Below are 224,317 nucleotides of genomic sequence, written 5' to 3'. Positions count from 1 at the left end.
GAATGAAACTGTAATGGCATTTTCCTTTTTTGTGTTTATTTTCTCTTATTCTTAAATTGGGCATGATGTTTTCCTCTGATTCATGCTGTGAAATATCTAAAGGTTAGAGATCTTCCATGCTATGAAGATCACAGATTATGTTGCAGACATACCCCAAAAAAATTAACCATTTGGATCATGCAAAATCTATGAATCTTTGATTGCTTAAAGAACAGGGGAAAACACATGTATGCTAACTGCAGCAAGAGCAGTCAGTGGCCAGGCCCATGGATTGGGTGATACTGCATCTCTGATACTCTAGGTCTTAAGTAAACCAAGTCCTGGAGAACCTGGTCTAAAGTCAGCACTGACACTGCTTTGAGGAGGTGACTGGACCAGAGACCTCACCCATCCTGAATGAAACTATGATTTAAGATATCCAGTTCTATAAAGCATCATCATTCTTAACCAAGTTTTGTTTTATTCAAAAGTGGAAGCAAATGTATATTCCCAAAGAAAAGTTCACAGGTGTTTTCCTGATTTTGTGGGGGTCTTCACAAAAATCCATATTAACAATCTGATGAACATTTCTGAAGACAAAACTGGCTCATAGGTATCCACCTGACAAAAAAAAAATGGCTTGCAAAGCTGGGTACAGAGGAAAGGGTAACAGAAATAGACCATGTCATTTCTGAGGACCACTGTAGTGTTTTGAAAGATGCAAGGACAGAATGCAAATGTAGTAGGGAACTACTCCCTCTACAATATAGCATTATAAAGCAAAGTTCAGATGCCAACAAATGGGAAACATTAATTAAACACTTATATTGAGACCATAAATGCATCAAAGTCAATTTATCAGTTTCACTATGGAGAACTTTGGAAAAAGTGCCCTGTAAAAAGTGAAGCAGAGGAAGTCTGAGCTTGTGATAAAACATAGGAAAGATAAGAAAATAACAACTAAGAAAGCCTGTGACCAAGAGGCTGCTGTCAGTTACTCAAGAGAACAGGCTTCCAAGGTTTGGGAAAACGGCAACTCCAAACAGGAAATACAGAGCATCAAAAGAGGGGTCGTCTTGGAAGGAAAAAACAATTTTTCTCACCATTTTCCCACTATAATTATTGTTATAAATGAGAGACGGAAGTCTCGATATTCAGCAAAATTTAGATTGCTTTATTTGATACAGAAAAGCAAGCAGCACGCTGGGGAACGTGAGGGGTCACCGCCCACTCCACGCTCCACCGAACCTTGGTTTGCAGCCTCTTCTTATACTGTGGGTTCTCGTACACAAATTCACAAAGCCTTTGGGTGATAATCAGTCACAGATAGCCATCCGGTCCTTGTAGATGACCACCAGGGAAGTTCTGGGAGTCTGGTTTTTGGGATAGGCAGTATTGATTAGACAAAGGCAGGAAGGGCTTTTTGGGAAGTCCGATTTTGCAAGCTGGTAGCCGATACAACTTATTTGAAAAACATATTATAATGTAACATAATACAACATAATATAGCATAACAAAGTGATTTTAAACAGAATTATTTAATCATATAATTTCCTTTATCTAGTGTCCATGCTTCACTTCAGAGCTTAGTATTCTGGTTTATACAAACCCCAATGCTTTTGTGATTAACACAAATCTTTTATCAATTATCACAATTTCCCCACTTCGCTTTTTTTATCCCATTGATTCGTGTTCTGGTTTCAAATTTTGTCAGTACCTCTTGTACTAGATTTAATTCATTTACTGCCATTAATTTTGTTGCCTTCTCAGGGTCTATTGGTATTGTAGCAACTTGCATTCTTTGAACCACCGACTGGATTAGTCGAATGAAGCATGGAACAAGACAAGGGATGAACAGTAGTCCTAATAATGCACATGTTAACATAAACCTTAATTTCTTCCACCAAGCTCCCCCTAACAGGTTATTCCACCAATTATCATTAAGCATAGAGTTCTAGGTTTGTACAGGTACATGGGCTATTCGTTTTATTTCTTCTGCAATTTTAGTAATTACTTCACCATTATCATCAATTTCTAAGCAGCATTCAGAATTATTAAACTTTCCACACACTCCCCCTTCTTCAGCTAACAGATAGTCCAGAGCTAGCTCTAGTTTGAGTAAGTTGTTAAGCTATCAATTCCATTGCTCGGGCTGTCCAGTTTGAAGTAATTTCTACTATGGCTTGTAGTCTGATAATTCTATTTAGCATATAAATTGGAGTGCGATAGCCCCAGCTCCCATCTTGAGCCCAGGTAGCTGGTCCATAATATTCAATAATTCGTTCTGGGGGCCATTCATCATCCTTCCAGATTTGTGTTCCCCCTATGTCTGTGCTCCTTTTATTTCGATAAAAAGTTTCATACAAAGGAACTCTTAACACTTTATTACCCTTTTCCTTTGGTAATGTAAAAAATGCAGGCTGGATAATCCCTAGAGTACATGACCCTCTCCATCTTTTTGGTAGGGTATTTTAAGCTTTTTTCCCACAGATCCAAAATATTCCGTCTGGGGCTTTCCAGCTTAGTTCAACTGATTCAGGTTGTTGCCAATAGTTCCTTACACTTTTTACTTCTTCATATGGGTTGGCTCTATTTTTATTATACCAGCATAGTCCTGTAAAATTGTTCTTTATACAATTACCTTTACTTAACTTTCCCCAATATCCTTCTGGAGCTTTGGGCCACCAAGACTGATTGCTTGCATTTGTAATCAGGATAGTCTTACAGGGGGTGTGCCCCACATACTGGGTAAAGTTTGTTCCCTGACGTCTTCTACATACTTCTATTACCTCATGACTTAGAACCCACCCTTCAGTTCTATTGACTCCCCTCGATATTTCTGTTTGATTCCACTGTAACAACTGCTCTGGGCTCAATCCCTCCCCCCTCCATTGCCATTGTTCAGTCATTTGCATTCCTCCACAGATCCAATAGTGAGTTAAGTTCAGTTCAGTAGTGATTTCTTTCATTAATTCTATAAATAATTTTTTTTCCAAGGTGGGTAAGTCCCATTCGCTGAGTTGTTGTTTTATTTTTTCATACAAGTTAAAATTTCCCCCATGGTTTGTCCTTGTTCCTTTGAACACTTTAGTTATATTTTTTATCAATTCTTCCTTGTAGTGATCTTGCACTCCTCTCTGATCTGAATATCCTCACATACTTTCTTTTGTGAAGCAGAGGTGTGTCTCTCCTACTGGACAACTTTAGTATGCTGATGGAGCCCACCATCCTTTTCCCAAATTGGTGGTTACCCAGTAACTTCTTCTCATAATAGTGCAAGTTTCTAAGTTGTGTTTATTATAGCAGGCCGAATTGATATGTGTATGGAAGGCAAGGGTAGATACTGTGCGTCTGCCGTACCTCATTGTCTGGTAACACTTGGAACAAGCATCAGCACTATTTCCTTTTATCATCGTTAGCAATAGGATGACTCCCATGACCATTTTCATCCCTCTGCTTCCCTCAAGGCCTACAGGGTTGCTGCTAGTAGCCAAGGTTTGTTTAATCTTCTTGGCAGCAGGGAATATGTCTGGGGTGTCTCACTTCGTTTTTCTCTTTTGGTAGTGTTTCTTAATTTTGTCCCAGCTTTTAGCTTTAACATTCCAGTACGAGGTACAGCAGTAACAGCACGGTATACGCAACCGTTTCCGGCACTTTCTTGCCAATACCTCTGCTCTGGCTCTCTTATTTTTCCTCATTCTATTCTCAAATAACTCCCACCAGTTACGATCATCAATTTCGATTTCTCTTTGTGCTGATAGGGTATTAATACTTTAATAGTTTCCTTACATTCATTTCTTCTACACTAGACACATAATGTGAATGGGGGATACCTACCATAGGAATGACACCACAACAACTCAGTACAATATGGACACCTTTTCTTGATGAACAGGCTACACCCGGGTTTGGGACAGGTGACTTTCAGTCCTGATTAGGAGACCTTTGAGACGAATTGATCTGATATTGACATCAAGTCTTCCGAATTCGCACTTTGAGGTCTCCAGGCTCAGATGTCACTGTCCAACCTGCAGTAGGAGGGGTTACAGGACCCTTGACTCTACTCACATGTGTCCATCTCTTTTCAGCTGTCCTCACAGCTGTTTCAGTCGTTAACAGAACTAAATATGGTCCTTGCCATTTTGGACCTAGATTTTCTTTTTTCCATACTTTAATTAACACATGTTGTCCTGGCTTAATCTTATGTATGGCAAATCCTAGAGGGACAGTTTGAGCTAAAATCCCCCTCTCTCTTAATTCTTGCAAGTTTTTGCTGATTGTTATTATGCAGTTCTGAAGAGAAGGGTTCTGAACTAAGGTCAGACCAAGGCATACTCCTTTAGGGTAAGGCATACCATACAGCATTTCATATGGTGAGATCCCTGTTTTCAAATTTGGCATTGTTTGTATATTAGAGAGGGCTAGTGGGAGGCACTTTGTCCATGGCATTTTAGTCTCAATCATTAATTTTGACAGTTGTTGTTTTAATGTTTGATTCACCCTTTCAACCTTCCCAGAACTCTGAGGGGGCTAAGGTGTATGATACTCCCAGCTGATGCCCAGCCCCGAGGTCAGTAACTTAAGCACCTTTGATGTAAAATGCGTCCCCTAGTCTGAGTCTATTGCTCGAACCAGACCATACCTTGGTATTATGTGTTTCAACAATATTTTTGCCACCACTTTGTGATGTGGCTCTAGCTGCAGGGTATGCCTCTACCCAGTGGGTTGGTCTACTATCACTAGTAAGTATTTTCACCTTCCTATTTTTGGTAATTCTGTAAAATCTATTTGTATTCTTTCAAAGGGTCTGTAAGCAGTTTTCCGTCCTCCTGATGGACCTTGTCACGTACCTTTTTTATTAATTTTCTGACAAGTTAAACAACCCTGTATGTTCTGCTTTGCAATATCAAAAATGCCGATGCATCAAAAAAATTTAAAAAATTGGTCTGCTAGTGCTTGGGTTTCCCAATGTGTTTGTTGGTGTAATTGTTCAATAATTTGTCTGGCCTGGGTCTTAGGTAAAATTTCCCTACTATCTGGTAAAACCCATTTATTCTCATGCTGTTCTGCCTTTAATTTTTTTATCACTTCTTTTTCCTGAGGAGTAAATAGCTTCTGTAATTCCTGGTTGGGGCTGAGATCTTTAACTGTAGTACTTAATACAGAAACTGGTTTTTGCTCCAACGCTGCTTTTTTTGCTTCTTTGTCAGCCAGATTATTCCCTTTTGTATGGTAGCTTGTTCCTTTCTGGTGCCCTCTTATATGGACCACAGCAATTTCAGTGGGGCCTCTAAGAGTCTCTAGTATTCTAACAATTAATTCTTGATGTATCAACCCCCATCCCTGAGTGTTAATTAACCCCCTTTCTTCCCAAATTTTACCAAATGTGTGGACTATGCCATAGGCATACTTAGAATCCGTATATATCGTTCCTTTTTTACTTTCTAAATAAGATAATGCCCTATAAAGAGCAAATAGTTCAAAAGCCTGAGTGGACCATGCTGCGTTTAAGGGTCTGGATTCTACTAATTTCAATTCTTCTCCTCCTACTATGGCATATCCTGATTTTCGTTTTCCTTCCACTACTCGAGAAGATCCATCTATAAACAATTTTATTCCATCCTTAAATTCAGCTTCTCCCAAGTCAGGTCTAATTTTTGTTTGTAATTCTATAACGTCCACACAATCATATTCTAAATTTTCTCCTGGTTCCCCATATAGGAATTGTGCAGGACTTTGAGAGGTTGTTACTTTTAGCTTCAAATCTGGGCAAGTGATTAGAATAGCTTCATATTTTAATATTCAGGCATCGGTTAACCATTTCTCAGCTTTTTGATTCAGAATTCCCTTTACGTTATGAGGGGTGTGGACCACTAGGGGTGCCCCAAAGGTAATTTTTCGGGCTTCTTCAATTAAAAGTGCTGTGGCCACTAGGGCCTGGAGGCATATGGGCCAACCCCGACTGACAGGGTCTAGCAGCTTAGAATAATATTTCACTGGCTTTCGACTGCCTGCCCATTCCTGGGTGAGTACCCCATATGCTGTTTGATCAGAGGTATTTACAAATAACTGAAATAGTCTTTCCAAGTCTGGGAGACTGAGTACAGGGCTTGAATTACAGCATGTTTGACTTTTTCAAAACTTTTATCATTCTTTTCTGTCCATTTTAGGTGATTAGTGGTAAGTTTTTCATATAGAAATTTTACTTTCTCACTAAATCTCTTTATCCATTGACGACAATATCCCAGCAATTCCAAAATTTTCTTCACTTCTTTTTTGGTTTTTGGAGGTCCCAGGCTTAATATTCTAGAGACTTTATTAGGATCCAATTTCGTTTTTCTTTTACTTAGCTAATGTCCTAAATATTTTACTTCTGGTTCTGTGAACTGTAATTTGGCTTTGGATACCTTCAATCCCTGTTGTCCCAAAAAGTTTAAAAGTTTTATAGTCCCATTTCTAGTAGATTTCTCATCTTTTCCTGCTATTAATAGATCATCTACATATTGTAACAATTTCACCCTTTCTGGTGACTCAAAAGACTGCATTAATTCTTCTAGGGCTTGTCCAAAGAGATTGGGAGATTCTATAAAGCCCTGAGGCAATACTGTCCAAGGTAGTTGTTGTTTCCTGCCCTTATCAGGCTCTTCCTATTCAAAGGCAAAGTAATCTCTACTACTTTCCTCTAATGGGCATGCCCAGAAGGCATTTTTTAGATCTATTACGCTATACCAAATGTAGTCAGGGGACAACTGGTTAAGAGATTGTAAGGGTTTGCTACTACAGGAAATTTGGTAACAGTTCGCTGATTTATAGCCCTCAAATCCTGTACCAGTCTGTAATTCCCGTCTCTCTTTTTGACAGGCAGAATAGGAGTATTATGTGGGGACATACATGGTTCCAAAGCCCCCTGTTGTAAAAGGTTTTCTATGAGAGGCTTAAGGCCCTGTCTCCCTTCCAGTGATATTGGATATTGACGAACTCAGATACGCAAATCGGGATTAGTGATTTTCACTTTGATAGGTTTCATTTTTAACTTTCCTATTTCTCCAGGGGTGTACTACACCTCAGGACATATTTGCTCCTCGTCCTTTTGGGTTAAAGCAAAAATTTTAAGCTGCCCTTGGGATACTTCAATTTTCAAATCCAATGCTATTATTAAATCTCTCCTCAATAAATTATTTTCTGCCTCTGGCACTAACAGCAGATCTTTTAATTCAATTTTGTTTTGGGTCTCAATTTGCACATTTTTAATAATAGGGACCCGAAATGGTTCACCTTTTGCTCCAACCACGAGTGCTGTTTCTCTACTAGATTTACACCCTTTTGGTAGGTGTTTAATTGTGGATTTTTTGGCTCCTGTATCTACTAAAAATTCCACCTCCTCCCCCTGGGGACCAATCTTTAATTTTATCAAGGGCTCTTTGGATGGTATGGTCCCTAATACATACAGCCCCTGACACCCTTATTCATCTTCTTGGAACATTTTTTCATCCTGTATCCGTTCTTTACAATTTTTCTTTATATGACCTTTTTTGTTACAATAAAAGCAGGTTCGCCTTGGTGAATTATTTCCTGCTTCATTTCTTTGTTTTGGTGGGGGTTTTCGTGATTTCCCTCCCCCTTTCTGCTGGGTTTCTTTCTGTGTTTCACGAACTGCAGCTATAAAGATTTTTGCTTTCTGCTTCTCTTCATCCTTCCTTACATAAACTTTTTGTGCTTCTCTTGGCAATTCTTGTAACCCCTCATCTTGCCAATCATCTAACTTCTAAAATTTCTTTCTAATATCTCCCCATGATCGAGAAACAAATTGGGTTTTGAGGAGTGCCTGACCCACTTGTGTGTCAGGGTCTATCCTGGAGTACATTTGGAGATCTTTCCTCAGCCGCTCCAACCAGTCAGTTGGGGATTCGTCCTTTTTTTGTTGCTCACGAAAGACTTTATTAATATTTTGTCCTTTAGGAACTGATTCTCGGATACCTTTGACAAGTATCCATCTTAAGTCCATCATATTCTGGCGATGGACATCATTCTGATTATCCCAGTTAGGATTATTTAATGGCCATTTCTGGTCTCTCCTAGGTCCAATCTGATGCTCCTGGTCCCATACCCTCATTCTAGCTTGTCTGATCATTTCCCGTTCTTCTGTGGTGAATAGGATACTTAATATAGATTGTAATTCCATCCAAGTATACATACTTGGTCGGAGGAATTGATCTAGTCTTTCCGATACCCCTATAGGATCTTCTAATAGTTTTCCCATTTCTTTTTTAAAGTTTCTTACTTCCCCTGTGTTCAAGGGAACATTTACAAATCCAGTTAAGCCAGCCTGTTGTCCTGCTAATGGGACTTCCCTCAGGGGGTAAAGGCGAGCCTCGTGTCGTTATCTCCCTCCTCTCTGGTGATACTATCTCTCCTGGTATTTCTTTGACTGGAGCGAGTTCTTAGAGCTATAGGAGTACCAGGAGGAGAAGTGAGTGCGTGGGGGGTGTCTCCTGTATTTTCTGTATTACACGGAGGTGGGAGATTATCGAGGGGTTCCCAGGTAACCTTTTTTTAATCTTCATCCTCTTTTTCTTTTAAAGTATATATCAAGGATGGCTTGGACTGTTTTGCCCACAGGGCAGCATACTCACATTCTTCTCTGTTAAATGGTGCTTTACGAGCCACATATGTGTTTAATGCCCGACAAATCTAACCCTCAAATGATCCGAACATGGGCCAGTATAGGTTATCTTTACGGAGCATTTCTCTGGTCCATTTTACCATGCAATAGTGAATCAATTTTTCTTTACTTTTTCCTCTGTATACCGCCCCTGTGTCCCAACATCTTAATATTACTCCCAAAGGGCTGCCTGGTGGTATTTCTGGCAACCTACTTGTCTTGTCTTTATTTTCCCAGTCTCCTTGTGGACCAAATGAACTTGAACCTCTTCGTGGGTCCCTGGAACTCAGAATCTTGCTTCCTCTTTGTCCCATTTTTACCTCAAGGGACTGTCTTGAGGTGTTTGTACTCTCCGATGTGTTCCGCCCGAACCCCTGCCTCTCCTTGGGTCAGGATGGACTGGAACCTGCTTCTACCAGGGCTGGGATGGGAAAAGCAGCTTTTCCCTTCTCCCTCCGTGACTGGTGCGTTGCAATCTGCTTTTCTTTTCCTCCCCCTTCCCCTCCCCCCTTGCCGGGTCCTGCCTTTGCCTGGACTAGGGTGGGAAGGACCTAGCCTCTACCTGGGCTAGGATGGGAAGGACCTAGCCTCTGCCTGGACTAGGACAAGAAAAGCAGTCTCTCCTTTTGTGCTCACTCGCTTCGTCCGGTCACTGGCCAGGTCCCTCGTGGGATGCTGGAAACGCGGATAGAAGGACTCCGCTCTCGCTTCGCAGGAAAGGCCACGTCTCATTCAGGCAAACACACAGTCATCCCCACCAAACCAGACAGATACTCACAGTCCAATGCTCCTGTCTGGGTCTTCGTGCACGAGAATTACAGGTGATTTTGCCGCGGTCTTCCGGGGAGATTTTCCTTGCTCAGTCTATATGGTGCGGTACGTCGATGGGTTCCGAGAATCACTGATGAACCGGGGCCACAGCAGTGGGGCACCTCCCCGAAATCGCAGTGCCTCTCAGGCTCCAAGGACGTCCCGGGTTTCGGCACCAAATTGTTATAAATGAGAGACAAAAGTCTCGATATTCAGCAAAATTTAGATTGCTTTATTTGATACAGAAAAGCAAGCAGCACGCTGGGGAACGTGAGGGGTCACCGCCCACTCCATGCTCCACCGAACCTTGGTTTGCAGCCTCTTCTTATACTGTGGGTTCTCGTACACAAATTCACAAAGCCTTTGGGTGATAATCAGTCACAGATAGCTATCTGGTCCTTGTAGATGACCACCAGGGAAGTTCTGGGAGTCTGGTTTTGGGATAGGCAGTATTGATTAGACAAAGGCAGGAAGGGCTTTTTGGGAAGTCCGATTTTGCAAGCTGGTAGCCGATACAACTTATTTGAAAAACATATTATAATGTAACATAATACAACATAATATAGCATAACAAAGTGATTTTAAACAGAATTATTTAATCATATAATTTCCTTTATCTAGTGTCCATGCTTCACTTCAGAGCTTAGTATTCTGGTTTATACAAACCCCAATGCTTTTGTGATTAACACGAATCTTTTATCAATTATCACATTATGATTAGATTACATTATGCACAAACTATAAAGCTATCAGTATTTTTCATTATACAGATCATTTACTGGAACAGCAGCATTACTAGACAGACAAAAACTATATAGCAAGTGTCAGGAAAATTAATCCACAAACACCAGAGGTTTATGTCCAAAAAGGAGACAGAGGAGTCCTTTTTGCTTTATTCGAATAAAGGGAGAGGCCATGGGACATTCCCCTGGGATCTCTCAAATTTTTGGAGGACGCAGCCTCCTTTTTATCCTATTTTCCCGGCCGCATTTCCCTCTCTCTTTCCCCATTGGCTTAGGTACTTGAGAGGCACAGACTTCCCGGAACGCCTGATACCTGAAATTCCCCTTTAATGTATAACCCTCCCTTTTAATTTTTAATTCTTATAGAATTCATAGTTTCCCCCCGTTGCTTCTTTCATCTTTCGATATCCAATTTCATTTATCAGCAGCCCTACAGTTTGTTTGTAAAGGCAAATATCTCTTTCCATTCATCAATTAGTGGAATCCATCCCATTGTTTCTTTTATCTCTCAGTGCTAGCCTTATCTATAGGCTGATCCACAACTCATTTGTAAAGACAAATTCAACATTCCTCTCACAAGGGATAAATCAGCCGGGAACTTTGGTTTAAAACATACTAGTAACAAGTGAGCGGGAGCAGGAATGTGAAAAATGCCACGATTTCGTTAGGTTTTAAGAAGTTGAAACTGAAATTACACGGGGTGGAAAAACATTTTTCCCGGGCATCCCTTGAGCTTGAGGAGGCGAGGGTCCCACAGCTCTGGCTCAGTGGTCGGGGCGGGGGTAGAGGCAGCTGTCTGGGGAGCCGAGAAGGCAAAACCACCGCCGGCCCGATTACGCAGCAAAAAAAGCACCACGGAACCCTCCCCGGAACCGCTCCTTTGGGAACACAGCGCCAGGGAAAACACCCGGAGTGACCAGTTTTATCGAACACCCGACTCCCACTTCCCCAGATATTTCCCTGTCTCACAGCCGACCGCCTCGCGGAATAGCCGCTGCCACGGTCCCAAGGCACGGGGCCCTGCACGGGCCCCACCAGGCGGGGAGGGCGCAGTGGCTGCACCTCCTGGGCGGTGCAGGGCCCGCTCCGCCTCCCCGCAGCGGCAGGAAGCCGGAAGCGGCAGGGGCGCTGGGCAGGCCGGCGAGAGGCGGCTGGGCTGGTGCGCGGGGTGCCGGGCCGGGTAGGGCGGGTTCAGGGGTAGCCGCGGAGGGGCGAGCCGAGGCGGGCTGCGCCGGCCGCGCGTCCTCGCCGTCACCGCGCTGTTGCCGAGGGGAAGCGGCTGCCGCCGGGCGCGTTCGTTTCGGTTTCCCGGGGCGGTGGCGGCGGGGCCTTCGCGGGAAGTGCCGGGTCGCGGGCGGCGGCGCGCCCGAGGTAGCGGCGGGCCCGGCCGTGCAGTCTGGAAAGGACGAGGCGCGGCCGGCCCGTAGCTTCTACGGCGTGCCCGGGGCCCGGCCTTTGCGTCGATCTCGGTGATTTCTAGCCCCGTGAATTCTGTCCTCAGGAAGCGACGTCGCCTTCGTGGCTGTAGGAGTTGTTAAAGTTTTATCTCGGGAATCTCGTCCTGCTGTGGGGACGAGCCCCCGTGCTGTGCCTCCTCCCTCCCATCCGAGAGAAGGACGTGGCCCTCCGTTGGTGTCCAGGGGCTGCAGTTCCAGACAGGCCGAGTCCTCTACTTGCACTACGGAGTGGGCGTGCCTAGAGTAGGAGTTTTGAGCAGCACTGGAACCGGGCTTCGCATTTGTATTGTGTGCCTTTGGAAGATTGTTAGGATTCAATTAGCACCTTGTGTGGCCAAGGGCAGGATATGTCCATGATTCAGATGCCAGCTGTTGGACTGGAAATTCCAGTAAGGAGGTTATAGCTGAAGAAAGCAGGGGAAAGGAAGCAGGAGCTTTAGGGGGAGAAGCTTATTTTCTAAGTCTTGAGAGAGGACTTACAGGGAAGTATAAAACGTTAATAATTACCAGACTGTAAATAACATTTATTTCGAACCTCAGCACTTTTCCTGTTTGCTTCGGTAGCATATAGGATATCACCTGTAAACAGAAAGAGCCATCACTTTAACTTCATCGTCTGTCCCTGCTTGCCTAGTGAAGTTGTATATTGCAGCTGTCAACAGGGGAGCCATACCTGCTCGTGTGCTTATCCGGTGTGCCTGAGGTAGCAGAAAATTCCTTCCTATTAATTAGAAGCAGTCAGTACTCCTGGTTCAAAGCATTGGGAATTAAAAAAATTGTACATTAGCAATGCAGTCTTTTTTATTTTGATCTCATTTGCCGGTAAATGAAAAGAGTAGTAGCATGACCAAAAGCAGAAAAATCTTCAATAAAAGTCACCTAAAAAGCAGCCCCTAAGCTCCTGAAATGCTTATGAGTCATGGGGGACAATGAATCAAACTGCTAGCTGGAGAGATTTCTTTAGAGGTATGTGAGGAGCTTTTGACTCATCTAATACAAGACTTAATGACCATAGGTGAGAAGTGAAGAAATAGAAAGTTCAGTATGAAGTCTAGTGACAGGATCAGTCATACAGTTAGAGCTTTTTGTTTGTTTTTGGTTTTTTGTTTGGTTTGGGTTTTTTTTGTTTTAATAGGAAACCATTGGTAACTTGATTTAGGAATATAGTGGAAGAAATGAAAACTTGAGATGCTGAGTATGTAGCAAAGATCAGTTATGACTTTGTCAGAGAACACAAAGTATTAAGTCGAAGGAGGCCTAACATGTTATTCAATCTAATTACTATAATTTGAAGATTAAAGCTGAATGAGACTTCATATCTTAAAAGTGAAGACTGCCAAAAAGAGTGTACTCTTTTAACAAAAAATGGGTAATAGCGCAATACTAACTTTCTTTTGCCAGTTGATATTTACCCTGGGATTAATATTGCAATATTTATATCTGTGTTTCATTTTAAGAGTAAAAAAACCCTAGACACTGAAAATCCATTAAATGACTTTCTGGTCTGGGGTTTTTCTTAATAACCACTGAATGATACTGCAGATCATCTGTTGCAGTCATGTCCTTTTGTTTTTTCATCCATTGACTTTTGCGCATATTTAATTATTAAGTAAGAAGGTAAAGAAAAAGAGCTGATCTTGTACATAAGCTGCCTCATCTTTATTATTTTGGGAAATGTAGTAATTCAGTCTCTTAATGGGCTGCTAATTTTTGTTTTTATTTGAAATAGACTCCAGTGAAGAATTTCTGTGCAGTTTCTCTCTGATTAGAAAGGATTCGTTATGTTTCTGTGTCTTGGTATGAATGTTGTTTAGAAATAAATCACAAAATACATGCTTACTGGTAATGTTCCAGCTGGCCTGTTACAAGCAGGGGTTTAATTATGAGAGGAATGTTTTAACTTGAAGATGTTACAGGTGGTTTACAGGGCATGCTGTGCATTATTTCTTTGCATCCTCTCTTCTGTACCTTCTGTGTCTGCATAATAGATATCTCTTTGGTATCTGGAGTAATTGCCCAATGGGAGAAGTCATCTTATTCTACTGTTGCGAATTGTCTTGTCAGAGTTAACCAAGAATTTTAAGGGTCGAGGATGCGGTGTTAGAGGGTTTTTTTGTTGTCTAGATTTGACATAAAACCATTTGTCCCTTCCAGAGGCACTAAGAACTTTGTCTAGATTTTGCAAATGGCATTGCTGCGTGGCTCTGAATTAACTGTAGAATATTGTCAGGTCTTTGCATTGTGTCTTTGCATTCTGTATGCTACATGTTATTGCTTGGATGCTTTGGGACAGCTTTGCAAGAAGCTTCACATCTCACATGAGATAACAGCTAAAGGAAAGTATGCAATCTGCAGTTACTACAGGTAGAGAAGGTGCTCAGAGTAATGAGAACGTGTGTGTGTGTCAAGCATAGCACGGTAGGATCAGGAGCAGTGCATGAACATGTGCTCCAGCTGGCTGCCGGGGCAGGCTGGGACAGTGGTGGCTGCTGTGTGGCTTTCAGTCACCTTCTGGTAGCATACAGGAAATTTTGTCACACCTCTTCTTCAATAGTTACAGGAAAGGCTTCTTTCTTTGAGTATCAGTCAGCAGTTTCCTGTCAAGTATGATGTGCAACTAACATGCAGTGTCCCCTGCCAAGCTAAGCAAAGACCTCTACTGTAGGAGCTTCCTTGGTCCAGTTGCATTTTGCTCTTGAGATTCTTTAGATTTGGGAAGGTCCATCTTTGATTTTAGAACGTTTTGCTGGGTTTAATGGCAAAAATCAATGTGTTAATTCAACCAAAAAGTTAAGGGTATTCACCTGCAGCTCCTGCTGTTTTGGAAGTCAGGAAAATCTGGCACTTCTAATGTTTTATTTTATGTTAATAATTTTAATTTAATAAAACTCTTTTTTCTTCTTTCTTTTGAATCTGAGAAAACCTGAGTATTTGAGCATTCATATTTCAGGAAGGGTGAGGAAGCCAGGCTTTCTGTGTAGATGTGATACATCTACATCATACCCAATATGAAATTTTAGAAATTAGAGAAACGTCCCTTAATTTCTTTCAGTAGTAATTGCTGGTTCTAGCAAGCAGATGAAAATGCTTGCATTGATTGTGACTTTTTTTGAGCTCATGTAAAAGTAGTTTTTTGTGTGTTGTTAGTCCAGCTCCTTTTTGGTTCTACTGAAATGTAACTTCCAGAGCCAAAGTGATCTAAAATATCTGCATACATATCTGCCATCATCTCTAATGTTTGTTCTTTGGCATATGTAGAGAATAATGGACTTCAATTACAGGTCTTGCTTACCTTCAGAAAACCTTGTGCACACGTTTTTGACTTTTTTCTATGTATTTTGTTACTTGATCATTTCAACACCGTGTACAACAGTAAAAAGATAATAAGAATTTTCACCTTTCCAGTTGATTTTTCAAACAAAATTTGTTGGGAATACAGACCTTAAATGCAGAGAGGTGTTGCATCAATGGCGTTAGCTTTGATTGTTTGGCTTATTTTTGTTTCCATGTTTCACTTCTTACTCCTCTACTTGGTTGTTCTTAATTCTCCATGTCTTTGGAGTTACAGTTGGGGTTTGGGCATTTTTGTTTCCTTCCAATTTAAATAAGTCACTTTCATGTATTTTAGTAAATTATAATTCATTGTATTGAACCTTCTGTTTTTAAGGTGAAAAAAAAAACTGTCTGATCAAAGAGCAAAGATGCAGAGCACTTCAAATTACCTCTGGCTGTTGTCGGACATTCTAGGACAGGGAGCGACTGCAAATGTTTTCCGGGGACGACAGAAGGTTTGTGAGGAATTTTCATACACAAGTAGCTTCATGAAATCAACAAAAAAAGTTCAAGATTTAGGCCTAAAGCAAATATGTCTGTGTAATTATTCATGCTTAGTTTTTAATTTTTAATATTTGTCCATTGAATTAGAGTTCTGTAGTTAGATTTCTAAGGATTTGTTCTTAATGTTGTATTATTTTTTCCTTGTAAAATATTAACTGTTAGTAATTCTTCATTACTTTTTCTTCAGTTTTACGGAAAAAAATAAACCTTATTCAAGAATTGAATGGAAACAAATGACATGCCAGTTTCTATTATGTGATCTTATTATTTATATCTTTGTTAAACTGTCTTTTCATTGGTTTTTATCTTTTAAAACCTGTTTCGGTAATTTTTATTAGTTTTGTATGTGAAATATTCTTATTGTAGTGGATGAAGCTGTTATTAGTTGTTGTCTGTAAGTCAATGCTTTTTAAATGTCTGCTTGGTGACATGTCTTAAGTAATCAGTGCAAAATAGTAATTTGTTTGCTTTTTATATTTTTTATATTTTTATATAGATAAAAAAATACATGATTTTACATATCATGAAAATGTTACACTGATGTTTATGTTGCAGCCTGAGTGAGGGGCTAAGATGACATTACATGTGCAGGTCATTCTAGTCCTGTGAATTTTACAGTATGTCCCACAAAGCGAAGATAAGTGTAGTTGTGAAAGTTCCTTTACAGTAATGATAGTCTGTATGCAATCAGTACAAAGTGATTTATAAGATACAGTATTTCTGTGTTCCACATTTAAGTGTGAGACAGCATTAAGCAATAATTTAGCAGTTAATGTGCTTTTCTGGGTAAGTGAATTTCAACACAGAGTGATTTCCCTATACACCATGGTTCCACCTGTCATCACCATCACTAGTCTGAGCCTGTGACCTGCAGCTCATTGTCAACGGGAGAAAGCTTTTACCTGGGCACCAGTAGTGTGCTGCAAATCCCACTTTGTCTAAGCACAGGAAGACTGTGTCCTTAGAAATAATCTGTTGCACAAACTGCTAGTGCAATCTTATTCCTAGAGTGGGCACAGGAGGCTGATTTGCCCTGAGAGGGACAGGAGTTGCACTTCCATCTAGTGGTGTTGTTGCCTGAACATGTTGAGGCTTAGTCCCAGTGGAGAACTCAGTCTGATTAAGCTCATGATTGTGCTCCTGACACTTATTATGTGGGTTTGAACTGCTTCAGGATTTTATGTGAGTGGCACATAGTGTTCGGAACTGTCTTTTAAAAAACACAATACTGGTTTATCAGTATAAACAACAAAAGACAGAGCAACATTCAGCTACTGGAAATTGTCTTTTAACGTAAGCAAGCCAAGTAGGTGCGTGCCTCTCATTGATTAATGCAAGTAACTCTTGCTGAAAAAATATTTTTCGGCTAAGTTTATGAATAATTCTTACATGTGTAGCCTTTCTTATTGTGCTAGTTACACCTGGGGGAGGGCAGAGCCGGAGAGGTTTTTCTCTATGAGAGCTTCCTCTGTGAGTTGATGGGACCAGTTGGAGGCTGGTTTGGTTATTGACAGCCTGAGAAACGAATTGGAGAAAGTTAGTTCGCTCCTTGAGAGCACATTTTGAAGGAGATAACCCAGAAAAAAAGCTCTCATTCTCTTCCAGCAGTAGTGCAGGGCCTGGGCCTGGCAGGGGGGCTGGCCCGGGCCCCCCTGTCTAGGGAGCTGGCATGGCCCGGCAGGGAGGAGGGGTGGCTATCAACAGTGGGTGCTGTAGCTGAGACCCAGAGAGGCTGACTGAGGTCCCAGCCATTCCCCCTCCTCCCCCTTTCCAGCACGTGCACTGCCGTTTCTAGCTTGGGCCAGCCCTTTCCAGCATGGCCAGAGTGTTCTGAGATCCTGGCACAGCTCCAGCATGGCTTGGCTGCATTTTCCCGTGTGAGATTTTAACTCTTTTAATGCTCAGATAAGACTTGCAGACTTTCAATTCTCCCCTAAGTTAGAGGAAAAACAAAAAGAAGAGCTAAGTTTCTTTAGATGGAAGGAGAATGAGAAGATGTTATGAAGGCTGGATGAAAATCCTTTTGTAAAGTTGTAGGGATGAACTGATACTGCACTGAATATTACTATAAACCATGGCGAAAGACATCGTGGGGTTGGTGTGTTCATTTGATAGATTTTTGACCAAAAGCATCTGTGCTAAAGATCCTTCACCCCAAGGAGAAAAGGGGATCTCTATTTCTGGAGATGAAGCATGAACAGAGAGAAAGAGAGATGAAGAGAATTTCTGGTTTTGGAGCAGTTCATTCTTAAAAGTGAATATCCCATGAGTTTAACATGGCCCATAAGCACAGTTTTGGGAAAGCTGTGAAGATGGGAGGAGCTTCACGACTTGCAAGTTTCTTCCCGGGCGAATGCAAATTGTGAAAATGAAGCCATGAGAGAACTGATTTTTTCCCTTCTTGTAGAGGAGTCTCTATGGCCTGACAAGAGGAAACTTCTCACTCGGAAGTGAACTGAAAAGGACTATTTAAGTTGGAAATTGACTGAAGTAGTTTTTGTATGTTTGTTTTGTAGCTAAGAAGGTTGGGAGAGGGAGGAGGGAGTGGTCTGAACATCTTATTTTGAATTTACTGTTTCTTTTTTCTTTGTGTAGTTAATAAATTTCTTTTTATACCATTTTAAGCTTTAGGCCTGCCTTGCTTTTGCTCCTGGTTCTGTCTCACAACAGAAAATGAGTATATTTAAATTGGCAAATCAAAACTATGACATTATTGGTGCATTGGCCAGGAAATCAAATTAAACCAAGACACTTATACTAACTTATTTTTTTCAAAAAACACTTAGGTTTTGTGGCCTAATTCGTTTTCCATTCTGCTAGTCTGTTTGCTTGTAGTCTATATACAGTTTAATTTTTTTAGCAGAATCTTTATTTCCACATTAGCACAAAGTAATATTTTGAAATATTTCTAGTCTGGTTATACTCACATGTACAGTAGAACATCTCAAAATGCTTGGATAATGTCTATGTGTACATTTACAATCTTTTGCATCTGTTTGATGAATAGTTTGTTTGTTTTCAACAGAAAACTGGGGATTTATATGCTGTCAAAGTATTTAACAGTATAAGTTTCCTTCGTCCTGTGGATGTTCAGATGCGAGAGTTTGAAGTATTGAAGAAACTAAATCATAAGAACATCGTCAAATTGTTTGCCATTGAGGAAGAGGTAATGAATTGTTGTGATCTGAGATGCATGGACGTAACTGCAGTAACTGTTTTTTTATTTTATCCATAGCTATAGAGTGGATAGGTATATTTTTAAGAATGGTAATGTGTATGATGATACAAATACTCCCACCTAACCACCATCATATTTTGGTTTTCTTTCTTCTTTGTTGTTGCTGTTGAATGAATATGTTTGCTTTCAGTGGGTGAAGCACCTTCAGTGTGTAGGCTCAGGTTATGAATCTTCATCTTGAGGAGACACTGTCCTAAGTTTTATCTTGATTTAGGATTTTTAAGGTATCTATATGTTTTAATATGTAATGGTTGAATAATTGAACTGTTTATAATTGAAGGTGTTTCAGTAATCCTGACAATTTTATGCTTTTCCTTTGCGACCAACTAAAATGATGACATGGCATACTATTGTACAGTAGTACAACAGTATAAATTGGAGCAGCTGAACTGAAACTGAGACTGCTCAGTGGAAATGGCCAAGATGATGAGATGAGTAAAGAAGGACAGTTGGTATTCCCAGCACTTATGATGTGTCATTTCTCTCTTGTCCACCTGTCAGTACTACTGTCAACCTGCTAGCCTAGAATTTGAGGCTTTCTTAGTTATTTTCCCCTCTTCAAGTTGGAATACATTAAACAGTATAAAAATCCACCTGTACTTCTTTTGAAGATTACCAGAATGGAATTTATGATTTAGCTATAGATTTTACTTTTCTTTTTTGAAAGTAAGATCTTGTGGGTATAAGTAATTTCTGACATTGTTGTCACAATAGTCAGATTCTTAATCTCTTTTCAATTTTTTTTTCAGACAACTACTAGACACAAAGTACTAGTCATGGAATTTTGTCCATGTGGGAGTTTGTACACAGTTTTAGAGGAGCCATCAAATGCCTTTGGTTTGCCAGAGTCTGAATTCTTAATTGTTTTGAGAGATGTGGGTATGTAAACTCTTTGGTCTAATTTGTTAACTGAAACAAACTCATACTTTTTATTTGTCTTGAAACAGCAAGAGACAAATTTAAATGACTGTCAACTAATTGAACATATTAATATGGTCATATGGAATCACATATTTATGTCTATGTTGGTATAAGTAGCTGCATTAAAGAGCCATTTCTATATAAAGTATTGATGTAGGTTTTTTTCTTTATTACAAGATTATTTTTCACATATTAAACAGACTTCTAGTGATAATTTCAGAAGAGTTAATGAGAAAAAAAAATGGTTTACCTGTGTTTACCTGCTATAAAGTTTGCCTCCTAATTTACCTGCTATTAAAATTACTTTATGGGAGAGATGTTACTGAGAGCAAGAAATGCTATAATTTAGCTGTTTGGAAAGGAAAAAAAATGCAATCTGTGATCATGGTCTTTCTGTTAATCAAGGATCCTTTCTCATTACCATTTCTCAATGAGAACATAAACATATCTTCCTAGCATCAGCTACAATTCAGTGTTTGCACAGTCTGTGTCACAATGTGTACATTAATTCTGTATTTGTTTTTTCAATTGCAGTGGCTGGGATGAATCATCTCCGTGAGAATGGAATAGTGCACCGTGACATCAAGCCAGGCAATATAATGCGTGTTATAGGTGAAGATGGGCAGTCTGTTTACAAACTTACAGACTTTGGTGCAGCAAGAGAACTTGAAGATGATGAACAATTTGTTTCTCTCTATGGCACAGAAGAATATTTAGTAAGCCCATATGATTTAATTTTCTTTTCAAGAAATGTTTGAAGCCTGGGGCCCTTCCTGATTATAGTTAAATAGGTAAAGGTCAGGTTGTTGGGAATTAGTATTTAAACCTTTGTATTACAATTGTTTTTATAACTTTCCACTGGACTTGATTTCACCTTGGGTCATACCATCTTCTGCTGATGCAAATGCATCAGCCTTGAAATAATTTCCAGGTCCAGCTTCAACTGTTGCTTTGTGTGAAAGGGGGAACAACGATATTTTAGTTACGAATATATTTGTCTTTATCTCTGTAGATGTGTTTTAGTTTGTGCTTTAGCTACTTGGATGACATTAGGTGTAGTTAGGATTCACATGAAACTTTGGCTAACCAAAGAAAGGAAGGTAGAGAAGCATCAAGACAAGCACCTTAATATGATTTGCTTCCTGCCATGTTTTCCCGCATGTGCATCATAACTGATACTCTCCTCTGCTCTGGATCTTTTTTCCATTTGGTTTCTATTGTTCCAAAATTATCTGGAGGAATACTGAATTTCTTCTCTTTTTTAGCGGTCTTTTATAGTAGTAGTCACTCTTCAGCTGAATTTTAAAATATTTTTTGCAAACTTTTTCATAAAAGCAACTAGGAATATAGTGATGTTTGTCAGAATAGCTTAGGCAACTTCTATGATGCAAGTGAGCTTTTCTTTTTTAAAGAACTGAAAGTTTAGACTGACAAATTATCTTGCTGTGAAAGGATAGATTGGGTTTTTTTCTTTATAAAGCTTCATAAAGCAATTCTAATCTTTTTTTTTCTCTTTAGCATCCTGATATGTATGAGCGAGCAGTTTTGAGAAAAGAGCATCAGAAAAAGTACGGAGCAACAGTTGATCTGTGGAGCATAGGGGTGACCTTCTACCATGCTGCAACAGGGAGTTTGCCTTTCCGACCATTTGAAGGACCTCGTAGAAACAAGGAAGTGATGTAGGTAATTTAGAAGAAGAATTTTATCTGTTGGTAAATTAAATCAACCCTTGAAATGCTTTTTACCAAGGAATCCTGCACACATATAGTAAACTTTAAAACAGTGAAAATATTTAAGGAAGAATACTCTTCTGTTGTGGAATAGCCCTAGTAGGCAGCTGAACATCACACAACTCTTCACTCGCTCCTCTATAGTGAGATGGGGAGGAGAATTCTAAGGGGGAAAGTACAAAATCTCATAGGTTGAGTTAAAGACAGTTAACTAAGTAAAAAAAAACCCCACAACAAACAGCAGCCCTTGCCTCTTAAATACAAAGGGAAACAAAACCAAGAAAATCAAGTAATGCAGAAAAATCCCCAGTTGCTCATGAGCAGCCAACTGATGCACAGTCAGTCCCTGACCAAATGCCACCCTGGCAAATTCTTCCCCACCTGCTCCTTCTGTTGCTGAGCAGTATGGTATGGTATGGTGTATGGTATGGTACGGTAAGGGTCAGTCCTCCTGTATCCCCTTCCAACTTCTTGCCTGTCCCCGGGGTACTTGCTGGTGGGGCAGTAGAAAAGTAGAAGAGGCCATGATGCTGTATAAGCGTTGCTCAGCCGTGGCTAAACATGCCTGTATTATTAACGCTGTTTTGGTCACAAATCCAAAATCATGGTACTATCAGCTACTATGAAGGAACTTAACTCTATCCCAGCCAAAATCAGTAGAAACATTCTGCTTCAAGAAGGATTTTACTGTGTGGCATCTTAAGATCTGAATCAAGCATATGAATTGAAAAACATCTGAATTGAGCTCCCCCAAAATACTGATGTTTTTCCACACATCTTTCTTTCAGCATGGCACTAGGCTGGTCTGTTGCAGTGCCATTTATATAATTTGGATACTCAGGCAAAATTATGGTATTTTGAAATGGAGTTTCAGTGCTGCAAATTTGTCCTTTAAATGATGGTCTTATCCAGCAGTCTTGAAATGGGTGCATTACCAGTGAGACTGACATTTGAGTAGTATAGTTGTGGACTGCAGCTGAAGGTAACAGGGATGGCTCCTGAATGAAAAACAAAGATATGTCTATGAAGTCACAATTGTATTTGATTCCTGTTTCATCTTAGTCTGGTTCTATTTTTTGTGTGTTGCATTTTAAGGATAAAGCAAGGTGGTACTTGGGACCTCTAACACATCAATAACATCTCTGTTCTGGTACTCCATGTAAAGCTGACTCCAGTTTTCTTAGTTGAAGAAATTGTCCATCTTGAGATTTTTTTCCCCGTATGAATTCTTGTTGTAGTTGCTTGAAAGATGTTTTGTATGCATCTTGTCCTCCAGAAAGAGAAAGCACAACTGAAATATTCTGTTGCAAAAAGTCTGTTGATCCTCATTCATGTCGTAAAAAATTTGAGAAATATGTGCCTGTGCAATACAAAGTTAAACAATGCCAAATTGTGTCCAGACTTCTGGATGTTCCTTTTCTATGCCCAAGTCACTTTGTAGTGGCTAAATGTTGTCTGTTGCTGTGGAACATGCTAGAAGTTAGCATGTTAATGTCTAAATTGAACTAAATTGGCTTTGATTAATTAACTCTTGTGAAAACCTTTGGTTTCCTTTAGTATGCTGGAAATATCTCCTGAACTTTTCCCCAAGACTGAGGAAGACAAAGTTGCTTCTCCAGCATAGCTTTTTGTTCTTTACTCTTAGCACTGCTCTGTCAGCTTGGAAGTGAAGCTTCCTAATTATTGCACCATCTACAAATTTTGGTCAACCTGTCATTTAAATTTGCATTTTTGCTGCCCCTTTGAGGATTAATTACTAGACCTATGTATGTATAAGAGGTAGTAGTTGAAGTTTCCATTATTTTTGTAATGTATTGCAGGTATAAAATAATCACTGGAAAACCTTCTGGTGCTGTTTCTGGAATACAGAAAGCAGAAAATGGACCTATTGAGTGGAGTCGGGAGATGCCTATTTCTTGTAGCCTTTCAAAGTAAGTTTGAGCTTGCAGATGTTCACAAAATGTTTCAATGGCTTTTCCAGTTATTTTCTGGGATTGTATCTCTGGAGCAGAGATCTGATGCAGCATTTTTTTTTTTAATTCTTCAGTACATCAGTACAGTCTGATATTTGGTTATCAAGTGTTTTTTTTCTTCCCATTTGTCGAAATAGTTTTATGATTGCTAATTTACAAATGAGCACATCTGATGTGGTTTGAGAAGAAATACCATTACTGCATTTTTTTCCACCCTCAGGAATGAACAATCAATTACTTTGATGGCCTTCATTTCTTGCAAGAATGTGACTTCAGACGTGACAAAAATTAGGCAGTAGGAAGGAAATGATAAGCAAAGACAATTCAGAGGCTTACTTTTTGCTTGGACAAAGGTCACATGAGCACATTTTAACATATACTCATATCTTTTGAATTTTATCATCATATTTTTGCTTCATATGTCCATAGTATTCAGTAGGAAGAGCCATGGAAGATCTAATTTTGGTATGACTTAGAAAACACCTCCCATGACCCCTTTACCCATTCTTCTTCCTGAGACTTCTTCTGTGCTTCAGTTACTAATCTTTCATGGTAAAGGAGGAAATAAATTGTTCTATGAGGAGACTGTAGAAGCAAACTTCTCTGAAAGCCAAATATGTACATCCTTAAGGGGTGTAGAGTCAGTCTGATTTATATGAATTCATTAGTTTAGAATGTGTAGAACTTGAAATTTGTATGTTTTTCATGATTAATGCTCATTTATTCCTCTGCTTATTCTCTACAATTGAACTGCTTGAAATGATAAAGGAAGCAGGTTTTTTTCTCATTAAACATCTGTTTGCAGTAATACTTCTAAGTAGCATTCAAACAGTATTTAGTAATAAAGTGAGTTTGAGCACAGCATCCACTCACCTCTAATGGGGTCAGCAGTGTGCTTGCAAACCACTGGAACTTGCTTCACAATGTTACCAATTCTACCACTGGATTCAGGCTTGATGTGTGCATGATGTTAAATTTTGGAGAAGTTGTTCATGGTAATGCACAAGTAGGATCCATAAAGTTCCTTACCGTTCAGATGCTCAAGGTAGAAATGCAAGAAATTCAACCTGATCTTTCTCCTAGAATAGTAACAACCATAAGGCAATAGGTAGTACAGGGTTTTTTGCAGCATTCAAGCTGCATGTGCAGAGTACTTATTTAGCCCCATCTCAATCAGGATGAATTTTTAGCGTTGACAATTTAAATAATGAGTCTTTGCTAACCCAGCTGATTTTGACTGAAAGCAACATAGTGAGCTCGCTCAAGCGTCACCACCAGCAAATCCTAAATGGCAGTAGCTTCCTTCAAAATGATGCACTGTGTTGTGTGGGGTGAGCTGGGTAAAATGCTACTAGGGTGGTAGAAAGTGGCCTCAGCTCTATAATGTAGACTTAATAAATTTTATATAATTTTTGCAGTGTAAGTGAAATTTCTGAAATGCAAAAAACCCATACTTGATAGTTAAGCCTAAAAATGAAAGATTTAAAGTACATGCATTAATGAAAAACAGTGGACATTGCCACTGAACATTTTGTTGCTCATTGTAGGAGAAAAGGCACTGACATATTCTTTAAGGGATAATAGATGTGTATACATGAGACAAGTCAAATGAATTATTGCAGTTGGTTGCAAGGTAAAATGTTCCAAGTAGAGCCAAGTTGTCTCATCTCTTCCTGGTGTCCTCTAGGGGTCTGCAAGTACTGCTCACACCTGTCCTTGCGAATATTCTTGAAGCAGACCAGGAAAAATGCTGGGGATTTGACCAGTTTTTTGCAGAGACGAGTGACATACTGCACCGAATAATAATCCACATCTTTTCATTACAGCAGATGACCTTGCACAAAATTTATATTCACAGCTATAATACGTAAGTGTTCTCTCTCTTTATTTTCATTGCTTCACTCTTGTTCAGTCTAACATCACTGTGACCTCAGATCACCAGTTACAAATTCAGTAGCCTGTGACCTCGTGTCACCAGTGTTACAAATTCAGGAGCCTTTCCTTGGCAGTTTATCTGAGGAAGTGAAAAGGCGCAATTCTCCTGCATAAGTCGTAGTGCATATGGAAATGTGTTGACCAAACATAAAAATAGTCATTGAAGGTCAAATCAACTGATATTAGACTTTTTAGTGACAGAAAACAGACTTAATCCTTGATATGTTAACAATATGTCTGTTTTCACAACATAGGCCAACTCATAGCACATTTGTATATGTTCCTTATTTACAAAGTAGTTTTCTAGAAACTTTATTCATCTCTTGTTCATCTTGTCCTTAAGTATACAAAATGCACACATTTTCTCTGATGTAAAACACTCACAGGGATTCTGAAGTGGAAATCAGTACAGATTTATATGGGGTTCACTTTATGACCATGAAGTGCTGATGTTAAAAAGCGTAAGATGTAGAAATGTAAATGCCTTTTCTCTGCTGTATTACAGATAATACAGAGCATATGTTAATTTCTAATGCATGGATACATACTGTTATTTCATCAAATGTGTAAATATAGTTCTGTCCCCTTCAATTTTTATTTTCTATTCCATCACTTCTATTTTGAGAGAGCCCAAATACTGTTTTTGCAGGGAAATCTTGCTTCTATTTTTTATTATTATTTACATGTATGATTATTTATAAAGTAGCTGTACTATCAAGAAGCAATAGTGTACTAGTGCCGCACAGGAGGCAAACCAGTCCTTCCTGTTAGTGTACTGAAGGTTTTTCTTCTTTGTAGGAGGTTTTGCTAGTTTGGTTTGGTTGGGGTTTTTGCTTGCCATTGTGGGTGGGGTTTTGTGGTGAGGTTTTTTGGGGGGAAAGGTATGGTATAAGTTCTTATCCTTGTATCTGTTGATTGCTGTAAATAAAATTCCAAAGTGTCTTTGCTCTTCCTTATAAATGCTGTTTTAGGAGATAATCTGGCTGTTAGCTTACAGGCTGAATTTACTTTTTTGACACGTGAAACACCAGACTTTTCTTTTGGACGGACCATCCATCTCCTTTGAAGAAAAGGATATGCCTAAGAAAACTTAAGTATGCTTCCTTCCCCTCATCTGGTGTTGCCTGTTTTTACTGACCTTCAGACCAGAGAAATTTTGTTAGACAGATGTGCTTTGGTGAATAATCAGAGGTAGAAAGGAAGTTTGACATTTTACAGGAAATAGCATTTGTTTTTGTCACACAGCAACCTGGAGTCTTAGGCAGCGTGCTACTTTTTTAACTTAGAAGTCAAGTGCTTTATGTGTAAACCCAGTTCTTAATTAATCAGAAATAAAAGCAATTTTTATTTAAAGAATACAGAATCTGAATTGTTGAACGATTGTAGTGAGTCTAACTGCTACTGATTGTATTGTTTGTTTTATAGAGCTGCTATATTTCATGAGTTGGTCTACAAACAGACAAAAATACCATCTCAGAATCAAGAACTGATCTATGAAGGTCGGCGCTTAATACTAGAGCCTGGCAGATTGGCACAGCACTTCCCCAGAACAACTGAGGAGAATCCTATCTTTGTAGTAAGCAGGGAGGCTGTGAACATTGTTGGATTAATCTATGAAGAAGGTATATGAAAATAATGTTGTTATGTCTTGGAAATAGTGTTGGAAATTTTCTTTTGTTGATATCTGAAGTTCTAAGTATGCAGTCCAGTGGTTTTCAAAACTGCTAAGTATCCAGAACATTTTTACAGAGACAGTAGGCGTTTGTAATGTTCCAAGTCCTTTGAACCTGAATGTTTGTGTGGTAAGATGTAGTGGTGCTTATGGAGTTATGAACCTTTTTAAGCATGACACTTCAAACAAGTAGAAAGAAACATTATAGAAAGTAACTCAAAGCTGGTTCTTTCGTTTCATTATTCACTAAATGGAAAGTCAAGTTTTAGTTTGTTTTTTTTTAATTTGTCGTGAATGTGGTTAGCCTTTCAGTTAATAGAAGAGGTCTTTATCATGTACATTTGTTCACAAGATAAGGTAATATCATAACAGAAGAGAAAAAAATTTTACGGTTTTGAATTTCCATTTATCATTGAGAGGCTTTTAGAAGGGCCTATGCCAGAGCCCTTTTTTTATAAGTGAGCTGGAGGACATGGCTGCAGTTGAGAGGTCAGTGTTGCTTTTGTCAGTATGCCCTAAATACTGACTGCTCTGGCCAGCTGGCACTAACACAGAGGTGCTGAAGAGTGGGGGTAGGTGAGCTGTTTGTGGAAGGATCAACAGGGCGTTTATATTGTGTCACAGAGCTTTCTGAAGGAGCCAGTGAGCGTGAGAACAAAGGAGATTCAGGTGATACGGGCTACCTGAGGTTTAGAAAAGCTGTTCAGTGAAGAGGTACCCTTAAGAACCTCAATGAAAATAAGCAGCCATGTGATAGAAAGGGAGTGGTCTCCTGTGTGGGCAAACATGGGGCTGAAGAACAGAGAAAAGCAGTTGATTCTCTCAATGGAGAGAGATTGCAAGTGGAGTCCTGCATGAATTCTGTGCAGCGCAGCATGTTCAGACGTGAGTCTGGAAAAGGAAGGACAATTTACTGAAGATACCAAGTTATTTAAAACAGTTAAGACAAAGGCTGGTTTTAAAGAATCACATGATATTAAAAGGCATAAAAGCAGTGTACAGACTGGGGAGGGAAAACAGTCTGAACTTTTGAAGTCTCTTCTCGAAAATAATAAAATACTTGTTTTATGTTTCAGTTTTACTTCCTAAAGTACATCAACGCTATGATTTGGATGGGGATGCTAGTATGGCTAAAGTGAGTAGTTACTCTTTCAGATTATATACCTGTCTTGGATAATGATACTGAAAAGAAAGCTACCTAATTTTCAAATTAATAATGTTAATAAAACTATTTTAGTATGCTAATGAGGATTCTGATTGATAGAAATATATTTATTAACAAAGGATCTAATAGCATATTAAAGCCATGCTTTATATACAAAATGTGGTTTGGGTTGTTTTTTTTTAAACCAAACCCAAAGTCCAGCCTTCTAAATTCGAAGTGCTCTGTTACTGTATAGTTAAGTGCTGGTGGGGAAAAGAGCCTGACACTCTGCAGTCCTGAAGTTAGTTAGAAGCTTCCTAACTTCTAATGGTGCAAAATTTAACATTAAAAAAATAACTCTTGCGTGATAGAGAGGAGTCTCTAGGACTCTGCAGAAGGGTGGAAAATCTGTTGCCTCTTAAAAACTTTCAGAATCTGTGGGAGACAAGTAAAGGATATTGCATTCTTTTGGTTGTTTTTCTAAAACTACTAAATATATGTGCAGTCATGCTTGACTTTGTGACGGCCCCTTATACATGTGAAATACTGACTGCTGAGGAGCCTTTTATTCAGATTTGGTAGTCCTGAAGATGTATACCCCTTTAAATATCAGTAATCTTGAAAATAAATAAACAGAAAAGCGTCAGTTGATACTAATTATTTAAAGTATTCTAATTTATAATATCTGAAACTTTGTTCTCAATTCTAAATAATACAGCAATCTTGTAAGTGGAATTGGGTAAATGAAGAGACTCTTTAGCCTTAGAATTTAAAAAATGGTCAGTTTTTACAAGTTCCTTTTAATATATGTGCTTGATCCCTAAAATTTTGAAGAAATGTACTTGTGACTGACAGAAATAGTAAGTGGTGTCGTTTTTATTTGTGAGATTTGTTTCCATCCCTAACAGGTCCTTCAGCATAACTGGAAAACCCACGTTTAGCTCTGCCTTCATAATGGGTATTTGTTGCCTGACTAAAGCTTAGGCCAAGTTATGTATTTCAAACTACCATCCTCATGTTGCTTTCTTTTCTTAATCTGTGTTGCTTTTTGTGATGTATTGTCTTGAAGCAATTGTTAAAGAGAATGCCAGATCAGTACTTATGCTGGGTGTTTTTCCTCCAGGCAGTGACAGGTATTGTATGTTATGCCTGTAGAGTTGCCAGTTCTTTGCTACTTTACCAGGAGCTGATGCGAAAAGGAATTCGATGGCTAATGTAAGCAGCTGATTCCATTTCCTTACGGTTTTTTTTCCTAAATTGAGATATGCCTTGATTATCAATACATAATTCTGTAATCTCTTGATATCTTGGGAGGTTTTGTTTATCCTTGAGGGTGAATAGGGTTAATTTCTCCCTTTTTCCTGTCATTAAGGAAGCAAAAAACTTTTTTAATAATAAAAGTCAAGGTGTTTGCAAATGTACCTTCTTCTGTGTATAATTTAAGTCTAACCTCTGGTAATATGCAGTTGAACACCTTAGACAAGGTATTTTTATATGAGGATTATGTTAATGCATCTCTAACTGAAAACAATTCCTCCTGCAATTATTGCTGCAGGTATATTACTGTCTTCTGATTGCTGATAGGATGGCAGTTGAATACTTTTTTTATAGACTAATGCTTCACTTTCTTAGTGAAATAATCAAGGATGATTACAATGAAATGGTTCATAAAAAGGCAGAGATTGTCATCAGGCTGGATTTCTGCAGCAGAAACATTGAGAAAGCTGAGAAAATGTGAGTAGAAGCACTACACCATACACATTGATTCTTCATTACCATTTTTAGTGTCAACAGTTATGATTGTTTGAAGTTATGATTATTTGCATTGTTTTTTCATGTAAAAATTAAATTTGAGTCAGCATGGATTTTCTGATGACACTGACTTAAGCAGATTTAGTCATATATGTTACTCAAATTAGAGTGTTAATTTTGCTGCTTAACCTAATAAGAACAAGTAATTGCTAATTAGTGGTAACCGTCTTTTTCTCCTTTCTTTGACTCAGTTCACTTGCTCTCATTGACTCTAGAAGCAGTAGTAAAGCTTGGACAAAGAATTAAGTAGTTTTGCTTTCATTAGTACTTTTGCCACTGCATTTGATTGCATATGACTTCAAACACTGCCCCTTACACAGTTTTAAGACTGTAGCATTTTCTGTGTGGAAGGAATTTTAATGCTGAAATATAACGTAGAGCAGCTGCAAAAAAAAACCCCAAACAATCAATCCTGACCCCCTCACTCCCTTCCCAGAAAGGTGTTATTTTTCTGGCAGTGTGATAGGAACTTTAAATAGCACATCGTCTTAGAATTCTCTTATGGGTGGTCGTTTTCCTGTTCAGCCTACTGCTAGTCTTCCCCAAATGCTGTCTTAGTCATGGGATTCTCTGAACTTCTCACCAGGCTGCTCTGAAAATGCAGATACCCACAAGATGATTAACATGCACGTGTAGAACCACTGAGTTTGCAGAGTAGACTTAAGAATTAGACTTAAGCCTGTTGGAACTGCTGTGCCTGTGCAAATTTAACACCTTGTACACAGTAATTGTGGATACCCAAGGGTTGACAGATTTGCTGTGTGTATGCCAAACCTACCTTAAAACACAGGCGTGTCTGTTTGTATTGGCTTCAAAACCACTGCAAAACTGCAACAGTGAAATAGTGAAGTTGGTAACTTGCAAGGTAACACTATACCTGTACAGTCTAGATAAAATCATCAGGGCAGGAACTCAAACTCCTCTTCAAGCCCATTTGCACTAGTTTGGCAGGACTTTTTCAGTCTGTGTTTGGTTCAGGTAGTTTCTTCCTGCATTCTGCCAGAAGAAAGCCACTCAGAAGAAACCACTGTCAGTTCTGATTTGTGACTCTGGTGCGCTTAAGAGTATCTCAGCAGCAGTTTTTAAAAAAATTGCATTCATTTGCTACCTGGGGCAATTCTCATGAACAGAAATTTTCCATGTTTTCACACGGTCTTTTGGCCTCTTACAAAAGGGCAAGACTTTCAGTTTGTTTGAATTTGCTAACTCCATAAAAGTCTTCTGAAGGACATATCCTCATTGTCTTTCCTTTTCAAGGCTGTGCTTCAAAGCATGACAATGCAAAGTCTTTATTTGAAAAGGTAAATAAAGCATTGAACTTGAGCGAAGCATGTATTTTTTGAAAGCAATTGAGCCGTTTGTGATGGTGTTTTTAAAACTAAAATGTACATGAGACTCAACAGAAAAAATACTGAAAAAATACATAAATACTGAAATACTGTAACATACTGAAAATACTGAAAAATACAGAAAAAATTTATCTGGCACTTGAGCTATGATCATATGGAAAATGTCAGTATGAACAGATGGTCCTACTATCCCAGCCTTTAAACGTTCAACAGAGTAAGTTTTCTCAGAAAAGCATTTTGGTGCACTGAAGTACTAGTTTGTTAATAACTACTTTGAGTACCTTTAGTTTGATAAGATTTTAAAAATTACTTGATGAAAGGAAATAGTCTTCCACTACCTCTCAAGTACAAGTAATAAGACTAGAATAAAGAATTCAGGAATGGAGGTTTCAAACTTTATTTTAGGAAATTCCAGTGTAGGAAAAAATCGAGGCATGTTTTTCTAAAACTAAAATGTTTCCATTGTTAATAGCCATTTAAATTTGTCAGTTTCATGGTTGTTGCTTGACAGAGACTGTATTTCATATACCAGAAGAGGCAGTTACTGTTCACTTTTTTTGTTTGTTTGTTTTCTTTTGTTTTGTTTTTACTGGTTTGTTTTGTTGTTTTTTTTTTTGCTGGTCAGATATGAGAATTTGATGCAGATCAACTTGGAAGCATCAGAAGTAGATGAAATTTCAGAGATACACACAAAACTCTTGCATGTAAGTATCCGACAAAGTTACTCTGTCATTCTGAAAATGGTGCTTCTACAGAAAAAGCCAAATACATGATAACACAGGCTTCTGTGAATAGCAATTCTGAATTTTTTCAATGTAGTTTCCAGATTGCTAATTGTTAAAATATCCACTCTAATGTGACTATCTTTGTGAAAACAGAGCAGATCCTTCTATATTAGCTCAGTGTAGTGAAAATAAGTTCCTGAAAATACATTATATTTTCTAAAATAATCCTGAAATATATTTTGCTTTGCTATTTTTTCTTCTCCATTTTTTTTTCCTTTCCTTGAAGAATTATTGACTACTTTGTTGGCTTTCTAAAATGTTACATTCACAAACACACTTCAGAGTGATCTGCTTTGAAATGTGCATCCTGTTTCCAGACATGCAAGGAAAAATTGAAAATAATACACTGGGAGCAGATATAAGGTTATCCATTCTAAAAGCAAAAGATGATAAGTGCATTTTTATTTTGAAGGTTGTATGAACTGCAGAGAAAGGAAGGTATGAATTATGTGGATAGTTACTGTATGAATTTTTAATAAACCAAAAGAATAAGGGTAGAAGTAAATAAGGGATTTATGAAAGGTTGAAAGTTATTGCCGAAAGAAAATAAATTTTAACTAACAGAAATGCCAACATCAAATATGATTCTTTTTTTAATAATACCTTGCTTTATCTGCTTCTAGCAAAGCCTAATCAGATAACTGACATATTTCTTTAATGGAGATCAATTAAACAAATGGGATTGTAGTATTAATGTGCTCAAGTAATAATCAAGTAATTTTTCACTTTACCTAGTGGTAAGATTGAACCTTCTTGCTCTTATGTAGCTCTCCAGCTCTCAGGGCAGCATAGAAACTAGTCTGCAAGATATCAAAACCAAACTTTCACCTGGTGGTTTGCTGGCTGACACCTGGGCAAATCAGGAAGGCATGCATCCAAAAGACAGAAAGTGAGTAACTGTACTTACTGTTCTAATATGTATTGAATTCTACATTGAGTTGTAATTCATAAAGCTCATTAATAAGTACTTGAGTTTATGTATAAAAAATCTCATTTTCTTCCTTTTGTCACTCTAGTCCAGAAAGGCTGCAGGCACTGCTGTCTTCCATCACAGACATCTACTATCAGTTTAAAAAAGACAAAGCAGAACGAAGTAAGTAATTTATTTGATTCAGTTTTAACATAAAATGTGATGCAGAGGACAGGTCAGTCTCAGTTTGACTAGGGTATTAGGGGTAGGTATGGAGAGTTAGCCACAGTGCATGTGTTTGTAGGTCCTTAGTATGATACCATGCTAAAGCCCATATGAATGAAACACCACTATTAGTAGCATAAATTTGAATTGCAAGACTGGAGTGGAAGAAAAAAGTATATGACCACTTAGACCTGTAAAAAGAAGGAAACTGTAGCAAATGGGTAAACTTAGTAGAGTTTTGCATAAATACAACTAACTGAGTTGGATTGGTAATGTTTGTCATCTGCTCTGATCCTAGGGCTTCCTTATAATGAAGAACAAATACACAAGTTTGACAAGTAAGTTTTGAAGTTACCTTTGGGAACTACTATAATTGCTTTCAGGTCCTCCAGATGCTCTTGCCAATAATCCATTCTACTAATTTTATTGTAAATTGTAATCTCTTTAGGATTGCTTTGTAAAAAATTTCTTTTAAATATCTTTAATACATAGGGGTACTAGTGTATGATAATGAGGTGCTTTCTGGCTGTAGAGTTTTTTCACTGATAGGCCTTCGAAATGCAAAATACCTGTTTGTTATCTGGGCATAACTGTTTTATAGGAAGTTCACTTCTTCCCTGTTTTTCTTTAGGGAGGAAAAAGCCCTGAGTAAGATCAAAATGACTTTGTAACTAAGGTGGAGACAATTTTCTACAGATGAGTAAAATATACTAGCTGAATGAAATTCTAGAATGATTTAATCTTACAGGAAATGTAGCGCACAAAATTAATTTTAATGCTGCTCTCCATGCTTGTTTTAAATTGTCACTCATACAAGGTGTCCACATTAAGCATCTGTGTGTAACTTGGGTCTCTAAACTCCCATAGTCTCTATTGATTCTGTACTGCTGTACATGTCTCAGAATTTATTTAATTCCTCATACTCAGATGGCTAATGCCATTTAAGTTGACCTAAAGTATAAGAGATATGCTCTGAGACTGGGAGGTAGGACACAAGTCAAATGGGAAAACTACACCTTTCTGGATGGGTGGTCAGAAACAGGGCAGGATATCTTTTCTGGAGAAGAGAAGGTTGCATGGAGTCCTCCTAGCAGCCATCCAGTAGCTCAAGAGGCCGCCTATAAGGAAGCCAGAGAGCGATTCTTCATCAGGAACTGCAGTGATAGGACAAGGAGTAATGACTTCAAACTGAAAGAGGGGATATTTAGGTTGGATACATTGAAGAAGTTCTTCTCTGTGAAGGCAATGAGACACATTTTGGGGGAAAACCTCCAGAAGGAGCCCCCAGAAAGCAAACTCCCACAACTCCTCCCACCACCACTGGGTTCAGGAAGAATTTTCTCAGAGAGGAGTGGGAAAAAACCTGTTTATTTAACAAGCGAAACACTCCCCAGCACAAAAAAAACAACACCAGCTGACAAAAAACTCTTTCACCGTTCTGAAGGGATGACAAACTCAGAAAGTCTCTCAGTTATCAGTCTCTGGCGCTGGGGGATGACTGCTGCAGGTGACAGAATGCAGACTCCCAGTGTTTCTTGGTGTTTCCCAGGTCCCCGTCTGGAACAGGTTCAGATGGTATCCAGGAAAGGGAGATGGGGGAAAAAATTGGACTGCCTAGCTGAACTAACTAATAAGCAAGAGCAAGGGCAAAGCAAAAAAAAGGAGCAGAAGCGAGCAAGAAGCGAGCAAAAGCCAGCAAACCAGCCAGCCTCTCCTAAACACAGACCATGGGGGAGGTGAGCCGGCTGATAACAAGACAAAATAAACCTTCACTTTCAGGTCAGTCCTGAAAGCACAGGACATAGTACCAAGCACAAACAGAGCACACGATTGGAGATACAAGCATCATAACGTCACCCTAGGACAAACAGGTTGCCCAGAGAAGTTGCAGCTGCCTCATCCCTGGCAGTGGTCTACAACAGGGGATTTGGAGCTATATGATTTTTATGGTCCCTTCCAACCCAAATCATTATAAGATTCTGTCTCAAATGATGCTAAATGCTTATGTTTAAGTAAATAAATTATTCTCCTTGTGGCTAACCAGTTGCATGGTTCCCTAGACTTTGCTAAATGCTGCATGAATTTGGGCACCACTTACATAATTTTCTAAAAAGTCTTGCTCTTGCTACCATGAGTGTGGCTTCACTGACAATTACAGATAGAAAGCTGTCATGCAGAGGGCACAGCCTTGCCACTTGATTTTCCTGTAGTGAAAGCTAAACTGGGTAACTGCCAATCAGAGGAGAGGGTTTTCTACTACTAAAACTCATGTCCTTGCATTAGTATATGATAAACTTCCAAATAAATATGCTTCATTTTCATGGTTTGAATACTGGTATATTTTCTACCACAAGTATCTCCCTGGGACTATACAGGTTTGAGATCCTAAGTCCATCTTTTTTATACTTGATTCACTCCACAGGAAAATGGCAGTGGCTTTGGTTAAGGACTGTATGCTATTATCAGCAGAGGCTGGCCTTTGTAATATTTACCTCTAGGCAGATAAGGGAGCAGCACTCAATTTGAATTTTATTTTTCTGGTTGAATGATAGGTATGCATTCCTGATGACAGTCTAGCTACACACTAGATACAATTCATTAACCAATATTTATTATGCAAGACTCAATGAAATACCAGCAGTAGGTGTTGGTCTGTAGTGTTCAGTATCCCTTACACTTATATGTGCAATGCATAGCATGGTGAGGCAATTACACTGGGACTACTGTCTGCCACACTAACAAGAATTGGGTGTTTTGTTTTCCTTTCTTTTCCTTTTCAGCTTGTTTCTTTTTCCTCTTGTCATAAAATCAGGCTGACACGAAACTCCTGTTCTTTTTCTTGCATGTGTGTTACTTAGTGCAAAGGATTATTCATATATGCTGGAAGTTCCAGGTATCTGTAGTAGGCAAATATTAAATAATTAGGACTTTTGTCCATTCCATTTAGAATCCTTGAATATACCAGCTTACTCAAAGAAGACATTTGACCATTTATTCATATACATACATGAATACAAATACCAACTAAGTGCTTCACATAATTTTTTACTCCCTGCTAGACAATATTTTTGAGACATAAATTGTCAGTTTCTGTAGAATGTTGAGTTCTTACACATTACAGCAGTATGAACAAAGGTGGCTGCACAGCTTTTAACTCCACAAACCTTTCTCCAGATTTCAGAAAGTTAGAGGAATGGGGTTTTGAAAACAGTATTAACACTGTTTTGGTTGTTTCTGTGTTGCAGGCAGAAGCTGTATTTGCATGCTACAAAAGCCGTAGCTCTTTTCAAAGATGAATGTGTCAGCAAGTATGATACATTTTTGGACAAAGCCGAGGACTGGACAAGGCAAGCTATTGATTTCTTTAATATTTGGTAATGTTCGTTAGACCACTTTTATATAAGCAGTTATCAAAAGAAAATTCTTCTTTTTTTAGGAAAATGCTTCACACAAGGAAGCAATTACTGGCTCTCACTAACCAGTGCTTTGGTATTGAAGAAGAGGTGTCCAAATACCAGGATTATATAAATGAGGTAGAACGCTTCAAAATTATGTGAAGCATTTGCATAGTTAAGACTTCTGTATATTTTCATGTCAATTGTGTTGTTTATAGTGAGTCTTATAGTGAGTCTTAATGCAGTTGCATTAAAATACAGGCCTTTGTGGGTGCAGTATGTGGCCTATAGTAGCTTGTCAGTGTGCACTACAGAATGGTGTTATTTTTAAAATAATTAAATAATATGATTTTGTGAATTGTGACTTGATTTTGGAATTTGGTGGGGATAGTTCGGTTTGCTGTGTTGTTTTTTTTTTTTATGTTTAGGTGCGATTTTTTTGCAGGGCTCATGGATTTGGTTATTTTGGGGTTTGTGGATTTGGGGTTTTTTTATAATGTTACCATTACAAAAACCACTATGCCCCCTCAAAAAAAAATCAGTGCAAATGGATGTGGGTTCATTGAGAAATGTTCTGTGCAACTGTTACCATATTATTTTCAGAGGACCTAGAGGATTATCCTAATTCTCTTAAGAAGTATAAAAATGATACTTCCGTAGTCAAGAAGTCGTCATACTTAAGGATGTTAAACTAATGATGTGGACAGTGACTCTGCAGGGTGCAAACTTATTAGAATTACCTCAAGATTGAGAGAATAAGAGCATTTTCATGTAGTAAAATTATTATTTTTTAGAAAAGAAAGATAAATGAATAGCAAGCCCTGGCGATTTGTAAAATCAATTTAGGAATGGCGAACAGCAGCATTTTACTTGTTATTTATATTTTAGTAGCACCACCAATCCATTAATTAGGATCCTGTTGCCCTAGGATGTCTACAAATATAACAAATAGGTAATTCTTCTTTTGCAGAGTTTATTATGAAAGTATTAGATAAGAAGATGGAACAAACCAGGGAATTATAGGTCATATCAATACAAAACTTGCTCTGATGATCTCACCTTGGAGCATATCAGCCACCTTAGTACCGTAATGAATTTATGAGGTATCACAGCAATGGAGAACTTAGGAAAGGATTTTTATGTGGGCATCAAGATATATATGAGAACTTCTATTGTAACTTAAATTTTCTTTTTATCTGTTACAGTTACAAGATGCTCTGCCGCAGAAAATGTTTGCAGCTTCCAGTGGGATGAAACATACAATGAATGCAGTCTATCCAAGCTCAAACACATTAGTAGAAATGACTCTTGGGTAAGAATTTTGTAATGGGATTGATGTAATATTGTATGCTTGCTATACAGGGAAATTGCAAAAAAAATTAATTGACTTAGTGATTGCTGTATTAAGATCAAGAATTTTGCACTGCTGTAGTGGTGGCACAGGTGTGGAAGTGAGTGGGGGACAGTACTAATGTATCATCTGTCTCTTTGTAAATAAACAACTTACCTGTCCCTTATTTTGTATGTAATGGAAAGTTGCTAAAATCTGTGGTGGTGAGCGATCAGAGCAACTATCCCAATAAAAACTGTAATCATTCTTTTGCTTCTGTTTACTATAGGATGAAGAAACTAAAGGAGGAAATGGAAGGTGTTGTTAAAGAGCTGGCTGAAAATAATCACATTTTGGAAAGGCAAGCAATTGTTTTCCCTTTTGGGGCTGAAACTAGGGACAGGCTTAATTTGGTACATTTTATAGATCCAGAATTTAAACTAAGGGAACAAATCTATAATGTATTTAACTGTAAATGAACTTTGAGCTGTTCAAATTAAGTATAAGAAAAAAAAACTACTCACAACCTTGGAACGTTGCTGTAAAATCATTCTGACACAGCCATATTTGTGGCATATGTTTCATGTTACTATGGTTTAGCTAATAAAAATTCCTGTTGCACATACATATTAATCCTGGATTTAAACACAGTACTGCTGCAACAAGGCAGTGGTGTCTTTTAATTCCTCCCTTTTAGATGTTATTTTTGACAACTGTGGAATTACACCAATCTGAATTAATGATTTTTCAGTTTTCAGATTGCTTAAATGGAGAGGCAAACATGTTTCTTACAATCCTGAGAGGGTATTGTAATTATCACATACAGACTGATTTTGATTTTTTTCCTATGAAGATGAGAAGATAAATAAAAATAAATAACTCCTGAAAATTCCAGGGTAAATTGCTGGTAGAGTGAAGTTTAGCTTCAAGCTGAATTTGTTTTGTTTTTTTGTTTCCCACTCCCAGTCTCATACTTGCAGCAAAGCTTCCTGTCTTCCATCTTCTTTGCAGGTACAAAAGTTAGGTGCAAATGCCTCTGTTGGCATGTGGCAAGGGAAAGGAAAACCCTATAAATAAATTAAATACTGATTCTACAATCTAGTCAACCACCTAAAAATACACTGTTTTTTTTGGTTTAGATTTGGTGCTTTGACTATGGATGGTGGCCTGCGGAATGTGGACTGTATCTAGCTTCCAAAGGACCCGAACTGGACTTGTACATTTTTTCAAAGGGAAAAAAATATTGTTGGGACAGTTAAAAGCAGATAATAAATCTGTATCCAGGATTTTTTTTCCTTCAACAACTATAATATTGAAGAAAATGTAAATATGTATAATATGTAAATACAAAAGAAATATATATCTTTTCTTGGTCACTTTTAGGATAGAATAACTTCTGGCAGGGAATTGAGCCCCTTGGAGGATCTCTGAGGAGTCCTAAAAGGAAAAGTATTGTTGATGAAATTGACATTTATCTACTTTGAATATTGCCCTTTTTTTTCAGAATGCAATTTAGTCTTCATTGCAAGAGGACTTGCAGTACTCCAAAACACCATTGTATAAAGAGTATTTTGGATTTTCTTCAATGACCACTGTTATGTAGGAGCCTAACTGAATGACTTTGGTCATCACAGAACTTGATGGATGTTTTAAATGAGATGTTGTTAAATGAGTGTCAATAGGGACTAAGAGTGCAGATAGGACATAATAGAAATGCATTTCTCTTTCCTTCACATCCAACTGTTAGTTCACTTCTACTTGAAAAAGTAAATTCACAATATTTTTTTAAGTTCTCTAAATGCTTGGTGCCACGTTGTCTGTAACCATTTGACTGCTTAGTATATGGAAGTTTTGCACTCCAACTTCTGAGAATGAATGTAAAAATTCATTTTTTGGAGTACAGCATTTTCAGACTTTCCCTGAAATCTTGTTGCTTACCACAATGGTGGGTACTTAAAACAGCTTCTTAACTTATTTGCAGGTATAATTTTTTTAAAAGGTTAAAAATTTGTTATGAGAAGAATTTGTGGGCAGTCAGTAGACTGGATGGTATCATGCCTCAGTAGTAACTGAATAGTGGAAAATAAGGTACCAGTCTAGACCTTGAAAAGGGACCACACCCACTGCTGCCTTACAACTAAGATACCAAACTTTGATGGAGAATTTAGTAAGAATCTATATTTATTTTCCAGCATCAGTAGTTACTACTTTCAGTACTACGTGATTGGGATGCAGAGCTGCAGTGAAACATTTTGCTCCAAAATACATAGGAGAAAGAGAACAGGAAAACAAAAATTCTGGAAACATCCCTTTGTTTGGATGCTACAGATATACATACTTGTTTCAGATGAGCATGCAAATACTACAGAACTCGTTCCTTCCTTGTGGAAACCTGGCCATGGATGTTCAGTTGAGTCAATTCTCATTGCTGCATTAACACCTGTAAGAATGGACTAGCTATATTTAGAATTTTCCATAATTATTGGTGGAACACTTAGGTGTAAACCTAACAACATCAACCAGTGCTAGCATCTGGTAGTTCTGTGGTGCTTATTCCCTGCTTGTCTGTCCAGGTCAGAACACAAAACATTTTAATTTCTTTTTTAGAAAATATTTGGAGAGAAACTTAGGAAATTTATAAATTACTGTTTCAAGTGTTCTTGGTGAGAATTAAAAAAGGGAATTCAAACATTTTTACACTCATGTGAGCAGATTCAGTCTTTGTCATTCAAAAAATCTAGCTATGCAAAAGGAGTGCAACAGTTTGTCACACATCTTTCCTTGGCATTCTTAACAGTTTTTAAATACTGGAATTATGTATAACTGGAATGTTTTAATGCCTGCTTGTACATTTCTTCATTCACATCCACAGTCTCACTGAATATCAGTAAAACACATGAATAAATGTTAAAATAATTGGGTTCTCTAGATGTGCATAAGCTCTTTAGTATCCAACATTATAACGCATTGTTTCAAATCTTGAAATAAATGCTAGGTGGAATATATAATTTTCAACTTCCTTATACTGAAGTAGTCTGCAAAAAAAAGTTAATTGTAGTAAAAGTATAGTCTGTATGTTGAAATACGTGCACAATTCTTTCATAAGTTTGAAAATTTTTTGTTATATATTATGTTCATTTTAAACATTGCTGGCTTTAGTCTTGCTGAATACATCAGTAATCTTAATCATGTTAAAATTTCTTTTTCTAAAGCAATTTTAACAAAGCAGTAGCTAAGGAACTTGAAGTAATCAGTTCATAATCTTCTGATTACGTTATTAGAAGCAAATAATTTTTCAAGTCAAAGCATAGTGTATGGTACCATTGATTTTTTTGCTCAAACTAAGTGTCCTGATAAGTAATAGAAAGTAATATATGATTCTTCTTCCTGAAGCTGGTTTACTGGTTTAGGGGGTTTAGCTGAATATATTAATTATCTGTTACTTGAACAAACCTGTCTTCATATGAATTGTGTAAATGCATGAGTGAACAGTTTAATGACATAAATACATCAGCAGCCACTTAGTGTACAGTGTGTACTTCTGCCTTTTCATAATTTAATTTTCTGTTAATTTCAGGATTGCCTTACGAGGTTTATTTCCTTGTAAGCACAATAGAGAGCCTGAAATATGAAATTGCAAATTGCAGCTCAGTTTGCATTATCCAGCTCTTCAGAAAATGCACCCTGCGCAACAGAATCGCTAGTATAGGCAGTATGGTAGAGACACTCATTCCTCCATTTTTTTTAACTACTTGATTGACATGTGTTCTGAACTATGTTAGTTCTTTTAATGGTGATAAAATTCCTAGTCTCTACTCAGTATGAAATTGTCCACTGGTAGAACTCAGTCATTTCTAATGTAGTTGATCACTGTAGAAGCGGTAATTGTAGAACAGTTCTGGATTGTCCTGAGCAGAATTGGGAAAAAAGGGGAGTTGTTGGCTGGAAGAAGGAGTATTGGAAGAAGGGTGAAGTAAAAGTCTTTGATGATTTAAAGGCTGTTCCAGAAGATCAACATTCACTGAGTGTGTGGTGAAAGGGTTATAGATTATTAATATAAACTGTATTTGCAACAAAAAAAAACAGCCTCCAACTTTGAAGAAACCTTTCTAATGGTAAAGAGAGGCAAATGCCAGAAGAGATTGTCCTGGGAAGAGCAATACCATTTGATGAGTGTTTATAGGAACAGGTTAACTGGTGGGAGCTCTTGTGACTGATTTCTGCCGTTGGCAAGGCTTCACGACCTTCTATTTTCTGTGCCCTAAATAGCTTTATTTTTTTCATCAGGCACCAAAAAAATGTGGAATTTGCTGTTTTCTCACTGGTACCAGTTCAGGCAGCAGTAGTTGTAGGTGCACATCTCTTGAAGAGCTTTGCTGCCTGTGGGCAAGTAAGGCCATCAGTGGCAGGTTGAGCTGCAGGCGTGCTGCAAACAGGGGCAGTTCTTCAAAGCTGTGCTCCTGGACCCTCGCACAGGTGTAGAATGAGCTCTCTGGCCGCCACAGCCTCCCCATCCCGGTGTGGGTTATGTGGAAATATGTCCTCCAGCCCTGGGACATATTTCCTCCGGTAGCTGCTTTAAGGAACCGAGGCAGATTAATTTTAATGGGAACCTACTGAAGCGCATCACCAGCTCTTGTCAGCTCCCCCTGTGCCAGGGGCTGCTGCCGCATCCCGGAGCACGTTTACGCGGAATGATGCGGAGTCTGCGCCTGCCGGCGCGGGAACGGTGCCAGGACTCGGAAGGTGGTGGAGAGGACGCGGACGCGATGCAGTGCCTCCTTCGCCCCCGCCGCCGCCTCCCCACTCCCCTGGCCGCGGGTGCCGTGTGCGTGAGGGGGGCAGAGGCGGCGGGCGCGCTCCGCTCCACATGGCGGCGGCCGTGCGGGACCGGCGGGAGAAGTGTCGGCGGGGCCGGGCGGGGCCTCCGCAGCAGCCGCTCCCGCAACCGGACAGGCCCGCCGCCGTCCCGGGCCCCGCGCTCGGCGGCCGCCGCTGCCTGGTCCCGCCTCAGCCCTTCCACGTCCGCACCATCTTCGAGGCGCCGCCGGAGCGCCCGCAGCGCTTCGGGCCGGCGGCGGCGGGAGCGTGGTGCGACCTGTGCTGCCGCTTCGTCCTGTCGCAGGGCCTCCGCCTCGCGGGTGAGCGGCTTCGGCGGGGAGCAGGGCTGGGAGCGGCGGGGCCAGGAGGTCGGGAGATCCGCATAAAACCGAGAGGCGCGGGCCAGGTCAGGCATTTCCCGAGCCAGGAAGCGCGCTCCTTGCCCAGCCCCGACGGGCCGGGGTTTCGCCATGTGCAGCGATGGAGCACGATGGCTGCCTAGCGGGAGCTGAATTGCCGGGACTACGGCCCTGCACGGGGCTGAATGCAGTGTGATCCAGGTAAAGGTGCTCCGTCTCCACCCGGCAGGAAGGTAATGCGTGTCACAGGATATGGGGAGTGCTGCCCTGGGGGGTTCGTGTGTACTCCCAGCTCTGCGCTCTGCTCCCTGGCGGTCAGGGTGAAGCCCAAGGCTCTGTTAGTGTGTCGTATGTCCCATGTACACATGTCCTTTCACTCTCTGGGCTCTGGTTCTTAGTAGGCAAAGGTGTGTTTTCCTTTTGCTGCATAGAAAGCAACTTTCCTCCTTTGCACCCCTTTCTTTACCACTGCCACACTCTAAAATACAGTGATTTCATTCACCTTTCCAGCTCCTGTCCTTTACAGCAGGACAACATACATAATCTAGTGCTGGTGAAAAGTCCTCTATTGCCATCCCTTGATGGATTGAAAAGGCTTTGGCCACGTTTGGGCTTCATGGTAACCTCGAGGGGGATTTCAGCATAGAACTACATGGGCGCATTCACAGCTGCTCCTCGGCCACGGCTGCAGTGCTGCTGCACTCTCTAGGACAATCCAATGCTATCCGTAGTGGTGTGACCTGTTCAGGTGTGTGGTTTGCATTTGATTTATATCACTGAGCTTTTGTTTAATAGCTAGTATTTAAAACCCGAATTGGGAAAGACAGGTCAATCTTTTCCTTATTTTTTTCTGTCTTAAGATGTAATAACCTCATACTGTCCCCTGCTGATAAATATAATTAATGTTATGATACACTGTTCTCACAGTTACACTGACTTTCAGTAGCTCTATTTTTACAGTTATTCTTGGAATGGAAATACTTTGGCTGTAAAATAAAATACTTTTTATTTATTGTTTGCATTAGTGCACTCTTTGTTCTGATAGGATGTGTAGTGCACTGATGTGAAAATAGACTTTATAAATAATTTTTTTTTTTTATGATCAAATGCTCCATGACAAGAACTTCAAGTGTCACATTGAATTATGTATCTTCCAGCAACATTTTCTCAGAATGATTACAGCTTACAATGTTTTCCTTCTCCTCCATGACAAGCTCCATTTTTATGAGGCATAATACTTCAAGCTGCTCTCTTAAATTGCTGTTTAAGTAGCAGAGGAAACATTCAACTTTTATGATCTAGCATGAATATAATACTGTCTTAGGTTGCAATACAGGATGTGCCCAAAAGTATGTATTCTATCACCATCTGTTGAAATCAGCTGGGGCAGTGATCCTTACCTCTGTGGGAGATATTCTCTGCTAATGGGCCATCTGATACATCCAGGTGGACAGTCATCTCTATCTTTCCCACAACCCATCCTTCCTCCAGGAAGATATCATCTGTTAATGGGCCATTGAGTCCCACTGTATGACTGATAAAATTACATCATCCCATTGGGTCCCACTGAATGACTGATAAAATTACATCGTCCCATTGGGAGATGCTCCAGCCAAGGGGAGGAGCCAAGCCTTTCCTACCTAGATAAAAACTGAGATTTGGAACACCAAAGCAGCCTTTTTCCACTGGATTCCACAGGAAAAACGGACCTTTGGAGGAAAACTGCACCTTCTACAGGACCACTGCTTCAACTGAACCACATCTGTCATCCAGGAGGACTGCAGCCACCATTTAATCAGACTGCTACCAACACCCTGACTGACAGGGTGTCAGGTTGTATTCTGATTCTGTCAGTGTTTTTGGGTTTGTTCTTTGTAATACTGTATTTCTATTTTAATTTTCCTAGTAAAGAATTGTTATTCCTATTTCCATATCTTTGCCTGAGACCCACTTAATTTCAAAATTATAATAATTTGGAGGGAGGGGGTTTACATTCTCCATTTAGAAAAAAAAGGCTCCTGCCTTTCTTGGCAGACACCTGTCTTTCAAACCAAGACAAATATTTAGAAGCTGTAAAATGCTATGGAGATTAAAGGAAACACCAGCTAAAGCACACAAGGATTGCTGTGAGAACCTCTTTACTTGTCCACTTGGTTGGCACAGCTGGTGAGCCAGACTGGTGAACCGATCTGGCTGATAAAGTGGCTGAGGGCAAAAGAAGTAGGGCCTGGGTCAGAACAGCTCAGGCACCTGAAGGACCTGAAGTGTGTGACCAGCTGCCCTCCTGGCTCAAAGTCGCTAAATCCATTCTTGGCAGGCGTCAGTCTACACTCAGAGTCACAGGCTCTTCTGGGAGCAAGTGAATATAGAAGACAAAGACATCCCCTGCTTTGGGAAGGCACCAGACGCAGCTGTGCTCAACAGCTAAAGTGTGTCTAGACTGGCCTTGAAAGCTTAATTGTATGCATCCAGGACTACAGCTGAATTTTGTGGCCGCTGTGGTGGCCTCTGTGAAAATGCCATAGTCTCCTTTGGGTATCCCTTGCAATTAGAGACTACAGCAGAGGTTAGAAGTACCTTTCAAAGATTTTAATCTGCCTGGCAAGGTGTGACAGTGCTGAAAGTTTCCCAAATAAACCTAGTTTCCAGAAGCCACTTAATGTTATCTAAAATGCCAAATAAAACAGCCAGATGGGCCTCTGCTAATAAAGAGGGATCTACATACTAAATTCTCATGATTCTGAGTCACAAAGACATGAATACTATATTTATTTAAATTACCCTCTTTCAGTATTGGTTGAAGTCAGTTGTCACCAGATCATTGCCATTAGACATGATCAAAATCAGACATGGTGAATCTAGTGACAAGGATAAAAAGGCATGAGAAATTTCCTCTGGGATAGGAAAGCAGTCAAGGCGCACATCAAAGGAGTAATTTTAAAGTATTTAGATACAGACTTTTTCTGAAAGAAAAGTCTTTAACTTCTCTATGGGAATGGAGTTTTCTTTGAGTACCTCTGTCCTGCCTTCCTCACAGTGTATACAAAAAATTTCTGAGCTGAGCTTCAGTAGAGGTTGGGATTTACTCTTTTCATTTTTCAGTGGGCCTGTGGTTGTCTTGGGTGTTTTGTACACTCCTTGGTGTCCCTTATAAAGTGAGGTGGAATCCCTGAACTACCAAGAAAAGGTCTTTCTGTCTTTTGTGAGATTTTTGTTTGGAATTCACAAGTTTTCACACTTCTGATAGAAATTGAAAAAATAGTTTCCTTTTATTCAGGGAAGGGAGATCAGAACGGAAGAAAAAAAGTCAGGATTAATGATTGGCTATTTCAATGCAGTGCACAAGGTGCACATTATTCAAGCAACTTATTTTTTTGCAAAAAGTAAGGCAGTGCTGACATTCCTGGACTCCAGCCCAGGAAGAAAGCCAAGTGTAATGAAATGCCTCTGAAAAGGATACTTTTTAGTATCCAACTTCTTACTATTGTTTTGGATTTCTTTTCAAGAAGGGCTAAATTGGTTTAGCAGTCCAGGTTTGCTCTGCTATTCACCTTTTCACCTCTGTTATTTGGGGTAAAAACCTGCTGCAGATGCAGAATTCCATTGCCTGGCCTGACTTCTCTGCACAAAGTTGTTTGAAACAGAAGCAGTCAGGATTATTCCAGTTTATAAAATGGAATGGTGTACAGTAAAGAGTGGGTTTTATTTTCTAGCATGCTGTTTTTCTCTCAATCTGAAGGTAGTCTGGAGTGAAAATTCTCACTTTCTTGTATTTTATTGATGGTACGTAGCATTATGTAAAGAGGTTGTTGCATTGTATCAACATGTCATTTGGCATTTGAAAAATGAGGCACTTATCATGGTTTTGGATGAAAGTCTCTACTGCCAGGCTATGAAATAGAATTTCTGAGCAGTTTTACTTTCCTCATAGTCTGGAGAACAGACTGGGTGTACATAGGGCGTGGGAGTGTGAAAGTAATTACTTTCTGGACCACTTGCTCTGGACTTCCTAGTTAATTTCTGTAACTTTTCTTTTTCCTTGCATTTTACACTTTTCCATTGAACCAGATGAAACCGAATGAAACCTTTTCAGAAGTTTTATTCTTCACTTAAGAGAATATAGAGAAATTACAGGTCCTACATGAGTTTCACTTCAAACTTTCTAAAGATATTTAAGAAGATGCTTTTGAGGTGCCTTGAAAACCAGTTGGCTCCTTTCCTAGATCTAGTGATGGGACATGGTCTCTTCTCTACATGTTTTTTTTAATCAAATTTTCAGTCTCTGTTTTTTGAGCAAGCATTCCCTGTGAAGTGTATAGCAAAGTCTCAGGGCCTGGCTGTCAGGGCCTTCCCTTTGTATTTTCTCTGCTGAAATGGGTCTTTTGGTGGGAGCCTTATTCAATTTCTAACATGTTTTTATATTGGCTCTGAATATTCAGTAGCTGACTCCTGTTCTAGCGCAGCTGAAGAACAGAGGTGTTATGTTTTAATATGTAGTTTAGCTCTCTTACCATGAGAATTTTTAAATATCTGTAAAAACAAACAACAAAAACCTTACAAAAAATTAGGATATATTATCTAAATGCCTACCAACTGTCAGGAGTAGGAAGAAATAAATGCCCCTGTAGAGAGTAAATATAGAGAAAAGGTGCAGTCACAGAGATTAATGGTTTTTTCCTTCAGAAAGATAATTTTTTGACCACCAAATTTGTGTAACATGTTTTATTGGTTTTAAGTAAGAGAATAGACATTGTCCATTATCTCTTCAGTGGGACTACATTCATATTTAATTGCATGTAATGAGGGGGTTAAGTTGCTGAAATTACAAGAGTTACTACTTGAATTACAAAAGCTGTTCAGAGTTGAAGGAGCCTCTGAAAGGTGTATCTGTAGGGTGAGCACTGGGCATCAGATTAGAAGTAATGGTGATGGGAGTCTGCTTCCCTTACCCATTCTTTCTGCAGAAAGTTGTTTAATGATGCACAGTTCCCCTGGTGCTTTCTATTTTAAGTCCAAAATGGCCACATTTTCTCAGAATCCTTAGAGGCTAGAGCAGCAGGAGGTGACAGGGTTTGGGTTTGCTCTTGGTAATTTCTCACTGAATTCCTTGGTTACTGTGAATTCTTTTTTTAGGCTCTGACATTTCTTTTCCTTTGTGAGTCCCATCTTCCACTCCTAAGCCATACACCATCCCATGTAGAAACTTTCAGCTGTTTCTGAGCACCTTTCTTTGTTCTTGTTTTCACCATCTCATGAATAAATGGTTAATTATTAATTAATAGTTCCTCAGAGTCTGGGTGTCTCAGATGCAAACCTAAGAGACTACAGAGAATACAAGCAGTTGTTTTGAGGCTGCATAGCAGTGAAGAGAAAAATTTTCAAAATCATCCTGTTACATTCATATGACATCACTGAAATGAAAGGCTTTGGAAATGCTCTGGTTTTCCCACTTGTCTTCCTCGTAGGCTTTGGAGCTGCTCTGGGAGCTCCTGCAGAGGATTTTTTCAGTGGGCAGGAGCCTCCTCTGCCCAGGGCATCTTGACATGAGATACCCTGTGTTTCGTTTCACACACAGGGGACAGGACCCCAGATGCCATAAGGCTTGGTTTCAAACACACCAGTATATGAGAGAGGCTACAGGAATAGAAAGGAGTCTGCTAATAAAAACATGATAAAACAGGTGTTTCTGTGGGCAATGTTCCTAACCTTGGATGTATTCAAGATGTGTAATAAAACGTCAGAGCAATGATATGTTTAGAAAAGCAAAGATCTTAGTGATAAAAATATTGGCATTTCTTGTCAGTGTGATAACTCCCAATTGTGTGCTTGGATAAAGTCCTGGGGAACCAAGGAGAAACTTGATGTTGTCATGGGAAAGCTTTGAAGAGCTTCCTGTGACTTGATGGTGGTTTTATGCAGTTATACCATGTTCAAAGTTCAGCAGATTAGCACTGCTTGAGCAGGAGTTTGGGTTGTTGTGGGATGTAATGATACAGGTGCCTTTTAAATTATGTTGTGCCTGCATGCTATATACCTATTGCTAGTATCTGTAATTTTAACACACTGGAAAAAAAGGAAAAAGTTAAGGTTTTACTGGATAATATGTCTTTTTGTTAAATGACTAACATGGTTTGGAATTTTTTTGCATTTAGGGCTAGCAGTATGAGCTGTTGGCCACTGTAAGTCCTTAATAGAGAGTATGCTTGGATAGGAAGAAGCAGGCCCCAGTTTGAATAGCTATGAGCCAAGCAGACAGAGATGGAAGCACCGATATATTAAGTAATGATTTCAAGGTTACCTGTGAGGTCACTGGTTAAGCCAGCATTAGAGCTCAGCTCTTTTCCAGGGTCTGTTGCTATCTCTTCCTTCTGTTGTTAAGTGGTGTTGACCAGAAATCTCCAGCCTTCTTGGAAGGATCTCTATCCAGACAGTGAAATGCAGGTCAGCCGTGTGCTGGTGGCGTGGCTTTAGGAGCTGCTAAACATGCCTGTTTTCTCCACACTGTACTGAGTATTGAGGAATGCCTTTTTTATTTTGCTCAGTGAAGGAAGAGAGCATTGTGTGCAGAAGCTTGGGTGCCTGACAGTGAGCGTAGGAGCTTGGAAGAAAGTGTGAAGAGCTACAGTGAAAGTGCTCTTGTATCGTATTTTCCTGTTCTAAACATTCACTTCTTATCTAGTAGCTGCCATGGCTAAAGTAGAAACATTCTACTCTTTTAAGAGAGAAGAAATGTACAAGGTGCACCTTTATTAATCTAAAGTGCAAACAGCATATAGTCACTCCTACTGCAATACAGATATCTAAAGAAGGATGGTCACAGCCTGCTTGCACCCTAGAAAATGATCATGTTTTAAGCAGACCAGATTGGGATGAACAAACTTGCTGTTTTAGCAAAGTTTAACACGTTTCTGATTTTCTGCCTCAATCCATTTTCTCCTAGTGACAGTTCCCTGCAAGCTCTCACTAAGAAGTCTGCTAATTTTGGCACAAAGTCACCCAAAGCCCAAGGCAAGGTCTATCATGTGCTGAGTCAAATCCTATGTGTCAAGCTGTGTTACAACGCAACTCAGTATCTTTTCTCCAGTTTTAGCCTTGAGTTTTATTTTTCCTCTACTAGACGGTGTAGCTGTTTACGTATAAAAGTGGTTTTCCTAAAGACTTCAATAATTTCCCGGAATTTGCAGCTACTAATGCAATATCTACTGCAAAGATAAAATTAACATGAATCTGTTATTTTCACATTACACTAGTGTTCTGTTAATCTGGCTTTTAAATCTTATATTTAGCTTTCGTTTTGAAGCACAAACCTACAGACGTACACTAAACCTATAACTCAACCACATGAAAAAGGAGCATGTGCAGCACGTTGTACCAGCAGCAGTCTCGAGGAAATGGTGCATTACCTTCCTGATGCTCAGCTGTACCAGCACAGCAATGCCCTCCCTCACATACTTCCATCACAGTACTGAGCTGGTCCTGACTGCCTCTGCACCTTCCCAGCATCTGGAAAAGAACATAAAGTGAATTACAATGCATTTTACTGATTGAAGTATTTGAAATAAAACAGGGAATGACTGTACAGTACAATGGACGATAGTGAAAAGAATCAAGAAGAAATATTGCAGAAATACACAAAGAGACATTCTTTTCCATGTAACAATGCAAGAAGACATTTATTTACAGTGTAATATATTGTAGAATTAAACAAGAACTAACCAGATATGAGCTAATGTGCTTTAAACAATGATTTTCCTCCTCAAAACCCAGGATATGTTTCATTGGAACTATTGCTAAGAAGGAACTCTCCTACTCCTTCCATCTTAAGGGGAGAAATCAAATTATTCTCCAAAAATAGTCATTAAATCTGATAACAGATGTATTTCACATCAGTTTGAATACTACAGTTCTTCAATTACTAATTTCAAAAGGAGGCAAGGTTTTGGTAGTTGCAGATTGCCAATCACTAATTTTTAGTCCTTTTTGTGTACATGCAGTTGCTGAGAATCAGAAGTTTTTTTAGAAAGCTCACAAATATAGCCACTTATTTGGATTAGGGAGGGATGAACAGCTGAGATATAAATTGGAAGTATTCTGCTAGTTTTGCTGATTTAAAGTCAAATGCAGCAGTTTTTTGTTTATTTTCTTTCAGTAGTTGTATTCCTTATAAACTTCCTAGCAACTTCTTAGCCTTGTCACACATCATGATGCTATAAATTATGTTTTGATAGTGAATCAGTGAGGCTGTTTCTTGACAGTGTCATGGTAATGCAGTAGTGCTGAAGCCTAGGGACTAGTTAGGACCATTTTGTTGATAGTTGGATAAAATTTACTCTGGCATACAGCTGAACAGAATTTAAGGAAGGTTGCACCTTTTGTTTATAATTTCTAGGTAAATATGTTGCACACATTCCATTGTTTCAGTGCATGGGTATAGTGTTTCTCTGCGTAACCCAGTTCTGGATTGCAAAAATCTTGTAGTCTGTTTCAGATCTCTGTCAGGCAAAAAAACCCCAACCAACCAATCAAACAAACAAACAAACAAAAAAAAAAGCCGCCACCACCAACAACAAAAAACAAACAAACCCCCACCAAAATAGGTGAAGGGAAACAGTTTATGGAGCTCTGGAAGTCTCTTCCTTCGTCTCTGGAAATTCAAGGTCCATTGATATGGAAAATATCTTTGTGAAGGCTGGCTTGTGAATTCTTCTCCATACTGAACTGTGCCAGTGTGTATGGCATATAGCATAGTGACATGTATCCACATTGGGAGAGGTTGGAAAGACCCCCCCCCTTGTTTTCCAAATATGTTATTGCCTACAAAGAAAGCAAAACCTCATTTTGAGCCTAGTTAACAGGGACATTTGCCAATGCAAACAAGCAGATACTCGTTAATACACTCAGCTTTTCCTACACATAATTCTTACTGTGAACAGGTATATGGGGATCTTTGTTCAGTAAACCAGACTAAATACAAATTAAATCCTTTACTGCAAATGAAATCCTCTACTCATCCCAGCCATTTGCTACCTAAGAGCTGGGGGAGTAGAAATGGTAGTAAGTCCTCACTGAGGAAAAATGCTCTTCTGCTCTGGAGCAGAGAGTTCTGCATCTGCCCCACATCTGACACCACTCCTGATCATTAGACTTCATTTTTACTGTATCTCAGCACTGCTGTGTTGCTCTAAAAAATACTTGTTAGCAGAGAGTTTGCTTTTAAAATATATAAACTCAGTACACCTCAAGAGAATATTTCCAGTCAAGCATTGCTGGTTGTTTACAGTTCATTTAAGAGTATTTTATTGTAGTAATGAGGGTTCGTTTGGGGTATTTTTAGTTCTTTCAGCTCTGTCAGTGGGCATGTGAGGGCTGCAGTAAGGCAGCCACCAGGTCACTGTGTATCCCCCTCTGTGCAGAGCTGGTCTGTTGAGCTCTGTAGGTCAGGGTAGACAGGGACATGTCTAAGCTGCTGGATGTTCTATGAGCACCCCTTTGCTTTCCAGCTGGTGTGCACAAGTTGCCATGCAGAAAGTGGGTTGGGAGGCAGAGGTAGAGAGCAGTGTGGTGGACCCAGCTCTCCTGCCAAGGTGGTGACTTGCCATGCACTCTGCGCACCCCATACTTGGAAGCTCTTGTGGGCATTTCTGCCCTGCACAGGCACCCGCTGAGCTCTGACCTTTGCACTGTTGTGAGGAGGTAGGAGGTCAGCGGCTGCCTGCATAGCAGAGGGGACAGCTGCTCACCTCCCTTCTCAGGCAGGTCAGACAGCAATGAAAGCAGCAGTCATTCACTCCCTTCCTCCAGACACTGCTTAGATGAGCAAAGTATGACCTGGGGGTTGAAGTTTGTTGCAGGAAAAAGCCTTATATGGCTTTTCTCCCTAAAGAGAGGCAGGGATCAAGAGTCTGAGTCTGCTCACATTTCAGGTCCTTTTGTCCTCCTGGGAAAGCATCTCTGTGCAGTCTCTCTTTCAGAGTAGATTGAAAGGTACATATGCAGCCCAGTGTAGCACCTTTCTAATACAGCGAATTCTTAGCTTTAGTAATGCATCGGTGTAATGTGAGGAATCAGAGTTGTCTTAGGAGGAGCTCTGTGGACTTTCTCGAGTCCAGGTGAGAGCAGTGCATTCCTGTGCAGAGCACAGTGGCTCATATTTTAAGCTAGCAATTCAGGTTGAGAGGAAACCCCCTTAATCATCACACATCCCTGATCTCTGAGCTGTGGGAGACAGGCTGTTGTTCATTAGCTTTACATTTTGGCCTAACTATGGCCTAAAAATGTAAAGTGATGGAGAAGTTGTGAAATTACTGGATTCTAACTACCACTGCTGTTTCAGGTCTGTGTTCTCATCTGTATTACCTGGTTTGTTGCATAGTGTAATTGTCAGATTCATCCCAGTGACTTTTTTGGATAGAGTAAGTACCGTTTGCTTTAAAGTAATACACAGTGTTTTATGCTCTAGCCTATTTTTTTTCACTAAATATTGTAAGGTATAAACATCCACAGGTTTGTTACTGTCATCAACAAAGTCAGTTTATCCCCTTATGTTGTTCAAAGTGGATATGTTTTACTGAATATTTTTTTAGCCTCATAAAGTATCAGTATAATAGCACTATATCAGCATTTTCTGTTAAATGAAACATTCTTTTACGAATTGCAAAACCCGTCAATTTATTACATATTTACTTAGGGTGTGAAATAGTACAGGGGTTTTTGTGCCATTTTGATTTTCATTAGATTTTATCTGAATAAATTTCAGAAAAAAAAGAAGTAATTGTTTGATCTTGTATTTGGCAGATGCCAATACACACTCAAACTCCTGCTGTTTCCTGAGAGAAGCAAGTTGTCTGTTGGGCCTTTAACTCTGCTCCTTGCCTGTTCTGAATTGGGTGACAGACCTCCTACTTGTGCTAAAACTGTCACTTTGCTACTAAATTCCTTTTGGTATGACAGGGTGGAGCTCAAACAAGAGACAAAATCCAGTAGTCTGTGTCCTGCCTTCTGCTCTTTTAATTGACACTGGCTAAAGTATTGTGATAGATATAGTATAAGTGGAAATGTTTATTTGTTTTCAGAGACATACTGACAACAGGAAATGCAATCAGAAACCAGTAGCTCAGTCCTGAGAAGCAGCAGTATGTTTAAAAAGTCATATGTATAAAATGGGATTAAATACTTCACATATTTCAGTGTAGAAAAATACATTGTGAATTCTAGAACATTTATTAATTCTATGCTGTTGTAACAAAGCCCTTACTTTCTGTAGTTTAAAGGTTGATACAAAAGGACCTTTGTTCTGTAATGACATTAGTCTTGATTTTCCAGGGATTTCTGCCATTCAGATCTAGCAGAAGAAAAAAATATCAAAATGTGAGAAGCTGGACACATAGTCAAGGAAATCATACCAGCCTTGGGAAATGGTTACACAGTCTTGCTGTTTAAAAGTGTATACTAGTAGTTGTGATAAATGTTGCAGGGGGCATTAGTAAATAGCATCTCTGGATTGACAATTGACTATGTACCATGATTGGAGCATGTGTAGGCTATGTGCTGAGATGCTGTTAATTTCTTTGGCTAGTGATATGTTGATAGATGCTCAATTCTTAAGTAAATTGTGGCAGTGAATGATTTGACTCTTAAATTTGCCTTAAAATCCATTAAGAGGAAGATCACATTTTGAACAACGTGTGTAACCATAGAAATCTCTTAAATTTGCTGCTCAGAACCTTCAGAACAAAGTCTTTGAAAGACACTCTCTATAGAGAAAATTCTGTTGATTTACATTAAGGGATTTTGAAAGAGGACTTGTCACTATCAGTTTTGGTGTTTATTTGTTTTCAGCCTGGAAAAGGTAGCTAGAGATGAACAAAGGAGCCCTTCAGAGCCTTTCTGCAGAAAACATATCTTAACATCACTGGAAACAGTAACAGGTTAAGACTCCGAAGCACTGGTCTTTCTTTAGCTGAAGCATCTATTAATACAGCTGCTTCTTGTAATGAAGAGGGAGGTCTGGAGGGCTCTGAGTGGAATGACGGAGAGGGAGGGGATTTAGGACTAACAGGTGGTCCTGAGACGTGCTGGCTGACGCTGAGCTCAGAGCGAGTGCACTCGCTGTGGGTGTTCGTGGGCTCTCCTCTCTCTCCCGTCTGGATACATGTGCCTCTTGTTCCTGGAGTAGCTGTGGAGCCCTTTCAGCCATGGCAGTGAGAAATGATCTGAGCGAAACAATCAGGAGGATAGCACGGTTTTTTTACTGGTTTCCTAAATCATTGAGCAGTTCGAGGAGAAAGACAGTAAAACTTGTCTGGAAATCTGCTGGTAAGTCTGCTGCTATGTTTCCCCAGACTTTTTCCCTGCTAAATAAAAAAACCCAAACAAAACCAAACAAAAAAAAAAAAAAAGGGGGGGGGAAAAAACCTGTTTCCATTGAACCGGTTAACTTCTCCAGGCCAGAATTTTTTTCATTTTTTCATTCTTGGAGGCTCATTAGGCAAAACTGTAAAAATATTCTGGAAATGCAATAGAAGGTTCGTCAGGCTTGTTCAGACAAAGAGTCCCCATGCAGCTGCATAATTTATTCACATCACTGATATTTGGTATCTTGTTTTTGCCATATTTCTCCCTTAGTATGTATATAGAAGCTGTAATATAACTCTAATATGAATAATATTGCCTGAAAATTATTTGGAATTGCCTTGAGCTGTTAATTGATCTAGAAGGCTGTGTGCAAAGACTGAACTGACTAAAGACTTTAACTCATTGTACTAGTGTTCACACAAAGTGATGGGCAGCTTAGAGGGGCTTGTGTTCAGCAGTGATGCACTTGCCTTCTCTTCCATTTTATCAGCTGAAATGCAGCACAGCTCAGCTCACCAGTTAGTAAAAGGCATTGCTCCTCAAAAAACTCAGTGCTCTGATCTTTGTCCAGGCCTGGCAGAAAATTGTTTGCAACTCTCAGATTAACATTCTCACTAACACCCCTAAAGCCCAAATACGGTTTTGTCTCTTTAGCATGGTCTGTGAAGGTTGGGGCTGAGGTGTGTTCTCAGGGTTTGGAAGAACGTGCACTGCCATAGCGTGGGAAGCTGAGTTCTTTCTGTTCTTCTTAAGGGACTAATGGTACAAGGTCGCTTTTCTTTTGATTGGGATCCTTTGGAACAGAATGGTGAACTTGTCAATTCTGCAACATTAATAGCAAGTCTGTATTTTCCTGGGGCAGAATTTAGGTCAGTATCACAGCTGAGCAGCTTAGTGTTGTACTTCAGGTAACAGATCTGTGACTCTTAAAAGGGGATGTGCCATCTGAAATCTGTCACAGAAACATTGTTAGGCTCCATGTCTAAATGACACATGTGTCTTCCCATGTGAAGGAATCCACAGAGTTCAAATATGCAGAAGGTAATCCCAGCACATTGAAGTCTGTATGAAACTTTCCTTGATGAACCCAGAGTTTTGATTATCCTCTCTATGAATACTGGTAATCTCAAGTCCTCCTAATACATCAAATCATCCTGAGTCCTTGTAACACATCAGATCATTCCTGCATCTCTTTTATTACTGTAAAAGCTATGAATAAATGTTATTGAGAGCTCTAATTGCTAGTTGGATTACACACATGTGAAAATGTTTGTATACCAGTTATGTTTTCTCCTAGTAGTGCAAAAAAATAATTGCATCTGTGTCTTGTAAAAAGAAACAAGGTGAACTCTGAGTGCTTTAAAAATAATACTTTTTGTGGGTTGTCTTCCTTCTCCCTCTACATCTAGTGGCTTGAATAAGATTTGCCTTTTTACTATTGTTTTAGTGCATGTTTTAGCATCTCGTTTGAACTGAATTTGTAAATGGTGTCTGAAGTGCCCTGTAAGTCCTTTGCTACCTGTGCAATGAGATATTTGTCACAAAATTGTGGTTTAATGGAAATGTGTCATTTTAGCAGAAGATAGAGTCCAAGCAGAAAAAAATCTCAATGTGAAAATTCAAATAAAATTTATTGTAAGTTTACAGAAGCCAATCTCATAAACTGGAAGCTGAAGCCCTGATGTTCCTCTCACAGGGGAGGGACATAGCTCTTGATTGCTCTTTAGTCTGTACAAAGAGAACAAGTGGCACAAAATCGTAGCTACCCTGAAGTCCACAAAAATTTCTGCCTTCCTCTTTAGTGTCCAGAATTTCCCTTTAGTTTTTGATGAATTACAAAATTACCCACTTCCTCAACTTTCTCAACTCTGAAACACCATGTTTTGGTAATTCTTTACCAAGATGCCCTTCTGTCCTTCTGAGAGAGTCGTTCAACACAAAAGCTTACCCTGAGCAGTATTGACTACCATCCCTTGGTACACAGACATTTACCCTTGCCTCCAGCATACTAGAATCCAACTTTTTGCTGTCTTTCTGATGGATTTTACTCCAGGACTGGCACTAACAGAATTTTTTGTTCAAGATGAGCTAGGATCCAGGATGACCCAGAAGAACAATTCTGTATTGCTTGGCTTGTTCCACAGATTAATAACTCAGCTGGCAATTAAAGCATTCAGTAAATACGTACCAATGGTTTTTAGCCGTTTGGGCTTTTATAGAGAAATTAAAATTTTAACAACAATGAAAGAGAAAATTTCATGATTTGGACATGTTAGGAGATCGGAGATTATGTTCTCTATTATGCTTTGTCATAGATTTTGTGTGATCTCATTCATCATGTGAACCAAGACATGGGCACTGTGCCTCTGCATAGTACCCTCAGACTTGTTGTTTTTGTTCTGCTTCTATCTGTGTCTCAGGATGCCTTGTCCCCTCTGCTTGACCCAGAAACAAAACCTGCCAAAGCACAAAATTGTTTTTTAAGTATAATAATGAATTTTGTACTCCTGTAGGTCACTGTATTCAGAAAGGTGCATTTGACACAATTTTAGGAAGAGCTATCAAATCATAATTAGGTTGCTGTTCCTAAAAATTCTTAGCTTTTTATCCTGTCCTTGGATGGATACTTTGGGACTGTTGACCACAGACTTTTGCCTACAGCTAATTGCTCCTTGCAAAGCTCTAAAAGAATGAAGAAAAATTTGCGGGTGCTCTTCAGTAGCTGATTTTGATTAAATTACTTATTGGAGGATTTAAAAACATTAGGCATGGTTCAGAATATACTAGATGTAGCTGATCATCTTTTAACTGCATTTAATTCAATCAAGAGTACATAACATTTTATAAGAGGCTTAAACTGAGAGATGTAGTTTTTAGGGTTCTGGAGCCTTCATTTCTTTGAAATATGTTTGAATTTTTCCTACACATCTTAGGAGAATTTACGTTGGCACATCATGTGACTAGAAGTTTTATCATAATATGTACAAGGAGAGATCTTGAAAGAGAAAGGAATTAGAAAACTATAATGGAGGGCCATGATAAGACTATAGAATGATGCAAAAATCCATAATAGACAAGTAAATCCTTTTCTCTCTGTCTCATAGCAAGGGAATAAGGTGAGGGGTGACAAATATAAAGCAGATAAAAGGATTTTTCAAATTTATTTTTAATTCAGCATGTAATTAAATTGTAGAACTCATTACCAGAGGATGCTGCTGAGGTCAGGAATGTAACAAGATTTAAAGAAGGCCTGGAAAAATAAGAATATTCAATATTACGATAATTTAAGCTACAATAAATACTTTGAAAGATACATAAATCTTCTTGCTTCAGGGTTTAAGATAAGTTTTAACAATTAAGGATCAGTCTGAGATAATTTTGTGGCTCAGATCTCACAACTATTACTGTTTCATGCAGTTTCTCCTGAAGCAACTACTACACCCCCCTCAGAAGAGATAATTTTATGATCTGCATTGATTTAAACCTTTATGATATTTTTCAGATTTTAGACCTGCTCAGAAAATAATCCCATATTATCCTGTGGAAAACATAAAAAGTACAATGCTTGCTGACATTTTTTGGGTGGTTTTACTTTGCGAAACTGCCCCAGTGGCAAACCCTGCTTATTCTGCAGCCATTATGATAAATAAATAACTACAGAAATCAAGTCAATCTGAGGTGGGTGATTTATGCCATGTTTCTTGCCAAATTTTGCTGGCTCATGAAGATCTTTATTCTCAGCTCTCACATGGTGAGAGTTCTCATAATTTTGAGCTACTGTTTCCACCAGGTACTTTGGAAGGTTCTTTCAGAGGGCAGAAAGTGAGAACTTATTGACAGAATCTTAAATTAACTGTATTTCAGGCAGCTGGAAGTTGATTTTTACCCTTTGCTATTGGTTGACATTTTTTGCAGCTTTTCTGCTCTACTGAGTTACTCCTTTAGTCCTTCTCTAATGTTAAAGTTAGAATATTTTTACTGATTTCAAAAGACTTTTGGTCAGAATGGATAAGCATCCAATATAAAATTACATTTATGTAAGAATACATGTTATGGAAAATAAGAGGAAATCTTTACATGAGTATGATGATATGCTTTAAACTTGCTACCTCCTTAAAGAACTAACATATAAAGCTCTAACTGATCATACAGTACAAAATGTCAACCTTTCAGGTCTCTCTTCAAAATATATCCAGCTGACAAAAGAGATCTATAGCGCATATGAGATGAGGAGAACAAAGTTAGCTCAGTATGTCAACTTAGATTCTCTTAGGTTAAAATGTTTGTAGATAAAGATTTTCATTTTCATATTTGGCCAACTAACATATGATGGCTTATGCTGTAAGTGCCCATGTCCTTCTGTGACCTCTTTAATTGGGTTATTCTGAGAATAGTTTGGGTATGTAGAGGCAGCATACCTTTATGTGGGAGACTACATAGCTGGGAAATTAATGAACATATAATGTCACTGTATTCCATTGTTCTTGTCAAAACCCAGTTGGTGAAAGCTATTGCCTACCTGTCTCCCTCAGGCCAGGGGTGTATCACACCCATGCAGTCCCTAAGGTCAGGTCTGTGTCTTCTGCATGGGTACTGTAACTTTCCGGTGAGCACCTATGAGTCTCCTGTGTTTTGAGCTTAAAATTTCCCCTGGTCATCCTCATAGTTCACTGAAGCCCTTGCAGGAAAAGTATGCGGAGCTTGCAGAGGGGTATTCACAACCTCTGTGTTGTAAAAGTATGATTTTAGTTTCTAGTCTCCTTTTCAAGAGCATGTCACATACATCTATGTGTTCTTCCTATCTCTTTTCATTTTAATTTTATATATATGTAATTTTGCTCATATGATTTGCTTAGAAGTCCACTTACCTAGTTAGAAAATAGGCTGTACTGGCATTGGCAACATAAAAATATCTTTTAACAAAATGAAAAAGATAGGTGTGGGATGTCACTTAATGTTAATTGTAAAATGCAGTAGAAGAAATCATACTGAGTAACTGGGCAGTAAAACATAGCTCAGTGCAGATGAATATGAACTAAACCATATGGGGAAAACGCTGGCTGCAGATGTAAAGCAGTGGCTTCTAGTTTAGTTCTTACCACTCAGAAAACAGTTAATCAAGTCCAAGCTTTTAAATTTCATGTGATCTGTCAGTTAAAGGTCTGGCTTCTGTCCTTCTAGGATATAACTGCTGTTTAACTCCTCTAATGGAGTGATCATTGATTCTTCAGCAGCTATTCAGAATTAACTCCCAATCTGTGTTGTGGCCTGGTAAAGCAGGAAGCTCTTCTGAGCTCTCAGGATTGTTTTTCTATGATCCATCTCCTTTATGAAATTGGAACTCTTGTTTGTTACAAATTCCAGCAAGAATAGGGAGTTTGCTAACTCAGGCCTCATCAGGAACTCACAGTTCTGGGAATGTACAGACGGAGAGACCTAAACTGTACTTTTCTTTCCTGTTGTGTTTTCATTGTGTTACCCCTAAAGGGAAAACAAAATGAAGTACTGCTTTTTGAGTATCCATAGTGCTGACTATTTCGGGGATTCAGCAATAGAGGGCTCTAGAGTAAATGCTTTCAAAAAGCAGTATTTTTATTGGATTTGCATACAAAAAGCTCACATTTGTTTTTTTATGTGGAAGGGATATTCTACCCATCTGTTTAGGTTTCTAATGTTGGAAAGAGGATAACAGTCAAAGCAAGTGGAAGTCCCAAGACACCAGCATGACATGTAGTGGAACTGCATAAAAACTTTGGACCAATTTTTTACTTTTTAAACAGAAATTCAGCTATTTTTTCCAACACATTTGCAGTGCAGAAGTGTGTTTATTGAATGCAATATCTGATGCCTTTGATTCTATCAAGGGTGGCTTTCAAATGCATTTTACAAAGCCACCACAAAAGGAAAATCAGGTGTGAGAATGCGTGTAGAGCCACATCCCCATTCTTGTTTAGGCTCTGTTCCCTCAGAAGTTGAGAATTCAGCATATGTTCTGGACTGTATTTTGTGGTTTCCATATGAAAATTTGATTACATTTAAAGACAACTTGAGCTGCTTTTAGACTATTGGTAGAATTTACTGGGTCTGGTGAATGAGGTTGGTAGCTGGGATTCAAATACCTGTGGACGGGTTTGCCAGAGGAAAGGGGCCACAGCTGTCATTTTACCATCCTAGCCACTCTGCTGCCACATTGCTACTGCAAGCGTAGCTCAGTGTAATGCCAAGACACCCCTCTGCTTGGCCTTATGGAGCAGGTGGGAAAAGGTGGAGCAGCCAGAACTCACTGGGGAGCTGATGGGTATCTGTCCCTCCAGCCTGACTCTGGGGGCTGTGTGTGGCACAGCACAAGGCTGCGAGCTGCATGCTGGCCAGGGGCTCAGCCCTCTGCTCTTCCCCCATGCTGCTTAATGATGTGTAGAGATACCTAACAGGTACTGCAGTCTTGCACAAGTAAGCTTAAAATCAATAGTTCTGTAGGAAATCAAATGTAAATGAATTATTGTAAGCTGATTTCTTGGGCAGGTCAAATCTAGGACTTTACCTACAGGGCACTTTTTTGTCCCCGTGTGGCATGACTTCTCTGCAGTTCAGAAATGAAGAATAAGATTTTATTTCTGTTCCAGATATGCAATCTCTTTGCTCTTGACCTGAAGAAGATACATAGTTCCTCTGTGATACCCTGTTTTTTTCACTGGTACATGTGGTTAGTAAAGTCTGACACTATCTAGGTCCATCAGATTTTCTCGAACCTATGGGCCTTTGTGGGAGGGGTGTACACTGGGTCAAGTGTACAAAGAACTTTCTGAACTTTGTCATGAAAGGATAGACATGGTGATACGTCAATGTATCTGCCAGGTTTCATCTCTAATTCATTGTTTGGAGTTACTGTACAGAGGAACTTGGGCTCCCGACCCCTGTCTGGCATGGAGAAGTAAGAGTCTCAAAGTTCAGGGCAAAACCAATTTGCCCTGAAAAGTAAGTAAGTAAAAGTAATCAGCCCAAGGAAGTTGTTACTCAGGCTGTAGCCTGAAAGTTAAAAAAACTAAAGAATGATATAGATGTGTGTGTATTTGTTGGATCTCAGGAAACTGAAGTTTTTGAGCTTTCTGTGCTTCCAGGCACAGATCCCCTGGAAAACACTGCACTGGACCTGAAACCTTGGAGAAGATTTGTAAATATGAATAATAAGTTAGAAATCACAAATGTTTAGTAGGTTAGATGTGTGTGTTTTCACTGGGTGATGGATTTTAAATTTCAGTTTTTTAGAGTATAGTGGTAGTTAGGGGACAAGATGGAGAATTTTGGGTGGTGTCTTTTCTCCTTGTTCATCTTCTTCTCTTCCTTCTTCTTCACGGAACTTAGGTAGTTACCTTTGGATTGTTGAAAGTCACTCTAAGGGTCATGGGAATCTATTATTGGGTCAAAAGTATAAATAATATAGGTGTAAAACTTTTATTGGTGTGTTTAGCTTTAAAAGGCTTTGAAACAGGCTCAGCTAAGAGCCATTTTTGCTACTTCTAGCAAGCAGCTAGAGGTACTGTTGTACTTTCTGTAAATCTTGATAAGATAGAATAAACATCCAAGTCCAAACACGAGAAACTGTCTTGATTGCCTTTCTAATAATCCTGGCTCTGAACAGAACCAGACGAGATTGATGACAAACCACTAATTAGTGGTGCAAAGCCCACCCCACTCCCACATGTATGAAGAGGACTAAAGGAGAAACGAAGCCTCTCTTTTCTCTCACACTCTGGCATTATTGCATGGTGTTTCTGTGCCCAGGTACCTCCAGGGGAGCCCTTACAGTGAGGAGGCATTTCAGGCTTCCTGGGAAAGGAAAACTCAGCTGTGTACTTCTCAGTCTGCCTCCCAGAAACTGGCATACTAAGAGCTCCCAAAATCAGGATAGCTATGGTATTACCAGAGGCTAGGATGTAGTCCAGCTCTCCAGATAGGTGTGATGCTGAAACAGATGAAGGAGATTGTGAGAATTAAACATAACCTAAATTTGATTTTTCTTGTCTTGGGCTTTTGTTTTTAAAGTATTTCCACTATTGCAAATTTATGTTTTAACCCATGTCTCGATTGAATGAATATTCTCAGACTTTTTTGCAAACAGATTTTGTGATTATTTCAGGGTGATCTGGCAAACACTGGGTGTTCTGTTTCTGTGGCAGTGGTGACTGTAAACAGAACTGTATGCAGAGCAGTATCTGGCCAAAAAAAGGGTAATAGTTTTCAGGAGCAGAAGCCTGTTTATAGGCTGGTTATGTAGGATCCCACATCTATGCAAGTCTCCTGTAACAAGTCTTCACTGGATCCTGTTGGCAGGGGAGAAGACTTGATTGTTGTCACATTGATAAAAATACAATCAATTTTTATAAACCAATTAAATTTATTTTAATTCTTTAATACTCCGAAGTAAATCAATGGGATTTATGCTCCTCTGTCACTTAGGGCCAAGTGCTTGAAGACATTTAAGCATCTGAGAACCAGTGTAGATTTCAGTAGCTGAATCGTTGACCCTTCTCATGGTTTTTACAGTCACTGGCACCAAGAGTGGAGAATCCTCCCTCAGTCAGGGACCTCCTCTGTGGCAGCTGCCAGCAACCTTACCTGGCCAGCAGTGGTCTCTTTGAGATGCTTCATCCATGCCAACACCTACATCCCAGTTTTTCAACGTGCAGCTAGATGGTAATGTCACCTTCCACTCCCCAGAAAGGCTGTTGGGCTCCCCTGGGATGCCAGACCTGGCCAGCCTGCCTTATCACCTCCCCCTGGCTAAGGATGACTATGACACAGAACACATGTGTCCTGGTGTTTACCAGTTATCTAGCAAACAATCTGGCACAAAACAGGTTAACATTAGCTTATTTTTTAAAAAGTTTTTTAAAGGCTCTAAGATAGATGACAGTATTTTGGAGGTTTATAGAGGTACCAGCAGCAGAAAATGAAAAAAAAATTCCAGTTTAGGCTGTTTACTCTAAAATACTTGTCATTCTTTCCTGTTTTGCAGTTGGGAAGTTGACCATTAACCAATTATTTGCTATCTGGTGCATGAAATCAGAAATATGGTCTCTGAGTTCCCAGGCACCAAGGACATCAAATAGTCCCAGGCTCATGCAGGCTGCTGATTTTTATACCTCCTTTTCTCCTTTGGGCCTCCCTTGGAGTTCTCAGTGATTCACTCAGGGAAGTGTTTTCTTTTTACCAAAAGGCTGATCCTGCTTTACAAATGTAATGCTCTTTGCATGTGGATGAGTTGGGTTGTTGCATGCCTAGATGATAGATAAACTGTTATCTAAAAACTCTGAATCTGAAACTGGTGACCAATATGGTAAGTTTTTTGCACAGTACCCAAACTCCAGCTAGGTAAGACACTTGGCAAACAAAAACACCACAAGCATTTGGTTGTGTTGGAACGTGGACTGTTTGATCAAAGCACTTGTCTTCTGCTGAGGTCCAAATATAAGCAACTCATGATTTTGCAGGTTTGTGCCATAGGCAATCCAGTTAATTTTATCTCAATCACCATGAGTAGCTCTCAATAGAGACTGTTATGGGAGCTTATCCTGTTTCCAGGGCAGGGTTCCTGACCCTGAATAGTGCTGTGGCACTTACAGATAGGGCTACAGTTCAAGTGCTTCTTGGAGAATTTCCATAGACAGCAACAGTTCTATGGTCTTTCTGTTCTTGAGAAAATGACAGAGGATCCTCTCTGTGAGAAGTGTGTATCACAAAAAGGGCCTCAGGATCTGTGGCCATGAATGGCCATTGTAACTATTGAGAGCAGAGTCCACAGAGACACAGCAGAAGACCTTAAGTGGTACTTGTGGATAGTCAAAGCTTTACAGGAGTTTGGAAGATGTGGGGTTTGCTGGCCTTCAATCTGATCTAAGCCTTGTGTGGCTCTGCAATCAGGAAGGAGCACAAAATATACACAAAGATCCCTCTGGGGAAAGGATGGTGTGTTGGTTTGAAAGTAAAACCAGTGCGAGACTCCAAGTCAGTAATACAATTTAGTAGGAGAAAAGAGAAAAAATAAAATACATGCAATAATATAAAAGAAACAACCACCGACACAGTCAGAAATACAACATGACACCCTGTCAGTCAGGGTGTTGGTAGCAGTCCGTATAAATGGTGGCTGCAGTCCTCCTGGATGACAGATGTGGTTCAGTTGAAGCAGTGCTCCTGTAGGAGGTGCAGTTTTCCTCCGAAGATCCAGCGATGATGTGGAAAAGGTCCGACTTTCCTCTGGGATCCAGTGGAAAGGTCTGCCTTCGCGTCCCAAACCCCAGTTTTTTTATCTAGGTAGGAAAGGCTTGGCTCCTGCCCCTGGCTGGAGCATCTCCCAATGGGATGATGTAATCTTATCAGTCACACAATAGGACTTAATGAATATATCTTCTGGAGGAAGGATGGGTTGTGAAAAGATAACGATGATCATCCCCCCATCTTATCAGATGGTCCATCAGCAGAGGATATCTCCCACAGAGATAAGGATCACCACCCCTCCTACATTTCAACAGATGGTGATAGAATACACATTTTTGCATTGTACCCCAGGACAGATGGCCATAAGGACATCAGAAATCCTGTCTTATCTGTAATAATAATGATCCCTTAAAAATCACTAACTGGGAAATATGGTTAGAACTTTATTTTAATCTCAGACTGAAGTTAAGTGTGACTAACAGATAAACAAACAAGCAGAAATAAAGACTATTTCACAGAGATAAACCTGATGTTACAGCAGATCTCTACCTCCTAGTAGCTGTGCTTTGAGCTTTCTGAAGGCTATTTATATCAAATTGGTCTCTCATCCCATTACAGGTTTGAGTGAAGCTGCTACAAAAGATCTTTGTAGCAACTTTAGCATCAAACTCGAATGTAGACTTTTGAGCATCAGAAAAAACAGAACAACAGAACATATATTAAGCATAAACTGAAATGTGACATGCTGATATCAATGTACTGTAGAAATAAAACAGTTCACTTCTGTCTTGCAGGAGAAATATAGATGAACTACATTCTCCTTCCTTTTGTTACCTTCTGGCTAAAAACGGATTAAAAATTAAAGCACTAAACATCTCACATAGTTTGAATAATTTTTCCAAGAAATTTTACAGGCATACTTTCTGTAGAGCAAGCACAGCAATAAAACTCTCTTTTGATTGCTGGGAATCAAGCCACAGGTTCTCATGTAAAGATGATTTTACTTGCTAAGTTCCCAGCACAGTAGCAGGACCAAGTTGTATATCCTCCTCATACTTTCTAATAGACTTTTAACTGTGGTTGATAAATAATGCAAATGTAATACAAATTTAGCTTTGAACTTTCCATGTGCTCAGGTTGTTTAGGCGCAAAATACATTTTGCATATCCATTTGGAAGTAAATTTGTCTGGGCCATCACAGAAATGAATTCACACATTTCCTAGGCAGGGGAGACCACAGCAGGATAGAGAGACTTTGCTATTAAACCTCTGCCTGATTTAGTAATATTTTGTCACTGGTGGGGTTTCGGGGTCCCTTTGGGATCCCTGAGACTGCTTCTGCAGCCCTCAGTGACGGAGCAAATTCCCGAGCATTGCCCAGATAGAATTCTGGCTCGCAGTGAGCTCTCAGACCAGCAGGGAAAAGAAACCAGCATATGCAGAGAGGCACAAATCCATAGTTTATTCTATGAAGGCATCCTATCTAGCATATACCAACAACTATTGTTTTACAGGGGTTTTTATATCTTTTGAGGGTTTTACAATTTGCACCAATTACCAAGGGAATTCTACTTTCTGACCAATCCCTGAGGGATTTTACATTCAAAGCTGGCCTATGGATACTAAAAGAGAATGAACCACTAATATTGAAAATAGATAAGAGGGTCTTCCAAGGGGGGGAAGCTAAATTCCTTTTCTATTCGTCATTTCACAAGCCATTTCTTATGTCTAAGCTATGATTTTCCAAGGAGCTTGTTCTGAGGATGCAGGGAAACTTTCTTCTGTGTTTTCTGCTCCCTCCACAATATTTAGTTACTAGGGTCTGATGTTGGAGCATCTTTTGGGTTCCTGGCTGTTCCTTTGCTTGCTTTTTGCTGCACTGCCCTGGAGCAAATTGGTTATGGGAACAGCTATTTGCAAGCTATCAGGCAAAATCAAATTTTGGGTGAAGAAAACCCAAACATCAGGTAGGGTCCATTCATGTAAAATGAACATGTTGAAGACTTACAGTTCACCCCTACTAGGGCAGGATAGGAGTGGTGTTGCTTTCTAGCTGATAAGGGTTTTTTTTCTATGACTCTAGTCAAGCCATTGTTGTAATAGAATAATAAATCATAAGGTGCTTCATTATGTCTCACTAGTTGACAATGAAACTTCTAAAGCATAGTATTTATACATTTAATAAATAAATACTTACTTTGCATTTCCTAATAATTCAGGACCATTTTCATAATTAATAGGCATTGATGCATAATTTTAATATGTAAATTCAGTGTACATGACAGTCTGAGCATCAGTGAAATAAAACTATTAGCTTTTCTAGTTGTCAGTGAATGCATTTATCAAACTTGCCAAGTTTAAGTCCCCAGAGCTCTGATTTCAAACAGCAGGATTCATTTCACACTGCATCAGGAAAGAGTACCTGATTCTGATTGCTTTCCAAGCAGAAATGATATGGCAATCCATGATCTGATGACCACAACAGTCTTTCCAGAATTAGCTACTTTTTGAACTCATAGTCATTTTGGGAGTGCTCCAGTAAAGGTTTACCAGAAAAAGGTATTTTTTTAATTTGCTGCTGTCTGAACCTTTGTGGAACATTTTATGCCACAACTGGAATGAAATAATATATTTAAAGCTAAAACACACATGAAAAAAGGTCATACATAGATCCACTGTTTTAGGAAAAAAAATGCTTTTAAAAATCTTGCTTATTAAACTTATAAACAGTATGTTAAAATCTAGCTTAAGATTGAAACAATTTTAGAGATGAAGCTTTTTTTAGAGATGAAGTTTTCACATTTTTTGTAATTATGCCTGTAATGGCCAGTTGGAAATTATGGGTCTGTCTTGCAAACAACATTATGGACTCACAAATTAAAATGAATATAAATGACAAACAAAATAGCATTGAGAGTTAATGTTTCCTAACTGAATAAGTAATCCTGTTTCAGAACACTGTTTAGCTAACAGATTGTTTTCCTAATATTATTTGTGCATGCTCAGTACATATATTTCCATAGGAATTTGGGAAATTAGTGAGCCCTGGTGTCTTACAGATTTGTAGGATACCCCCCATAACCTCCTCACCATACAGGTGATGTGCAGTAACTGGTTGTCCAGATATTGTCAGACTATGGCATAATGGCTGAATTTTGCCAGCTTTGCCCTGAGTATGGGTGTTAGTTTGGGTCTCCCTCCTTTAGCCAGGAGATAATTTTCATAAAAATTAATTAGCTTTTAGACCATTTATAGTTGACATGGTCAGCTCTGTCAGAACTACAGGGGGAGAATTGAAAGGTGGGCATACAGTGCAATCTCATAAGCATTTTTTCTAAAGAAGGTAAGTGAGCTTGCAATGTAAAAACCACATAAGTTAAGGAAAAAAGGAGAAATTCAGATACTACTTTCATTTGATCTTCTTTTGCTTATGCCCTATCTGATGAACAATGGCCCCAAATTTTACTTATTCCTGTTGGCTTTTCCGTTGGGTTCTTACAGGGCCCCTTCCCAAAGACAAAATCCTTCTCTTCTCAAGGTCCACGAAAATGAATGCTCTGTCTCCTCTAGAATTTCATCAGGTGCATGAGTCATCTGAAAAATAATCCCAGCTGCATAAGCATAAAACAGAATCCTGGGAAAACCTCATTTGGGTCAAAAGCACAGCTCTCGCTGACTTCAGCTGCAGTTGGGAATACTCCGTGTTTACTAAAAACTGGATAAAGAAACTCAAATGCAGAACCCAGGAGGCATTAGGCAGCAACTGGAGCAAGCCTGATATGGCTTGCCAGCACCACACAAGGACCTAGGGACAACTATCCTGGCACAATACAGCTGCCTTAACCATTCTTTTATTTGTCTTCATAGTCTTCTGCCTGTTTTGCTTCACCTTTTTCAAATTCTGCATTAAATACAGTGACTGTTTTAGAGAGTTTGAGTCTTTTTCACATTTGATTTTCATATTTGATTCATACTGCAACAGGGTCCTTTGTAACCCTGTCCTGGGGTACAATGCAAAAATGTGTATTCTATCACCATCTGTTAAAATGTGGGAGGGGTGGTGATCCTTATCTCTGTGGGAGATATCCTCTGCTGATGTGCCATCTGATAAGATGGGGGGATGATCATCGTTATCTATTCACAACCCATCCTTCCTCCAGAAAATATATTCCGTTAATGGGCCATTAAGTCCTATTGTGTGACTGATAAGATTACATCATCCCATTTGGAGATGCCCCAACCAGGGGCAGGAGCCAAGCCTTTCCTACCTAGATAAAAAACTGGGGTTTGGGACCCGAGGGCAGACCTTTCTACTGGATCCCAGAGGAAAGTCGGACCTTTTTCCACATCATCGCTGGATCTTCGGAGGAAAACTGCACCTTCTACAGGAGCACTGCTTCAACAGAACCACATCTGTCATCCAGGAGGACTGCAGCCACCATTTATAGGGACTGCTACCAACACCCTGACTGACAGGGTGTCATGTTGTATTTCTGACTGTGTTGGTGGTTGTTTCTTTTATATTATTGCATGTGTTTTATTTTTTTTCCTCTTTTCTCCTATTAAATTGTATTACTGACTTGGAGTCTCGCACTGGTTTTACTTTCAAACCAACACAAACCCATAATTAGCTGGAAGATATTTGCTGATGTCTCAAGAGGAGCATGACTTGAGATACAGTGATATTATTGTGATATAGTCAGTCTCTTTTAAGATCAGAAACATCCCAGTTATCTGCCTTGGAGTGCTGATCCAGGATGGACTCACTATAGTGGGTTTCTGGTGTTGAAAAAATGTTGACAGGCTGACTTTGTGCCAAATAAATACAATTAATCTTGCCTTAATGCAAGTGTAACATAAATTCTATATCAAGCACAGGAATGTGATTGCAGATTTACACTTTATCCACATTATAATTTTTACTTTTGAATGGTATGATGGTACAGGGGTCTTACATTAAAGCTCCAGTCCATAGCCAAGACAAACATCCTTTCAGGGAACACTGCTGTCCTGCCTCATAACACTATGATGAGTATGGATTGGAAATGAGAAAGTTCAAGAATTTATTTTTTGCAATGGGAATCTAAATAAACATAAGGGAAACTGAAATTTTTGAAAGACTGATAGGGGAACAAAAGAGCCCATCCAGAATTAATCTTTTGCTATAAATCTTGAAAGTGTAAAGTTTTGTAACAAGGACAACAATAAAGGTAAATTAGTTTAGTTAGAGAAAATGAAAGCATTTCCTCCAAAAGTCATTCTTGGAAATGGCTGAATTGTTTTAGCCAAAATATTCTGAAATAAAGGGCATGATGTTCCCCAGCATGAAAACTTGAAGTACAAGTGGTTGCTCTTTGGCAAAATTATAAGCAATTTAAAACCTGAAAATAGAAAGTGACATTCAGTACTAGACAAAGATGGCATCATGAACTCTGCCCAGCTTACATAGAAAACCAGCAAACACAACAGGGCTTTGAAGCAAATACAAGCTGGTTTTGCAAATACTCTGAAAGTTATTTTTTCTTTGAGATTAGAGAGAGTGTGAATCATCTATTTCTTACTAGAGATAGGGCCATCTGCCTGTTATAATGAATTTATATTTCTGATAGCTATCTTAGTTGACTTTGATAGCCAGCAAGTGAAATTTCTGAATTGTTACTGAAGGCAACTATGTGATTTACCGGCTTCAGATAAGCCACTCATTCTGCTTTCAGTATTCATGTGGATATTCATATGAGAAACTAGAGCTTAAAACATGAAAAGCCACATAGCAGTAATTCTATGTGGGTAGAATATTTTCTCTGTAAGTTCAAAATGTCTCTTCTGAGAACTGCCCCTTTTGTGTTTACATTGCATCAGCTAATATCTAGTTTGTGGCACGGACCTTTTGCAAGACCGTCTCACTGAGGCAGCCCTGGTCTAACTGAAGACCTGCTCCACTGCAGGCCTGGCAGTGTGACACTGAGAGGTGTGTTGCACTGTCACCTTCGCTCCAGTGAATTTACATCTCCAGCACTGTGTAGCTATTATTATCTTTGATATGGGTGGGGAAATTTCCTTGAGAGGTGGTTATTTCTCTGAGGTCATGTAGCAAATGAGGATGTGTCTCACTCCTATGTTCTGTCCGCAGAAACCTAATTTCTAAATACCATTTTAATTTATTTTTTTCTTTCTTTTTTATTTTTTTTTAATTTTTCCTTTTTTTCTTGTTTTTCTTTTCCTGATGTCGGTGTGTGGGTTTTTAAGATTGCAGGTACACCTGCCATGCTCATTGCCAAGACCTGGTGCACCTGGGCTGCCAGCGGAATGGAAAATTAATGGACTGCCTTGCTCCGCATGACACCTTAGATTCATTTTACAGCAGCAGTCAGGTAAGAGATCTTGTGCTCACGTAATTGCTGCTTTCTCTTGCCAACTCTGTCATAAAGTGTGGCCTGCCTGCCTCATCTCGCTGCCTGGGAAGAATGTCTTGCTTAGGCATGGTCAGCAAAGCTGGATTTCCCACCTAGTGCTGTGAGTTTACAGCACAGCTGGGTCGGGCTGCAACTGGCTGCTGCTAGCTGGGTCACTCCTGCCCCAGTTAGTTTTCAGCTAAACTGATTGAAAAGTAATCTCACAAAATGGTGTTTGTCCTGTTGGTTTTGGCCACCGTGGGGTCATTTGCACCTGATCAGTAAAAACCTCTGAGGTGTCGCCTGTAACAACATAAAGACACTCTCCTATTTTTATTTTTGGGGGGAGGGAGGATGAAGAATTGTGGCAAGTTTTTTGTGTGTAAGTTCCTTTTTTCAAGCCTTTTATTTAAGCACCAAACAAACCCTTCATTAATGCAGGTCTAGTCTAAACTTAAGAGTGTTACTGGCTTAACCGAAAAGTGTTATTCAAAATATAATTAATGAAAACAAATTGGTATATGCATATCCACAGTGGTCAATTTAATCCTTTTACTATCTTTAGAACTCATACTGAAGAACTGTCTTTACTGGGGGAGAGAGATAAAACCCAAAGAATCCCAGACCCAGCTGTCATTGGTTATGCTCATTTTATTCTCTGTAAGGATTTATGTTGTTCACTGTAAAAATCAAGAGAGATTCATAGAACAGACTACCCTGGCTTTCGTTGTCCACAGAACTACCAAGCACAGGCTGTGCCGTCCTACAAGCTACCAGCAGTGAAATTTGTGCCCACCCAAAATACTTCTGTCTCCAAGAAGTCTCCTCTTCTCTTCCTTCTGCCCCACGATAAGATGCATAAATGCATAAAACTAATGTTCTGACACGCAGCAATTGTACACCCTGAGTAATTTTTTCCTATGCAAGGGATACCATGTTAGGATATTTGTGGGTTGGATTATTTTTTTCAATAATGTTGTACCAAATAAATATTTTTAATTTAAGTTAAGCAGATTTTGGTATCTTACAAATAGTTTTGCTAGGATCTAAAAAGACTATTTTGTATGGCAAGAAACTAGAATTCTTGGGTATTTTTTCTTGTGGTATTGTCCATTATATGTAGTGAAGGCACTGCCCTCAGAAGCTGCCCAATTATGTACATGAAAGATTGCTACACAAATATATTAACACACTACAGCAGATACCCCTTTTAGACAGCAACTTCTGCTTTAAATTTTTCTTTCCTGAAGTCAGTCTGGTCTAAAGAATCAAACAGATGCCACTTGTCTTCAAAGTCATTACTATCTTCCTGCTTTAATTTACCAATTGTTGGATATGCAGTCACAGGTGATTGTAGCCATAGCACTATTTTTACGCAGATACTAAACAATACTAAGGAGGGCAAGGGAATCCTCCTTGAGGATTGCAAAAATTTATTCTGAGTCAGCTCTGAAGCCCAGCAAGACAGTCATTAACTAAAGATGATACACTGCCATTTCAGTGAAATAGTCTGAGGACACACAAAGCAAAGCAAGCTTAACTTGGTGGAAAAAGCAGCAAGAAATACCATGTACAGTTGAGAAAAAACCCAATGCTTACATTCCTCTGTGATGATCACTTACTCATCGATTAATCAACCAAAGAAGTATTTTCTCAGAAGATTCCAAATTAAAAAATAGTGCAGCACATTTCTTTTCCAGGCTCCTTGGAAGAAAAAACTTACAGCATATACAGAAGGCCTAAAATCCAGCTGGGAAATATTTGTGATGGACAAAGTTAGACTTTATCCTCAGACCTTGTTATAGACATGTCAGACAGATTCTAGGAAGCATTTTTATAATTTTATTTTTCTAGCAGGAAAAAATGGAACTTGCTACAGACTTATGTCAAAATCAATTTTTATGAAATTATAATTCTACCAAAAAGTAAAACAACCCAGACAAGTAAAAACAATATTTAGTCACACAAAGATGTGTAATGACTTCTAGTGATTAGAGTGATTGTTCAGGGTAGTCCTGGAACAGGCTGCCCAGGGAAGGGGTGAAGTCACCATCCATGGAAGTATTCAAAAAAGTGAGTAGACGTGACACTTCGCAATATGGTTTAGTGACTTTAGTAGTATTTGGTTGAAGGTTGGACTTGATGAACTTGGAGGACTTTTCCAACCTTAATGATTCTATGATTCTAAAATTTCTCAGCATCCTTGTTGAGCTTGCTGTGTGTCGTCGAGGTCATCACTGAATTTTCTCTGCAAGTGCAACATTTTATTTTGTAGAAGAGATACTGCTCCAGCCACCCAAACTGTGACTGAGGACATAGTGTCTCTTGTGAGCTCCATGTGTCTTGCTGTTGGGAAGAGTGAAGGGGAGTAACTCAGATGCTGAAAGGTAGAGTAGCAGGGATGGAGAAGACCCTAATTTTCGTATCTCAGAATGGGAACATGGCTGCAAAAGCTGGCATTAGATTACTATTTAATTAAACACAACTCTCAGCTCAGCTGCCTTCTCAAAATTACTATTTCCTTCCATGCTATAATTTTCTGGACTTTATCAGCCTTAAGGTAATTTTAACTTTCTGTTACAAGTTTGAACCTGCATCTCATATACAAAACTGGATAGGTGTTTAGAATAAGATTGTGAAGGGGTCAGAGGATGGGAAAAAGACTGAACCTATCTTCTTATTCTTGCATTCTTATTCTGTGGATGGTGTCTAGTCTGTAGGCTTTTACTTAGATGCAGGACTGTGCTTTTGAAGCAAATCTTCCAATTGTCTTCAATTCCCTTATTTTGGTTGATATCAGGGAGTAGTCATAGGAAACACATAAAATCAGTTCCACTTCAGGTGAAAACTAAGCTGCTTCACGAAGCCTGTGAGAAGAGGCACTCCAGGAGCCAACCTAACACACTCAGTCCACGGGTCAAAGCAGAGATTTTCTTAAGTAAACATTATGAAGAGTATATGTTGAGGATTTTGGATTCTCAGCACCACTTGATGTCTTTTACAGAGCTGTGTGTTGTACTACATTGTTTGCTAAAACAGGCATTAGATTCTTGGCACAGAACTTTCCCCAGTGATGCCTACTTTTGCTTTATCTATATTATGACTTTGAAAATCACATGGCATACAAAACCAGTTAATTTTGCATGAGCTATGCTAGTCAAATGCAGAGTTGAAAAGATCACACATGTATTTGGGAATGTCTCACCTGTACAGTGAATGTCCATATAAATTATGAAGGGATTTTGTGGGAATGCTCAAATTTTTTAGTGTTTATGGAGAGGGATGACTTGCATAGTTCTGGTCTTTGTGCCTTTTCGGTTCCTTCACACGGGGAGATTATTACTTTGTGATGATAGTAGACAATGCTTTGAACTTGAACTCTCTATAACCTAATACCATTTCAGATTGGTTAGGCAATGTGAATATATCTCCTGCTTGATACAAGTGATATAAACTGCACTTCATTCTGCTTCAGTGACCTGGTGATGCCCCAAGTGCAGCAGAGCTTGGTGCCCAGCTGTAGTTCCTGGTCCTGAACACTTGTTCATGCCTGTACTTGTTCTGTGTTCCCTTTACTCTTCTATTCCGAGTGGCACCAGGACTGCTGGTTTTGGACAATGCTCTTTTAAAATGGGTCAGGAAAATGTCGTAGCTTCTAATGTTTGTCCTTGCAAATCCCAATCAGCTCTTCAGTTCTCAGCACAGCCTGTGAACAGTGCTGTCAGTACAACAGGGGCTGGGTGTTATGATGTGGCTGGAACACCTTAAACACCAAATAAGTCTTGTTGAGCCACAGTTTGAGAATCTAGGCTTACAATTTCCCTTATGAGAAAGAGGAATTTCTTACAGGCTCTTAACTGCTGATTTTGCAAAGACAGTCAACAGATTCCCAGTGGATTTCCCTCCTGTGCAATTCTGCCAGCAGCTGGAGCACTTGGGTGCACACATGAGTGGTCAAACAGTCTCAGAATCTGGAATAGTCACACAGCTTGACTTTGTTAACAAGTCATTGGAGCTCAAAAGGCCTAATTTTTGAGCTCCTTTCTCTGAGTGTCTATATATACACACACTTAAATATTTAATTATAAAAAGGTCTAGGAAATTCCATGATGAAGCTGTTCTTACGATCACTAAGGCTGCGGGGTTAAATACTTGAAAATGAAATTCATGATGTCAAACATACTGCAAGTACCCAATGGCAGAAATATATGGCTTAGGTGAAAGTTGTGTGGCCCTAGATGTTTCCCTCCTGAACAGACTTCCTATAGAGATTAAAGAGGAAATGATGTATATAGGTTCTCTGTGATCTTGTAGCAGAGCGCTCAGAAAAAACTGGGGAAAGAGCTTCCAATTTCTTCCACGAACAAGCAGAGTGGCATGAATAAAGCTCCTTTCCAGCAATTCTCTCCTGTGCTGCCACGTTGCCAACTCCAGGCACAACGCCTCTGACTGGCATGCCAAGACCTTCTCAAAAGTCTAAGAAATATCAAAGTCATTATGTGGATTTTAATATTTTCCTGGTTTTCTATCATCCTAGATGAATCAAAAAGTTACAATTTTTTTATGCATAAGTCAAAGATAGAATTTCTTTTCTTCTCCAAGTTGACAAGCCTTCCAAAGAGGTCTCACTACACTCAAATTTTCTCAAAGACAGAGGGCACTCAGAGTTGAAGTTTATACAAGACATGAGGCACTTGGTAAAGTATAGAAAGAGATACAGTGTGTTGCAAATGACTTGGATAACAACACCTCCCAGATTGCTTCAAATTGCATGAATGCCATGGAGACGAATTAGAGGATCTCACAGTGCTAATACAGAAACCTCTGGACATGGAAGGGCACAGAGGCTGTCACCTAAATGTACCTGAAACTGAAAGTGGTTTCAGTTCCTTCCCTTAAAATACATTGTAGTTGACTATTTCTTCAAAAATAACCCATGGAGAAAAAACTGACACAAAGTAGAATATCATAATGTTGGTGTGTGCAGTTCTTGATTACTAATGAAAGCTACCTTTGAGCAATTGATTGCTTTCCTCTACTAACTCTTGGTAATGGTGTGTACTCTGTGCAGTGGACATGGGGTTTATGGCTCACATATTTCAAAGCTATGTTAAAGCTGGTTATGCTTGGTAGTAGTTGAAAGGAAAAGAGGAAAACTGAATTATGTTTGTTTTGGCAGGCAAAGCAAGATTTAAATTTTGACAGTAACTGCAAAAGCTTTTAAACCAAAACTGAAGCTGATTTCACTTCTAATTGTATATTGCTCAGGTAACTATTAGGCAAATATATTTGGCAAAAACAAAAGGCTTGATCAATTACATAAACTAGAAATTAGTTCCAAGCTCTCAAAAAAAATAATTTGAGAGTATCCACAGCAGTTTCTGGGGCACTACCCTTTGCAACCCTCCCTCACAGGAATGTTATTAAAATGGGCTTTGCACATTTGCTTTGACTTAAAGTCTTTAAATAATTAATTAATTGTAATATTTTATAGAGTTGAATTTACTCTATCAGATATTCATACTTCTTCAGTATTCTCTAGCACAAGCATCATGGAATACTCTGTTGGGTTTTCTTGACCAGACTGAACAATGCTTGGGTTGATGGAGACTGAGGCTGTAGTTGAATATTGCAAGTAGGATAAATCCAAAAGACACATTTAAATAAGGAGAGGGTTTTAGAACTCAGAGTAGACCTCAAAACCCAGTAAGTAAAGACTGGATGGGGCATGTGGTGAGGGGACTTGCATCATCATATCACCAAGTAGAGTTAATACTAGAATTAATATTTTTAATAGAATGAACTTCAGCATCCTGGTGGAAATTTTCAGCCCACAGAAGCAATCTGAATTGTGTTTGAACACTTTTATGTTTTTAATTTTTTTTTTTTTAAACACACATTTTAATCAGTAAATCCGTCTTTGAACTTTTTTCTTAAGTTGGGTTTGTTGGGATTTTTTTTCCATTTTAAGTACTTGGTTAATATTCAGGCCTGACCTTTCAAACAGAAAGGTAAGAAGCTCACTGCTTAAAGCACACATTACTGAAACCTAGAGAAGATCAATTATCAGTTGTTTAGCAACCAGATAAATATAGTCAAACAGCTCTGATTTTCTAGTTCTGTTGAAGAAGCAGACAAGGCTTCCAATTACAGGAAAATTCTCCTATTAGACAAGGGGAACATTTAAAATTTTGATTTTTTGCACAGTCAGGTGTTTTCCTATTCAAGAGGTTTTTATTGTCTTCCTAGAAAATATGTTTCCCTAAGAATGTATTCAGACGTAACCTGCGATTTTGTCAGCTGCCATTGTAATATCAATGTTCTTTTTTCACTATTTATTTCTAATATACATATTTTTTCACAATCCTTTCCACTGCTGTCAGTGTTGTGCCAGATGTAGGATGTAAAATACCTACTGTGTTTTTATATTGTGCCAGTTTTCTTCCTAATTCAAAGTTAACAATATCTTCCCAGTATCTCAGCAGGCTCAGCAGAGCACAGATGATCATATTGCTAATTTAACAGATAATACAGGCTTGCAGGTCCTGTATGTTCCAGGTGGTTCTCCAGTATTCAAATAGCATTACTTAATCATGTTGGAGAAAAAGTTCAAGGAGAACTGATCCCTTAAAATATGAAATTCTCTGTGGAGCCTGAGGGTTGAACTTGTGGCAGTTTGCAGCAGAGGGATCAGAAAACATTTCTCTTATCTTCAGGGTAGATTTTTCAACATGCAGATCAGGACAGCAATCATTAGGACAGTTAGTTTTGATGTGGCATGTGAAGGCAAATGGATGTTGCATCAAAATTTGTATTATTGAAGATGTGTATTATGGTGTTTTATGTTGTACATTAGATTGTATATGGAAGCTGCACAGTTGCTGGGTGATAGATCCCTGACCACGATAGTGTCCTGAGTGCCTTACTGAACCCTCAAAACACACAAAGAATATGAGCACTGATAGGGAAATTGTTAAATGGGATGTAAATACTGGGCCCTGCAAATCTCTGTCTCAGTGAAGTCCTAACACTGATTTTAAAAGTCCATATGCTGTTGATGACAGATGGAGTACTGAACTTTGCCTTTCAGTTAGAGACAGGCTGGTAAATGAGTGACACGGTCTTTCATTCTACCCTTCATGGCCTGATTATGCTTTTCATATCCATTAAACACTTCTGTCTAAATAGAATTACCAGCAGCCATGTCAGATTTGTGCTAATCTATTAATCCACAGAGGTAAAGGGGTGACTGGTTTTCGAGTATAACAAGAGATATTTAATATCAGACACTTTCTAGTGCATTTACTCAAGAGGCTGATTTTATTTTGCATTTGAATATTCAGGAAGGTAGTTGTGCTTGTGATATGATGCAGATTACTACTTAATTCATACTACGTAGACGTACCCTGAGCAAATAATGAGATGGCAGTGAGAATTGATTAGAAAAGAAAGTCAGAACTATTGGGAAATTCACATCCCATGTTCTCAAATACTCTTCCAGCTTCATATTATCCGTTTTCATTTTAATAGATTTTCAGCCTTTTTGTTTGACTTATGGCATTAGTAGCTGTTGGAAATATACACAGAAGAGATTGCTGTTGCCTTTTAACTCAGTGCAGGAAGGGCATGATGCAAAACCTTTCCTGGTGGGGAAGGAAGGTGGGGAGTGGTTTTTGATTATTTTTAATGATAACATTGCTGGGTGAAGATAGGAAAATATTTGTTCCCAGTCTTTGATCCAAGTAGTATGCCAACCAGAAGTAACAAAGACAGCTGTTAGGAAACAGGTAGACAACAGAGCCCTGTTATGTTTCTGTTACTTACAGAAATGAAAAGTCTTGTTTCCCAGAGAGCAGGAATCAAATGACAGCAGGTAGCATTTTTTTCATACTGATTCATGGCTTCGTCTAGCTAGTGACATTGCTTAGAAGCTGCCCTCCAGACTCTAACTTGAGAAGAAGAGCCTGCTTGTTCACAGGAGCTCAGTTTCTCCCCAGCTATGTGCATGTGCTGCACTCTGTGTTCCCCTTCTCCAAGGGATCTCATTCTGCAGTGAAGCTCCGTTCTTGTATGTGTTGTCTCATATCAGTGTGCTCCATAGGAACTGGGGATAAGAACGTAAACCTTCCCCATTTACAGTGCAAATAGTGTGTATAAGTGTGTAAAAATTCAGTGGTGTAGTGTTAATGCTTCAATATCCTTACTGGGAAAGGGGAAGCTGTCACCAGTTACATACCATTTAAATGCAATGACAATGGAGTCCTACCTGTTAACCTTCTGGGGAGTAGTCTTCTTGTTCCTACCCAAAGCCTGAAGAAGTAGCTGGCTTCCCCAGATCAAAACATGCTGGGTTGTCTTAGCACTTACAAGAGACCTCAAGCAATATCCAGTTTGTCATGTTCCCTCCTCCCTTTTTATTTCAGCTACGGTAAGCCTCCATTCCTGCAGCATAGGTCCATTGGGGATTCAGCAGCTCTGCTTCCGGAGACCTTATGATACTTTACTGCCAAGTGAAAAAAACCTGCCAGGATACAAAAGGCTGTTGTATGGTTTCTTGGGAACACAGAGGCACAGATACTGTGTATCTGTACTAAATGTATACTCCTAGAAGCTTTTCAGATTTGATTTGTTCTACCAATAATATACTGATGATCAGCTGTCATTGTTTTTTTGTTGGGTTGGGTTTTTTGTTTTGTTTTGTTTTTTCTAAATGCTTGTTACAGAAATGATGTGACAAACCTTTCCAAAAAATTAGATAAAATCCCTTTATCACTTCTTTCAAGATATACACCTTACATTATGCTTGTGATTTCCCAATTGGGACAGTAGCTTCGCGTCTTGATCACCTTTCATCTATGACCTTCACTTGATTGCTTATCACTTGTGCCTTGGTTCCTAATCAAGAGGCCCCTCCTATAGATGAGTTTTGGATTAGTTCCTGGCCCAGATGATGCTGGAGCCATGCTGCTTGGACTCAAGAGTTTCCTGAGAAGATAAACCTGGCTGGTCTCTGCATGCCTACCCTATTTGGACAACCCCTAGAGAAAAATGAAAAAATTACCTCCCCTCTACGTTTGAGAAGAAAACTTTCATAATGGGATCCCAAGAGATCTTTAGACACATATGTTACAGTTAGTCTTGTGAACCCATGGAAAGCTGCACATGCCTGTTTCAGGTATTTTGCCTGCTGATGTGTTGTAGTAAGATGGATAACTGGATACAATTACTTGATTTGCCTAAATCATACCCTATGCTTCTCCATCTCTTTCTCTGCTGATGCTTGCAAGTGTGTATTGTAGTCATGGTAAATCTCCTTTTAAGGCTTCTTTTGTGACAGTGTTTACAGGAAGATAAGTACCATCATTGATTATTTTGTTTTACAGTCCTAGGTGAGAACAAAGCAGTGATAATGGTTACCATGGGGCAGCAGGATGAGGTCAGTACCATGCATCCTGCCTGGGGCTGATCTCACTTAGTTGACTTCGGGATAAAAATTACGTTGTCTTAATTTCACTAGGGTTTTCTATCACAATTTCTTATCAGAAAATTCTGCAAAATTATTTTCTGGGGAAGGAAGACCAGTGTATCACAAGGCTGAACACTACTTTTATATTTCCCAGTAGTCCTGAACTTCGGTTTAGAGGAACACTGCATGGTCTACACTCTACTCTGTTTTCCATTTGCATTGTTCTCTACCCTTGAGCTTCCTTTTTCCATCCTGAGTAATATTTTCCTTTAGAGTAACCTTGAAGAGAGGTTTCCTTATCTGCATATATGACTAATCAGTAAGGTCTTATGGTTATTGTAAAGCAGTTTGTTGGAGGTGGGAATTAGAGCATGAAACAGGGACCGAGGAAGCCAGATTTGCAGTCCTTGCTCTACTAATGACTGATTAGACATGGCCTTCAGCAAGTCGGTTTTCAGATGTGCTGATTTAATTTTTAGTCTTTCACCTCCAGTTTTCTTCATTGTTTTCGGGGAGGGAGTTGCCCATGGCATGCAAGCCTGCTATTTAGTTTTACCTCAAAATATGTCTCAGCCTGGGCAGTCAGAAGTAGAAGCTGGTTTTAGAAATGGTTGTGAGTAGTGTTCCTTACCTATCACCACAATGAGGATGAACTCTTTTTTGCAAAATGTTATGGGTGAATGAATGCACTAGGTGGCACAGAGTTAGGAGTTCTGAGAACTTGATTGTTTCTTCTTTACTCTTTACCTGTAACTTCTATGAATATCACTGAATTTATTAAAGAATCAATTATTTGGGGAAGGAAAGCAAGGTTGAATTTTTAAAGCTGAGGATTACAGATGAAGGTAAATTCAGAGTTAACTCAGTATGAGGGAGTGGAAGGAATAAAATCTCTGGCACTTGCATTTGTGAACTATGCTTTTACTGATTTATTTATATTATTTTCCCCATAAGTAAAGACAGGAACAATTATTGGAGTGCATGCATACAAGAAAAAAGTGTTTTGAAAATACCTAGGATTCATATTTTCAGTTGTCATTTGGCAACTGCTGTCTGTCTGAGAAGCATCCTTAACACTACCCTTTGCGGGTAGCTCAGGAGTCCTCTCCTTTGGCTGAACCATCTTTCTGAGATCCCATGCTCCATCTCCCAGCAGGAACCTTCCATGCTGCACTGGGCTGCACAGCTCCCACGACTTCCCCTGTCTCAACCTACACCCCAGGCTGCTGGGCTTCACCCTTTTGCTGTTAGGTCCTTCCACGCAGTGCAGGAGCAGCCTGTCAAATATGTACATCCCCCATGTAGAGCCAGAGGGATGACCCACTGCTAGAGAAAGAGAGACAGAAAAGGGACAAGAGGGGCTGACATGAGCCATCTGGATTTTTTATTCTTGATTCCTCTGTGTCCTGTCAAGCTGTCTGGACCTCCCAGAGCAGCCCCACTCTTGGGGATTCTTGAGAATCATGGCATTAGGTTAGACAGTGAAAAAGGAGATGTAGGGTCTAGCAGAGTCAGTAAAAGCAGAGTTTTGCTACAACAGATCCAGTTTCACTAACAATTTGTAAACATCCTGTTGGAGGTTGAATTATTCCCTTTTCTTTCAGTGGAATTTTCTCCCATTGTTATGCTAAGTAATTGTGGCTACACCTTGAAACGACAGATAATGTTCTCTCGTAGGGGGGTGGCTGGAGGGGGAGGGGAGGGGAACCGGAAAAGGAAAGGTGGGACGGGGGGTCTGGAGCGGGGGACTCTCTCTCGCTTGGCTCGTGAGTGGGAAGACAGCCTGGGCTCCGCTCTGGCATCTCCCCCTGCCATCCCAGCACTGAGATCCACGCTCCCTGCTTTTGGACATCGCTCTGCTGCTCTCCCATCTCACCCTACTATCTCCGGACACTCTGCTGAGCACCACGACCGACACCGTGAGGGGGAGTCACTTTCCCATCCCCTCTCTCCCCTGGGCCGCGGCCGCCATCACCCAGCCCTCTTCAACTGCGCGGGACCTGCCCTGCCCCCACAGCACCGGTAACAGCACAGGGAGACGGCCTGCGGCCAGAAGGGACTGGAGCGGAGCTAGACTGTTCTGTTGCCAATTTTTATACCTGTTGTTGTTTTTGTTCTCTGCCTTGTTGGATATCAGTAAAGAACTGTTACCCGTATCCCCAAATCTCCTGCCTGAAGGCTTCTGAATTGGACCTAAAATAATTGAAAGGGAGGGGGTTGCATTCCGCATCTCAGGAAAGGGGCTCTTGCCTTTCCTTAGACCATACCTGTCTTTCAAACCGAGACACATCATTTTCTCTTTTTCTTTGAAGTATCTTCAACTTGCAGTTTTGAGCTTTCTTTGGACTGAGATTGCCTGGTGGGGAGTCAGTACTTGTCCCTGAGCCATGGGGCCTCTGATATGAGGGAAGTATGTGTGCCTCCATCCCACCCACCCTCAGGCTATCTGAATTTTAAGATGAGATGGCCATGGTCCAATGGCTGGCAGCATTTCATAGACAAGTCCTCTAGACTGTGCTAAAGTGCTGTGCATAAGAACAGTCTTATTTTACACTCTACTCCACACTTTCATTTCTTATAAGTCACCTATGTGCTTTGGCTTCAGTTAAGAAGTAAAAAAATCTGGCAGTTCTGCTGTAGTCAGATTTGGCAGTCTCACTGGTTACTTCCAGTAATTATCTCCATGTCACAGATCTGCCCTTGGAGCCCGTTTTAAGAAAACTTTCCACCTTTTTGATGTCTGGTTAAGGAAATGGATTCTTTAGGAAATATTTTTGTCTGAGAGCAACCCTTTCTTTACAAATGCACTGTGATCTTTCACAAAAGGCTGCATTCAAAATTTGAAATATGCTGATGCACAAATAATTTCAATAGCTGACCTGCAGAATCTGTTGGCAGGGCTGCTAGATGCAGTTTGCTCTGATTCCAGCTGCCTGCTTAATTTTGCTGCATGCTTTCTGACCCAGATGCCTGCAGTCTCTTGTCCAAGTTAGGAGCTAGACAAACTCTACTCACTGTCCTGTAAGTGCACCTCAGCTTATCATCTACATGAAGTATTAGACCTAAAGCTTAGGCTGCCTTTTGCCTCCCAAAGTTATTTTACATGGACCCGGTAAATCTGGATCAAGGATGCACAGTGGTGGATGCGGCTGCCGGAGCCACACTGAGGAGGGGGCAATTGCCTTGCACGGGTATCCGCAGAGCAGTGGCGAGTGCTACCAGCCATCCTGAGCAATCACAGGAGGCCTTGAAAGCCGCCAAGCACACAGGGGAAGCTCATCTGAAAGAGCAGATGCCAAAGCAGATGTCAAGGCCATACCGAGGACCACTGAGTGCAGTGTGGCGGGGTTGTGGCAGGGCATTGCTTCCAGAACACAGACGTGACATTCTTAGGTATGGCTTGCTATGTTGGTGTGCCTCTCTGTTTCAAATCCTCACCCCTCTGCCACAAAAATATTTTTAAAAATTTTGCAGTCTTTTTGTAAGTTAATTTAAAAACAGGTCTTTGAAACAAAGAAAGACTTTCAGACCCAAAGAAAATGGAGGTAGATACCCTAATGCATACAGCAAAGACTATGAGCTTTTTAGCATTGTTCTGCTGCTATCATAAGTGATGTTTCTGATGTGTTTTGAGGTCTGCATGTAGGACTGCAAGTTCACTTACCACTTACTGACTTGGATGCCCAGCCCATCTTTCAAGTATTCTGTGACTCTGCTAATGTGGTCACATGTCTGAGGAGGAGAGGAGCACGTACAGTGTTGTTACCTACACATAAGGACATACATCTGTACATCTGTTGAGCCACATGACTATAACTCTCTTTGGCAGTGCGTTGCTGCGGTTTGCCCTCCAGGTCTGGCACTCCTGAACTGAGCAAAGGTATGAAGATGTACTGCTGCCCCATGATTATGTGGGGATCTGGCACTGGTCCTGTGGGACAAGAGGTAGAGGGTGAATGATGGAGACAGTGTATGGCTGATGAAAATAAGCACTGACTAGCAGAACTTAAGGACAAGATATGAGGAACAAAGACCATCCTTTTTAAAACAAAAATCATGCACTGTTCATGCCAGATGCAGTTTTCTCACAGTTGGCATTGAGGACATTGCCTTTGTAATGGTAAATTACCCAGACAGATCTGGGACCCAGCTGGTAAATGGCATAAAAGGAAGTGCTTGTGTCTCATGCAGTCTGGTGCTTTGTGCTCTGCTGCACTTTGTGTTCCTCTCCTACATGGAACTTTCCAAGCTCTGATCAGTGACATCTTACCTTGGTATTGCTATGGTAGTCCCCTGCTGCCCCAGTACCCAGCTTGTTTTCCTCTTGGAAAGCTCTGTTTTGCCTGAAGGGATGGCTCAGCTGATGAGGCAGCTGTTCTACTGTAGCATATTTCAGCCTTGTGCTACTAAGAAAAAAAAATAAATAAAAATTGGTTTCAGTTTATCCAAACCATCTAAGCCCTAAATTGAGGTGGTTCAGCAGCTGCCTCAGGAACAGCTGAGCTGCCTGTGCAGAAGGAACAGAAACTTCTCAGAGAGAGGCAGCTCAGATTGATAGTTAAAGGCACGAGTAACTACTTGTGTCATACTTCAATCTGTAGGTGTGCAGGTGGTGTGGTGCATCTCAGTATAGCAAAGGAAATTGGAGTTGTGGGAGATGTCTTTGTGAGCCTGTAACAGAGCATTTCAATATCAGTGACAGAAAAGAGAACATGATGAAACATATTGTTCAAATGTTGTAGGAAAAAAAGCTATATTTAGCTGCTCTAAAAATTGCTAAGCATCAGACATGAGGGAAATGGCTGTGGCAATCTACGCTCTTTCAATTTCAACTGTTGGAGTGTTTCTTAAGTCCAGAAATATCTATAAATTAAGTAACACAGCAGTTAAAACTTTCCCAGAAGAGGTGTAAACAAACTAAACTCACTTGCTGAAACAGCTGTTGCTGAACTATGAATTGACCTTGAGCTGTGTTGATTCGCTGTAATGCAAACCATCTGCACGCTGAAACAATTAAAGCCTTCACATCTCCTAGGAGTTTCCTTCCTCTGATTATAACTTACTTTCTGTGGTAGAAGCACAGAGGTAAACAGCTAGTTAGAGTGGCCCTCTGTGTCTGTGTGTCTGTGTAATTTTATGGTGCAGCACATACAAAACCATTTTCATTTGAAGTGACTGCCAGCTTTCAAGTAGAAAATACAGCATATTCTTGGTACCAGATGCTGGAGTCATAGCAAGTAAGACAGCCGGAGTTGGACACATCTGCTTTACTTCTTTGCTTCCCTTCCCCCAGCTTCTTCTTAGGATATACCAAAATTTCATGAAGCGCAGGTCATGATGGAAATGCAGCACTTAAATACAGACTGCTCCTGTATAAGGCCCCTCTGCATGTGCTAAGCTGAAACCCCTGCCTTCTGTAAAAGCAGTACCTAAGTGCACTGAGTCTGGGCTGTGTCTGAAGTGAAAGCCTTGGACAGCAATTACACATGATTTTACAAAAATTTTATTTAATTTACAACTACTTTAGTTTCCAGAAGTTCAGAGTTTATACTCTTTAAAGCCATAAAACATCAATCTACAGCCATGTTTGGATGTTGCTGTGGTGAGAAAATACTAGAGTTGTTACTTCTGTAGGATGCTGTACAATTTGCTGTGTCCCACAACTGGCAAAGTTTCATATTTAAATCTCTGAACATAAAACTTCTTTTTAACACATTCTTCCACCATTTATGTCCATCCAGATGACAACAGCACTAAAACCTCAGATCCACCATCTTCCAGATGACAGGAAAGAGTAACCATGCAAGCTCAGTAAAACAAGAAAATAAATTTATTTTGTAGGAATAGTTTGGGGTTTTTTTCTGGAAAAAAGTTTTAGACACTCGTTTTTAGAAAACATTAATTTAGATTAACATTCCAGACGATGTAAATATAAGCCATATAAACATGTGACTATAAAATTAAAATAATTAAATATTTTGCTTTTAAAGTAAAGTCTGAAAAATAATGAGTAGATGCAGCACGGTTTCTGAGCCAGCCATGATTATTTGTCTCTGTGGTCAAAGGCTTCCATCCTAGGGGGTGACCCCGGTGTCTGGTCAGGTGCCATAAAGCACCTCAGGTCCACATTTCTCAGAGCAGGCTGCATCCTACACGCCTGCATGTGTGGACTCCAGATATGGCAAGCATGTTTCATCAGTTCAAAGTGCCTGGAAAACCTGAGGCCAGGCTGAGTGGGTGACACTGGCTGGGATAGTATAAGAGGATGGTGAAATGCAGAAAAAGACTGAGAAGCTCCGCATTGCCATGATGATGTGATTTCTGGTGCTGACTAGCTTTGGAAGGACGTCTCGGGTTTGTTTTGAAGGAAATGTATTGATTTGCTGTAAAAGATGGCCTACAAATGAACTAACATATGAAATAAGATTTTCAGAACACCAGACCCTGGGGCTGAGCTGGGAAGGGGAATTATTTGGCACCGTTGGTTCAAGTCCTCTAAATTCTAGATTATGTGCACATATATAAAAGACTACCTATAGCAAATAGAAAAAAGTATATCAATTGCTAGATTTATAGTTTCCTTTGTAACCTGAATACTGACCCGTGTCTGACCCCTGCTGCAGGCCAGAGAAGTAATGAGGGTCTTGATCACGCCCTGCATGAAGGGTTTGCAGGAATATGTTAAGCTTGAGGCAGTCAGTCATGAAAGAGGCATTTCCCACCTTACAAGTACAGGCCTTTGAGACCCAAATTTATCCCCTTTGTGTTAATTTTTTATAACATCACAGGAGTTTTGTTAATGAAACAGATAAAAATAAGAAATGTCAACTTCCCTGCATCAGCCCAGAGCTCAATCAGCCCAGGGGCCAGCCTCTGACCTCCTCACCCACTGCAGGGCCAGATGTGGCAGTCTGTGGGGGCATAAATGGCTTCTTTCCCTCGGGGTGGGAATGGTGCTCCTACTGCATTTAAGGGCATATGTTGGGTTTTTTCCCTCTGGTCACCTCTTTTTTTCACCCCGAAGTGCTGTCTCATTGATACAATGTAGGCAGAGGAGAGCAGGAGCCGTACTGAACCAGGACGCCTCTGGCAAGGCTACAGCCCTGCATGTTCTGCAGCTCTGCTGGACTTCTCATTTATATGAAGTGTCCACTTCCTCCCTTTCTCTTCCGTCCGCATGTTAAATCTCCTAAACTGAGGATTTGCGATGCTGTGTGCACTTAATTCCATAATTTTGAAAGAAAAATAGAAGCACCATATTTTCCTTTTCTGTTTTCACTTTTCTAGTTCTCCAGTATCTTCTCAGCCCTGATACATACGCTTTCCTTAGCTGCCTTTTCACATAGATTACTTTTTTCATCATTTTCTTTTCTAATTTTTCAGTATGTTTTTTTCTCTAAATCGTCGTTCAAAATTAGAAACGTACATATCAGCTTTCCTAAACATGTACTCTTTTTCCACCCAGAAATCTCCATAGACATTTGGAATTCTGGTGAGGAAAACTTATTTCTATTCTAAAATAATACCTTTTAAATTTGGGTTTTACTTTGCTGACTTGCCTATTTCTCACTTCTGACTTTTTCCACTTCCTTCTCTCCTGTCTCTTCTTCAAACTGTCTTATCTTTTTCTCCCCCTGCAGCAGCTCTCAGTGAGGGAGGAAGAGTGTGATAGCAAAGATGGGAATCAAAAAGGTCTTGGGCCAGTGAATGGGACACATACCAAATATGAAAGGAATTTTCTGAGATTTAGCTAAGAGAAAGCTTGACTCATGACAAAAATTTCAAAGGTGATCACATCCTGCTGAAAATGTGAAAAATGTTGATCTTGTGCAGGGCTGCAGAAGCAAAGGCCAAAACCCAATTACCGTGCATTAGCAGTTGGCAGTTCCTCCCATTGCCCTCTGGGCTTGCCAGCTGGGGAGAGAACGGGCAGGTAAGAGGGGCTGCTCTGGGCATCCCCCAGCATTTCAGCGGGCTGGGCTGGCTCCATAGGCACAGGGCACTGCCCTTCAAGGCAATTTTTTTCCAGATTTTTCCAGCTAAGGGTGGACTGGATGGATTAGGCAGGCATTTCAGCAAACAAGTTATCAGATCTGTTGTCCTGTCAAACAGCACTGTTTTTCTGGGACGGTTGTCTTCATGGACTGATATTGAGATAATTTACTAGAAAGTTCTAAACTTGTGTGGGCAGCTTCTAGGGAGTTTCTATGATCTACTGCAGTCAGACTTATTAAACAGAGTAAATGTCATCTCATACACAGTATGACAAGACAATTTCTAGTTCTTTGTCTAGGAAATGACAATTGGGATGTTATTCCCAGACCAGAAGGCCTCTTCCCCCACCAATTCACCAGTTTGAGGACAGATGCTGGGAATCAGATTGCAGCTACAGTGCATTAGGACTCATATTTTCATGGTATCCACAAAGCATGCTGAGCTTCTACAGTTGTGGTTGTGGTTTCTATACTTAAAACAGAAGGTCCTAGTTAATTTTACTGCCCTGAGTATTTTTATACACTGTTAGCAATTAGGAACTGAATTAAAAATAGGAAAATGTCTGTTTTCTGTATACTTTGTTATAGAATATTTCCTTAAGATTATGTTCTCTCGTGTAGTAATTCTACTGCTTACCCTGGTAAGGCATGGGTGCTTACAGAGAATAAGATGACAGCACTCCCAGGCCTCTGAGCTTCCCTTCTGCCAACCTTTCTTATACTTATGTCTGACTATTCACATCAATGGGACTGTGTGAGTTAGGATGTTTATTTACCTGTTTATTGAGTTGGGGTTTCTGGGCTACATCTGGGTCCTGACAGACTATACCTGACATTGTTGGGGCTGGCTACAGCATAAGCTAAATGGCTATTGCGGCAGGGAATGGATTGCCAGATGGTACATGGTTCTCACCTTTGAATTCTTACTAGTACTGACATATCCCTGACCAGGCCTTGGAAATTAGAGTGAAGGGCAGGACAATTCTCACTTCAGTACATTTGCACAGCTCTCTTAAGCCCTCTGATTAAACATATGTCAGATGTATTAAATATTTTTTATAATTTGTATTATAAAGTCTACCTTTTTTGGAGCTTTGACAAGAAAGTACCTGTTTAATAATGCAGTCTATAATCAACAGAAGAGGAAGAAAGGAAAATTGCTAACAAACATATCTGTTTTGGAGAGCATTCTCCCTAAGTGGGATGCAAAAGACCTGATAGGAAAATGCACACCAGTACAGCAAAGGACTGCTTTATCAGCTTTATCAAGATCCTTTCAAAGGCAATGGGAGTCTTTCAGTTGGTCCCAGTGGATTTTGGGGCAGGGCAGGATGTGGGAAGGTGAGTGCTGATAACACATGAGGCCAGACTCCATGTCTGTGTCTTCAAACTGCAGAAATACTCCCTTGGGGAAGGTTGTACTTGTAGTCTTATCCTGGCCAACCTTGAGTCATCTTGCTAAGCAGAGTTGATGGCATATCTGTTTGAGATAAAAGAGTATAGTATAATCTGGGAAGCTCTAACTTCTCTAACTGGGAAGTCAGACTCTAACACAGGATGTTGGTAATTCCAGAACTGTCAGAAAGGTACAATTCTATCTTTCTATCTTTAGGTAGTAACAAGATAAAGAATCCTCCAAACTATGTGCATGTTTGAAATTATGAGTAGCTGTATTGATTTCAGTCAAACTGTGCATTTAGGTAGGTGGCCACATGTTTGCAGGATCACAAGAAAGGAGACAAGCACAATCTTCTCCCACTTTCCATCCACTCTCTCTCCCCCTTCAAAATAATGTAGGTCTGACTGCTTGGAGCACAACCCTTGGGATGGGAAAGGTGAACTTAGTCTGATTTCTGTTATCTTCTGACCAGTCCAAGTATGGTAGATGAAGAGCAGAGATCTGGTGAGTGACGATGTAAGAAAGCGATTACATGGGTTATTTTCAATTTCCAGTTACCCTTTATTTTTGAGAATTTTGGATGAAAAGTTGCATCAAAGGGGCTTAAGGTTTGGACAGAATCAAGAATTTTAAGAGCCAGAAAAGGATTCCTGGCAATGCTGTCTAAGGTTGTGACTGCCACAACAAGTACCTGTCCCCTGGAATTTCTTTACCTGGCATTTCTTTACCAGGAGATGAGGAGATGCTGTTTACCTGGCTCCTGTTTGTTTTCAGTCTGCACTTACGTGCCTGTGTGGCTGGAATGACCTTGTTTGAATTAACAAGTTGCCAGGATATGAATCAAAGGATAATTGTCACTGCTGCCAGTGGTACTAAACAGATCTGAGCTATTAATTCAAGGCAAATGGGAGAAATGAGTAAACAGAAAGTTTACTTGTGTAAGGAAACTACAGGCCTGAGTGGAAGTTCTCTGTTGGTTGTATTTCAACTTTATTGCTTTCCTTTGATCATTTGAAATTGCTGCTGTTTACAGCTGGAATGTAGAAAAAACTAAGCCCACACGATTAATTATTTATTCAGATTTTAAAGGGACAGTCTGTTACAAACTGTCTTTCTTCCTCTGCAACTTGTTTTTACTACATGTTTTTGTTATATAGGCATATTTTAAATGACTAACATAATGGAATAATTATATTTCCCAGTTAAATGTCTTACAAAGAAGCCAAATCCAATATTCTATTTGGTAGGAACCCCTTTGGATTTCCATCCTTAGTACGTCTTAAGATTTAGTATGTCCCATAGGGACTAATCATCAATAAGACTATTGGGGTCGGAGACAGGGTTTGCAGAGACATATGAAGGCAGAAAATGAGAGGGGGAGACAGAGAGACTCAGCACTCCAGAAATGACCAAAAGGGTTCCTGAAACCAGGCAGGGGCTAGGGGCAAATTCATACCAGCTAGAATGAAATACTGCTAGGGTTGTTAATGCGACCCTTCCCGCAAAGCACTGGTGAAACTGGAGGGATACTAAAGCAGATTTAGAGGGCATAAGGAAGTTTAGTCCCTGTGATGATCTTTCCTTCCCCAGCCTACGTCCTGCTTCCCTTCACTACTCCCACCCCATGGGAGACTGCTGCCTGCAGCTGTGGGGCCACCACAGGTCCTGCTTGCCAGAACATGCAAGCACCCTCGCAGGATTTCAGCCGGGGAAACTGAAAAGGGGAAGTAGAAAAGGAGGAATTCTTCTCTTGAGATCTCCACATTACTTTTTAAATTCTTATAGAAATGTAGTCTTACATGCTACAGGACCCTCCAGCCCATGCCCTACCTTTTTTTTTCTTTTCCTGCTCCTTTGACCCAATGCCTTTTGATGTAGTCTGGCACAAGCCTGGAGAGAAGACCAAGGCTTGTGTGCAGAAGTGAGCATCTTGGTCTGGGAGCCTCAAAGCAGAATTGCTGGCCAAGTGAATGTTTTGTGGCTTTCCCATTTCAATGAGTCCTCACAGTTTCTCTGTCAGAGGGCTGAGGGATGTTTTAGAAACATGTAAATATCATGCAGTTGGTAATGGAGTTAATGTAAACTCTATAGGATGTTTTATCAGTTGTCCCTTTGTTTAGTCTGGGAAGCAGAAGAATGGGAGGAACAAAAAGAGTCCCCAAATACCCAAAAGATTTCTCTAAAAAAACAGCAATCAACTGTTCTACTTCTGTTTCTTTTGTTAAAAAACAATTGGGCAAGGTTAAGGATTCAAAATGAGAGGTTCATAAAAACTTTCTAACTCAATAAATAACTTAAACACTGGAAGGGATGTTCTACAGTGCAGGTGCTACAGCACCATACTGCGTTTTAAGAACGATTTAGCTAAAGGACTGTTAGGGATGGTGTAAAGTACTTGGTTCTTCTTCAGAGCAGGAGGTGAATTGACTGAACTAGTAATCTGTGTAATCCTGTTCAACCATACTTTCCTGTGGTATTGTGATCACTTCAATAAAGTGATATTTTAATATAAATAAAGCAATGAAGCTTCAGGACCTTGTGAAGCAATCCACATCTATGCAATTTGATGTCTGGTTCTAAGGGTTATTTCAGTTAGGGTAGTTCAAAGTCCTAATTCTTGCCTGATTCATAAAACTGTTTTGCCATTTAGGAAGTCAGCTTTCACTTCTCTGGAGATATGCTTGATATTTCATTTCTTTCAGGTGGCTCTCCAAAACCACAAAGTGATTTAAAACTGAATTTTATCATAGAAAGGAACAGGAATTTAAATGACTGTTTTTCCTCCTACACAACAGATCAGTGTATACACACAGGTTATCTTTGTCTGTGATTGCTTTTTATTTATATTTTATTCATGGGATTCTTGCTTTGAAATAGAGTGCCTATTACTATTTTAGGTTGTGTTACTTGAGCCACTACTTTTAACTGGCTACAGTTTAAAAATACTATGAAATTCTATGTCATCAAGCTTTAATTAAAAAAAAAAAAAGTTCATTCTCCTTTTCTTCATGGATGCATTTGTAGTGCTACTTGAACTTAATGATTCATCTAAAATCGTTAGATGATTTTAGGTCATCTAAAAAAATCTAAAAAAAAGCATCTCCTTGCTAACTGCCTATGTGACCCTATGATAACTGACTGACAGCTTAATTTCCCATGGGCTTGAATAATTTCTCAGAAGGACTGATTGAGAGCCTTGTAATGCTCTATGTTTCAGATCTCACTCCTGTGCCATATTCCTGGCTATTAAGTTAATTTTTTTTTACCTAATCATTCATCCATAATTCTCCTTAAGAACAAGTATGCTTTCAGAAAGCTTATTACTACCTTTATCTTGAGACATGGCTATTTTTGTTTTCATTATGAAGTGCTGTTTGCGTTTTCTTTGTTGACTATTTAAGAGGCCTGTCAGAATAAAGCAAAAGTAGTGCCAGTGTTGTAGGATAGAAGTTTCAGTGCAGTACCTAACAAAGAGCCTTGAATGAATCTTACCTTGGTAAAATTAAAAAGTCGGTTTGTGAATGTGGAAGAGTATTTGTCAGGGAATAGGAACCTTAAAAATATGGTCAGAGAGTAGCTAGGGCACGGTGAAATCTACAGGGGTACCAATTAATCTTTAAGTATCACTATTGAAAAATCCTTGTTTTTGGGTATGTTACTTTCAAGCACCAAACGATTCAACACTGAAAGACATCACATCTGTTTGTACCTTGTTGTGAATTGTTTGGTTTAGTGCCACGTCTGAAAAAAAGTTTAATGTAAAAAATCTCTTGCCAAAATTAGTAGGCTTAAAAACTGAGCTATAGTGGAGGAGTGAACTCATATTGGAAGATATATCACAGAAAACTTAGACATGTTTTCTTCATCATTCTTTGTTGCAGCTAGAGAAAATGAAAATGTGAATTTGGTGTTATCAATATAACTGATGCTTTACAGATGAGGTGAATGCCATGCCTTGCTGCCAGGGAATATACAAACTTGAGCCTGGGACTTGCAACTGATCTTGCAAAGATGAATTTGAGGTCTGTTGCAGCAGCTTATTGTCTCCATGATGCTCTTTGCCAGCTTAATGTTCCACCTACACATTATCAGGTTTGAGACTGTAGCCAAGCAAACAAGCTATACACAGAGTGCCTCTTGTTGCTGAGGAGTCCATCAAGTGTGCCAGCAGATAATAAAAATACCTTCGTAGTTTGAAAGCACAAATGCCATTTTTAATCACACCTGAGCCACTTAAAACCTTTCACCTTAACTGTGATCATGGGCAGGGATGTTTTTTCCAAAAGTTTTGTAAACTGGAGTACTGGGTCTTGGACAGGTTCAGAGGCCTGCCCAGCAGCTTTCTGGTGTGACTTCCTTTTGGCATGAGTCTGGGCTCAGCGAGCCAGGTAACACAAAGCTTGTCTACTGCAAAGCATTTTAATACGTTTGAGTTGCAATCAAGCAACTTGGCATTCAACTTACAGCTATCTTGCATACCACGGGGCTTTACAGTGCCAATAAATAGGCTCAAGAGCTGACACATCTGCATCTACACTGTTAGACTCAATTATTTGTTTTTAAAAGCTAGGCAACCTTCTAATCTGCCAGATGCCAAACTCCATACGAAAATCGGGAAGAATCAGAGTTAATGGGATAGTAAGGATTTAATACCTCCCAAACCGACTGACTGGTTTTAGTTCTCAGCGTGAGTTGTTTTGCCGGTTTTGAGGTGACTTTATCAATACGTAAGGCATACCCGGTCCAGGAAGAACATGTACTGGCAGAAACAGACCCAGTCCCCGCTTAGGATAGGAACAGCCGTGCGCAGCAGATGAGGAGTCTGTGGTGTGTGAGGGACCAGCGAAATGTGGATCAGGAAGAGGGAAAGGAGATGTTAGCTAATGGTGTCCCAGATTACACCTGTATCTGAATACTGAGACCACGGGAACTGATGTGTAAACGCACAACTTCAAATATGTTTAATCTGAGGCTGTGCTGATGCTGAAAGGTATCGCCTTTCTGATTCCCATGTCTGGGGGGCTTGCTCCGGCAGCAAATGCTGATGTGACTCGCTTCGCCCCCAGGGGACAGCAGGAACACCGGGCTAAGGGCGTGCAGGAAAGGCAAATCTGCTTTTACATGCAGCTGCATAGCTTTAGGAAGCCGTACCTTAAACTCCGTATCCTGTTGGTGACAGTGACTAGCCTTAGATAAATTAAGGGAAGACATGAGGCTCTGAGGCAGGTAATTACGGAGTGATCTGGCCTTCAAGCATTGTCTGTCATTTCCCCCAGTAGTGATGAGTCTGAGGTTTTCCCTGTGTCTTACCAGGATTTTTGTGCTTTAAATATGTTTTCCAGTTGCAGATCTGGATATTCTTGCTATCTGAACACACATCTATATCCCTGGTGAGTCTTCAGAAGCCTCCCTCCTCGCTACATCCCGGGGCGATTAATTCCATTGACTTAATAATCCGTGTGATGGTGCGCGGAGCGGGCCCGGCCGGGCACCGCCGCAGCTGCGAACTGCAGGCTGACTGCTCAGAGCCGGCGCGAAGCCGGAATTCATGGATTGTTGAAACAACAAAAAAACTCTCCCCATTATTTTACCATCGGTCATTTTTCAATGACTATTCTTTACAGTGCATAAAAGACTGAAACTGGGTAATTATTAGGGAAAAGTTTGGGAACTTCATACTTCAGCAAAGTCGTCCCCCCCCGAGCTGCCTCGTCGCTGGTAATGAGAACGGAGGTGCGGAGGCGCCGGCAGGAGGCTGGCACGCGGGTCAGGACTCGCTGGGAAGGAGCCTCTCCCACCCCTCACCTGCTGCCTGGGCGGGTGGAGGCGGCGCTGCCCGGGAACTCGTGCGGCAGGAAGGGAACGGAGCGAGGGCGGGAGCGGAGCCGCGGCTCCTCCTTCTGCGCCGTGGACCCCGTGGGCTGGGCGAGGAGCGGCAGCGGCGGGGCCCCATGCGGCGGCCGGGACGGCGCTCTCAGCCGCCCGGCCCCAGCACCACCAGCAGCCCCCACCGCCGCCGATGACCTGGACCAGCAGCATGAGCAGCGGGTACAGCAGCCTGGAGGAAGAAGAGTCCGAGGAGTTCTTTTTCACTGCACGCACCTCCTTCTTCAGGAGGCCGCCGGGCAAGAGCCGCGCCGCCCCACAAGTAAGTGCCGTGCGCCGGGCAAGAGGGGCGGCTGCCGCCGGGCCGGGCCGAGCCGGCTCCCTCCGGCTCGACCTCCACATGTCCGCCACCCCCTCCCCCACGGGGAAGGACCCGCGGAGCCGCCCGCCCGCCGGGACAGAGTGGGGAGGAGGCGGCCGGGAAGTGCTTCCCTCGGCAGGCTTCCAGCGGGGCTCCCGTGCGGTCGGGGGTCACCGGAGGGCCCCCCGCCGGCGTGCCCCTCTCGGCAGCCGGGCTGAGGGACCTCACCGCCCAGCGGGCGGAGATGCGCCCAGAAATCGCTGGTTTGTTCCATGAGTGACCGTGCTGTCGGCCTCGCTGCCGTCTCTGTGGGGCATGGCAGGGTCTGCTTCCCCGTTCTTTCGGAGCTCATTCCAAGGTGAATGACAGCCTTTTCAGCTGGTTTGTTGGCAGGGAAGCGCTCTCTGAAGTGTTTAAGTGGCTTGGTTTAAGCACTCAGACCCAGGCAAGTGGGGCTTTGAGGTGAAGAACTGGTTAAATACAAAGCAAAATTCCGAACCAACCCCTTGTGCGGGCAGCGTTGAAATTCAGTGGAGGACCTGTCCGACCCAGAGCAGTCATTAAACCATATAGGGTAAACGTCGCACTTTTTAAACTAAGCTGTCTATCCTCCCTCATTTCTCTCTTCCCAAAGTACAGGATCTCATTGTGGAGATGGCTGGTGTCTCTGGAAACTATAGGCAAGCGAGCCTGTTTTGTTTATGCTACTTCTTCATCTGCTCCCACCAGAATCAGTACCTTCTTTCTCTTCAGTGTCTGTTTCTTTCTACAAACTCTTAGTAGGTTTCCCCACTGGATTTCGGTGTTAGTGTGAAACATACTAAGTGCTGCTTTGGGGATCCGGTTATAAACTCGCTTTTGAAAACCTGGCTATGTCAGCTGCCCTTTGGTCCACCTGTGGCACTTGTCAAAAAACGTCACTTGTTGCCCATAGCTATTCCTGTAGGCTGTGTTCTGCTGCAGAAGGCCAGTCTTGGTTTCTGTTTCTCTGGGGTTATGTTCCATTTGTTATTTGCTTAAAACTGAAACCCTCTAGCTTCCCCTCAGGAAACTCCTGCTCCCGTTTGAGGAAGTGCAAGAGTTCTCTTGAGCTTTAATTTCCTTTGCAAAGTCTGGCAGAGAGCCTGGACACACCCTCTTCCTACACCTGAGCTTGGGCACTTGCAGCAAATAGGGTGGGACCAGCGGTGTATTAGGTCATGGCTGCTTCTCCACGGTACTTTTCTTGACACCTTTCCTCAGCATTTGTTTTTGTCTCATCCATTTTAAGTTTCAGCCTCCCACCAACCTCAGGTGTTCTCTGGAAGCTGTCGAGTGCTGTGGAGTGTCCTTGAACTTCATCTGGTGACCTATGACCCATCTGACTCCCACCTGACCCTTAGAGAGCAGGGTCCTGGTGTGACAGTACTGTATGAATAGATATCTAACTGCTGTCTGCCTCTGTGTAGCTACTGTGTTGTGACATGTGAGAGGGCTCATGTCTTAATTCAGATCCTAAGAATATACACATCTTTCTAATGTTATTGTATGAGTTGTGTTGCTAAATATAGTATAAGTAGTAGCATACATAGATGCATAAGTAGTAAATTTGAAAAAAAAAGTTTGAAAAAATTTGAAAAAATTTGAAAAAAAAAAAGTAGTGTAATTTGCTGTGTGTGGTGTTAACATTTTCAATCAAGAAGGACTGGAAAAAACAAAAAAACCCCTCTATAACTAAAATTTCATATTCTGGTCTAGTAATACTTCCCAAAATAATACTGCAGTGAAGTGTTGCAGGGTACATATTTAAGTATGAATTTACTAGGCTGAAACAAATTCATCTGCATTGCTGACTCTGCAGCATCAGAAATACTCGGCTGGTATTTCTGGTCATAAAGTTACTACCAGTTGCTCTCAACTGATGATTTATAGAGAAAAGAAAAATACCTCCAAACAATGCTGAATGTAGATTTCAACAGTCATGTGGCCAATGAGTTTCCCCTTCCAGCAATAACAGCCATAATAAAGCCTCTTTGTAGGGATGAGGATGTTACTTTTGATTTGTATTTGAGGTTTAGTTAAAAAATGCATACTATGTCCCCTTGAGCAAAGAGAAAAGAGGGGAGTTAGTTATTGTTTCTGTTTCTTTCTCAACTACAGTGCGGGTTTCTGTTCTTGCAGAAGACTTTAAGTGCTGGCAGTTACGTTTATCCTTCTGTCTTAGCTCCTTCTGCCCCCTTTGCTTGCAGGGAAGAAATGGTTTGGAGCATTTGGTTTGCAGCTGTGCCTGCAGAAAAACTTAGTACTAGTGTTTAGCCTTGTTTGATATGGATTTCCAAAGAAAAGAAAGAGAAAAGGAAATTCACTAACTTCAGTAGTGAATTTTTGTCTTCGTTTAATTGGGCAAGGATGGGCTTAAATACATCAACTTCTGCAACTGAGACAGGATTAATGAATTGACTGCATTTCGTGTAAAATTTTTGTGATAGTACCTTTAGTCTTTTCTTAGGATGCCTAATCTTCAGAGTGGTTAAGTACTTAGAGAACTCTTCCTCTCTCTATACCACTTCTAAAAGAAAATTGCAGCATAAAACCATTGCAGCATATAATAGGCAGTATGGTGTTTTAGGGTTCAGTAGTAGCCCCCAAGTTATTTCTTAAGCAAGAAATACTTCAGTCTAAGGGCAGTGTGAATAAAAATGCAGGTTGCTTTTTGCTGTCTTATTGCTCCTGAAAGTTTAGCTTTATTTAAGGTTTCTTATCATCCATGTCTCTTGTAAAATTTGAGTATCAGAGACTAGATGAAGCTCAGCTTGGCCCTTTCATGTTTGCAATGAGTCATTTAATAAATGAAAAAAGCAGACCTGTAAATATTTTTGTCCTGCTAGTCTGACTACTCATGTGAGGTAAAGTTATCCATATACATAAGCTTTTGCAAGATCAGACAGGTGCTTCTGTATGATCAAGCCTTTGGAAATTGTCCATTCCCCGTAGAGAAAACATCAAACTAGGATGTTTGGCAAACTTTTGAAAACTGACCCCTTTCTCTCCCTGTTTCCTCCCACCCATCCCCATCCTTCAGGAAAATTGAGAACAGTCATGCCTGCTGCTGCAAGCCCTGCCATATGCTGGAGGGATGTGCATCTTCCTGTGTATGTTTTCTGCACTTTCCTTCCACGTTCCAGTCCCCTGAATTTTCCCACTTTGAGCAGGGTTGATGTAAATTCTTGCAATACTTTTCTTTTCTCAGGGGTCTCAATGGACAGTGGCCTTTCAAGCTTTTGTAGGTGGTTAGTTCCAGGCTGTGCTGAGTTCGTGTCTTCTGTCAGGATGACTGCAAAAATCTGAAGACATCCCTGTACTTGGCTCTGTCTGCTCTGTTTGAGGGTCCCTTCCACTGTAACTGTAACGGTTTGAAACATGAGAAGAGGCTGTAGTCAATCTCTCTCTCTCTGCCCTTACATGAGAGGAATCTGTGAGGCAGGACATCACTGTGCTTTGGGAAACCTTGCTTTGGGAGCTGGCAGTGCTATGAAGGTCATGAATCCCAGGAAGAAGAGGGCCAGTCCTGGAGGTTCTGTTCAGCATCTGAATTATGAATAGTTTGCACACAAAATATGAAAGTTCTGGTTGATGTCTCATGCAAAATGGCTTGGATATAGGAAGTTTGACACTTGGATGATGCTCTGTTCTTTGGGAAAAAAACCCAAAATGCTGCTGTGTGCTCTGTTTTTCTACCATTTCATACAGGGCTCTGTAAAAGTGTTTGCAAGAAAAACGCAGTCTCTTCTGTTGGCAGTTTCCAAAAATGCACATGTTCCTTCTGCACCCAAGAATGTCCTCATTGCCTCACTGTCAACACTGGTCCTTCCCTGTCTGAGGTCTGATTTCTCCCCTCTCTTCCCCTTACTAGTCTGGTCTCTGTGGCTGTCTTCTCTGCATGTCAGTGGGATTTGCAACTGTGGTAATGGTGGTGGGAAAGGAAATTAATGAAAAAGCTGGAAATGAAAAGCAGATAGACAAGAGCAGAGGAGGTGTAAAGGGGAAAGGCAAAAGGCAGAGAGTGACAGTCTCGTCCCTAACTAGTCCTGACAAGGCCATCAGTGCTCTCATTTCACTGTTGGAGAAGGAGGTTTGAAGGGAAAGATATAGCTTTTTTTTTTTTTTTTTTTTTTTAAATGGGTGAGCTGGTGAAAATGGGAAGAAGTAGGACAAACTTCTGGACATAGACACCTTTTTTTAGGTTTCTTCCAGATGAATTTGCACAGTAGATCGAGGCATGTAATTGAGAGGAAGAAAGACCATTAAAAAAAACCCATTTGATTTGGGAATAAAATAGTTTCTAGTAGTAAGATGTGATTTGTAGCTGCTCAAGCCTAGTTGGGACGTCTTGTGTTACCAGTGTTCATTATTAATGTTTCATGTTGTTTTGCAATTACGATGACTCTTCCTGGGTTTCCTTTTAGTAACATTCCCTAGAGAGAACGGCTCACCTGACTTCCAGAAAAAAATGAGGTTTCTAATTGTAGGCTTGCTTTGGAGCCAAAAAGTTTGTTTGTGTTTGACATGTAGTCGTGAAACTTATTTTTTAAAAAGCAACTAAAAATGCCCAGTAATGTTTTGTTCTTTTTTTTTTTTTAAATCCATTTGGCAGTCAGTGAATATTATGGGATAAACATTGTTGCAACTGAAATACTTGAAAGTTAAGAGCTGAAGGAATGAGTAGGATAGAGATTGTCTATTTTAAGCCTCACTTTTCTCTTGGAGCACTTGATGTGGCATTTGTACAGCAGTAACTTGGAGGGGCTTTATGGCCTTTTTGAGGTGAGCTCCAAGTCCCCTGCTGGTGTCTGACAGCCTCTGGAGGGGAAATGAGATTTATGCTCTGTGCAGAGGATACTGATTGCCATACGCTGGTTTATTATCACAGTTGATTCCTGGAATCATGGGTTTAAATTTTGAGGACTTAGCTATATGAAATGGTAACAACTAGTGCACACAAAAAATTAAGAAACAAGTTTAGGAGACATGGATTAACATACTGTCCTAATCAGAGTTCAGGTCACTACAACATGTGATGAGTGCTGTTAGATTCAGCAATTTGTGTCATGAGTGCAGCACCAGTGGCAGGTAGTATTCAGACTATGTGAGTAACTCTTAATCTTTACACTGTTTTCTTTTGACCGTTTTGGAAGAGGGTCTTGCTGATTAACATTTAGCCACTGCAAGAACGAAATTGTGAAGAAAAACTAAAGTAGAAACTGATGCTAGTTTGTCTCTTGTGTAAAAAGTCAGTGGCACCAGTGCTGAATTAACAATTGCAAACACTACTGGCTCATGGGTTGGACACAAAGGGTCGAAGTGAATGGGGTAACATCACAGGCTGGCAGCTGGTCTCTCATGGAGTTCTGCAGCGCTCCATCCTCAGCCCAGAGCTTGTCTACATCTTCATTAATTATGTTAATTATGATTATGATAATTCCAGATGCTAGAATGGAAGGAATATGAAATAAATTTGCCAATGACACAAAATTGAGAGGAGCTGTTGAGTCCCTCAAAGGCAGAGAGACACTGATAAATTAGACAGATGAGCAGTCACCAACCATATGAAGTTTAACAAGGGCAAGTGACAGATTCTGCACCTGGGATGGGGCAACACTGGATGTATGGACAGACTGGAGAATGAAAGGCTGGAGAGCAGCACTGTAGAAAGGGACCTGGGGGTCCTGGTCCAGGGAAAGTTGAATATGAGTCAGCAGTGCCCTGGCAGTCATGAGGGCCAGCTGTGTCCTGGGAGGCATCAGGAACAGCATAACCAGCTGGAAAAGGGAGGGAGGGGGATTGTCCTGCTCTGCTTTGCACTGGGGTGGCCTCACCTGGAGTGCTGGGGGCAGTTCTGGGCAATGTAAGGAAGATGCTCCTAAACCCTAAGGAATGGGCACAGTGTAAGGAAGATAGTAAGCTATTGGAGAGTGTCCAAAGAGGGGCAATGAAGGTGTTCAAAGGTCTTGAGGGGATGCTATATGAGGAGTGCCTGAGGTCACTTCAGCCTGGAGAACGAGAGACTGAGGGGAAAGCTCATTGCCATCTGCATCTTCCTCATGAGAGGAAATGGAGGGGCAGGTACTGATCTCTTAACTCTTGTAGCCAGTGACAGAACTCAAGGGTATGGCCTTAAAGTGTGTCAGGGGGAGGCTCAAGCTACATACCAGTAAAAGGTCCTTCATCAAGGAGGTGGTCAGGCCCCCAAGAGAAGTGGTCACAGCACCAGCCTGACGGAGTTCAAGAAACGTTTGGACAATGCTCTCAGGCACATGGTGTGATTCTTGGGGTGTCCTATCTAGGGTGAAGAGTTGGACCTTGGTGATCCTTGTGGGTCCCTTTCAACTCAGGATATTCTATGATTCTAAATAAACTGATTAACAGAGCATTTTGGATTAAGTGCTTGGTATGTAATGCAGCATTTGCCTGTGACACTATACTAGAAAGTCAAGACAAGCGATGTAAGCTTTGTGAAGAGAGACATGAGAGTGACAGGTCTCTTGTTCAACTCTCCTCATGGATAAGGCCAATGATCAGACAGCACATTAGGCCAGGTACTACTCTGTACCCTGCACTTCATTCTTAGGCAGAAGTAGTAGGGCTGTTACAGATGCATGCTCACATTAAAACAAAATTATATGTTAGCTATATATATATATATATATATATATATACACACACAAAATATTTAGATTTATGTATATAAATCTGACACACACACGTATGGATTTGTGTCTTTTGAGACCAACATATACACACACAAAATATTTAGATTTATGTATATAAATCTGACACACACACGTATGGATTTGTGTCTTTTGAGACCAACATATACACACACAAAATATTTAGATTTATGTATATAAATCTGACACACACACGTATGGATTTGTGTCTTTTGAGACCAACATTCAGGAAAGGTCTTAAAACTAGCAGTCCCACAGATGTTAAAGGTGTGCCCTGATGGGACTGAAGCTAGCCCAGGATGCTGTCATCCCCCCAGTTTCAGTGCAGCAACCCAACTACTTCATTGTCAGGCTTTTGCATGGGTTCAGGTCAAAGCCTGCATGTTTCTGTAGACAGGTATGAATTGATTTGGGGTAATTGCTGCTTTCCTTTTGGCATGCTTGCTGTTCTGTGAAGTTGATGAAATACTGCAGTTTTGAGGAGAGTGCTTCCTATGCAGACATGTATTTGGCTATGCTAAGTAGCTACATGTGATTTATGTAGCAATTAAGAATGCTTTCTAGTTACTCATCTGCGTCTGTTGGAGAGGAATTTGTGTTCCTGTATGCAGAGGAATCTATGCCGTGCTGAAAATAATAGTAAAAGCGGCAGTGGTTCATCTGCCTCTGAGGATACATCAAATGTTGATGTTGGGTATGTAGGAGTACTTGGTATGCTGGTTGTCAGCTTCTCTGTCTCAATCTTTACCCACTAAGTAATTGTAGAAAATGCTGTTTGCAAGTGTGTTTCTTTTATAAATTACATAAAATAATATTCTAGGGGCAAATTACAAAAGCAGTTGTCTCTAATCTTTTATAGATATCCCTGTTGTCCATGATTAGGACTGTTTGTATTGTGATCTCTCTCCTCACTGACCCAAGGTATGGTGAGTTGCATATGTGCACAATCTAACCATGCAATACACTTCCTCATAATGCCAGTCCTTGTATCTTGTGTTTGCAGTACACAATCAATACAGACTTTCTAAAGCCTGATTGTTAATAATAAAAACTGATTATCTCTTCTCTGACTGAACATAATAGTTAGCCAAATATTTAAGTGCCTAATTTTATTTCTGCTGAAGCAGAAACCCCATGATTTGACTTGTCCCATTTGAAGTAAAGTTAGTAATAGAACAAATTTGTTAGTACTTAATGAGTAGCTTAATACCTTTTTTAATGGTTAATAACCTCTGTTGTAGAGGATTTCTTCTCAGTGACTTCTTACGTACAGTTCTGCCTAGGTCACACTAGCCTGTAGACTAGTTCAGATGTTTAATTTAGAGCGTCATTTTTCTCTTAGTGCATTACTCTCTTCTGAAGAACTGGGCTCCTCAAGATCAAAGCCTGCTCATCTTGTTGTTCAGTCCACCAGCAACTTGATTTAGTGTGTTCGCTTAGATACATAAGGTGAGATTGTGGAAGTCTTTTTGTTAAGAGCTGCTCATTTAATTGTAAAATATTCTCATAGTTTATATAAGAAGCATCTGGTAAAGCCATACAAACTCCAGCAACTAGGGATTTCAGCCATGACCCATTGTGATTTTGTGTACAGAAACTGGCATATTCCTTAGCACTGCCTGAAAGATGAAGAATTTGGTGATTGTGTATTGCATAATGGGAGAATTGGTCTGCATTGTTTCTCCTCATGTTGTAAATGAGTAAGTTCAAGGGTCAGTATTATTGAGATTAGCATGATTCAGTGCAAATTCTTGAAGCACATGTAATTTGAACTACTGTATTACAATTTTTTATTATATTATTCACGTGTGGAAAGGTGATATAGTATAGGCACAGACAAGTGTCTTATGTTACCCTTTATGATAAAACAGGTAAAAAAAACCCCAGCCCCATTTTTCTAATCTTTAATTAGCTCGCAAGTAGTAGAAAAGTTGACATGTCGCAAGTGACCTAGGCGGTGCCTAAAGTGCACAGCAGGTACGTGCTGTAGCCAGCTGCAGGAACTGATTGCCCAGCTTTCCAGGCTGATGACGTAAAGAATGGTCAGGCCTTTTTTTGTTACCATACATGTGTACTTAACTTTGAAAAGCAGTGGAGAGAGAGGGTTGCTGCAGAAGCATTTCTGGACCTGTCAGGCTAGACTGTTGACCTAAGTGTTGAAGACCAAGGAAAAGAAATATGAGCAGGAGGAAAGTTCTTTTTAATCCTGTCACACATACAGGCTCCCTATTTCCATCACTGCCCTGGGTTACAATGCAGATGTGTATTCTATCACTATCGGTTGAAAGGGGAAGGGTGATGGTCCTTATCTCTGTGGGAGATATCCTCTGCTGATGGACCATCTGATAAAAATCAGGGAGGATGGTCATTGTTATCTTTTCACAACCCATCCTTCCTCCAGAAGATATCTTCTGTTAATGGGCCATTAAGTCTCACTGTATGACTGATAAAATTACACCATCCCATTGGGAGATGCTCCAGCCATGGGGAGGAGCCAAGCCTTTCCTACCTAGATAAAAACTGAGATTTGGAGCACCAAGGCAGCCTCTTTCCACTGGATCTCAGAGGAAAGTTGGACCTTTTCCACATCATTGCTGGACCTTCAGAGGAAAACTGCACCTTCTGCAGGAGCACTGCTTCAACTGAACCACATCTGTCGTCCAGGAGGACTGCAGCCACCATTTATACGGACTGCTACCAACACCCTGACTGACAGGGTGTCAGGTTGTATTCTGACTCTGTCAGTCGTTTTCTTTTGTATTATTGCATGTATTTTATTTTTTCTCTTTTTTTCTTATTAAATTGTATTACTGATTTGGAGTCTCTCACTGGTTTTGCTTTCAAACCAGTACATTTATTGGCACCCAACGTAGGGCGAGAAGGTACTGAGAAAAGTCAGCATTACAATTTTATATTGTAGGAGCCACCTAGTCACCATGACGCTCAGCATGCTTACATGGGTTTTATATCTTGCTTTCTATGCTTTTCCACACATGGGGAACTATCTGCCGGTTGTAATGCTCCTGTGTAGACCAGGGTATGGTATAAAAATTGCTTTATTGGTCTGTTATGTCTGTTGCATGATAGCCTCCGAGGCAATGAACATAATTTGGAATATATACTCAACTTTGTTTGCTTGACCTAGTCTAGGCTGCTACATCTGGAGCCTCAACAATCGCACCCAGTCCCTGGGGGGAGAGGAAAAGAATTACTTTTTTCAATCCTTCAGGCCTGACACAGCAGTTTTTGGAAATGTTGAATTCTCTCTGGATGCCAAGGACAGTATAATGTTGTTGTTAGTTCTGCTTTGTCTCCTCTACACAGCCTTCATAGCCTGCAACATGCTTAGAAACAAAACACTACATGGAGTAGTGCAGCATATTCTTGAGGAAGAGGAAAAAAGAAACAAATCAACTTTGTCCATGTCTGCACAGAATGTCACAAAGGAGAAAACAACCAAGCACAAAGCAACAGTGTCCGTGTCTACGCAGACTACCACAGGGGAGAAAGAAACCAAAAGCGCCATCAGCATCTCCACACAAACCATCACTGAACCACAACAGCCTCGACCAGTAACAGTTCCCCCCTTCAGAAGAAGAAATCAAAGAGCAAATCAGTTCGCATAATGACTGACAAGGACGTGGCAGGACCTTCGCACCCAGTGGAAGAGACAGAGCCAGAAATCATCACTCGCTCTCTATCCCTGGGTGAGCTGCGTGACCTGCGGAGGGAATTCACCCGCCAGACGAATGAGTCCATCCTGACCTGGCTGCTCTGCATCTGGGACACTGCAGCCAATGACACCATTCTGGATGGAAGTGAGGCCAGGCAACTGGCATCTCTGTCCCGGGATGTGGTCATTGACCAGGGGATTGGGAGAACCCAAGAAACTCTCAGCCTCTGGCGGCAACTGCTGACAAGTGTGAAGGACAGATACCTTTGTAAAGAAGATCTCCAGGTGCACCAAGGAAAATGGAGCACAATAGAAGAAGGTATCCGATGCCTGAGGGAATTGGCTGTGCTGGAGATCATTTTCTCAGAAGATGAGAGATTTCCTAAGAGCCCAGACTGTGTCCGGTGCACGTCACAGATGTGGTTGAGATTCACATGGCTTGGACCAGAGATGTATTCCCATTACCTGGCAACGCTGCAGTGGAGGGAAGGTGAGGACATGGTAGGCGTCTTGGCCAATAAACTAAGAATTTATGAGGACACTGTCACAGCCCCATTTCGTACCCATGTCTCATCCGTGGAAACAAGGCTGGTGGAGCAAGTCCAGAGCTTGATTGAAGAGGGCCATCAGAAACTAGAAAAAGAACTTAAGGAAAACAACTACCAGATCTCGCCAGAACCAACAAGAGTTTCTGCCATTAGGAGCCGGCGTTCCTCAGGCAGGGAGAGAGGACACACTCCACGAGGTAACCTGTGGTTTTTCCTTCAGAAGCATGGAGAAGACATGAGGAAGTGGGATGGAAAACCCACCTCCTCCTTAGCAGCCCGGGTACGTGAGCTTAAAAGAGGGACACCTACCACAAGAAGCTCATCTAGAGTCAATGCTGCTCTGGTCTCTCATGCACAGAACTCCAAACAGTATCAGAATGATGATATGACTGACCCTCTTGAGGGGACCACAAGAACCTATTTACAGGAAGAGAACAACGTGTACCAAGATCAGGAATAGAGGAGCCCTGCCTCTAGCCAGGTAGAGGAGAGGAAAAATCGGATCTATTGGACTGTGTGGATCCAATGGCCTGGCACATCCGACCCACAAAAATGTAAGGCTTTGGTTGACACTGGCGCCCAATGTGCCTTGATGCCATCAAGGTATATAGGAGAAGAATCCATCTGTATTTCTGGAGTAACAGGAGGATCCCAGCAGCTGACTGTAGTGGAAGCTGAAGTGAGTTTAACTGGGAACAGGTGGCAGAAACACCCCATCGTGACTGGCCCAGAGGTCCCATGCATCCTTGGCATAGGCTATCTTTGAAATGGATATTTCAAAGGCCCAAAAGGATATAGTTGGGCTTCTGGGATAGCTGCTGTAGAGACAGAAGACATCAGAAAGCTGAATACCTTGCATGGTTCTCTCAGATGACCCCTCTGCTGTGGGACTACTGAGAGCTGATGAGCAACAGGTACCAATCACCACAACAACAGTACACCCTTGGCAATACCATACTGACAGAGGCTCTGTGATTCCCATCCATGAAGTGATTCGTAAACTGGAGAGCCAAGAGGTGGTCAGCAAAACCCACTCACCCTTCAACAGTTCTATCTGGCCTGTGGACAAGTCTGATAGAGAATGGAGATTAACCGTGGACTATCGTGCATTGAATGAAGTGATTCCACCACTGAGCGTTGCCGTGCTGGACATGCTGGAACTCCAGTATGAGCTGGAGTCCAAGGCAGCAAAGTGGTACGCCACCGTTGACATCATCAATGCATTTTTCTCCATTCCTCTGGCAGCAGAATGCAGGCCTCAGTTTGCTTTCTCCTGGAGGGGCGTGCAGTACACCTGGAACCGACTGCCCCAGGGGTGGAAGCACAGTCCCACCATCTGTCATGGACTGATCCAGGCTGCACTGGAAAAGGGTGAGGGTCCGGAACATCTACAGTATATCGATGACATCATTGTATGGGGGAGCACAGCAGGGGAAGTCTTCGAGAAAGGAGAGAGAAGATTATCCAGATTCTGCTGAAAGCTGGTTTTGCCATTAAGCGAAGTAAAATTAAGGGACCGGCTCAGGAAATTCAGTTTCTAGGAGTCAAGTGGCAAGATGGACGTCGTCAGATCCCAGCAGAGGTAATTAACAAGATCACCGCTATGTTTCCACCTACCAACAAGAAGGAAACACAAGCTTTCCTAGTTGCCATAGGCTTTTGGAGAATGCACATTCCTGAGTACAGTCAGATTGTGAGCCCTCTCCACCTGGTCACCTGCAAGAAGAACGATTTCCACTGGGGCCCTGAACAACAGCAAGCCTTCGCCCAGATCAAGCAAGAGATCACTCATGCGGTAGCCCTTGGCCCAGTCAGGACAGGTCCAGAGGTGAAGAACATGCTCTACTCTGCATCTGGAAACCATGGTCTGTCCTGGAGCCTTTGGCAGAAGGTGCCTGGTGAGACTCGGGGTCGACCACTGGGATTCTGGTGCAGAAGCTACAAAGGATCTGAAGCCAACTACACTCCTTTTGAGAAGGAAATCTTGGCTGCCTGTGGAGGAGTTCAAGCAGCCTCTGAAGTGATTGGCACTGAAATGCAGCTGCTTCTGGCACCTCAATTACCAGTGCTGGGCTGGATGTTCAAGAGAAAGGTTCCTTCCACACATCATGCCACTGACACTGCATGGAACAGGTGGATTGCCCTCATCACTCAACGCGCCCGTATTGGAAATCTGAATCGCCCTGGGATTCTGGAAATAATTACAAACTGGCCTGAAGGTGAGACTTCTGGATTGTCTTCTGAAGAAGAAGAGGAGCAAGTGGCACGTGCTGAGGAAGCCCCACCATATAATGAGCTACCGGAGACTGAAAGACGATATGCCCTCTTCACTGATGGTTCCTGCCGAATTGTAGGCACTAACCCGGAAATGGAAAGCTGCAGTATGGAGCCCCACACGACAAGTTGCACAAGCTACCGAAGGACAAGGTGGATCGAGTCAGGTCGCAGAGCTAAAAGCCGTCCAGTTGACTTTGGATATTGCTGAACGAGAGAAGTGGCCAAGGCTCTATCTCTACGCTGTCTCATGGATGGTAGCTAATGCTCTGTGGGGATGGCTGGATCGCTGGAAAAAGGCCAACTGGCAGTGCAGAGGGAAACCCATATGGGCAGCTGAGATTTGGCAGGACATTGCTGCCCGAGTAGAGAGACTGACCATGAAGGTTCAACACGTGGATGCGCACGTACCCGAGTCTAGCTAATGAAGAGCATCACAACAATGAGCAGGTGGACCGAGCTGCCAGGGTGAAAGTATCAAGGTGGATCTAGACTGGCAGCACAAGGGAGAATCATTCCTAGCTTGTTGGGCCCATGGTGCCTCTGGTCATCAGGGGAGAGATGCAACGTACCGATGGGCCCGTGACCGAGGGGTGGACCTTACCATGGACAGCATCTCACAGGTCATCCACGACTGCGAGACTTGTGCCGCAATCAAACAGGCCAAGCGAGTGAAGCCTCTGTGGTACGGTGGACGATGGTCGAAGTACAGGTATGGGGAAGCCTGGCAAATTGACTACATCACCCTTCCACAAACCCGCCAGGGCAAACGCTACGTACTGACCATGGTGGAAGCAACTACAGGATGGTTAGAGACCTACTCTGTGCCTCATGCCACTGCCCGGAACACCATCTTGGGCCTAGAAAAACAAGTCCTTTGGAGGCATGGTACCCTTGAGAGAATTGAGTCAGACAACGGAACCCATTTCAAGAACAGCCTTATCAACACCTGGGCCAGAGAACGTGGCATGGAATGGATATATCATATCCCTTACCATGCGACAGCTGCCGGGAAAGTTGAACGGTGTAATGGACTCCTTAAGACTACCTTGAAGGCACTAGGTGGGGGATCCTTCAGAAATTGGGAAATTAACTTGGCCAAAGCCACCTGGATGGTTAACACCCGATGGTCCATCAATCGAGCCGGTCCTGCCCACTCTGAACCCCTGCACACAGTAGATGGAGACAAAGTCCCTGTGGTACACATGAAAGGTATTTTAGGAAAGACTGTTTGGATTAATCCCACCACAGGCAAAGACAAACCAATCTGTGGGATTGTTTTTTCTCAAGGACCTGGTTGCACTTGGTGGGTAATGCAGAAAGATGGGGAAACCCATTGTGTACCACAAGGAGACCTAATTTTAAGTTGAGAACTGTGTGTAAGATTTCATTCCACTGTTTTATAGATATAGATATTTATAGATATCTGTAAGAAGGTATTGGTTTGGGTATGATGTAGATGGTAATATAATAAGGGGTGGATTATGTCCTGGGTTACAATGCAAAGATGTGTATTCTATCATCATCTGTTGAAAGGGGGAAGGGTGGTGATCCTTATCTCTGTGGGAGATATTCTCTGCTGATTAACCATCTGATAAAATCAGGGAGGATGGTCATTGTTATCTTTTCACAACCCATCCTTCCTCCAGAAGATATCTTCTGTTAATGGGCCATTGAGTCTCACTGTATGACTGATAAAATTACACCATCCCATTGGGAGATGCTCCAGCCATGGGGAGGAGCCAAGCCTTTCCTACCTAGATAAAAACTGAGATTTGGAGCACCAAGGCAGCCTCTTTCCACTGGATCTCAGAGGAAAGTTGGACCTTTTCCACATCATTGCTGGACCTTCAGAGGAAAACTGCACCTTCTGCAGGAGCACTGCTTCAACTGAACCACATCTGTCGTCCAGGAGGACTGCAGCTACCATTTATACGGACTGCTACCAACACCCTGACTGACAGGGTGTCAGGTTGTATTCTGACTCTGTCAGTCGTTTTCTTTTGTATTATTGCATGTATTTTATTTTTTCTCTTTTTTTCTTATTAAATTGTATTACTGATTTGGAGTCTCTCACTGGTTTTGCTTTCAAACCGGTACAGGCATCCAGCAGCTTCCTCTGAGACATGCAGTAGGTGCAGTGATGGCTGTCCCCAGATACAGGAGGACATTTGGTGAATTAAAGTGCACCTTTGTAGGAAAAGAAATGTCTTTCCCTTTCTTTTTTAACGTGCATTTTAAATCCCTTTAGCTTTTTTAACTGTTGAGAAGTGATGTGCTGCTTCCTTTTTCCTTGGCTTTCACAGTGAGTAGGGACAGACAGATCTCGCATTTTAGTTAGCAGCAACCAATGTAGCTCCTCTTTTAATACCTCTAGATCGCCAAACTATACTGTCGCCATTGCTTTTTATTATTTACTCTATTGTATGACCAAGGGAGTTGTACTACTTAACTTACAAATCTGCTGGCTAGTTGCAGTTGGCTCTTTATCTTAATTTCCTTTTTTGCTTGCTATGTAGTGCGAATAATATCTTTAGGGAAAGGAGGAAATTGATGTTTGTGCTGGCCAGGTTGCTATAGTTTACTTTCATCTGTGCCCTCTGAGAGTGGCCCAGGAAAGGCAGGAGGACAGCACCTGCTGCAGGGAGATCAAATCACGTTTGTTGTACTAAACCAGACACAGAGTAAACTGTAAAGTAAGGCTGAGCCTTCCTGGGCATGGTATTGACTTCTGGAGAACTTACAGAAGTGTAACAGTCTGTTTCTTGGCTGTGTAAAGTAAATCCTTAGCTGGGACTGAGGAGAAGTATGTCCTGGACCACTGAACATGTCTACTGGGATACAATATAAATGGCTTCCCAACTGCTTCTCCAAAGTGTTTCCTCCCTGGGCATGGAGGCTGTGGTGGTATAACTTTACTAGAAGACAGTTTTGTTTGTCGGGGTGAACCATTGCCATATCCAAAGAGCACCCTGGTCCTGAGGCATTTGAAATGCAGGGAAGTGCTCGTGATGTAGGAACAGTGACTGTGTTTGCCTTCCACTAGTGGCCTGCATCCATTTTTGATTCCTCTTCCCCAACCCTACCTTAGCTGGGGCTTTTTTGCTCCCTGTGATGAGATCTGTTTGCACATCTCCTGGGTGCAGCAGGATTCCCTTTTCCGCCATGGTTTGAGTACTCACTCCCATGTCTTTTCCAAGCTGTTTTACTGACTCAGCCTGGGTTGGGTGGGTGTCTGCTGCCCGAGCCTTTAGTCTCCTCCCTGCTCTGCTACTTACGTTTCTTTGATCTCTGGTACCTCCTAGAGCAATTTCTTTCCTTTTTCAGATACCACAGCTACTAAACTGCTCTCCATGCAGGTACTTGCAGCCCTCAGTATTTACTCTCTGTAGCTGTTTCCTTCCCCAAATGCCAGTGTTTATTTTAATCCCTGTGGAATAGGTCAGATGACCACTTGCACTTTCTTTCTGATCCACTGTAGTTTGGTACAACTAGCTAATTTACAGTCATCAAGTCTGTGCCTTTCAGAAGCTCTGTGTAGGAGGCCACTGTTTTTTTTTTCAACCAGATGAATTTGCAGGAGCCTGCACCCCCTGTGTCACTGCAGCCACATCACAGGTTGACACCCACACTTGGATTTCCCCAGATGTGCTAGGAGCTGGTGGGTGCTGAGCCAGTTGCTCTCTGGGTGGCTGTGAGCTGTACTTCAGAGATCTGCTGGTAAAAGCAAGACGGGGCATGAGAAGTCTTCCATGCAGGGAGTCAGTCAAAGAGACTTCCACTCCCTTCCTGCCGTGGGAGTGGAGGGGTGTTCTGAATTCCTCATCCTTTTCTTTCTATAGCTGCCCTCATTGCGGTAGTTTCTCAGTTTACCCTGACCACCCCAGGTAGTATATATTGCCCTTCTGATCTGCTGGCAGCTGCTTGCAGCAGCCCTATCCTGATGTGCAGCCTGCTCTTTACTTCACAAAAAGTTAATGTTCCATTATCTCTCAATGCATGCCTCAGCCCAAGGGTTTTCTGAAGGAAAGTTGTAACATCAGGGCAGTAGCAGAATTTACAAAGTGTTGAGAGAAACTCACTGATAAAATAGATGCTTTAGATAAAATAGAAGATACTGGTCTTTATCTTCTAATTCCCGGGGCTGTGGCTTCGAGTTGTGCTACTCAGGGCAGAATTCTCCGAATTGACAACAGAGGCCAGTGTGAGAAGCATTATCTCAGGGGATTGTACAGTTTAAAATACACCCCTGCTATAAATGGCAACAGATGGTGGTGGGATTCTTTGAGGTGGACTTTTATTCAAACATGACCTTCAAACAGCTCTCTCACCCTCTTCCCCACCACTCCCTCCTATCCCTGATCAGTGAAAGTTTTTGGAAAAGATGTGAAAATTAACAAGGGAAGGTTGACTTTGGTATTTGTTTTGCAGCTGCAAGGAAAACACTGTAGGACCTTTAGTTTCCTTTTTCTATGGTGCCAGACATAGCTCTTTGGCCTCTACCAGTGCCTCTGCCTATTACTCAGATTAAGCAAATGTAAACAAGTGTGCAAGTGGGGTTTTACAGTGTCTCTGTGTATTTTTAATGCATACCTTATTTGTTGAAGGGTTGCCTGGCACACTGGGTTTGGTCCCCCTGTACCCGGGAACACAGAAGCTGTTCTGTTAATTTCCAGCTGATAATTTTTCATTTGCTCAGGGAGGGCATCCTGTTATGTTGGCTTCCACACTGTATCTGATTACCCCATGGAATGTGACTGTGGTCTTGAACTCTTGGCCGGATACCCTATCTACCCACACTTTTCTTTATTATCCTTTTAAGGGGTTTTGTTGTTATTGTTCAAGGTTTTTTTTAAGTTTTAGTTTTATTTAATATCCTTTGCAGCAAGATGGATGGAAGTTCAACTGGTTTTTTTTCAAGTTATTCTTTACTTGATATCCCTACTTAGATTAGGCCACATATATTATGGGCTTTACTTGCAATTTCTCCTTATTTCTTTGTCTGCCTATATTCAGGCAGAAATGGTGTCCTTTTTGTTTAGTTTTTTTTTTTTTTAATTAATTAATTAATTAATTAAAATATTAAATTTTGTCCTTTATAGCAGGCTCTTAATGCTTGCTGGACTTAAAAGGCAGATATTACAAAATATGAGTTTCTCTCCTCAAAGGTTGTAAACAGAAGGGGTAATTCGGGCTTTTTGTTTTGCCCTAGCCAGATAGAGTAGTTCTTGTGTTCCTGAAGTGTGTGGGATTTGCAGATCACTCTTGACCTGTCAAAATGAAAGCCAGCTTGTAACAATTTGATAGCTGTATTGCGAGTTGAAACAAAAGCTGTCTTCTAAAGCCTGGCCTGCTGTTTGGAATGCCAGGGTTTCTTTGGCAGATTTTTATTTTCCCTCAATAGAGACCCTGGAGCTTTTCTCTGCAGTGTCTTCTGTATGTGTGGCAGGCTGACAAAACTTTCTCCAGGGCAGCAGAAAACTTGTACTACAGCTTGTTCTGTGGGCTTCATATGAAGCTCTGAAATAAGCTGAGGGTGTTTTTAATACTAAAACACTCATTTCAGGTTCAAGACTTGTGCTTGAAAGCTGCAACTTGAACAAGTGAGAGAAGAGTGCTATGGTCTTGCCGAACTTGAGGTAGCTCCCAAGGAGGCTGGACAATTCACTAACATTGTGCTGAGCTACAACAGAGGAGCGTTAGTAACAAGGAGAGATCAAGTACTGTGTTTCAATCAGAAGCAGCAATATAAATGATAACTAAAACATCTGAAGCAAGAAAATGTTTCAAAGACCATTTGCACAAAAAGCTAAATAAATCCTTCTCCCAAGAGAGGAGCTCTTGAAAAAAGGTCTTGTTACCTATGCTGTCTGTTTTAATAAGAAAGTAAGTGAGAAAACATGATTCCTTTTTCCAATGTTTCATCTGTTAGTGAGCTTATTTTTCGTTCAGGTTCAACTTCCACATCTTTTAGTTTATCTTAAATACATACGTGCATGCCAAGGCTTCATATTGTAAAGTTAAGTGTAACTGTTTCATGTGAAAACATCTCACTATCCTTAAGTGCAAGTCTTGTCATAGTCTTCATAGATGCTTAATGAATCCTAGCTCTGTGGCACTCCAGTTCTGTATTGTGCTTTCTAGGTAATAAAATAATTCTTTTATAAATTACCACAATAAAGGTTTTTTGTGTTTATTTTTAAAAACACTTGATATCTGAGTTTGGAAAAGCCAGTGTTATTATCCCTCCTTGTCTCTCTGGGTTAAGCTACAACTTCTAACTACATTATTACTTGCCAGCATCTCTCCCACAGATTCTTTGCCTCATCCAACACACAGAATATATGTTGCTAATCTTGATGAGTCTTTCCCCTTCTCCTTATTGTAGAGTATGTGGCCTGAGGCCATCAATTCCCTGCATGGTACTTAAATCTTGCATTAAAAGAAGAATTAATCGTTTCAGCAGGGTATTTTTTTCCTATGATATTTTACAAATGTTTGCGAATGTGCCTTTCAATAATAACATATTAACCAACAGCAAGTACACCACTGCTCATGTTTCTGACTTTAAGTCAAAGTGTGTTTTGTGTTGTGGTTGAATTGGGTGATCCTTAGCTGCTTCACCTCGGGCTCTGTGCATGCCTCGTCTGAGAGTCATCTTGGTTGGCCAGCCTCACTTTGGGGCCTGCTGTTTCTCTCTTGCACATTGCTGATGATATTCCCATTTCATATGGAAGCTGAAACAAAAGAAACTTCTGGATACCCATATGAAGTCGAAAGCAAGATCTGTCTTAGAGTGTCTGGCAATTACTAATGGTACATGCTGAGGAAGAGTAAGAGAAATGAGGCAGTTATGCAGTCATGTCCTGACAGAACACTCTTCTAGCCTCTTCGCTTTGCAAGCAGGATTGCTTTTTCCTGGGAGTTATGTGATTGCTTTTGCACCCATGTAAACTTGTAGCATCACCAGAGTGCTGTGACATGGAATTCCACAGATCCACTTCCAAAAAACACTCTGTCATCTTATGTTTTTGAAGTCTGCCTCTTGTAGATGTCACTGGAGTGGGATTCAACTCTGGGCTGAGTACTCATATGCAGGTGTGTGAATGCAAGTGTATCACTGGCAGTCTTGGCGGCACTGCTGAGAGCCATTCAGCTCACCACCAAGTCAGCCTGTGAGTTGGGACTCAGGACTACTTAAACCAGATGTATCTAGTGTTGTCATGGATACTGCTGGATGTGTATCCTTCCCAATCTCCTGTTGCCACTTGGTAGGTTGCAGGCATCCAGCTAAACCTCTGACATATCTGCCAGCCCTGTGCAGGCATCTTGGATGTGCTAGGATTTTTCATATATGGACTTACTTTTATCTGGTGGAATTGGCTCCTCTGTCTTACTCATCACCTGGCATGGGAATTAAACTGTTCAGGTATTTTGATCAGATCAGTGTCTTGTGTCCTGTCCTGTCCCCTGTTTTGCTTCCTTCTCTGTGTAGTAAGAATTGTCCTCTGCTTCTGATCTGGTTAGATCTACAGCTGTGACAGACTTCTTTCTGCATGTATCTCACATTGCAGATTCTTCGGCTTGTGCTTGCTTTGCTTGCAGATGTGAATGTTCATGACTCAGCAAATCTTAATAACTATCAGGTCTCAAGTCAGCTCCCCTAGAAGGAGAGAACCTGCCATTAGCGATTATCTGTGGGTATTTTTGTACTTTAAACTCCTTTTCAGGGCAGGGGTGTAGAACCTGTTCCTGTCAAGCCAAATTCACTTGAGAGTTTTGCCCTACTGTTCTGTCCTTCTTTGTTGGGCTCCTTCCAATTTCTGCAGCAAGGGATCTTACAGACGCAGCCTCACAGTTACAGTTGCTTGACGAAAATATCACCACAGAACACCTAAAAAATCTTGTGTTTGCAAGTGTATGAGGAAAATAGTGCTACATGTAGCGTGGAGAGTAATATACTGATGGTAATCCATAAATTAATTCGTTTGTTCTATGGTTCTGTTGAGTTGTTCTGTATGAGAACAAGTCTTAAAATGCAGCTCAAAAAGATAGATGCATTTATTTAAAGAGTCGGTGGACCTTGAATTGTACAACAATTCTGAAACAGTGCTAAATGTATCTCTTTCAGCACATGGTTCTGACCTACTGTGCCTGTGCTAGCTTTCCCCACTGGTTCCCTGTCATCCTCGTGGACTCCACATCTTTCCCTTTGCAGTTGCAGCTGCTCCAGGGACACTCAGAGGAATTTGTGTCATGTACAAACCCACTGTTTCCCTGCAGCTTCTCCCTCTGCTGCAATGGAGCTGTTTGGCTGGAGTTTTGAGAGTAGGGAAAAATGTCTTCTTGATACGTAATGTTGTGAACCTTGGCTCAACCTTTTTAACATTAGCTGCAGTTGTGATCAACTAAAAAGTGGCTGTTGCGATCTGTGCAATTTCAGTCAGTGCATGCTTGTGTGCCACAGAGGTGATGGTTTGTGTTCTTTAAAAATAATCTGTTTGCAAATTATTGTTGCAAATTTGACACTTGGATATTTGTGGTATTTATCTTCTGAAAGCATTTTTAGTACCTTTCCCTGGCTTTATTTTTGGTGAAATATACTTAAACCCATTACTTAGTGGTTGTATTCAAGTTTATAGTAAAGCTTATAGACTACACTTGCTCAGTACTTCACTTCCAAAGGACACAAAATTAAAAACTTCCAGATTAAACCTCATCTTAAAACTACATGTGTATTCATGGCAAAATCTGAACTGGCTCTTCATTCTGGGTTTGAGTACTGGAGTGAAAAATGTGGACTTTCCCCATTATCCAGCTGCAGAAACAGTAAATTAGAGGCCTCTTAAGGGGCCAGGTGTCCCTTGGCAGCATTTTAATGTCTCTAGTTTCTAATAAACAAGCTGGATATTGGGAGTTTCCAAGTTGGTCTGGGTATAGGGAGTGCTGTGTTCTGTTATTTATAAATTTAAATAAGCAGTGCTGTGCTCCTTTGGCTCCTGTTCCTTCTTATGTTAATCCTTAGTTTTTAATCTTGTTCAACTGGATTTGTTTAGTGCTTTCTTACATCAAAACTATGCAGTCACTTAAACAGCTTAAGTCAAGACAGCAAATATCAGCAAGGGTTTGGACAGAAACTAAGAGCATGTTCTGCAAACAGCTGTTGTGGTGGAGGGTGGTGGTAACCATTTCAGTGGGAATACTCTGAACTGGAGCAGTTAGATCTGGAAGATCTTGTAATATTAGAAAAGTTAAAATGAGAATCAGTATTCTAGTGCCAGCATTCCTGATAACTTGGTATTTCAAAACATCCCATTAAATAGATGTATGGGACTCGGTGTAAACTGAAACACGAGTGCTGAGGTTATGGGTGCAGGTATAATGTTTGCGTGTTCTGTGTAAGGTTTAGAAAAGGTTTGCTAAGCCTACTGTTTGCAGCTGATTTGCAAAATATTCCCAGGAATGTACAGTTGTGCTGGCAAATTATTCTCTTAACCAGTAGTAGTTTGCAAAGAGATGCCAGAGGGAGTAGGAATGTAGTTATGACCAGTCCTAATATACAGTAGCATGTCTGATGCTCCCAGTTAATGGGCAAGTCACTGCAAAGGACTGGCATTCCCGTGCCTACCAGTGGGGAGCTGCTCTCCACCCACCAGCTATAGCAGTCAGTTGGTCATCTACCTGTTATCTATTATTAATTTATAAAAGAATCTGCTTCTGTGGTGAAGCTTATTCTGTTTAATTTTGATTGACAACACCTTAACTAGCTGAAACAAGAGCATGAACCCCTGGTAATACTACATCTGCCAGTTTACATGCACATGAATTCTCTTCAGACCGTTTTGAGATCAGGTTGAGCACAGGTGTTCTGGTAGGCAGGAAAAACAGATAGTGGTGGCTGGTGGTCTCCTGAGGTGTGCCAAGCAGGAGAAGAGGGGCAATGGAGTTAGTTCCATTGGAAAAAGTACATTATTTTCTGCCCAGCTTCATTCTTTATGTTTTGGAGCATGGAGTTGGGACTCTGGTGGCAGGAAGAGAGCACAGTGCAGAGTCTAGAGTGTCTGCCCACTGTCGGATGCAGAGGGTGCTTTGGAAAGCCTCATCCCACAGCAGGCTTTTTGGCTGTCCTGTGTATGGGCTATGTTACTGCCATATAGCTATGTGGGAGGGTGGCTGGAAGCAGGTGTGCTTGATTTCTAATATAATTATGTGGCCATGTAAAACTGCTTAGGAGTTCAAAAAGGGGAGAGCACTCTCTCCTTATGTTACCAGTAACATCAAGATGTTGCTGGTTTTGATCACTCTTTCCTCATGATACAACCAGGCTTCTGACACGCTAGAAATGTGGCATTTCCTAGTCTGGTTAAACCTATAAGAGAGTCTTGTTAATTTTTCAATAATGTAAATGAGTTAGATGTATGAGATTGAGAAATTGCGAACAAAATGCAGCTTTACTGAAGCAAAACTGGAAGGTGTGGTGGCACTTCAGGTTGTATACCCCACAGCTTTATCTTTTTTTAGAATCACATACCTTATTTGTACTTTGCTTGTTTAGATCGCCTGTGCTCTTTTTTCTGAAATGCTGAAAAGCTGTAGCTGGCTTCTTCCCACTTTGCATCATAAAAACTATTTGGTTAAAAGCTTGTAGTAAGCTTCCTTTGTTCCTTGTGTTTCTACACTTTGATATTGCCATGTCATTTTTTTCTGAAAAGTTATCATTCCTGCCTGTGTGCATATGGTGGCATCAGTGTTTTACCTTAGTAAGCCTGTGGAAGTAATTACTTTGATTTTTGTTAATTTTTACTAATTAATAAATTAAGAATCCTGATGATTTCATTAGGATTTCCTGATGAATGCTCCTAATAATCAAGGACTATGCTCTGCCATTTTGAGAGAACTTTCTTAGACTCAGCGTGCCATGTAGTTTTTGTGTAAAAGTGACACTTACTACTATGCTACCGTAACTTTCAGCATTCATAATGTGGGACAGAAGTGATTATATGCTAAATTAATGCCTCTTTAAAACCCTCTGCATTGTTCTGTTGTCTGAGTTTTCATTTCTGCTCCTTGGGTTATAATATGGTAGTGCTTGCTAGAGTGCTGCATACAGGAAACATCCGTGTCTTCTCTCCCCATTCCTGACCCCTTGCAACCAGGCATTACAGAATAGCTTTTTATGTGAACCCACAATGTTTGTGGATTTGAAAAATTTTGCTGTCACATTATGCATACTGGTAGAAATTTGGCTGAATTTCAGTGTTCTGGCAAAATTGCCTGTACAGATTTGGAACAGAAGAAATACCAATACTTTAATTAATTACACGGTTTGATTGAGGTGTAAAAGCTGAGGCCCTTCACATGTAGCAATTAGAGAGGTCTTGTTAGCAGACTTGTATATGCTCAGTGGAAGAATGGATGTGAACTGACTGGTCTGCTTACAGGCTAATGCTTTTGTCTGTGTCAGAGGTTCCAGATATATTCTTAATTTTTCCAGCTTTCGAAAAGACTCCCCTTTACTGTGCAGTTTTAAGTGTGCATGTGTATATTTGTAAGCTAAAAATGTCTCCTGTGATCTATAAACTTCTAATAAGATAATGGTATAACTTTGTAACTTAACAACTCTAAGTTTCAAGATGTAGGAAATGCTGTGTTTCCAGTTGGGTGATTTTTTAAAAAAACTTTTATTTTAATCTCCTTTTAGAAAGGCATTGGTATATCTGGTTGCACACTCAATTTTATCCGCTAAAACCATGAGTTCTCAGTATTTTCTGTTAAAGTACAGGAAATGTTAACAAAGTATTTCAGATACTTCTGTTAAAAGGCAGTTGTGATTTTGCTTTGCAGAATTTATTGTTTATTTGAGGAAATTTTGATTGTACTGGTTTCAGCTTATCTGATGCTTGCCCATTAGGTGACCCATCCTTTTCAGTGTGTTGTGTCTTCTGAGTGTTTTCTCAGAGGGTATGGCGGTACCGATTATCCTTATTATCTCTAACAAGGATTTTTTTTAAATGAAAAGTTCTACTACGTTCTTTTTCTTCCACCTGAAATGCCTATCGGCTCTAGCAGATCTCATACCTTCATAAGCTTCATAATTACATTTCCTGAAGCAGAAGTAAGGCTTAAGGAAAGGTGTAGTAGCAGCAGTGCTTCCTTGTGCCTGTAACGTCCTGCCATAAAAGCAGGGAAATAGCTGTTTGGAAAGGAAAAAAGAACAACTTTTTGAACTTTCTGTTATAAAGTTAACACATTCTCCCATTTGCTGCTTTAGAACAAAGCATGTAATCATTTTCCTCCTTCTCTGTTTTCCTGATGGCCATTCTCCAGCATGGCAAAATAACTTGTGTTTGGAGTTGGACCACAGCATCAGGTTGTAAGCAAGCAAGCCCTGTTCTCCAGTGCAGCCTAATTGCTGTTCTCCTGACCTTTCCTCAGATGAAGTTTGTTTATCCAGCTTCTCCTGTGGGATATTCATTAACCATGTTCTGAAGTCTTCTGTTCTCACCTCCCTTGAATGCCTGCAGGTTGTCGCCTTCCACTGTGTTCTCTCTCCCCTGTCTCCTGCCAGTATTGATCTAAATAGTACTGGTATCACCCTACTCTTCTGTTAATGTTATTAAAAAAAAAAAAAAAAGTCTGAGTGTAACAACTGTGCTATAATTCTGAAGTGATTCACTACTACAGAATGGTCTGCCCAGATACAGAAACTATTGAGTTGATGAGAAGGGAACAGCATGCTCACGTAAGCACTGGAGATACTAGTGGGATAAAGTGTCTGCTGATCCATGGCACCAGGCTAGCACAGTGTTTGGGTAAGTTGGGACTTGTGCCATGAGGTGTTTATTGTATTGTAGTTCTCTCATGCTGCAGACTTGGTTAATGCTTGTTAATATTATCTGTGGTCTTTTTTTTAACCTGTACAAAAATAAAACAAAACCCTGGCTCTCCCTTGCTAGTTCTTCTGTTTTCAGTTTGTTTTTTCTTTTTTGCCTGTAAAAAAAAAATACTTTATTCATGCGATTTAAGAAAGGAGCCTCCTGGATTTGTAGAAGTCATCTACAGCCTGGTAGTGATTCTGTTACTGGATGAGAAGAACTACAACAGCTGACACTGGTTTCTCAGACAGTGGTAGTGTCTAGCAGAGACATTCCCTTTTTTTAACAGGCATATGGCTAAAAGCACCCATCTTTTAAATTGTCTCAGCATTGGAGGCACTTGAATTCATTTGAAAGAAATTAATGTGGTGTGTGTGTGTGCATTCTGGAAAACAAATTCATACTGAAACTGGGCAACGAGTGTATTTTTGCAAAAAGGGTCAAAACACAAGTTGGTGGCAGTTTTCAATTTTTGTAATTGTAGAAGTATGTTTTGCCTTTGTTTTTAGGGAATGTAGGAGTTTTGAAGAAACTTGTCCTTTTGTCAGTCTTACTCTGCTTGCAACTGAACTGCTTGGTAGCCTTAAATATGTGTGTGATAGATAAAATCCAGGAGATAGAAAAACAAGTGCTTGAAGCCCTGAGAAGCAGGTTATCATTACCATGCTGATGAGTTTATTCAAAGCATAATTTTGCTAACTCAATTGGTTGATTTCCTCACAATGTAGAGATCTGAGGATTGAGTGCCATCTTACCAGTGTGATCTTGAGGTCACTAGGACATGGGCTTTAGTGCATGGTGGCATGGGGCTGGATGGCTGAGGTCCAGGAGCCAACTGCTTTTACCAGTTTGTTCTGAGCAAGGATGTGAATGCTCTACTGCATCCCTCATCCACAAGGTGAGAGGAATAACTTAAACTGGAGAGCTGCAGCAAGGAGTCCAAGAGTGGTTCAAGCCTTTTATTTTCCTTCTTCCTGGAACAGCAGTCAAATCTGAGCTCTGAAGTTTTGAAAAGTTCAGACTGGAACTCCAGTCAAATTGATTGAAGGTTGAGAAAGAACTGAGAAGTTCCTGTTTGCTGCAGCCTTGAGATAATTGCCTGAAGGGTTATGATTTTTGTTTTTCAATATTTGACCTCTTAAGGCTGGGGATACAAAATAGATGTAAAATCCTATAATTAAGGTCAATATAAGTTTACACTACAGTAGTACATGGTCGCCTAGTGGTTGCCCAATCCATTTTTCTTTCTTGAATTTTTGCTGGATCAGTTCAGGCAGTAAAGCTGATGATTATAGTATACTGCTTTAAAAATGTCTTTTGGATGCTTTCTAGTTTTTAATAAAATGTGGTAATTAAAAGGCTGTAGAGAAGGGTACAATCGTTGCAGTTTTAATTGTTAATGAAATGTGCCAGGTGATATAAATTTTCTGGAGCGTGAAAGGAGGAGGAAGTTTTTCATGCAGGCCGGGCTGCAGAGGTGCGTTGTTTTGTCTGCACTGTGAAATAAATATCCAATTTGGATGAAGAGATTGGTTTTTAATATTTCTGTGGAAGATGTGTAGAGATTTAATTGCACAAATTGCAGTAAGAGAGGTAGTGTTGGTATAAAAATATTTCCTGTGGATTTATTTCATGAAAACTTAACTTGTTTTGAAGTAGAGCTAGTCAGTATAAACTTTATTAGATTTTGGATGGAGTCAGTTTTTACCTCTGTTTGTTTTGTATATATATAAAGCAGCAGTGACATAAGTAGGCTGTAAACGCATGTGATGGTTTTATCGTGATCATATTTAACATACTAAGAAGACACTTCTGCTACTTTGGCTTAGAGGTTGTGTATATTACTGAAGATACCATTGATTGCTTACAAGTTTGAGCATTCTCCTAGCCTGACAAGGTTATTATGAGCTTTTGAGGCCTTTCAAAAGCAGACTTCATTTGAAAAATAGATAGTTGTACTTCCTTAATTTTGTGGGGGTTTGAGATGCGTGTGTGATAGAGGAGGGCATTTTACCTTCAGAAAAGTTTCAAATGTGAGATCAACACTAGGTTAATAAAGACAGTAATTTTTGAATTTGAAGAACTGTATGTTCTTCAAAGTACTACATCCTCCCCATGATCCTGGCATTTCTTTGAGAAGGCCATTCGTCTTTCTGAACTGTAGTGTCTATGATAAGGGAAAACTCTCAGGGTTGTTCTATATCCAAAGAGCTAATGTGTGATGTTTCCTAGATGAGAATTGTTAGTGTGCATTTTTGAGGTTTGTGTATTTTAAGTGGAACAAATCCAAAATTTCTTGGTTGGTGGAACTGTTGTGATCATGTGCAGGCTCACCATTTCGTTCTAACACCAGCCCTAAGATTTGGCCTGGTTATGAAGTTGTTGTCTTTTCTCAGCACAGACAGGTTTTGTCAGAAGGTTTTAAAAGTAATTTGGTGACACAATCTTAGAACTACCCAACCAAACCCAGGAAGGGAATGTTGCTCTAAAGATAAAATGGTGTTTGATACACTTGGCAAAAGCTGGCACATCCGTCAGCTTCTGCTGAAGCAAGGCCCACAGCTGAGCTTGCTTCAGACTGGAAAGTGCTGGCAGTAAGCACAGGTAGAAGACTATGCCTTGGTCTGGCATGGGCTCACTTACCCAGGAAGGGCTGATTGGTTTCCAATGTCAGTTTCAAATTAAAATGTAGATAGCTGCATTTGAAGACCTGGGAGGTTGTCATTGTAAACAACCTCTTCCTACCTTCTGTTGGTTGGAACATGTTAGATTCTTGCATTGTAGGGTCGTATGCAAATACTGTGGTGTAATAACCCAGAGCCCTAATGTTACTTAGTTGTTTGATCTCTACTTACATTAGTACCCTGGGCTTCAGACCATACTTAATCTTCAAGATACACTAAGTAGTTTTCAATACAATATCCTGTGTAAGCTTGTTTCCTAATGGTCTTTTAAAAAGCTTGATTTTGTTGTACAGGTCACAGAGGCTGGTAATCCATTTTAGTTCGTTAACCACCTTATGTGCTTAAATAGCCAGCAGTTAAAACTCACACTTTCTGAAGAGGAGACCTGAAAGAGATGATTTACTGTCTGTAATATTTCTTACATCTAGGTTTACTGAAATTTGCAAAACGGAAACAGCTTTGTTAATATTATTTAATATTATTTAAATCATGTAATATATTTCTTTAAAAACATGTCATGGTGTGGAGAGGGAAAAATGTACAAATCTGTGTAAAATCTGTTGTGTCTTTAGGGACAAAATCTAATGCTAAGGCTGAGTTGCTATTATTTGTACAGTTGGTTTTCACTTTAAACAGATGTCTGTTTTTTTTTTTTTAAAGTGGGTTGCATGCCCGTAGTTAAAGTACAACCATGTAGGGTACGACAGGGTTTGTAACTAGGGATTTTCAGAGGTGAGGTCATGATGAACTTAAATTAAACTGGAGCAGCAGTGCTAATGTCACCAACAAATATATTCAGTTTTCTAGCCTTCCTTTCACAATGCCTGAGTATGGACTGTGTTTATATTGCCTCTGAAGGAAAATAATTTGTTAAAAGGAATAAAGGGAAGTTACAACTTTTGTTTCTCTGCTACTTGAAAACATTCACCATATAAACATTTGAGTATTTACATTGGAGGGGGCAGATGGAGCCACAATGTTTTACTTTTTCATTCATTGCTTTCATTAGCATGCCAAACCACATGGCGATACTTGGTAAAAACTGAAAGTAGTCAGAAAGTAACAAGTATTTATTAACTGTAATGCCTGTACCTTGTAAAACTGTGATAAAATGATAAACTGTGATGTTGCATGGGGATTTGTTTAACCACTATGGAAGAGAGACCGCGTTGCATCATGGATAAAAATAAAGATTTTTCATAGACCTGTAGCATACAGATTTATAAACAAAGAGCATCTAAGCTTTGATGTAGGTTCCTTGATCTAAGTTCTGATGCAGGTCTAGTCCTTACCTCTCAATTTTGTGGTTAGTCACCCTGGTGTAAAATGATTGAGAGAATGGAGCAACTCCCGTAGTAAAGACTAAGGAATTCAAGGCTCCTCACTTTGGAGAAGGAAAAAAGAAGGTATGTATGATTGTGGTTTACAGAATCACAAAGGTGATAGATAAGCTGAATGTGAAACTTGGGCTTACCAGATCCTGCCATATTTGGATTGAAGGGCACTCAATGTTTTTAACAGAAGTGATTTTCTATCTTAATAGAAGACCAGCTTAAAGCAGATGGCAGTACCTCTTCACACTGCAGTCATGAATTTGTGGAGCTTGCTACCATAGGAGGTGTAGAGACAAGTAGTGTTGGCAGGTTCAAAAAGGGTTTATATGCATGCATAGGCACCAGACCCATAAATGGACACTGAACAGACTTGGAAGGGAGGTGTCCTCTGAATTCCTGCTTCCACACTTGTGGATGCCAGCAGAGAGGCTGCAGAACGGGCTCACGTGCTTGCTCAAAATAGCCTTTGTTTTTGCTGCTGTCGAAGGCGGAATATCAGGCTAGATGCCCTGTACACCTGACCTGGGAAGGTGCCACTTCTCTTGCTCTGTCAGGAGGACATGTGGGCTGTTCTTGAGCTCTCTGACTGTCAGGATAATTGTTCAAGACTCAGGTCAGCCAAACCTGCTTAGAAAAACAAAATCTTTTCCTAAAAAAGAGTCTGCTTCCTTGCCCTGTGTGCCACTGTGAGGATTGGATCTCCTTGACTGCAGAAAGCACAAGGTTACAGGAAGATACAGAGATTATTCTGCCCACATCCATTCTGTCAGAAAAATTCCTCTTTCCCTGATCCAGAGAACAACCTCACCTTGTTCAGGAGGATGCAAACATTTCAAGATTCAGCTGTGTGATAAGGTAAATTCCTGGCCACCCTGCCCCTAATTGTGTCTTCTTCACACCTTTTTGGCTACTGGTGCCTCTGACTGACTGTGACCAGTGTCTCTGCTTGGTGAGTCTCAGTGTTTCAGATGAAGGTCAAGAGCACATATCTGGAGTTCAGGCTTGCTCCAGGATAGAAGAAGTTGTTACTGTCACTGGGAAGGCTGCTCTGCTCCCAGAAGACTTAGGATGAGGGAGAATTAATTGCAAGGTTTCAGTTTCTTTCTTTCCTGTAGGAGTGCTGGCAGACGGTAGGAAAGAGTGTTCTTGCTGGTAGAAGTAACTGAGATCAGAATTCCCTTTATTTTGTTTCCTGTATGTTCTGTTGGGCTTTTTTTCTTGTATGATAGAACTGTTAGTTAAATCCTTTCTTTAATGCAAATGTGATGTAAGTAGGATGCACTAGCTGTAATTTTTATTACTTTTTTTTTTTAAACATAGATTAGGCTGTATTTCTCATTTTCAAACCCTCAGTGTTTTATTTTTTTATTTCAAAAATTATTTCTGGCCACAATTTACAGCAAGATCCTGACATCTTTGTTCATCTGACTGAATCGTGGTCACTGTATGTGTGGGATTAATGAGAAACATGAGAACTGAGATAGGGACTTACGTGTCTTATAAGATTGCTTGAATTCCCACAGGTCTTTGGTTCTTCAGATTTCTCATAAAAATGCTTTATATGTTCCTGGGATAGGTTTAACCTTTTGTCCGTTTTATTTTCCTCTGTCTTTCAGGCTGAAATATTAAGAGGACCTTGGTTCCTCATTTCTCAGGAGATGCTAATTTCTTGAAGTTTTGTGAAAATAGCAGGTTGGATAGAAGAGAGAGATCTTCTTGTATGTCTCCGTAAACAGAGGGCTGCAGTAACAGTTTGGGGCAGCCAGGCGTTTTACTTAAGGCAAAGATCCTGATGATGCAGGCTTCATGGTTTTGGAGTTTTTTTGTGAAACTTTTTCTCAGCCTCATCCCATAGCAGCCTGTAGCTGTTGAGTTTATTAGCGCTTTCTTACTTGCATGCAGGACTAGGGTTTGGCAGCAGCCATGAGACTTTTACTTCCATAAAGCCCCTGATGTGATGTGATTCTTCCCTTTTGGGACCACAACTTGATTTGAAGTTCACTTTAATTGTAATTTGTGCCGTTTTAGTTGTGTTTCTTGAGGATTCATGCTAATCTCAGCTTTGCACTCAGCATAAATGTTATAAAGAGAGTGCTGCTTCTCTAAACATATGTGCTACAATAAATGAGATGAGCATGGGGGGTGCAGGCGATAAAGAAACATTTTCTGCTCTTTTTCTTGTGAGGAAGCTCAACTGTGAAGAAGCATTGCATCATGAGCTCTAATGAAAGGCCAGCTATTCCTCTTGGGAAAATGAAAGCACTTGCCTCATTTCCCTCTTACTGGCATCTGTTGCTTTGGAATTTTGTTTGAGAAAGAAATGCTGCTTTGGTTGACCTGAGAAGTGGCTTTAATACAAATGGCTGCCAATGGTGTGCACTCTAAGTGTTGTGAAGGACAGAACGATTTTCTTAAAAAATTAATAGCTCAGACTAGAAAATTAGTGGTTTAGACCCATACATATCATCTGTGTGAGTTCTGATATATTCAGCTGTCTCCTTGAGACTGGTTTTTATCTTTCCTATTTATGCTGGTCTGAAGAAGTAGCAGATCACATTAGCATCAGGAATGGAAGGAGACCTGAAACTGTGATGAGTTTAACTGGGCTGGGAGGAGAAAGGGATGCTGATGTGGCAGGCATTATTAAGAATATGGCTAAGTGATGGAAGAAAACCTAGCTCAGGTTTTATTCTATATATTTTATTTAATTTTTACAAAAAATAGCATGGAAATATTTGTGCATTGTATTATAGAGAAAGTTCATTTTTTGAACACTAGCACCCAGAAGTGATATTGTTAAGCCTGGCAACATCTAGATCTTAGCTGATGGAAGAAGTGTGAACTGCTCTGCTGGTTGTGCTCATACTTCACTCTGCTGCTGTGACATATGCAAGGATCTGTGGTTAGGAAACTCATCACCAGGCCTGACTTTTGAAGAAAGGCTATTTCCCAATTCCCCACATACAATCTTTGTGAGTTGTGTGCTGGGTGTCTTGTAGGGAGTCCAAGATAAATCAGCTGTATCTGAATCATCCTGGAGAAGAATCGTGCTCCCCTTGTGTCTCAGGAGTGCCCTGGCTTTGAGAAGCTGTGCCCAGTCTCACCTCTGAAATGCTCTTGCTCCTTTGTTTGAAACAGCTGACTTCGAAGCAATTGCTTTTCCTGAGCAGGTGTGGCTTCAACCACTTGGTGGCCATTTCAAGAGCAAGATGTCAGAAGCACATTGTAAAGCATGTAGAGATGAATTAAGTACTGCTGTTGCATTGGATGACTCAAAGTATTCACAGGTAATAAATATACCTACTGAAATAACGAAGTGGAATTTGATCTGCTAGACAGAAGCAGAATAAGCAAGGGACAGCTTTTGTTTTAGTGGGTCCTGTTATGAAGGACCTGCTATTTCCTGTGGGAAATGAGTTTGTCAAATCTTCCTCAACCCACATGAGTATGCTGGTCAAAGAAGACTTACTTATTTTAACTTCTAATGTGGCTAGCAAAGCTGTATGGCAAAATGTAGGTGCCAATGTATACTGAGAGCAATTCAGCCCCAGGAAAGTTGGGGGGAAAAAACAGGTGCCTCAAATCTGTGCGTTCTGCTTAATGACACTTAGTGAGAGCAGCTGACCCAGTGAATCATGGTGGGCTGAGGCTTTCTTGTTCATAATAAACCCAGTGAGTTGTTCCTTTGTTGGTTTTCTGTTGGCAGCAGTCATATGGGATTTACTGTGTCTGCACTTTGTGTAATAGCAATGTGATTTTCTGTAAGCCCTGGTGTGTAGCTAGTGAGGAGATTTTGTTTGCTTGGTTGAAGTTGTACCCTGATGAATGAGTTCTGAGCTTTTTGTTTGGGTGCAGGATGGTATAACCAGATTAATTCATTAAGACCTTGGTCTTAGGTTTCCAGTGGCATCGAGTTATTTCCTCTCCTGGGACACATCTTCACTTTACACTGCCTGTGGTCTTGATGGTGGCAGAAGAAGGAGTAGGGTGAAAATAATGACTGAAGTAAAAGCATTTCTACAGATTATGAATAGTATTTTTATTGAATGATTTTGGGTCCATTTGTTTGTTTTAATCCCAGTAGTCCTCTTTGTATTCAGTTCGGAGATTTGCTATGAACTACATGCTATTGAAATTAATTGAGGCACAGGCTTTGGTTGTTTAGGAAATGATTTAGAGGCACTTTTGTTGGCAGAACACTCGCTACAGAAGGAGGTAATCCCCGCTTCTGTGTAAACACACTGATGTGTTTTTTGTGGGCTTAATTAAGCTTTGCCAGAATTGTCCAGCCTCTAGTGCAAGAAGGCAGAAATTCCTGTGGTATGTTCAAGTATGGAATCATGTCTAACTCATTTGAGGGAATGACAGCTGCCCCAGTGATGCCTTGTGGCCCACAGCTGTGTAGTGGGGCTGCACCTGGGAAGGCTAACTCCAGGAGCACCACCAGGGCAAGTCTAAGGGAAATCAGCTGGCTTGGGTGCTGGGCTTCGATGTGTGCTTGGATTTTGCTTGTTATGCCTGCTTCCATGGCAATCCCCAGGGTTAGAGTGATCTCATGGAATGGTGTCTTTTCTAACCAGATCAAGTTTCTGTCATTTTGGGAGAACAGAAATGTGTATGAAAACTCTTCTATGTGAAAATAGGAGAAAGTTTCTTGCTGTCTGTTCATACATACTAATTCACCAAGGTTTTTTCCCTTGGTTTTTTTTTTTGATTCTTAATAATGCATGCAGATAAATTGCTAGCTGTCAGCCTTGTGAACTTTACCCTGTGCCACTGCCGTTAAAGGCAATAGGTTCTTTTTGTCATCTACAGTTATTAAAAGTTGTTTTTGTGGAATTAAACCTTGAGGTGCACAGAGGTTAATGCAGAGTGGTTGTTTGCTTGTTTATTGTTTTTTCTTAAAGAAAGGTTGATGTTTCAACATAGAAAAGATGAGGGTTTTTTCCTCTTTCCTAGTTACTGTTTTTGCTTATTAATAGTGGATGTTGTGGGTGACTTCAGTAATCATGGTGACAGATAGCTCCAACAGGGTAGGTACCTGCTTGAACAATCAGAAATTAATTAATAATAAATATTAAAGCTGAGGTGTCCAGTATTGGAATTTCAGTATCAATATTATCAGTAGATTGGAGAGGTATGAATTCCACAATATTCTTATCTTTGAGGTGAGTCTCGGCTGCTATCCGTGTGAAGGAGCTTGTCTGCACTTACACTCACAGGGAATGTTGCACGTTAAAGCTTGGGTTCTTGAAATGTGTCCTATAGATGTCAGATGGAGGCCTGCAGACTGTTTCTGTCCCTTTAGTATCCACTTTTTTCATTTGTGCCTGTTTTGTTTGCCCCCAGATAGAACACTATAAAGCTGATGGAGCCTTTGGGGAGATGAAGTGGTCAGTTTAAATGAAACTGTGTCTTTATTATTTGGGGTAGTATGGGGGAGAGGGAAGATGAAAAATAAAAGGGCAAGAAGGCTTCATTTCTCTACAGAGAATAGAGACTTGAATTCTGAAAATGTTCAGTAATTTGATATTTGTAATATAGTAGGTAAGGTCTGGAAACTGCAAAATGCTACCGAATCTTAGAATTGTGCTTAAGGAACTAATGGTAGAGTTGTCTTTCACTGGGGTTCCTTTTTTGCCTCAGTTTCCTATTCTTGAAATAAACTTATGTTCTCAATATTATGCAGGAAATCGGTATCTGAGCCCAGATCAAAATTCAAGATTTCTGACTTCAAGTTCTCCATTTAGACCACACCTTTCTTTTTATAGCTATGGGAAAAACAGTCTGCTCCAGGATGTCATTTAATGAAATGCCATATAGGAAAAGGAAAACTAAGCCTAAAAGAGCTAAAAATATTTGATTTTAAATTAGGAGATAGAAAAAGTTCAGCAGATTGCTTCTGGCAAGTGGAACCTTACAATGCCACAGCAGATGTGCTCATCTTTGGGGTCGTGTCTGGCAAACTGAAGTGCCTGCAAAGATATGTGCTGAGTTGTGCTGAGTGGTGTCCAATAGAGTGGGATACAGGACAGGCCACTGAAGTTAGGGAAGTCCTTTCTCAGGATACACTACACTGGAATCTGTTTGTGAGGACAGATGGAACTGTGACTTGGTTTGTCTGTGAGTGTGTTCAGGTGTTCTCTGAAAGCATCAAGGTTCTTCAAAGCTTCTCCCTTTTCTAATTGAAGCCTTAAATCATCAAAGCTGAGAGCTGAAACTTTCATACTATATATGGCACTTGTGCTAGTGGTAGAAACTGGAGTGTATTTATAACACTGGTTTGCTGCGGGAATACAGATTTGGAACAAATGTTTGTTTGGAAAAAATCCAATTCTAGGGTCTTCTTTTACTACCGCACGTGAAATCCATAGCAACCTTGTAAAAGCAACAGTTGAAAAATCTTAATAGGGGCTTCCCCATGGAAAAAACATAGAATTAGTGTAACATTATGTATCGACAGTTATTTCTGATGGCTTATGTAGTAGGCAGTGACCCTGTATGTAACATCCTGTCAGTCACTTTGGAATGCAGGGATGTTGTCATGTTGTTGGCACATGCTGGGATAGTTGGAGTTACTTCTTAGGATGTGTTGCTATTTTCAGATGTACTCCTCATTTGTTCAGAAACACCTATTTGTGCCCCAAGTAATATTTACTGAAACTTTTAAGTGTTCTTAACAGGATGGCATGGCATTGACATGAGGAAATCAAGCCATAAAATGAGCTGAGGTGTTTTGCATACTGCTGCAAAATATTTGAAGGAAAACAGTTGGCAACAAAAGGGGACAGGTGTCTTTGGGTGTGTTGATTAAACCATCTCCCTTCAGTCCAAGTGTTCTGTTTGATTTGCTTAATCCTTTCTGTTGCTGCACAGCTAGTTACTGTTATGTTGAGCCTCTGTGGAATAATTATCATTTGGACTAAGAATGTTTGTATCTAGAATCATAAAGTAATTTATTTTCTGTTTTAAAACTGCTGTCTTGTTTTTGAAGGATGTTCAGAAGGAGAGAGAACCTCATGTTTATCTCAGTAAAGAAGAAGTTAAAGAGAAGATACAAAGCTATAATTCATCTGTCACTGATAAATTAAAGATGACCTTGGTAAGTTTTGCACAGAATTCATGTAATTTTTAATGTGAGCAGTTGAGTTATAACTTTGTAGTGTGTTGTGTATCATTTCGTTCTCAGCATCTTACATATGAAACTGTCTCTGTTTTAATGATTTTCTAAGAGACTTTTCCTTAGATTGGCACATTAAATCTCATGTCTGAAATGCTTTTTATCCCTGTAACATAGATCAAAGCAGTGTTGTAGAAACAAACTGATGTAATTTGAAATGTGTTTAAGCTAAACTGCCAGCTTACACTAAGGTGTAAATTTGTCAGAGTTTTCTGATAAATTCTGAAAACGCTCAGATAGTAAAAATGAAGGTATGTTTTTCTTGTTTCTGCAGATAAATTTTTGTCAGATCTCTTTGATAAGAATGCTCAAGCAGTGATAATAGTTAAAACATGCAGTATTTATTATAGGAGACTTAACTTTCAGAGTAGCCATATAGGCTTTCAACCTATAGGCTGAATAGGCTATATGAAGAGGCTTTCTTCCCCCAGAAATATAGACAATACAAACTGAAATACAAAAGAGTTCTCATTTCCAAGGATTGTGAACCAGGTCTAATATTCAGTTCAGTCTACTCAAGACCATACTAACAAAATTAACATCTATCTGCTTAGCAAGCTGTTACTCAGTTGTTATGCTGTCCAGATTTTCTAATACATGACACACTCATGTGGATGTATGTGGAAATTTTGAAATTCCATTATATCCTAAACCATGTATGACTATGTACTAAAAAAATCTTTGAGTTTGCATGTTGATCAGGTCTTATTATGCCTAAAGCCAGATAGAAAACTAGTTCAGTAAGGTTTGATCAGCTTTGCTATTTTGTCTTTCAGAAGCAACTGAAATAAACAATTTCAGATGTTAATTGGATTGGCATTTATTCTGGGGTTTTGCCTGGGCTTTTTTGATTATTTTTTCTTCTGATTGATTTGTTGGGGTTTTCTTTACATGTGATTTGACCATCTAAATGCCTTAGACTAAGTTGACAAAGAGAGCTAAAATTTGGGAGGTAATTTCTGTATTTCTGCATTAGATCTGTTGCTAAAGATGAATGTTAGTGATTTTCACTTCACAGTTCTCTCCTGAAGTGAAAACTTATCTCTGGTATGTTTGATGAGGTCATAATCAAATTATTACCAAATTATTACTGAATTACCAAAACCATACCTTTCCTGTGAGAAGTCATGTATTGCAGTGGTATTTAAATAGTGTTCACTGTGAGCATTTCCATGTGCCTGCTCTACTGCTGTGTCACAGCTGGTCATTGCTGATAATTTTAACAGTTCAGGCCATTCCTTCATTGCAGAATGCCAATGGGATTTACACTGGCTTCATCAAAGTCCAGATGGAACTATGCAGACCCATCACTGTGCAGTCCTCCCAGAGCCAGGGGAGGTATGCTCCCAGCAATCAGGAAGCTGCTTTTTACTTGCCTGATGGCTACATGAACACCCTTCACATCAGTAGCACCAACACTGTTCGGGAAGTTATCGAGGCCTTGCTCAAGAAGTTCTTTGTGGCTGACAACCCTGCGAAGTTTGCACTTTATAAACGCTGTCACAAGGAAGATCAAGGTATAAGCTGAGCTTGTGGCATTTTGCTAGTGGAAGGGCTTGGAGAGGGAGTTGTTTTATAGTAATACTTGAAATAAGCCAGGTAGAAGAACTCAGATAAATGAGGGTGGCAGTCTTCCTACCTTGTCTTTTTTTCCCCATGTAAAGTAGCATGGTAAGACAGTAAAAGACTCTGGGTGTATTTCAAGGTAATTCATCCAGACAAAATCACCTGCTAAAACATTACACAGATCTCCTATGCTTTGCAGTCCATTTTATGTAATTTTTTGCTCTTATCGGGCCCGAAATTTCAGCTGGCCTGATACACTGCAGAGTTGTGAAATTAAGTTACAGGACAAGTTTTTAAAAAGATAAGCCATGGTGTCTGGGATGCATGAGGTACTGGCACTGTCAGACCACTCTCAAGGTGACACGGGCGCATGTGTTGGTGCATGTGGCTGTCCCTGGGTACTGGCTGCTGTTAGGGGTTTCTAAGTTGTGATGGAAATACTAGAAGATGGAAAAGGGTTTTTTGTAAGGAAAGGTGCATTTTGCCAATATTGTGGTTTTACGCTTAAAATCCACCTTCCTTCCATGGACATTGAGTTTCAGTAGTTCAGATGTTTCTGGCTGTCAGACAGGCAGAGTTGTCTTTTAGACTGTGTATAAAATTTTAAGTAGAGAAGATATCAGAACAGTGATATACAGCTCTGATATCATAAATGCTTAGAGCAACAGATCTGTGTGTTGTATTTTTTCTTGTGGGTTATTCCCCCCCCCCAGCCCTGCATGTACTGTGTTGGCTGGAGGCCATTTCATTCCTTGTGCCAGTGGAGTGTTGGACTGTCACCATCAGTCACCTGCTTGGCTCCTCTCTAAAACTCACTGCTCAAAACCGGTATTTAGACTGATAGATAAACAGTGTGTAAATTTTGGCTACACATGCATCTTTCTGAAATTTTTTAGCATTAGCTAACATTCATCATTCCAAGTGTTTAAAACATTGCTGGTAAAGATTATAATTACTGTGGTTTCCTTCTCCTGCAGTTTATACATGCAAGCTGTCAGACAGAGAACATCCCCTCTACCTGCGCTTGGTGGCAGGCCCCAAAACAGAAATGCTCAGTTTTGTTCTACGTGAGCATGAAACTGGAGAAGTCATGGTATGTCACACCCTCCTAGGTCAATGCTTGTGTAACTTCATGGATGAGTGGGCTTCTGTTTGAGCTGTGCTGACCAGACAGTTCACTTTTTGGAAGCAGACTTGTTTCCTATTAATTTCCTTTGTGCCTTTTGTAAACATTTCATTTGTGGTTAAATTGACCTGTTCTTACTTGCAGAAGAAAAAAACTATTTAAAAGAGTAAAATATTTGCAGATGCCCTAAGATTTGCAAGGAAGTTTCAGTTGGAAATTGTCTACAGTGTATGAAGTTTTGTTTGGAAATGCTGTATATATAAAAGATTCATGAATTTTCCGTTCATCTCATCCGTTCGTTGCTCTCTTTGTCTTTCCAGTGGGAAGCTTTTAGCATTCCTGAACTCCAGAACTTCTTGCGCATACTGGACAAAGAGGAAAATGACCAACTGCAGATCTTGAAGAACCGCTATGCAGCTTACAGAGGCAAACTTGAAGAAGCCCTTCGTGGGGTATTGAAACCTGGTTAAAAAGGGGCCAAAGGACACTCAGGAAAACGTGCACTACCAAATGTCAATAGAGCATGCCAAACTCTACATAAAAAGAGCAGCAGAGAGTAGTTTTCTTTATTCAGAAGACTGTTTTGTGATGCCAGGGTTGACTTAGTTCCATAAGCCAGATCTTACGCATCTTAGCATCTTGCACCCACAAGTAAGGGATTCGGCATGTTTGTACATCAGTTTGCAACCCTCTGTGTGTCTAGAGAGTTTCCCAAGTTATCTTGGTGCAAGCTTTGAAACTGTAAGCAATTTCCTAGGATGCTATGAAATAATACCTTTTTTTCTCTCTTCTTTGCTGAATGGTATCTTTACAAGTAAGGATGTGCAAATTGATGGGTTAAAAAAAATATTACTAAAGCCATTTGAATGAGAACTAGTTGGAGCACTATCTTAGAGATGAAATTGATTTGCACTACCTTTCTGTTTTCGAATAGTTACTGTATAATTTGTGAGGGAACTGTTATAGGTGGAAAGCTTATGAGATCTTGTGGTTTGTACTGTGAAATTTGTGGACAGCTTTTAAGTGGTCTTTGTGAAGAAGGTAAAGAGAAAGTTGAAAAGAAGGTAAGAGCTGGGGGAGAAGAACTCTAATAGCTGGCGGAGGAGGTTTTAGATGAAAATAGTATTTACACAAAGGAAAGTTGAAATACTAATTCTGCAAGGTTAAAGGTTTCGTATGTTATAATATTGTGAATAAGTTTTATGGTTTTTAACTGCATACATCCACACTGGAAAAGAAATAAAGATAATAGAAATAGTGGGAAGGAACGAGAAGCAAAAGCTAAGTAAGAATGGAAATTAAGCTGGACATACAGGTCCCTTTTGGAGAAACTGATTCCACAAAGGCATAGTCAGGGTTTGAAAAGTGTGTCAAACCTAAAAAGCTGCTTACTTGAATCCTGAAAAATGGTCCACGTCTCAGATAACTCTGTGAGAAATACATGTCTAGCAAGGATGCAGACATAAGCTACAACTACAGATGCATTTGGTCTTTATTGTAAGTCAGGTCTTTCCTCTGGCTCTGTGATCCATTTTTAGGCTGGATAATCTTGAATTACCATATCAGAAATAGCTTCCTCTGCTTCTTTCTTTGTTAAAGGCTCAGTCTGGCAAAGAAGGTAGAATTTCTTATTCACATTTCCAGCCCAGCAGAACGTTAGCATTTGCTGTGTGTTGGTGACTGAGCTTAGTAACTCTTGCTTTTAATAATTCAAAAGGTTTTTTCCTTATGGTTTTTAAACTCTTAATTGAAAAAATGATTACCAAATTCTGCAGACTGCTGATTTACTTGATTTAAAAGTAGGAAAAATGTAGCAAGAAGATTTTTTACTTCAGTGTAAATATAGTTGTTGTTCTTTCAGAGTTATTTATCTTAAAAAAAAACCATGTTCAAAAGAAACCAAAGAAGTGGGTGTGCAATAGAAGCATGGAAGCATGAGGCAGGTTTGAGTGACTGATACTGCAGTCATTATCAAGCCCAGTTATATACTGGGGGGTGGGGGAGTGGAGGAGTGCTAAGGATTGAAGAGCAGCAGAAGTTGTGGTGGGGTTTTTTCTTAATGTGTTCATTTTAAATTCACAAGGAATTTTATAAAACTTTAGTGACATCTAATGGATACTGTGTTAAACTCCAAGATGCTTCTGTTCTTCCCCTTAGTTTTATGTAATTGTGCCTTTGTTTCCTTTCCTTAGTAAGATTCTTTTTAAAACTCTTCCCAAGTTTTTTAGGTAAAAAAAATTTGCAAGTTTATGAGACAATCATAATGTTTTCAAGAGTAGGACTAACTATAAAATATATCTAAGGCATATCTTGTTTGTTTTTTAAATTTCACATGTAACATTATAGTGCATGTGTGAGTTAGTAACATTATCCTCAAGTGAGTCACTTTATAATGGTTCAGGGAATGGTTTTGTGGTTTGTTACAATTTGCTTTTCTAGGAAGGCAGCAGCATGTTGGTAGCTATTCTGTTAACATCTTAATTTATGTTTTTGCCCATAGCTATGTAATCATTGCATAATTGCTGTCAATTTTGAACCATTTGTTCCTCAGATTTAAACACTGTTTGAGTTTTAAAGTTGAGTATAAAAATATGTGAATTTTGGTTTTACTTGAACTAAACTATCAGTTTTTTTAAGTAGGCACATCTGCATTTACTTTAGTCAAAAACCTCAATCAGTGTTGTATGCACTATGAGTCTTGATTTGGGGTGAAGGGGAAGGGGGTGGGGGACCAAAAAAACCTTTTATTTTAATTTTGTCTTAGTCCACAGTTAATTACTGTAAGATGTCGTGTGTGGAGTTAATTTCTTTTTTTGTTCTACACACTGGCAGCTACAGAAGCTTTAATTTAAATGAAATGGTCGTGCCTGGTCAGTTTTACCTTTTTTGAATTTTAGCATCAAATTGAACTGTCAAAGCTTGTGTTGCAAAACTGTTTTCTTGTCATTTTGTGATGGTACCAGAATGACTAAATGATGAGGGAGGGGGAATGCAGGGAAACATTAAAATGTATGTCTTTAAATACAAACATTTAAACTATTTATAATTTTAATAAGTTTAGTTTTATTTTTGTAGGGAAATTTTTATTCCCCTTAAAGTTATTACTGAAATGGCAAAAAAAGTGATGGCTCCATTATTAAAGTTGAAGCTGACAATACTTGGTTACGTGACATGTGTTTGGTTTTTCCTTTACCTGATGATGTGTTGTGATCATTTTGAGGCCAAATGGATTTCCATGTAAAGCAGCAATGAGTCCTCTAGGCAGGTACAGCTGGGCTTTAGCATAAATTAAGGTTTGCCTATGAGAGAGGGAGGGAGGGGCTGTGGGGCTCAGGGAGATGACCCCTCCAGCGCAGTGGTGCTGGGTGGGACAACCCACAGGCAAATGGTTTCCTTTTGGTTAAAAAACACCTTGCAGAAAGAAGGCCAATACACCAAGGCTGGAGGTGATATCCTGGCCCTCCCTCTCTGGGAAATTCTTTTCACTCCTTTTTATCGTTAATGTGTTCAGTGATTTTCTTTGGTAACATGCATGTTTAATTTTCCAGTTACTTATTCTGTGTTTCATACAAGGGGTTTATTCCTCCCTGATTGAATTGGTAGAAGGGAGCTGCTGTTGGCTTTGGTCATTGTGGCACTTCCCTGGGCACCGTGGCCCCACAGCAGAGGAAATGGCAGTGGTTCAGCCAGTGCCTTGAAGGCTGGTTTATGTGAGACCTCACAGTTTGGTGTGTGCAATAACCCCATTATGACTGTGTGTGCACTTGGCAAGGCCTGCAAATTGCAAATACTTCAGCACTTAGCCAGGATGGGATGGATAAAAGCCTTAAAGATACTGGAGTCAGCAAAGCTGCTGGCCACACAAGTCACTGGGCTCTGCCTGTGGCAGTTAAGTACTACCAGAAATACAACTCAGCAAAAGAAATCTCATGTGTTTTGGCTGGATCAGGAGCAGAGTCATCCATCTGGAGACCAATGAGTTCAGTGTAGCGGCAGAGCAGGACAGCAGCACCGTCTGTGGAAGCAGTTGGGCCACTACTCTCCATGGCAGGGATCGACAGATTGTCATTCTGCTTTGTCTTCCTGCGGGCTGAATTTTTAGTGCTGAAATTTTAGAACATTTGTAAAAAAACCCACCAGACTCCATTCCCTTCCTGCCCTTCTCCTGTATGTGTGTGAGTAGAATAGTTTTCTTTGATACCCGGGTTCCCAGCATAGGGATTCCCAGCTGTAGTCCTTGCAAATTTTGTCAGCATTCACTTTTTACTGTCTCCCATTTATCTAGAACCATTCAGGTACATTTTCCTCCTTCATTTTAGTGTTCAATAGCATGCTTGTGTTTGTTGGGAAAAAACTGCTTTCAAAACTCTTCCTGCACTTTTCATCTTGCAGGAGCATATATATTACACTATTTAAGTTCATATGCAGGAGAAATAGTTTCTCTAATAAAACTGCAAAATAGAAACACTTTTTAAAATAAATTAATTTTGATCAAAACAATGCTGACTAGTGCAGTATTCATACATTCCCAGAGGGAGATTTGTTAGTATACTTCAGACTAATGATAAGGAATAAAACTGTCTAGGATTATGAAAATTTTGTGTTTGTATTATTTTGAGAAAATAAAAACTTATAGAAATCTGTATACTTTTGGGCTGAAAGCTACACAGAATCCTTAATTTAGTCTGAGGTACCAGTGTTAACATATTGTTAAAAAAAAACCCTAAAACTTTGGTACTAGTATCTGGAATAAAGTCCTATTACTTCAACTAACTTTCTAGTCCAATGTTGTCTTGTTTCTTACATCTACTTTGTAATTAATCTGGTGCTGTTCATCTCGTGCCTTAGTTGGATCAAGTGAATAAAAAGCTGCAGATGATCCTTACAGGACAACTGAAATTTTCAGAGTCTCTTGATGATGAAGGCAAGTGGATGACTTCCAAATGGGTAAAGCTACGCATCAGCTACATCTGCTCTCGGTCAAGAAGCAGGGACTGTGGTGGAAATTCAAGCCAGATAAGAGGGGAGACACTATGATCTACTGTTTAGAACACAGGTTTAGTGCTGTGAACTGAGTACTTACCTATTCTGGAGGAACTATTTTCCTCTTAATGTGTGAGTGGGTGAAAGAGATTACTGCCTACTGCAGCATGGAGAAGTAGGCAACACCCAGTTCAGAGCAGTTTGAGCCAAGCACTTCAGACACTGAGCCTGGCAACTGGAACTCATTTTGTGATATTTTTCAAGGAAATACTGCAAAGGCCAGGACATGTTTGTCTGAAAAGCACCTTCTTGTGTTACGTGCTAGCCAGGTGAGAGGTAATTCTGGAGTGTTCTTGTTTGCCCTTGTGCAAGCTGAAATTAGAAGTGTTTTCAGTTGTAGCAGTGTAGGCCTGAAAGGGACCCAGCCTCACACCCTGCACTGCGGCAGCCAGTACTAGAAAATGGCTTCTCAAGCTCTTTCCTTTCTACTTTCCTCAAAGGTTTCTAAAAGTTGTCTTTTTATTGCACTTTTTGTTGTCTACCTCTCCCTCCACAACTTTTGGAAAGGGCAGTGTTCACAACCGGAGTTTTGAAGAGTTTTTTTTTTTAAATCCAAGGATTAATCCTGCAATTGCCAAATCTAACTTTTTATGATGCTGTATAAAGTACTAACTTGGTTCTGTCTTTCTTGAGTGCATTTTCTGTATGAATAAGACAGGATATTACAGATAAGGTAGTTCTGTTTTGCCTTCACTTTACCACGAATACCCATGAGAGAAGTAGAGTGCAAAAATCCCTTCACTAACTCTGTAAGCCTAAATATAGCATTGTGGCCTCGCACATTGCATGAGAGAAAATAGCATTACAAGTCTAAGATTTCTCTCTTTAAATAGAGAATCTGGAATGTGATCAGAAATTTCAGCTGTTTTCAGTATCTTGGGAGGAATTAGAATGCCAGTATATTTTATGACAGTGAAGTTCATCAAAGTTGTATTGGAGCATTGGCTCTGAAGCTCTCCCTTCAGATAAACAGGTGCCTTCTCTATGCCAGTAATCATAGTTCTTTTAATCTAGACTTGTCAGCTGATACTTTCAAAATCTGCCCTCTTTGCTCCTAACATTTTTCTATAGACATGAGCTAGCAGATGTTAGATACTTCTGTATTTTTATCTGCTCTATGTAAGTGAAAGATGTATCAGAGGAACCTTTCCAGGAAGTTAACAGACTTTACACTACAAGTGTTTTGTTGAACAGTAGGTCTAGGGTTGGTCATATGCATAGTGCTGCTTCAGAGCCTGGAGCAGCTCAAAGGCAGGAGCACAGTGTTTTCTAAAGATGGGGCTTAATTGCTGCTGGTGTGTTTTCCTTAATACTTTGCAGGGAAGCTTTTGAAGTTACTATACAATTTCAAAATACTTGAAATACTTTTGTGAGGTTTTTGCCTTGTTAATTTGAACACTTCAAAAGCAGAGGAGAAAGACCACTAAGCAGGTATCTGGCAAAAAGCATGGTTAGTCCTGTAGTGTAAGACTTACATGGTTTTGGTATTATTTTAAAACATCACAGCTCAAACAAAACCACAATGAACTTTTTTTTTTTCTTTTTTGCTTAGGATTTTCACGTTGTAGGAGAAGGGTTATGTTCTTGCTTTGGATCAGGCATTGTAATGTTTTCCTTTCATCTACTGCCCCTTTTTAGCTGATAACATGGCAGAAGCCACAGGACAAAGATGGATCATGTGAGCTCTGCTATGCTTTCACTGATTTTTATCAACAGCATGAGAATATCCCCATGAATCTTTAGTCTCATACTTGATGCCTTTGCTGCCAACCCAGAGGAATCTACAAAGTCATTCTTGCCAAGCAAGAGTCATGGAACTTGGCTTTTCACTAGAACTTGTGCAGGAAAAATGAGGAAGCGGGGGATTCAGTTGCATTCTATCAAGTCCCTTTTGTTCCTGCTTTTAGAAAATGGGTGGAATAAGTTCAAACAACTTCAACACCTTGAGAAAGCAGATTGAGATCTGTAAGCACTTACTGGACCACAGCTTTAAACACAGTCTGGTGGGTATTATCAAAATATTGACAGCTGAATCTGACGAGCAGAATCTGGAAAGCAGTATCTTAGCACTGCCCTTTCTTTCTAATCATGGAATGCCTCTGCCCCATCCCTTGAATGAAGTATTAAGGTTGTGTATTTCTTTTTCTAAAACAGGTGATTCCTTTAGCCTTGTAACAGCAGTTTTCTTCACTTAAATGGCTTGTTCTTAGAAATTAATGACAAAGAGATGTGGCAAGCTTCCAATACTCTGATGGTAGTGTCACTTGGGCTGTCAGTGATGGGAAGATCTAGCTAAGTAATAGAGCTGTCCTTTCTTGTGGTGCTACAGTAAACTTTATAGTTTTCGTAAGCTGGAACATCAAAAGAAAGCAATGTTGCAGGCAGTCATTAAAAATTTTGTCTACTTAATGGAATACTGCTACCTCCTTGCTGAAGAAGTTAAACTGATACCACATGGTTAAGCAGAAATATAAATAAAATGCAGAAATATATGTTTTAATAGCTTGTGAAAGCTATTAATAGGTTAGAGGTGTAACAAGTCACAGTCTTCTATAGTTCAGGAAATTTATGTACTATTTTTAAACAGAATCATCTAAGAAATTCAGCTCTGTAACAGGGATTGAGGTGCATAAGTAGCATGTATCTTATTGTTGGTCACAGTTCCCATTTTGGAAAAAGCCTCGTGGGATTTCATTCTTCCTCTTTCCTGGGGCAGAACATATTGGTCCTAATTATGAACAGCAGTTTCTCCACTGTGCTTTCTGTTTTCCATCTATTCAGCTACACCAGGTTCCAAGGAAATGCATGCAAAAGTACAGGTTGCATTTTAATTTGTTCCCTCACCTCAAGGTTTCTTCCTGGTGCAAAGTAGTCAGGTGGGATCCTGCTAGACACTAATAAGATTTCCTGTGGCCATATGAAGTAGCCCTTGTTAGGTAGGAGGGCAGTAAAGCAGAGGCTTTTAAAGGCTTATAAAATAGGAATTCAGCTATTAGACACATGACACAGCTTATGTCTGTAGGAAGGTTTAACTCAAGCTCAGTACCAAAGATAGGAAGTTTGATAGGCAGTTTATTTTTCCTTTCTTCAAAAGTGCAGCAGTGATCAGGGTCCTCTGGAAGGGCACTTTCTAAGCAGATGTTCAGAACAGCAGAAATACACTCACAACATGCTACAAAGTATGCTCACATACAGAGAGACATACAAAAAAAAATCATTTTAATTGAATCACAATAAATGACAGCTGTTTCATTACATTCAAATACTGTACTTAGCTTGATGAATCAGTCTCAAATTTAACTTGATTGAAAAGGTACTATATCTGTTTTGGGTGTGTGTTTCCACATACATGTACCTGCTACAGCTTCATTTCCCAAAATGAAGAAGCCCAGTTTTCTGGGCCCCTTCATTTCCCAAAATGAAGAAGCCCAGTTTTCTGGGCCCATGCTGGGCAAGCAGGTGCTGGCTGTATTCACTCATGCTGAAGTGATGATAATGAATGTTGTTTTGTGTTAGGGTAACATAATGAAGTTATTAATTGTATTTCGCCCTGTATAATAGCTACTTTACTAGATCAGACCATTAAAAAAAAAAAAAAATCACAACTCTGCTTTTGATAATAATGATTTTTAAAAAGTAAAAAACATGATCACATTTTATCTAAACTCAACTCTGTACCAGTAAGGCCCTTTAAATAAAGCTCTGTACATTTAACATGAATGCCTTCCATAACAAGGTATAGACGCAGCTGTGGTCAAGTAACACATGAAAGGGAATATCCAGAAAGAACATTTAGTTTTAAAATAACGTAGTTGGGAATTAGATCTGGTAAAATCCTTCATAGTGTTTTTTTTTATTATCAAGAATAAGAATTAACACTGTTTATTTGAGGCTGTAAAAATACTCAGAATAAATTGCTTTATGGCAACAAACAAAAGTGATAAACTGCATTAAAAGTAATGGAAGGCAAGCAGCTCTTGGTTCCTGTTCTTCCTTCAACTACATGCTTAGTAATTCTTAAGTCTTTATCAAAAGTGGGAGCAAATCTACTAAGTAAGGACTGATTAATTCTGAATTTCAATTTAATAGAACATTTAGTACCTATGCCAGATTTCAGGTGTAGTGTGGTTCTCTGACAGTGAGTGTGTTAAATTACTGAGCCTTGTAAAAATGCTTTACAGGTATGTGCAGACAGCAAGAGTATAAATTTGGGTAAAACATCTGGTCACTCATACTGAATAATCTACACCAGTTCTGTCAACTTTCATATTACTAATCAGGCAAAAAATAAGTGATTCGGAAGAAAGTGTCCTTGTTAGGGCTTAAAATCACTTTAAGAAGAGATTGTATTAGAGATAAATTCTGTTACAGGTACAGAAGTGGTTTTTTTCTAATAAGGAGCAACAGAATACACAGTACTTGCACTGAAACTTAAGCAGAAACTTGATGTATGACCTAGATTTGATAAGACTGATAAGAGTTTAATGTGCAGCAGTTAATGTATTTCCCACTAGCTTCTACACAGCTACCAAAATGAAGTTTAAACAAAAAACAGGTCTAAATTGCTAGAATTCTGCAACCAAAACACTACCTACATGAGCTCAGTGTTGAGAGCATGAGGACAACTTTGGTTTGGTTTCTAGAGACAAAACAGTGTATAAAGGACACTCACAGCCAATACTAAAGCTTGAGAAAGAAAAGTAGGATAAAGCTACTGTAACAGTTGAGGAAAAAAAAAAGTCCTGAGTTTTTGAAAGCATGTAAAGAGTCTGAATATCCAAAACTCTCTGCATTTATACAGATGCCTCAGCTGAAAAGTTACCTTTCAAGCTATTTTTTTTCTTCCCAATAATTGGTCACTTCTGAGAGATTTGAAACAAAAGTTCTATAAAAATCTAACCTGTAGACCACCACAGAAGTTTGCATCTCTAAGCTACATGAAGGACAACTTCTGTGCCACAGAATTAAAAGCCAAGAATGCTCAGCATCTTTTGCTGTAACATTGCTTGTATCCAGTTGGTGAATCTGCACTCTGGGGTATGCACCTTCACAGTTTTGAGTCATACTTCATTGACTACTTAATGATTAGTTGAAATAATCATGCTCTCTACTAGGGTAAGAGATGTGAAATAACTGAACACTAAATAGTTTTGCTACAGTTTGTTTGACAAGGGATTGATTGTCATGCCAGAAAACAAAGTTGATTTGCCCACAAGCAACACGAAACTTGTCTTGCAGAAGATGCATAATTCAGTGTTTCCAGGTGGTGTTTTGCCAGTGAATCCATATAGAAGTTACATGATAATGCAAGTTTGTGTGTTTTTCAAGATTTAGAAAGATACTCAAAGTTGGGTGCCCATGATGGCTGCATTTCAGATAAGCCTAATCAGAAGGTTGAAAAGACATCACCCTTTTGGAGGGAAACCAAGTGACTGCTGACACGCGGTCCTTTGGTGTGAAGGCCACTTTTTGCAGGTTCCAAGTAGTTGGGTCTCAACCAAAGAGCAACACTATGAAGCATTTAAACTGCCTAAAATAGCTCTTAGTCTAATGTCTAGTGAGCAATGATTCCATGATTTATTTTTACCTAGTTTGCTTTCAAAATAATTTACCTTCAAGAATCTAATCAACATAAGAAAAGTTAGACAATTCAAGACATTTGGAGGTTAGAGACAGATGACCTCTACTGTGGTGCCCTGGCTGTTGATTTTTTTTATTTTAGTATTACTTCTGTTTGTGTATTGAAAACAGACTTAAGAGTTAGCTCAAAGCACAGGCACACTTACTTAAATACTTGTTAGTCTCAACAGTCTCTTAACTCACAAGGAAGTCAGTCTAAAACCCTAAGAAGTTTTTCAGTAGTACATAGTAACCCAGCCCAGCATTTCAAACCAGGAGGCAGAAGTTACATTCTTGTTGCAAGCTACCAAAGCTGTCCTACAAAATTCATTGGTCTCACAAAGTGGTCTCATTGAAAGAGGCTGTTTAGAAGATTTTAATTCTGCACAAGACACTTGCTAGTCAGATTCTACACTTTTGACTAATGCCCTCCTACTCTCTTTTGGGCTAGTTCGCTATTGGCCTCAACAGCCTGGAGCTCAATACAGGAAACCTATAATCAAGCATAGCTTTTAAGAAGGTCTGTGACAATGAATATGGGTGAGCATTACTGTGCAATAGCGCCTGCCTATCTAACCTGAACCAAATACACATTTATTTTTTTAGAACAAAATAAACTGTTCAGATTCATAGGCATAGGTTCACCTCTGTGCCTGCGATATGAAAAGGTACTTGAAAGACAAAGGTGGTAATCAACGATCTGAGCAAGACAGATTAGCTGTGTCTAACAACTCAGAGTTCAGCTGTAAAATATATATATATTGCACAAGGCAACCAGCTAAAGACAAGAGGTTTCCTTCCAAACAGGGTTTGAAAAGCCCATTAAAAGTCTTCCAGCTGTAATCAGCCAAAGTTAACAGAGACAGACCTGCTGCAGTCACTGGAGAAACTGGTCAGTAGGAACCCACTTAAGAGAAAGAGGCTCTTAAGGGTCTTACAAGAAATGTGCAGAAAACCTCCGAGCCCGTACACTGTGATTGTTGAACATGAGCCGTGGGTCAAACCTGTAGCTGGAGAGAAGAACAGAGTCAGTGTGAGCTGCTTGGCTTGGGAGTGACCAGCACTTCTAGAGAGAGCTATGTGCTACAAGATCTCTGATACAAGACTATGTGAGAAACTGCTTTCTCAGCAGTACACAGCAGTGACAATTTCTATTACAACAGATAAACTATAACAACACGCAACCAAAAAGCTGAGTCTCCAAAGAAATAAATCCTAGCTACAATGTACAGGCAGCATAAGGGCATCTATAACATCAAGCATTCAGGAGCTACATTCTAACAGAAAGCTTTGCTGTCCCAAATGACAAATTTATGTAGCACCTTAAGGACACTGTAAGGACATTTTAAATACTGCTTAAAAAAATCTTTGCTATGATTAGTGACTGAGTTTTGAGGCACAAAGTGCTATTTACTTCCAACAGTGAATACAGACAGCTCAGGTCCTGCAGGAAATGTTCTCACAAACAGCTTCTCCAGGAACATCAGAGCTAGTACTTAGAAAACGCCTGCCTATAGAAACCAGCAGAGCTTTTCCCGGTTTGCAGGCAAACCTGAGGTCAGTCTCTTGACTACTCAGAACAGCTGAAGCGTACAGCTGTGCTAAGTCAACAATGTCTGACAACACAGAAACACTAGTATTCATATCATCAAGTTTATATATGGTAAGTTAAAATATAGATTAACCATTAAAAAAACAGAAGCATCAAGAAAACATGTATGACAATAACATATTCCATCACAAGTACCCTCTATAAAAGCTGAATTTAAAAAATACATAGTTATATTTAAGTGTTACAATAATGAAGTGGATCAGTGTTTACCCAGGATCGAAGACACCTGGTGTACGGCACGTTGCTCCTGAGCAGGACTGTAGCATCATTAGTCGATAGTTCATCTTCTCTAGAATTTCTTGATCAATTGTTTTAGCAATGTTATTGATCTGGTGTGGATCTGCAGTCAAGTTATACACTTCCACAAACACCTGTAGAAGAAAGTTCCTGCACTTTATTAAGTCCTGAATGCTTTATGGCAGTACATAGTCTCAGATATTATTTTGAACTCTACTGCAGCAGCCCCACACATACACTGTGTTCAGCCATGCAGCTACATGGTCAAAGACAGGACAGTGTGCAAGCAAAGCAAAGTTTTGCAGTAGCACAATTTTGCTGGAAAAGCTTTTACTTCCACCTAAAGTACTCACCTGCCACTGCAGATTCTTTTCCAACACTTGTCTTGACTGTAAGATGACAGTAAGAGGCCTTGCCTAAGCTGGCAGTCTTTTCACTAATGGATCTCAAAATAACAATTTCATGACCATCACATCAATATTCTATACTCATCAGATACTTAGAGTTGTCAGACCCAGACAGGTGTCTTGACTTCTTCATGTACAAAATATGCTGAATACAACTATGCTATAGCCTTAAACAGAAAAAACTAATTCTGTGTGCATATACTTTGAGGTTTGTCTGGAGGATTTTAGGACAGATTTGATTTTTGGTACATTAAATCTCTAGACACTTCTGTGGAACAAATACTGGTCAACAGTATCTCAAGAATTCAGCTGTTGTTTTGTCTTTGTTAGAGTAGGAGGCCTGACTGCAGATGATACTGATAAAAAACTGGCTGGGTTGTGTCTAACTTTGATAAAGACATATCTGGACAGACTTTGGCCTTTTTCTTACAAGGTTCACTACAAGGTTATAGAAGCCACATTGTTGCACTTTCCCCATACTGTTGATTTTATTTTAGCTAGCTCAGGTAAGCAAAGTGATCCAAACATGCCACAGACATACTTGCTTAGCAGAAAAATCCCAAAGTGACATGAAAAGTATTACTGAATCAACTTTGGAGTTTACTTTTACAAAGAAATCCACAAGACTTGTTTAACTTGATCATAACTTGTCAGAAAGGGGAAAACTGAAGTGCAGGGTCTGCTAATGCTATTTTGGTTTCCTGTACAGCTTTTCACACTAACTGCAAAAACATCTTGTGGGACTTCCTCCCCTGGCTTAAGTTGCTCATTGTAGACTACCATACAACATGTTGTGTGGTGCATGTTACTGGGCATACCTGCTGTTCATGGAGTGCCTGCACAGCTGCTGACAGCACAGTTTGTTAGATCTGCGACCCAACTGCCTCAAACCCCAATACTTGTTAGAGCAGCTGTGTGCAAACAAGCAAAACTAAAGATCAGCTCCATGACACACCACCTTTTGTATGTACAGCATGTGCTCCCCTAGTGAGACCTGAGCAGCCTCTGAAGGGGGACCTTATGCTGCTTATCCCCAAATAACTCAAGGTAAGGTCAGAGACCTTTCTCACAGTTGTAACTTCTATTTTTGCCAGACAAACAAGCAAATAATAGATGAGACATTATTAACCTGGAATTTCAAGTTTTCCCAAATATAAGAGTTGAACACTACCTCTGCTTTGCTTATGTTACCAGAAAATACTTATTGTTCAAAAGAGACTGCCACATGGAATAAGGGTAAGAGAACTGAAAACAATCCAGCAAGCTCCCTGTGAAGCTGTTAGGTGATACCAGAAAGTAATAATCACAGTTTGGGCTTCACTCCCCTCCTACATCCTTTTTTTTCCCCTTCTTCCCAGAACCCCGCTAGAGATTTGGTCAAACATTCTCAACAGGTGATAAGTATTCCACTGTTTATCCTGCAAGCAATGCCAGTCTGCTTTTCAGAGTACTTCATGGAAATCTTGAGAGCTGATACAAGTGCAAACAGACACAGGTTGTGCACAGCTGACATCTGCTAGTCAGACAGACTTACCTCCCGGTCATCAAATTCACAGTACTGCAGATCCCAGGAAGCTGACAGTGTCCTTACACAAGCATATGTGTTGTTATAAGAATCTTCACAGACACAGTCTGGAAAGCAGTGCTGTGAAGCAAGCAGCAAACAAAAACTTCAGGGCAGAAGATGAACTTCTCCTAGAGTCTGTACCAGCTCATGCTAACTGCAGCTAACAGACGAACACCCAGATTTTAATTTAACACATGCAAATTATCACTGGGACTTTTAAACACAAACTCGGTGTTGTTATTAAGCTCACCATTAAGTGCATTTTATCTGGGAAGCAAATGTACGTAGACAGAAGAGAACAGCACAACGCTACTAAAGACAGCACCAATGGGATGCTTTACTTCAGTAAAGCAAAGCTGCTTCGTTTTAGAGAGTAGCTAGTGACTTAATAATCACAGACAAGAACTGTGCAATAAGGTTACTGAAAGTTTAGAAAGAACATTATGTCACTGCCACACACTTGGCTTAAGCCCACACCTTCCTGCATCAGACTCCAGCCCTGAGGCTCCATAGATTCGCACTGAAAGGGTTTTTGTGGTCTCTCTGGTCATATGGACATGTCAGTTCCACATGGCTGGACATCTCCTTCCAATTATCAAATGCTGCACATGACGTATGGAGCTACTTACCAACACACTGGGAGCTTACATACAGAACCAGGTTAGCCCACACAGCAAACAGGTCTAATTCAGCAGCTATTTCCTGAATATTAACAGATTATGTCTTACTTACTGTGACTCCAGGTCCTAGGCCAGGACAGGTAGGATCACTGCCGTTGTATCCTTCCCCTTGATACTCCACCAAGAAGTCTGATCTCCATGTGACATTTTTGTCTCCTCTCTACAAGAGGTTAACACAACTTAGTATCTACTGCACTGCTTACTAGGCAGTATCAGTCTTAAGTAATTAGCTTTAGTTTAGAAGGTCTTGTGTAAATGGAAGACAAGGATTAAACGCCAAAAATATTAGTACACCTTCCTGTGAGCCCTCAAAATACTATCTTCAATTCATAAAGGATCATGCAGTAATACCAAGTAGGAGCCACATGTCCAGATACTACCATCCTACATACAAGACTCCTGTAACAAGGCTGTTTCCCTTTGGTTTGTATCACATTACCACAACAGATGGAAAAAGATACCTTGGCAAAAACCAACCAAGCAAAAAAAGAAACAGGTTTAAGAAACAACTAGATTTTAAGCTGGTCTATTTGTAGCTGCATTTTAAGAGACAGAGGAAGATGGAAGTTTACAGTTAATATACAGCACCACCACAGGCATATGCAGCAAAACAGTAAGTTTCAATTTTGACTCCAGAGTTTAAAATAGGTGCCTTCTACCTTCTTCTGTCTAAAGAACAGCTTAAAGTTTGGATACAAGGTTTTAAGAGCAAAGCACCATTTAAAGTCTGGATGATCCTTCCAAGCTTACTTTTTAAGTAAGCTGCCTTCAATTTATAGACTGAATTTAATTAAAACTAAACAGATCACCTGCAAGCAGCTTTATTTAAATAGGCTTCTGCTCACCTATTAGAAAGGTCAAGTTTACTTTATAAGACCACATGCCTTCTTCTTGAGTTTGGCAGGAAACATTAGTACTACTGAAAATGGAGTCAAGCAAAAGATTTAATAAGAATAGTCTGCTTTTCTCCTATTCCTATGCTGAGAAATGCTAAAGAAAAGGGGAAGAAGAATGCTAGGAGGAAACAAAATACAGGCTTCAAAACAGGAATTATTACAAATGTGAGAATTATCCAAACACAACTTTCTATTATAACATGATGATGAAGTTGTAGTGCTTATGAAAACACAGCCACATTTAAACATACCTACTTTTTTCACTCAGCTATGAATATCTCAAGTGAAAATAGCATCAAAAGAAAAATATGGGTTATGAGTCAACCTAATCTATCAAAGGAAATAGTATTGACTTTGAAGAATTACCCCTGCAAGAATCATTGGTTACTATCCCTGTCCCTACTTACCAACAGTGGCAACAGTGACATCCCATCCATCTGGGTCTTATTCAAGTCATATCCCGCAATATCCAGAATAGTGGGACCCAAATCAATATTTGCAACAAGCATCTGCAGGATGAGAAGATCTTAACTTCAGAAGTTCAGAACCTATTTTAAATACTCCTATTTGTAAGCACATCTAAACACTACCTAATTTCATCTTTATGGGCTAATGGACCCTTGTAACATTGAAAAGCAATGGTAGGGAATTTAGAAAGTCAGTTCAAAATTAATTTGCTTTTGTGGCCGGCAATGGTTTAATGTGATTCAAGCAGGAACAGACAGCTTTTTTTATGAGGTCTTTGCACTTTCTACCACTCTGTATATTTCATTTAATGGATACATATATATGCAGGGCAACAGATTAATAGCTAGAAAAGTGGTAACTGTGAAACAATATTAAAAAGAAATCTGTACTGGGATTTCACTTCTTTCTCACCTTGTTTGTCTGACTTGGTTTTATCCCTGGTCCTCGAACTAGCAGTGGAACTTTGATATCAAACTCATAGAGCTGCCGTTTGTCTATTGGCAAAGAAAACTGGCCTAAGCAAGAGAAGATGGAAAAAGTTAAATGGCTTCTTGTTTACATTACCAGTCTTGTGTTACCATAGAGTGGGTTGGAAGGGACCTTACAAAGATAATCTAGTTCCACCCCCTCTACTATGGGCACATAATTGCCACCAGTCTATTCTTAAAGAAGAAAGGATCTTAAATAGGACTATATTAACAAATTGGAGAAGAGATAACTTCAAAGTATAAGCTGTATCTTACAAACAGCTTAGATACTGCACTTTTAGTTGCACAACATGATATAGACAGGCCTTTGACAGATTTTTACTTGGTAACCCTCTTATACCAACTCTTCTTATGGAACAGAGAGATCCTTCCTTTATTTCTGTACTAATTTTATGCATACCAGGATATATTGGTAGAAATTAATGCTGAAAACCACAACCAAACAAAAAAAAAAACCAATAAAATCCCAAACATCCCACACTGCAACTCCAGATTGTTTTGCAATTCAAATCAGTACTTCCCATATCTATAGTTTTCCACAGTTGCTGTTCTCATTTTCTGAAGTGGTCACAAGGGTGAAAGGTTATACAATTCCTGGATCTTGTACAAATAAACAGTAAGCAGTGAAAATTTTACCAGTGTGGAAGCCATTGTCTGATGTGTAAAAGATGTACGTGTTGTCTAACTCTCCATTCACTTCCAATTTCTTCACTAGTTTCTCTATCAGGTCATCTACCGACAGCAGAGTTTGCCACCTATACAGAAACAAAGTACTTCATATTCGAGAGTGAAAAATTTGGAATGAGCCTGACTACAAGCAGGGCATTTATATCCTGCTTCCAGTTAGCAGTATATGCACTGTAAATGAATTATTTTGCTTACAAATTCTAAAAACAAACATCATAGACTACTACACTGCTTTTTTTAAGGCTGCAATTAAAGATAGAAATAGACTGTTTATCCTCAGTTCTTGTTCATTTCTGTAGTGCCTGTGAATGACATCAAAATGCTAATTACTTCTTATCTGGACACAGTGAAGATCAACCTTGAAGTGTCGTGGTGACAGAGTCAGTTATCTCCTGCAAGGTCACTTGTTATTAGTTCTTTATATGTAGTTTAATATTAAAATGCAAAACAACCATGAATTTAGTTGTCTTTATGGGATCCTTTCTGCTTGAAAAGTGTACCAGCTGTTTTGTATTATTCATATAATGTCAGAGTCCATTATTTCATGTATCTAAAGCCTTCAACAGCTACAAGTTCTTTTCTTTGTCATGGGGTTTACTGTTTCGAAAAGTGACTGTTTCCACCACCTTCTATAGACTAGTATCATGCTGAATTAACTACAGTTATCAGTTCTTGGATTCTGCTGTCTCTTGGCTTAAAATTTTGATGCATAATTTTACCTTAATGTTTTATAGAGCAAAAGTCTAAAAAATCTTGGGTTTCCATCTCCAAAGTGACAAGATAATGCCTGGTAACCGCTCAAAATGAAGATCAACACTTAAAGTAATGTTTGTTTCAAAACTTTTTAAGACAACACATCTATACTGTAAACAAATACCTTTGCTCTCCATTAAAAAAGGGAACAATGTCTGCACATTATTCCCCACATCCTCTTTATAAAAAGAAATCTAGCATCTCCCCATATACAGACTGAGAGACAAGATTAATAAATCAGATTAGCTGGCAGACAGATCAACTACATTTGATGTATATCATGTAAGAAACTGGAATTAAGTGAAGTAGAAGATAAGCCCTTTCTTTTTTTAACAAAAACCTGTTGTGCACTGAAAGAAAAATAATAACAAGACCAAGTGCAATTGGTAATTTTTGTGACAAATAATGGCAGCATTTGTGAATATGATATTTCTGAAGCCAAAGTTTACTTGCAAAATATAAACAAAGTCAGGAGGTCTTCTGAGACAGGTGCTAGAGAACTACTAGAGGTAATGACAATCTCTGACATCAATTGTCAGACTTACTGCAGCTTTTTTTAAAAAATCCATACCTTACAAATTCTGATTAGAAACCTTAAGCAACAAAAAATTCTTACCGCTTTCTATAAGCATCATCAAGAAACTGTATTGAAGAGTTGCTCATTGGAGTCTTTGCTTGTCGAATTAACCAGTGCTTGTTCTAAAGAAAAAAATAACAAAAAAGATTAGTGCATGAGAGAAGTATCAGGTTTTAAGCCTTTCTTAGAGCAATTACAAAAATGATTCCTGTGAAAAAGTCAGGCAATGCTATCAAACTGACCTGACTTCGGTTTTCCCTGTTGGGTCATGCAAAATCTAAGTTTCAAGAGTAGGATACATTACAGCTCCATTATGCTCAGCCCTTGATGAGAAGACAGCAGAAGTGGATCTGTTCAAATAAGTTCAGGGAAGAAAATTGTCAAAGGATCTAGGGAAGGCTCTCTCAGAGGTAAAAGTATGATAGCAGACAGATCTGAGGAAAACAATGTGAAGCACTGAGCATCATTGTAAGATTGAACTTGGTTGTCAAAAGCGAGGGACTTTTGGGATTAATACTGGCGAGCATCCCAACAGGAAGCAAGGTGGGCAAAAGCTCCTGCACCCAAAGCAATTAGAATTACTTAAATTATAAACAAGCGAGTTCAGATATCTGTACCAGAACCACTATCAGATTCCTGGCAGTCTAAGGAATCGGGGCTGGTGACTACTGAATGGAACAGAACATTACCATTTTATTTAGATTTTGACTCCAAAACAAGAGCATTTCTTCAGCTGCATCATTATGGATTCTTCTAGATGTATCCCCAACTCATAAACAGCCCTTTTCTTTCCTCACCTACACCCCCAAAGTAATGGAGATGATGTAATTAATATAAAAAGTTACACTCCACATTGAATGATCAGTCTGAGCTGGGTCACCTGCTGTACAAATACATGAGAAGGTCTGTTGTGAACAATCGGAAGGTTAGTATTAGTGGGGATCAGAACAAAGAATACAGTCATGCCAGTGCAGTTTTATACTTTTTCATTTAGTAGGTCAGAGATGACCCATTCATCACTCTCAGCATGAGACTGTATTTAGCTGGTCACTCCTCTGTGTACAGCCCCTCGTTATGCAATTTCCCACCTGTCACAAGCAAATGACTGAAGAGCTCAGGCTTTAGGGACTCACAACAAAGTGACTCATATCTCCTGCACTTACAGTTCCCCTAATCTCTGCTCTTGAGTACTAAAGGAAAGATTTTTGGCATGGAAATTTAATACTATGTCCAGCTTACTTTAATTCAGTTGCATTCAGCTGTTTCTTTAGAGTAGTTGTAAAACAATTCTCTGGAGAGACATAGTCAATCTCAGCTGAGAGAGGGGAAAAAAGAAATACAGCACAAATTCTATCCTCAGCTCAGCAGCTCTTCAGAGAATAAAGGAGCTGGCAACATCACCTGTGCACCAGCCACCTTTCACAAGGGCTGTGGTTAGGAGAAGAGCTTCATAAGGCACAACCATGCTGGGCAACTCAAGCAGGTAACCAACCTAGTGCAGCAGAATCCTCCTCTTTGAGTATTTTATTCTTCTTACCTTTCTCTGAAGTTTCAAAAATTTCACACAGGACTCAAACACCTTGGTGGATTTCAATAAACTTCACACTGACTCAGAGTTCTCAAATCTGCTTCCCTGTCATGTCTCTTTCAGCACTTATATACAAAGCAGTCCACCAATCCTGCTGCCCCCCTAAGCTCCATTCTTGGAGAAATTTTGGGAGATCAAGACAATATCCACTGTATTGCCAGTAGAATCAGAACACAACTAAGCAGGAAAAACAAGGCATGCAAGGGCACCCAACACATATCTTACTCAACTTATCTTTTAGAACAGCTTAGATAAAATTCATCTGGACTATGAATAATTCTGCTTGGGAATCCAGACAGCTGCTCATCATTTCATACAATTCATAGCTGAGGATCCAAAGCAGAAGCTAAACTCAGACTCTGACCAGTGACATATACAAGAGCTTAATTCCTATTTTTCATGCAGAGATTCTGCCTAAATGGTTCCTCTTAGTAGCTCTTGCCCACATCCAGTATAAGGAAGTGAGGCAACATTTATTTAGGAGTCAAGACTCCTAATCAAATACAATCCAAGACTGTCAAGCAAGCATTACAACTGCAGTGAGGGTCTTGGCCAATTTAGCACGTTAACTGCTATTGCAGGAATCATGCTTGCCCTAGAGAACAGCGAAGCTCTAGAAAACACTGAGGCTCCAAGACCACAACACTGCCAGCTGCAGAAATGCACATTGGCCGTGTCTAGGATGGAAGGTGATGCTAACTCTGTTCCTCTAGTAAAACTGCTGTATCCACAGATACTAACTGCCAAACGTGAAGTCCAGCATTTTGTTATGCGTTATACAGAAATATGCAGAGATTTTCTACCCCATAAGGGAACTCCACATTGTATATTTTGCTACCTGCTGACTTCACTGGTCAAGTTACTTCTAAATCACTATTTTTAAAGCACTCTATTACAGGAATGGAGTCTTAAGACAAAATCTGGAATCCCTTTATGGAAGAAAAAAAACCTCAGTCTGATTCCCACTCCCTAGTCTGAAACTTAAGAAGACTGGGCTAAAGTATTTGTTACTGCCTGCACTCCTTTTCTGTCCTTTCATTCACGTTTTTCTATCACTGATGAGCGCATGGTCATTTTGCAAGCTATAAACAGTCCTCAGCTAAAACCAAGTTTCATTTCTTACTACAGGAGTCAGAGTGACCCGAGGTATTACTGGGCTCCTGATAGGCATTTAGGCAATTTTATCTTAGTCTTAAGATTAGAAGCAAATCTTGAAGTGAAATAATTGAACACTGAACAGAAATGGGTTCTATATTTTAAATTACTCGAATCAAAAATACAAAACTTGTGCAAGTTTTCACCAAACTAACTGCTTGTGAAGTTCACTTACAACAGACTAAATTGCAGCAGATTAGTCTGAGCTAGACCATATCTGCTGGCAGTGGAAGGTACTACCTTGTCACAAGAATGTCTGAATTTGTAACATTAGGTTATTTTAGCAAACGAAAGGCAAGTTCTCAAAGTACTTAGTAACCCTTGGCCCTATGGTTCAGGATTCCAGAGTCCTCTGATTAGCCTGACATGCTTTCACCTTGGGGAAGCTTTGCAATGAGCTCAAGGAATGGACTGCCCCCATCCACGAGCAGATACATGAAGGAAGACAGGGCTCTTGCTATTCTTCACCCAAGCCTTTGAGCAGCACATTACTTATGCGTTCCCCTGAATATACTGAGAGCAGTCACAAGAAATCTTTAAAAGCTTCATAAGAGTCTAGAAATGGGACACAGAATTCACTGTTTATCTTTACCAATCATAATTCCATTGTACTACCATATCACTTTTACCACTATGTTGTTTTTCTTTACAAGACAATAGCATGTAAATATCTCAAAGTCACAATAAACTTATCTGACCCCAACACACACCAATTCAACACGATTAAACAACCAGTAGTCATAGTAGTCGCCTATTCTAATCTAACATGCAAGTCAGGGCCCACTGCCTTCTGCTCTCACAAACTAGAATAACCTACACAGGTTCTTGTTAGTTAGCTTACCTTGCCATGAATATTAAAATTGCTGTTTCTTGGTGCACTGACATTCTGAAAGCTCTTTGTATACTGTGGAGCAGGTGTCCAAGGGGAGTGCGGTGCTGGGGTTGCAATCATCATAAAGAAGGGTTCAAAATTAGATTTGTACTCCAAGAAATCCAATGACATGTTGGCCTGTGAACAGTGTTGTTGAAGAAAAATCATGGTTCAAAGGAAAACAGCAACTATTTGACAAATCCAAACTAGACATTCGCAATTTAGAGCTTGGTAATACTGCAAACATTTAAACCATTTCAAAAACTTACTGCTTGCTCATCTACAAATGTCTAGAACAGCAGCTCATGATAAAAATAATCCCAAGTGCTCATTTTAAACAAGTAATTTTCTCACATCTTCAAACAACTTTCTACTTCAGACCCTTGCATTAGTTAGACCTGGAAAGCTCATCAGAAGTTTGTGCCTGTTCCAAGTACAACAAAATCCACCTATACTCTGGTTTAATCAAGTAAAATCAGAGCTTTCTTCAACATAGTCCAAGTCTGAGACTTTAAGATGTCATCTCCCATCTGACAGACCCCAGTTTAAGTGCTTCAACTTTCTTCAGAAATAGCAATAGTTCTGAAAAAAAATTAATTCAGCTCCACTGTTTATAGCCTATGCTCATTCTACAGCAAGCTGCAAGACTGCAAGGGGTGAAGACAGGTCTGGTGAAGAACAATGTCAAAATGCACGAACACCACTGCACTTTCATTTTCATTTTAGCCTATACACAATTTCAAGTAGCAAGTTAGAAGAAATTGTGAGTTCCACTTTCACTTCCCCTAGGTCAGTCTTTAAAATTAAAGCTTCAAAGGTATTACTTGTAGATGAGTTCTTCAGTACTCAAATCTTGCAACATTTTTTTCCTGCCTGATTAGTATACCCCATTTTGGATATCCTTTCTCTAGAAAGAAAAAACAATATAGCAGGAATTCCCCCTTCCTTCCTTCTAAATTTTAGCATCTAAGCAGTCAGGGCTCAACTACAGTTATATGACAGCAGAGTCAAGGAAGGATAAGAACCCTTCAGAAACTCATAGTGGTAGCTTTGATTTCATTAGGAGCTTAAACTGCAACACGTGAGAAGTGCAGTAAAAAGATTCAGGTGTTTGGATGCTTAATACCAGACTCAAGTAACCAGGCACCCTCAGAACAGAAAGCTTGAGGATCACATCAAGCAACACAGGAACTTTGCATAAACAATTTATTCCTGTGCACTGCCCAGCAAGTGAATTAAACACTGTCGCTGAAATGCTGAATACATGTTTGGTAACTACAGGAAGAAAGCAGAATGCAACACACTGAAAATCGTGATACACTGCTGTATCCATAGGCAACATACCACAATATAAGAGGTTTATACAAGAATGACCTGTTGGACAAAATGCTTACGAGCTGCTGAAGGATCAAAAAGCTCAGTACAATGCCAGAAATATGATAGTCTCACTTCTGGTTTATCAATTCCAATCTAGCTTTAGACGATGTAAATCGAAATTTAATCAGACAGCTGTTCAGTACCCTAAGAAACATCAATCAGTGCTGCTGCTAGTGAGCAACTATCTCTGCTCAAGCACCCAGTGGAATCAAACTCCTCAGGGTCTCAATGAAACACTACAAGACCACACAAGGAGACATTTCTAGAGAAGAATTTTTTGTGAGTGCTAACCTATACACTCTAACACAGTACCAGCCTATACACTGTTACAGCACATCAAATTATGTCTCCAGCTTGGCAGATGTGGATATTCCCCCTCACCCACAGCCTCTGCTACTTGCCAAACAGGGCCTTAAGAAAGCTAAAGTAACCCTTCTATCCTTCCATAAAATATCTGACGTCTTTGTTACCTCTCTATTTTATGTGGATAGAGGCTAAAACCGCCCCTAATCAGCTATGCATTGCCCTCATATACTATGAGGGACTGATTAGGCTTTAATATTTACAAGTTATCAGACTGATGAAGTGTGTGGATTGTGTGGACTAACGCATCGTAATACCTAAGAAACAAAACATGGTGTGAAGTTTATTTTTACATGCTTCCTACTGAAATCCTGGCCCCGTTAATCTGTTACAGAAGTTGCATATTATAATGAAACATATCATTGTATACAGTAATTTAAATCTCTGCCTACCTATTCCTCTTGCAGCACAGCAGTAAGTATTAACTCCTCAGAGAGACTACTGGCTAGCAAACGGCCAGATGGACTCCCTTTCCTCTCCAACAGCTCAAACATAAACCTGTTATTTCTAAATATACTCAGAGTCTTCCTTTGCTGATAAATGCCCACCCACCCTCACAACAGTACAGTTGTCCATTTGTGAACTAATACAGCCTAACAATCGCACCCTTTCCCAAGTCCCCAGCGTGAGGCATTGTCTGGTCATAAGCAGCTTCTGTACCACATACTGCAAAATTTCTTACCAGTACATCTGTCAGATAATCTACACTGTAGTTCTCGCCATGCCTTCGTGCTTTGCCATTTACTGAGAGAGTATAGTTGTAGTATTTTGAATTTTTCTCCTGTGAAAAAGAAAAGTGGCACAGATTCTTATGCAAAGCAACAGGTACACTGATTACCTGAAATAATCCAAATTAATTCCCCGTAAGTATTTGTTAAATAGGTTATGAGCATTTGCCATAAGGATACTGCAAAAATTCTCAGAAGTGGTCTCCATCAACAAAACTGGTTTTAGTGCTATCTCCCACTGCTTTGGCTTTACAAATTGTTTTTTTTTCCTCTGGGCACTCAGTAGGAGTACCTCTGTAAAAGGCATAGATCTGATATACAACTGAGGAAAAAGGAGAAAAAATTTGCATTAAATCATTCATGTTCTTTTCCTGCTCTTTTGTGACCAGCAAAGTTAGAACATAAGTTGGACTATAAAGCAACCAAAATTAAGTTGTTAAAAAGAAAAGTCACATACCAAAGCATACCAAAAACTCCATCCAGGAGGGACATGACCTACTCCCCCTGCATCCTCTGCTCCATACTAAAAAAAGAGAGATCATGACTCACAGTTTCAATTATAATGAATCAAAGCTAGACATTATGCTTCATATTCATGTGCTTTATTCAAAACTACTCAGAAACCATGTTAACCCAAATTCAATTTCAGAAGGGGAAGAACCACATATATACACACATATAAAAACACATGTAGGGCCTGTTAAAGGAATCAGGGTTCAATAACTAGATAGTAACTGAAAGCTTAGCAGTCATCAGTAAAATTTAAATATTATTCCCTGCTCCATTCTGCATAGTGTACATCATCAAATAATAAGCAGTGATCAAACATACATGTGACAAGACACTTGCAGGCTTCGTGAAAACAGCTCACAAGATATTAAAGAGAATTCCACACAGACCAACAGCTTCCTTCATCTTCCCCCAACAGGGACAGTAACTTCAAATAATGTTAGCCTCTTGCCACCTCACTGCCAAATAATCTACAACAACTAGCCTTTAAGACAGCAAAATAGGGAAAGTAGCTGCTGAGTCAGTGCCAAACTCAAAACAGGATGCCTTAGAGCAACACAATGGGTTTTCTCAGGGCAGCCCTCTCCCATCTACATGGCTCACCTAACTGCAGGCATGAGAGACTCTGCTGAGTCAAGGGATGCTCAGAGGAAGCCAGCTAAGTTTCCCTTCCCCTTGCTACCTCAGGAACATAAGCAGACAAATCTGTGACTGGCTATGAAAATTCACGTTCCATTGTTTTACTATACCACCAATGTTTTTCACCATGAGATGCAAAGCAAACCTGCTGTTAAGAACCCTGTAGCTCATCTAGCTCTTAATCCAATTCCATCACACAAGAGGAACATCCAGCCTTACAGCTTTCATGCTGAATTTTAAATCTTACTATGAACTACTAAAAACTATAACCTACTTAAAAAGACAAAAAACCTAAAGTACACACCTACAAGTGAGTCAATAATAAAGTGTTGAGTAACTGCTGTAAAAGAGCTCTGAAAATATCTGTTCTCCCAATGAATGTGCCTCAGTGGACACTTAACTCTTAAAACAAACCACAAAAAACTCTCAAAAAACTAAATAAAGGACACCAAATACCTCATTTAAATATTTTCCAGCAAAGAATGTTTGATAACCACATATCGCTTTGAGCAGCGCTGGGAATGTGTATGGTTCTTGAATCTTCTGCCATAACTTGCTGCTACAGTTCCCCTCCAGAGTGTTATTGACAACGTGATGATTATGTGGATATTTTCCTGTTAAAATGCTAGCTCGACTGGGACAGCAAAGTGCACTGGGGACATACTGGAAAAACAGAATGAGGAGATTTAAGACTAGGATAGTAAAACAATTTTATGTCAAAATTTATAGTTTTCAAATATCAGCTAATAGGTTAATACGTTCACCAACAGTAAAACCTACTTCTTTCTAGACACCCAAAATTATATCCCAAGTATTTTCACTAGCAAAAAACTGCACGTGAAGCCAGTTCCAGATCTCTGCAGCACATGCCCTTCAACTTCTCACCACCAGACTGGACATAGCTTTTAGACAGGGCAAGAACCCACTAAAATACTGTCTGATCATTGACTCACTCCATTATTTTAGCCATGGAGATACACTAGAATATGAAAAGAGTGAAGTGACTTTTCACTGTACATGAACCTGATTAAAGTTTTGAGCAGCTTCTTCTAATGCTTCTCAGTTTGTAATACGAATATTCAGACTACGCAGCTTTAATTTACAGACTAAGGAAGTGAGCACAAGAAGTGAGTTTTCAGAAAGTGAAACTTTACAGATTTTAAACATGACTTTAAGTTATATTCATTTTGAGACCTGGATGTAGGTAGCAATTGAATTTTAAAAACCCCCATTCATATCTACAGGTTTCATGAAACTGATACCATATTTTGAGACCTCAGATGACCTAAGATATAAAATACGTTAATGTACACACTTCAGAAGTTCAGAGCATTAATGCAAACACTTACTGCATTGACAAAGGTGATTCCCATCTGGGCAATAAGAGTTTTAGTCTTCTTTAGGGGGGTCTGAAAGGAAAGCACCAAAAAGGCATCAGCTAAAAATGCGAAGATGCCAGGTAAAGCCAGGGACTTGAAACAGGCTGCCTAGAAAAAGGCCCAACACCACTGCTTTTAGGCACCACGGCAGCAAGACACTAAGAGTGCCCTTTCCTGCTCGCTAGGGCCTGGCGTGGCCACAGCGATTGCACAAGCTAGCCCAAGCGAGCACAAGTGTGAGGAATTTCCAGTGGTATCTGCAGCGGCAGAGGCTGCTCTAGAGAGGCCCCAGCCCCGGCCCAGCCGAGCTCGGTGGCTCCGCAGAGCGGCTCGTCCCCCCCCTCATCCCACGGAGCCCCACCGTGATGCTCCTTTCCCGGGACTGCCTGGCCTGAGGCCGCAGTGTGCCCAGCTGGGCCCAGCGCGCCGATCCCCACGGCCAGAGACACCTTCGTCTCACACCGCGCCTGCCGAGCTCACTGCCAGGTACAGGACCTCGCCACGCTATAGCCGGCCCCGCACCCCGCGCCGCAGGGTTACCATGCCGCCCAGGCAGACATCCTGGTCATCGGTGAGGATAAGCACCACGTTGGGCCTTCGCGCCTGCCGGACTGCCCGCGCCGGGCTGAGGAGCAGCATCGCGGCCAGGGGCAGCACCCGCAGCAGCACGGCGGAGGACATGGCGGGGCCGGGCGGGTCAGGGCCACCACAGGCGCAGAGCGGCTGCAGAGCCAGAGCAGCAGCGGGAGGGTCCGGCCCGCCCCCGGCATATGACCCAGGAGCGCGGGGGAGCGATCACGTGGCCCCGCCCCAGGCTCCGCCCTGCGGTGCGAGCGGAGGCGCTTCCCAAGCGTGACCGCCGCGCTCCGCTATGGAGGGGTGCATAAACATCCACGGGGGTCGTGCTGAACGCATGGAGCCCGCTCTTCCTAGTGGAAGAATGGTTATTTCTTCTAAGCAATAGGGCAAGAGACAACGGGCAGAGACTGACGCACAGGAAGTTCCACCTGAACATGAGGAAGAACTTTTTTACTGTACTGGTGACTGTGCACTGGAACAGGTTGCCCAGAGAGGTTGTGGAGTTTCTCTCACTGGAGATATTCAGGAACTGTCTGGACGCAGTCCCGTGCAATGTGGTCTGGGATGAGCCTGCCTGAGCAGGGAGGTTGGACACTCAACCGTACACAGTCTGTGATTCTGTCGATTCCTGACCTGAACTAGTGGCGGTTGTTACGCGTGTGGCCAGGCCTCCCTGCACCGCTATCGGTGCCGCAGCCAGAGCCCAGGCGCGCCCGGCTCTGGCGGCCGTGCGGACCCCGCCATGCGCTCCGGGTTGCAGGCGGTGTCATGGGGACCAGTCACAGCACAGGTACTGAACTGCTGGCAAAACCAGGCCGCTTCTCCAATGGGGGAGCAGGAACGGGGCGGTTAGCAGGACCCTGGTGACCTCCGCGGCAGCCTCATAGTGCAGGGGTACCGCGCCCGCTGTCACCGCCCCGAGACGGAGCGAGTTCTCCACCCTCCCCGCCCCTCGGCAGGTGCAGCCACGGTGGCGGGGAGGGAGCGGAGCCGGGCGCGGCCTTCCTGTCTGGACTCTCCCGCCCGCTTCCCTTTCCCCTGTCCACCCCACCCTGGCGTGTGACGGTAGAACGGGCTGAGCCCGGAACTCGGTGGCGGCGGCGCGGAAGATGGATGCGGTGGAAGCCGGCGCGAGCGGCCGGGCGGGCAGCAGCGCCGACAGCCTAGCCGAGGAGGAGGAGGACGAGGACGAGGACGAGGACGAGGCGGGTCCCTGCAGCGGCCTGTCCAGCCGCACCTCGTCGCTGGTGAGCGGGCTGCTCACCGAGCTGTACAGTGCCGGCGAGGCGGCCGCCCCCTCGGGCAGCGCCCGCTCCCGTGGTCTCCAGGACCTGCAGCAGCGGCCGAGCCAGGTCAAGTACCTGCGGCTGAAAGGTACAGCCCACTCCGCCTGCCTGCCCCTGCCGCTGCCGCTGCCCCGCCGGGGCCGGGAGCTGCCCCTGTGCCTCGCTTTTCCTCTGTGCGTCCAGGGGAGTCCTGCCCGCAGGTGCCCTTCGGGCCTGCGCGCACATGTCTCTGTGTTATATCCTATCCAGGCTTTCTGCATGGCCCTGGCTCCTAGAAGGTTCCCACATGCTGTTAGCTGAGAGCTCCTTTAGACTAGGGTCTCCTGTGCTGTTCTCCCATCTTCTCTTTCAGATGCCCTAGGACCTGAATTAGTGTCGTCTGCTACTAGTTTCTGTGACAGGCTGCCTAAGCTTTTGTGTTTCTGCGAGTTTGGTGCTTTTCCTCACTTACAGTAATTAATAAATATCCAGTCTCTTTCTGTCTCATTCAGTCCTTATTTTCTGAATCTAGAAGGGATGCTACACATACAGTATCATAAGAGAGACTTTTCCTCAGGGCCTTTTAGTTCTACTGGACATAAGCTAAACTGGACAACTGTAAAGCTTATTTGGAGGTCGGTATGTCTTCTGAAAAAAAAAAGGAGTGTAATGAAAAACGTAAATGCTGGAGTCAATCAGAATCTAAGTGAAATTTAAAAAAAATTCTTATGAAAATTAAGTAGCCTCAACAGTGCATGAGTGCATGCTTGTGAAAGACTCAGACGTGCAACTCCAAGTTGATCCAATGAAGAGTAAAAGAGAACAAAGGCCTCTTGTCTCCTGATGTTTAATCACTTTTCCTTTTGATGACGAAAAAACCCAAGAGGTGACTAAATATGCCTGTTTTTCAGGACTGTACAAACAGTTTCCGTGTTTGGCTTCTTAATGAGATAACACGCCATCTGATGTTACTAGGATGTAGCTCAAGTTCTTCTGTGTGTCCTTTGGCAACCTGAGACTCAACAGGAAATTTTCTTGTTCAGAAATATATCTTGTGGTATTTCAACTCATTGGTTTTGTTGCCAAGTTAGTGATTTTTACAAGCACAGTTAACTGGCACGAATGGGAAAGTAAAACTCACCATACAGCTCTGGTGGTGACTGTATAAATTAGTACAAATGTACCTTTCTTTTTTTTTCCTTTGCTTTGAAATCCATAGGTCTAGCTTTAAATTACCTTGCCTGGTACAAATGATTGAGAATTCCGTCTGAGCAGCAGATGCTGAAACAGGGTAGTGGCTATAAAATACAGTATTGTTTTATCAGTGGCTCCCCTGTCCTTGCAGTCACACTTTTCACTAGCCCATGGTTGATGGTCATTTCAGCGTAATTTGTCCTTTTCTTTAAGGTCTCCAGAATTATTGAAAAAGTTTTGCCACTTGAGCTGATCTGTTTACCATCCCACTTTTCCTGGATGCGTACATATTTTCTCATTAGATCAGGTTACTGAAGAATGGATTTTTTGGGTTGATTTTCTTTCCAGCATCAAGGGACAGGGGTTGCATTGAAAGTGATAGTTTGAAAACTTAGCTGCAGGGAGGAGGCAGCTGTGTAGATGCTGGTGACAAGCTGTACCAGGCTATTACAGGGAGGAGCTGAAGAGGTCAACATGTGATAGGCAAGACTTAGGATTTCAATGGTGGGGGGAGCCTCTGAGAACAGAGTAAAGGACTCAGAAAAATGAAGGGACTTAAACATCTCCCCAACAACTCCATTTCCTGGTGCTGAAGCTCACCTCATGGGGGAACAAGAGGAATATTAGAACTAAGCTGAGACATTTTGATGAAGGGGTCTGGTAGCACTGTAACTGACCGGTGGAGATACTTGAGGCCATGACTAAAGCCATCTAGTTGCATCTTAGTGGAAAGAATTTCCACTCAGAGCTTATTCTGGAGTTGTATTTGTAGCTTTGCAGGTAGCTTCTTGAACATGTTCCCTTGTCTGTTACAAATGTAAATTTTGTCCACACACGGGCAGCTTCTGGAAGGTACTGTATTTAAAATGTATCCCCTGGTTGTGCTATTATCAGTATATTCTGTCAATATCTGTCACATTCCTAGGAGTTTATAACAGCATAATTGTTAAGATTCATACTCTGCGCAATAAATCGGAGTACTTTAGTTTTGAAGAAAATTAAAGACTTTGGCTGAGATTCTGAAAGTGTTTATAACTGGGAATTACCCAGTTATTCAATAGAACTTGTCATTTATAGAAAGCTTGTATTTGTAAATGTCTCTAGGGTGAGTGCCTTTGCGTGTCAACTACAATAAACTGTTTGTGAATGTTTTGGCCTGTACTGAAGTTGTTTTCTCTGTTTGTTGGCAGATGTCGATGAATTAACAACTATAAAACGAGAACTGAATTACAGAATTTCTGTTCAATCAGCAAAGTTGCTCCGTCTTCTGAAGCAGAAAGACAGGCTTGTACAAAAAGTCCAGAAGAACTGTGACATTGTCACAGCTTGTTTACAGGCAGTTTCCCAGAAACGTTGTAAGTACTTTCTGTGTACTAGTGTAAATAGTTTATTTCATTAATGTGGGCAGTGTTTCATTTAAGTCCTCACGCTTAATTTAAAGTCAAGAGGCTAGGCTATACTATTCCATAGATATGACTGACTTCTAATTATGTCAGTAGTACCTGGAAACAGGCAAAGTTCAAGTAGCTCGGCTGGGTAAGCTGCTGTAGTCTCAGTCTCAGCTGTCAATTCTGTGTAACTCCTTTCTATCAAATTGATCCAAGGTGAAGAGTATTAGTAAAAACTAACCTACTTCCCTCAAAGCCCTTTATCAGCATCAGTGTTTTGGGGGTTTCTGAGAGATTATGTGGGGAAGAGAACAAATGTTGTTCTTTAATTGTTTAGCCTTTTTTTCCTGCACAATAAAACTTTTTTATTTGATTTGGCAAAATTGTCATCTTAAGATAGGCTGAAGTGCTTTTTGGTAGTTCTAAAGTACAACTGCATGTAACATCATATGTAAGAATAAATAGAAATTAGGCCTTTGGAAAGGACGTGTGAAAATAATGTAATATTCCGTCTTATTTTTTTATAAACATGCAGCGTGACAGGTACAGAAATGTTCAGGTACGGTAAATAAAGCATGGTCTTTTCATAAAAATGTCTGTAGGAGCATTGAGGTGCATGTAAAGACTTTACTAAAAGAATTTTACTGTAGTGGCATGTGCTAATATAGTCACATCATTAATGTCTATTAATGTGAATTTTTTTAAGCATTTGAAAGCCTTCCTTTGTTTTACTTAAACTTGGCACATAAGTTCTTGGCTGTCATCTACTGTGTAGGCATATTTTGTCTCAAAAACTCTTCTTAACATCAGCTTGATAACCAAGGCCTCCATGCCACTAGTATGGACGCATGTACTATAGTCTCCTTTTAAATGAGACTACTTGAATTTTCTGCATATTTAGAAGATTTGACTGTAAATTCTGAATGTTTTTCCCCACATAGTGGAATATCTGTGTAGAGGTAGAACTGTAGTTTTCAATTAACTTTAAGTTCAGATGTTCACATTCAGATATTTGAATGCTACCTTTAAGCAATCTATACAGACCAGTTGTAAACAAATACTGTTTCATGAAAAGATGGAAATCCTGTCTAATCTTTTTCGATTACTGCTTGACAAATTAACTCCTAGTGGTAATTTCAGTTAGTTCAAAAATTACAGGGCTGATAAATTTGATCTCTTATTTTCTGACCTAATGTCTCTAATGCTTTAATCTGCTTCTACAGAGAGAAAAAAAACAACAGGTATTGTTTTAAAAAAAATCTATGTTCAAAAACTGTGTTCAGTGTTGTAAAGTTCAGGATCGGTGAATTTTGCAGCTCACACAGGGAGCCAATCCACTCCTCAGTCTTAGACCTTTGCTGGCTCTTGGTCTCTGCTGCATGCGCAGAAAAGGTCTGGCCTCCTGACAGCTTTGGGAGCCCACATCTGTCTCGCTTGTGCTACAGGATCACCAATAGCCTACACCCCTGGTGGGTAGAGTAAATGTGGAGGAACAGTTGCCAGGAAAAACTTCATAACTTACTGTGTTTCTCATTATGCTGCTGACCCTTGTCCTTAGCAGGTGATGCATGTTTTGCATCAAAAAAGGTATTACCATAGAAAATAAAATTCACTGCAGAGTGAAATGCGTTTTGGTTAGACACATGAATGGTCATGACTCTGTTAAAGGATAAATTGGTCTATAGAATATATGATAAAATCAGTATACTGTGCTGTACTTCTAGTTTGTAAGATATATGAATGAAGAGCTTCATTTTAATAATGCTTTTTTTACCCAAATTTAAATTAAATTCTCCAGTGAAGAAAATTAGTAAGAGAGAAATCGAGTGATGGCCTCATGCCAAACATGGCACTTGTTTCTCTTACTCTTGTGATTTTGAGTTATTTGGGGTAAGAAAAGATACATTTTTTTCTGGAGCACTATGAACTATTTCAAGTCGATATTAGAAACTAAGCAGTGTGCTTTATGCACTTAATTATACCATTTAAGAAAATCAGAATTCGGTAAAAAAACCCAAGGTTTTGCAGTTGTCATCTAAAGAGTACGTGAAAGACATCTCTTGTATTTTATATAGTGACAGCTTGCTGTCATTACAAAATATATTTTGATTGGTCAAATTGCAAATCAGAAGTTCCTTGAATGAAAAATTTTGATTGATTTTGATTGATTTTAATTAAAACAAACCCAAAAGACAATCAACAAACAGCCCAAACCAAAACCATGTATTATCTATAATTTATTTAGAAATAAAAGCATCTAGCTCAATTGTAAATCAGTCTGTCTGGAAGCAAGCAGGAATGCTTAAATTGATTCAATATAAAATAAGCTGAAGTTACGGAAACAAAGTTCATTAATATTCTCTTGTATTTTTAATGAAGAAATAATTTGAATAGAAAATTTCCTAAAGATACAAATAATTTGCCTGCCATAGCTGTGTTGCTATGGTGGTGCTATGTACCTAACTTTAAATGGGCCTGATGCTGTGTTCAGAAAGATCCTTAGTATTCTCTCTTGTAATACTTGTTTAGAAACGATTATTAAGGTATTAATCTTCTGTTATTTGAACATTGCTTCTGTATAGAATTCTCAAAGGTAACAATAAACATTTGTTTCTAGTTTTTCTTTTCCTTTTTCTGGTTTGATTTGATGCAGAGCCAGTAGAGGGAGACAGAATATTTTATTTTGTGCAGAACTAGATGTGTATCTCTGGTTTTGATAAGGATACAAAAGCCATCAACCTTCCTTAAACCTGAAGGTAAGTGCTTTACAAATGTGGTCAGGCAAGAATTGGATTAAAAGGTTTAGCATCAGGTTGTCAAATAAATGTTATTCACAAAGGCAATATTAGTTTCCTTATGTGAAATAGATGAAAAACAGTGACAAGTGGCTTTTTAATTATAACTGAGATCATTAATTCCCACATGGTTGTCAGTTATTCAGAAGCTTCTGGCTAAACAAACTGAATGTTTTAGAATCCAGCTACAGAAATTCAGAGGGTTATGCCTGTATTTATTAGTGGTGTTTGTGATCTCTTTGAGTGCATCTTAACTGGATAGAAAGGCAGCATGAACTGGCATCATCTGGGCATATATTTGTCCCCTGCATGTCTCCAGAGCATGGACAGTTTCCTGGTAGAAGGCTGGGCTATGAAGTCTCCTCTATTTCTGAGAACAAGGTTCTGTCTCTATAGCATCAACTTTTCCCTCAAGGTATGGAATTCAGAGGAAACTGGGAAAGCATTGGCTGATGTTATTTGCACAGATTGATTAGGAAAGAACTGAGCAAGATCACATTACCATGTGTACCTGGAAAAGCACGACTTAGATATGCAAAAGTTCTTGTACATCTAGATTACATTTCTATTTTCTGTCTCCTCATTCCCTTCTTCCCTCGGTCCTACTGCACCTCTGTGTCCCGTCCCATCTTATCTTTTTTTCCTGCCAAATGCTTCATGCTTTTCTTACATGACCCAGTCTTTAAATATTGGAATTCAAAGCTCTGTTCCATTTTCCCCATCCCTGCATCTTGTCTATCTTGCAGTGTCTACCCAGATTACTCCCTGTCCTTGAATTTTCTTCACATTATTTCTTGGTCTCCTTTAGATGTTCTTCGTTGCCTTTTTTACTGCATGTACTAATTATCTACTTGCCCATTTTCTCCATCCATCCTTTCCCCTCAACATAGTTAAACCAAGCGAAATTCACAATTTTTAGTTCATAGGGTAAAAGCTTGGTTAAAGGTGTAAGAACAACTTTAACACAATATAGTGTGGACACAGCTAATATTGATTTGTTTGAATTTGAACTTGAAATTGATAAGGCTCTTGGAGGACAGCAAAACTTTTCACAATGAAAACAGTCACCCACTGAAATAATCTCCCCAGGAAAGTGATGGATTCCTCAGTGTTGGATGCTTTTAAGATTTGGCTGGACAGGATGCTGGGCCATCTTGTCCAGACCATGCTTTTGTTGAGAAAAGTTGATGATCCTTGAGGTCCCTTCCAACCTGATATTCTGTGATTTGGTGATTGATTTCACTCTGGATCAGATGCCTTGCAACATGGGGCAAGTACTTACACACATATATAATAATTCATGCATATCAGATTTTGTCGATGGCTTGTCTGTCTCTTCCCACTCATTTCCCACTAGTTTGATGTACTGTTGCAGTTGTATAAATATGCTTTAACCTGGAACACCCCAATTGCTCTGGTTTAATTTTTTATTTCTTTATGAAGACTTGAGTTACTTAGTGAATATTGCTGCTATAGCAGTTTAGTGAAGGTGGGCTGGGCACTGGTTAGCAAGGATTTTCTGATCTGTTCTATGTTCTGTGCTGGTTTGCTAAGAGTAAAGTAATGGAGCAGTTAGAAAAGGAGAGAACCTGTATTTGTATTTAGTGATGCTGGAGCTTGGCTCACTGGGGATGGTAGCAGTGTGCTTGGTCTGTCAGGTGCATGGGGCCACTGGGCAGCAGTTCTTTAGATCTGGATGGTGAAATTCACCTGCTCTTCCCTTGGGATGGGCATGAACAAGGCAAAATGGCTTTAAATCTAAGTGTCATCTTAACTGACTTGTTCACTGTTACCCAGCATTATTGGTAAACTGTGTAATTTTTGAAAGTATTACTGAAGCCCTTCAAAAGAGCCACCTATAGCAACGAATATAAAATTAAATGCCATTTGACTAACATATTTCATTCAGATTCAGCCAGTAAAGATTCTGGAAAATCTGAAAGCTTATTCAATTGCAATTGGAGCCTGGACTCAGAAGGATTACTTTTCTTTTAATGTTAGGCTTGGAGGGGAAGGACTGCAAACAGCAACCTTCATTGCTGTACACCAGGGCATGAAGAAATGTTTCAATAAGTAGATGTGTGTCATCTTTAGTATTTTCTAATATAAATTAGACTGTGTATTCTGAGTATCTGTTAGTTAGACTAGGAGAGAGTTTGAGTGTTGTCAAACATAACAACAGGTGTGTTGAATGCAGACTGGCAACTAATCACTAACAGAAAAACAGGAGTTTTTAGGCAGTGAATTCCATGGTTGCATTCTTTTCATGAGAATATGGAACTGGTCTTTGAGCAGCACAGCCAGGGTGCTGGGACTTGGTGAGTAGTTTAACAGAGAAGCAAGTCAGTAAAGTTCTGTGTCCCGTCCCTCTCATAGGATGTTCTTCTAGAGAACTATCAATGTAGTACAGATTTAAAGTGTAATTGTGGTGCTGATGGGATGTGAACACAGAGTATGTATGGTCTTGCAAATAATGAATTTTGATGTCCTTGGTCACTTGATGAGCAGTAGCAGTGGTAAGCCTAGAGGGAGAGACCACATCGCTGCACTATCTCCACCTCTTCAGGATGATCTGTGCTAGCCCCAGAATACTGACTGGTGTGTAAGTCAATAGAAGCCCTTGTCAGGCTAATTAAAAATACTTAAACTGACTGTCATCTTTTCTTGCTGTAAAAACAAAGCTGTAATATAAATTCTAAATTGGCAAACTGTGCAGTCAGTTTCCTTAAAAACCTGGCAAATTGTATGATTGTAAAGATTTGGTACCTCTCAGAGGCCACTTTGAGGCTAATTTCAGTTTCTTAATTCTTAAGGTGAAGTAAAGTTTCTTTACTTTTCTGGTGTTCAAGAGATAATTTTTTTCTTTCTTTTTTTCCTTGAAAGAAAGAAAGAGGCTGGATGTGCGTTCTAATTTGGTCATGTATGAACTGAGTGGTTCTTATGGTTCGTGCCACTGCTGAATATCGTGTTCAAAAGGTGGCAAGAGCTAAGTGCTTGGAGCATTACAGAACCTGGAATCCTCACTTTTGAGGGAAATTCTACTTTAAGGATACAGCAACTAAAATAACTTATTCCAGCATGAAATAAAACACCCGCTTATGAAGCAAAATTCTGAAATCTTGCATTTCAAACTGAAATGCTTTGTTCAGTTGCCTTTTTCATTTCATATTATGTAACGAGCTATTTTCAAGTAAGATGATAAAATGTTTAATCCTAAAAAGAGTCAAAATCATGCTTTTAGCATTTGGAATCTGTTTTAATCAAGGATGACATTTTGCTGTGAAGGACTTTGCTTTCCACAAACTGATATTTTATGTCAGACCATTCCATGAAAGTGGTTTCAAAAAACTCTATTGAGAGATCCTCCATTCAGCAAGCCATCTCTGCAGCTCACTCCCTGGCTGCTCAGCACTGGGATTGCCAGGCTGGTTAGGGAGCTGAGGAGCCCACATGCATTCCTAAACCATATGTTTCCCTTCGGAGTCTGTAGGGGTTATATGAATCCTTATTTTTCTGTGTCACGTGCTTTCCTAACTGCTTTGTTCCTCACTTTCACCACTAAAGTGTCTTATGTCTACCAAAAATACCTTCCAGCCTCCTCAGAGCAAGTCCCATCTCATAATTGGCTAAAATTTGAACAATTCTTGAAAATGGCTTTTATCATGGCTCCTTCAGCTATATTCTTCAGGATTTAACTAAGCAAACTCTCTTGGTAGCTGCTTCAACTAGCATCAGGGGCCAGAGGTAAGATTGCCTTTGTTAAAAGCCCTGGGAGTCTGTTTCAAGTGACTCTGGGCTGTGCTCAGTATCAGCACAGGGTAGAAGACTGCACCTGATGGGCACTTTTTTCTTTTAAGCGTCATTCTACAGCTATTAGGGTGTTGGCTGCATTCAGAGATGGGGTCACTGCTGTTGGTAAATTCTTGTGGACAATGTGGAGCCTGCTGACTAAGAGATCTTTATGTCCTTGAGGAAGGTGCTGCCTTCTGGCTCACTGCTGCCACTCATTTTCCAGATCAATGAGCTGCTATGTCTGGAGGGGTGAGATTTCCCTCAGAAAGGGAGATGCCAGGGGTTCAGGGCTAGGTGGAAGCTGAGCAAAATGAGCAGCTGACTTCAGGGCACTTGCCTCTAAGAAGAGAGAGTCTTCAGTTGCCTGTTCATTTCTGCCTGTTGAGCATCAGACTTAGACCCAAATGTGCCTCACACAGAAATAGATGGCTGCTGCTCTGAGACATACCAGCCCTTCACCCACAGCAGTGTGGTAAGACCTGGGAGACCCTGGGCAACCAGCTGTGGTGTTCCACTTCTGTATAAGCTGTGAGCCCTGTGAAATGGATAGCCATGCTGCTGCAGCCTTCCATCTCACCCCACTTTGATTGCTTGCCCTGATCTGTTGGATCTTTATAGTAATAACAGGATGAGGCTGCAGGTATGGTGGTCTTAGAGCTTTTATTTCAGTGCATCAGCCTCATTACAGGGTGAGACATGGGAGATGGTGAAAGCTCTTGCCATAACAACAACAGCTGAAATTCTCTTTATTACAAGGTCTTTTAAAAAGATTTCTAGCTAGTAGGATACTGTTAAAAGCTTACAGGCATTTGCTTAAGCTAATTATTAAAGTACACCTCACTTTTAACAATGCTTGCTTGTTGTTAGCTTAAGAACAGTAGATAAAGCTTTATTATTAAACTTACATTTTTCTATTATCTTGCTTAACGTATTTTCTAAGGCCTATCTCTACGCAGCTTAAAAACAAAGCCTTATTGTTTCTTGTCCTTGTATGTCTGTATTCTTGCATTCTTCGATTCTGAGTTTTGCTTTCACACAGCTTCTGAGAGTTTTCTACTTTTTCTATTTCCCACACCCTGGGAGATGGCAGACATCTGGGATGAGAGTGTAGTGGGGCTAAATTGGCCTATCTGAAGTGTGTTGTGTAGGTATGTTCTGTAGTTGGCCTCATCCTCTAATATGAAAGGTGCACCCTGCAATGGCCACTTGAGGAGGTGAGAGAATCAGCCACTGATTATCTAACTACAAATAGTTCTCTTGCTTTCCTCCCTTTCTTTCTCCCTTTCTCCTTAATAAATAGTTAAGCAGTATTTTTTTAATGATGTAGAAACTTAATGGGATAGTAACAGCTAGATGTAGTTACAACATTAAAAAATATTTCGCAGAATAAATTTTTCATTGTTTATGATGGACCTGAACAGTAAATTCAGTAAATAATTCTGTAAGCAATAATCTGGCTGCCTGATCTAGGCGTGGTTTGTGACAGGAAATGCAGATTGTTTGGTATAGGGATGTACAGATCACAGAGTTATGATCAAATTCTTGCCCTGCAGCATTTGGTGTAGGATGTTGTAACTATCCTTTGTCAGTGTGCTAGCAGCTGTGACAACAATGAAATTGGTTGAGTTAGTGCTACACCAGAGGTTGTGTTTATTTTGGGTATGCATACAACTTGGAGGCTGACTGCTTAGCTGCTTCTCCATATTTTTCTGTGTAACAGAGATCCTGTTGCTGTTGCAAAGTCATAGCTAACTTCACAGGATTAGCTTTGTAATGCATGTAGAATTTTGACTCCACTGAATTACACTTTTCATAACAGCTGTGCCATGAGAAGTTGATGTATTGGAGAGTGCTTGTTATATAAATTGCTTCCTTAGTATTAGAAATAGGGATTAATGCAAGAGATTATTGTGTGTGGAGCTTTTTGGATTGCTTATCACGCAATACTTGTAGTATTTCTATACTAATCTGCCTGCAAAAGTGGTTATCAAACCAGTGATCTCATTTTTCTGATACTTCAGTAACTTTGGAAGGTGGGATTTGATTAACTCAAAATGAGGAGGCATGCTGGAGGAAGGATGCTGCTGTTTGGAGACAACGAAGTCAGAACAACCTGTTCTCTGTCTCCAGTCCCTGTCTGTCAGTCATGACAGTAGAAATAACTGGCAGGCACTGCTGTTCCCTCTGCTCAATTGAAGCTATTCAGATGGATACTTGATCAACAGTAAAGTTTTGTTAGTCTAATAGTTCCCTGAAAAACTGGAAAAGCTTTTATTCAGTCACCCAGGGATTGTTGTGATTAAATGAGGTTAAGTGCCAAGTTCCATGTAGGTTCAGGGGGAGTGTGTGACAGCTCATCCTGCTGCAGCCCAGCAGCTGCATGTCTGCCCAGGGGCAGGGAGAGTGTTGGCCATGGGGGCAGGAGTGGGATGCAGGGCCCAGCTGAGTAAAGGGCTCAGTCTGCATGTCTGTGTGCAAAAGTGTGTGCTTTGTCGTGTGTGTTCAGCATCCAGGCTATAACCTAGGAGTCATTGCACTAACTGGCGATTTGAAAGGAAGCTGGCTCTACAACCAGTGATGCCAAAGGCCACATGGGGACAGTGATGTGTGAGAAATGCACCTGAGTATACATTCATATTTCACAAATCTTTACAGTTCTGAACTGATGGTTGATCTTCTCCAATATCTGCAGGTAGTGAGAGCCACAGCATCTGTGGCAAATGTTGGACAATCAAGATGTAAGAGTTTGTGTATATAAGTTCACAACAAGGGGGGCTGTGTGAGTTGCATAACTGTAATATCATTTCAGTCTTTAATCTTTTTCTGACAAGCTTTTGAATGTAGAAACAGCCGGAGAGAAAAAGTTCTCTAAAATTGTATGCATAGTCTTTCACACTTGTCTAGCCTTCTCTTTTATTCTGCTGGGGGTTACACTTCTGTACAAGAAACAATGCTGTTCTTTTTCCTGCTGAAATGCACTTACCTAAAATAAACCAACCCCAAATGTTACGAACTTGTAGGAGAGTTAATGGGCCTTCAGTGAAAATACCCAACAGGGTATATGGCCTTAAAGTAACACAGCTGCATTTTATCTCCAAGTAGTACATTCTTTGGATTCATTAACCTTTGAAGAAAAGATTTCCTGGATACTGAGGATCAAATGGAGGATAACAGCTTCTTGGAATAATTAGTGCTAGGAATAGACTTATTTATGGAGCATCAGGCAGTGCCAGCAGCTATGTTTCTGCAGCTTTGAGATAGCTTTTGTTAAAAAACAAGATGCTAGGAAAGTGGGCTGTGGAACTTAGCCTGTTTCAATCAGTAGTCCTGCTTATGATTCTGCACTAGAGCAACTCTGAAGGAAGAGTTAAATGTGAATCTCAGATTTTTAAAAATGTTTTTCTCCTTGAAGTTGTTAATAACCTGAATTTGATTTATTGAGCAGTAAATGAGCGCTCCTCACAAACCCTTGAAATTTGCAAGAGAAGTCAAGTCTGTGTTCCATTTCCACATTAGATCATCTTACTTGAAAGCCAATCATTTATCTTTCCCTTCATAAAAGCTGGAAGCTTCTTGCTATGTTTTGTCAGCATTGAAACGGCTTCTAAATTTCTCTATAAAATTTCTCTTTCTAAAGTTCTCTATAAATTATTGGTAACTTCCTAAAAATCAGAACCTAGTACCAATCAACATGTTTTCCTTGCCAATACATATGGCCAAATACAGACCATGAACAGTTTTTGGTTCTTGGGCTGGATTAAGCATCATTAATAGCTAACATTTTATGTGTGTGTTTGCATGGTTTTTGTTGTTTGTTTGGGTTTTGGGCTTTTTTTCCCCCAATATGTTATTGCTAATTTCTTGTCTTATCCAGTGCTCATTGGCAGAAATAGCTATTAGACATAAGATCCTGAAGGAAAAAAAGTTATACAGTGAAACTAAAGGACATCAGAGTGGGGAGGTAATCGATGTACAGAGCTGATTTAAAAAAAATGTATGTACTAATCTGAAGAGCTAAACATTATTGATATTTATAGTAATATCTAGAGAGGTCTAGAAGTCAGGTACCTATTGGACTGGACAAACTAGATATCACTGGACAAACAGATGGTATGATACTCTTTGAAAAACAAACTTAATGAGACAAGATTACTTGAAGGCTGGCAGAAGCAGCACGTGTTTAAAGAAATGAAGTGAGTTGTCCCGAGCTATGCAGTAGTAAGTAGTCAGAGCTTGCTATTAGCCAAACTCGTGCTTATGTGGTGTTGTACATGCTCAAAATCAATTTTAATGGCTCTAGGCCTCAGTACTAAATGAGCCTTTGATTAATTCTAAACACATCCAATTCAATAAACTTGCCCTGCAAGAGTAGGCTATGAGCTGAAGTTTTGTCATTTAGCTGTTGAGTCTAAAATCTTTGAGTAGTAATGTTGTTGGAACTGATAAGTATTTTCTCCTCTTCATCTCACGAACTTCATTAAAAAAACTCTCTGTGTTAAACTTGCTTTTAACACATGACTAATGTGTATTTTTTCAGGAAGTGGAGGTGATGGTTAGAGGTCCTTTTGCTTTGCTAGCTGCTTCTGTTTACAACACTTGTAGGGTACACTCTGTGAAACTATGGCCCACGTGGGAGATGATGAGAATTAGGTGGTCTGGAGGGCTTGGGGTTGCAATAGCTTCCTGTACATGCAAAACTTTCTTTATGGAACTAGTGGCATCTACAAATGGGAACCAATGCACACATGATCCAAAAACTGGAGTGGTGGTGCAGGCCTTGCCATTGGCTGATCAAGGTTTGTGGTTCCAAGAGATCTATGGTGCTTATATGAGCTTCTCCAGGAGTCAGCACCATTCCCCTCCCCAGCTCCAGAAAGGAACTGTTCCTGTTTCTGTTCCTGTGAAGGACATGTGTACTGGGAGAGAGGATCCATGCTGGAAACTGGATTCCTATGCTTACGGAGTGCAGGACAACCTGGCTCTTTTCTGCATGGCTAATGAAAGCCTTCCATGGGCTGAACCTAGTCTTTTCTACATGTCCTTAGCATTACTGCAAATAAATATGTATGAATATGGTCAATTTCCATAATAATTCCTGGCCCAAAGCAAGGAGATTTTGTTGTTAATAATTTTTCTAACTTTGGCAATTAATTTTTAATCTAAAATCTTTCCAAGTATTCTATTTGTGGATAAATCTTGTTTTGGAGATATAGGATTATTTTGCTTTCTTTTCATGGTGTTGGGCAGATAAAAATTCTGCTGTCTCTGAAATAGCAGTTCAGGTCAATGAAGCTGGTGATTCACACTGTAAAACTCAATTTGTATGCTAGGTGCTAAGCAAATAATCAGATTCCAGTAAAGGAAGAGAAGTTCAGTTTTAGATCTGGGACCTGCTATGACCTCCATTTTTCTGCAATATTATCTTAAGCATAACTAGAAATCATACTTGTCAGAATTCTTTTTTTTATGTATTGCATTAGTTTTTCTGCTGAGTTGGTGACTTATTTTTTTAAATTACCATGTAGCATTTAAGCGGAATTCTGGAGTGTGGGTTCTGGCCAAGATATGCATTTACTTCATATTGATTACCAAGGTTAGGAAACATTTCTTAACTTTTATAATCATATTTTTCAGCAACATTTTTTTATTACATAGGCTTCATCAACAGTTTTTCTTCTTAATATATATCTTACCAAAACAATGTTTTGAATTTCTTTTGTAGACGAAAATAATTTCTCTGACAAAAAGGTCATTTGCTCTCCAAAACCTCACTTCAATTCATTACTTTGTATTTAATTTAAAAGGTTTTCTCTGTTTTATCGACCATGTAAGCATTGCTGTGACTTTTATTCCAGTTGTTAACTCTAGACTTTATGCTACTGGTTACTACAGCAGTTAAAATATATTGTTACTTTAACAGTGCTTGCATGACACATCTTTTAGCTTGCATCTACTATAGCTTTACTGCTACAGTTGGGACATTGTCTTGGTTTAATTTTGATTCCCGGCCAATGCACCAAATAATGTCTTTGTTTTGATTTGCTGGTTTAAATAAACTCATTTTTCTGTTGTGAGACAGAACCAGGAGCAAAAAAAGCAAGGAGGGCCTAAAACTTAAGAGAGTACAAAAAAAGAAATTTATTAACTACACAAACAAAGAGGGGGAAAAAAACCCAATTCAGAATAAGATTTTTTTTCAGACCACTCCTTCCTTCCCTCTCCCAACCTTCATAACAACAAAACAAATATACAACATCTACTTTGGTCAGTTCCCAACTTAGTCTTTTTCAGTTCACTTCCGGAGAGAGAAGCCTCTTGTTGAAGCTGTAGGGATTTTTTCCACAAGAAGGAAGAAAACAGTCCTCTCGTGGTTTCATTTTTCACAATTTGCATCTGCCCAGGAACCTGCAATCGTGGCACTCCTCCCAACTCCACAGCCTTCCCAAAGCTGTAGATGTGGGCCAGGTCTGTCTCATGGGGTATTACTTTTAAGAATGAAATGTTCCACAGCAAAGGTTCTCTTCATCTCTTTTCTCTCTGTTCATGCTTCATCCTCAGAAAACCGAGATCCCCTTCTTTCCTCGGAGCAAAAGATTCTCAACACAGGTGCTTTTTGGTCAAATCATCCGTCAAATGGAACATCTCCAACCCCCCATGTCTTTCTCCATGGTTTATAGGAATATTCAGTGCATCAGTTCATCCCTACAATCTTACAAAAGGATTTTCAGCCATCTTGACAGCATCTCCTCATTCTCCTTCCATCTAAAAAACTTAGCTCGTGCTTCGCTGACTTCAGAAATCTTCTTACTCCCTTTCATATTCAAAGGAACGCCGGAGGTTTTGCAAATCTTATCTGAGCACTAAAGAGTTAAAGTTTAACACAACTACAGGAGTTGGGCCAGGCTCAGGCCACGCTGGGTGGGGGGGGGGGGGGGGGGGGGGTGGCTGAGGTGTCAATCAGCCTTTCTGGAGCTGGTCTGCAGCCCCACACTGCTCATGGTCACCCCTGCTTCCCAAACGGGGCCCAGCTGCCTCCCCCAGGTCGCGTGGGGGCTGTGCAGGCCTGGCCGTTCCGACAGCAGCGGGAACCGGGCCCCCCACCCCAGAGCCGCAGGCCCGTGGAGGAGGAAGCCATGAAGGTCTTAATAACGAGCTTCTCCTCCTCCCGGCCATCGGGTCTCCTCGTTTGCAAATGGGGCCCCCACGGCCTCCTGAGCCTCCCCCCCCGCTCCCGCATGGCAGGGGGAAACTCGGGTTGGTGTTACCTGCACTGCCGCCGGAAAGATAAAGAGACTCAGTTCCAGATTACCGCCTTCAAAATGTGTGTTCACGGAGTGAGCTAACTTTATCCCATTGGTGGTTGAAGTTGTCCCAACCCCCACAGAGGAAGCTCCCTTCAAGAGAACTTCTCTCTGAGTTTCTTCTTCCCAAGTCAACCCATCACACACATGAAGGTAAGAAGTAAAATAAATTGATTCTCCCCCTCCTTTTATTTTCTTCGTGACTGTTCCTCAAGTGGCAATTATAACTTCAGAGTTTATTTATGCATTTGAACCAAATTAAAAAAATATATAATAAGAAACCTAGATGCTGTTGTTGAATTACAGACACAGCCAATTTTACAACATGGAGATATCTATTCACTTATCTATATTTTTTCTCTGATTAAGAGCTTGTTAGAAGCATGTGGAACGTAGCATTTGGAAGCTTCTGCAAGCCCCTTTTTTGTTGGGTGTACTTTCCTCCTTTTGAAGACTACATACAGATGAACAAAGAATTTAACATAAAGTGGACTTCAGCATTGGATTAATCACCTATTTTAGTGTTTGTACATATGTTTTCATGAATGCTAGTGTACTTTCCTTATGGTCATTGTGGATCTAGTCTGTCTTCTTCTTGCTGCTTTCATAACCAAAACTCTTCACAATCTACTTTTTTCTCTGTTGTCCCATCCTTGTAAGTTCTTACTTAGTATTCAAGCTTGGCTCATGCCTCCAAATTCCATCCCGCAAGTGTTTTAAAACAAGTACATTTTCAACTTCCCTCCATGCTGGCATTTTCTTATAGATGTTTCACTATGTTGAACATGTTGATGATTAAAACCTGATCTCTTAGCACTGTCATTGACCTTATGCATTCATGGTGTGTCCCCTGGAGCTCATCTTTACCATGAAGGCCATAGAAACAATAGCAGCTTTTATATTAAGAATACTGTCTACTATGCTTTTCAGTATCATCTGGCTGTCAGCCTGTACTTGGCTGTCTGCTAATGTGTTTTCTCTTTTTTTTTTTTTTTTTTTTAAAGCAGGCAGTCTGAGGTTTTGCTGTACTTGTGCAGTAACTGTAGCAATAGTGATGGAGCCTAGAATTAGGATTTACAGGCACTGCAGCGAATACAGATTGCTTTAGTAGTATATCAGGTGTACTCAGTTGTGTAAGTTTGTTGTCCTCTATTATTGGCATAATAAGGTGAACTAACTGCTGTCTTGTAATCAAACAATATTAGTCTAAACTCCATTTTGTTTCCCACGTAGATAGTTCTGAGTTAAATCTCTGCCTTGTTCTTTCAGTGTAGGTATTGAACCATATATTAAAACTTTCCACATCACATCTGTTTTGTAATGTGAGTAAGGTTTTGGGCTTTTTTTCTGAAATATTTGAGATGCCTGTGATCTGTACTGCATGATGCTTAAAAAACATGAGTCAGTTTCTACTTTTTGGGAATTCTTTCAATTGTCTCCTTTTAAACTCTGGAAACAGTCCATTCCCAGTGATGGGCCTGGAGTGAAATAAGCCATCCTTTGTACCTAGCCCACTGGCACTAGTTGCTGTCACTTGTCTGCTCAGGGTTGCTGAATTATCAGCAAACTTAAATTCTTCTATCCTCAAAACTAGTTTGACCTAGGAACTCCAGATACTACAGAATACAAGCTTATTAATGGTGTGGTGGTGAGAGATGGTGACATAGGAGAGTTAATAATTTGTAAAGTAAAGCATTTGAATATTAATATATTCAGTGTTAGCTTGGTGTGATTATGTTGTAGAGAGGTTTAAGACAAGCTTCTGGCTTACTGCTGAGGGTTTTTTTTAAGAACTCAGGAAAAACAGCAGCTTTTTTGCTCTACTGCATTGAGTACAGAGCTGGGAGACGGATTTATTTAGGTCTGCTGTTGCTGCGTGTAGCCCTGGTACTATACTAATGTTAATTCTTTCTGCACGTCCCTCAGTCCTTTGAACAGTTACATTTCTACAAATGGAAAGAGGCTATGAGTTGGTTCAGGGGGATTACAGGCACATGTGTATGTCTGTTTTAGCAACCTGAAATGCTTTTGAAGGCTTTCATATGCTCACCTACATGATTCAATTGCATAAGCATCTTGTGCTACTCTATCAACAACCAAGGGATTGAGGGACTGCAGTCAACCTGACCTGCACTGATTCACTGCCCAGGAATGTGGTGCTTCCCTAGATGGGAAACTGGTCATTGCAGCTCCATACCATTGCGCTGTAAACTACTTTCACAATTGATTTGCAGATATATTATATTTTCAAGTGCTTTCACTAATGCTGGAAAACTTTGGCATACTTCTCAGGGTGTATCTGCCAAAAATTTCAAGAAGCAATGATTATGAACATTATTCAACTTGAAAGTACTCTTACTAGATTTAACTGTCCATCACTCCCAAAGAATAAATTACAAGCTGCACTTGTGGGTAGGGGATGCTCGCTGTATTGAAGAGGACCTTCTTTTTTCCTCTCATAAATCCTGTCCTAGTGTATCCAAGTGGGTAGTACAGAAGGCAGGAATGGATGTGTGTGGGAAGGTAAAAAAGGGAGAATTAGGTAAAAAACCCAGAACCCCACAACTAAAGATCATAACAAAGAATCTTTAGTCTGAAATTCTCATTACTGAATCCTGATTGTGATATCTGAATGACCGTGTAGTGCATATGCAACTGAGCATCTTACATGAGTAACAGACTTGTAGATTAATTTCCTGTTGAAAGATATATACCATACTAAGCAGTACTATTTTAATGATTGTCTCTAGTTTAGTCCGCAATAGATATGGCTAAACAACATGCAAGCAATATTCTTTTTCAGATATCTTACCTATAAACAAGAGAATTCCCCAGCTCCTCTGTCATAAGCTCACCAAGAACAAGCGTACTGTTTTAAGGCTTCCTTAAAAAGAAGGCTATATTAAAGTGTAATTACCATGCTCACAGTTTTGGAAGGGGGAAATAATAAATAAGGTTATGTGCCTGAAGTCTAAAGGAAGAGGAAACATTTGTCTAGCTGAATGCTTCCTTAGACTAAATCATATAAATTTTGTTCTCTGTTCCTGGAAATCATAGATGTTATTTCCTGTCCATTGTGTAGTTTATATTTATGCTGAATACCTTTGTAGACAAGGATTGGTTCTGCAGCTTTTGTCTGTGATATCTAATAGAGGACACAGTGAAGTTTTGACCTCTTTTGTGACATTTGTGCACAAAGTGATATAAATGATGACTAATGCAATGCAAAGGTTTAAAATATTACAGCTATGTTGATGAGACTGTGGTGTGTGAACACACTGCATTTTCCAGAGCCCTGCTTTCAACAAGTGCATAGAATTAACCTTCTCTAGGCACAAATACAGTAGCAACCATTTGGTTTTGTATTTTTTCTGGAACCATCCTTTGTGCAGTAAAGACAATCCTGGATTACTTGTCTGGGAACAGAAACCAGCTTGATGGAAGAACTGAATCTGTTAGTCCATAATCATGTTTCTCCTTCTGCATAACACAAATCTCTCCATAGGCTCCCTTGTTAGGTGCTCCTGCAACAGTGGCGCAAACAGATATGCAAAACAGTGCTACAGGCTCTGTGCTTGGTGGTCCACACAGTAGTTGCAGGTAGCTGGTGTATCACCGCATGCAACTCCCTGCACTGTCTGAGGTAGCACATCAGTACCAGGGGCTATGGACAGAGCAGTGTGGGTGGTGCAGGAGGAGATGCTCCCCTTGCAGGCCTAGATGGGAGGAATGCTGGGCTGTGCCACCTCACAGGCTTTTGTGTTCAAGGGAACTTTTGTGTTCGTGCTGTAGCATTGCTGTAGCACCTGTGCCCCTGTGGTGTCAAGGACCCAACAAGCCAGAGATCTCTTTTCATGCTGTCAGAGGTGGCTCCATCTTGTGCGTTGGAGGACTGTGAAACTCCAGGTGGATTATGCTTGTTTTTAGGCTTTTAGGATCGAGCAGAAGGAAGCAGGGCTGTTCTTTGAGAGGGGATGTTTAATAATAGAATATACATAGAACTGGGTAGGATAGGAATTTTGTGCTCCAGTGGTGGAGATGGTTTAATGGTCTAAATGTATTTAAAATAGTTTTGCCTTCTGGGAGAATCTCAAACTGGCTTACATTTTCTTGTCTCTAATGTGGACATATTTCATCCCATTTGTTTTTTCTGGTATACTGTCATTTGAAAGTGAAATTTTTTTTTCTTTTGAGCCTCATAGTGAACTACAGTACACGTCAAAACATATGTTGGTATATTTGCTAACTTCTGCAGAGCTATTTGACAACCTGTGGTAATAGGGTTACATCTTGTGGATACATTTTTTTGGGCTCTTTAAAGTACTATATGGAGCTCTGGGGCTTAGCAGACAGTGACCCTATGATTTGGTCAATATAACAGGTCTTCCCTTGTGGTTGCAATACATTTTTCCCCCTCATCCTATTGATATATATTTCTTTCAGATATTTGCTGCTGTAGTGCTGCTGTTTAAGCGTAATTTCAAAAATCCTCTTGGACAAATCATATTACAGTATTGTCATACAATATATTAAGTTTTTTTCATGGGTACATGTAATTTTAAGTATTTTTGCTGACATTCATGTTGATAATTGTGGCAAATAAGCTTTCTTCCCAAACTTTTACTATTTTACTGGGATGTTGTGATGCAAATCAGAATCAAGGGAGGTCACTATAATTTTCTGTGAAATAAAGAGGAAGATGTGGAGGTCATGAAATGCAGTGACCCAGCGGAAGATATCTTACCATTTTTAGTCTTTTAATTACATTCAGTCTTCTTAGCACATGTCAGAAGACAAGTGATGAATTGTGCCTTCTAGTAATCTTGGGCTTGGGCAGTTAGAGTTCCATGCAAACAAATAGATTCTTTAGAAGTGAGATTGTTCTGTGGTCCCATTTCTGCTGCTGTTCCTGTTGCTGCCCCACCTGTTGGTACTCTCTGTGCCTTTCTGTCCCTTTCTGTGTTTCACCTCATTGTTCCAGTGCAGGCAGAAGTGGACTAAAGAATGGAGAGGTTGAAGGTAAATATGATCAAAATCTGGCATTGGTCTTGGGATTGACCATCCTAAGGTTCATTGTAACAAAGGAACAAGAATACACATAGTATTCTTAAGAAGTTCTCTGGCCTTAAAATGGCATGTGTAGTAGATGGTGTGTCCTGGGGTGACTTTGTCATGTTGAATTGTATTCCCATTTGTCTGTTTAGCCCAGAAATAAGTTCTGTACCTTTAAGGTTGGATTTGAGAGTGAAGGGGAGGGAAGGAGAAGGGTGGCATGTCTGAGGCAGTTGTTTTCAAAACATAGAGATAGGAGTTTCATTGTCTGGTCTCCTGGACTGTTATCACCATGGTGGACAGCGGAGAGAGCTCTCCTTTGCTTTTAGTTAGTTTTTGACTGACTGAAACAGAGAAGTTCCCTGGAAAGTTTTTTTTGTTTCCTTTTCTTTTCTCTGGAATTATTTGAACCTGCTCTGGACTGGGGACCCAGAGGGAAGCACCAGGAGCTTGCACCTATGGCCCACTGGGGCCTGGCCTGGGCAGTGGCATTTTCCAGCGCTGGAGGGATTGATAACAGACCAAGCCAAGCTACCACCCACATGAGAGAGACTTTCTGAATTTGTCATCTCTTCAGAGCAGTGAGAGGTTTTGTCGTTTGGTATTGTTCATTTTTTGTGCTGGGCAATGCTTTGCCTGTTGAATAAATGGGTTTTTTCCACTTCTCTCTGAGGAAATTTCTTCCTGAACCAGTTGGGGGAGGGGAGCTTGGGTTTGCTTCCTGAGGGGGGCCCTTTGGAAGTTTTCTCCCGAATTTGCCCTAAACCTGGACATGGCGGTAAGATTGTAAAGGAGGTACCAAATAAGGATGTAAGATTTTCACTAAGTGACTCTGTTGTGTGGGAGGGAATACATGAACTAGAGACGGAGGAAAAATAGCAAAGTCTCATGTTGATTATTACAAAATACTGAAGCTGAAATATCTTGCCTAGCCAAAAGTTTTGATTTTTTTTTTCCCCTCAAAATCCTTTATGAATGTCATCTGTCTTGTCAGTAAATGCAGATGAGGGCTTGTGGACATGACCAGACTTCTGTGCACTGGTGAATCAAACTAGATTCATGAGGGTTGACACATCTTGCCACAGGCAGATTAGAAGCTTTGCCTGATCAGTGATTAAAACCCAGTGCCATCCACTTTTCTAGAAGCTAGGTTCTAGCTCTTAAGATATGTATATGTATGCTTAATGGGAGGCTTGTCCCTGCATCTAAAATCCATTTGTACTAATGATCCAGTGAGTTATCAAACCTAGTAGTATGGCTTGGCTTCTTAATTTTGTCTCCTGAAGTTCGATTTTGCATTTTTTCCTTCAGAATAACATTGTATTAATTGGCTGGCATGCAGGAAAGCTCCTTAATGGTATGCTTGGAAGTATCTGTGTGCCCAGTCACAGTATGATTGTCCTGATTGTTTCAAGTTTTCTAATAGAGACAAGATGACAAGTAGGAGAAATAGCAATAATGGGGAGACTGAATTCTCGTTTTGAGAGCTGGTTATCTTCATCAGTTAAATATTGATGTCTTTCTTAGACCTGATTTCTAATTGTTTAAAAATTGTAGGTAACACAGTTTAGTGCGATGACTGATTCTTACTGTCTGGATAATGAGTGGTTTCTCAAAGTTTCGTTATGGCTTCCGAGACTTTGGGCAATGGCATGTAGTATTGTATTAGTCAGTCTTGAAATGATCCAAGAATGATGTGGTGCTATTTGCAAAAGGTGCTCAGGGAAGAGGAGAATAATATTACAGAGATAATACAGCTATTTCTGTATTTAAATGTTGCTGTTATAGTCCCTTTGATACAATCTGTACGCCTAGGGAGACTAATTGATTTCAAATTTGATGCTTTAACCTCTAAATCATCATCTCCAGCTGGCACTGAAATAAAGTGATTTGCATCATCTACATCAGCAGAGAAGTGTCACCTTTGTTAAAAAAAGAACCACCGACACACAGACTTAATTATCTATTCAGAGTGCAAGTTAACAGCTGAAATTTAGTGACTTTTCTCCAAAACCCAAGCAGATATTTAAAGAGGCATGATCAAAATCACACTTCTCTGAAAGCTTAACAGTGACTTCTAAAGATAGTTATAACTGATTTGAAAAAAATATTTGATTCTGTGTTTTATATTGTGTATCTTTTATATATTTAGCTTTACTGTTTTCCTGTTGCCAGTTTTCTCTCTTCATATTGTGACTGAGAAACACATCTTTTTAGTAAAGTAGCAAAATGTTTCAAAGCTACAGTTGTTGGCAGGTAGACTGAGACTTCGGTAGTTTGGCCTTTGAGCCTGACTGATGTGGTGTGATAAATCTGTTCTCCTTCCATAGAAATGCTGAGTGGTTTAGGTTATAGAAGCTATCATTATTTCAAATGCTTGTCCTTCTTGTCAATCTAACCACTAGTTTGAGGATGTCTGAAACTCTTTTAAGATGCTCTTAGGCCAAATAGTGCTGGAAAACGCATCCAATAAAGTGCTTTTGAATAGCTTCTTTTAACTATTTAGTACATGGTGTATTTCTTGTAAGTGCTGTTGCAATGTAGGTTCATAGAAAAGGCTGTTATTTTAGCTGAGGATGTCCAGAGTCTCTTTGCTGGAGAGTGAGAAACAGAAACTGTGCTGTTGCTGGGGCTGTCGCTGAGCAGGACCCCAGCCTGCCCTGGCACTGACATGCTGTTAAACTCTTTGCTCTTCTTTCCCCTGCTCCGTGGCTGATAGTGCATGTCGGACTCCTTCCGAGGATAGCTCTTTGAAAGGGGAAGCAAGGGTTGTCTATTTATGTCCAGCTATAGGCCCGAGTACCATGTGAGAAGACTCTTTGGCGGATATTTAGTTCGTTTTATTCTCGAGAGAAATGTCGGTATTGCCGCCTGTTAACAGGAGTCAAGCGAGCCGTGTCCGCATTGCCCGCGTCGGGTGGTCCCGTGCAGCCCGGGGGAGGTTTGTGCAGCTGTCCTGAAGCCCTATGGCACAGCTGAGCCCCACCACTGCCGCCGGGGCTCCCTTTATTTCTAACCAGAGCTGCTGCTCCCCTCGCCCGCTGCATTCCAGGTGGTGCTGGAGGAGGAGGAGGCGGAGAGGCTGCTGGTTTATTCAGACAGTGATGCTAGGATTGTGGGCGGGAACAGATTTTTTTTTTTTTTTTTTCCCTTTTTTGTCTTTCTCCTCTCCTTGTCCTCCCTGTTCTCTCCGGCACTCGGACTTCGCTGTCTGCAGTGCGGGTTCCCGCACGCTATGCCCCCCACCCTGCCTCTCTAGGGCGAGCCCCGGGCACCATGCGGCAGGACAGGCTCACGGGCTCGCTGCGGCGCGGGGGGCGATGCCTGAAGCGGCAGACCTCGGGCGGTGGCGTGGGCACCATCCTCAGCAATGTGCTCAAGAAGCGCAGCTGCATCTCCCGGACCGCGCCGCGCCTGCTGTGCACCTTGGAGCCAGGTACCCACGCCGAGCGGGCGAGGTGGCGGCTGCCGCCCCGTAAGCGGCTTAGCGGGACGGAGGGAGTGGCCGGGGCCTCCGGGTCGGCTCCGAGAGGAGGAGATGGTCGGCGGGCGATGAGGGCCGCGGGTAGGGGCGGCAGGGCGGGGGGAAGCGCTCGGGGGCGGCCCCAGCTCGAGGCCCCCACTGGCGGGGCCCGGCCCGTGTGGGGCGCCGAGGTCGCGGCCTGGGGCTAGCGGCGTGTCCGGAGCGCGGGGCTCCTGCCCGGGCCGCGCCGGCCTGGAGCGGGGAGCGGCGGGGGCACCGCGGCGGGTGCGAGGCGGCCTCGGCGGGGAGCGGGGACGGGCCCCGGCCGGGAGGCCGGGAGAGGTCGGGGCCATGTGGAGAGGCACCTCACTGCCCCTCTTCCGGGAGACTCCTTCTGCTCGTGTCCCGCCTGGTCCGCAGATCCCGGCTCCGCTCTCCATCTCCCGGTCCTTTCCTTGCTCCTCCTGCCCGGCGTCGCCGCCTCGCAGCGCTTTTTTGTCGTCTGTCTCTACTGCCTTTCTCCCTCCGTCTCCTCTTTTTCCCCGGGCTCAGCGACTCAGCTTTCTGCCAGTCTCTCCCCGAAGTCTCCTCGCAGCCACCCCAGGCCTTTCTTAATAAAACTGCTAACTCTTGACCTGTCGGAGACCCCTCCTCTCCCCCAGCCTTTGTCTGCGGTAGGGTGTTGTCTAAATTTGCAACCATGCCTATTCCAAGGGGAAGACATCAGCTCTGCGGCTATGTTTTCTAGATCCTGCTTCAGTATCAAAACCTTTTAAGAACTAGGTGGTCAGAAAACAACGTGTGTTTACTCCAGGGAGGTGGGCCCTCAACAGAAGCACAGAAGGGTGATCGTGACTGAATGCTAGATTTTAGTTGGCTGCCATCAAAATTTTGGATTTTTAAAAAATGAAATATCAAGAAATTTAAATTCAATTTACTGTGTTAGAACTGTCACTTGAAGTAAAAACGTTGATCTGTTGCCTAATTTTAGGTATTTACAAAGCATGCAAGCTGGAGATCCACTGAAAAATAGAGCAATACATGAAAATAAATAAGGATCAGTTTCCCATTGTACTAGCTATGTATGCATCAAGTACACAATGCGCACTGCCTCTGTGTTTGAGATGAGTTTCAGAAGCTGTTAATAAGGTGTCGGGTACATTTTGGTACAGATCTACGGGGTTGCTGTTTTCAAGGAGATTTCCTGACTTGTAATTCTGCAAGACCCCTGCTCCAACAGTAGTCTGCTGTTATCCCAGGTAATGATGTTATCTGGATAATGGCATTCTTGTATTTGCACTCACACAAAGAGCAGGGGATGTGATTGGAGGTGTAACTATGAATGCCGTAGTCCTAAAAATCCCACTGGTTTGGGGTTTCTATATTGTTCATGTGTAGATAAAGACAATAACCCGATTCAGGATACATGTTTTCATGGAGCAGTGGGCATGGGATACCTAAATGAGCCATTAAAAAATATGCTGGACAAAATATTCTCCAGATATACTTAGTGTCTGTATTAGCTATCTGTACTGAGAAATTTTTCTGGCCTGGAGATTTTAGATGTGCTTTGATAAGTGCCAGTGAGCTCTGGCTCCTGATAGAAGCAGTTTCATACAGAGTTAGTCTGAATGTTATTCTTAGAGATAAATTGCAATACTAAGAATCTTCTTGTAACAGCAAGCAGCATAAGGTGATAATTTACCTTGACATTTCTTTTTCCTCAGGTATGGACTTTCACACAAAGCTGCTTTAGGCCTTTTTCCTTGTTTATTTTTGATAAAATATTTATTTGCAATCTGTGGGAGAGGTTTGAACAGCTGTAAAGTACAGCCGAGAACCTCTAGTGCTAATTTGCAAGTTTAAAGCTACAGACATGCATCAAAATGCATAATCTTCCTACACTTTCTTCTGGTTTGGTATTTCTGAAAAAAATCACAGATTTTGTCCTATCCTTTTGTTTAATGTTGCTGAGGGTGGACTGGGGATTTGATTCCGTCACCCAAGTACTTGATTGACAGTATTTTTCTCCCCTCTTGTGGCTCTTTGTGTGGTTCTGTGCTACATTTTGGTTATGCAGTGGAAGTCTGCTAGAGTTTGGGAATCCTAGGGATATGATCTTCCCTCTTACAGCCTTTTCTTGTCAGGAGTTACTGTGTATTTTACACAGGAAAGCTTACAGGACTGTGGTTTGGGGGGTATATTTTCCTCTTTAAATTTTTTTATTTTTTATATGACTTTTCTGCAGTGGTTTCTGGTGACAAGGAAGGGAATTGAACAGAGCTTATTTTGGCATTCCTCTACCTTTCAGAAATTTGGTGTCAATCATGTACCTTTGTATGTCCTTGTATTCCTAGAGTTAATAATTCCAGTGTGTTCCCAGCATATTCTTGCTGATATGAATTAATGTGCTTCTCAGATATGAAGAATCAGTTGAAAGTGTATGAACTGGAGGTGATATTTAATCATATAGTATCAAATGACACTATAGCCTGTTTGATTTGATGTGAAAAGGCTGAGTTCTACTGACAACACTTACAGTAGAAACTATTACTCTGTGTGTTGTGCATCTATGCCAGACTGTCCCTGCAGAGAAGCTGGGAAGAAAAGTTCTCTTAAGGCCTGAAGGAGTCTTTTTTGTGAAAAGCATGTGTTTATGTAATGGAGAGGAATGTGACCCAAAGATGGAGGATTGTCAAAAATGGGAAAATCGGTGAAAATGGATGCAGACATGTGGTAGGGTTTTATGGGTGCGGAGTACTGAGGCAGAAAGAAACTATTGGGGAGTCTAAGTTAGTTTATGGAGAGAAGACAACTGAATAAAAAAGGGGGAATGTTGGAGAAAGGAAGGATTAGGAAACGAAGAGAGGCTGAATTAGGGATAGGCATTAGTTTCCTTGAAGCTCTAAAACTCAGGGACAAATTCCTTGAGCAGAGTGCAGAAACTGCATGTAGTAAGATGATTCTTGTGCCAGAAATAAGTAATGGGCAATGAGATGTTGCTCCCAATTTTCTAATTAACTTCTCTGTATGGTTGCAGATATTTTTTTTTTTAACATGCTTACTTTCTGTATTTTTTATTAAGCAATGTTAGAATTTTTAGATTTTAGGAAATAAAGATTATTTAAAATGGATGGGAATGAGGAACAATTAGTATATGCTCTGGGCTTTATTCCCTATGGTTCTTCACCTCCCCTCCCACAAAACTGTCACATAATTTGTTTTGGAAAATACTTCTAATGGGAAACAATTTAAGGGACACAGATTCCGTGGCTTTTAAAAGAAGTTGTCATGCATGGCCTGACCAAGCAGTTCCTCACCATACTGAAGAGAGTATGCTGTGTAGTCTGGTGTTACCATGTGATCTAATTTTCATTTACAGTAATTTTCATACCTGTCTTAATTGTTTGCTGTGATTTAATTAACTTTTGTAGATGGATGATCTCATTTCAATCTCATTTAATCAAGGGTCTCATTTGAAGGGTCTCATTTCAGTCTCAGGAGGGACACATACGTTTACTGTAGTGTGAGCTCCCTGGTCATGATGTTCATGTAACTATAGATAGATTTTGCCTTGCTCTGAGATTTTCTCTTGCTGTACGTGCTCTTTTGAACACCTGGAAGTATCTGCTTGTGTCTTTCTTAGGAAGCTTCTAAGACAGAGAGAGAAGGTGTTACTGGGTCTTTTAAGTCTTATCAAACTCTGAAGTAATTAATATTTGGCTGCTGGATTGGAAATGAATACATGGTTATTTTGGAAGGCTGTTGGTTCTTTGCTACAAGGTAGTGTTAGGGAATGTCTCAGCATCTGTTACTTTAACAAAAGGAGTTCTTGCTCATGATGTATTTTTATATGATTAGGGTTTTACAGTACTTACCTTTTTTTGCTTGAGAATGAAGTTCACATTTTCCAATTTCAGCACATGTGATACAATTTAATCTTAGTAGGTTACTGGCATTGTTACATTGCTTTGAATTATTATGAAAAGGTTTATCTACTAGAAGTCCCTGCTGAGTGCCATTGTGCTATGGGAAAGAATATTAATAAACAGTTACTTCCAGGAATAGCTATTAATCCTTCAACATTTTTTCAAGACATATCTATTATGGTTTGAAGTCTTTATTTTTCTAGATCTGACAAGCACGTCTTTTAGATCTGAAGCAGGGAAACAAAAGCACTAATCCCCAGGTCTCAGTGATGCAATTCTAAAATGCTAAAATTCTAAATAGTGCTGGAGTTTGTGTGATTTTTTTTGTTGTTGTTTCTATTCATTCACCCCCAACAACGAAAAAAAAAAAAAAAACATGACATTGTGGAGGGAAAATAAAAGAGGGCTTCATTCTTTGTGCCAGCAGATGGGAGGGAGGGGATGTGATCTGATGCTGTGTTCAGCACCTGAGTTCTGGACAGCGGTATTTGAAGGACCAAGGAATTGTACACTCAAACTGTGGGATGGAAAGCAAATTAAACATTTTATTGTTGATCAAGTACTGGCATACTCCAGTGCCACGTTGGGATCCACTTGAGATTCCAGTATCTTATGTAATGTTGTATGAACAATTAGTAGGCCTGCTTCATAGCGAGTAAAATAGTTTGCTCATATGGCCAAAATAAAATCTAAGCTTAAATAACAGTACTGACCAAATGTGCATTATGGTTTGAGGAATTATTAAAAAGAATATTTTCTGAACAGTAAAATAACTTCAGCACACCAAACTTATAAACTACTTTTGACTGACTTAATGTCAAGAAGCTGGCATTGATGAACATAAACTGTCTCTGCACATGTATTTTTCTGTGGATGCACATGTCAGTTTGCTGTGTACTGGTATAGTTTGTAGAATAGTGAATTATATGAATATTAGTGAAATAAATTGTGCCAAACCACATCATTAAACAGCATGTTACTACATTTTAAAAACATTTTGTCCATGTACTTCTTAACATGTTCCATGAATCTACTGTGAAGAAAGAATTCACCAAAACAGGTTGAAATGTAGTTGTTAAAACAGGAAGATAAAATTTTGTGTTCTTGTTTCAAGATGGGATTTTTGTTTTTGTGGGATTTTTGTGTTGGAATTTTTTTACTTATTTTTGTCTTTTGAGCTAAATGAAATAATGACCTTTTTTTTTTTCCATTTTTCTTTTTAGGGGTTGATACAAAATTGAAATTCACTCTTGAGCCATCTTTAGGTCAGAATGGTTTTCAGCAGGTAATTTGATTTATTTTTCTCTTGAATTTGTGAAGGAGTGGGTTCTTTGCAGTCAAGGTGCTTGCCCTAGTTCAGAAGTGCATTTGTCATCATAATATTAAAGCATATTATTTTCAATTGCATCAAGAGCTGTTTCATTAGTAATCAGAAGATGGAATAGGCTTTCATTGTTTACTCAGATATTTCCTAAATCCTTGTGTCCTAGAATATTATACTTTTGTCCCATCGTGAAATAATTCATCTGTATCTTTCCTGTGAGTGGATTAAGCAGTTAAACTCTGAAATGTGTGCAGTAAAATGAAATGAATGTGCATATCTGCAATGTAGTAAATGTCGCTATACTGTAGCATTAAACTAATGATGGATATTTTACATTTTTGGATGCTTTTACTTTTAGTGGCATGATGCTCTCAAAGCAGTGGCCAGACTGCCGACAGGCATCCCAAAGGAATGGCGGAGAAAGGTAGGTAGACCTCTGTGCCTTGTGGGCCATATTGCCTGTGGGTTTCTCAGGAGAGGTGAATTACATCAGTATTATCTGTTGGTGGGTTTTATAAGAAATATTTGGACCTTTTAAGTTGTACTGGGGATTTTTCCTTAAAAAATGAATTTGCATTACTCAGTGACAACCCCACAGGGCAGCTGGAAAGGCTGAGGAGACAGGTAAAGATGGTGTCTTCAATTGTTGGGATCTTTCTGCTTGAGGCTTAGGTAACTTATTCTGGTGCAGATGTTATTGCTTCATTCTGTCAGTCTCAAGAAATTGAGCTGGTGAAATTGCCCCCACAGCTGAAGATAACTGAAAGGAGAACATATCTGCAGTGTAGACTGTCACACTTAAGTTGATAGGTGCTGTCAAGAATGCTTATAAAAACAGTTGTTAGGGAAAAGGCAGATTACCAAAATTATGGAAGTTCTGAGTCAGGAGTGATGTGGAATGGCAGAGTTCACCATTAACGGGAAATTGCACTGAGTTAGTGTTGTAGGAAAGGGTCCATTGGGATTTTGTTATACTTACTTTATTGCATTCTTCAACATTTGAAGTCCCCTAGTATAAAAAGAGGCATATCTATTAATCTTTTCTTTAAAACTGAGTCACACTATCGCAGCCTTAAAAGCACAGATTTAATAAAAAATAATATTTTTTAAGATTTATAAAATATATGTAGTTCCACATATTTCTGATGCATCAGCTTAATTTCCTTTTTCCTGTTTTTGCTATATTTCCAAACTGAACTGTACCTCTTTACAAATCAGGGGAGAAGGAAGAGATGGCTTAGTGACATTGTTTTCCTCACACCACGATGAATTTATTTTTAATCTACAACTTCAGTGAATCATTATATCCATCTAACAGTCTTTTTTCTTTCCTGGAATATTCTTTTCCCACACTCCAGAAAGTGTCTGACACTTTTCTGTGGTACATGAGTGGCAGAGATCACAGAAGGGCTGAGTTGTTATGGGACCTCTGGAGGTCATCTGGTCTAATCCCTCTGCCCAAGCAGGGCCACCTACAGCTGGTTGCCAAAGACTGTGTCCTGGTGACTTTCGAATATCTCTAAGGACAGAGATTCCATAACCTCTCTGAGAAATCTGTGTCAGTACACAGTCGCCCCCACAGTGAAAATGTATTCCTTGGTGCTGGAGAGCATCCTTTGTTTCAATTTGTACCTATTATCTCCAGTCCAGTCACTGGGTATGGATGGGAAGAGCCTGGCTTCATCCTCCCTGCACCCTCCTTTCAGGTGTTTGTGCACACTGGTAGGTTTCCTCTATAGCTGCCTTTTCTCCCTTCTGAATGGTCCCAACTCTCTCAGCCTTCCTGCATAGGAGAGATGTTGTGCAACTGTGTATCTCCAGCATATACTGGTGCTTGGCATTGTTTCTCTCCAGAGGCAGGATTTTGCACTTCTCCTTGTTGAACTTCATGAGGTTCTTGTCAGACCATTTTTCCATCCTGTCCAGGTGTCCTTGGGCTTATAGTCCACTCCTCCCAGTTCTTTGCAAACAGCAGACTTGTGTATGCTCTGCCACATCATCCAACTCAGATCTGTCGTTCCTTCTCACTCTGTCTGTTTGCTCACGTGTGACCACATGATGCTAACCAAAGAAGTAGTAGTAAGAAAAGAGATGTTGTCTTTTTACTGCCATTCCCCAGGTTCACAATGATTTGAAGATAGATAGAAAAATAGAGGAAGTATTTTGTGGTGGCAGCATGCTGATTGCCTCCTTTGCTGTCAACAAAAGGAGCAGGTTAACATTGCATTGTTGTTGTGGCATGTGAGATTTTCCTTTCTGGGGCTGGCAGAGATAAAGAATCCAGTCAAACAACATCAGTAGGATGTCAGCAGTGCTGAGGCTGTTGGGAGGCAGAACAGTGGCATTCCTCCACATAGGTGACTTCACAAAAGTGTGGGAAGGGACATTTAAATTCAGAAAACATGAGATTCTGGGAGCTATCTATAAATTCTTTCATCATGCAGCTATGTGTTTAAATCTGTGGGAAGTGTCTAAATTGCTTTTCTCACTTGAGTGAATTGGTGGCTTATATAAAACTTGACCAGTTAGCTTTCATGATTTCTTTCAGTTTCCTGAAAAAAAAGGCCATTATTGTTACTTGTTGTCATTGTATGATCTGTCATGTGCCTTTCATGGTTCAGAAAGTTTTCAAATCTTTGATAAAGGTCCAGCCTTTGTCTTGGATATACATGCAAAAATCTGTTCTGGCAATTATTAGGCTTTAAAAGTAATGAAAATGTTTGTTTCAGAACTCCCTGTAGCACCAACAGTTTAGGAATCCCTCTTATAAGAGAAGTTGTTCTGATCCAAGTCATGCTTTCAGATCAATCCCAAATGGTGAATACCAGATGCTATTTGTTCTGCAAAATCATCAGAAGATACTTCTGATAAAGAGAAGCACCAGCACCACTAAATTTCTTTTGGGAGTTTCCAGGAGCTGTATTCATGGTTTCATTTGAAGAAAGCCAGCAGCAGTGTTATCCTTTTATAAAACTCTTTGTTGATTATGAGGATAGAAGGTCTGAACTGACAGAGGGTTCTTGCTTTGTGTTTCCATCTTGGAAGGCCCTTGTGATTCACTTACAGTTGACTTGCATCTTTGTAAGCAGTACACAGATCTGGATGCTTAATGCAGACCATTTCCTTCCTTTCTGTTTTAGGGAGCAAGGTATTATTTTAATTATGCAAAAATTGTTGTAGCTAAAATCCTCTTCTGCGTATTTCAAGTCTAACAGTAGATCATGTATGGGTGAAGCTGATAAAATTAATCAAACAATATATATGAAAACTATATTTTATCAGAGAAATAATGAATTTTGCCATATGTATTTCTAGGTTTGGTTGACTCTGGCTGATCAGTACTTACGCAGCATAGCCATTGACTGGGACAAAACCATGCGTTTCACATTCAATGAAAGAAGTAATCCTGATGATGACTCTATGGGCATCCAGATAGTAAAGGTATCCAGCTAATTTGTTATTTCTTTTTTAATTTTTTAATGAAAAGTTGTTATTTGAATTTGGATTTATTTTCATCTCTGCAATTGCTTTGGCAAAATCTGTATCCTAATTCCCTTTGGCTTGCCAAAGTTTTTTGGTTTTTTGCTGCTTTGGTCCTTTTGCACTAGTCTGGTTAGTGTTAGCTGGGAAAAAGTACTGTTTCTGGGTTTTTTCTCCTTCATTTTTGCTTTTTTTTTTAATTTTGAAAAATTACTAGGATTTAATGAAGACAAAGGAACGTGAGTGGGATTTTTCGTTCTGTGTAAATAAACACAAATGTTTTCTGGGAGTAAAAGTATGTTTTGAAATACAGCAAATGAGCATTTTTTAGTTGTGGAGTGAAACACATTTGCCTATTTGTGTTTCTTAGCTGATTAATGTTTAATATTTAAAGCACTCAGCCATTCTGTACATTTTGCCTTTCACTTATCACTTAAATTTTAAGGGCACAGTTTCTGGCTTGTATGTTTTGAAAAGTCAGTTATCTAGTAGTTCTTTTATACTTTGATAAGAACAGTTGCTCTTTTTTTGTTTAATTAAGTAGCTGTTATGTCTTGCCTGTTTGAAACCTAGAGATCTGTTAATATCTTTTGTGGCAATGCCTTATGAACATCTTTTAGGAGACTTGTTTACTTAAGAGCTTGCTGGAACAATTTCTTTTGGGTAAGCTAAAGGTTTAACAGATTAAAAAAGAAACATCATCAACTTTGGGAGTATGTACTGGGAGGGTGGAAGTGGAAGGAAAACTAGGACAGGCAAGAGAACTAATGGGGGCCGGAAAATATATACATTTTCTCTGCTTGTCTTGTAATTTTTATTTTTATTTCTTTTTCCTGTAAAGGACCTTCACCGAACTGGCTGCAGTTCTTACTGCGGCCAGGAGGCAGAGCAAGATCGAGTGGTATTAAAGCGTGTTTTACTGGCTTATGCCAGGTGGAATAAATCTGTTGGCTATTGTCAAGGATTTAACATACTAGCTGCACTTATTCTGGAAGTAATGGAGGGCAATGAAGGGGATGCCCTGAAAGTGAGTGAAATATTTTTTTCAGTGTTGAAGATTGCTTTTAGTTATACTAACTTTAGAACTTTAGAATAAACCAATGTGTAAATTTGGAGACAGCCTGAAAGAGCAGGAATCAAAAGAGTTAGCTGATTTATTTCAGTGAATTTTTTATTTTGTTATCCTGTCTGAGCTAAAATGCGTAGTTAGAATGTTATGGCTATTAAATTTTTTTGAAAAAAATAAATGGGACCACTGCTACTTACTGTAGGATATCTTATTCCATAATCCCAAATCTGCTTGCAAACACCATAGGTAGCTGAAATATTAAAATTTCATTTTCAACATCTTATGTAGCAGCTCCATGTGAGGCAGTTAATAAATTGGCTACATTTCAAAGCAAATTCTAGGAAAACACTAAATATTCAAAATGAAAGTAAGTCACTTTGAAGCTAATTTTTGGGCTACATTAGTCTTGCAGTGTTTTGTTTTCTTAGATGGTTTTTATTGTAAACAAAAGAAAGCTTCATGATATTTATAATATGTTGGAAAATGGAAATACAGTTTACTACAGGACCTCGTTTAAGGTTTGGCAAGATCTTGTGCAATTTTCTTAAATAAACTTGCTCATATGTGTGAGTTGGGGCCCAATTAATAAAAGATGACTGTGACTCTTCACATACGGAGCTGTTTGTTTTGTCTTAGACAATGATTTAAATATGGTAAATATTTTAATTTACTCAGAGCTCCTAAAATATAAAGCTTGTTGCACTAGAGTCCAGCTAGCTGATATTTAATCTTTCATTCTAGACAGTTGCCTGTAATAGGAAGAAAATACCATTATATACCAAGTTTATATCAGAAAGTAAAATTTCCTTTCAATAATTCTTTCTTAAGATTTCCTCAATATTTTAAACTGTAATTTATCACATTTTATTGTGATGTTACACTGTCCAGAAGCTCCCCAAACACATTGTGGTAGCATAAGAAATATGATTGCCCAAGGTATATGAAGTACAAGTTGATGATAAGAATTGTGTGCATCCTTATGTGTTGTCTGTTATTGTGAAATGTGTCAGACTCCTTGTGTGGAGGAGACAATAGAATGGAGCCAGACTGCCCCAGAGGGGTCAAGCACTGAAGGCTCTTTGCACCAAAACTGGTCCTACCTGACAAAAATAAAAATGGAAAATAAAGTCTTTTCCAAGCTTAGTGTGTGGGCTTTGCAGGGTTGGAATTTTCCCAGAAGATAGAGGGAAGAGGGAAAGGGCAAAGAAAGGAACAGAGTGGATGGGAGGAAATAAGAACATGGTATTAGCATGTGATAGTTTTGTTGTAGTCACTGCCACCTAAAGCAAGTGGTGAGTGAACAGCTACAGAGGCCTGTAAAGGTGCCTTCAGGACTATATCTATGGGGTAGCTGTATTTGGGTTATTGTAGAGTCTGGGAGTTAAGGGAGCAAGGGCATTCTCAGGTCTTGCCAGTCAGGTCCCATTTCTGGGGAGGACATTATAAATCTCCCAGAGGCTACGAAACAACAGGTATTAGTGATGCCAAGGGGCTTTAGCAGCACAGGACCCAACATGGTATCTTCAGTGAATGCCCAGCCAGTGATATTTGAGTGTTCACTAGTTAAGGTAAGCATTAAGTTAAATCCCTGAAGCTGCCTCAAAGTTAGCCTACAGTAATTATGGTAAGCAAGAAAATCCCAACTTGCATGCATAGAAATTATAAAAGTCTCATAGATACTGAAACTCAAAAAAAATTTTCTTGCCTGTTATTGTGTGGAAATGCTACAGAATCAAATAATAAAAACAAATATATAGAGATGTGTTACGAAGAAAACATCTGTTGCAAAATAAAACACATGGTAAATACATGAAGTGCTTTTTAAAAAAAAAAGTCTTCTCAAGCAATGCACATGTTGGTGAAACAGAATGAAATTCGGTGTTGAGAAAGATTTCTGTTCTTCTCTATGCTCTCATATATCAGAGAGCAGTGAGGTAATAATATTAAGTGGGAAGGTAGCAAAGGCCTTTTTTAATAGAACAGTGTCTTTAACATGGGGCTTTATAGCTTATGTCATAAGGAATTAATGAAAACACAAATAGCAACGTTGTTAGTTAATGTTGCTATATTAAATTACTCTTCCATTGGTTGAAATATAGCTGAACAAAATAAAGCACATTTTTGCAAGACGGTGAAGTGACCAACTATTCAGCAAAGGTTAGGTAATGCATCTTACAAAATACAAGGCTGTCACGTAGAAGCTGTTGATTTGCCTGTGTTGACTACTGATCCACATGCTTTAAAACATGGAACATAAGACTGCTATTGCTGAAGAAATCTTGCAAGGACAAGTGACAGTATGTGGTCACAAGAAGCTAGGAAAGAAAAGAAAGCAGTAAGACTATGTCAGGTGGTGCTCTTGGTAGTCCTGTGTCCGAGAAGCTGTTTCTGTGGGCATCTTATGAAAAGCGAGGAATTGGAAGGAGGATTATCTCCTGTATATGAAGGTGCAATGCTTTTCTTGAGAATTAAGGTCTTTATGAAACATGGTAAGGATGGTCATATGAGAGAAATGGAGATGAGATGCAGATGGGATGACTGCATGCAGGCTCTCTGCATGCAGGCTCTCTCTACCAACTCTGGTTGGTAGAGTGGCCATAGAGATCATAAAAGATCGTGAAGTGAAGGTCAGTGTCTTGTTAGGCTGCGATAAACATCAGCTTCTGCATATTTTTTCTTGCATTTGTTCATTCTCAAAAGCTTGACAATATCCATTTAATCCATTACTATCCACGTAGTTTAGTTACCTCACTTGAAACAGATGTCTGCTAAAAATGTCTCACTGCTTAATTTAGCACCTTTCAAAATGACAAGATGGAGTGCAGCACACGGTAATACATCACAGTAAAATGTATGGAGAATCTCTTTTTAAAGAACAGTACCTTGCATTTTGGAGAGGGGAAGTAGGGGATTTGCAAGATTAGTCTTCTAGTTGTAGCGTTAACTAGAGAAGGGAGAATGAGACTCTCTAGCAATGAAGAATCTCATAAACGGTTCCAAACATCAGAAGTGTCAAAAATTGCTTTTGTTGTGGGTAATGCTGCCAACTTGGGTGTAGCTTACTGTGACATTGATTTCAGTCATTAATTTCAGTACTTTCATGGTTCATAAATTTTGGACAGTTTCAAGAGGCCTTTGCATCTTGAATACTTGTGGATACCTAGGGTATCTGAGGATGCTCAAAGTGATAATATTTTCTCCCCATATAAGTGGAGGTGCCATAAGCATGTGTTGCCCATTGGCAACTGGCTCCAATTCATTCTTTAGTGAACAGAGAAATTTTATTTTTCTGTTACTCCTAGAAAATAACTGTTCTGTAAGTCCTACACGATAGTCTTTACTTTTGCCCACAGATCATGATTTACCTAATTGATAAAGTGCTTCCTGATAGCTACTTTGTCAATAATCTCCGTGCTCTCTCTGTCGATATGGCTGTTTTCCGAGAGCTTTTGCGAATGAAGCTTCCTGAACTGTCCCAGCACTTAGACACCCTGCAAAGAGCTGCTAACAGAGAAAGTGGAGGTATGTTACGCAGAAAATGCTATTAAACTCTGTCTTGCTGTTGTTTCATCTGAGCACTGATTTAAAAATGCAGTATTTTAAGTGTTTACATGAGTTTATTGCTTAGAATATGTATTTTAAATTGTTAAGATGAAATATGATGGTTTCTATTTTACTGATAACCTTAACATAAATAGGTGGAACTTCTAGGAAAAAAAACAAAGGGAAATAATTTGGTCCCACCACTAGCTGCAAACAGAATTGTGTTGACAAGAATATACAAAGCATGGAGTGACAACACTAACACATAGCTTTGTACAAGGCCTACCTTGGAAAGGTAATTTCTTGCCTTAGCTCAGGATAGGTGTCCTCCTCTGTGTAGTTGCTGGCTCATATAGTTATTCTGGGAATAGTTACAATGTGAGAGCCAGTGGGGGCTGGTTAGTATTTCTTCACTTGGATCTTTACATACACACAGGTGCAAAACTCAGCTTTGCACTGTGATTTTTTGTTTGTTTGTTTTGGGGTTTTTTGTTTGTTTGTTTTTTGTTTGTTTGTTTGGTGGCATAGTATTCTGTCCAGATGTAGGGTTTTTTTCAGTTAATTCGGTTTCTTTTTCATTTGGGAAGCTAAGTGCACCCTGCATTCCACCTCAGAAAAGATCTGCTACTATGTTCCACGTGTCTATGCTCAAACTCTAAAAAACAAAGAAATGGTATCAAGGAAATATTTGCTCTTTGAAAGTGTTTTCACAGGCTGGCGTCTCTGGTCATGGCCTTCGGTGCATCAGTTGATACTGGGATGCACAAAATGTTCTCTGAGCATAACAAAAAAGTAAAACTTCAGATTTTCAGGCTGAAATACTACATTTTGTTTGAAACTTAACAAGTACACCAGGATATTAAAATAATAGGTATGACTTTACAGAGACAGTCACCTTCACCTTATCACAATGTAGATAAAGACTTATGCAATCAGTTGGTGAAACAATGCAGCATTTTGTGGGGAAGTTGGTAGATTTGTTTCTTTTTTTTTTATAGAAGTTTTTATTTATGTGGTTTTGGGGAAGGAGAAACAATCTTTCTGATATGAGGGAAAAATGTGTGGTGGTGTAATTCAGGGTTTATAGTACAAAGCCAATGGTGCTGCTTAGTTTTTTGCAGCAGAATGGAAGGTGACTATGTAATTTTTCCATTGCTGTTCTCAGCTTATCTTTGGACAGCTGCAGTCTAAGTAAGTTTTGAGCAATAACAGAGATGCTAGAATGTCTAGTGTATTTTATTCAGCAGTTTATACCACTTGTAAGATGATAGTAAGTTGCAGTTACTTCAAATAACTTGTTTTTTGATTGTTTGTTGTTTTAACTTCAGGAGGCTATGAACCCCCACTTACAAATGTCTTCACAATGCAGTGGTTTCTGACACTCTTTGCCACCTGTCTGCCTAACCATACAGTTCTAAAGATCTGGGATTCAGTATTCTTTGAAGGCTCTGAAATTATACTGAGAGTAGCTTTGGCTATCTGGGCCAAGCTAGGAGAGTAAGTGGCCATTTTTATCTGATTTTTTTTCTTTTCAGTATGAGCCATATTTAACTTTTGTTTTCCTTAAGATGTTCTCAATTCTAAACAAGACGAAATCTTTCAGGAGAATGATTGTTTTGAAAAAGCTGCAAAAAGTACCTTTATGGTTTTTTAAAAATATGTGATTCTGACATCGTGTCAGAATGGGTATGATAATTAACCCTTTTTGCAGAAAATGTCTCCAGTTGTTGGAGTGGTCTGTGTGCTGTGTTAAAAGGCTGGAGTTTCCTGAACATAAGCCTCTGAAAGAACTAGTAAATACTCTGTGTAAAGATACACACAGAGATTTGAGGGTGACCACATTTAGTTGGGTACCTGAAAGTGAGGATGTTAATTCCCTTATTTTCACTTAAGGAGGCTTAAGAATTTGAGCCCATTGGCTTTGCCCAGTACAAGAGTTGAGTGTTACTATGGGAATGACCTTGTGGTACATGAGTCTTTTTTCTTAAGGCCCAAAAATGAATTTTCCTGAAATTCTCTGCTTTTAAGCGCATTCGAGCCAAGTTTCTATTACAGTTCGTTATGGCCTTGAAAACTCACCACATGGCCAGATCACAAGAGATAGTTAGATCTTTAAACTCCTCTGTTGTCAACACAAATATTTGCGTTCCAAAGAGTTTACAGTGCTCCTGGAGAAATTAGTTTTGTCACTGGCTTCAATGGGAGGTGTGAGCCCTTAAAGGTCAAGCAGATGTTAGTTCAGCTGGAAACATTTTGCAGCTGTCGGCAGCAGCTGCATCGATTTTTTTCTTGTGATGCCTATTAAAACTCATCTTCCTTTTTTCTCTGAAATTGAACTACTGAGATTTATGTTCAGTTCTGTCCTTGGAGGTTTCATTTCCTTTTTCTTTCTGAATAAATTAGCACTGCAGGCCAGTAGCAATGTATGAGGATTTGTTTAGTACATTTAAGTTTTAACTGGGATAATAATAATTAGAATAATAAATTCCTGAGAGCTTTTTTTAATATTCAGTTCATTAATGAAACTTGCATGAATCATTTGCATTAGGATTAAGCTGCATGTAGTCACACAGTGTTTTAGATAAAATGTTCTTCCAGTGGATCGCTGTGCATTTAAAAGCTGTAGTTGTGAATGTTACAACTCATAATACAATAAAAAGGAAGTTACTACTTCGAAGATTTTACCATAAAACTTAAAGAAAAATTAAACATATTTTAAAAAATTGAAAGGAACAGAATCAAGAAATATATAAGAATGTGTCTAAGAGAATAAGCTGTTCACACTGCACATCTTCTAACTGTTGTTTTTAGGGAATGGGAGAAGATCTGGTAAAAGGTTGAGCATTGTTTATGCTGGGAGAAGATTGGGACATTTTTGTTTCTCTCCGTCTCCCATTAGAGCTAGAACAGGGGGATTTAAAGAGGTGAGGCCTGAAATAGTGTTCATAGTCTCATGATCTTCATGCTTCTCAAGATTCATTCTTGAACTTAAAATAGGGTGAGAAGTGCATTTTTAAAATGTGGGTGGCTCAGTCGTACTTCTGTTTTGAGGGAGGCTGAAGGAACAGGGAAGTTAAATATAGGTGCAGTGGAGAAAGCAGTAAGTATATGGAGGTCATGAGAGACTGAAGGTATCTGGGCAGGTAAGCCATAAGTTTGTGATAATTGGCTACATACCCATTGTTTCTACTGATTTTTAAAATTTTTTTAGCTACATAATCATTGTTTTACCCAAACTATGTTAAGATTTCATAGGAGTTTCATAGCTCAATGGTTGTTATGTACAGATGCTGAAGATCAAGGAAAGCTGCTTCTTCTATTGCTGAAGAAAAAAAGCAGTGTATTTTTTTTCATTCCAGCATCTGTGTTTTAGAGGAGAGGCTACAATATGTAGCCATCAGTGCATTTCCTTGAGATAGAAGTAAAACAAATTTTTCACTTGACAGGACAGATGTTTAGCAGCTGACCCTAATGTATGTAGAACATCAACTCACAAAACCATATTACTCATATTTCTCTTCCTCTAGATGAAACTCTGTATTTAGAGTGATTCTGTTTTTAGAAATTTGAAGAAAAGTGCAGAAAAAATATCAAATTGGACCCCCTCCCCAGAACAAGACAAACAGAAGCATACTACCAAAGCAAACAAACAACCAAAACCAACATTGCTCCCGTCCCTAATTTAGAAATAAATATGAGTGAATTTTCCTTCATTCTGCATTATATTAGCTTAATTCTTTTTTAACACATGACATGTATGAAGGCACCTATACTTAATTTATTCCATAGGAATGGTTTCTGGCCAGTGGATATCATCCTGTCTGGAAAAAAGGAAGTCCAGACAGTGAATTTAGCCGTTTGATGCATGTGAAGAATAGGTGATGAGGCAGTGAAGAAGTCTTTATGATCCCATTTTGACCTGATGAAAGAACTCCCTTGTGCTAATAGGAGGCAAAATGTATTGATTCTTGTGCTGTACAAGTGAGAGGGGCAGAGGGAATAGCCTGTCTGGAGATACATGAATCTATTATCACGAGGAGTCAGTGCATCTTTTTACTGCTGCAGCTTTTCCAGTGTTGTGTGCACAGTTTTATTATTTGGAAGTCTAGGCAAAATTGCAAATAAACTTAAAAGTTGAGCTCTCTAACAGAAATGCATATTTTATGATGACAAGAAAATCGGTTTTGTTTTGAACATGTAGAATCATATGTAAAAGTAAAATAAAAACATTTATTTTGATGTAGGCAGATTGAGTGTTGTGACACAGCAGATGAGTTTTACAGTACTATGGGCAAGCTGACCCAGGAGATGCTTGAAGACAGTCTGATTGACAGCAATGAACTTATGCAAGTGAGTAATTATAGCAAAATTTTTTTTGTGTGTTTTCTGTTTGATTTCTTTGGTCTTGATTTCTAACAAATTACTTGTTTGTTCAGATACTGCAGAAACCTAAATTCTCCCAAGAATAAAAGTTTCAAATAACTGGGTTGAGCTAGCATGTCAATGAAACAAGAGATGACATGCAGTTAGAGCTAGAATCTTACTTTATATATTAAATGTAGAGAACTGCTAGCAGTTCTTTAATTAATAAAAATTGATTTTATATTGACAGCTCAGAGTCTTTTGTGATATAATGCTCAATTGGATTTACACAAGTGAGATGTAGAATCTCTTAGTAGTCACTATTTTGGGGTTTTCTTTTGTCTTATTTTTATGTTTTGGTCAGTTTTTTATTATACTGTCTTTTTCATTCTGCAGACACTGTGTGAAATAAGAGTTTATGAAGTGAGAAGTGTATAAAAAGTCCTTCATGATTTTAAAAAAAACCCACCATGAACAGTCAGTAGTTTACTGTAAACAAAGACATTTGTAGATAATGGCAATGCCTGAATTCTTAAAGCATATGCCATTGTATGCGAGCAAAGACCCACATTGTTCTGGGAAAGGAAAGGGCCTTTAGTATGGCAGATACAATTTATTTTTTAATTACACTTATTCTTGTGATATTTTTAAGGTGTTGTCTACTTAGATGCTTTATAAGGACTTTGTGCTACAGTTCTGGAACTTTCCGTTTGATGAGTTAGAGCACAGTGATTAAATGGGTGCAAGTACAGAAAACATAATTCACCTGAAACTTTGTACCTGACTTAGGGGAAGGAAAAAAGTCAGTCTCTGAAGCTACAAAAAGTTGAATAACAGTTAGCAAGTGACTTCTATTACTTATTGTTGGAAGACTGTGTTAAAATACACTATTTTCAGTTTTATTATTTTGGTCATTGTTATTTTGTCTGATGAGGAAGCTCTAGGAATGGGAGAAGTGAGTGTTTTGCTTCAAAAATGGAAATATGGCTGGTCAGAGGTACTCACATCCTTTTAAAAAATGTGTTAAGGTTCCTCACTAAATAGTTCAGATAGTGAGGATGTGTAAGGAGGGTAGCACAAGCTGACATATTCTCATTGTGTTTCAGTTCCTGGTCTCCCATGTGGTACAAAATCAAGATGTGGCATTTGTGAATAAGAATAATTTTGGAAAAGCTGGGATTGTCTTTTGTGACTCTGTGGATTTCTTTCTTTTCTGCTGTGTGTAATGGAAAATAAAGCATGGGTAATGTACTGATTGGAGGGATGGAAGGATTTTCTTTTTTTTAACTCTTGCAGTTACAAATACTAGCAAATTAGCAATCTTTTTGTGCTTCAGCAAAAAATGAGTATTTGGCCCAATACATAGTGTTCATAGTGTATGTGAGTATTTTGTGGCACTGACAAGAGTGTTAAGGTAGGATGGCATTGCCACTGATACAGAGAATGTGGCAGGTTTAAGTTCTGTGTATGGAGGAGTAGTGTATCTGGTTTATGTGTGTCCTCTTGGTTGAAGAAGCCACAATATAGTTTGCATAGCTTTCTTGAAGTCAAAGGCAGGCACTGGCAGTGTAGCTGTCTCTGAGGCCTCCGCTCTTTACCCTAAGTGGAAAGAAGAAGGAACTACAAGAGTTTACCATCAAGGCATGTAAGTGCTACCATGTACCTGGTTGGAGAAAAAAATTAAGAAATATAAACTGTTGCATTAATGAAAAGATACAGACTGCTTGAACATGCTGGTTTTTAAATTGCTTTAAACCTTTCAGAGGAGTCATCCAGAGATGATTTTTTTTCTATTTTTTTTTCTTCTAATAAAAACCAGAAAGATGAATTTACGTCTAATACTTTTTTTACAAGATGGCTCAAGGATTAGTACTACTGTGGGGAAAGGATTAATATCCCACTCTGCCTTTCCTACACATTTCAGTAGTGCTCACTGGTGGCAATCATCTCACTTCTCTTTAGACTTGCATAACACTTATATTTGCATCTAAACTACTTGTCCAGGCTCACTTAAGCCAGAGTATCATGCACTTCTCAACCACTGGAAAACAAATTGTGCTCTAAAAGCCTTGTTTCTTCTGATCCTTCAAGGGAAGTGTTGACAGAGTGGATGTCTAAAGTAGAACAGGGCATTCATGTCTTCATTCTCTCCACTAGCATGTATAGTTGCTGCAGTTTTATCCCTCCCATGCAGACAGTACCTATAGTTAGGATGGAGGCCTTAAAGTTTTTGCAGATTTGGCCCTTTTGTGACAGAAGTTCTTAAGGTTTTACTGAGAAGAGCATGAGGCATTGGAGGAACAAACCAGCCTACAGGTTCTTCCTTTTTTGTATTGAAAAGTTTGGGTGAATAAAGGGTAAGTGCTGTACACATCAGATTCTAGACTGGGTATGTATTAGTTCCAGTACAGAGACAGAAGGCTGTACATCAGGTGTCTGCAGATATTCTAAACAGAGTGTACTAAACTGAGTCTGTGCTTTCATGCCTTGTCAGAAAGTGAGCCTTTTTTTAAGCAGCTAAATTAATTCAATTTGGACACCCAGAAACATTGCAGCACAAATGAGATGAGAAGCCAACTGGAGGAGAGGCATCCCTTTGTATTTACTAGAACAGAGGGGAACAGGTATTAGTCTTTCTGTGGTACTCTAGCATTTTGGACTATCTCCCTAGGCAGTTACCCTGATTTAATGGTATTCACTGTTAACTTTCTACTTGAGTAGCACTTAGTCTATTTTCTTCTGGGTTTGTTTTTGCTTTTGCTTTTTGTTTTATTTTCTTAGTCAAAGTGAAAAGAAAGAAGAGCCTTAAATCAGTGAGGGGCAGCTATGGAGATAAGTGTGTTTGGTAAGTTGTCTGCAAAATGGCTTACCCTGTTTGGAAGCCACAGCCCATCATCTCCTATATGGTGTTCTGTTGAGGGTGTAGACAGTTTTGCATTTTTATAGTAAGGCAAAGGATTGTCAAATGATTTAAGGTGAGAATAGAGGGATTTTGTCCTTGTCTCTTCTTGTTCCCAGGTTCTGTCCATTACATAAATAAGATGCTAAGCTTGGCTGCATCATGCTTTTGTGTATAGGCTATTTTCCCTTGGGACAGTTCCCCAGAATTAACCAAATGGCATCCAAGGCTGTGTAAAAACTAGAAGAATGCTTTGACTGAACTGTCGCTGGGAGGATATCAGAGGTGTTGGTTGACAATAATTTTTTTTAATTTCCAGTGGAACTTGCACTGGCATAAAATCTGTTTTGTGGATCTCTTAGCCAGGTGGTAAGCAAGGTCTGCAATTATAATCTAATAACAATAGTTAAGATAAAAATATGTATGCTAAATGAAAGAATTTGTAGGAGATGTGGAAGAGACACAGGTTGGAGGCAGGCAAAAGCTAAAAGTATAATCTGAAACAGTAGGTGCAAAGAGTAAATGGGGGAATTGGAGTCGAGTGTTTCACTTAAAGGGTAACTAGCATATGGAGCAAGTTACCTGAGAAGGATATTGACATAAAGAGTAGAAATAAATTCCAGACAAAACTCCAGAGAGGGTTGAAACATATGGGGAAAAAAAAAACCCCTAACAGGAAAGTGTGATGGAGATCAAGCAAGCAGGCAGACGTGTTGGGCTGGAGGTAGGTCTTTCTCCAGATCATAAAATTCCTTTGTCTGGTAGACTGATGGGAAATCACCTATAGAATATTTTTCTTTCACAGTAGCACTGTAGTTAATGGAGTAGCAAAACCTCATTTCATACTCTGGATTTTTGAAGGCACCTTCCTTTCCTTAGAGTCTGTGCATGGCTTGAACTGTAAAAGCATTCTCACACAGAAGCCTGTTGAGGTGCACTATTGCCCTGTCTTTGATTCAGACGGGTGTGCTTCCTGCTCCTCAATGCTTACATTATTGCCATTAACAAAACTTTTTTCCTTCCTTATGTCAGGAAATATCTAGTACTGAATTCATGTTTGCAATTATCCTTAGTGTATTTAGCATAGAAAAGGCATGGGTCAAGAATGAATTATGTAGAAACTGTTCAGAATGTCCTTTGATCTTCAATGAGGTCATTTGCCTTCAGATGAAAATGCCACTGACTTAATAGCACAGGAAAAAAATATGTAAGTGAAGATTTACTGTCATAGCTAATGAGAATTTTATGTTGCTGTCTTTCAAAAGATATTAAAATTTCAGGATGTGGAAAAGCTTTAATATTTCAGAGAAATTATGGGAAATTATATTTTTGGTTTTTGTTTTTTTTCTTCTGACATTGAGACTCCAAACGAATTATTTGGCAGTTATTTGAAGGTTTTGAATAGTGAATAAAAGCACAGAAAAATAGACAACTAGAGTATGTAGGAACAAATCAGCAGTGATATTGCAATGCATATGATGTATCTTTATGCCAGGTTGGCTGATTACTTACAGCAAAAATAATGCTGAAAGGAAATGCATTTATAACTATGTATCTTTTAAAACTCTGAGTATTGACATAAAGAAAATCTATTAGCATTTTGATGATCTTGTTTTATAAAAACAACTACCTTTACCTCACCAAACCCCACCTTTAGCCTCAAAACCAACCTGAGTTGGTTGAAACTGAGGGAGGAAAACTTGGATAATGTTGGATCCTTCCTCTTTAGCTATGATTTTTGTACCGGCATGATTTCTTTCACACAAGCTCTTGAGCTTCTCAGGTAAAATAATGAATCAGCTTACAGTCCACATCAATGAGGATCTATCTAGTGCTATCTAGTGCCTTCCTATCTATGCTGGTGCTAATACTTCGTTGAATACTTGAGCAAAAACTTAGGTCTTCTGAAAGATCCCCAAATCCTAAATGATGCATTCATATAAATGAAATCATAATTGGAGGAGGATTTCCGGTGTGCTGGCAAGAAGGGGTTGACAATAATTATTAAATGAGTATAAGAGTTGTAAATCATCCTGCAGCTCATGTTATCAGTTCCTTTTTTTTTTAACTGAACTATATAGTTTTCTAGTGAGACAGTATTTATTTTACTTACAGGAAATACTGACTGAATCATAAAACGAGACCATTTTCTTATAGCATGTGTATATGAAAGAATGTGTGGCCTTTAATAGTGCGAGACTGTGAAAGTGTGTTAATGGAAAAATCTTTTGTGAGACTGTTAATTAAAGCAAAAGTTTTTAAAGTTGCCATTTTTTCCCCCCTAGACTGTTTACACCATGGCTCAGTTTCCTTTCCCACAACTCGCAGAATTAAGGGAGAAATACACATACAATATTACTCCTTTCCCTGCAGCAGTAAAATCAACTTCATTTTCAGGGTAAGTTTGAAATGCACTGCTGATGGTGTATAGAGTTATTGTTTACCCTCTGTAGATAGTGAAAAGGCAGGTGGATCCTCCCTTGTATGCTTCTAAAAAAGATAAAAATGCTCGATAATGTTTACATTTAAGAATGTATTTTCCTTTCTTCTCTTATGTTCTCTTTTGACAGAAGGTTAGGCAGAATCAGAGACAGTGATGAAGAGAATGACTTAGATGATGAAGACTCAATTACTAATGCAATTGGTTGTCTTGGACCATTAAGTGGGTTTTTGGCACCAGAGCTCCAAAAAAACCAAAAGCAGATGAAAGGTAAAAGAGACTTTTTAAATTTTGGGCAACACAGTTAAATCTATATGACCTGGCAGAAATTGTCTGCAGCTCTGTCTGTGAAGGCTGTTAAGGAAAATGTGTTTTCTATGCACATAGAGGTTACAGCAGGTACCAAATGACTTGCTCTGTGCTCCATGAAGATGTCAAAGCCAGGTTGGAAGGCTGTAGGTGTACAGTAAATGATGGTGTGAGTTAAGGATTTGGCTACAGTAATGGTTAGCAAAACAACCCCATAGTGGTGCCCACACACAAAAAAATAAGTGTATGTGAAAAAAATTCCACCCTAAATCCATGCATATTTCTGAGACAGCTGTTAGGTAGTCAGCATTTTCTGAAGGGTGTACCTTTAATAAATGATCTTGATCTTTATTAACATACGCATGGCTAGTACTGGAACCTATCAGCAATGAGTGAATTCTGCAGGTGATTTCACTGCCCTTTTGGCCAAACCTTCAGACTGTTGTATGTTTTGGATATATTCACATTTTTTTAAAAATTGGTATGGTTTACGGTGTTCTGAAGAAATGTCACTACTTTTCAAATCCTTCTGCACTGAAATAAAATTTCTTGACAGAATTTTATGAACACCAGTGCAAATTCTCTATAAGCAGTACAAAATGCTGATCCATACAAGAAAAGCAAAGAACATTTGTTTACTTGCAGCAGCCTTTATGAAATGGTACTGGATTAACAGTGATTTCAAAGTATCTTGGGAGAGGCCATTTTTATTTATCCCCAATTCACCACCACCTTACCTGCGAAATAACCCCAGACTGATGTAACAGTTGCTGTTCACGCTTCATCATTCTTGTGTCTTGGTTTTGCTGAGACCTGTAAGCTGCAATTTTCCTCTTGATTGCTGTGGTGTTTTGTTTTTCTCTTCCCGAGGGACTCTCTGCCTGCTGCTTCAAACTAGCACATAGTCAGAACATCAAACTGTTTGCTGTTGCAAACTAAGCCAAAGACAAATAAACATTCCTTGAAAAAGAATTGTCCCCCCTCACCCTGAAGTGCCAGGTTGGTGCATCAGAAACAGCTGTGAAAATAAATTGCCCGGCTGCTGTTTTTCTGCAGCTATTGATCAGAGACATTCTCAAGTTGTCTGATTCTCAGCTGCTCTGTGCCTATCCGTTTTGTTGCTACTAGCAGCTTTCTCCCTGTGGTGTTCTATTGATGCTTCTTGCTGGTAGCATTAGGTTGGTTGTTTAGTCTCATGCCTACTTGACTGTTATGTATTTCATAAATAATCTGTTATTGAATTTCTTCAGTGGTGGCTTGATGTACTTTTGGATATTTGAAGAATTGTGCTTATAACTGCGTTGCCATGTTAATTGACTTTTGTACTCTTTAACCTCCCATCAAACTCTTGCTATTCGTAAGCACTAGCGCTGTTTATAATACTTCTTATTGTAAATAGTACAGCTTAGTTAAATATACATATTATAATAAATTTTTAATTAAAGACTACAGTTAAATAAGATGGTAGGAATCAGACACAGACATCCCTTGGAAATAATCTACAGAAGTACAGATACATTTCTTGAGTATGCCAATTTACTCCTCACCTCTACCTTATTCCCTCTGTCTACAGATCAGAATGAAGAGCAAAGTCTTGGTTCCAGTAACATTGCAGAATTAAGTCCAGGAGCAATAGACTCTTGCAGAAGTGACTATCACACTGCTTTTAACAGCATGATGATGGAGCGTATGACCACTGATATTAATGCACTGAAAAAGCAATATTCCAGGATAAAGAAGAAGCAGCAACAGCAGGTTCAGCATGTGTATATCAGAGCAGGTAACACATCAAAACATGCTTCATTTCCTGTTTTATTACAAAATAACTTTGTCAGGCAAATTACGTTCTATTACATTTAACCCAATAGACAAAATAAGAAAGATTGATGGAATATGTAATATTGCAGTAAAGTGGATACCACTTCATGCAGACAGACAACAAGAAGGTGATATTTTTTCTTCTTTTGCCAGGAATTGAAGATGATGTCCCTGGGGTTTTCTTAGGTCCCAGGGACCAACTAAACAATGGTATTTAAGGGTGGCTTTGCTATCTGGGTGCATTGTGTTGATCTCTGTGATTAAAAACTTAGTCTTTGGCATTCTTGGAATTGGCATATTGATGCACTGGAAAAAGTGAATGCAGCGATGAGGATGCTTCAGATCATGTGGCAGGTAGATTCCTAGCTGGTCTGTATTATCCAAACTCCTCTGCATTCATCTGGGCATGGCAAATTATGCAACTGAAGAAACTGGTTTAGATATTCCATTGTGACTGTGTGCTGGGTTGACCTGGGAAGAAGAAACTAAGAGAGAAGTTTTCTCTAAGGGAGCTTCCTCTGTTGGGGGCTTGGGACAGCTTCAACGGCCAATTGGAGAAAGTTAGCTCGCTCCGTGAACACACATTTTGAAGGAGGTAATCCGGAACTGAGTCTCTTTGTTTTTCCAATGGCAGTGCAGGTAACAGGGCCCCGGCCTGGGCTGACTGCAGGCCTGTGGGCCTGGCAGGGGCAGGGCCGGGCCCCCCTGTCTGGGGACTGGCATGGCCCAGCAGGGAGGAGGGAGTGGCCATGGACGGTGGCCAGAAAAAACTCGGGCTGATTTGAGATCCCAGCCGCTTTTCTCCTGTGCCCCTCTCCCCCCCCCCCCACTTCCAGTGTGGCTGGTTTCAGAGATCCTGGCAAAGCTCCAGCATTGTAGCCTTAGTTTCTTTTTTTTCCTTTTCCCTGTTCAAAGTTTTAACTCTTTCAATGCTCAGATAAGACTTGCAGACATTTCAGTCCTTCCCAGAGTGAAAGGGAAAAAGGAGATATTCTGAAGTCAGTGAAGCAAGAGCTACGTTTTTCTAGATGGAAGAAGAATGAGGAGATGCTGTCAAGATGGCTGAAATGTCCTTTTTTAAGATTGTAGGAATGAACTGATGTACTGAATATTCCTATAAACCATGGAGAAAGACATGGGGGGTTGGAGATGTTCCATTTGATGGATGATTTGACCAAAAAGCACCTGTGTTGAGAATCTTTGCCCCGAGGAAAGAAGGGGATCTCAGTTTTCTGAGGATGAAGCATGAACAGAGAGAAAAGAGATGAAGAGAACCTTTGCTGTGGAACATTTCATTCTTAAAAGTAATACCCCATGAGACAGACCTGGCCCACATCTACAGCTTTGGGAAGGCTGTGGAGTTGGGAGGAGTGCCACGATTGCAGGTTCCTGGGCAGATGCAAATTGTGAAAAATGAAACCACGAGAGGACTGTTTTCTTCCTTCTTGTGGAAAAAATCCCTACAGCTTCAACAAGAGGAGGCTTCTCTCTCCGGAAGTGAACTGAAAAAGACTAAGTTGGGAACTGACCGAAGTAGATGTTGTATATTTGTTTTGTTGTTATGAAGGTTGGGAGAGGGAAGGAAGGAGTGGTCTGAAAAAAAATCTTATTCTGAATTGGGTTTTTTTCCCCCTCTTTTTTTGTGTAGTTAATAAATTTCTTTTTATACCCTCATAAGTTTTAGGCCTGCCTTGCTTCTGGTCCTGGTTCTGTCTCACAACAGAAAATGAGTTTATTTAAATTGGCAAATCAAAACCGTGACATTATTTGGTGTGTTGGCCGGGAAACGAAATTAAATCAACACATTTTTTGGGGAAATTAAATTAAACCAAGACAGGCTGGCATTTTCCCTAGCCATAATGATACTGTTGTGAGGACTGAGCTAGACATCAGTCCCTTATTTAACAACCCGTGTTATGGAGTCTGTCTCCCTAATTGTCATACTCAGCAGTGCTGGGGTTGGCATGAAATGCACAGCTGAAGGTTTTACAGGGTGTACAAGCTGAATACAGCCCACCCCACTCATTCCTCCCTGCTTAGGTGTCATCTAAGTTCACCATTGAACCATGCAAATGGGTCACTGTGGAGAATTTTTATTTCTCTTCTAGATTTTCTACACCTAGAAATGCAAGCAGGAGCATTGGAGCTCAATACATGGAATACATGGAATACATGGAGCTGCAGTTTTCCATTTACATGATTTAGAAGGATTTTTAAAAAAATATTAGTGAAGTGTTTGCTTTGAACAAAGGCTGTAGCCAGCAGAAACAGTGCAAATAGTAAAATGTTAATTTCCAAGGATGCCAACCTCTACCTTGCAAACACAGATTTTCCAATCTTACTAATCATGATGCAGGTCTGGGTTTGTCATTTAATCAAACTATCATCTAATCACTAATTCTGAATCTACTCCTCTGGCTTAAAAAGACGTGGTTTTATGCATTAAAAGTACTTTAATTAGTTCTCCATTTTCCAGTCACACAAGCTTCATGGAGAGGCTTATGTGACTGACCTCATATGGAGATTCAATTGCCTCTTGCTGTTGGAAGAGAAATGAAGGAGAAGCCAACATTATTGTTAAACTATCAGTTTTAGTGCAATTCAAAAAATTAAGAAGCTGGGTTTTTTAATTATTTATTTTCATGGTGTTCCTGGCTCAGAACTTACCCATAGGTGCAAAGCAGTGAGAGGAGGCAGAAAATCCTTATATAGAAGGTGCTGCTTTGTGTTCAACTCTTAAGACATAAGTGAAATTCAGTGATGATTTTTAAGTTTGGGTTGTTTTTAAAAAATACATTCTGTCCTACAAACCTTTGCCATACCTCAAGAAATGTGTTAAATTTGGTGGTAGATCCTTAGAACATTAATTTGTTTTGTTCTTTAACAATACTATGTTTCTTTTAAATGCTTTCTTTCAGACAAGGGGCCAGTTACCAGCCTCCTCCCTTCTCAGGTAAACCATTCCCCAGTGATAAACCACCTCCTTTTAGGAAAGAAGATGAAATTGAATAACAAGTCTCTCAAAAATGCTGTTATTCACATCCCAAGCCATGCTATGGGGAAGATTTCTCCCATTCCCCAAGAAGATCTTAAAACAAAACTGAACTCTCCGTGGCGCACTCATATACGAGTTCATCGGAAGAACATTGCTAGGGCTAAAAGCCAGCTGGGCTACGGGGATACCGTAGGACTGATAGATGAGCAGAGTGAGAGCTGTAAAACAAATAGTCCTGGTGCAAAGGAGGAGACTTCCAAACATTCTGACTTTGGAGAAAGAGAAGAAGGTGGTTTGGATGACAGGACTACTTGGAAAGCTGACCAGCAGTTGTCTGAACCAGACTCTATGGACAGTGGTACAAACATGTCCGTGGTTCAGCTAAAACTGGAAGCACTGGAACTCACCTCAGATACCCAAACTGATGTGGAGCCAACATCCCATCAGTCCAGCCAGCCACATTTATCAGAGTCTTCCACTTCATCCAGTGGAAACCTGGGTAAATCGGCCCAGCCTGGGAACCCAAAGCCACAAGTCTTCAATCCTTTTCCCAGTGTCAAGCCTCTTCGCAAGTCAGCTACAGCCAGGAATTTAGGGCTATATGGCCCCACTGAAAGAACACCAACTGTACACTTCCCACAAATGAGCAGAAGTTTCAATAAATCTGCCAGTGGCAACAGTGGGACCAGGAAACGATGATGTGCTACCTGATACTTACTATTTCTGACAGCAACAAAATAATTTGTATTGCCTTTTTTTTTTAATGTGGGCATGTGTATGTGTGTCCCAAAGCATTTCTAATTAGCAATTAAGTAACAGGGACAAAAGTGATTATCAGATATATAAATATGAGTCTTTGAAAATTGTACTTCTGTGTTATGGGATAGATTAGTGAAGATGCACTCTGGCACCCTATTGTTAATTCTGATGGTCCTGTGTAAAATAAACATTAATTTGCAATGTGAAGCATACTGTTTCTTGAAGTCTAACTCAGACATTGAATCACCAGCTGCCTTTAGCCCCTCAGCCTGCCATGGCTGCCTCCTGTCTTTTTGAGCTCGAAGGATAAATTGTCCAGTGCAGCAGAAGGTGTAACAGTTTTTATGACTGTTAAGCAGTTTCCCCATCCAACCTCATTATCATACTCTGGGAGTAGCTGGAAAAGCCACAACTAACAGAAGCACAAGCAGCCCTAGCAATCAAAAGTGTTACTTTATGACATCTGGCTTCAGATACTCTTGAGCAGCATTTTGTGCTTTTCTTCCCACAGCAATTCTCTGCTGATACTATTTTTAATATAAACCTAAACACTGAGCATGAGAAAAGCAGATATAAGTCCATCCACAACACAGGTTTGCTCCTTCTCTGTTGCATGTGTACATACATACATTTATGCTACTGCTGGAGAGTTGCAGCACTGTAAAATTAGGAATTAGGTACAGCTATTTGTATAGTTGTATGATTATTATTCTGATGCATTTTGGCTTCAGTGGTTTTAAAGCTATTACCTAAATTAGACTTGTAGTTAAATAATATTTGCCTGCGTAGCAGTAGGTTAAATATATGAATGTTCCAAAGTAGTTTAGGGGTTTAAATTCTATAAGTAGAGTGATTAGATACTTAGAGTGCCACTTTCCATTAAAAGCCAACACATCAGCCACTATGTTAGTGGGACGTGCCTTTGGGCTTCCATGTCTTGCTTCCTCTTTGATGTGAAAGAAAGTGATAAACTGAGTATTTATTTCTAAATCAAAAAACAGAGCTGATAAATGCTGTAAGACAAGTATTTATATGTATTACAGAGGCAGACAGAGAAACTAAGCATTTTGCAAGAGTGCAAAATCAAGTACTCAAATCCAAGAAATTCAGGTTGCTCTTAAATCATTGCAGCTGTCAAATGCTATGTACTGACTATGATTCATTAGCTTGATTCCAAGTTTCCTGAGGCATGAAAGGGCCAATATTTTAAACTGCAGTAATGATGACTCAACACCATTGTATGTAATATCTTACTTGCTTTAAAAAATTCTTTGTTAAATTTTCAAATTGATATAGTATATTAATGTACTCCATAACATATACTATGTGACACCAGTTTTACTGTATACCATAACTTAAAAGCTATACAATATACTCTGTTCATTGTTGTGGTAACAGTTTTGTTTTGCTGTTGTTTCATGTTAGTGTATGCATATGAAATAATATATAAGTATGAACACTAAATATAAACCAGATGTAGATCAGATCTTGCCCCTGCCTTATTTCCAGGCTATAGTAGTATTGTCACTAATGATTACTTACAGCACTAAGTAAATTTTAAAATAATGTAGAATGTAGTCACTGATTATGGACAGTTTGTGAATTGTTTTTGCACTGAATTAGAAGAAATGGACTTCTCAAAGATTTTCCTGTGAATCATCATCTCCGGTTTTTCTTAGCTTCAGTGTATCACGCTGTATGCTGAACCCATACAAATAAAAGGACTGTCAGTCTGCGAAACCTGCTAAAATGGTCCAAGGGTGTGCATGAATTTTCAACATTTAGTGAAGTAAGCAGTGGGAAATCAGTAAATTATGCATGAATATAGGTCTGGGAAAAGAACAACACATTCTAATGATTCAGAGCAAATAATAATTTACAAGTCTGCACTCAGGTCTTGGACTGTTAGGATTGAGGTAGCTACTTGGTGCATTAGTTTGATGATGCTTGCTGCAGGAAATTTTCTTAAAGTACTACTTGATGAGAAAATAGAATGTCAGGGTAGCTACCCCAAAAGTACCTCAAAGGACATTCACTCACCTGAAATAGTGTTGGAACATACAGCAAAAGCAACTTCATTGCTTAGTACTGAGACAACATTAAGATGAGGTCCAGAGAACCAGGGAATTCTGGATAAGTTTCTCATTATTTTTCCTTAAAGAATCCTTTGAGCAAATGAGGTCTAGTAATGAAGCAAGTTGTGCTTGGAAGAGTGGCATCACAGCACTGAGGTGCTGGGAAGTACGATGGTGAGAGTCTGCTCCATAAACATTTTGTTCTCCTTGAGCTTTCTTGTTCTAATGCTCTCCTCCATGTGACCAAATGACATTTCTGTTTGTTAGGGAAATTCCTTTAGTCTTTTTTTTTTCTTTTTTTGAGAAAGGATTTTAATAGGATCATGCTGACTTCTACTTCTGAGCATGTGTTTCACCATCATCAAATGAAAGCTCTCAAAGGACAGGCATATGATTCCATTTTGTGGGCACTTACAGTTCTAAATGGAAACAGGTCCACAGCTATTCAGAGGTTATTTGAAATTGTCTATGCTTTGGGGGTAAAAATAGCAGATGGTAGAGATAAGTTTTTCAGAATTTCTGTCAGCAAAAGTTGATTTCATCCACAACTGCAGCTATAGTGCAAATTCAATTTTGTGTGCCTCACGAAAACCCTACCTCCATTCAAAACAATGTAAGTGGTTAATAGAAAGGCAACAAAACATTATTTCATGCAAAAATAAAATGCAGCCCTTTACACTGGTATTTCCAATTCAGGTAAAAACTTATTTTCAAAATTCAAGATTTAAAATCTGTATCAAACTCTCACAGCATCTATTTTAAACCATGTGAAATTTTTCATACAGAAATAAAGTGAGTAGTTTCAGTGTACTGTAGTTTTCCTTGACCTTCTTCGCAAGGAGTTACCTCATGCCCATCCATGGGCAGCAGTAGCATCTAGCTGAGTGGCAGGGAGCCAGTATCATCTGACACCAGCTCCATTGAAGTATGAAGAGAGAGAAAACTCATCCAAATGCACCCCTATCCTAGTCAACGCTTTGTTTGCTCCAGTTTTACTTGCTTTTTATTGAAAGATTCATTCAAGGCAGGGAGTGGTTGTAGAGGCCTGCCAGTGATTTGAGATGTGCAGTCATGCCAATGTCTTGGTTTGAAAGACAGGTGTCTGCCAAGAAGGGCAGGAGCCTCTCTTGAAATGGAAAATGTAAACCCCCTCCCTTCAAATTATCATAATTTTGAAAGTAAGGGGCTCTCAGGCAAAGATAGGGGAATAGGAATAACAGTTCTTTACTAGGAAAAATTAAAACAGAAATACAGTATTACAAAAAAAGACCAAACCCAAAACACTGACAGTCAGAATACAACCTGACACCCTGTCAGTCAGGGTGTTGGTAGCAGTCCGATTAAATGGTGGCTGCAGTCCTCCTGGATGACAGATGTGGTTCAGTTGAAGCAGTGCTCCTGTAGAAGGTACAGTTTTCCTCCGAAGGTCCAGTGATGATGTGGAAAGGTCCGACTTTCCTCCGGAATCCAGTGGAAAAAAAGGCTGCCTTGGCGTTCCAAATCTCAGTTTTTACCTAGGTGGAAAAGGCTTGGCTTCTCCCCCTGGGTGGAGCATCTCCCAATAGGATGATGTAATTTTATCAGTCATGCAGTGAGACTCAATGGCCCATTAGCAGAAGATATCTCCCTGGAGGGAAGATGGGTTGTGGAAAATATAAAGAACACTGCCTCACCTGGTTTTTAACAGATAGAATACATACTTTTGTTCACATCCTGTATTGCAACCTAAGACAGCCAGACAAGCACCCTCAGGCTGTGTGCCATTAGCCAGCAGGGAC

General features: G+C 40.1%; 5 protein-coding genes and 1 long non-coding RNA gene across 14 annotated transcripts; 4 read left to right on the top strand and 2 right to left on the bottom strand.

The window, feature by feature from the left end:
• Positions 1 to 11,280: 11,280 nt before the first annotated feature.
• TBK1 (TANK binding kinase 1) lies at positions 11,281 to 41,427 on the top strand. Of its 6 annotated transcripts, none has more exons than XM_088165650.1 (21): positions 11,281 to 11,353; positions 15,319 to 15,439; positions 18,514 to 18,654; positions 19,476 to 19,605; positions 20,182 to 20,363; positions 21,166 to 21,326; positions 23,198 to 23,308; positions 25,038 to 25,217; positions 26,711 to 26,907; positions 28,034 to 28,092; positions 29,225 to 29,316; positions 29,734 to 29,835; positions 31,888 to 31,966; positions 32,815 to 32,936; positions 33,064 to 33,140; positions 33,481 to 33,520; positions 36,428 to 36,529; positions 36,619 to 36,715; positions 37,783 to 37,889; positions 38,197 to 38,268; positions 39,047 to 41,427. In XM_088165650.1, exons 2-21 carry the CDS (start codon positions 15,353 to 15,355, stop codon positions 39,096 to 39,098), a joined length of 2,190 nt encoding a protein of 729 aa, XP_088021776.1. In that variant the 5' UTR covers positions 11,281 to 11,353; positions 15,319 to 15,352; the 3' UTR covers positions 39,099 to 41,427. The 6 variants fall into 6 exon arrangements, with proteins under 6 accessions (XP_088021776.1, XP_088021780.1, XP_088021781.1 ...); XM_088165652.1 differs by having other exon boundaries at positions 11,298 to 11,374; XM_088165653.1 differs by lacking the exon at positions 11,281 to 11,353 and adding an exon at positions 12,235 to 12,354.
• Positions 41,428 to 42,455: 1,028 nt separating this feature from the next.
• LOC148223696 (uncharacterized) lies at positions 42,456 to 45,018 on the top strand. Its single transcript, XM_088165656.1, has 2 exons — positions 42,456 to 43,048; positions 43,598 to 45,018. The coding sequence occupies exons 1-2, from the start codon at positions 42,602 to 42,604 to the stop codon at positions 43,628 to 43,630; spliced, it is 480 nt and encodes a 159-aa protein (XP_088021782.1). The 5' UTR covers positions 42,456 to 42,601; the 3' UTR covers positions 43,631 to 45,018.
• A 51,796-nt stretch (positions 45,019 to 96,814) lies between these two features.
• RASSF3 (Ras association domain family member 3) lies at positions 96,815 to 140,221 on the top strand. Its single transcript, XM_014888576.2, has 5 exons — positions 96,815 to 97,058; positions 134,187 to 134,294; positions 135,622 to 135,889; positions 136,916 to 137,031; positions 137,385 to 140,221. The coding sequence occupies exons 1-5, from the start codon at positions 96,930 to 96,932 to the stop codon at positions 137,532 to 137,534; spliced, it is 771 nt and encodes a 256-aa protein (XP_014744062.1). The 5' UTR covers positions 96,815 to 96,929; the 3' UTR covers positions 137,535 to 140,221.
• Positions 140,222 to 145,159: 4,938 nt separating this feature from the next.
• GNS (glucosamine (N-acetyl)-6-sulfatase) lies at positions 145,160 to 165,533 on the bottom strand. The gene is made up of 14 exons (XM_014888574.2): positions 165,249 to 165,533; positions 164,679 to 164,738; positions 163,786 to 163,992; positions 162,638 to 162,703; positions 162,135 to 162,233; positions 159,683 to 159,850; positions 156,138 to 156,220; positions 154,718 to 154,836; positions 154,005 to 154,108; positions 153,533 to 153,634; positions 152,282 to 152,389; positions 151,517 to 151,627; positions 149,549 to 149,709; positions 145,160 to 148,736 (listed from the first exon to the last, which is right to left on the bottom strand). The coding sequence occupies exons 1-14, from the start codon at positions 165,387 to 165,389 to the stop codon at positions 148,661 to 148,663; spliced, it is 1,605 nt and encodes a 534-aa protein (XP_014744060.2). The 5' UTR covers positions 165,390 to 165,533; the 3' UTR covers positions 145,160 to 148,660.
• Positions 165,534 to 166,376: 843 nt separating this feature from the next.
• On the top strand, positions 166,377 to 222,214 carry TBC1D30 (TBC1 domain family member 30). 4 transcript variants are annotated; one of them, XM_088165646.1, is made up of 13 exons: positions 166,377 to 166,661; positions 168,937 to 169,101; positions 196,690 to 196,751; positions 197,149 to 197,214; positions 200,106 to 200,231; positions 201,112 to 201,297; positions 204,693 to 204,861; positions 206,211 to 206,379; positions 209,127 to 209,232; positions 214,429 to 214,541; positions 214,714 to 214,853; positions 216,466 to 216,672; positions 219,629 to 222,214. In XM_088165646.1, the coding sequence occupies exons 1-13, from the start codon at positions 166,397 to 166,399 to the stop codon at positions 220,402 to 220,404; spliced, it is 2,550 nt and encodes an 849-aa protein (XP_088021772.1). In that variant the 5' UTR covers positions 166,377 to 166,396; the 3' UTR covers positions 220,405 to 222,214. The 4 variants fall into 4 exon arrangements, with proteins under 4 accessions (XP_088021772.1, XP_088021775.1, XP_088021774.1 ...); XM_088165649.1 differs by lacking the exons at positions 166,377 to 166,661; positions 168,937 to 169,101 and adding an exon at positions 171,787 to 171,890; XM_088165648.1 differs by lacking the exons at positions 166,377 to 166,661; positions 168,937 to 169,101 and adding an exon at positions 172,152 to 172,344.
• LOC148223695 (uncharacterized) lies at positions 181,836 to 183,226 on the bottom strand. Its single transcript, XR_015804189.1, has 2 exons — positions 182,987 to 183,226; positions 181,836 to 182,581 (listed from the first exon to the last, which is right to left on the bottom strand). It is a non-coding gene; the product is annotated as an uncharacterized LOC148223695 (long non-coding RNA).
• Positions 222,215 to 224,317: the final 2,103 nt, after the last annotated feature.

Source organism: Sturnus vulgaris, chromosome 5 (genome assembly GCF_052056855.1).
Source record: "Sturnus vulgaris isolate bStuVul1 chromosome 5, bStuVul1.hap1, whole genome shotgun sequence".
Taxonomy (NCBI): Eukaryota; Metazoa; Chordata; class Aves; order Passeriformes; family Sturnidae; genus Sturnus; species Sturnus vulgaris.
The sequence above is the reverse complement of the archived record's forward strand: the minus strand, read 5'-3'. Positions and strand labels throughout refer to the sequence as shown.

Bases quoted from the DNA above. Each gene is read 5' to 3' on its own strand.
- TBK1 (XM_088165650.1), top strand. From the start codon at position 15,353: ATGCAGAGCACTTCAAATTACCTCTGGCTGTTGTCGGACATTCTAGGA. The intron at 23,309-25,037 runs GTAAGTTTGAGC...GGTGTCCTCTAG, and splicing joins ATTTCTTGTAGCCTTTCAAA to GGGTCTGCAAGTACTGCTCA. The intron at 28,093-29,224 runs GTGAGTAGTTAC...TTTTTCCTCCAG, and splicing joins GGGATGCTAGTATGGCTAAA to GCAGTGACAGGTATTGTATG.
- LOC148223696 (XM_088165656.1), top strand. From the start codon at position 42,602: ATGATGCGGAGTCTGCGCCTGCCGGCGCGGGAACGGTGCCAGGACTCG. The intron at 43,049-43,597 runs GTGAGCGGCTTC...TCACCTTTCCAG, and splicing joins GCAGGGCCTCCGCCTCGCGG to CTCCTGTCCTTTACAGCAGG.
- RASSF3 (XM_014888576.2), top strand. From the start codon at position 96,930: ATGACCTGGACCAGCAGCATGAGCAGCGGGTACAGCAGCCTGGAGGAA. The intron at 134,295-135,621 runs GTAAGTTTTGCA...CCTTCATTGCAG, and splicing joins ATAAATTAAAGATGACCTTG to AATGCCAATGGGATTTACAC. The intron at 135,890-136,915 runs GTATAAGCTGAG...CTTCTCCTGCAG, and splicing joins CTGTCACAAGGAAGATCAAG to TTTATACATGCAAGCTGTCA.
- GNS (XM_014888574.2), bottom strand. From the start codon at position 165,389: ATGTCCTCCGCCGTGCTGCTGCGGGTGCTGCCCCTGGCCGCGATGCTG. The intron at 164,739-165,248 runs GTAACCCTGCGG...CTTTCCTTTCAG, and splicing joins ATGTCTGCCTGGGCGGCATG to ACCCCCCTAAAGAAGACTAA. The intron at 148,737-149,548 runs GTAAACACTGAT...TCTTCTCTCCAG, and splicing joins CCAGGTGTCTTCGATCCTGG to CTACAGGTTTGACCCACGGC.
- TBC1D30 (XM_088165646.1), top strand. From the start codon at position 166,397: ATGGATGCGGTGGAAGCCGGCGCGAGCGGCCGGGCGGGCAGCAGCGCC. The intron at 196,752-197,148 runs GTAATTTGATTT...TTTTACTTTTAG, and splicing joins GTCAGAATGGTTTTCAGCAG to TGGCATGATGCTCTCAAAGC. The intron at 214,542-214,713 runs GTAAGTTTGAAA...CTCTTTTGACAG, and splicing joins AAATCAACTTCATTTTCAGG to AAGGTTAGGCAGAATCAGAG.